General features: G+C 38.9%; 5 protein-coding genes across 5 annotated transcripts; all 5 read right to left on the bottom strand.

Annotated features, from left to right (window-relative positions):
• Nucleotides 1–59,911: 59,911 nt before the first annotated feature.
• LOC128542586 (ephrin-A2-like) lies at nucleotides 59,912–177,262 on the bottom strand. The gene is made up of 4 exons (XM_053512504.1): nucleotides 176,177–177,262; nucleotides 67,806–68,098; nucleotides 63,377–63,442; nucleotides 59,912–60,343 (listed from the first exon to the last, which is right to left on the bottom strand). Exons 1-4 carry the CDS (start codon nucleotides 176,311–176,313, stop codon nucleotides 60,222–60,224), a joined length of 618 nt encoding a protein of 205 aa, XP_053368479.1. The 5' UTR covers nucleotides 176,314–177,262; the 3' UTR covers nucleotides 59,912–60,221.
• Nucleotides 177,263–238,827: 61,565 nt separating this feature from the next.
• Nucleotides 238,828–246,226, bottom strand: fam174c (family with sequence similarity 174 member C). Its single transcript, XM_053513832.1, has 4 exons — nucleotides 245,839–246,226; nucleotides 244,245–244,373; nucleotides 243,784–243,814; nucleotides 238,828–241,317 (listed from the first exon to the last, which is right to left on the bottom strand). Exons 1-3 carry the CDS (start codon nucleotides 246,093–246,095, stop codon nucleotides 243,811–243,813), a joined length of 390 nt encoding a protein of 129 aa, XP_053369807.1. The 5' UTR covers nucleotides 246,096–246,226; the 3' UTR covers nucleotides 238,828–241,317; nucleotides 243,784–243,810.
• Nucleotides 246,227–252,174: 5,948 nt separating this feature from the next.
• Nucleotides 252,175–264,956, bottom strand: ptbp1b (polypyrimidine tract binding protein 1b). The gene is made up of 16 exons (XM_053513171.1): nucleotides 264,877–264,956; nucleotides 264,270–264,320; nucleotides 263,203–263,233; nucleotides 260,141–260,201; nucleotides 259,888–260,060; nucleotides 259,465–259,611; nucleotides 258,460–258,615; nucleotides 258,222–258,332; nucleotides 257,862–258,042; nucleotides 257,681–257,761; nucleotides 257,442–257,590; nucleotides 256,211–256,244; nucleotides 255,239–255,331; nucleotides 254,890–255,106; nucleotides 254,142–254,219; nucleotides 252,175–254,011 (listed from the first exon to the last, which is right to left on the bottom strand). The coding sequence occupies exons 1-16, from the start codon at nucleotides 264,882–264,884 to the stop codon at nucleotides 253,879–253,881; spliced, it is 1,704 nt and encodes a 567-aa protein (XP_053369146.1). The 5' UTR covers nucleotides 264,885–264,956; the 3' UTR covers nucleotides 252,175–253,878.
• An 8,782-nt stretch (nucleotides 264,957–273,738) lies between these two features.
• On the bottom strand, nucleotides 273,739–278,600 carry si:ch211-262i1.4 (thymic stromal cotransporter homolog). Its single transcript, XM_053513806.1, has 4 exons — nucleotides 277,527–278,600; nucleotides 277,212–277,295; nucleotides 274,161–274,317; nucleotides 273,739–273,982 (listed from the first exon to the last, which is right to left on the bottom strand). The coding sequence occupies exons 1-4, from the start codon at nucleotides 278,473–278,475 to the stop codon at nucleotides 273,937–273,939; spliced, it is 1,236 nt and encodes a 411-aa protein (XP_053369781.1). The 5' UTR covers nucleotides 278,476–278,600; the 3' UTR covers nucleotides 273,739–273,936.
• Nucleotides 278,601–279,597: 997 nt separating this feature from the next.
• On the bottom strand, nucleotides 279,598–286,320 carry misp (mitotic spindle positioning; the record flags this gene model as incomplete). Its single annotated transcript, XM_053513580.1, has 5 exons — nucleotides 279,598–281,015; nucleotides 281,112–281,150; nucleotides 281,314–281,513; nucleotides 283,108–285,370; nucleotides 286,219–286,320. Coding segments are annotated over 5 exons (2,694 nt in total), but the record flags the coding sequence as incomplete, so codon positions are not given.
• Between the last annotated feature and the right edge of the window lie 2,038 nt (nucleotides 286,321–288,358).

Genomic DNA, 288,358 nt, shown 5'->3' with positions numbered 1-288,358 from the left:
CAGTTAACTAATTCTTTTTAAGAATGCTCCAATATGTTGTACTAGCCACTCTCAGTGTTTTTGCTATCTGTCTCATGGGTTTACGTTGTTATTTTAAGCCTAATGATGGCCAACATCACTTGCATAGATACCTTTTTAGATCTCATCCTGAGAGTTTGTGTAAACAGCTACCAAATGCACGTGTAATACTCCGAACAACCGTGTACAAGCCATGTAACTGCACAGCAAACCTTTGGACATCTGATGACCGTTGAAATGACGTCCCTCTGACACGTTCCGTCATGGTTGAAAAATAGTTCCAAAATGAAAGTTGAACGGACGTGTTTGACATTATCTGATTCACAACAGCTGTCATAAGCGGTCATCAACACTTAGTTAAAAGTCAGACTCCAGCTATACATGCAACCACAGACAACTGTAGACAACTTTTGTTCACAGGTGCATTATGGGATTTTGTTTTTGCCTATAGTAGCCTATAGAATATTCTCACTCACTCAATTACTCATCTCCTACTGTATACCGCTTTATCCTGTATTGAGGGTCATGGGGGGCCTGGAGCCTATCCCAGGACACGAGGCAGGGTACACCCTGGACAGTGTGCCAATCCATCGCATGGCACACATACATACACTCACACATCATTCACACATTACTGGCAATTCGGGAATGCCAATCAGCCTTATCTGCATGTCTTTGGACTGTGTTAGAAAACCGGAGCGCCTGGACGAAGCCTACCAAGCACAGGGAGAACATGCAAACTCCATGCACACAGAGACAGGAATTGAACCTGGCCATGAATCAAACCCGGACCCTGGAGGTGCAAGGCGACAGTGCTAACCACATACTGTATAATTTACAATGTGAATTCCATTTGGCCATAGCCTGCCTATCTATCTATCTATCTATCTATCTATCTATCTATCTATCTATCTATCTATCTATCTATCTATCCTGCATTCATACTGAATGATGATTTGCTGATAATATATGTGATAATACTCCTGATATAACCAAGTTTCCAAGTTTATTGCACTCTTAAATGTTGCAAAAAAAAAAAAAGGTTTAGTCCTTATAATGGCTCTTTAGCCTAAAATCAGAAAACATGGCTGCAATGTTCTACTTTAGCCAGCAGGGAGCAGCAAACACTAAGGTATTTATATGGTTTCCAAACTTGCTTCTGCACTGAATCTTGAACTCGTATACAATTTGAGCAGAAAGAAATATAGAATGTTTAGTTTAGATGATAAAGCCACCTTAAACCAACACTACATATTACATTTACAAGTAACTATAACCCTTATTTAAGATCAATTTCTCAGGGCTATTTTTTATTTATGTTATTTGTAGTAGAGTTGGAGGTTTATCAGGTGCAGCTGTTTCGGAGATCAGATTTTGGAGAAAGGAGAGATGGAAACATGTTCTCAATTATGTGTACAACACAGTCTTCTGCTCTCACCCACCAAAAATGTTAGAAGTTAACAGGATTTCACAGCTTCCTGAAGCCACCCTGGAAAAAAAGAAAAAAAAAAGAAAAAACCTGATACCTCTAAATGACTTCAATGTATTATTAACGAGCATTACTGATTTGATTTCCACAGGCTATCAAATCCAGTCATACATTTGGTTTGGTAGGCCACAATGACTATATTTCCAGAGCTTTGGAACTGGCTCAAATTGCACAGGCTAATTTGAGAGAGCAGTTTGGTTCTTTGAGATTGTACAAGCCTGGGAAATGAAGATGAGGTCCATTAGCAGCACGCAGGGATGCTGCGACTGTGCTTTGAGCTTTTAAAAAATGGTGCACATCTCAATAAATCCTGTGTAGCGGTACTTCTATAAATATACAGTTGCTCATGTTGACGAGAAACAAAGTGACAGAAAACATGACATATAGTATTTAATGGAGAAGTTCCATGATTATGGTGTGTCGTGTGAAAGAAAAATGGTTCATCACAATTCATCCACTGATACCCGTACATTTAAATGGCTGCATGATCGCTCACAAATCTTTGATCCTTTAAGCACTGACAATTGGTGGATATTGACTCTGAAAATTGCAACCCCAAATAAAAACGCCCTTGGGCACTTGGCACTTTAAAAATACAGGGGCTCACCATGCATGCAGCAGACAGATTATTTCTTCCAGGGGAGTCCTGCCTTAACGCTGAGCATGGCAATTTAACAGGAACAGGATGAAATCATCAACCCATTCTGTCTGAACATTGCCTATATTTCATGCTAACCCATGATGACACAAACACCAAGCAGAACCCTTTAAACAGGTAACGATGTGCTCTCTGGATATACAGCTACAATATATGTAAAGTATCAGTATACATATACAAACAAGCCTGAATATAGACTGCACAGATTTTGTCATATAATCTCTCCAGGAACATGAACACAACAACAGCTGTGATGTATCCATTCCCATTGTCATCTGTTACATCTCCAGATTTATTCATTAAATAATTTATCTGCAGTGCCAGCAAACACACACATATGTACTCACTCGTTTAGACCTAGAAGGAATTTTGTGAAATGGAATGTGGACAGAAGGAAACCAGCAAACCTACAGACAGCACCACTGCGCAACCCGCTATCGCACATCCACATTCAATAAACAGGAATGTAATCTAACGTTCAAAAGTTTTGGCTCAACTCCATGGTCGTTCCTGTTTTTTATTTATTTTTACATTGTAAAGCAATGCTGAAGGCATCCAAAATATGCAATAATCTCCCTTGAACAGTTCGAGATGTGTCTCCTACTCATGATCTCTAAATCCTTCACAACAGCTCTAATCTGAGGTGCTGCTTGTGATTTGTGCTTTGTTGATTTTTGAGGTTGGGAACTTCTCCTCTGCAGCAGAGATACGTTTTGGTCTTGCTTTCCCGGGATGGTCTTCATCAGAGGCAGTTTCATCGTGGTGCGGGATGGGTTTTGCAAATGCACTTGACACAACACTGTTCTTGCAGAAACTGTTCCAGAATGGCTGATCTCTTTCTGGTATGGTAATTACATAATAATTCCATATGTTATTTCATAACATAATATGTCATATAAAATGTTATTGCAAAGTTTTGAAATCCTCATTTTAGTTGTAGAATGTAAAAAAAATAAATCACTAAACAAAAACAAAGAAATTTGCAAATGATCCTAAACTTTTGAGCATATTGCACATGTATTGAATTTAACGTTAGTCGTACTTTTTCCAGTATTCAGCACTTTTTATATGAATGACCAGCCAAAGTATTCATATATAGCATGGACATATTTTGAATGTCAATAATAATAATAATAATAATAATAATAATAATAATAATGCATTGAGATTACAACATGACATTTTAGGCTTCAATCCCAAACACAACAGCTCTGAATCCCCTATCTGATCCGTTTACAAAATGTAAATGTTTCAATTGTGTATTGATATCTATCTATCAGTTCTAGCATGTTTTACCCAGCTCCCTCCATTCCCCTTCATGCTTCGTGCTCTTTTGCCACTTTGCATGAGGAAATGAGAAAAGCAAAAGCTAATTAAAACTCACAAGTGTTTCATGTCTTATTTCTGCATTATTTAGGCTCGTTGCCTGCTGAATAATGAACAACGCAAAGCAGGGAAATCAATTTTCCAGCTACAGGAGCAGAATAAACAGAGCTAGTGTGTTAAACGAAATTAACAGCAATCACACCTGAGACTTGTGGATAATGGGCGTCAGGGCCCATTAAAAACACACCGCACTGAGCCACCACCAAAGGAGACACTACAGCAGTTTCGGGCAGATGCAGAAAAAGAAGACCGTTTTCATCCGTCTAAAAACAGATGCCACATTTCATTCATCGTTTCAGCCTGAGCTACAGTACGTACCGCGTGAAAAACAATGGACAGTGAAAGGAAGTCCTCATTGTTGCAATGTCTTGGGGCAAAAATGAGAAAAACGGTGATTCTTCTCTGTCAAAGAGCACAATAGTGTACAATCTCATGCCCTCTTGTTTCACTGGTACAGATGATGTGGCTTGTGAATGTGCATTGCACAAATAGAAAAACAGGCTTCAACACCAATGAAATCTGCTGATAATGTAAGATCACATTTTCTGTAGTAATTTCCCTTTACAATTCATCTCCCAGCAACCTCGCCCAACACGTGGAGGGAAAAAATGGGGCTCATTTCTGCATCTGTCTCTGCGATCCAGGGCCAGTCAGAATCCACCTGACAGAATCATTTGAGTAATTCTCTAGTGGCCTGAGTACAGCACAAATGAAATGATTAGAAAAGAAAAGGGAAAGAAATAAGAGGGAATCAATTTGGTCAGTGAAATTGTTTATGTATCGTCATACGACAGGCAGTCTCACTAAAAGAGTTTGTGTAGCGCCGTTTGGGGGCCTGCGAGAAACCCGGCAAGCCCGAGCTAAATTTGCATTTATATAGTTTCGGTATCAAAATCACATAACACATTTATATCTTCATTGCAGGCTTAATAAGGGCAGGTTATGCATATCTGGAATATTAATCGCATCTTCCACATCTACAGATTGGAGCAGGGAATACCTCTTCCACCTTCTGTATGAAAAAAAAAAAAATCATGTTCTGATGGACTTTTCTAGTGTTAAAGCTTAAAACTGAAGTGAAGATATGAAAACGTTAGGATGATCCAGTCAAAGCCCAGAGCGCAGTCTAATGAGAATCTGTTTCAAGACTTCAAGAACATCGCTATTCACTGATGATCTCCATCTAATCTGACAGAACTTGAGCATGAAGCCAAGACGAGGAGGTAAAAATATCAACAAACAGATGTGCAAAGCCGAGACATGTTCCAGAAGGTTTGCAGAAGTTATTGCGGCCAAAGTTGGTTCTACCAAAATGCGAACATTTCAGTTCCAGGTTGTATCAATTCAAAAAGTTGGAACAGTTCAATCGAAACGAATAAATACTTATGGAACGCAGAGGTGATTAAAATAAGAATTAAATCACACCGGTGAGGTCCAAAGGTCTGAGAGCACTACAGCATTTTTTATTACAAATTATATTATTGAGAACAATGTTAGTGAACAATAGAAGCTTTTAAATATTTACATGAATTTAAGAGCTTCTTCGTATTTGTGACACTCAAGCTGGCGTGACCTCCACAAGTTTAAGCAAAACCTTATGATCCATCTTAGTTTAAATTCATAGGCGTGCCATTTGAGCAACACACTTGAGATGCTTAAGAGAATAAATTCTCTTAAAATGGCACAGGAGCTTAAATAAAACTTTTTTAAAGTATTTGTATTATTTATAGTTTTCTAATTTTTAAAACTTTCTGTTTATTTCCCCCGGATTGTCAATGTAGTCTCAGACTTTTGGTTAGCAGGGTACATTGTAACTCATATTAAGATTGAATTTTGTTTAAGTTCTAAACTTCCACACTCAGGGCCAGGTATGATCCTAATGGGAAACAACACCACTGGTATTCTGGGGAAACAGGATGAGAAGACCAAGGCCAAGTATGAAATCTGATGGGTGAATCCCAAAGGCAAGGATTGGTGCACAATGTGTGCCCATTGACGCAAGCTTTGAGACTCTCAGGCTTTTTGGCATTATAAGACTGTACACCAGGAACACCATCGTGAACATCAAAGAAGCAGCAGTGAGGGTCTTGAGATGGCTGTGGATCAAGGGACGTGACCTGGAGAATACTTAGATACATCTCATCCTTTCAGAAATAGCTAGGAGAGCAAGGAAATCTGAAACGAAATCAATAATGGGGCAAATCCTTGAATACCAAGTACAAGGGAAACAGCATGCTTGTTGCTAAGATGGTAGATGCATAGAGGCAAACTAGAAAAACATACACATGTCTAGGTCAGGGGAGACATTTGTTTAATTTGGAGCAGTATTGAAGTTTATGCAATGCATACCCGATGCGTTATATTCACGAGTGTATAAAGTGCATCACTTTTTAACACCGCTCTCACATTCCACAGGATTCCTTATACATTTTGCATTGCATGTCTCACATCGCGTGGCTGGTATGAAAATAAATTTGCCACTGTCCTCAAGGCAATGAAACCAACAGGCACTGATAAATGAAACAATAAAGATGAAAACCTAATCCTACTATATTGAAATGTCGGCCATCACCATTTGGTAGGGCTAATTTTCCCATTGCTCCCTCTCGAATGCTAATACAGTGAGGATAGATATAAATGCATAAGCATTTATTCCTTCTAGGGGGCATTTGTTTGACAGATCCGCTGTCTTGTTTCCTCATCCCCTAGAGTTTTACCAAAGGCAAAAACATCATTAAAAGCCAAGTGAGGCGCAGGCTTTGGCTTTAATAACGACACGAGAAGCCCCTAGACAGATCACCTCTTATTCAAAATTGCATCAATACGCACCTGAGGGAGGCAAATCCAATAGGGTCATAACCCAGGATGTTTTACCCCAAACCAAAAGTCTAATAGACTGAGACCTTATCAAGCACAAAAAGGAACCATATTCCCTCCGGTCCTTTTATAATATGATAAGGACTAAGGAAATGATCAAGTTTCCATGTTGCTCCTGACGGTACTCATTTATTGAATGCAGGAATTATGTAGCATTTTGTATATTATGAGGTACTAAACCATTTTAAAGATTTTTTCATTAGGCAAGAATATTAAGGTGCTTTTTACTGCACCGGCTGACAGTATATTTTCATCCACATCATAAACGATCTCAAAATCAATCCAAAATGCCTCGCATGAACGCCACAATGAAAAATAATCACATGATTGAGATGTAAATGAACACCTTAAGGTTATGATTCTTTTTTTATGTATTGTCCACTTTATTTCAAATTCCACATTCTTCCAATTTTCTCTGTCTTTACCATCTGCTGCTTATGTTACATCACAGAGGAAAGCACTATCTACCCTTAACCACATACAGTAAGTGCACATGGGGTGAAGTTACAGATGCAAAGTGAGTAAAGCCATCCATCCCATCCACATGGGGAATTGTGCTCTCTGGGGACATACTCAGACTATGAGATCCATAGCGTGCTCAGTTTAGTGTATCATGCCCAGGCACGGTTGGGTTGGTGGGCTTGGCTGAGGCTGGTTCAGTTTCAGTTGGACTCCAGAGTGATGGTTAACGGTGCCTGAGCATGGAACTTAAATGTTTCTGTGTCAATTATGCGACTGTCTCATTTTAAATACATGTTGTAGACTATTACTTTTCAATGATTTAAATGATTTATTGAAATTTGCATAATAAATGAATCCACAAGGCATTTATGAAGGTTGTCTGTCACTGTGCCCAAAACAATTTAAAATAACCCACAAGGTAAACAAAATAATGAACTCCATTGCCCTACGCGAGAGCACATCGTGATTGAATAAGTGTCCTTGGGCATAAAATTTTAAGTGCACTGTGAGTGCAGGCCAGCTGGTTAGTAGGCAGCAGGGGTCAAATCGTGGAGAGGGGAGACAATTAACTTTCTAGTAGGAAAGACATGTTTGAATGGCTCTCCAACTTGTACCTGTAAATCTCCTAGTCTTTTTATTTTTGAAGAACTCCAGCTTTATCATCTTCCGTGTTCGTTCTTCTAATGAAAAATATTACCAAGAAATAAGAGTGTGACTTAAGATGTTTAAGCAGACAATTTTCTGTTTAGACTTGAAATAAATACATGAGTACTGGGTGGTACTTTAAATTAAATGTTAATTCACTTGCTTTATTTACTTATTTTTAATCAAACTGCTCTTTTATATTATTTTTAATGCTGTGAACAATGAACAAAGGCACTGGTGGCTCCGTGTGTCACAAGTGCTGTGTGTGGGCTTTCGAGAAGGCAAATATGCGGAGGTGATTACTTGGGAATATCTTTTAATAAAGGAAAACAGGACAAACACTTACATAAGGGAACTAAGGAACAGTAATTCAGAGCCTAGGAGAAACCAAAAGCTAAGTAAAACAGAATCTAAACTAAACAAGAGCATAACTATACAATAACTAAACTAAACTGAAGCTAGGCCAATCATGAGCTAGGCTAATCATGAGCTAGACTAATCATGAGCTAGACTAATCATGAGCTAGGCTAATCATGAGCTAGGCTAAGCATGAGCTAACTAGACCAGGAGATAAACACGCCAAAGGACTAAACAAAGTAAAGTGCTCAATAGGAAAAGGAGCAACCAGACTAGGAGCTTAAGCAAGACTAGAAATACAAACAGGTGGACACACAAACTGCAATAGAACTGAAAACAGCACTTTTACACCACAGTACATTAACAGATGCCAGACAAAGAAACTGAACCGAGACAGACTATTTATAACAAACTTAATTAGCTACCTCGGTTCAGGTGAGTGCTCCCATCACCGGACCGAGGTGCATTCTGGGACTTGGAGTCCAAAACTAAAAGAAAACCCCAATGAAAACAAAATGGAGTCCGGGGACATGGCGCCCTCTGGTGTTTACCCGTGACACAGCGGTAGGTGGTTCACCTGCTATGAGGGAGGCCCGGGTTCGGCCCAGGTTCCAAACCTGTACCAAGCTTGTATGTACGGACCAGATGGTGCACTGTGGCGAACCCTTGCCGTGAGTAGCCGAAAATCCAGCAAAAGCATGAAATAAAAAACTCATGAATTGCATTTTTTTTTTCAAAATATGAACATTTTATTTTTCTTATTTCAACAATATTTCTTTGCACAGTTTATTTGCTGTGTTGTCAGATATTAATTCGACCACATAGATGTGAATATCCCAGGTATGTTTACTCATACTCATTTACTCACTTTTATTATTACTTTTTCCTTTGCGCATTCAGGACTTAGCGCACTGGAATGTATTGCACTTTCCCATGACTTCCATTGTGATCGCACATTACTCATAAACTCACAGGTGAAAAAAGGTCACGCAAAATTTTTGTGATTTTTCTGTAAGAGAACCAAAAATCGAACTGACCTTATAATAATTATTTATTAATAACTCAAGCCTATATCTGGGATGTTACTTAGCAATACTAATCAGGCAGTATTCATTGTTTTCTTACAATCTAACCTTGTTTGGATGCGTGTAGAGTGAGACTAATGCACGTTTCTCATTCATATACTCTTTTTCTCATTGTGTCATGTTTACATGCCACAAGTCTGCAGGTCGGAATATTTATGAAGCCATAAAACCTTTCAGATTCACAGGTTACTTAATTCATTATTTACCTACTGTAAGTGCTGTCTCGTCTAGCACTTAGCTGCCTGCCAGACAGCATGGATGGGAAAGGGTGTGCTTTCAGCTTAGGTGGAACAAATGCTTATAAAGAGTCGCAGATGTCCAGATATGGTAAAGTGATTTCAGACATAAATTAAACCAATCAGAGCAAGTAAAAAAAAATAGAGCTGTTCGCTGATTGTTCACAAACAGCATAACGGTTTTGTGCACTAGGCCATTATATTTATTACGTTAGATTGCGTTCCTCATAGCAGCAGCGGATATTCAATAAGCGTCTTGAAAAAACAAGTGTTTCAATTAATTGAGGAAATAAATGAATGGATGAGAGACAGACTGACTATATTGTTCACCGCACAAAGCTGGTTGTCTGGAAAATTCCACTTTCTGAGCCGAAAGGAGAAACGTTTTCATACATACTTAGTAGGGTGAGAACTTTTGCCAGTAGATGCTTTGTAATGCAACTGATGAACATCATATAATCACCCCTACTTTGCATGAGTGCTTGAGGGAAACTGGTATATCAAATGAAGAGCTCTGGCCCCATATAACAGTTAGGTCACGTCCCTTTTCTCTCCCCAGTCCTCTGGCTCTTTCCCCCTCTAGGTTTGTACAGCTTTATATTGATTGCCACATTTAGCCGAGTTCTTAGGTTGCCTTTTAACATTGTTCTAACTCTTTACCCCAAGAGATACTTTATGCCACTGAATACTATCACCGTATTCATGCCACATCCTTCTGCATTTACAGTGGTATTGATTTTTTGGGGAAGGCACTCATAATGGAATGAGCGTGTTTCGAAAGAGGAACTCATTTCCAATTTAACTGATTACTTCCAATAGAAGCAGACAGCTTTGCATTGGCATGTTTACTAAGTGAAAGAGGGCCACACTTGTTCATTTTGCCAAGCTGTAAAATGCCGTTTGATGAAATTGTGGTGAGGTTTGCGAATGAGTGCACTCAACGGATAATAAAATTTTTGCCTGTGTGCCGTGCTGCTGAAGTATTTAAATTGAACGAATTTACTGAAAACCCACACCAAAAAACAAAAACAAATACAAACAGCTTTACTGCGAAAAAATGAAAAGTTCAAGGACAACCCGAGTCATTGATACGATTTCCAAAACGACTGAAAATGCCATTCGCTGCCTTTTTGCAGATGATTCAAAACATCTGTTTGGAGTGTATGTATTTTAGCTGAAGTAGCGCAGTGTCCCTGTGCAGTCTCTAGTAATTACACTACATCTGCTGTAGGCAGGAGATTATCATCACCCTTACACTAGACAAACTGAGTTAAATGGGAAAAAAAAAAAGTATTTTGGCTGCAGTCTCAGCCATTGTGGGAAAACTCTTCTTGGAAAGCTTCCAAATGGAGTGGTTTGGCAGCAGAATTATTGTGCAGACTTACTTCCTTCTGATGCCTTTGAAGGGGCCTTAGGCATTCATTAGACAGGCTGAAATCCAAGGGTGATCAGAGTCAAACACATAAAAAACACCAGGAGACAAATATCCTTTATGTTAAGTATAGAGGAGACATAAAGTGAGAGCGTACAGATAATGTGGACATCTGCTTTAAGTCAGTGGGGCTGTCATAGCCTCTGAAGGAATCTGCAGGCAGAGCTGGAACCTAGTGGGGAGTAAAGGCTCATACTCTACGGATGAGTGGAAAAAGATATTGTGGAAACATTGCGTGTTTTCTCCGAAGCGGATGTTGAGACATCAAGCATGCCTCAGATTCATCACGTTTATGATTCTCTAGCTGACACGGAGCTCAATAAAGTTAATCAACTGAACATGAGCTTAATAATAATAATAATAATAATAATAATAATAATAATAAAATAATAATAATAATAACAATAATAATAATAATAATAATAATAATAATAATTACATACATTTGTAATTTTCTTTTTGTAATAAATGTAAATAAATATTACATTTAGAATTCCAAGAATCCAATCTCAAGGGAAAAAAATGAATATAAAATATATGAAAATAAATTCTTTTTCTAATTTAATATGCTTAAAGCTACATGAAAGAAAAAATATGTAGAGGGAAAATAAAATTCTCCTTTAAATTCTATCTAGGAAAAAGAAATGTTATCTCAAGATTTACAGTAGCAAAACCTTTAATGACTCATATACTTTCTGGTCTTTCAAACCGGACTTACTGTAAAACAATACACAATTTGTAGATTAAAGACCAAAATTTTGTAACCAATCATAATGCAAAAAGGTGAGATTTTTTAATCTGACGCAGAGGTTTGCTAACAGTTTTGTGGTTTTTTTTGTTACATTGAGCTGGATATCCTCATCCATTACTGCAAAAAGGTTTATTTTGTTTTCTTTAGTGTATTTTTTACTTTCCCCCTATTATGTCTTTTTTCCTGTTATGTTAATTTCAGTGCTCAGTACATGAATATTTGTTTGAAGATTGATGAACCAACAATAATCATAAGGGTGGAAGTTAATTCATAATTAATATTGTTTTAAGAATAACATATATATATATATATATATATATATATATATATATATATATATATATATATATATATAGTATTTATACAATATTTGTATATATACTTAGCAAAAAAAGAAACGTCCCTTTTTCAGGACTGTGTATTTCAACAATAATGTTGTAAAAATCCAAATAACTTTACAGATCTTCATTGTAAAGGGTTTAAACAATGTTTTCCATGCATGTTCAATTAACCATATTCAATTAATCAACATGCACCTGTGGAATGGTCGTTAAGACCTTATCAGCTTACAGAAAGTACACTGAAAAAAGTGATTTTGGAGGGTGGTAAATATAATCTGTGGGAACCATATAAAATTTACATGATAATTGCAGCCAGCCAACGAATCCTTAAGTAATGGGTAAATTCTATCTATGTAAGAACCATCACATAGAAAAATGCAGTAAAATATACCCCCAAACCGTGGGTTTTTTTGCTCACATTTATTGGGTAAATTCTATAGACAGGGTAGGCATTTAAGGTCACAGTTCTAAAAACGCAGGACACTAAAGAGACTTGTCTACCGACTGTGAAAAACACCCAAAGAAAGATGCCCAGGGTCCCTGCTCATCTGCGTGAACGTGCATTAGGCATGCTGCAGGGAGGCATGAGGACTGCTGATGTGGCTAGGGCAATAAATCGCCATGTCCGCACTGTGAGACGCCTAAGACAGCGCTACAGGGAGACAGGAAGGACAGCTGATCATCCTCGCAGTGGAAGACCACGTGTAACAACACCTGCACAGGATCGGTACATCCGAATATCACACCTGCGTGACAGGTACAGGATGGCCACAACAACTGCCCGAGTCACACCAGGAACACACAATCCCTCCATCAGTGCTCAGACTGTCCGCAATAGGCAGTCCATGAGGAGAAGATGCACTGCAGTACTTCAAGCAGCTGATGGCCACACCAGATACTGACTGGTACTTTTGATTTTGAGCCTCCCTTCATTCAGGGACACATTGTGAAACATTTTTAGTTTATGTCTTATGGTGTTGACTCTTTTAGTGTTCATACAAATATTTACACAACAGTTGAAAGTCAGAGGACGTTTCTTTTTTTGCTGAGTATTTATATATATATATATATATATATATATATATATATATATATATATATATATATATATATATATATATATATACCTAAATATATTATATATAGATAGATCTTTTTGTCAGTGTTTATAATTATAATCATTTCATAAGTGTCGAAGTCTTTTGTTGCCAGTTACATTAAGGATATGCAAAAACTCCATATACGCAGTGTTGAGCACTTTTTTCAAGACCTATGCAATTCGCCCTGGCATGCTGTCAATCAGTTTCCGAGCCACATCCTGACTGATAGCAGCCCTTCTTGCATAATCAGTGCTTGGAGTTTGTCAGAATCTTTTTTTGTGTGTGTGTGTACCTGCCTCTTGAGGATTGACAACAAGTTCTGAATATGATTAAGATCTGGGAAGTTTCCTGGCCATGGACTCAATTTTATTTATTTATTTTTTTACTGTGCGCCACTTAGTTATCAATTGTGTCTTATGGCGAGGAGCTCCATCATGCTGGAAAAGACATTGTTCATCACCAAACTGTTCTTGGATGGTTGGAAGAAGTTGCTCTTGGGGAGAATGTTTTTGTACCATTCTTCAATCATGGCTTAGTGTTCTAAACCCCCTCTCTTGGCTGACAAGCAATCCCATGGTATCAGGATGCTTTACTGTTGGCATGTTACAGGACTGATGGTAGCGCTCACCTTCATACATTTCAAGAAGGGCAGAAAAAAAGGCCACTTCTCTCCAGGAAAAACATCAGGGATAGACTGATATTCTGCAAAAGGTACAGGGATTGGACTGGATTGCTGAAGACTGGGGTAAAGCCATTTTCTCTGATGAATCCCTCCCTCTGGTTGTTTGGGGCACCTGGAAAATAACTTGTCCAAGGAAGAAAAGGTGAGCGCTAACATCAGTCCTGTGTCAAGCCAACATTAAAGCACCCTGATACCATTCATGTGTGGAGCTGCTTCTTAATCAAGAGAGTGGGCTCACTCACAATTTTTACTCAGCATTAATTAGCTCTACTGAATATGTAACAATAATAATATTTAAGGAGTTGATTACATTCCGGACTGATCTACTTCTGCCAAACAATTTATCTGCCAAAGGGGACAACCAAAGGATGAAAGGTCTCAGGGTGTGTGCCACAGTTCCCTTCAGTCTGTGTACCCCAAATGATTAGCCATCTCAGAATATTTATTTTTTATGTAATTCCTCCAGTCCGTTGCACGCAACTGCTTTTACCCACAATGCCCTTGCATGGGTTTCACATACAAAACAGGACAGCTTCTCCCCACACCCACGCCTGTGATTTGTGTTCTTAGGCAACTGACACGGTTATAAGGTTCTGCTTTTGTTTTTCTAACTTTCTCAACTCCCTGGTATCTCTCAAAAAGGTCTTATGATATCCTCCCACTGTAAAAACACACGGAGTACATCAAGAGGGGCAGATCCTTTGACTTTTCTCAGATGATCTGTGTTTTTTTATGTCTCCAGATTAAATTCTCGGGTCCAGAAGGCATATTTGATGACACTCAGAGGCTTTGTTGCACAAGTAGCTAAAATTTCTAGCATGCATGCTGTTCTGGTCCATTCCAGTGAAGTGATGCGAGTGTGGAATCCAGGAGGCCAGATGTCACATGGTCAGGTGCCTGGGTAGAGGTGGGAGAAAGGTTCCTGTCAGAGTTTTGTCTGCATGAAAGCACTTTAGCAGCTCCACAGAACCCATCTTCTCTTTCCACTTCACCAAACTGTCCCGGGGATTTGCACATGTAGGGGTCCAGAAGTGAAAATTGTATTCCGCTGCAATGCGTTCTGCCAACCGAAACGGGACATTCGCATGACACTAAAATCTATTGACCAAGACGGCTTGTTTTTCCCCATAGACATTGTCTTTTTTTATTACATTTTGTCCCAAATTTTGTTTTTATGTCACTATGCACCATTGTTGACTCACAACTTGCAAGGCTTCTTGGAAGATATGTAAATGTTTTTTTTTTCTCTTTAATTTAATAATTTTCTCAAGCCCAGGTATGAAAATTTTTACTTTTCATTTTATATTAAAATTACATAAAATATGATGATATGTGTGCAATATAAATTATTATTGCGACATGTGAAAAAGTATTGTGTAATAAAAGTAAAAGATGTATTAAAATATATAAATATATTATATCTAAAATATATAATTTATTTTTTTAAACATTTGAGATAAAAACCAGTTGAGCATCAATAAATTGGCTGAAAGTATGTAAAAAAAAAAAAAAAATCGTAATCTTGGATGCATGGGTGGAAAGTTCAAAAATAAAAAGCTCTAATGGCTCCAGAGGACAAAAGCTTGATGTGCCTGTGGTGAGTAGATGTGTTATTTCCTTAAAGTAAGTTTTTTTATTTATTTTACATTTAAGGAGTTAACACGCTGAAGAACATTTGCGAGCCCTCGCAGTAAATAAAATGTATTCATTTAAGGCCTAGACAGTTCTCAGGTAGACATATTAAGGTCGGCATGTGTGTAGTCAGTGATTTATATAAATAACATTCTGAAATGCAATCTGTGGTCTTTGTATTCAGCTGTATCTTTTAACTTTTTCATAACATGACATTAACTAAAGTGTAATACAAAAGTCTGAGAACAGGATTGAAAATGCTTAAATGAGTTTCAGAATTAGATTTTGTTTCATCCAATTCATTAAACTAGAATAGACTCTATAAGCTAAAGATAGATCCTTAATCCTGATGGTCAATGTTTAATCAAATTCAATGTAGCATCTTTTAAATATCCAACCATCCATCCATCCATCCATCCGTCTATGCATGGTCTATACTGCTTATTCTGTGTAGGGTCATGGAGCCTGTAGCATGTCCCAGGAAACCAAGGGCACAAGGGTACTGTGGATCTTGGATGGATAACACTTAACCTTAATGTCTCACTTAAAAAAAGATACAAAAGTAGAGCAAATTTAAGCTTTTTTAGACATTTAAATAAACCCTTATTTAAATAAATAAAAAAAACTATGTTAAATGTTTAATTAAGGGACAGCAGTCCAAAAGGGGGAAGATTTTTTTTTATATAAAAAGAGAAATCTAATTTAAAAAACAACTATCATATATTTCTAATTGGTTTGCTTGTTTTATATTATGCACATGATTTAGTAAAATGAGTGTGTGCATTAGAAAAAATAAAAAAAAGATGTGACCCTTCTGATGCTTTGTATTAAGGAGATTAGGAGATCAAGTAATACATACAGTAGCATCATTAACGCTGTCTGGGACCTGCAATAACACAAGAAAAAAGGGCTGTGATTTTATACTAAACTGAGATTATTTTGGAACATGGGTGTATATGGAAAAAGATGATAAAAAAAATTATCTTATCATTTTGATTTAAACACATTCACATTTTATACAAACGTCCATACTTCTTTTGATTGTGTAAAGCTGCTCTGAGACAATGGCAATTGTTAAAAGCACTATACAAATAAAACTGAATTAAATTGAAAAACCATGTCCACGTGTGGCCTTTTTAAGCTGAATTTACTTTTTAAGTCTGTGCCCTCCAATTTTTCTTTTGCAAAAAAAAATTCCATCATTGTCAAAATCTTTAATTTAAGTTATTTGTTCATTGGGCATATATCTAATAACTTTTTTTTAAATTAATAAATAAATGAATGAATAAATAAATAAATAAAAAAGAGAGAGAGAGACTACAAAATAAAAGGGAACAAGCCAAAGTCAAAGTGATTTATATGAATGAAGCATTTCTGGTGTAAGATATATTACAAAGATACTGTATATCTTCCCAGAAGTGGATTTTCCAGCACATTCACCCTATGGTCAGACCAAGCAATGCTCAGAGAAATACAAAGAGCTAGACTATCCAGAAATCACCAAACATATTAAATGTTAAAGTATATGTCAGCACAATTAGACGAAGACTGAATAAGTATGGTTTGTTTATAAAGGTTGCCAAAAAGCCACTTCAGTCTAAAAACATGGAAGCATGACTAAGGTTCAGAAAACTGCATCTGGATAAACCATAAGACCTCTGGAATAATGTCCTATTGACAAATGAGTCCAACGTGGGTTTGTTTGGCCTTAATGCCCAGTGCCATGTTTAAAGTTGGGTCATGCAACAGGTCAACGATTCGAAGCATGTTAGTAAGTAAATATACATCAGAATGGCTGAAAAATAAAAGAATCAAGGTTTTTGTAATGGCCAGATCTCAACCCAACTGAAATGCTGTAATGGGAACTGTGCATAAGTGAATGCCCAAAAACCTCAATGAACTGGAGCAATCTTGTGAAAAAATAATAAGCCAAAATTCCTCCATAATTATGTGAGAGAATGATAAATTCATACAGGAAACGTTTACTTCAACTTATTGCTGCTAAAATTGGATCTGCAAGCTATTGAATCATGGGGGGGAGGGGGGGGGGGGTACGTAATATTGCCCACATGTTTTTTTTTTGTTCATTTTTGTTAAATAAATAATGGCACGGTAAAAAAAAAGTTACATGTTGCTGTTATTCTGAGGTTTTATTTGCCCAATACTAAGACCCACTACAATCAGATAATTTTTGTTGTCTTTAAAAAAAAAAAAACACCTAAATTAAAAGAGGGGGTACTAACTTTTGAGCATGACTGTATGTTCCAGGTAATGAAAATAGACATACTGCAGATGCTGGAATCAGAAATGCATGCACAACATGCTGAACTTGTTTCCCACGCAAAGGCTGAAAATATAAAGAAAAACACATTTTCCATTTCCAGTCCCCCAACATTTTTTGGGCTAGGTTCTTGTCTTATGTGAAGTTCTTGAGATGTAGTTGAACTAGAAATGCTGCTGAGAGATTTTGCTGGCAACCCTGGAAGCAAGGGAGGGTCTGAAAAAAAAAAAGAAGAAATAAAAAAATCTGTGGCAGGTTCTCTGCAAGATTCCTGAAACAGCCCACCTATGAAATAGTTACAATAAAACTGCATGACAGTGAAGCTTCAGAGAACGAACGCTACACAACTGGTGGCCACAGCAAAATTGATTTGTTTACTTTTTATTTTATAAAAAGTTTAATTTCTTTAGTTTCATCACTTGTTGAATTGAATTTCTCCAAAGAAAGCTGATTATTTTTGCTCAGTACTGTAACAACTTAACTAAAATCAAATATAACCTAAAAAAGAAACTGAAAAAAAAAAGAAAAAAAAAATGTGGGCATTGCTTATTGTTCCACATTTGGCAAAAATGTAATTGAAAAGTCCATAAGAAGTGGAACATATGCTTCTCCAATCACTCAAACTGACCATTTCTAGGTCTTGCAGCTAACATTAGAGGTGTTATGGATTTATAATGGATCTTGGATTTATAATAGGAACGAATCCTCAGCAGTACTCTTTGCCCCGCAGCAGCTCTTGCCTGTAGAACACACTTAACTGGTGGAAGCTGCTGGCTGTCTTGCCCAAGATGCACTGCAGGCCTGTGTGGTGTTTGCCCCAGTCTCCCCAGCCCATGTATTTTGCATTATGCATAGTCTACATTGCATCAATAATTTAAAACATACATCCAGATTTGCTGAAGCCATTGGGAGTGCAGCCCCTGTTCCTTACTGAACATCCAGGGTGCAGCCTTGATCACACCTTCTCTCTCTCTCTCTCTCTCTCTCTCTCCCAGTGCATTATTAGTACATATTTGAATGGCACTACAGAAAAACATCATAAGCAAGTACAATGCATTTTATTTAAATTAATTTTATTTTATGGCTTTGTATATGGTAAATAAAGTCAAGAGGATATTCTATAACTCTATGACCTGCTAAAAAAAGAGTATGCTAAAAACATGAATTCAGGTATCGTTCTGTCAAGAGACCTGACTAGATCAGGTTCTGCATTTGTGATTTATCCTGTCAGCATTATAATTCAGCTCCGAGGCTTCTGGTGCTGGGATATTTTGCCAATTAGCCAAACAAAGAAAAGAGCATAAAAAAAAAAAAAGGATTAAAAAACAAAATACTAATGAGGTCCATTATAATAGTGCATCTGACGGGTATCTGACAGACAGAAATCAGGCCATACGCAAGAGTGCACTCTGTTCAAAATGCAGTGGCACTTTTGCAAATAGATAAACCAATTAAATATCACACAAGAGACAGGATCAGAGAGAAAACAGATAAGTGTATGTGTGTGTGTGTGTGTGTTTGAGGTGGAACTTAAATGGAATGTGTGGATGTGTGTTTGTATACCGCTCGGACTCCAGTTTTTTGACATGCATTACCAGGAGGCCATAAGCGCCTGACACCTGCACCGGGCCATGTAGGACGGATTAGCGATGCAGGGAAAGATGCTCCATGTACTGTTTGACCGCTGCTCTGGGGATAAGACCTGATTATCAATGAGCACCGATATGACCCATCCCCCTTTACACACACACACATTGCTCGCAGGCCTATGCCTGAGCCCAATGCTGTGTGTCAGAGCTTGTTAGAGCGTTCTGAGCCGGGCAAGAAAAGGACAGATCGGGGGAGAATGTTGAAGCAGGCCTCCATCCCAGTCAAGGTTTCCCCTGGTGAAATAGTGCCCAGAAGAAGACTCCTCCCTTTCAACACAGCATGCACATGCTCAGAGGTGAGGCCTAATTGACAGGTTAATGGGAGTGGAAACAGTTTGCGGGGGTCAACTGCATCATTAGGACGACTCGCTGGTAATTGTGCTCTGCAGCAAGACCTGGCGGTTGACACCTGGGTTAGAGTGCAGTTAGTCTTAAAAACCACATCGCTACAGGCTCTGTTCTGACAGGGTTTATGCTGAATCAGAGCTGAGCTCGCAGAAACACACGAATTACGCTGGACACACATACACGTGCTGTCGTAATTCCCAAACTTTCCCGAAGGCTTTGTTAAGTTTTTTCTTTTCTTTTTTTCCTCCCATTTTCTCTATATACACAGTTTTATGCTTAATTACCCGACACGCTAACACTAAGATATTTATTAAACATATTTTTATAGATAATAATAATAATAGTAATAATAATAATAGTAATAAATTATATTATAATAATAGAAGTTTAATAATTTGAACTTAAATTTCTTTGCTCCATTATAATCATTATAATCACTAATCTAATGAATTACTAATCATTATAATTTGTACAATATTTTTTTAAGGAAAAGGAGTATCTGAAACAAACAGGGCTTTCACAGTTGGAACTATTTTTTTTTTTTACCTTTTTTAACCACTGCAATTTAAAAAATATCATAATAAATAAAAAAAAGGCTGAAGTCTCAGATGCATATTCTATATCTATTATAATCTTTTATTATGTAATCTTTTTTTTTTCCAGAACAGAGTTATAGACACTTAGCTAGATTGTGTAATTGCCCCATTAGAACAGAAAACATTTTAAATATTAATATATATAAATGATTATTATCATTATTATCATTATTTTTCAAAGCCAGCTACAGCTTAATCAAATATCCCCTAGGAATCAGATCTGACAGGGGTGTGTGGCATAGATTTCTGTGCCCAGTCATGCATGTTCGTACGCACCTCCTCCCACCTCAGACATGCCAAGAGGTGCGACGGCTAAGATAATTCGTCCTAGGTGTTAATGTGGGTGCACGTGTGTGCACAATGTCATGTGGCCATGTGTTGGGCTGGTGTCAAGGTCTATTCACATCTCAAGCAAGCCCAGTGTTCCCAGGAAGCGTGTTTTAGATGCAATGTCCCAGATTCGATCCGGAGCTCAGGTTACTGGATACATAAGGTTTTATATGTTTTCCCCATGTGTCTGTGTGAGTTTCCTCAATATCTCTTCGTTGGGTTCTTTCCACCTCCCGAAAAAATCCCAGTAGGTGGATTGGCTATACAAAATTGCCCCAAGGTGTGAATTAATGTGTGAATGTGTGTGCATGGTGCCAGGATATATTCCCCACTGTTAGGCTCTGGATTTACTGACCAGGATAAAGTGCTTACTGAAAATTAATGAAACAATAAGAAGTGGAGTAAAGTGGTGGTTTATTTACATAAACAAACATGAAAAACACTTGGGATCTAGTTTGTGATTTATTATGTGATCACTTAAACAGTAGACTCCTTGATCCGGGCTGCCAGGTCTGTTTTTAGTTAGTATACTGTACATACTATAATTTGTATACAGTACTAATGTATACAGTGTATAGTATACATACGATAATTAGTATATAGTGCATTAATATTTTTTTCTCGAATTGGGATAATCAGAATGATGCATTTACTAAATATGAGCTACTTTGATTTATTCATTTTTTGATGTAGGTAACAAAGCAAATTTTGTAAGAATTTGGTTGAACATAAAGTGTGTTACAGCCTATTTCATCAAGGCAGACCTTGTTCTCATTATAGATTTGTACTAGCCAGTTTCCAATATAGCAGATGCATTGATACATCACACACGCAAGCACCAGTAATATATTAATTAACAAGTTAATGGGGTATCTACTGTTTTGCAGAATCAAGAGGGAAAAAAAAATATGAGCAGGAAATGAGGTCATAAATCAGTATCAATATATATAAAAGAGTTAAGCCTTAAAATGTCAAAAAGGTTTTATTTCAGTTAGCATTTATTTTACTTTGGGATATTTTGTGGATCCTGTGATCTAATCAAACGACCCCATCCTATGACTAATTCTTTTACTCTGGCCCAGGTTCAAGGTAAATCTGATTTACATGCTAAAATGGCTATCATTTTATCTCACAGCCTGACAAGACCTGCATGCATCCCTTTTATTCAAATCAACTGAAAGGAAACACTATTAGTGAAATATTGCCAATAATGACAGCAGCTATAAAAACTGCATTTACCTTTGCTTAAATTTCACTCATCATTAAAGGTTTATGGCTTATGTGCTTATGATAGCATTATCCGAATTGAAATGAAAAGTAATGGAGCACAGTGAGCAGGGTAAAACATCAGTCACTCGGGTTTGCAGTTTTCGAATGCTGAATGCCACAACCTTACCCTTACCGCACAATCACTCGACGTAAGACGGTGGAAGTGGTCTTTATTAGCGATTAGTTGTCAGGCCAATCAAAACAACAAAAGTAAAGAGGAAGCGAAACTTTAAAACGCTTTCTTTAAATAGTTCTTGAGTTCTTGTGCACTTTTGAAGAGGGTGTTGCTAATCGGACAAGTGAGTCGATGGTGTGCTCACTGGCTGAAGGCATGGAAAAGGGCCGAGGCATAAAGCGTTCCGATAATGACACAGGCCGCTGCCTCCACTCCTCACGATCGATGAGCCCTAAGGGATCCTCTGCTTCCCTGTGATCTCTCTGTGAACAAAATCTTGGGCTGAAAAGGTCTCAGGTGCTGGACTGTCCTGTTTGGGCCATTTTTTTCTTTTTTAAACTGAGGGCTAATTAATAATACTAATTGGAATTGTCATGTTGTGGGGCATTGTGTCATAACAGTATTAGCTATGCTATGTAAGTAATATCACACTTGAGGGTGGGTGATGGTGTGATACGTCCCCACCAAACTGTTCCATCAGAAGAAGATTTTGCTTCTAATAACAGCATGGTTTTATTCTAGTTATACCACATCCGTTTTTCACCAGTATAAATGTTTGATTTACATTCATGCTGAAAAGTTAGTACCTCCTCCTTTTTGTGCATTTGTAAAAACATTTGATAGTAACAATGACATATAACTTTTTTCACCGTGTCAATATTTATTTTACAGAGATGAAGCCAAAAACATATTAAATACAATATTAAATACAATCATTGGATCAATTAGTAACTGATCATCAGCAGGTTTGCTGACCTCTATAAAAGCAAACGTTTTGGCAGTTTGCTGATCTGGAGCATTCAGCGCTTTGGAGTGTGTGTGTGTGTGTGTGTGTGTGTTAACACAGTGTTAGGAGTGAAAGACATGAGCAGTTGTCTTAGAGAAGCAAATTTTCCCGCATATCTATCTGGAAAGGATTATAAAACCATTTCCAAACAATTTGCAGTTCAACGTTCTATAGTGAGATAGATTATTCATAAGTGAAAAGCATTCAAGACAGTAGCTAATCTTTCCAGGCATGGACGTCCCAGCACGTTTACCTTAAGGTCAGACAGTGCATTGCTCAGAGTAATAAAAATAATAATACTAATCTACATATCAGACACGCCAGTGAGTATTCCATGACTCCATGACAGCACAATTAGAAGAAGACTGAACAAGTATAGTTTTTTTGGAAGGCTTGCCAAAAGAAAGCCTCTTTTGGCTCAAAAGAACTTAGAAGCAGGACTGAGGTTCAGAAACCTCATCTGAACAATGATGTCATATGGACAGATGACACCAAAGTGAAGGTGTTTGGCCTTAATGACTAGAGCCAGATGTGGCAAAAACCAAACAGCATTTTAGCAGAAACAGCCCATAACCACTGTCAAGGACGCCAGTGGAGGCGTGATGATTTGATGTCACCACAGGACCTGGACACTTTGCACATTGAATTACTCCATATATCAGAGTATTTTCAGAGGCAAATGTGAAGCCATCTGTCTGACAGCTCAAGCTTGGTTGAAATTGGTTCATGCAACAGAACAATGATTTCAAGCAAACCATTAAATCGACATCAGAATAGCTGAAGAAATGAATAAATTAAGGTTTTGGAATGGCCTAGCCAAAGTCCAGACCTCAACCCAATTGAAATGCTGTGGTGAGACCTTAAGAGAGCAGTGCATAAGCCAATACCCAAAAAAACTTAATGAACCTAAGCAATGTTGTAAAAAAGAATGGGCCAATAAAATACCTGAAAAACTGATACAGATAAACTGATAAAGTCACATAGCAAATGACTACTTCAAGTTATTGCTGCTAAAGGTGGATTAGCAAGCTATTAAATGTTTAGAATTTTTGTTTCATACAGAAAAAAAAGATTATATGTTGTTTATCGGAGGTTGTTTTTGACTACCACTGAGACCCCTACAAGCAAATGATTTTTATTATGTTTATACACAAAAAGGGGGGGGGGGCACTTACTTTTGATCATGACTGTATTATTAAATGAGAGGTTGTTATTTGTAACTAACATATAATCAGTTTCTTGAAACTATTCCATGGATTATAGTAGCTAGTAGCAATAGTAGCTTTAGGAACAGTAATTCATTCAACACAAACGCTTTTAAAAGGTAATTACCCAGTTTGTTATTATAGTAGAAACCTTTTCTGGTGTTCAGGGCTCTTTTATGAGAAGTGTCTGCCATGTGTCCCTCTGACTGAGTTGTTTCTTTAGAAAAGAACATATAACTGAGTTATTGATCAGAAGTTCGTCAGTTCAAGCCCCAGCTCCCCAGGTTGCCATTGCCGGACCATTGAGCGAGGCCCTTAACCCTATCTGCTCCAGGGGTGCTGTATCACAGCTGACCCTGCGCTCTGACCCCAGCTACTCTGCAATAATGCGAAGGATGAATTTTACTGAGCTGTAATGTATATGTGAAAAATAAAGGCTTAACATTTTAGAAAGGGGTCTGATCATTTAAAGATCAGAATTACAGCCTACACGACTGAACTGAAGGAGCTGCCATTACAGAAATGTGATCAGCATCCTCTGAGAAATCAAATGCAAGAATTCAAGAGTGCTTTGGCGTAACATTTTTAATGAGTGTGTCCAAGTCATTGATATGTCAGTATTTTGAATAACGGAGGGTTTAAAAATAATACAACAATCTTAAAATATTCCGAGCTGAACAGGGTCGTGTTGCTGCCACACAGCTCTAAGGTTCACTGAGTTTTTTATGTTCTCCTTGCGGATGAGTGAACTTCCTTCAGGTTCTACGGTTTGCTCTAACCTCCCCAAACATACAATTGGGTAGTGGGTTTACTAAACGTAATGTTCTCTAAGCTTAGATAAATAATACACATAGACCATATTCAGAGAAACTGACTTAAAGTGAAAAAAAAAAAAAAAAAGATATTAATATTTGCACTGAGAATTTTTTTTTTTATATTCAGTCTTAGTCTTATTCAGTAGTGGGACTATTTCGATGTTTGAAAAGACTCCTCCTTATGTGCACTTAATTCTCAATGCAACCCATTCTGCACAAATCCTGTCCTGGAAGAGCCTTCCATTGGATAATTACGACAGTGATTAATATGTTTCAGCTGGCAAGAAGTTATTTAACCCTAACTGGTGCAGTGAGTAACTACTCATTTCTTAAACAACCATGTCAGAAGACATATCCTGTGGTTGTTTCAAAGATGTTTCTCTGTTTTAGAAGGGTCAAACTATTGGCCTGCATCAAGCAAGGAAAATAGTTAGCGGAATAAAATGTGGTCAGAAAAAAAAATGTTTTCAATGATCATGATAAGTGATCTCATTTGGTAAAATAATAATGATAATAAAAAACAGTAGAACTCATGCCAATGTTTAATAGTGAAAGTAAGAGCATTTCCACATGCACAATGCAAAAAGGACTGAAGGGTTAGGGAGTAAACAGCTGTGTAGCCTTAAGAAAATCACTTATCAGTGAGGCTAATCAGAAATAAGGCTTGAATTTGCTAGAGAGCATAAAGAATGGATTGTGGAGCGTTGTGGAAAAAGGACATGTTTTCTGTTGAGTCCAGATTTACGCATGGGCACATCAGGGTAAGAAGAGAGGCAAAATTGATTGAATTGATGCACCCATCATGTCTAGTGCATACTGTATGAGTGTTATGATCTGGAGTTGGTCAGGTCTAGGTTCACTTAAGTTCAATCAGCAACACTATTAAAAAATGAGGTCAGCTGACGATCTAAATATACCGCGTTCTTCCATTCATTCATTTTTTTTCTTTTCTGATGGCACAGGCAAATTCCAAGACGATTTGGAATGCCAGGGCTTATCGGGCTCAAATCGTGGAAGAGTGTTTCAGGGAGCATAAGGGCCTGGCCACCACAGAGTCCAGACCTAAACCCCATTGAGTATCTTTGGGATGTGCCGGAGAAGGCTTTACTGTACGTAGCCGTCTGTCTCTCCCATCATCAATACAAGATCTTGGAAAGAACTCATTACCATTTTGGACTGTGAAATTGTATAAGCTGATCAAAACGATTCCATTGCAAAGCAAAAGGTGGTTCAACGAAATATTGACTGTTTTTTGGCTGGACGGTGTACAGCATGATGAAGTGCGAATATCAATGTCAGGTCAGCACTATCATACTCGAGCTACTTTCTGATAATACTGTGGTTGGGAAACAGTAATCACCGGGACTCCTCTGTCTTCCTGTATGCTGTGTATAGAAAAAGATTTCCTGTTATGTTCGTTTATCTTAACTGGAATGTTGTAGAACCCGACTCTTTTTCCACCATCAAGAGCTGTTCTTTGCTCAAACACACAACCAGTAAAAGTTCAACAGGGTTTTTATTCAGAGGCTAATTCTGTCCATGTTAAACCGGGGTCACGAGTATGCATTACAGGAAAGTACATGTAATAGGGTTACAATGTGTTTTTCTTATTACAATATATGAGAGATAACGATCTGGAATGAAAACAATATTTGAGTTTAAATTTTGTTAAATAAATTAGGACTCGTGTTTGTTTTTATGAGGCTGCGCTTTTGTTGCCATTCCTAAGAGCTACTGTTTCACTGTTTTGAAAGGGATAGTTTGTTTTTGGCCTTCTGGTGTATTTTCATATACTCACGCTGTTGAATTATTCCTAAACAAAATTATTCCTTAAAGTTTTTTTTTTTTTTTAATTCTTTTTCTCTCATGAGATCGAAATCCGGCTTTGAGCAGGACACATCAATACGGCCTCATCCACCGGGAGGGAAAATGCTAAAAATGCTAACGCCTCGCCAACAGGCCGTCTTCGTTTTAGCATTAGCACTACACAGGAATGCTGGGAGACAGGAAGCAACCTGCAGGGCGATGCGGAGGCCTGATTGACAGCTTGAAGCATCCTAAACCGTGGGGGCCTCATACCTGTCAGTCAAGTTTGAGCAAAATGAGTGAGAGAGAGAGAAAGAGAAAGAGAGTGAAAGTGAAGATCTGGCACATTCCATGGTGTGTTTTAATAGGATTGCTTCCCCATGCCTGAGGATCTAATATTCACCTATTGCGCGCCAATCCACTATTCACTTGCACAGACATCAATGGTAATATTTGGAGGTCACCCATGGAGACATTATAATTCCCTTTCTGCAAGCAGATTTGTATTTAAAAAAAAAGTTATATTCCACACAACACATTCGAGGAAAGTAGATCATTTAAAGCTGACTTACTGTTTGCGTAACATCCTGTGTAACATAAGTGACATTTCTATTGCACGGCTCAGGCCAACCTGTAAACGAATCTGTGATGAGAGCGTATTATATTTCATTGTAATAACAACACCTGGCACTAATCGGGGATTATAGTGCAGGTTTGGGGTGCATACAGTGTACAGTCAGAAAGCTGGGGAAAACCTTGTAAGGACTTGTGCCTGGATATCCTGTACTGTATATGAGAACATATCCCTATTGTATATGCACGCCAGCAGAAAGAATGATATGCTTCACATTTAATTAAAGTATTCTTACATAAAAATTCTAAATAGGACATAGTTGGATGATCGTGTTTGATTTTTACGACCGCAAAAGTTTATGCCAGCACCACATGAGAATAAAAGAAACTTCTTTCCCTTCAAATCGCAGCCATTTAAACAAATACTTTGATACTAAGCCCAGCACTGAAGAATGTCTTCTTCATTAAGACTACCCAGAGGACAGCTTAACACCTCTCTATTTCTTCGCTCGATCGCTTATTTCTATCTCGACATACAGACATGTGATTTTCACTCCACATTTTATTTCCTTCCAACTTTAAATCCTCCTCTTGTTCCTTTGTAGGCCTGATGCCGTGTTATTACAGTTCCCACAAGAAAGTCTCCATATGCTTTAATATAAACACTTTTGCAGCTGCAAAAAAGTGCATAAGGTGAGACTGGGATCAAAAGATAACATCAGTAAAGACACCCCCCCTACCCCCAACCCCCATCCCAACCCCTGCTGAAAACAGGCTGTAACTGAAGTCAAGGTGGAACAGTTAAAGTCAGGCCTGGCAGCGTCCCTGCAGAGAACGGGGCAGTGAAAAAGTGAAACTCCTTTCCTGTGGAGGAGGATTGACGGGTCTAATCTAGCGAGAAAGCTGGTAGGATCCTCCACGGTGGTCCCAGCAAGAGTCGCCTCCGATGGGAACACAAACCGGGCGTCTGAGACATTGCCGCTGCCTTCCCCTAGCTCGATTTTCACTCCTGCCTCAGACTGCTCAATAATTCAGAACAAAAAGCCCTCTCTGGAGATATTATAAAAGCAAAAGCGCTAGTTCCTAAATTACAAATGGGCTTAAAGATGATTGGATATGACATGTTCCAGAGAGTTATAAGAAATCTTTTCTTTTTCTGCAACTAATTCTCAAGGCGTGTGAAGCTCCTGAGCACTTACCATGTTCCTTATTTGTACAAGTGGCATAAGCGCTGTGGTGTAACATAATCTAACAAGGTAACCACCAAATACTGTAACTAAACTTAACCAAATACGAGGAGCGGGTTTGGAGGTAATTGTGTCAATGAAGGGACCCCTGACTTTAAAACGTCAACTTCTGGCATCACAGATGACAATGAACTCATGATGTCTTAAGAGCCGTCAAATTGGATCAAGATGGAAGCTTACAGCTCTCTCTGAAAAGACATACTTTGGAATAAGATACACCCCACGGCTCACAGAGAGGGATTCTGAAGATAAATCATTCTAGAGTTCCCGAAGTTTATTGTATCATGTTATATGCTCTGTATCGTAGAAGGTTTATTATGTCGGAAACATGCCAAACGAAGGTCTAAAGCAAGTTGTCATGTCTTGCACTTGCCTATCATGGCGTCACTTTCAAGTACTTGAAACACTATGAATTATAGCTTTTTACAAGCCCATCTAAAGCACATTCTTATGTCTCTTATCTCTAATGGCAGCTCCATATGGGCTGAAACGACCTCGGTCCAACATGCAGGCTTACATACTGTAAGACTGACTTAGCTTTGTGTGCACTCTCTACATCAGTGTAGTGTTTCCCATCAGTCTTTGACAAGGTTCTGAGCAAGGATGTGGAGCCTTAACAAAAAGGCAACTGTGCCGGCGGGGAAATTAGGCTCAACGGAAATGGCTTCACTCAGCACCTGGGCACTGCGGGACTGCTCGTCCACACCGTCTGGTGCGATCAAAGCGAGCTTCATGAGCTAGACACAATAAAAATAAACAAACGCTCACACCAAGCCTACGGAGAGGGAGGAAGCCGGCTGGTCACTGAGCAAAAACTGGGGTGGGTAGATGGGGTAAAAGTCCTGTTTTCCTGAAGGTTGCAGAATTGTCACCTACAGAGTGGTGAGACTGGAAGGACAAGGTGGCATTCTGACTAGAGCGGTGAGATCGAAGGAGAATGAGGTCAAAGTGCATTGGTGCTCAAACACTGAAACCGCACAGCACTGGAGGTACAGAGTTGACTTGGGAATCTTTAGGCCTCTCAATAGTCAATGATTCTTTGTGTACATGATCGACTAAAACTAACCATTCTGTCACCAACAACCATTCCACACATAAATGTACTGATGTGATATTTAAAATCGTTCCCCATTTTAATCTTTGATGTGAACATAAAGCTCTTGACCATTATCTGCGTGATTTTATCTGCATGATACTGCTGCCACATGATTGGAGAAGTCAACGAACACCACACAATGTTCTGAATAAAGTAGCAGGTAAAGGTACACTACTGCACAGTATGTTGCCAAAAGTACAGTACAGTATTTGCCCGCCTGCCTTCACATGCATAGGAACTTGGATAACATCTGATTCTTAATCCATAGGCTTTAATATGATGTTGGTCCACCCTTTGCAGCTACCGGTTTAACATCTTTAACTCTTCTGGAACCTTGCTTTGTGCACTGGTGTGCAGTCATGTTGGAACAGGAAGGAGCCGTCCCCAAAATGTCTTAGCATGCTGAACCATTAAGAGTTCCTTTCACTAGAACTAAGGGGCCGCACCCAACTCCTGAAAAACAACCCCATACCAGTTCCTACAAGACTGAGCACAAGTGCACCAAGCAAGATGCCATGAAGACATGGTTGGTGGGGAAGAAATTGACTGGCCTGACCTCAACCTGATAGAACAATTTTGGGATGAATTAGAGCGGAGACTGTGAGACAGGCCTTCTCGTCCAACATCAGAGTCTGACTTTACAAATGCGCTTGTGGAAGAATGGTCAAAATTTCCCATAAACACACTCCTAAACCTTGTGGAAAGCCTTCCCAGAAGAGTTGAAGCTGTTCTAGCAGCAATGGATGGGCCAACATCATACTAAACCCTCTGGATTAAGAATCAGATGTTATCCAAGTTCATATCCATGTGAAGGCAGACGAGTGAATACTTTTGGCAATATAATGCATGTAACTATCTCTATGTTGAAATGCTTCCTGATAACAACCAATAGATACTGTATATTATTGATGTTTCCTGTAGCATTGTTTCTTCGTAAAAATTTGCTAAATTTGAACTTAAAAAAAAAAAGTTTAAAATAGACGTTTATTATCTGCAGAAGAAGAGCATATGCGAGTATCTGTTGCTAAATTTGCATATGGATGTGGTACTGTACATGGCCTTTAAGCACATGCAAACTAATATGCTATATTTTTCAAATTATACAATAATAATAAGCAATATTATAAAGATAACACAAACAGAGTATAGCCAGAAGATCAATATTTTCTTCAAGACAAGACTTCTCTGTGGTAGAAAGTTTCTAACATCATCATATATTCCTTGGCTTCTGGCCAGGAATCCAGATTTGCAACTAAATTATTGTGTGAATATTCCTGATGATTATATTAAAGAAACTTATGAAGCCCTGAACAGAAAGAGGCTTATTTCCTCCACAAATTTAACATAATGCCAGAAAGAATGAAAAAAAAGAAAGAAAAGAAATCCAGTTGCGTCGGCATAAATATTAATTTTGCGCTGAAATTTGCATTCATCTTTGATCATATTTATTTCACTCTCATTTTTTGGGTTCCTAAGCCACTTGGCTCACACTACTGAAACCAGTGAAAGATTAATGGTGAGCCTGAGAGCCTCTATCACCAGTGCAGGAGAGCTTAGTGTTGCTATCTGCTCTCCTCCACTGCATGATAAGGACAACATGCAGAACTACAGGGTTATTATTCATTGACATATGCTTGAGACTGCTGATCCACATCTCTCTTCCATAAGCCGTGCATGTGAGATGAAGTCTGACATGCCGGTCTTTGCGGTGCACGTGAAGCACGTATGTGCCGTGTTTGCTTAGGCTATCGGGATTGACGTGTTTGCAGTTCAGCATTGTGAACAAGAGCACACATAACTCCAAATGCCAGCCTCTTACAGTCCTTTCTGCAAGAAATAACAAGCAGGAGATGATAAACTCTCCAAAAAGGTGACACCAAGAAAGAGAGAAATTATCACGTCTCTTGTTTTACTCCTGTCCCCTGCCAAACAATTCTCCACATGGCAGATGAAGGAATATTTGTGGGTTTTTTTTTTTTTGTTTTTTTTTTACAGCAGAACACTCGCTTCTTTCTTCTTCTACTTCCGACACTCTTGCCCTAATCCTGTATGTCATATATCTGATACACACTGCACAAAGGAGATCTTATTCTTTCCTACAGTATTACCCTGGATGGAAAGATGCACTATTACAAGCCAAATGCAATTAGCATAACTAAGTTACCTGTTCCATTCCTCCATCCACTCTTTATTGTGTTAGTGTGCTGTGGGGCTTTTCTGATACTTCTCGTTTATTAACATTACATTTCACAACACTATTAAATTATGCTGTTGTCCTTGCGTTAGGATAGCAAGAAACTCTCATTCAAGATCAACAACTGATCAACTGACAGATCAGAGACATCATCCTGGGTAGATAGATAGACTTAGATGAATCATCTCTATCTGTCTATCTATCTATCTATCTAGATTTTTTTGTTTGTTTACTTACTTGTGTGTTCAATTTAAATGAAACTACAGAGATAAACAGACAGACTGACAAATACTTAGATAGATAGAATTTATTTTTATGTCATCTCTACTATACTATAATGCTCAATAAAATGTACAATCGAGAATTCTTGCCATTTATCTATCTATCTAGCAGTACGGTGGTGTATGGTTAGCACTGTCGCCTTGGACCTTCAGGAGTTTGCATGTTCTCCCCATGCTTGGTGGGAGTTTTCATGTTCTCCCCATGCTTGGTGGGAGTTTGCATGTTCTCCTCATGCTTGGTGGGAGTTTGCAGTTCTCCCCATGCTTGGTGGGAGTTTTGCATGTTCTCCCCATGCTTGGTGGGAGTTTTGCATGTTCTCCCCATGCTTGGTGGGAGTTTGCATGCTCTCCCCATGCTTGGTGGGAGTTTTGCATGTTCTCCCCATGCTTGGTAGGAGTTTTGCATGTTCTCCCCATGCTTGGTGGGAGTTTTGCATGTTCTCCCCATGCTTGGTAGGAGTTTTGCATGTTCTCCCCATGCTTGGTAGGAGTTTTGCATGTTCTCCCCATGCTTGGTGGGAGTTTTGCATGTTCTCCCCATGCTTGGTGGGAGTTTGCATGTTCTCCCCATGCTTGGTGGGAGTTTGCATGTTCTCCTTATGCTTGGTGGGAGTTTGCATGTTCTCCCCATGCTTGGTGGGAGTTTTGCATGTTCTCCTCATGCTTGGTGGGAGTTTGCATGTTCTCCCCATGCTTGGTGGGTTTCCTCCCACAGTCCAAAGACATGCAGATGAGGCTGAGTGGTCTTCCCAAATTGCCGGTAGTGTTTAAGTGAATGTGTGGATGTTGCGCATGGTTGTATAAATAAATACAATGGTCACCATTGGCCTCCACGGTCCCTAATTGGTTTACAGATGTTCCTTTCCGAAAGATGGATGGAGATCTATCTATCTAACTATAGTGCAAATGGAAATTGTTCATACCCTTTCAAGTTTTCTACATTTTATGTTTCACACTCATCTTTAAATTGATTTAAATTATTTCTTCCTCATCATTCCACACATAATACTCCACAATGACAAAGTAAAAACAGGTGTTTGGAGTGTTTTGTTAATTTATTAAAAAAAATAAGAAAACACTGCAATATCCCATTTAAATAAGTAATTAGACCCTTTGCTATGACACTTGCATTTCAGCTGTGGTACATTCTACTCCCATCATAACTTCATTAGAGTTAACCCATGCCTAACTGAATTTATCGCACATACAGTAATTAGGAAATGCACAGACCTGTCTAAATGAGGTCTCACAGTAGATATATATATATAGTATATAGTATATAGATAGTATATATCAGAGTGAAAAAAAATAAAAACATGAGGTCATGATAATTATCTGTAGACCTGTAAGATAGGATTGTGCCAAGACAGAGATGTGGGGAAGGATACAAGAAAATGTCTGCAGCATGGAAAGTGCGCAAGAGCACCGAAGCTTCCTTCATTTTCAAATGAAAGAGATTTGAAACAACCAGTAGTCTTCCTAGATCCGGTCACCCAGCCCAACTGAGTCATCAGGAACAAAGCGCCTTGGTCAGAGAGTTACCCAAGAACCCAAGTCTCACTATAAATGAGATGGAGATACTGTATGACAGCACCACAGCACTCCACCCATCAGGCCTCTATGATAGGGTGACCAAAGAAATGGCCTGATCACACAAAAATTTACCTATTTGTTATCAGAAAATCAGACACTACACATAACCATAGTAAAATCATTCCTACAGTAAAACACGGTGGTGGCAGCATCATGCTGTGGGATGTTTTTCTGGAACTGGGACTGAGAGACTAGTCAGAATAGAGGGGAAATGGATAGAGAAAATAAATAGCTATACTGAGTAAAACCCCAAGAATCTCAGGCTAGGGCAACAGTTTACATTTAAACAAGAAAAAAGACAATTACCCCAAGCATACTGCCAGAAAACACTGGAGTGGCTTTAGAGTGTCCTAGCCAGAGTCTGAACCAGAACTCAATAAAGCCTCTCTGGAGAGATCATGGCTGTGCACTGATGCTGTCCATCCACCCTGGTTGTGCTTGAATGATACTGCCAGGATGAATAGAAGATCCTTCCAAAGGAATAGTGTGCCAAGCATGTGGCATCATTCACAAGCAGACTGGAGGCTGCCATTTCTGTCGAAGGTGCTTTAACCAAGTACTAAGTTCTCTACAGTTTAATGAGACAGTATCAGTCCCCTTCCTACATTTAAATTTTTTTGCAAATTTGTCACACGTAAGTGATTCAGATCATCAAATAAATTTTAATATTACACAAAGAAAACCCAAGTAAATACAAAATGCACTTTTCAAATGATAATTCCATTTTTAAAGGGAAAAAGGTGTCCAAAGCTGAGTAAAATTTGGGACTCCGGAGAAGCAAAATGAGAGCCATTATCCACAAATCAAGACAACTTAATCCAAGTTACTCCAAGAGCACAATGATGACTCATCCAGGAGCTCATGAAAGAACTCAGAACAACATCGGTTGATCTCAGTGTTCCTGATTCAGCAAAAATGTCATCCATGGCAGAGTTTTCAAGGTAAAAGCCACCGCTGACCAAAAAGAATGCAAAGGCTCACCTTGGAAGATGGGCGTCCTGTTACATCTGCCATAAAACTAATATAGCCTTTCATAAAAAGAACATCATACTAATAGTCAAAACATGGTGGTGGTAGTGTGATGGTCTGGGGCTTTGCAGCTTTGACCATGAATTCTGTACTCTACCAGAAAATCCTGATAGAGAATGCCATCAGTTTGTGACCTCAAGCTCAATCTCAATCAAGCATGGCACAACCAATTACTGGGTATGGGGGGCAATTACTTTTTTCACATAGGGCCAGGTGGGTTTGAACAGCTATTTTCCTTAATAAAAAAAAATTATCCATTAAAACCTACATTTATTTAATTATTATTTATATATAATTTTTGTGCAATAATAAAATTTGGTTGATGATCTCAATCATTTATGTGTGTTAAATGATATATACACACATTTTTTTTATCACCAGTAATTTAGTTTAGGAAGGGGCAAAAACTTTTTTATGTCTATCTATCTATCTATCTATCTATGATTTATTTATTTATTATGTTAGTTATTGTATTTAATAAAAGTAAATAGATAGATAGATACAGTAGATAGATAGATAGATAGATAGATCTAGACGTGATAGATAGATAGATAGATAGACTGTACGCACAGATTCACTGTAGTTCATTGTGAAAAAAAATGCCTTCCAGTAGGATTACCAGCAATTACTATTTTTTTCCCCATACAAACAGGGATTCGATCACCACAGGCGAAACCTAACAAGACGAGTCCACCAGTTAACATAAAGTGCAATTAGACCTCCAAATGATAACCTGTATCTTTCTCACTCTCTCTGTTGACTTCAATCACTTCTAAGAGTGTTGAAAGACGTGAGCTCCTGCTTTAAAGGTGTTTGAATTACAGAGCATTTGCCACCCCTGAACCCTGAGTAAAGTAGCACCTACATTCATCTCTCAGCTAGGGAGGATTACGACACCCCGCTGCTGCGCTCCCTACTGAACATAAATTGGATATTTAACGTTCGGCATCAAGGTCAAACAAGGCCGTCTTCTGAAGCTCGCCGTCTCACAAGTGTGCTGCCTTGAAAGCTTCAAATCCAGTGATAGATCGGAGACATTTTCTCTTATTTCTAAGAAAATTTAATCTATGCTGTGTGTGGTTATTGCAACAGCTTCTAAACGTAATACATTTTTCAAGAGGATTTCTCTCAAATATGATATATGGCATAATAACAGACCACTGATGGGGAGATGAGGCAAAAAAAGAAGAGAGTGTGTTTGAAGCGCTAAAAAGCATATCAGTGAAGTGCCTATAAGTCATAAATGTTATCATCAAGCAATTTCAATTGAATTAGAGTGTCTTTGTAACATGTATTATTACAAAGGCACATACAGCCATCCTGCCATTTAGCATAGTTACCCACAAAGGCAATAAATGTATAAATGGATCCTGAACGAGGAGAGACGGTGGCATGAGCCACTGAGGTTACTGATGGGGCTCCTACAGTCACACGATCGAATCAATAAAGCAGTGTGAAAGCCAGATCGCTTAAATGGCCAACAGTCAAAAGAAAACAAATCAAGACCTAAGACTCTGCCAAAGTACATAGGTGAGGTTTTAAAAAATGCATTTTACAAGGTGTGTATGGGTTTTAACGGGGACATATAGCTTTAAAAATGGTAATTTTTCAAACTCCTTAGGGTTCTGTATTGATTTATGTCTTTTTCTATATGTCTACTCATTCATTCATCTTTGCTAACCACATTATTCAGGAAACACTAGGCAAGCAGCATTCACCCCAGTTGAAATGCAAGGCTATTTTAGGGCACCTTGCATCCACACACACACACACACACACACACACACATAAATCAAAGGGCAAGAATGTAAGGAAAGCAGTCAACCTGGAGGGAAGTCACGCTGATACGGGAAACATTTGCGTAACTCATACGAGTGTAAGCTCACAGACAGTAAGGGGAACTTGAGCAGGTGAGAATGCATCGCTACCCATATATGCCGCCATTACTTAGGTGTAGGTTTTGGCCGCAATGAGATATAACTTCATGCAGTAGTTATTGCTGTAGGGGACGTTACCTTGGTGAGGGTCCAACCTTTGGCATACAGACACTCAATCATACATTATATGAAGGATGCAGGTTCAAATCCCAGCGCTGCCAAGTTGCCACTATTAGCAAGGCCCTTAACTTTATCTGCTACAGGGACACTATATCATGACTCTTGATCCGAACCTCCTAATACAATGCATGTCTGTACCGGAGTACTGTGCTGCCCTTCTTGCTAAACATTAACATTTAATTCTGTTGGCCCCTGAGTGGCACAGTGGTAATGAGCTTGCCCTATAACCTGGAGATAGAGAGTGAGAATCCTGGCTTGGCTAGGGTGGCCTAATGATGGGTAGGAATCAGATACGAGTAAATTATGGTAAAAATCCTATTTAACAGCCCAAAACCTCTTCAGTCCAATGCATGGACTCATTTTATTTCTGACTCGAAAGGTTGTGGGTTCAAGCCCCAGCACAACCAAATTGTAATTTAGCACAAAAACATTGTAATAAGCTGGAAAATGCAAATAAAGAATTTCAATGTACTGTATATGTGACCATCCAAATGGCACAAGGGAACAATAAACCTAGGTGGTTTAAATGTTAATGGGTTTTAATGTTATGGCTGATCGATGTATAAACATGATTTAGATTGGACAGTTGAAAATAATGCTGTCAATCATTAAAACTATGTTTCTATCCATCTTAGAGAGACGTAAACGGATATACAATTATAACATGTTTCCTAAAGTGATGTATACACATTTACAGAGATCACAGTGTACCTTTTTTGTAATTGTTAAATAAACCAATAATGCCTTCATGACAGTTCACTGTAGTCTGTGCTACCTGTAGGTGTCAGATTTTGATTTATGATACTTTATTTGCTGTAATACTTCATGCAGAATTGGGTGAGTTAATATTAAAGCATAACAGTATCAGTGTATTACTATGGAAAAAAATCTCTCTCTCTCTCTCTCTCTCTCTGTTTCTGCAATAAATACAATTTATTTATTGTATACCAATAGTTTCCCACCAGAATGACTTGAACAAACTTGTGGAATATCTGGGATGAGCTGTCTCACTATTCTGACATTACAATCACATAGCAGTTTCTGAACCAATTTCTTGCGTCCTTGCACAATGCAAATGGAAAAAGAGATCAAAGATGAAGTTAAAAAAAAAAACACGATGATCCTTACTCTAATCAACTTTTTCCTCAACTGATAATTACACTTAGACAGAAAACTTTGGTTTATAGTTTTTCTTTTTTTAGCTAACGCTCCTAAGCTAAACTTCCCATTTGTGCCATTATGTAACTAATTAGGATCCACCATAGTGCTGCCTGTTGCAGATGTACTGAATGTAGTGATGAATGTTAGGGAAGCTGATTATATTATCAGTAGAGATAAAAATGAATCTTCTCAACTGATGAGCAAACACAATAACATTGTGAAAGTCAGTCCCTTATTTGGTCCTCAAAATTGCAGAGTTTATACAGAGTGCCATCACATGAATCACAAGGATATGACTAACCGTGCCGAAATGGCAGATTCCAATTCCACTGTTACCCATTTATTAATGTAAATAAATCTATTAGTATATGAGTTTTCAGATGAATGGGTTTTTAAAAAAATCCTGAATACTGTGGCATGATTTGGCAACTACACTACATGGACAATAGTACGGTGCGTTCAAAAAGTCCTTTCGCAGTGGCCACATAGAAGAGGTTATGGGAAAATATTCATCACATGAAACTCATTATCATTCTCAATCATGTATTTATTTATTTATTAAATCTCAAACAGTATCGCGATGTGGTTTTCTTGTCTCCAGGAAAGCTGCTTAAAATGTTCCACGGACTAAATCTGTGTATTTATCGACAGCTGTAAAATCGTGTTCCACTTGAAAAACACGTTCTCCGATGGTTAACACTTTCACACAAAATATACACGGACGATATTAAGCTAGGAACTCTTATATGTACAAAAGACTGGTGGCACCAAACAAGAGCGTGTCTACTACTCTACGATTCCGAAGTGGAGAGACTTTCTAAATGCACTATATGTGGCCAAACCTGGTATTCAGATGCTCTAATCAGGCACCTTATCCCAGTGCAGCACAATGTTAATGCCCTTATCTATTTCCAACATGACTATGCCCCAGTGCACAAAGCAAGGACTATAAAGACATGGTTCGATGAGTTCGGTGTGGAAGAACTTGACTGGCCCAAACACAGAGCCCTGACCTCAACCCCATCGAGCACCTTTGGAATGAACTGGTACGGGGATTACAAGCCAGGCCTTCTCGTCCAACATCAGTGCCTGACCTCATAAATGCTCCACAGAATGAATGGGTCACAGAAACACTCCAAAGTCTTGTGGGCTGCCTTCCAAGAAGAGTGGAAGCTGTTATAGCTGGAAAAAGTGGACCAACTCCATATTGAAGTATATGAATTTGGATGTAATATCATTGACGGTTTAGCCAAATACCTTTGTCCACATAGTGTATAAGTGTTTAACATTTCTGACAAACATTCTGACAATGTAAACTGTGTAGCTAGATATTATATATATACACTTCCAGTATCCAATGTTAACCAAATAAAGATGTTTAAGACGGGTAAATGACAATTTTAATTCCGCTTTGATTAGGTCTTTATGTAAGAGCGAAGTTTCATGCCATTAAAAAATAAATAAATGCAGCATTGTTGCTAAGAAAACGATGTTATGTGTTTAAGCTAGTTTTCCTGCAGTTGTTCCAGCTGTGCAGGGTGTCAAAGTTAATAAAAAGACAAAGCAAAAGCTAACAGCAAGACATGACAAGTAATGTTCTCAAAGACTCTCCGTTGAATAAATACATGATGTATGCATAAAAAGCAGCTGCCTCAATTAGTCAAAATGATGAGGCAGAGTGGCACGACCGCGATATTAGACCAGCCAACCAGCCAGCCCAACTCCCAAGGTGCCGGAAGAGAAAAATAGAATTGTGTCAATTAATGCCCTCTGTTTTAGGTGAATTAGCTAAACTGTGCAGAAAGCATGTCATTAGCCTGCCTCTGTAATTCACATTACACAGTGTTTGTGTTGCACTTTAGAAAGAAAATGAATGGCTTTCGGATTCCAAGCACAAGAACAAAAAAGAGGCAACCCCCACCGCACCGAAGTCTCCTGACAGCATTCAATCCAACTTCAAAGTATAATTGACCTTTTCATCTGTCCCTGTAGAAACAGAATTGTAAGGAGGAGAGACGGATCGGACGATTAATTGGGTTCCCTTTAAAGTCTGGCCTTGTCCTTGCTGAGGGCTCGTCTGTACATCTGTGGACCATTATTGCCAAGCTGCGTTTCGGGGGTTGACACTGAGGCGCCACGGTGCTGCCTGACAGGCCCGGGATAATTCTACACGTCCCCCATTATATGATAGATCCCACAGGCACCAGACTGGAGGCCATAGTGAATCGTGTATGCATATGAAAGAAGACAGGAGGCTTGCTGTACGTTCGGGTAAATTTAAACATCTCGGAGATTATAAGACATAAGTCAGGTCCCTTTGATTTACTCGCTAATATACATTTTAAAAGTAGATTGAATTGCCGGAAAGCTTTTACAGGCCGAACTGGGGGCTGGTTGTTCCTTTAAGAACTCAGCTCACTTTGCCATCATATTGAACACATTTACCATGTCAGACCTTCAGAATTTCTCACAAGTGCAACAAAACACAACTATCTGTTTATACTGCTCCAAGTATTTATATCTGTATTATATCTATCGGTATATCTGTGTGGCGTAACTTGGAATTTTATTGGAATTTGGAATTACCGTTACACTTCTGGAAACACTGGGAAACATTAATGGGAAAAAAATCCCCAGAGGTGGAAATGTCAGCACTGTCAGCAGGATGCGCGGATTCTGGTTCTGACAGGTCCTCAACCACAGCGACATTACCCAAGGTGTGTGTGGAAGTTTTTTTTTTTAATCCCACTCATGCATTTATTATTTTCTTTGCACCTGCCTGGGATAGATTCCAACAATTCAGTTACTTAAAATATAAATACCCTACTTTAGCTTTTTAGTGTAGTTTTTTATTTAAAACTTTTAGTTTTAAATATATTTAATAGTATTTAATAGTTATATATATATATATATATATATATATATATATATATATATATATATATATATATACAGAATATATAGTATGTACAATATACTGTATATATATATAGTACTGTATATATATATATATATTAATTTCTTTTTTTATTTTTGGGTTCTTTCTTTTAATATGATTCTTTTTTGTTTGAGCTTAAAAAATGTTGCCACTCTTTTTCTTTATTTTTCTCAATTGTATGAAATACTAAAAAGTTTATTTCAGTCAAGTTTTGAGCAATGAGAGCAATGAGTTATATATATATCAGCTTACTTTGCCATCATATCTATATATATATATATGATGGCAAAGTGAGCTGATATGTATATAACTCATTGCTCTCATTGCTCAAAACTTGACTGATTTACCGTTGGCTCAGTTGAGATCATGTGACACTCGGCGTCAAAACAAGAAGTGCATACATGATACATGATACTTAGTAATCAAAATGTATTAAAAATCTTTACTCCTCTTGCGGAACACTCGCAAACCACGTTACTTGCAAGCCAAGGTTTCATAAATATATATATATATATATATATATATGTGTGTGTGTGTGTGTGTGTGTGTGTAAATTTTGCTTATTGCTGCAGAGTGCCACTAGGATTACTCACACTCATACACTCCTTAAGCAGAATTCTACAGTAATCCCAGGTCAATTCTAGACCCAGCCTTCTTTTCATTCCATAATCCTCTCATCTTACCTCTCCTGCCTAAAAGGTATCACACTCGTTTCTTCCTCAACACAACCTCCAGTGCCCATGCCCTGTGCAAACACAGCATCTGGCCCAGTTTCCTGTCCACACCGGTGGGTTTGTCTTTCACCAAGGTTAGCAATCGGCCTAAAACGTGATCTGTTCACAGTCTGTTAATTCTCTTCATCAGCCTGAAGTGGTCTTGTGAGGGAGGTAAGGGGGGTTATCTCTGGAGCTTTCATCAGCCCGAGAAACATGATGAACGAAAATGACTTTGACTGATCCACCTCTGCACACACACACACACACACACACACACACACACACACACACACACACACACGCAGCACACTTTTTGTTTGGGAAGAGGGAGGTGTTGATTGGGGTGTTGATTTCAGTTCTGGTTGTGCGCAGATGTGTACAGGTGCTGTGCGCTGCACACTCGTCCCTCTGCTCTTGTTCAGAATGCTAATAGAAGGCGTGTCCATTGGGCGCCACCGAAGCAGGAGGAGAATTTTTTTTTTTGGATGAGGAGAGGGATGGGGGAAAAAAGGGAATTGGGGAAAAAAATCATCTTCATGAAAAGCACATGCAATTTTCACAGACTGCCTGAGGGCATGCACTCTGGGTTTTGGTCACATTTTGACAGGGTTACCACTTCAAACACTCGCTCAGTCAGGATTGCAGGAGAGAATATATGATGGTGGCGGTGGGTGGGGGGAGGGGGGTTGGGGGGGGGGTATTGTCTCATGAGCCTGCAACAAATTAGACCTATTAAATGAATTTCCTACCGCTCATGGAATTGGTTTCAAAGGGCAAAGGATGAGAGATGAGGTCAAATTATCATTGTGTATCATGTTGCAAACTCGGGCATTAAGCTTCACCGAGCAAAACCTTCCCGACTTCAGACTTCATGTCCTACAATCAGTACTGAGGTTTCATCTGCCAAGCACACACTATTTACAGAAAAAAATCACTTCACATTCTCTACTGAGCAATTACATGAAAAAAAAAATGAAACAACAACAAGAAGGAAAAACCTGACTCACTGCAATTACACTCTCAAATTGGATTTTAAAGCAGGGAAAATATCAGGCTTTGCTAATGGGCCATTTCTAGCAGCATCTTGGAAATGTGCGTCTCTCCAAGCTGTCCAGATTGTGCTGAATGAGTAAAGAAACACAGCACGGAAGTAGTGCGAACGGTCATGAATATTTAACTGCTTCACATTAGCAATTAGCGACAGATTACACAGGGGTGAGTCAGACTGCGATTCTATTAACAGGCTGTGTTTGCAACGGACACGGCTCATGGCGTGGACATAAACAACTTGTTAAACACACATTAGTAACAAAGTGAATACGTTTTCCTCAGGATCCGTTAAGTGAGTTAACATACTTTAGAACTTCTGGACTAATGCGTATGTCACAAAAATTAAATTATTTAAAAAATTTAAAAAAAAAATATATATATATATATATATAATTTATTATTATTATTATTATTATTAATAATAATAATAATAATTATATATATATATATATTTATTTTATTTTTGTTACATTGCATCTATTTATAATTAAACTTGCTGTTGTGAAACGTACCTGAAACAAGTTTGTTTCTTTTATGGCAAAAAAAATTAATACGTCAAGATATTTTAAATTCCCACTCAAGTGAAATATGTACCGAACTTTGAACAAAAATAAATAATGGTAAAAGAAATTGTATATTTATATGCATTATGAATAAAGTAGAAACATAATTTATTTTAGTGAACTAGACATATTAGTATATAAAATAAGAATCATTTGTGAAATGTAGCAGATAAACAGCAGTCCTCACTCCAGCTTTCTTTCTAATAAAAATAACAACATACTGTAGCTGGTCAATGTGTGTGTTTTCAGTTTGCATGTTCTCCCCTCTGATTGGTGGGTTTCCTCCAGTTTCCTCCTACAGTCCTAAGACATGCGTTGTAGCCTGAATATAGTTTCCAAATTGCCTGTACTGTGTTTGTGTGTGTGTGTGCCCTGCAATAGGTTGATCTCATCCAGGGTGTACCCTGCATGGTGTCCAAAGGTCCCACCGGTTAGGTTACCCTACTCAGGATATGCGCTATCGACTGTGGATTGAGGGATAGAATAGCATTTTATGGGCATTCAATTTTAAATTAAGCTAATTGGCATTTTCACATTATTCGTAGTGTGTGAGGGAGTGAATAAGCATGTGTGTTCTGAGATGGAATGGCTTTTTGTTCATAGTGTCCCCACCTCGTGCCCCGAGTTCCCTGGGATCGGCTCCAGGCATCTTGTAACCCTGCACAGGATTTTTGCTTGTCACGTTCACTACAGTGCGAAGCGGAAAAGTGCACAATCCCAATAGGGAGGATGATGTCAGAGCTCCTAGTAAAAAGCATTAATCAACGTCTTCTGACTGATCAGAATCTAGAATTCAGCAGCGCAATAAATCTCATAGTGTTCTCTCGGAATAGTGGAATTGTCTTTCCAGTTCGATTATGAGACTTTGAAAAAAATGAAAATCTGCTATGTAATAAGTGTTTTTGGTGTCTCATTTTTAAGTTACTAGACATTTAAAGTAATAAATATGGAACACTGGAAGACTGAGTAGGTTGAGAGAAAGATTTTTCCATCTGTAAAAGTACAGAAGGTTCTCTGGAGGCATATCTGCCCTCTCAAAAGAGCAAACAGTTTGCTCTGCCACACACATAGATTCACTATTTGAAGCCAAAAAAACATGCTGAAAATTACACACGTCCATCCATTTCCCACAAAATCCATACTGGGGTACCCTTATGTAAGAAGTATGGGGAAACAATTACATTAAATGAATTTACATTAACAGGAAAAGTTCTGCTGCCATGATTGTATTAACCAAGTACACAGAAACAGAAAAAGGAGAAGAGTACTACGGATCCAAAACCCAGTGAGCCGAACCGAGTGCTTTATAACATTCTCATTACATAAGGTTCTTTAATGTGAGTACAGAACATTATCTCTTCATTTAATATTTAATGTGTATGTTAATAACTAATACAAAAGCAAAAAAAAAAAAAAAACGTTTTCTTTGTCAACTTTATCATTGTAGCGATTTTTATATGAAACACCATGTTGATTAATATCTGAAATTATTTATTTATTTATTTATTTACTTACTTACTTATGGCAGGCTGATCAAAAAAATAAAAAAATCATTATGATGCTCGTTCATCTCTACACTATATATATATATATATGCTGTTTATATATATGCTGTTTTGTGTCCAGTGGTTTCCTCGATATGATGTATTTAAATGTTTTGATCATTGTCAACTTACCCTTTTCAAAATGAATACTTTCAAAATGCCATAATTGAATTACTAAAAGCAAATGTGGCAAATACTGAGGATATGAAGGTCAGTGTATGTTTTTAGGCCTGGTCTGTGCATGCCATGATTCTTAATTCTGCAGCGTCAAAGGTTCCCTTGAGAATTTGGAGATGTCTGAACAGTGACTGCAGATCAAGTGCTTTGAGTGTTAATGTTGACCTTTCCATTCATGCATATCATGTTTTTATAGATACATACATTTAAAAAACAACAACAACAAAAAAAAAACCCAGAAAGATATATAGAAAGTTTCTTCATTTGGGACATTGCTCCAGAGCATTCAGATACCTTCCATAATACAACCATTTATTAAATCTGAGTTCTAGTGTGTTACCTCTGCTACCTCTAGTACACGGATACTTACAGTAAATACACTAATACACTAATATACAAGCAGTTTGACAGAAAAATGTGATTGACCTTTTTGGCCAATTTATTATTTCTTGACACATCAGGATGTTTTGACACAAAACATTTCATTTGAACACCACTACAAAACCAAAATTGAAAAATTTTAACCTTCAATCTTTTGAGCAAAGCATGACACAAAGCATTTTGGGTAAAAAAAAAAAAAAAAATCACACAAAATTCACCTATATGCCAAAAACATTTAAATAAAACTTTTGCCATTTGTGCTTTTTAACACTCGTCTGACTTAATGAAAACATGCACAAAATATTCTCAACAGTATGCACAACTTATTGCTTCATAAAAATAAAAATAAATCTTAAAACTGTAATTAACTGGAATGTAACTGTAAAATTAAGTTATCTCGTTTTGCTCTCAAGCTGTTTAAGTCTACTTAAACTAACACACCAGCACCAACTCAGTACCAAGTTATAATATAATAAATGACTTTTTTATGTCTTAGCAATAATACACACTTTCTGAGCACAATCAGGTATAGTCACCTATGAAAGGTCAACATACTGATTAGGATTATTTTCTGCTCAGAATTCCTTTCTTTAATCAAGCAATTGAAGAAAATGTTTAAAGCGCCTTCTACAGTAATAACTTGGTTTTACTGCAGAACGTTGCACGTACAGATGCTCGTTCTCTTGATATGTGCTTTGTAAAAGAATGTGGCATGATTCACCAAACTAACCCATGAACAAAAAACAGTTACAGAACAAAGGCCTGCTTTTGAAGTTTGTTTCCTGATATTTTTTGGGGGGGAGAGAAAACAGGGGAGGGTGGAGGTATCTCAAAGAAGCCCCCCCCCCCCTCTCTCTCTCTCTCTCTCTCTCTCTCGTCCCAGACTGGTAACCATTAGGGGTTAGGGTTAGCTTTTTAAATGGCAAGTTGTATTATCTTCAAATTATTATGTAGTTTGCTTTTAACTATAAACATTAATACATATATGACTCATGACAAAAAAACATGTAATACTGTAGATCTGCTTAAGACTTTTCACTAAAGCACATATGAGTCTTGTACACCTACAGTACATGGATATTACACGGAGTGAATAAATAATGTAAAGCATAATATTTTAACATTAATTATATTATATTATTTATAAAGTGTATGCATACATCATGTCCTGAAAATCTACATACTGTAATTTATCCTTAAGCTGACAAAAAAGACAAATTCGTTCATCTGAGACTAAATGATCCTTATTAGGAAACGTATTAAGAAATACAGGTAATTAGTGTTGTTGTTCTAGTCTGTCAAACATGTCACGTTTCAGTTTTAAATCTAGATGAATAAAAATGAATAATAATCATAAATCTGGGCATACAATATGAGCTTGTGAATAATTTAGGCATACTATGTTACTGTAAATCTTAAGTCCCACAGTGCGTCAGCATGCATGCTTCTGATTGGTCACAAGGTGTTGACTTCAAAGGGCTTGTGTGTGATGTTTTCATTTTATATCCTTTTTATCTTATCAACATCAAGAGGTAGAAAAGAATAGATTGCCAGTGACCAGATGCTATAACATGAGTTGGTGAGGGAATGATTGTTCATAAATGGTATAATGTAAATGATAACAGGAATGTGATCATAACTGTAACCATAAATTGCTCAAATGTACAATGAATTCTTTTTTAATAAGTGAATGAATAAACCATTTCTAGCATTGGCAATGTCAACCGCTGGCGTACTGTATAAGAAAAATAAAACCATTCTTAACATCTTGTTCAAATCATCACACTAACCTGTCAATTTTTTTTTTTCTTTAACGGCACACGCTGTTGTGTTTTATTCCTCAATAAATGCAATTATATTACCTTTTATTCAGGACATAAAGCAGTGCTGCATAGTTCTGCAAGTAGGATTTAGATAAACTGAGATGTTCAGCTGAGTAAATGTATTAGCCCAGATTGTTACACAAGATTAATGCTGTGAATTAGTGAACGGATACGGCAGCAACGATAGTAAGTTTCCTTGGTTTGGCTCCAAAACCCGTATTGAACACAGAATTCACTCTCCTCTCCCCTATTAAGCCCATGCATTGGTTTCATTAACAATGATTAATTCCCTTTTCTCCTGTAAATTGATTATATAATGGCATAATGAGTACATTTATGTTAGGACTGATAGCTCTTTCCCAAAGGAGAGTGAAAGACCAGAAAAATGAATCAGTCTAATGTGAATGGATCTAAAGCTGCCCACTAAGAGCAGTCTGGGAGGCTTTGACACATTGATTGACACATTTAGAAGAATCAAGTATGAAATCTAGGGACTGACTTGCATTCACCACTTATCATAAAGTCATGCTGTTCGTAAGGCTTAGATAGATTGAATTAATACCGGAACAGATCAAAGACCTGGTCATAAGCATTCATTTAAAGTTCTCATGAAACAGCTTCTTAGCTGTGAGTTGATTCCACATGTTAAAGTTTAGTTTCTGAAACAGGAAGGCAGAAACAAACCTTTGATGAAAATTGCTTTTTTTTTCTAAACTGATTCTTACATTCTTACTGATGGACAGAGTCACACATTTCATCCGCTCTTTTAGAAAGCAAGGTTTTTGTTTTTGGGCAAAGAGGATAGTGTGTATGAAGGTGAACAAATTGATGCAACTGGTAAATCTACTTCTGTACATTTACTGCAAAACATAAAAAAAAAAAAATCCAAGCAAGTCTTTAATATTATCAAATGTATCTAATATTATTATAATAAAAAATATATATGATCATCATTTATACAATTATAAAATGTAGTCTGTTTTAGATGCCAACTGGGTGCGTAGTGGTTAGCACCGTGACCTTGCACCTCCAGAGTCGAGGGTTCGATTCCCACCTTGGGTCTGTGTGCATGGAGTTTGCCTGTAGTGTGTGAATGAGTGTGTGAGTGTTTGTATGTGTGTGTGCCCTGTGATGGATTGTCCAGCGTGTACACTAAGTCTCCTGGGATAGGCTTCAGGCTCCCAGTGACCCTGTATGCAGGATAGAGCGGAACAGACAATGAGTGAGTGAGTAGTGAGTGATTATTTTAAAAGCAGTGATGGGGAAATCACTTAAAAAAAGAAATCTACTACAAATTACTAATCACTACTTTAAAATTGTAATTTGATTACACTACTGATTATTACATGTAAAAAGTAATCAGACTACTAATTACATAAAAATCGCATGATCATTAACTGATGCTGCCATTTTTAAATTAGTGATAGGAAATTTAAATCATTTTAGTGACTCGGATCTTTGAACCTCGTTCATCAAAATGAACAAATATTTTTTGTTCATTTAGTTTCCTTTTGTTCTTTTGAAATGAACTATAGCCAAAATTTGTGTATGTAGGCGTATTGGGGGTCTTTTTATTGAAAATGCAACATTTTATTTTATTTCTGTTCAAAAGAACGAAATGAACTAAATGACTAAAAAATTGTTAATTGTTAATTTTAATGAACGAGATTCAATGAAGAGTCACTAAAATGATTCAAACTTCTCATCAGTACTATGGGAGTCACGTGACAAAAGAACGAACGACTCGGAGTAGAAGAGTCGTTGGAAAAGAATCGCAATTCTAATTGCGATGATTTGCGCATGCGCTACCGGTAGAAAATGAACGAATCACTCTCCGAGACAATTCGCTCAAAATTCATTCGAAAAGAACGAAACGTTCATGAACGACCCATCACTATTTTAAAAGCATTAAATTGATTTTTACACACTACATTTGTGATGCTAGTAACGTAATGTTATTGACATTGGCAACTATAATTAAATTGCATGCATTTAATAGCATGTAACGTGTTACATTACTGCGTTATCAGGAAAAGTAATTAGATTACAGTAAAGACTAAATTGTGGAATTAAATGAAAATGTTTAGAAATAGATCTTGATTTTTTTTTATGAAGTCTTAGCACATAATAGCTACATGTACAATGTACAAGATATTTTTACTTGTTTAGATGGCTTTTTTTTTTTTTGCAGTACAAACTCCTAGAGCAAGACACACCTCCAGGGGCGTGGCATATACAAAATACAAAGCGATGAAACATTATTTATTTCTATCCCCAGATGTTTAATAACTAAGAGATGGCTCTGATACACTGATTTTGTTTTCATGGGCACATGTGCACCATTATGTCATCTCTATGCCCTTATCCAAAAGTATTATTATAAGATGTACTTGCTTATTGTTACAATTACACTGGTATACTGATTGCTTTACAGAAGTGCAGAAATGTTAAGTAGACCCGTTCATTAAGGGTGATTAGCACAAGAAAAAACTAAAACAACAACAAGTGCTTAATTGAAGAGGTACTGTAGATCAGATGTACAGACAGTCATAATTGATCTCCTATTTTCATCTCATGCCCTGTCGAGTGCCTCTCCTTATCACTCCTTTCTCATTCCTCGCCCTCTCTTTCTCCTGAACTCTGTTTCCCTCAACACCACAGATGGTCCTCATTAATAAAGAAGGCAGGCCTTTTCACCCTTATGCTTCAGAGAGAGAGAGCGAGAGAGAGAGACTGATATCACAAATAAACATGAATCAGCTGCTGTAATGTTCTTAGACCAAATGGCATAAGAAAATAAAAGTTAAAGTTTAAGGAAAAATAGAGATGTTTTTCAAGTCCTCACAACCATGCGCAGGATGTGCTTACAGGAACGTGAAATAGTCCATGTTCAGGAATTCACGGTATGTGAGCTGCACAGAAGGAGATCTTAAGTAATATTCCTGTAACATTTCACTTGAAGATGCACCACATCCACGTCTTTTCTATTCGAGAAAAGACAGCCGCTTCTCTATCACAGTGTTAACATCCCTTTTTGAACTAAGAGAGAGAAGCGAGGCCGAACCTGAGGCCGGCGAGCCCCTGTACAGCTTTTGTTCCAACTTGTTATCATTTCATGAGTCAAAAGTCAGCGCTCCCTTTTTACATTGCACATTGATGAGTGTGAAGCATCCAGTGCTGCGAATTCAAGTTAATATCAGCCTTTTCTCCGAATAAATCCTGAAATGGATCGTCAGCATATTGTACGCCGGATTTAAAATTGCTTACATACAAACCTAATAAAGATTTTAATGTAGCATGCTCAGAAATATAACCGCCGTCATAACCGTATTACTACCACACATTAAAAAAGTGTATGGAAAGTTTAGTGGATGGTTGGTGTACTTCTTCGCAACCGTTTGTTTAACCTAAAAGTGAAGTAAATATTAATGATTGTGTTTTTAAATAATAAGAGTTGACATAAAAAATGTAATATTGGTTGGGTTGGTACTGTAGTTATCATACAGTACGCTTTCTGGGAGTGAACATCTCTCCGTCTTTTACAGCAGTTCATCTGGATCTGGTTACACCAGCCGATAGCGGGGCCTCGGTGGAGTAGCGTGGATGCTTAATCTCATTGTACACTGGATAATGACAATAAAGCTTTCTCCTTCTTCTTCTTCGTGGTCTTCTACAGTAAGTATTAAACAGTGCGTGATGCTGTGGGACTAGTCACATTACCAATCATTCGTGAGGCGAAAACCTTTCACAGAGGTAATCACCTTTATTATCGATAGTCTGTCATCTCCACTCAGGAAACGATCGACACAGGGGTGATGTGCTGCAACCTGGCGCGAAAAATTCTACATTTGGAAATGTTTTATTTCTCTTACGCCACAGCTGTTTATCTGCAAGAAAATTTATAAACGAATGCATTTTTTATATCCATTGATCCACTTGATCAGTTCTTTCCAGTTATGACTTTCATTATAACAGTTATGTACGTCAATAAGACGTCAACCTGTAGCTCATCCTGTGATAGAGGAAACTCCTTCAGAAAACCTTGTCACAAAGCACTGACACTAAATGTAAATTAATTCTGTCAAATTAATGTATATGAACAATAACATGTTTGGAAAATTAGCACTTGGTCAGCACTGTAGCCTTCGGGGTTGAGGGTTCGAGTCCCGCCTCTGGTGCTGGCGCGAGAGAATTGCGCGTTCTTCCCGTGCTTGGCGGGTTTCTTCCGGGTACTCTGGTTTCCTCCCACGGTTCAAAAACATGCATAGTAGCTTAATTGTTTCTAAATTAACCGCAATGTGTGTAAGTGAGTGCCTCGAGTCCCCTGGGATAGGCTCCAGACATTACGTGACCCTGTACAGGATAACTCGTATATACAGTAGAGAAGGAAAGAAATGAAATGAGTGCACCAGTATAAACTAAACGTGGACTCACTCACACATCCTCTATACCGCTTTCCCCTGTATATAGGATCGCTGGGGGCCTGGAACCCATCAGAGGAGACTTAGGGCATGAGGCGGGGTACACACACTCACTCACACGCTCATCCACACACAATGGGCAATTTAGGAAATCCAGTTAGCCAACATGTCTTTGAACTGTGTATGCACACAAACCCCAGACTGGACTTGAACCCAGATACTGCAGGTGCAAGGTGACAGTGCTAGCCACTACGCTACCGTGCGCCTCAATCATTAATCAACTGCGGATTATCATAGATAATAAACTGATTGTTGGGGAAAAAATGTAGACAACAGCAATTTTATACTGATATGTGCTGTAAGTAGGCCAGCAAGGGGATTTGAAGTTATTATGAAGTTAACATAATCTTCCTCCTCTGTGCTATGATAATTTGCAAATGAACACTAAACCTACTAGAGATGCTGAGCAAAGTTGATCAAATATAAATTGTCAGCTACAAAATTAAATTCTTCTGCTGGAATTTTATATCAAATTATTGTTGATCCAGTCACGGACTAACCAGAAACAAGACTCCTCAGCAGTGTGGCGTTTATTATGAGTAAGCGGTGCATTATTGAAGCCAAAAAATAAAATAAAATGAAAGAAAAAAAAAAAAGAAAGGAGGAAAAAAAGAAGAAAAAAAACCCTGGCATTATAATCGCCTCAATGGAGTACGGCAGGCATTGTCTGTAAATAATTGAGAGAGGACAAAGAGAGGAAAATGTTACACTGAGTTACATTTAGTCACTCACTCTTCACTATAGAGATGCGTCTGTACAGGGTAGTGGAGCCACTGCATTGAATTCAGACAACACTTTAAAAAACACATGCCTTCCTTATTGGTTATTATTACACCAGGGCTGTTGAGTTCTCAATTCTGATTGGTCAGAAGTTGGTCACTATTTGTCTTTAGGAAACAGCAGCTCTGACGGTAGTGCCAGCAACTGGCAAGGTTTTAATAACTAGGGTTAGGGGTTAGGGTTAGGGTTAGGGTAAGGGCTGGAATTACCATCACTCACTCATTCTCTAAACGTCTTATCCTGTACAGGATCATGAAAAGGCTGGAGCCTATCCCAGGGGACAGACCGGGTACCCTAGACGGGGTGCCAATCCATTACAGGCTCATACATGTGGGACAATATGGAAATGCAAAGTATCCTAATCTTCATGTCTTTGGACTGTGGGAGGAGACCGGAGTACCAGACGGAAACCCACCAGTCACAAGTAGAGGAAGCCAACATCATGCCCATAGACCCAATGGTGGGACTCGAACCCCTGTGGCAACCACTATGCCATTGTGCTGCCTCAAATTTAATCATAAAACAGCTATAATAAGTCATTGTGTGGCATGAGTTAGTATAAGAAAAATAGAAGACCTCAGGATGGAGCCAGTTACTCCGCTTCACTTGGGTGTGCATCCCCCTTCATCGTTCTGCTTTAATTATACTGTCTACTACTATACATATACTACTGTATATATTATAATATTATTCCATGCTGCAGGGTTTAACCTAATAAATAAACAAAACATATATGCATTGTGGTTGTTTATTGTGTGCATTTGTTGTATAATGGATTTACAGTGCATTATGGGTAACCATATGATATAATGAACTATCCAGTGGATCTAGTCTGTCCACTGAGAATTGGGACAACACTACAAAATGGCTGTTCCATGAATAGTGCACTTTATGATGAATAATCTTATAACGAATTTAGATTTTATTCATTAGGACAAACCTCAAGCTCCAATCAAATGACCAACAGAGTCAGATAAAAGGCCATTATGTGACTGTAAGGCCTTCAGCCATTTTCTCCCTCACTATATTCCTTCCGCAATTTTGTTAGTCAATCATCTATCGAATTCTGTCAGATTTACACCCATGGGGACTAAATGAGACTGAACACAAAGGCCCTGATGGATGTTGAGGAGGTTATTACAGCTGCTGATGTCGTGTAGGCACTGGCGCTCAGACGATTTCAGATTGCTGGTCATAATTTGTTAAAAGTGAGCCATGATAGCAGGCTTTCTTTATCCTGTTAGATGGTGCCTTGGGTGCAATCTCTGGCACGAGTGAACATGCGTCCCACACTGGGACATTGATAGAGCCTCGGCTGTGGGGCCTTTTGATTGCGGAAAGGTCAAGCTGAGCTTTGTTATCTCACGAGGGGCCGGTGGAGTGGCACTACAGCGGCGCTGGATCTATTCAAGTCAAGTTGCCTGAGATGAAAAAGCAATGAAGGGATAAGCCTGGAATACCAATCAATTCATCTTTGATCTGCTGAACGTTTGCTCCTATAAGTTTACATAGAGTGGCACTTCACCACAATCAGAGGAGAGGTGGGTTTTTGTTGTTGTTGTTGGTGGTGATGGTGGTTTATTTGCATGTTCTTACGGCAGCCACTTGGGTCACTCTTGTAATAGCATCAGCCACATCTGTTCAATGGATCTTTTGGCTCAGTGTCAGTATCGCTATCAGTGTCATTTAACTACGAAGGCATTTAAAGGACAATAGAAATTAGTCCCCATGGGTGTAAGTACATCATCTGGAAAAAAAAGGATTAAAAGATCAATTAGGAAGGCATTCTTGTAGCCTGTAGTGTCGCCCTGCTTAAATGTGTTAATTCAAAGTACTTGTAGAAGGCCACGCAGATTATCAGCCCCAAATCTAACAACGCTTCCGTCTTATCTGCAGGAACAAAGAAGGAAAACCATGTTGCGGTCACACATGTCCATGTCCTCTTTGAAATTATTTTATTGCTGTAATATTCGGCTCCTCGGCCGGGGCAGTTACCATCTCTGCATGAAACTCGCATGGCATTCAGTGCTATCAGTCGCCATTTTCTGCCATCATCCCAAATAAGAGCTGCTCGCAGGCGTTCACCTTCTTTCCCTCCCACCGTTTGACAAAACACCAAAGACACCAAAAGTGTATAAATGTCAATCCATGTATTTAGACTAGTGTTACAGCCTGGGAAATAAAAAAAAAAAGCAGCCATCTTTGAATCTTAAAAGTTGAATCTTAAAAGATATCATGTGCAGGACATGATTTTTATAAGCCATCCTTTTAATAAGACATGCCTGGAAAAGGGCAGCTATGTTTTAAGTCTATAATCAAGGAAAAGGCTCTTTCATGGAAGCCTTTTATTCATGATATGGTTTTTGGCTTGAAATTAAACTCTCAGAAATGCCTGCATGTTCACTGCGCCATGGACCGAAGGCAGTCCTTTGAGTAAACTGTTTTATCTTTATTAAAGCTAGATCTTGCTGGATAAACCTGCTCTATTGGATATATTAGAATATTAATGCTGTCTAAGTGAAATGTCATAGCACTGATTGGTCATTAGACATTAGTTTTATGAGCAGTGGACAGACTGAATGCATTGAGTGACCAGGTAATCACATTGATGGAGTATTTCTTCCCTGACGGCACAGGTATATTACAGGAAAAGTTGGGAAAGAGTTGTTCTGGGAGCATAAGGAAGTATTTTCATATATGAACCTTTGGGTTAGGGTTAGGGTGGCTGTAATCAAAGCTAAAAAACTTTTGACCCTGATTTGCTCATCTGATCTTAGTGATGAAAACTAGTTTAGGAGAATTTCACATAGGAGTGTTTTTTTTATCATGGATGAGTAATAAATTGTATTCGTTATAAATTATATTAGTTTTCTGCAACAGATTGGAGTTCCAGTGAGAATACTGTATGTTCCTGCTCAGCGTTCCTGGGATTAAATCCAGATCTACTGAGCAGGATAAAGAGGTTAAGATGAATGAACAAGTATATTTGTTGTAAATGTAATTGATAAAGGTTATTACTGTAAAACACAAACACATTTGTGGATATCAGTCCCATAACACCAAAGGCCTTCTTAGGTCTCCTTCGAAGCTACGCTTACACATGATATATGAAATGAATTAAAACAATGCACACGGACAACAACAAATAAGGTTATTTTATTATTCTTCAACTTGAAAATGGACGATTTTCCTGCCATAAAAAGGGGAGATGAACCAATCAACATGAATCGGGCATAATTTGCCCATCCCTTTCACCTACCGTACCTTGTTGGAAGATTACTAATCTGCAGTAAGTTAAAGATACATTTTGACACGGCAGGCCAGGGTTTTCTTGATCACATTGTCATCCTATTTTTAGGAAAATGTGGCATCTACAGTATCATGCTCTCAGGGCGGAAAAAATGCCTGGTTTGATTACCGAAGATCTTCTGTTTTTGCACAACAAAGCGCAACCATATACTGCTTAACACACCATTTGCACATTAGAGCAACTTGGCTGGGAGTTATTGCCACATCCCTGGTACGGCCCTGACCGAGTTCCAAGCAATTTTCACATGTTTCATGTTTGGCCCATTGAAGGAGGAAGGCCAGTGTTTCAGTTGGGAAGCAGGGAGGCCGATCATGGCTACGATGTGCTGAGAAAACACACTACCCAAGTACTACTGAACACTGGAATAAGTGCCACAGTGTAGCAGGATATTATTTACAGAAATAAAGGGAGTTTTTACTCTCATAACATTGGTGCAATCAAAAGTCCTGGTTTGACTTGAACACCCCTCATATAATCTTAAAGTTTAAGTCTAACAATTTCAAGTGGACAAGCATACAGTATGGTTAACATATAGTATACAGTATGCAGAATACAGTCGATATTATAAGGGAGAGTTTTCAGTTTTACCATGGAAGGCACCACAGGACTTTACAGAGTACCCGGGGAGGTACCTTGATTCTTACTGGGTACCAGAGTGGCTACCAAAGCTCAGCATTTATCTAATATGGTATGTTTGTACAAACTGTACAATATTAGATACAGTACTGTGAACAAGTCTTAGGCACATGCACATATAACTAACAGCTGTAGAGAAAACAGTAATTAATAAAATAAAAATCAATAATTGGTGTAATGACCCTTTGCTTAAAATATAGTCTCAGGTACATTTTGTGCAGTTGTATAAGGAAAGTAGCCGCTTTTTTTGCTTTTTATGTATGTATGTCTGAAAAGTGGTCTTTTTACATACTGTAATACGCTACTTTCTTTTCTGGCTTACAAATATTTTCCTGTAAGATTTTTACAGAATTAATAATAAAGTCTATATAAATAAAATGTGTATAAGTAAATAATATACACATTTTTTTTTTTTTTTAGTTTTAAAATTAAGCACAGGTTGTACCTAAAACACAGTGTGTCTTTTTTTGCACAGTACTGTATATCAGTACATATTACTGGTATGATATAGTACAGGTAGTGCCATATTATTGCAAGCAATATTAGGGGTTTCAACACACACTATGGTATTTTATTAATGTTATATAAATACAATGTACCATACTATATAACTATTACCTTTATGGCACAAAAACCTATTTTCTGATATAGAACTGTATGTCTACTGTACCACAATATAATATATGGTAAGTACTGTGTATTCAATTCAATTTTATTTGTATAGCACTTTTAACAATTGTCATTGTCGCAAAGCAGCTTTCCACAATCAAAAGAATTATTTAAGTTGGATATACGGTATATGTACCATTTTAACAAAACTATGTACCATGGTAGAATTTTAATGTGGTACATGTTATATATTAGTAAATAGGTACCACAGTATAGTACTGTCCAAAATACCTTCTTATGGGTAATAATAATGGGTATCTAATCTAATGGGTAAAGAAATAATTTCTTATGGGAACAGAGTTCATTTCCATTGCTAACAAGCAGAGTCCAACTGTTACCATTTATCATGCCCTCATGTAATGAAAATGTAAAACTTGAAATGACAAAAAAGCTTGTTTTCCTGTCCTCCTTACAGGCTATCGATTCGGAAAGATTAAATCATTAATCACAATTCTGTTTATTTGCGAGGAGGTATAAATGAAAATTGTACAACCATAGTCTGTATTAATGCACTTACATAGGAAGCTGACTAGGTCGCAATACAGTACTTCATCACATTATATAGCTAAGACTTTTCAGTCGAGTTACCAACTGGAGCAGTTAGTTGCATGTGTGGTAGGGAATGAATTCATGATGATTTGTCCACGCTGCTTACACTTAACATAACCTGTCTATGCACATTTGATTAATTCCAGTATTATAATGCATATAATGATTTTACATGTTTTGCAGTAGAAACAAATACGTTTTTTTTTCTTTTTCCAATGCAGGGGTAATAAGTAATGCCTTTGGACTATAATGAAGCATTGTTTAAGCTCATGAGTATTATACAGTAAATTGTTGCAGAGTGATATCAGCTTGCTGAAGTTTAACAGTGATACACACCACTTCGCCCAAAACATGTCATTCAGAATCAGAAATAAATTCTACTATAGACAAAAAGCTTTATTTTTAATTGTTTCCATTTTTTTTCCTGTAGCTTTCTTCTTCCAAAACATTGGAACACTTTATAAGAATGCAAATGTTTCATCCACATGATTTTCAAATAAAAACGATCTGATGTTAACACCATGAAAGGTTTGTATCTGAAACATCAAAAAAAAAAAAAAAAAAAAAAGAAAAGAAAAGAAAAAAAAGAAATTACAGGACTACATGTACCAGAATGTGATATAAGCAGGAAACATCGACAACAACAGCAAACATCTCTAGACTCGTTTGACTGCAGAACTGGTACCATCATTGCGCTAGTAATTCAAGGGTTCTACATTGTAACTTCATATCACATATGAATAATGTCCATTGTTTTATTTATTATTATTTTTTTGGAAACAAAAATGTAGAAAATAACATGAAATAAAGTAAAATATAAAATTCCAGCTAGCATTAAAAAAAAAAACAATCCTTTTTTTTATTTTTTATTCTTGCCTATGTTCAAAGTCAGCTCTTCCCCAAAAGCTTTTTTCCCCCCTTATTAACATTTTTGTACAGTCACAAAATAATTCACCACACATATAATCCCAGACTCTTTTTTTTTTCTGAATAATCTCCTCCTCTTTCAGAATGAAAGCGTCCACTGAAGCAGAAGTGCTACTTGAATTCATAACTCCATCCTACATTTTGAACTTTGAGGCATTCGTTCGCTCTCTCGTGCAACTTTAGTCCTTAGTCCTTTAGTAACTTTAGGCCCAGACTCTGCGCTTTCACAGTGATCAGCTTGTTCTGGGCCGATGCACGAGCGAGTGTGTGTACAGGGCGTGGGTTAGTGCAGTTACAGGAGATTTATGTGAAGCGGCTCAGCACGGAGAAAAAGCATCACATTCAGAAATTGGGAGAGAGAGAGAGAGAGAGAGAGAGAGCGTCCGAGTGTGTGTGTGTATGTGTGTGTATGTGTGTTTTTGTGTGAGATAGAGAGAGAAAGACAGCGGTTGAGACGATCAAAGACCTGAAACACACTAACACTTAACCAACACGGCATGCCCACCCCAGCCCACCCCACCCCCCCGAGAACCCCCTGCCATCACTTGAGACTGTAGCTTTGTGACAGATTTGCTTTCAAACTGAGCACCGGTAATAAAAACGCATTTTGTAACTGGTTAATATTATCTTCTAATCTACACAACATTCTGTTTTTTTTTTTTTTCACGGCAAAAAAGACTGTATTAAAAAACTGTATTTTGATGTAACGCCCCTCCTATGATTGTGTGGCTGCTTGTGATGTTAAAACAAAGCCAACACACATCTAACCCCCTCTTCCCTGTTAAAAAAAAAAAGGAAAGAAAAGAAAAGAAAAAAAAAAAAGGTTCAACTAATGTCTTTGGCAAATTCACAGAAAAGACCTCTTTTTATATATACACTCAACAGCCACTTTAATAAGAACACCTAGTGTACACACCTGCTCATTGCATAGTGCACAGGATCATACGGATACAGGTCAAGAACATGAAGAATTGCGGTTTCAAAGACGATGAACATCACTTGGTTGTTGCTGCCACACGGGCTCGTTTATGATCTTAGACATGATCTGTAGACTGAAACGTCTTGCTGATGAGAGAGGATGGAGGACAGGACTGGTTTGATCGCGCGGGATGGCTATTTCAGACACCTTGACCTCTATCTACATGATTCGGCTGATGTATTCTCTGACCGAGCAAATGTGCGAATGAACAAACGTGTACAGGTGTTCCTAATAAACTACCACCTAGTGTATAGGAGATGTAGGAAAAAGATTTCCTTAGAGAAACAGGACCGATTTTTAGATCTTCATGACTGACACCAAAACATCCTGTTTCTCTGGAATCCGTGTGCTACAGTAAGCCTTATTTTTCACTACATCCGCTTTCTCTACTGAAGCACATTGAAGTTACTTCCTGGATTCTTCTTCTTTCCAGTAAAGGCGCTAGGGATTTCTCAGAGAAAGGTACACATGCCCTGCAAAATGCCCTTTTTCTCTAAATGCCGCGCAGAAATGCTGTACAGTAACTACATCCACAGGATCGATGGTGGTTAGACGGGTGGTTTCTACTTGGGGCACATCGGTAGAGAGACGAACACGCAGACGTTTCAGATGCTCGTGAGCAAAATCATAGAGCACACTTGGCCATCTTCATTAGTGCATGACAGAAGAAGCGACCCCCCTCCCCCTCCCAACTAGTCAATTCTTCATATTTCATATATATATATATATATATATTTTTTTTTTTGTTGTTGTTGTTATTGTTGTTGTTTCCCCCAAATGAGTCTTTTCTCAATGGCAGTCTTTTATCGTCAGAAGATTGAAGATTATTGGATGAAGATACAATGCTCAGAACCAAATGGACAATGCGATTATATTTTAAGTGGGCAGGGTTTGCGTTTTTTTTTTCTTTTCTTTTTCTTTTCTTTTCTTCCTGTTCAGGGAGAAGCAGCAATGCTAAGATTTGGATGTGTGTATGTATATGCCTGTAAGTGTGTGTGTACTGTATGTGTGTATGTATATGTGTGCATGTGCACTGCTGTGAAGACTCAAGAGTGCTAGGAGGAGCTGAAGAGCACGAGGAGCTCAAGCAACAACAGAAAGAGACATGGGGACAGGAAGTGACCGCTGTTGGTGTCATCTGTCAGAAACGGCTCCGGCGACTCGTACAGTGAGTCATCTGTAGGAGAGAGAGAGAGAGAGAGAGAGAGAGGGAGAGAGAGGAAGGGAGAAAGAAGAAAAATAAAGCAGTGAGAAAAGGAGACAAGGATGTGTGTGAGTCAAAGGTTTCTAGCACAGCTGCGGAAGTAACATTTTTCTCTATCTCTCTCTCTTTCTCTCCCCAAAATACAACACTTGAGGATTGAAAGCCAGCCTCAATGGAAGTGACACTTTATTGACAAAATGCTCTTGTCTTGGCTGACCTAGATTAAGTGGGAAAGACGAGTGCAGCGATTTCGCTGTCACGTCTCCCTATGCAGATAGCATCAAAGAGCATCAGACATATCGTACATGCATGTGAAGGCTGTCAGATCCAGGGTTCTGTGTTCTGGTGACACACGTGCCAGAAGAAAAGCTCACCAACTGAATACGAGACTAAAAACACATGCAGCGCTATGGATATAACAGGGCGTAATTAAAACATTGGCTTGCTACTAACCGAAGTGCGCTGTAACTCCTGTCTTGTTGACTTAATTCATTGTTTATTAATGCCTCGGGGTCCGTTAATTTGCACGAAAGAAAATTATTGTTTACATTCCACTTAGTACAAATTACACAGCTACTACAATTACAAAGCGGCAATTTAAGGCAATTATTTTCCCCACGAAACAACACGCGTGCGCACACCTGATCGCTTTTTGTTAATGCAATCTGAACTACAAGATATACAGTACATGATGTAGTTAGTGATTAATAAAGATCCCTAATGCGAGGATTACTGTCCCAATATACTTATAATATACTGGACTAATCAACGTAAGCTTCTCATGCACAAAGGATTCCATTATTCCTGATGTATCTTTAACAGGTTCACGTGTTTTTACAGGTTCACATGTTTACCGGTTCAACGTGTCAAATACTAACAAATTCGCCATTCTTCTCATTTCCCTAGGTTCCCTTCACCGTCCCCCCAAACTGGACCTGTAATTTCAGCCCCATTCCTGGAGAATTAAAGTGAGGTCTGGGGCTGAGATTAACCCCTGCCTATGCAGCAAGATTAGGACTCGGGCCCTGGCAGAGAGCATGAAAATAAACAGAGGCGTACCAGGCTTAGTGTGTGGAATTATGGTAATGGTGGGAGCTGAGCTGGCGAAAAGGCCAGGTGGGTCGTATAATAAAAACGCTTTAGCGCCAGGCATCCCTTCTTCTAACGTTTCTTCTCAATCGCCGATATGCACATATGAATGCGGCGCTTTCACGAGGATGATAGGCCACCGTGTGGAAATTGAATTCAAGACAGTGCGAAATCCGCACACACCTCTTTGAATAAGGTATGAAATTCAACTCTCCGCTTGGGCTTATCAATTCAAAAGGACCTTGACGATTCACAAAGGGAAAGCACTTGTCTGGTTGTGCATGCGTTTTAAAAGACAGGCCAAGCGCTTGTGAAGCGAAATTGTTTTGAAGGGCAGTGTACATTAACTCGGTGGGCTAGAGAGACTGCGAGCGTTATCGTAAATAGATAAATGGGAGTGTGAGAAAAGGATCATTTCAATTTGCATGTAATTGTCTCTACTCTTCGCTGGAACTGATGATCTCAGAGTGAGTCCGTTTGTTAACAATTACATTAGACTAATGGGCTGCTCCCCGAAAGGCTTCTCGTCTAAATTTATAACGTGCCCTAAAAGCACAACTCTAGGAAATGACTCCTTTTTAAAATAATGCTAGTGCAAATATTGACCAACTCCTCTCCATGCTCAGTGGAGTATAATGCATTCCTCTCGTCCTTGTATAAATACCTGTGGTGCTGGTGCTAACTCCACTGTCACTCTGGCTCCTTTCAAAGCTGCCCTGCTTAAGCCCTTGTGTGACTCGGGAACCATTTCTTAGCGCTGATATTGTGCAGGACTGAGGAATCTCGACGCAGCACTGTTTATTAAAACCTGGCTTAACGGCTGCGTTTTACGGCACTATGCTGATGTTGAGAGGTCATGACCTCTGTGTGAGGTTCAGTCTGGGAGTTTGTTTGAAAAGGAGATGAAAAAAAAAAAACGGCATTGCTACTTTATTCTCACGAGGTGTGTGGTGTGTATGATGATGCACGGACACGACGGAAATAAAGTAAACCGTCTTGGGTTTACAAGTAGGAATTGCAAGATGTTATACCTACGCTATATGAGAGTAATACAGATATTTAAAAATATACGGTATTTCTGTTTAAAGCTGTAAATAGTATTTTTTTGCATTAGCTATCCACATGCAATGTGCTTTGTAAACTGATCTAACATTAAAGGTTGAAGATGCTAACTGAAAAGCTCTAAGCAAATGTTGGGAAAAAAACTAAACTTTCCAAAAAGCATTTATCATAATAGACTTAAAATATGCTACACTATGGAGGTATCCCTTTGAATTATTAATCAATAGGACTGCTTAATGAGAAACAGGCAGAAAGAAATGTATGAAACGAAACAGTAATCAAGCTTACAGAATAATAAAATCATTTTTGTCGCTTTTCAAATGATAACTTTCTCAGAATTTCAATAATTCAGCTTTCAATATAAATACTCACCCTCAAAACTGAGCCATAACACCTAGGTCGCACGCGGTGTGTGTCACTAGGTACTATGTTCAGCCAGGGTTAAACTAACTGAGCACCTTCTGGAAAACTGTATATAATAAAGAGGTTAGAAACCCCCTGGTTGGAATGATTAGTGGACGGGTCAGGGCTTTCTGATCGTTATCTGGCCCTTGTCAGATAAATAGCTTGCTACGGAATCTGCCCCGAGGAGCATTATTATATTTGTGGAGTTACAACTCTGTTCCCTTGAGCTCAGACCGTAAAGCATGGACGGAGATACTTCATATGAACAGGCAGGGATTGAGCTTATAAATCAACTCTAAGTCGGACTGGACTCGGATGACACGGACCGAGGTGCTGGAATCCGGGAACTTGTCCTGGAGTGTCTCACGTTATAAATAACACTGATGGACAGGAGGGAAAGAAATTACAGGGCATTAAGGTCTTGTAGATTCTTAGATATACAGTACTTACTTGTAGGCTTGACGTAGACTCTGAGCTTCAAGCAAGGCTTTCCAGCAAGGTTTGGATGTGGGGACGCTGCAGAGAAACAGAGTGACAGATACAGATTGAAGCTGAAAATGACTTTATAAACAAAAAAGGCTGCAGAAAATGAAAAATACAGAATGCTTAACTGAAAGTATACAGAAAGGCAGAGTCATTAATACTTAGTCGACGACAATGTTTACACAAGTCTAACCACCGAGGCTAAAATCTCTACCAAACGTGCACGGTGGTCAAAATCACGTCTCAGAAGTTTCTGGCAATCGAGCTATTCATCTTTTCCTCGGGTGTAAAGAACAGATCGTCGCCGCTTGTCTGGCGACCCATGTGGCCGTGCGCACACACACACTTTATGTCTCGCACACGCGCACCATATGGCTTTGTGACACACATTTGTGCTTTATGCACCTCGGATAACAACATCAGCTGCAGACACACACTGAGATCCAACCTGCATACGACCCTTATCTTCCCATATATTTTTTTTAATTAATTTTTATTAATAGAACATGCCCTGGAACTGCTTTTATTCCATATAAATTCCTTTCCTCCTGCTTTCACAACATTGGAATTATTTCTCTGCAACAGGTGCTCTCGAGTGAATCGATGGAAGGAATCTAAAATAATCAAGGCAGAGCCCGGCACTATTACGAGTTCTGGACCTTTTTTTTCTTTCAAATAGGAAATTATTTTAAACATACTTAAACCACGGAAAAGCGAACAATCCTAACAATCTAGAATGAGAGTAGAAGCGAGTGATGGCTGATCACAGCTGCTTGACGGGACTCGGTGCTGGATCTTATAACCTTATAACCTCAAGCTGCTTTCTCCAACAGAGCACCAAGCTTTCTGTCCTTGCAAAGACAGGAATCTGACAGCTTTGACCCGGTGGCTGGTCCCCATGAGGAAACTATTTACGGGGGGAAAAAAAAAACGTTCAGATAAAACTAGTTTTTATTATTTAAAAAAATCATCCAGAAAGTTTAAGCATTATTTTGGTTACTGGAGTTAGGGCCCGGTTCAGGTGTATGTCAATTTTAAAGTTCTTATAAGGATATTGAGACTGTGTGTGTGTGTGTGTGTGTGTTTGAGAAATGGTCTGATGATGTAGAAAATGTACAAAAAGCCAAAAATAACTGCTAACTTTGCCAAGAGCAGTAATATATTCCCTGAGAACATAAAGGGTCTGTTTACTTTAATATATATATAACAGCTCAATACCTCTTAAAAAAAAAAAAAACCCTGAAAATCTTATATTTCTTTCACTTTGCTAAGGGTAAGGATAGGGTTAGATTTAGGATTAGGTGTTAAAAAGTACTGTACACATTCTTTCACTTAGGTGGTTAGGAACATACATTATTTAACACATAATAAGAGGATCTGAAATGGCACAAGTGTGTGTGTGTGTGTGTGTGTGTGTGTATGTACAGTACAAACATGATAAGAGAGTATCAGAATATTTAGACGCTATAGTGTTTTTTTTTTTGTTGTGTGTGTGTGTGTGTGTGTGTGTGTGTGTGTGCATGCAAATTCTTAAACCTGAATAGATTCTACGCAAATGATCTCACACACACACAATGACTATGGCACAGGCACCACAAATTAATTTTATTACTAAGAAATAATTCTAGTCTTTTCAGGCTTGTGTTTTTTTTTTTGTTGTTTATAATCTTGTCACACCCTTTCAGAGTATTTGCATACCAGACGCTGATGGGAACACCCAGTGATTAGCATTTCTTTCTCCATTTTTTTTTCTAAATATGGAAATATGGGTGATGCATAATTACAAGAGGGGTGTTATGCATCTGTGTGCGTGTGTGTGTGTGTGTGTGTGTGTGTGTGTGTAGCACTGTGTCAGACTGCCACAGTAACCGTTCGCCCACTCAGACACTTAGGCTGGGTGCAAGTCCTGGGGTGATGGACAAGCTCTTTTGTTGAAGGATAACCAAGTTAAGCCTTCTTTCACCTACTCCCTATTCCACTCAGGCAGCCCTTTTCACCCCGTAACCCCAGGGGCCGTGACAGCTACAATATTGGTAGTAGCCAAACACTTCTTCGAGGGGGAAAGCGGGAGGAGAGCGCGCTGAATAGCCAGCATAAGTGCTTCCCTGCCCTGGCTGCTGTCTGGGACAAAGGGCACACAAAGCCACGTCGCGGCCCAGAGCGGCAGGCGGAGGGCATTAAAACAGGCTCAGGACACGCAGAAGAATTCCCTGCGCCTGAATCCCCAAAAAAACTTTGAACCTTCTGTCTTTCTTCCTTTGTTGTTCACCCTCTCCATCTCCCGCCTCCCTGCTTTCCAGGACTGACAACATCCCGTGGAGGGGAATAAGTTCTGTGACGCCCTGCTGGTTGAGGGGGTGGACAATTTGTGCAAAACCCACTGCTTTTCCCCCAGTCAAAATAGCTTTCTATCACTGGGAGGATAATAAGCGGGGATATATGGAGGAGTGAGAGAGTTTTGTCAGCTTGAGGTAGAACTAGGCCTGGGCCACTGTCCTACTGTACTATTTGCCGTTCTGTGTTATATACTGTAAGTAGTGGATTTAATGAAATGTATCGAATGTTTTGTAGAGTAATTTCTCGAGTGGCCGGTTTCCGCACAGCCACAACGGACATGTCCATAGCTTTTCCCATCTGCACACAGCGGACCATTAAAAGATGTGCATTTCCAGCTTGTAAGCTTTCTGGTTATTAAGGACAACAGATGGCAGTGAGCTTTCACCAATGACCGCATAGCTAGTGATGATAATAAATGTGCTTTTAGTCCTCAAATGAGCCATTTGTACAGTGGCGCTTTTAGGATCAAGTGTCGTGACGCATAATGCGCTATTTTCGCTGCCGAGCCGTAAGTTGTGTATCACCTCTGTCGCCGGCCCATCGGTGGCTCTCTAGATACACAGGACAGGCAGCGGGAAAAAAAAAGAGAAGGGACAGAGAAAAGAGTATCAATCCGGTTAATGAGCTGTATTTATTTAAGATGAAATGCCATATTCGGTTTAACTCTCTTTACACACTTCACTTTTCTCTCAAGTCCTCTGGAACAATAAAAAGTGAATGGGCAAAAGGGAGAGAAAACAAAACAAAACTAAAGAAAAAAAGGAGTCAAAATTGCCTCATTAATGCATCGGGCATGCTGCCCTAAGCTTTTCGCTTTTGCCTAGGCCCAGCGGGAGCCCTTTTTATCAGGCCAAAGGACACCTTTCGCCTGGGCCATTAGCAAAACTGGGACAGATTCACCCTGGCAAATTCTCCCCCTCTCACAAGCCCTAAGAGATTGCAGGGTGAGGATGGAGCAGGCAGAGGGGCGTACCCGCTGTGACCTTGGCACGCTGAGCACAGAGCATCTGGAGGACGAAGAATCAACAGTGAGCGGTGTCCGGTGCCCCATACCCCTCAGGTTAATGGCTTTTAGCTGTTCCTGTCCAAAAAATGGTAATGACAGTAGACTCGAGGCTGCCGGAGACACAATTACTCCCATCAGGAACCTCCCCGACGGCTAAATATGATTTGGCCAATCAGCATAATTTGGAGAGCGTTCCGCTTGATGGGGTCCGTAACTGGTTTGCACCCATCTAGCCCTGTGCGGGCTAAGTGCTGAGCTAATGGCGTATGTAGTGTTTGACAAATTGACATTTTCATCAAGAGGAGAGCTTTGAAGCAGAGCAAAATGGAAAAGGAGGGTCAGGCGAAATCTGACCAAGGGAGGTCCGGAGGGTGGAGATGAACTCTCTGCCCCCGAGCTCACCTTGATTTATGTCACGTTTTGAATAAACGCAATCCGCCGTAGTAGGCACAGCGTAAATGTCTCACGTGTCAATGTGAGTGAAGGTGAAGACTGCTGAGGATGGAGATAGCAATGCAAACAACTGTTCAGGGATATTAAATGGTTCGGCAGGAGAGGACGGTGGCATGCAACCCAAATAAAACTATAGAGCGAAGCCTATTAAATAAAACTCCCACTTTCTGTGTGGCTCATAATTTAAACTGTCCTTCACGAAGACAGCATCAGACAAACATAACAAAAATATACACTGAAAGCAGCTTCGTAATTTCTGGAATGGCCCACACCCCAACAAGTCTGTTTAATGCTTACGGGTCGTCAGTAAAAGATCGTACTGTATTATTTCTCTTTAACATTTATTATTCCAGACAGCTGCCCACAAGATCTGTCATAATAACAGATACATATATGGATTACTGTGGCACATGTTACTGATTACACTTCACTCTGAAACCCATATTACATTATGAAACCTGTGCACACAGCAGACCTTCTCTTCTGCCCCCGGGACCCTGGTTCCTGTAATCTGAGAGCGGATGATTAGCCCCTGGGGCAATAGCAACACCTGGTCTGGGGCTTTCAGTGAACAGTGTAAAGATGCCATGAGCTACTCACATATGTAGTAGTACTCGTGTCCCGGGCGGAACTCGAAGCCCAGCGAGAAGGGTGTAAAGAGCTGGAACTTCTCTGAGAATTTGAGGGGCCCGCTGGGGCTCAGGGGCCGATTGCACTCCCAGCGCTTGAAGCCTCTGATGAGGTGGTTGCAGGTGATATAACTGTCGTAGCTAACCATGTAGAGGATGTAGCGCTCCATGCGCTCGGCCTGGATTGGCGTCTCGTAGTGCGGACAGTAGATGTCCAGGTAGTCATTGATGGCGACCTCTACTGTGTACTCACCATGTACGAATCTGGAAAACAAAATGAAACAAAAAACACAATTCAAGTCTCTGTGGAGAATACGAAATAGCTACACAAACAAAAGGACATGGAGGACAGGTTCCAGCGGACACAAACCCATTTCCCCGGTTTAACACCTAGCCTCTGAAGCAGCCTTTGAGGAACGACAAAACGATCTCATCATGCAAGCGAAAATAGCTGATGGCATGTGTCACTTCTGTGGGAGATATTCTCAGTGCACCCTGCGATTGGATAATGGGGGCCAGTCCTGCTGAAGAGAAGACTGACTGGCATGACTAAGCAGCATGGGACAAGGCAAAGATTGACAGGGGTTCACAGAGTGAGAGCGGCTTCATTAAGTGCTTTCGCAAGGTCCGGCTCATGGCTGCCTGTGCTGAAATGAGTTTGCTGGCCGGGCCGATTTAGAGACAAATTGAGCACCTGCATGGTGCCATGAGCCGGCTAAAAGAACTGCTCAGGGTTCGCTAAAACTGCAGCTTAAATGACACCATGTATAGATTTAGATCTAGCCTATATCGTGACACTATTCTTAGTCTTTGGTTTGTATTACATTTTAACACCATTTTGCAGTTGGGAAAAGTGATAAGTCAAGTTCTCTTTGGAGGAAGCATTCTTATCTCGTCTGCCTCGAGAGCTTTATGTGAATGAGACGTGACAGCCCCAATGGAGGGATCTCAAATAGCTTGTTAACAACACAGCTGACAGACTTGCTCCATACTTGATGCCTTTAGCCTAGGAGGATCGGAAAAAGCCTGTCAGGAAGGACTGCAGTCATGCTCCACTAACAAAAATCAAATATCAAATTGGACTTAATAAGCTAGGCAAAAACGCTGCGTATTTCCACTGACAAGAAATACCGAAAATTTAGAAAATACACAAGTGACACACACTGACAGACAAAAACCCCTTGAATCACTCTGACGGGTTATTTTGTCGGGTTGAAAGCGTAAATCCGAATCCTATAAAAACAATGGTGCCACAGTAGAGACCAGCCCACTCCTAATGCTATAGGATTAACTCTTTGTTTATAAGAACAGCACACTGGAAAAGGCAGAGGGCACGAGGGGGGAGTAAAGGTGGGGGCCCGCGGGAGGGGGGGACGGGGGGGGTGTTGTAAAGAAGCAGAGTGTGATGACTGCCTGGACAACAGATGACTTCAGGCCAAATATGGAACAGGTTTGGGAATATGAGGGTCATTTACGGCAATGGGAAGTATACCGTGTACCGAAAGCGCCCCTTATTTAACCAGTCACATTTAAGAGCTTCATGGAGTTTAGAGCCAGAAATGGCTCTAATGCAAACAACCATATATATAAGTGACCCAAGCGTATGTTCTCTAAGGTCCTGTGAGATCCGTATTACCCCGGAGATATGATCTCATCAAAGTTGAGCTGCGTCTGTGTTCTGACAAGGAGATTCGAATTAATCGGCATCATTCTGCTGGCACATGAGGACCAGATGAAAGTGGTAAGTGTGGGCCATCACTCAATTACTATCTGGGTGGGGGATTGGAGAAAGGCTTGGTATCGAATGACCAGTAATCTGGGTGTGGAATTACTGTCGGAGGGCTGTAGAGGGCCAAACTCCAGCTGCCTTCTTTAAACATTTCTCTCCCTTATCGCTGCTACCCAGAGATCAATCCTTCTCTCCTTTTCAGAGTGTGCATTTCTTTTTTTTTATTTCTCCACCCCCCCTCCTATTGCCTTCAACATGTCACTTTTTTTCCCTCCTCCATTTCTGGCACTCTGAAACCCACACGATCACTGACGGCTTGTTTGCCAGACATCCAGTGCACTGGCATCGGGGTGGAGGGAAATAGGGGGAAAAAAAGAAAAAGTAAGTCTAAATAAAATATAAGAACCTGTCTCTAATGTCCGGCACTTTTAGAAAAGAACACTTTAAATCACTTCTGCAGAGAGCTCATGCTATTACTTTAGCCAGCGTGTTCAAAAGAATATTTCTGTAAGCACTAGTGCAAGGGTGATACTCTGGTCTCTCGTTTATCCTCTCAGTCTTTCCTTTTTATGCGAAAGTGCTTGGTTTAGAGCGTGATCACTTCTTCTGGGGTAGACTTGAGACAAAGATATGAAACAAAACAAAACTAAACTAAAAAAGAAAACTTCTGCAAGATCTGCTTGATGTAACGCCGTGGTAAAAATGTAATCGTCTTGCCACGATAACCATATGTTGCTAGTGCACTAATAGCTAACACATATCATCATGGCAAGTTCTGAGTGTTTAACATTTGTCTCTTGGATTCCTAATACGCATTATGTCTGAATAAATCAATAGCAGAGCCTTCTCCTGGCAATAAAGGAACTGAAGGCTGCCAAACGCGTTGACATTCACAAAGTCTGAGCGATTCCTTCTGATCGAGATGTGTGGCTGAGTAAAAAGGGAAAAAAAGAGGAAATAACGACCTTGCGAATGATGCCTGGTTGACGGAGGAGGAGCTGAGAGGGAAGGAGAGCGATATGACAGATGAAAATATCAATAAAAAGAGCTCGGCGCATTAAGAAAGAGCTGTCGCACGCGGATTCACCAGCTGTATTCGGTAAACTCGTCACCCTCGATGGTCCTCTTATTCGGAATTCAGGTTCGGTTTCTCCAATCAATTTCCTCAATTCTCAGCCATTAGGACACAAACACCCACTTATATGATGTTTACTTCCCATCTTCAGGGTATCAGCTTCCCCAAACAGCAATCGATAGCTACACTACCAGCAACCCCAATGCTCCGTCTTTCAGGGAGACTGAGATGAGAAAAAAAAAAAAAACAACAACAACAACAACAACAACGAGATAGCATGAGATAAAACCTGTCATATTGTGTGATGATTTAAAGAAGATGACATGCTGGGTGTGGAAAGTAATCATCCCGAGCTGTGTGCCACGGAAGGAAGGGAAATTGGCTGTGACCTCTGGATGTGAGGGATGGGCTTACTCTCTCATAGTGACACCAGTCAATCACTGCGTTTGTGAGGTCATAAATGCGCAAGAAGTAGATTTCCAAAAGAGTTTCAGGTAAGCAGGTTTTAACCTTCATCTTCACTGCTTGGAAGATGTCTCGAGACCTCGGGAGGGCAGACTCTGCTCCAACACATATTTATCGTACCTGTCCTCTACTTCATTATTCTTATCAGAGCAAACTTTTATTCCACTAAATACAGCAAAAGTCTCTACTCCTACTTAAGTACAGCCAAGCGTGACTTTGCATTACATACCTGCAGTGGTGTGTGGTATCTAAAGCAAGAATTTCACCACTTGCTATTAAGACTATTAAGTGTAATCGCATTGAGTTCCCTTTCCTTCCTTGAGTTATTAATGCTAATAACAGGTGTTTGAAATCTGAAGCAGAGCCGGTTGCATACAGTGATGAAAACGGCACATTCTCAATCGAAAAGGGAAGAAAGAGAGAGAGAGAGAGAGAGAGAGAGAGCGTGTTTTATGATGAAAAAGGCTACCGTGAGATACTACACGCCATGTATTTTTGATACATAAGTCAATTTGAATGTGAGTAATTTGCAGTTATGTTGAAAATGAATGGTGGTCTTTTGCTTTTACTCAAGTAATATTTGCCCTGGGGAATCTCTAATTTCACCAAAGTACAGGATTCATGTACTTTGCCAACCTCGGGGGGACTGGCAAATGACCAAATTGTGAGAAAATGTGATTATTAAAAAAAAAAAAAAAAAGTCACAGACATTTTTCTGAATCCCTAAAATCCAACTCCTGCAAACTCTCAACTGCCTACTCTTCTGGCAACTAGGAACACATGGCGGTGATTGATCAATTAGACTTTCGAACTAAACTCACAGTGCCGACTTTGAAGTTTCCTCAAGAGGTTGGTGCACCATTCGGTCCCCGAATACCCATCGGACTTGAATTCATCATGTAAAACTGTTTGCATTCAGCGTGTTTAAAAGAAGAATGGAGATCCTCGCTGTGAACTTTTCAACCAGGGCCATTCTCCCTGGGGTCTGACGTGGCCTGATTTACCGATGCATCAAACGCGCCAGAGCCTGCAATGTGCTAGGTCTCTTCTCGGCTTTATGACTTCCTTTGGTAAACGTTTGCCTGTAACGGGGCCCCGCTTTCAAAGTCTCGAGCAGGAAGCATCTGCACTGCAAGAGGTCAAGAACCAAACAAGTGGATCTGATAAGAGAGAACCAACAATTTATTACGCCATTTGATGTTTTCAATCAAGGAGCCAAAAAGTCATTAAAGCCATTAGGGGTCATAAAATCAAGTCCGAGAAGTCTGTGTTCTGGTTAAGTCATATAAAAGCATTTGTAGCTGCTGGCCTACGATAAGGCGGCACACTTCAGGAACAAATGCAATGTGCTGGAACGGTCTGACAAACATCTCCATACTGCAGAGGAACACGTGAAGCAGCTGGAGCGATTCCCAGATAGGAATGTGAAGTGAGGAAGAGTTCATTTGTGTGACCACCTAGCCTGTCCTCGGTAAAATTCGCTCCAGCTGTTTGTTAGTCCATGCCACAGGCTTTGCAACAAATTACAGAGCAAAGAGAGCAAGTGAGAGAAAATGAGAGAGAGAGGTACTGGAGTGCAACAAGGCAAATATTCACATCCTCTCTGGTGTGCGCTGCACTCTGGGATCTTCCATTCATCATCCTTGCAGTCTGGATTCCCTCCCGGCGCAAACACTATAGAACAGAAATTTGACAAGCACCGCCGGTTGACGCGGGAGTGCAAATCTGTTTATATCATGCGGCGTTCGCTGTACGTTACGGCAGCTGAGACGTTCCCCGTTTTCTTTTTTTTTTGTTGACTCACAAACCAAAGCAAACAGAACCTCGGAATTTATTCAACAATTAACCGATGACCCAGACAAGTTTGTTAAGCGCAAACACAGCAGGCTAATAACACAATCTTTTCACACATCAGGACTAATTTTGCTTCTAGCTACGCGCTGTTATGTTTAAAATCTCATTTAAGGCAAACAACGCAGATCCCGGGGGCCGCAATGCTTTGGTGTGTCAGTGTTTGGATTATTTTGTGACAGCGTTTGATGGGGAGAGGGGGTCTGCGCTCGGGTCAGTTTAGTCACAGAGGTCTGCGGCAACACATGACAGAGCTGTGCTGGTGTTTATAATAGACTGACTTGAACAATCACGCAGACGACATGTGTGTGTGTGTGTGTGCGCGCATGTGTGCGCGCGCACATGTTTCAGAATGGCCCTTTGTGCTTGCAGGATCTGGTCTGGAAACCATTTCCAAGCGCAACAGCTTGGACTTCGACTGCCGTCCGCCTCTTCCCATGTGGATCGTGTTTATTGTTCTTCATGTCATGCAGACGCCGACCCCCTCTTCGGCACCTCTGCGCAATCTAAGCCTGTTATTCCAACTCGGTTTGAGCAATTTTCCTATCGTTGCATTTACACAAACTAAACCCTTAGTGAATGCTCAGTGCTCGCTTGTGAGAAAAGAGAAAAAAGAAAAGTAGAAAACAAACAAATAATAATAAAAAACCTCAAGGGACAAAAAAAAAGGCATTTTTTTTTTTTTTAGATTAAAGACTTGCATTTCATTTTTTTTTCCCTGTGCATCATCATGATTCTGGGTTTTATTCCAAGCGCATGGTTTCGGAAGGTCTGCGATAATTAGCTTGGTAGCTCATGCACTGGCACACTCAGCAGTAGTGTGTGTCCCAGTCACACTGGGCTAATAGATTACCCTCCTTATTGTGCAGATGCACTCCCGTGCTTAATTACATTTTATTTTTTAGTCTGCTCACTTCCAGTTGAATCTGAATGAGTGCGAATTTTAGGGTACTCAAACTCCATAATCTGCTTTCTGTGAAGGATAAGAAGTCGCCGCTGTATCATTAGAGCTGGGGGGGTGTAAAAAGGGCGCGGCCGCCGTAATCCTGTATGCACTGCGCGTGCATAGTTTCGGTCGGTTTTTACTTCGCAGCTGGCTGGCGTTAGAAATGCACATGATAAGTTAATCAAAGTTTTATGGTGGCGTTGTATTGGATCATGCAAAAACCTGATATGATCTCTCTCTATCTGTGTCTTACTCTTGCTCGGTCTAGTCACATTTGTATGCATTGTACCAAGACATTAAAGTTAGCATACAAGCGGGCAGTCCTTGTGCGTACCATGAAAATTGATCCTGGGTGTACACATATTCGAATTTGTACTGTTCGGTACAGGAGGTTTGGGTCGGTGTGCTTCTTTTGTCATCTAAGTGAATACAGTCTAGCGAGATTTAACTAGTTCTGGGCGTGTCTCTTGATTAATTGGGTTTAAACGAATTGCTGTTTTGAAACAATATACAAAAAGTGTATATATGCATATATATACTGCAAACTTATTATATGAAAAAAACTGCAAGATAAACATGCAGCACTTGGCTGAGCACTAATATCGCTAGCAAAATATACAGTTTGTACAGATTTCTAAAGTCACACGTTTGTACATTAACAAGTTTATATTAAAATATAACTCTACCAAATGGTAATTCTCCAGGCTGAAATTACGTCTTGATGGGCCGTGAAGTGGGAATTACTTAATGGTGTTAGCAACATGCTAGACAGCTAAACTGGATAAGTGATGTGTATTTGTTATTTTTTTAAACAGAAAAATGTGCGGTCAGTGTTTTAGTATATCTCTGTATGTTGATTAATCTAAAGCTAGTAATGTACAGTATTTACAGTTTAACTCATTTAAAGGTAAAAAGATGAAGTTTATTTCTTATGATGTGTGAAAAAAGGCTGATCTGACAGTGAACAGGGAAAGAATTTTTGTTTTTCATGTCTTTAAAGACAGAGGCCGTGTTTACTGAAATGTAAACAGCGGTACAGTAATTGTGCTGTTTTGTGCAAATACTGATTTTAAAATACAATTTAAACGTTACTTATGTTAAAAAATGACATAGATTTGCTATGTTCTCTTGATTTCCCATATTGCTGTTATTTTTGCACAACTTGATGCCTAGATGGCTAGATGGAGGTATGGTGGGAAAGAAAAGAGAGAAAGAAAGAGAAAGAAAGAAAGCGATGTACCTTTATACAGTATGCACGTGTTACTGTATGCATACGGAAAAAAATATGGCCGGTTTGGCACTGTTCACAAATTTGTTAATATTTTTACAACGTAAATTGATATAATTGAAAAAACTTTACGATACCGAACCTGAGGTACGTACCGACCCGTGACTTTTGTACTGTATACCGCTGTGTCCCTATAGCATGGTTTTATTCAACACAAGTTAACAGTACCACCAACTTAAAACTGAATCGCAGGCATTCTATATTTATTTATTTTACACCCATTATCTTTAAGTGTGCACTTATCCTGTACGTCCACGTAGGGTCTCTACGGCACATGAAATTGAGCGTTTCTGAAAATGTACTTTTTTTCGACTCCCGGAGCATGTTGAGAAGGCAGGCTGCATTTCCGTCTCATGTTCCACAGCCCTGCAAACAAGGGAGGAATAATTACACTCCTTCTGACTAGGGAAACTATTTATCTTCCCTAAATCCCACACAACAACCGCAGCGGCAGCCCAACACAGCACAAAGCAGGCGGAAAAAGCCAAGCACATCTGCGACGGTTTGAAAAACGCCTGAAAAACCCAGCGACGGTCTGCGGGTGGCTGGGGAAGGGGTGGTTTCGGTCTAATTGGAAACGCACAAACCTACCTTTAAGCACGCACACACTTGGACACGCAAACACCTCGGTCCAACCGGGAAGCCCTCGGGCCAAACACAAGTGATTCGGCACTAAGTATCATTTAAATGGCAACTTTAATCCGGTTCTCTCTCGAGCATCAATGCTCTTCTTTACTTCCCGGCGTTATCGACAGCTTTTAGGGTTGAGACTAACCAAGAGAGAAAAGGAGAGGCGATTTGAATCAAGGATGGAGCTAACCCAAGCAAATGCTGATGCTTGTTGCAAGAGCCCGTGATAAATTATGGGTAAATTTAGGGTAGAGCAGCTGCTGGCTGACTTTCCCTGGCCTCCTGTGAACCCTAATGAGTGGATGCTTATTAACAACAGCAGCCGCTATTAAACAGCGTTTAGCAGACGCGAATCCGACTGTGCAAAGCATGTGCTTGCCAGCAGATTCTAAGGGTCTGGAGCAAAGCGTTTCCTCTAACTGTATGGGTTCAGTTATGTTATTAGTCAGTGATGTGCTATTAGCCAGCGTTGTAGTTCTCAAAGAGTCGAGCATGTGACAACCACACTGGTGAAGACCGCGAACATGAGAGAAATAATTTTTAAAGACCAGGAAGCTGACAATTAAAACTAAAAGATGCAGACAGAATACCACACTACATTTATCTTTAGCTTTATGTTTCTACGCTGGTCACGGCTGTAGTGGAGTCGGGGCTGGAATTACCTAATAAATCCTAATATATCAGGATTATAAAATGACACAGGGCTGTTGTGTAAAAAATTATGAAAAATTATTAATTACTTAATTACAGTTTTTAATTGACTGATTAAGCGATATCGCACAAGAGGGAGTGCTGTACTGCTGGATATGACATGATGCGCTTTCCTTTCTATAACTGGTTTTGTATGTTTTTTATCAGATAGCTGCTCTCTACTTAGTATGGTGGACTGACCGGACAGACCTACTTTTACTCATGCTGGTGAGCGATAGTTAGTGTAATTGACGGTCATTAGAATAGCCAGGACATAGTTAAACATCCCAGTGCTGTTACCGTCCATTAACAACATGCACGGAATGCGTCTCAACCAATCAGAGTGCTTGGGTGGAACTATAATAAATCATAACTATAATAAACTATAATAAATAAGCTTGTCATGTTAAGAAGAAACTAGAGCGTCTCCACGATTTTCTTCCTAATTTAGTCGCGGGCAATTCCTCCCCATCACTAGGGGGCCCCCACATTAAGGCTACTACTACCACTCAGTCGGCAGGGTCGAACACTATCACTCGTTTCCTCTGAACCGCGTGACGCCAGCCGACCGCAGCTTTTCGAACTGCTCGCTCACGAGCTGGAGGCGGCGTAACACACTCGGAGGACAGCGCTATCCGCTCCCTCCACTTGCATGAGCTCACAGACGCCCCTGATTGGCTGTAGAACCGTGATTAATGTGGGAGCACTAAGTACCTCTTATCCCTCCCCTCTGAGAAAGCTCGGCCAATCAGCTCTCTCTGGACCTCCGGCTACGAGAGGCTACAGCATCACCCGGGAATTGAACTTGCGATCTCCAGATGATTGGGCGAGCACTTTACCACCGCGCCACTCTGTGGCCCCAATGTTTAGTGTCTTCAGAAGCTATTCATCCTACAGGTTGTAGTATTTAAATATTAACACCTACTAAAAAAAATGTTATATTCATTGACATGCTGACATTGACATTAATTCTGTGAATGCAGTAAAAACTTCAACTTGTCAAGACCATAGTAAGGACTTAGCATTGTCTCCATTGATGTGGAGCTACCATGCTTTTTTTTTTTTTACATGTTTAAAAAAAAAATGGTGAGGACATGGTTGAAGCAAGATGCAGAAAAAAACTTAATAAGGATGTATTAATGATGGCACTGACCAGATAACAGCGTAACTAACATCTCATATCGGATCCAATTCTGGCAGATCTTCTCCAGCCCAGTAGGTGGCGATGATGAAACCAAAAAAGTCTTACAGAAGGCTTCATAGAATCACTAAAGTGTTAAATGCCACTTTTTGGGTAAGCCTTAATTATTAAGATTATATAACCTGTTAAAAAAAAACACGAATATAACTTTAGTGAAGCTACGTTCATGTTTATAAGAAAACTAATCACTGTTTCATTTGGCTCGCCAATCTGAATGGAGAATGCACCAGCTCACATGAGGGGAAAAAAGTTGAAAGAATCTGAATCATTTTTTCCTTGCCGTATGATTAACAGCATTTGTTTAGTTTCTCTCATGCGCTGACTGACAGTGAGACTTTTGATTAATCACACACTCGCTAAGTCTGCTTTCATAAAAACATACTCAGCATTCTCAAATCATTAGCATGCATGAAGGAGAGAATCAGGAGTAGCGTCGCTCAGGAAATTTCACCTTCCTTACCTAGTCACGAACTTTACAAAGCGAGGGATTTCATGGCAAATTACCAAATTAAGTTGATTAAAGTAAACAGGAAGAAGAAGAAGAAGCAGCCTCTTTATATACAGTATGCTGGCCTCTAGGGGGCTTGTGAGATGTGTAATATGTCAGCCATGTGCTCGTCTCAGTGATGAGATTATACGCTGTTTGTTTCATCATGAGCTCGGTAAACACCTGTCTCAGACAAAACACTCTCAAGCCAAACAAGAGTGCAGCAAGGAATGCTTTGTGCATGCTTATAGAGCTGCATAGGCTCATGAATTCACATGTGCACACAGAACTCTCCCACTCACTCACGCACGCACACACACACACAAACACATTTCAACCTGATGCAGATGTCAACATAAACATACAAAGCAGCTCAAGGACTGGACTCAAACCCTCCCTGTTCTCAGCTCAGGTTTCCTGCTTTGTGTGCGGAAACGTACACGAGGGTGTGTTACTGCGTATGTGTGTGTGTGTGTGTGTGTGTGTGTGTGTGTGGAGGGACACAGGCTCTGAGCTGAAAATGATAATGATGCCGTGCACTCTCGAGCTAAGTGTATCACCCGTCCTGCTCTCTGCTGCCTGCCTTCTTTGTCTTTTTTAACACCATTAGCAAAGTGCAGGCTAATAGAGTTAGAGCTCGGGCTCGGTCCGCGGGAGAGGGATTGGGTGACTCGCTCTGCTTGAGAGCCCATCTACTCGACTCCTCTCATCTTGCTCTGCGAGGCCTTTTAAAGGGCCTTGATGTATTCTTTTATTTCCCTCTCCGAGCACCGGGCCCATTTCACGGCCATTGTTCTGCTTGGTCAAACAGCCCGCGTCAGACCCTGCTGCATCAGATGGCTTACGCAAGTCTCATTTCAAAAGCTGTTTGAGAAACATATGAAATGGAGATGCTCAATGCGAACTGAAAACTACATGAAAACAGAAGTAATCACAGCAGCAGTTAGTGACTGTAGATTCTGGTCGCCTCGTACAAGATAAAGATGATACTTGATTTATGCTTCATACAGCCTAAGGTCTAGTTTTAAGCATTTCTTCTCTATCACCTGGGAGGCGCCTATAAAAACGACTATATTGTTAACCTGGGTTGCAAGGTCGCAACTTGAAAAAAATAAATAAATAAAAAATAAAAACCACCCACAAATATAAATGCATTGGAAAAACAAAAGACATTTTCCTCTAAGACATTATTTGGGAAAAAGGTCACCGTGGTAACAAGCATTGCTTATACTGTACATATACAGATATTATTAACTTTCCCTCTAGCTATCTTTCTAGATATCTTTGAAATTTTTGTATATTTCATATTGATTATTTGATATAAAAAAAATCAAATCAAATTACTGGCTAGTTTAAGCAAAGAAGACAACTAAGGAAATTTGAAATTAGTTTATGAACTTTTCAACACATTATTAAAATCTGAAAGGATACTGCTGAACCGTAAACTATATAAAAAAAAAATAAATAAATAAAAAGTTGCATTGTACACGTGCTCAACTCAATATCAGAAATCACAGCTATGTTTAACAGTCAATTTATGAGCATTTCCACATGCACAAAGTGACAAGAACTCACAGGATTGCAACTAAACAAAAAAAAAAAACACTTGGTAAGTGAGACTAATTAGAAAAATGGCTTCAGCAATAGAAAAAGGTCATGTCGTCTGATGAGCCCAGATTGACCCTATTCTGGTGCAACGGGTGCGTCAGAGTAAGAAGGGAAGGGCTTGATGTGGTGCACCCATCATTTATAGTGCTCTCTATGCAAGTATCTGGAGGCAGTGTTATGATCTGGGGTTGCTTCAGCTGCTCAGGTCTAGGCTCGGCAATGTTAAATGGTAATAAAGTCAGCTAATGATCTGAAACTACTAAATGACCAGGTTATCACATCAATGCTTTTTCTTCCCAGATGGCATGGGTATATTCCCGGACTCTAATTGTGAAAGAGTGGTTTGAAGAATCATTTTCACACATGAACTGGCCACCACATTGTGCACCATAATCAAAGCCTAATGCAGTTGAATAAAAAAAGAATTGCAACCTTTTTTTTTTTTTTTAAGCCAGACACTGTATATTTTAAACTAGTCCAATCTGACATAAAAACAGGAACCTTTGCAATTCTGTTATGAATTCTTTTTTCTCCTACAGTACTTCTCCCCCAAACAGGTACGGGTGTCTATTAGCGCCTGCTGTAGTTAACATTTTGTCCACTCTGTGCAGCAGGAGCTATATAGAGCTAATGGGAATAAAAGAAGCACATTTTCACACAACTGAAAATCCATACTAATAAATAAAACATTTGCTTATATCTGTGAAATAGTAATATAAAAAAAAAAAAAAAAAAAAACGAAAATTACTTGAAAGACGTAATTAGTAGGGGTAGAAATCACCAGCCACCTTCCAATACAATAATATTATAACCCGTATTAACAAATTAAATGTAGCTCGTTCCTAATTACATTTCCTTATAACATATCTCACTTACAAATCAAGCACAGCATTTAAACAATACAGACTAACTTTAAAGTTCAACATTGAACTGAGCAGCACATATCTGTGTCCTTATAATTTCTTAAGAAACTTAGCAAATAATTTATTCCCACCACACCGGCGTGAAAATGTGTAAATAGTTCAGAGTGCGCTACCTGTAGGATTATACAGTGATGTTTTACCGACTCAAATGCCTCCAAAGTCTCAAATCTCAACTTTACAGTCAGCGTGTGGGCCGAGTGGGATGCGAGCACACATGGCTAATCGACTAATTAGCGCTCGTGGTGTTTTGAAACTGGTGTAAATGTGTATCACAATTTATACCCAAATTAACTTTTCCGCATCTCTAGTAGTCAAATTGTATGGAGTTGTGAATAAGGACTCTGATGATAAGCATTTGTTTAACAGTTACTGTATGTGCCAGGGATCTGCTCCATTTGACCCGTGGACTGGCCACCACAGGGTAATTACAACAGCAACACATCATCCTAACAGGAAGAGTAAGTACAGGGCAGTATCTTGTATCTTACACACCACATGACACTTGTGGATTATACGCACATGCATTGCACAGACTCACTGTATAATATGGCTCACAGGAGTGCGCCGATCAGCTAGCGTTGTGTTACAAGCTGTAGACTAAAGTGGCTGATATTCTGTGTGCTGATTTATGCAGTGATATACCTCATTCTCCTCCACCTCCTCCTCCTCAAGCAGCAGGTATTGATTAAATATATATTTGACATTAGTGGGGGAGCTTCTGCATCGTTAGTCATCATTTTCCCAGCACGTGTTCGCACTACAAATGCCACCCCACCAAAAACATCCCCTTCTGACAAATTGCCATCTTTATCTATGGGGCGCCATTAGTATGAGAGAGAAGGAAGGAGAAAGCTCCTTGTATGTCTGTCTGCTAGAGGATTTTTCCTGTAATATATATCTTAACCTGTACACACATACTAAAGTTTAAAATGCAAAGATTCTCACAGATATGGTTTGATGCAAAGGAAATCCAAGAGCCACTCTCTTTATCTCTTAGGTAACTGTAGCTTTTATATCATTCCTTAGATCAGTGTACAAGGTGGTCTAATGGAAGTAACTGGACTGGGTGCATTCCACGTGGGCAAACAGGCACATCGAGAGATAAAACTCGGACAAAGTAGCTGGAGGTAAGAAAATGGTTGCATGCGAGATGGGAAAAATCCTCTAGAAGGAAGTCTTGTTCGGAGGGTTTACTCTTATCCGACGTCTGTGCTAATGAACTGCACCGTGCCAAGGTAAGTGTGTGGTGGGACGGTCTGCAGGCTCAGGTGAAGAACGGGCTACGACGACTGCAACCTGAGCCTTGTAATGACAAGAGTCGGGACAATGAGAGCAGTGTAGTTACTGTTCAGCTCCCAGGCAGGGCTCCCAGATGTGAGATAAAAGATACAAGCCCAGAGACAAAGTTATCTAGGCTCAGCATCGGCCAGCAGGGGAGGGGGAAACCCAAGCCTATTGTGGAGACTAGGGTTGCTGTGTGTGAAACGCCCACAGGGGCAGCAGACAGTGGCAGAAGAGTGCAGCCCCTTGGGCAGACAAGTCCACAACACAGGTAACCTAAGCCTCCAGTGCCGCCCATTTCCCATGATCCACCCTAAAACTCCATCTCCGCCAATGCAGGACTCGTCAAGCATCTCTGTACAAATGCTCTCCTGAACTGATGAGATGACAGATTTCGCTGAGGGACACGTCTGTTGTCACATGTCTCGTCTTCCTCTGTCGTCTCACTTTCAAACCCTGGTCAGATTTCTGTTGTATTAGCAGGATTGTTCTTGCTCTAAGTTGGGACATTGATCTGGACTGATTTTTCCATCCTTTTTTCTGGTTACATTGGCGAATGGAGCACTTTTTTACAGATCTAAATATCTAAGTAATATAAATATGAATGAAAATAACATGATGTAAGAACATACTGTACTTCTTGACCTTGTACATGTAGTTCTCAGGTTCAAGAGAAAAACAATGAAATCAATTAGCAGGCAATGGCCCTGAAATTCTTGCAACCACTCGTATGAAACAATCTTGACAGAACAAGTCAGGGAGAGGACGTGTGCTGAAGGGCTTTCAGTGACACACTGCTGTCAGAGTTCATCCTATTCTGTTCTGGATAGGTCTTGTGAATCAAAGTTGCTCCAGGAACAAAGAAGGGGCTCACCATCCATCCCACACAGTACTGCAAAGCGGCTCTGCCAGAAACAGTGCTGTCAGCAAAGCTTATTTATTCTGCTTTGACCTGAATGACAGGAGAATATCGCGCTGCCTGTTCAAATGTTAAGAAGGCCCATGTTCACCTGCCTGGGTGTGGAAGCCCTGCTTTTTATTCTGTTGAATCTAGCGTTTCTAAGGCTTTTTTTTTGTCGATCACTGGCCCACAAACACACACTTGCAATAATGGTGTAGTGTTGCACATTTCTCTGATTTGTGACACCTAGGAGGGTTGATAACCTGGTCTGAATAAATAAATAAATCTATCATTTCCATGGCATCACAACCATTTATAACAAATCAGAGTTAGAAATTAAATACTGTTTTGGTACTATTGATTTCGGTTAAGTAAATCTTTTATATATTAGCAATAACCATTTTCCATTACCGAAGTCAAGAAGACTTTAGAAGATCATGCCAGATCACCCTCACCTTATTTATATTAGACAAAATGACATTATTTTATGACATGCTACGACACTTTTTCCAACAACGAGCTTTCACATTCCCTTATTAAAAATGTTTTAGTCTGAATGCACCGCTGTCTTCATTTCTTCATCAGAAGTGAATCTTCATGCTCGTAGGGGTGACCAAACCGGTGAAAGTCAGATGGAGCGAGATCAGGACTATAGGGAGGATGCTTTAATGAAGTTTTGCAGTGTCGACAGTGTGGGCAGAAGACAAGACAAGATCTTCAAAAAGCATCTCACTGTAACGAGCACTGTTGACTGTTGAACCTTTTTCCTGATAATGTTCCTCGCCTTTGAGAATCCCAGCATCAGCATCAGGTTGACCTTTGAAGTCTTTCTTGGTCGGCGATTGAGGATGTTTCCATTCCGTACTCTGCCTGTTACTCTCAGATTCGTAGTGATGAATCCGTGTCTCGTCACCAGTAATGAAACTTTCACTTTTCTTAGAGTATCAGTCCAAATTTTGTTTGCAGATATCCAAACACTTTTGTTTATGCCCTTCAGTGAGTTGTATCAGCACCAGGTACTGTACACCCTGGTATGAACTGATGTAACATGACCACACCTGCGCGGCAGTGACTACAGAGACTGCAGCCTTAAATGGAAAGTGCTGATGAGACAATGCGCCAACAGAAGAGAATGCGAATAATTTTTGACTCACCTTCATACAAAGATTGGCATCTGACAACAGTCGATTCCTGATTCTCTGCAAAACCCTAGATGCCGTTCATAAAGCAAATACTTGACCCTTTGGATTCAGGCTCCTTATAAAGAGTACCTTAATTTGTGACCAATTTAGCAAAAATCAATCACTTGTGCACTGGCATTCTCAAGGAGGCTGACGGTGTGGCTAATGAAGGACTGCTTCATCCACTGTTGATAGACATTGTAGTGGCCTGGAGATATCACTGGGGAGAGTTTTTTAATGATTAACCCTCCCTTTTCGGTTTCCCTATAAACGATACTAGAAAAACGGAATCCATCACCAGGCCAGACGGAAACCTAGTTCTCAAATCGATGGAGGTTGTGACCTCTGGCCCATGCAGTATGTGGAGTGGAGTTGCTGAGTGGCAGCTGTGGCTAGACCATCGATCTGGGCAACCTGATTGGGGAGCGGAAGGAAGCCAATAAAAAAAAAAATAAATAGGAAAGAGGAAGAAGGAGGGGTTGCTCTCACTCCGTTAGTCAAGGAGAAGCAAGGGCACGGGCAGGCCGGCCTCCGGGGCCACGTTGCTTTGTTCCCCAGCTGGTTGTTTATTAGGCCGTGCTGAAAACTCCCTGAGCTCACTCCTCTCCTTCCTCTCTGAAGGCTGCAACAAGTTAATCACAAGGGTTAAAATCCTAATGCTGTGCTATAAGAGATCTCACGAGTGCATTTATCCACAGCTTAGGGACCTGTCCTGACCTCAATTTTACAAACGAGCCTAGCTAAGCAGCTCTTATAACGAGAAGTCATCAGGTCACGACCTGGTTCATGATCATCTGTATCACTGCATGCAGTCACGCATCAGAATGAAAAGGTTGCCGTTGTTGTGCTATCATCCTTAGACACTGTGATTCAGGCCCGCCCTCGCTTGGCTGGCACCTCGTAAACATAAAAGTTTGGGACTAGCTGGCCACCGTAACTAGCAGCAGCAGGGCTGAAATATGCGCTAATTGAGCCAATGGTGTCCAAGCCCTCCATCTGTCCACCTTCTCATCTCGAAGGAAACGTCATTCTGAGCTCAGTGCAAGCTGTTCTTGGCTAAAGGAATGAAGATCGCTGCTGATGGTGAGGTTTCAAAGAAGAAAGAGGGCAAGCACAGAAGCAGGGCCGATTTCGTCTTCTAATGCAGAACTATATTTGTTCTAATCAAGATATTAATGGATTTCTGTAGTGGGTAAGTCGAACCCAGCATGAAACTGATCTGACTGCTTGGAAACAATCCAGAGGTTTCTGGTAACTTATATTTACACCCGTCTTTGCACAAATCATTGCACAGACACATACTAATAAACACCACAGCTGTGATGAATGAACCAAATGAAGTGTTTCCTCCTCTGATCCAAGCCACTGATCATTACACCGCTTGCTGTTGCTGTGACACGGTAATTCACTTGTGAACAACTCAATCTGTCACAGCATGGGTTGCATTTTGAAAGAATAACAAAGCGAAGACGTTAATGTGTTATTATATAGTAACATCGCTTTGATTTTCAAGGTATGAAGCAGGTGGTGAGATGGTGACCATCATGTACTATTGTAATTACTTTTTATTTTTTTACTGTTATTTTTAATCTTTTTTTTATTTAATTTTTTCAGCTTTATTAGATTTAATATAGATTGCCGTTACAGTTTAAAATTATAACCATAATGTACTTCATAACAGAAAACTGAGAACCAATTAACGCACAATTTGTGTTTTTGTTTTTTATTATTATTATTTTGTGATGCAATTAAATAAGCATTTGCCTACTAAAAGGCAATTTGTCCAAAAAAGTCAAAATACTTAGACAGTGGGGACAGTGTACAAAACCGTAATTAATTACATGGGTTATTTCCTTGATCACTAGATTTAAGTGAATAATTACAGCAGTGTGTTTAGCACTCATTCAATATAAAAGCATATAGCAAGGCTGAAGAAAAAGTTGAACTCTTGGTGTCTGAAAAGTTACAATCATACTGTAAGTAACTGAAATCCCAAAACAGAGAAATGGCAGAGTGAAGCCAATTCGTGCTCACACGTCGTCCCAGAAAGCCCTGCCTAACCGTTGTCCTTGACTCCCAGTGGCCGGTAAGCCAACTGGCGGCCTAATTAAGCATGCCGTGGTGCGCCATCAGCACGTGGTGAGAGCCGGATGGCCGCCATCGCTCCTTCCAAGAAAATGTCTCAATCTGCCCTGCAGGAAGGCACTTTCCGAAATGCGTGAAAAATGCCAGTGCACCAGGAAGACATTTCGCTGGATTACGCACGTTGAATAACTTTCCGTGCAAAATGTGCGTAATGAAGGCTTGATTATCACACACTCCCACATGTGCATAACTTAGCACTAGTGGCAGCAGCCTCCAACTTTAATCTCCTCCAAGAGACTGTTTACAAGCTGGATAAGCAAAGAAATACAGTAACCCTAGATATCATACAATTAACAACTCTGATTGCCATAATTACAGTCGTATTTTTTGCAAAACAGGTGGACTTGTACTGTAGCAGGCGCTTGAATCGTTTGGTTAAAAACAGTGTCGGAAGACTTAAGCGAACCGTTAGAACAAACGTCTCTTTAGGACTGCTGAACAGCGAGAGGACGCCCCAGTGATGTTTAAGATGAGCACCAATGACATGGTTGTTCCTAACTGCCGGCACACTTCTCTCCAGCAGCTCAGCAAAGTAAGGACGGGGAGAAAAAAAAAGCATTCGCACAGGAAGGCACACTCATTTTTGAAACAAGGCTGCTTTTTTCCTCTCCATGTGAACCTCAACCCCTAAGAAGATCTGGAAATAGGCTCCTGCTCAGGGGAAATAGCGACCAGCTTTAGTGCTAGCCCAATTTTAGCCGGATTAATATGTCCAACTGGAAAGAATATGAAGCAAAAAGGATAAAAAATAAAAAAAAAACATGGAATTGAAATGATAAATGTAACCAGGGTATAGCATCGGTATCAGGCTGATATTGAAGGTAATTTAAATTCAGTGCAAGTGAAAGTGATTTAATTGTTTTTTTTTTTTTTTGCTTTAAATTACTGTGATGGACTGGATACTGATCGTCAGTGGATTCCTGGCTTAAACCCAGTGCTCCTGGGACAGATGCCAGTGCTTACTGATGAAAAGTGAGTGAATTATTATTTGAATAAATACGCAGTCAAGTTAATCACAATCTATTGTTTCCTGTGCAACAGTCAAGCCAATGGCTTCAATTAAAAATCGATATTTGAAATATTTTATCAGTATATAAAAAAAAAAATCCCCCCTGAAATGATTCCTTCACATCAACGGTATGATATTACATAGTTGTGTCCTGACTCTCGCAGCGTGTCCCTGTGCTGTGCTGTGCCTCGAGTTCCATCAGACCGCCATTCAAGGACACACACCTGCCACCGCCAAGGACTTTAAACTCAAGCGCCGCTTTATTGGAGGCTGCTGAGAGATGTCATGAGAGGATGATCTGATATGGAATCAGGTACAGCTGAGACACTGGCGACCCACCGAAAGCTTTCGCTGGTTAGCGTTTCACCTGCGGGTCTGATCTACAGTACGACTGTGGGAAGTTACAAAAAAATATAAGATAAAAAAAAAACTGTTCTGAACAAGAAATCTTTTTTATGCACAGTTTTTCTGGCATAAGAATTGATGATGATGATGTCATGAGATGATGATTTATTATGCTGGTATTTATTATACAAGGCATTAAGCAGGAATATTTACAAAGCTTCTTAGCCTTAGCAACGAGTAAGGACTGATAATGTACAGTACTAAATTTGAAGTTGCACAGCATTACCCCCAAAACATTCACCAGTTCCTTATCACTTCCTGACACGAAAACTGGCCCTTCTAATATTAAGCACATAAGCATGAAGAGTTTCAAAATTCATTCATTCATCATCTATACCGCTTATCCTGCACAGGGTTGCGGGGGGCCTGGAGCCCATCCCAGAAGACTTTGGGCACTAAACGGGGTGCCAATCCATCTCAGGGTACAATATGATAATATATTACTGCTGAATATAATTATTTATGGAACAAAACTTACAAATCTAAATCACTATATATACATTAACATCATTGTACTGTACATTAAATAAGGTACAAATGCATAAACCTTGAATTATATCATAATTTAACTCCTACTGTATATTTACTGTATGTTAAATATATTATCAGTAATCATATTTTGTTGGAAATAACAAAAAAAACCATATATATATATATATATATATATATATATATATATATATATATATATATATATACTGTATAATGTCTTTGATCAGTAATTTTTAATTCTGGCATACAGTCTTAAGAATAATGTTCAGTGCCCTGTGGAGGTGTAATGATCTGTATTTGTGATTCTGCTCTGCTTTTCTGTTAGGACAAAAAAAAATCAACAAAAAAAAAGTTGGAACGATGAGATAGGAATGTTTCAAACTATAATTTATTTCAAGGCAAAACGTATGAAAGCTTTTATAGTTATTGACGTAATGTAATGCTGATGCCTATATAAAGGAATCAAAATCAAATATTTTTTGAAGCGATTCCATTCTAAAGCTTGCATTTTGCAAATAAAGTTAATGAAAATTAGTGCTGCAGGGATGCAGAAGAGAAACAAATGCGTTTGTGTGTGTGTGTGTGTGTGTGTAGTATCTGTACTACAATGTGCTTTTTTGGCAGGAATAGTGGTTTCAAGCATGCGTCTAATGAGGCCCAACTAAAAGAAAAGCACAGAAGGGAGATTAGACATGAGAATTGTATCGATTTTTAATCGACTCGTGTCAAGCCAAGGGAAAGCACGCCGGCCGGAGTATAAAATTAGCTTGAGCTGTCAATCACGGCCAGGGAGGCAGCTGAGGGATGCTGAATCGCAGAGGGCTGCGACAAACTCGCGAAAAAATGTGGAACATCTTGTAAATCCTGTTTTGTGGAACAAAGGTCTCCAGGCAGCAGCAGCCACCTGCGTTCTTCTCCTCACCGTTGTTGGCCTGCCGCAGCCGCGCAGCTGAATGAAGGAGGAGTGCGAGATGTGCGGCGGAAGGAGGAGCCTGTGTTTCTCTGCTGGTGTCTTTCAGGAGCAGGCCAAACAGCCGGGAGGGGATGAGAGAACGCCAGGCACCCTAATGAGCTAGGAGAGAAAAGGAACGAGGGAATGGAGCGATGAGAGGGGCCGCATCTGCGCCGAAGGCCGCTCTCTTATTCATGGTGCTCTCGTGGCACCGGGAGCAATGCCACACACTTCAGCTTCACATGGTACTGCATTACATGATGACTTACATCCTCTGCTTTAATCTCCATTCCGTTCTCTTCCTCTACTCACTCTGCTACTCCAGCCTCTCTTTGCACTGCTGTACAATCTCCCCTAAAACCCCAGCTCACATGCCCCCTTCCTGATATCTCCTCCATACCAATTCTCCTCTCTCTCTCTCTCTCTCTCTCTCTCTCTCCAGTATACTGAAGGGAAAAGCAGAAGCCTTTGATCTGTTCTTGCTTCTTTTTTTCCTTTTTTTTTTCGCAGAGGTTGAGGAATCCTGAAATGGCAAGTGCACTTCAATTAGCTTGGGTTAAATATTTCAGAGGCTATGCCATTTCTTTTCACTTCTCACAATATACAGCAACTTCTATCAGCTCCCTGGATGACACTACAAGGATCACACACACAAAACAAAAACAACAACAACAACAACAACTAAATTTAGCCTTACACTTGACTACAATGCACTAAACGGCACATGGTTTTATACTTTGGACTCCACAAAGTGCGAGTGTTACTAAAAATATGTGTGATGGGAATGAGAAAAGCTGTGGAGAACCACTTGTACATAAGAGCACAACCCATTTTTTTATACTACTTGTTACTGTATCATGGTTCGACTCAAAAAAATGACCAGTGTATAGACTCGACTGCTGTTAGAGCACTGCTGGCACATTTCAGGAAAAGTCCCAGTACACCCACATTACAAAAAAAAAAAAAAAAAAATGAAAAATTCAGCCATTGTGAAAAAAGCTGGCACATTTTCTACTTTTTCTCAGCCTCGGGTCCTTGCATCCGTCGGAAAGAATTCACAATTTTTTTGTGCAAGCATTTGTGATTGGCAGTATCTCCGATAAGTTTTTTATCATCTCCTGGCACACACTTTAACCCTTCCATAATCCTCTTTTCCTACCCCCAATGCATCTCTTACAATATACTGTAAAACAGAAATGTTTCTCTACATCACTGATACATCATCTGTACTTGCATTTGTTTCATGCTGATGTTTATTAAAAGACTACATTACATTTATTCATCAGACTATTTGCCTTAAATCAAGAGCTTGGTGGTTTGGTGGAGACTGATGCCACTTATGGATTTGCTTTTTGCATTCACAATTTTGTTAAAATGTCAAAATTCATAACGAGCAAAAGGAAGAGGATATGTACTGTACTGTAGAATGGTCCCGACTGAAAAAAAATCTACAAACAAAGTCAGAGAAACCTAATAAACCACAGTGACCACTATCTTGAACGATCCTGTCTTACATAAAAATAAAAAAATAAACTGGATAAAAGAAAGTGAATCGCACAAAGGTTTTGTGTTTCTGTGTCATACAGGTAAAAAAAAAAAAAGTAAAAAAAAAAAAAAAAGGGCATTACATAAGACAGGAAAGAGGATTCGCTTCACTTGCTTCGCAGCTTGCTCATATTTCATATCGTGACATGCTGTATGTAAAAATAAATAAACAAACAAACAAGCTGCACATGTTCAAAATAATTTATGCACACAAAGGTGAACTTGTTAGCCTTAGTTATATTAAATGCACCAAATGATTTGCACATGCTTATATTCTTTGCTTGGTAATAAATTTGCCAGTGTGTGTCCTGATGCACACTATTACATGGGCTCCGTGTATTGACCAGGAAGGTGTGTGTTTGATGCACTCTAATAGGCCTGTATTAGAAAAAAATCCTTGGATGTAAGAAACATGCTTGCAAAGAGAAAAATAAAACATGGTTATTAGCTCAGATTATGGATTGCGCATGTCATGTTACACCTTCAATTTTTTTTTTTCTTTTGCTGCAAAAAAGGAGGAAGGGCTTGAGAAAAGAGCATAAAAGAGCCATTCTGGCATCCAGACTTCAGCCACAAGAACTGACCCCTGTCGTCACCTATAACCCCAACCCCGGTGAGTAAAGAACTCCAGCCGGCAGGATTATGAAATACTCAAAGGCTCAATACGCAGAACTGCCATTTAAAACCAAACCCATCCTTAGGCTTTAAAGTTGAGACAAAAATTGCTTGGCTTTTCTCTGCACGAGTCTCTCTCTCTCTCTCTCCCTCTCTCTCTCTCTCTCCCTCTCTCTCTCTGTCGTTGGGCAACGGGCCCAGAGGTGACGTATGTTAATGCCACACACTTTACACGTTTATGTGGCTCAGCCTTCAAGGGTCAGGTTATATGTGGATATAACAAGAAAAAAAAAAGGATATAAAACACACATACACACACGTGTACTGCACATGCACACCCTGGACACACACTCACTCTCTATAATAATAATAATAATAATAATAATAATTAAAAAAAAAGAGCAAACCCCCAATTTTTTTTTTTTTTTGGGTGGATCAGCCTTCACTTGTCAGGTTGTCTGACAAGACACACACACACACACACACTTATATAGGGTCTGAATACACTTCTGAACACAGTCTGAAAATTACAAATAAGCACTGAGAAATTATTTCATTTCCCCCCAACTGTTACTTTGTTGCTTTCTTATTAATTTATCATTTCTTTTGAAGTGTCTTAATGAGGTTTGCTCTTTTTTTTTTTTTAACAAGAAAAAAAAAACAGAAAGCTAATACAGCACAGTATTACTCAATTAAATTAAGAGTATGAGGAATGGGATGTAAGAGTGCAGTCCTGGCAACTAAAGAGGATATAAAAAAAAAAAGGACTGCCTTTTTTTTGCGGAGAAAAAACTGAGCTTAAACAAGTGTCAATCATCATTCAGTAGAAAAGAGCAGTAAAAATAGACATTTTTGAGACAGGTTCTAAAACAAATACGTGTAAGAGGGAGAGCGTGTGAGTGAGAGAGAGAGAGAGAGAGAGAGAGAGAGAGAGAGAGAGAGAGAGATGCCAAATGAATGAGCTTGATTCGTTGCAAGGGCTGCACTTGGTTAATGGCTATATTGATTGGCCTCGGTGGATAATCTAACGAGCTGGTAAGACTGATAGGGGAAAGGGAGCGGGTGGAAGGTTAAATTGAGAGGCTCTTACACTCATCTAACTGGGAGCAAAGTTTAAAGAGCTGCTAGACCTGACCTCACTCGCGACCATCCAGCAGCAATTACTGCCTTCTATAGGCTGTTAATGGTTTCTTTTTTAAACACATATAGCGGCTGACACCCCTCACCCACACTCATCTAAACACAACAAAACTATATATCATTATATAAGGTCAAGTTTGCACCGTGACATATGGAGACCCATACTAGGACGGATATTTGCGGTCTGATTTCAAGTCCTCTGTATTAAATGCGGTGATGCCGTCCCTGTTGGCTTTACTCCACCAATCTGGAATTTGTTTCCCCCTTTAAAAGATAAAAAAAAAAAAGAAAGAAAGAAAGAAATCTCTTTCCCACAGAAGACCAGCCAGGCCATTTTACTAAAAACTAAAAAAGAAAGAAAACAGCTGTTGATAATCAAGACTTGTTTGCTCGTTGTGTTCTGATGATGTCATGTCAGTGCTGCGAGTTTAGTGAGGTCATTCAGAAGTAACATCCACCAGGCATTTCTGGATCATTCTAAAAGCTACATATTGAACGCTACGTACGCACCGCAGCCATAACTGGACGGCATAACGGTAATGACTAGACATGCGGAACATGAATGAAAATGCATTAGCGAGGCAGAGACACAGCACAAACTTATTATTAATGACTTGGAGTCGTTTTTCTTGTTAGTTTTTATAAAAAAAAATTAAATTCACAAATAAGTGCAAAAACAAAATGTACAAACCTAACAGCCAAACCAAAAAACACAACTAATCTGCAAACACAACAACAACAACAACAACAAAACTTACACATTTACAAACTAGCAGCAAAACAAATGAAAACCACAAACAAAAAAGACAACAAATTCTCGAACATAACAGAAAACAAGAAAACACAACAAAACTAAAAAGACAAACAAATCTTCAAGCACAGCAGCAAAGTGAAACTTCCTAAACAAACTAATCTACAAACACAACAATAAAACCAAAACCACAACAAAGTGACCAGCTACAACAAATTCTCAATCGCACCAGCAAAACCAAAATCACAACATCATAAGAGCAAAACCAAAAACACCACAGCAAACACATTTTACACAACTGCAAAATATATATATATATATATAATTCTAATATATTTTATTTGTTCGGATTTTACGGATAATTATATTCCATTATTTTAGACATTGAGTCAGATTCGTAAGGCATTACGTCATGTATGTTTATCCGGTAAACACATCAGGACACGAAGAAAGAATAACCTCTCTCTTTAGTAGAGTAACTTTAATCCATTAAATCATTACACCTACACTAACTAGATAACAGAATGAACTTTTTTACCTTGTGATTGACAGACACCAGGTCTGACCAGAAAGGTTCAATAAGAAACTTGTGGTTTAAATTCATGTTAATACCTTTTGCCTTTTTCCTGTTTGTTTCTGAGTTTTCTGAAAGGCTTTTGGCGTTGATTTCTGATTTGCTGTGTATATCACACAGCTGAAAGCCATGCCACCTGACTGATGCTCTGTATCCAGTGTAAACTGAATGTTTCTTATATATTTCTTTCTTTTGCAAACTAAAATACAACGGAACTGTTAGGAAAGCCAGTGATGCTGAATTCTGGCAATCATCCCAAAAAGTTTATAGTTTGCCCGCATTCATTAATTATGTCTGGCTGAGACACGGTCTCCTCCTGCACAGAGTGCCCTGTCCACTGTCTCCTTTAGCCTGGAGTCACAGGCATTATGAATTGTATAAAGCAAAGCTACACAAAAAAAATGCAACACACTGCAATGGATGGTGTCCAAAAACACAAAAGGAGCAGAACTTAATCTCATCCAGGACCCAAAACAGAAAGCAGGGCTGAAAACCTCAAAATGGCAAACAGAAACTTTCGGGGCAAAATCAAACAGAGGAGATCAACTTGGACTCGCAGACAAATAAACAGCTTACTAAAGTCTGGCTCTGCAACTGATCCTGATTTGAATTCTTCTGGATCCCGTAATGCTTTCCAGCTCGTCTTTGTTTATGGGTGGCATAAATGAAAATGACTTAACGATGGGGCTGATCAGAGATCCTGGGATTTTTCTTTGCTTTTCTCCATGACTTCTGCAGGGATGGAGGATTTGAGGACAGGAAGGTTTTAACTCAGAAGTGAGTTCATCACAGTCTGACACCGGATATATTAAACACACGAACAGGCCAAACAAACACACCAAACAAAACAGCAAATCAGAAAACACAACAGCAAAACCAAAAAATAAAAACCCAAATTCACAAAAACAAAATGTACAAAATATGTATAAACCTTACGGCAAAACCAAAAACCAAACTAATCTGCAAACACAACAAAAACAAAAAAACACAACTAATCTGCAAACACACACACACAAAAATTTTTTCACAAACTAGCAGCAAAAAAAAACACAAACAAAAAAGACAACAAATTTTGGAATATAACGGCAAAACAGTAAACACAACAAAACAAAAAGACAAAGAAAACTTCAAGCACAGCAGCAAAGTGAACTTCCTAAACAAACTAATCTACAAACACAACAATAAAACCAAAACATAGTTACCAGCTACAACAAATTCTCAATCGCACCAGCAAAACCAAAATCACAACAAATTTTTAAATACAACAGCAAAAAACAAAGACACAACTTTAGAAGCATTGAGCACCAGGTCTGACCAGAAACTTGTGGTTTAAATTCATGTTAATACGTTTTGCCTTTTTCCTGTTTTTGTCTCCGAGTTTTCTGAAAGGCTTTCGGTGTTGATTTCAGATTTGCTGCCGTGCATTCGATTTGTTAAACTGTTTTGGACTTTTCCTGAAAATGTACTCTCTAATCCAGTTCGGCACCTGCGCTACAGTACGTAGGCAATTATCCGTTAGGAGTAATTTTGCCTTTCGACACTGCTACTGCAGCTCAACAACACCAAAGCTGCACAGTGATGAAATGAAATGAATGCAGAGCGATGGCAAGGGCCAAGCACTCAGGGGTCAATCCTCCCTAAGAAAACATTCGGGCTTAATTTCTCCTTGGCTGAAGTGGCTCAAAGGTCTCAGCTGGAGCCAGGCCTGACGTTCTCTTATGAGGTGAAGAGTGATGGAGAATGAAGCAAAACGGTCCATTATGTCCGTTTCATCTTCCACATCAGGTCCAGCAAGCTAGAGTTCACATGATGCACAGCGTCTGCCTAATATATCGCGGGGAATTAGCCCGGATTGATGCGCCCCGTGTGTCGGGTTTCTCTCGGAAGATGGCAGATGGCGGCCAGTTTATCACTTCAATTAACTCCCAGGCACAGAGCTGGTGCCCCCCGCAGGCCAGACACTTGCCAAAATTACCGCAGCTCCAACAAACAGAACCAGTCCAAGCGTGGAAACACTTTAACGTCACCTAATGGCTGAATTAAACCATTATGCCTGCATAGATGGCTCCAATAGAAGCAATGCTCATAGGAAAATCAACAGGCAGAAGACATCACAAACCAAAAAATAATAATAATAATAATAATAATAAAAACAAATGGAGCTGAATATTTATCAGTAATACATTAGTCCCGGGAAATGGGCTGTGCTCAAATTATTGATCCACTTCCTACATATAGAGCTTATTTCAGTAAGAGCTTTAATTTAAAATAGCTCATATTGATATAGTTTTCAATCACCTGCTGCACTATGATCTTACTTCAAGGTGTCCCTTCTCCTCATTGGCTGAGCGAGGATTTTTTTTTTTATTTTTTTAACCTCAGACAGATGATTGGCTTTGCTTTCACTTCTCATTTGCCTAATGTGGCAGCCAAGCCTGTCAGGCTTTCGGGGTTCTTGCCTGCCTCCTCTCATTCTTCTGGAGCACTGCCAACCATTCCTTCGACATTTGCAATTCAAGACTGTCATGAAATTAAATTCGTCCTATCCCCCCCCCCAAAAAAAACCCGACTCATAGAAAGACGTGGGAGTATTCAGTGCCATCATCACTTTGCGAGGCCTTTCTGGATTTCATTTCTCTTGTCTGTCATTGAGATGCTTTGTGAATGTATTAAGGTCTTTCCTTTTGCCAAGGTGAGGAGAGAAACCGTAAGCGCTGCCGAGCCCTCCTTGCTCACAATTAGCACGCACCTTTATATCATAATCACCTTCTCTTTGCTTTAGTTCAGAGGTCTGAGGACTAGATGAAATAGATCCGTGACCTTAATTTGCTCGGCGCTTCGTGTATATAATCGGAATGCAGAGAGCGAGCTCAATCTGTGCTGTCCAAGCTGCCAAGAGAATGTGCTCTTTCCACTCTACTTTCACTAACAACTTCTCTTTACCTCTCTTTCGCTTTGCATTGATAATGTGTTTGCGGCCTGTTTCTCCTCCTGTGTCTTAGAGCCTGTGGCTAGGCACGGATCAGACGCCGAGATCTATCGGGGGCTCTAAAAGGCAGCAGTGGCGTGCTGGATCCCTCGCAGGCCACCCTAAACACCCAGTATTCACTGTCAAGGAATATTAAAAAAAATATATGAAATCTATTTCCACATCAATGCAGGCCCCAACACCTGCCCTCACTGGCAGTGTAAAGCAGGTTGAACTTGCCTTGTGGCAAGGTAAAGAAGGTCTTTCTCTCCTGTTGACTTCCAATCAAAACAAACCCTCTTGTCTTGTTTGTTTGAAAAATTAATGAGGACTCTGACTTTAGCTACATAATGGGATTTTGCCAAAAGGCAAGCTTGTGTGCAACTTTAAGGAAGTTCTTTGACATTTCCAACTTTTCTAATTCCACATTTACTCCTCAAAATAACATCCTCTGGGCAGACGATCTCGCTAATCAATGACTCATTGAAATCCTTCGGACAGGGTCGGGAATGCCGTGAGTCTCCACCTCAAACAACATCAGCGTTCGACATGTAGGTTTCTAGGTCATATCGGCAAGTCGCCTTAGATCTTAAATTACGTTCGCAAATTCCAGGTTGGATGAGTGTCAAACTGCCTGACGTTGAACACGAAACATGTGACACGTAATCTCAGGCCTCCGTGATCCAATAATCCCTGGAGGTTTAGGCTGCAGAGGCCAAATATCTATCAGTGCCAAGCGCAAAGGAAATGCCGTGACCTCCCCCTGTCCCCCAGGAATCCCCCACACCTCGGTGAAGGAAATCAATAGCAAGGGAGGTGAGCTGGTGCAACTGTTAAAATATACACATCTGTCAGTCAAAACATGCTGTGAACCAAACATTTAGCTGGAATAAACATACATAACTCTGAAAAGTTAGTGTGGCTCATATAAACCATCAAAAAGACGAGGCAGTTTGGACATTATTTGTCAGTTTAGTGCGTGCGTGTGTGTATATATATATATAGATGGTGTGTGAATAAAAGTGTCTGCAAAAGTGTTTAAGTAAAAGAGTAAGCATGTGTTTCCAGTCAAATGTTCAATAAATTTCACATAATTGCCAATAGATGGCATGTTTTAAAGGTGCATTGTGTGGGGCACGAGCTGCAGCTCATAAATAGATTGCTAATTCAATTCAGTTATAAAGTTTGCTCTCTGATTTTTTTTATATATTAAAAACTACAAAAAAATACTGTATCGAAGAAACTTCAAAATATTTTTTACCGATTTTTTTAAAAGCCATGTCTCATCTTTTATTCCTGCCAATCTTCTGCGCCATACTCCAGTCCAGCAGGTGGCAGTATCGCACCAAAAGCCCATAAAGTCCAAAAAAGACTAAACTATACTCTTGCAAAAAAAACCTGAAAGATGGAACTGATTTTTATTTTATGCAAAAACTGAGGTAGATTTTTAAGAAACTTTTTTTTTTTAAACTTAACAATTAAATTGTTTAAAAATCGTGAATTCGAATTCGATTCGAATATAAAACTGACCCTTTGATTCAATTAATTAAATTGCTCAACATAAGACATAAGATAATTTTCAGAACTAATCAGAGCACACATGTGATGAACATGTAGTTTCTCGTTTTCATCTAACATCATAAAAACAAACAAACAAACAAACAAACAAACAAACAAACAAACAAGAAGAAGTTTTCATTCAGAAGGTTCACTATATGGCTAAAAGTTTGACACGTGACACATGTTGTCCTTCATGAAGTTGAAACCCCACAACTGTCTCGAATGTCTTTGTAAGCTGTAGCATTAAAAATTCCCACTCACTAGAACTAATGGGCCAAAACATGTTCCAGTATAACAATGCCCCATGTACACAAAGTGAGCTCCCTGAATACATGATGTGCCAAGGTTGGACAGGATGAACTCGCACGTCCTGAGTCTTGGTCTCAACCCCATTGAACACCACTGAAACGAACTGTAATTTCTAAAACCGCACTTAACGTCGGTGCCTGTTCTCATTAATTCTCTTGTTCCTGAAGGAGCACAAGCTCCAAGCTTCTCAGCCTTCCCAGAAGAGTGACGGCCATTATAACTGTAAAGGAATGAGATGTTCAAGCATCACATGTGGACGTGATGGTCATTCCACAGTCTAATGCACACACTTCTCACCTCCTGCCACACCACACACAAAAGCTTTTTGTAGTCAGGTTAATTAGCTTAGACTGCTGACTTACGACTACTTCACATTCAGTTACACACGAAAGAAAGTAGATGCATGATACCTAGGATCAGAGTGGAGCGGATATGAGCAAAAGAAAGAAATGGTACATTAGATTTAGAAAAAAAAAGTATTTCATCCTATAAATAATATATAATACTAATAAATATTATTATTATATATTTAATATTATATATTTTATATAATTAATAATATATATTATATTTTTAGGAAACGCTTGTGACTACTGCTAGAGTCTATAGTCCTCCACTCGAGAGTCTAGAGATATATTTTCTAACCAGCTAATCTTCCTTTAGTATGGAACATTTGGCTAATAATATTTTTTTATCCTAGTCAGGCACAATCGTACAGAAATGCCATCGTATGGCACTAGGCAGACACGTTAAAGCTTTTAAACGTATAGCTAGCAGATATGATTTGTTCAGCTTTGAATATAGTACGTATGCTTTCTTTTTTTCTTTTTACAGTGGAACAGTGCAAATCTGTTCAAAGATCTTAAGCACTGTATTATGTTTTAGATCTAAGGCGACTATTTTCACCATTTCCATACATAACTTTCATAAATTATTACTTTTATTAATAAAATAATAAATAAAATTACAGAAGAATATTTGCACGCCTGTAAAAAAGCAACATATTACATGACAGACCTAATGCAATATCCAGGGTTTTGCATAAAAATAGGAACTTTGGCATATTCTCCAGCATGCTCAGTAAAACCTCCAGCCCAGCTGTTTTACCTACAACACTATGAAAGGGTCTTGGGAAAAAAAAAAAGACTGAATGTGCTGGAGAATATGAGTTTTCCTGGTAACTCTGTCACACTTGATCCTCTTTATTTTCATGCAAAACCCAGGAGTCTACATTCGTTTTTTTCCCATCTGAAAACCTGGTCTGTCATGTAATATGGTATCGAAATATTATTCTGCTATTATTTGTTTTTTATTATTATTATTAATATTTATACATTTTGAAGTTATGTTTGGAAACAGCGAATGGTTTTGTACATAATGCATACATGATAAACGTATATATCCACATTTGTACTCAAGATAATATGGTGTCTAAGACGTTTGCACATTACTGTATATTATCAAATTTCGGTTTGAACTGGTAATAGAATATTCATACAAAACAAGTACAGTGCATATTTATTTAAACATAGAATCATTCCACTTGGCAGTTATGCACAGTTAACACTTTCCAAGCTTTTTGGCTATTGTAAAGTTTGAGAATTGCAGTGCTGGGGAAATATTTTCTCTCAGGAACTCAAGACTACTTGCTGAATGTTTCATGACATCACTTTAAATGGGGGCTTTTTCACTCTGCTGAAAGTTTGCGTATACTGTACACTTCCTGAGTTAGTTATATTGGTAATATTCTGTGGCTCACACATACTGTACTGGATTGGATATCCACAGTAATCTCACCCTACCTGAGACCACTGGGTGACTCGGAGACATCGTGCGTGTTGAGCAATATATTTAATACTTAAGATTTACTGTTAAACACTCGGTCCTACAATCAACATTCCAATGTTATTTAAGATATTTTAATCTCTTTGTATGAAGCTAAATCAGACAAACCAATGTAATAGTTCATTTGCATGGTAGAATTTTGAGAACTCATTGAGAACTCAAAGTTGGAGATCTGTGGATCTTCAACTTTGCAAAACATCTGGTTGTTTCTAGCCCATAATGAGAGCAGATTGTATACATTACAACATAAACTGTTTCATCTCAGTAACTCGTGGGATGTTACTACAGAAACTCTTGGCCTATATGTAAACCTTTAAACAACTTTAAAGTTTTTAACTTAAAATGTAATGCATTCAATGAATTTATTTAACTGGTTTAAATAACATAAGTAGTCAAATCAACATTTATTTTTATTATAGATGTTAACAATAATTTTCTTTAAATCATAAAATAAAAAATAAAAATGTGTTTAAATTTTTATCTGCTGTCGACATTTTTAAGAAAATGATAATAGCAGTATAGAGTATTGTAGTAGATTTAAAGCATTATGTACAGAAGAGCAAAAAGAAAAGAATACTTTTCTAAGAAACGTCCAGCAGAACAAGCAATGTTGCTTAAAAATGGCGCTGACAATATTACACACTAAAAAGGTGCAACTATAAAACGTAAATCTTTTACAAATTTTCAGTCATTTTCAGTTTTAAATGAAACATCTTTAAAATTCTATTGAAATATTTCCAGAACCAATTTCTTTTAATTAAAATACCACGATATCTGTATATTATGTATCTCTATAATACCTTTATTATACTGTATCAGCCCGAGCGTTTAGTATGTCAGAAGTCAGTCACATGAAGAACGTGGCTAGTCATGTTGAACCCTTGAGTGATGTGCCTATGACATGTGGCGGACTGACAGCGGGGATCCGGGGAGGAGTCGGTAAGCTGCCTGGTTTGGTGTGGGCGATGGAGCGTTTGGTGGGCAACGAAGAGAGGCGTACCTATCAAGTAAGCGCGGGAGCGGGGTGGGGGGTCGGAGGGGACGGAGCAGGGGATCGTTAACACTGGTGACAGGCCTGAGGCGTTTCTGCCTATCATACCAAGCAGGTGTAGCTGTCTGTGGAGGTGACTTAGCTCAGCTAACTCTATGTGTGGATGTGTGTGTGTGTGTGTTTGTGTGAGTGTGTGTGTGTGTTAGACAGGACAAACTGCCACAACCCCCTCTCTTACCAGCTGTCATGTCAAATCTGCCTCTGTCATACCTGTTTACACCTCCAACACCATATTACCACCCCGGCCCACGTGGCTTTGATTCCCAAATCCGCTTTCATCTCCGCCATCCTTGAATTATTGACTGATAGATCTCATCTTCTTCGAGTTACCCAACCTATGCCACTTCCTCCTTCCATTCTGACACAATATATATATTATTAACCAGGCCTGCAGACTGCTTAAAAGCAGCTCATTTTGTTCTCCTCCCCATAATGTAAGGAAGAATCTATTTTCAGAAGCATCACGGAGAGGAACTGCAACGCACTTAATCTTCATTCAACAGAACTAATCTGTCCTAAATACTGTAAAATCATGATGTATGCCGGAGAGCTTTTATCCGAAACAAACAAAATAACGAAATCTGCGGGACTTCCTTAACCATTTGACTCGAATCCAAGTCGGTTTGACTGGCTGTGCCACGTCATGCACACGTCTGGAAGCGTGTAACATCAGCACTCCATTATATAACTTTATACAACATTCATAAAGACCACTTTCATAAATGAAACATAAATACAGCCGAGGGCTTATGTAAACAATCATGGGGCTGGACTCTGACATTGCACAGCAAACGTTTTCTTTTACAGAATAATGACAATATCCGTCATGTGGTGAAAAGCCAGGTTAATACTCGTGTTTCGCTCGTACAAGCATGACACATGCTGAAAGAATGCACTTCAACAAAAGCCTTTCATCCAACGTGCAACCCAACCCTGCACCAATCTGCAGGATACCCATGGACACGGAGCTACAGTACAGTTCAGTTCAGGTGGAAAAGACCAGCACAGTAATACTGTAGTAATAGGAAAAAAAAACATCAAAACACTGTTATTTAAACAAAATAAAAGTTCCGTGCATAATGTTTTCATCATGTCTGATTTTTTGGATATAGATCGTGCACTTGCCCTACAGGATAACAGAAAGATGGAAGTAAAGTTATGGTGGATATTGTGATAACCTTTTATAAAATCACTAGAAGCAGATGATTAGACGTTTCCTTATCAATTTTAAATAAATTCTAACATTTATTTTTAGTTAAAAAAATAAAATAAAAATTTATAATCCAGGCCCAGTTCTGGCTCACCCTTGCCACATTAATCGGACCCACAAACCAATGGAAGCGGGAGTGGTCCAGCCTCGGGTGAATGAGTCTTCTTTTAAAATATTATTATGATTATTATGATTATTATTATTATTATACTTTTTAATCATTCCAATTCCAAACTGGCTTGATACAAATTAATTTAAAATGATGCACTTAATCTTAAAAATTGAACAACATTTTAGATATTTTATTTTTCATTGGCATTTCAGCGTTATTTTTAATCAATACAAAAAAAAATGTAAAAGACAAAATCAATTTGTAGACATCCTATAAATCACTGAAAGTTATTATTTTTTTATGCAGCACTGTTCCTGTCAGCTTGTGAGCAATCCTAATCCTTCCTGTACATCCTATTAAACATTGTGTATCGCAGAAATGCTGTAAGAATCTCCTGATATGATATTTTTGTCTAATATTAACAAAGCTGACTTGTCTCGGGATGCTTAGAATCGAGTTCTCGTGCGTTTCCCCGTTTAGTTGTGTGCTCTATGTGCACTTCGGGAAGAGGTTTGTTTAAATTCTTCTGTCTCCATATTGCTGACCGACGAACGAGAACGACTGGCGTGTACGTTTTCAGCCCTACAGCCAACATTCTTTTGCTTTTTTTGGTTCATTTAATTATGCGCCGTGTGAAAACAAACCAAACCAAACATCAAATGGACCAAAAGTATTGATTTCGCTCCGATTCAGACTCGACTTGTGAAAGCGACCCTTCGTTCGCAGAAACGTGCTTCTAATTTGCGAACCATTTTCTGAAAGAAACGTATCTCATGACTGCCAGGCAGCTCTGACGGGGCTGAGGCAGGTCACCCTGTGTCCAGATCAATCAGAGCTGCAGGGAATGATGGGAGAGCAGGGACTCGGGATGAGAGGGAAGACATGGGACTCGCTTTACTTGCGCACGGCCTGCTGTTTCACGGCTCCACATGCTGCAGTCAACAGCTATTAATCCCAGTCAACTCACATTAGTGTGCCATAAGTTCAGTGTTCCTGCCTGGCCATTTGTCACCTGAAACCGCTCTCGACGTGGAATATCAAACGCGGACAGCGAGTTCGCGTGGCTTCTAACCCCTTAACCGCGAGTGCAGCTTTCATCATCTTTTAAACCAGATATTTTTTTTTTTAAACATAAGGTCTGGAGATTTTACTGTACACACACGGTGTTAGAGCTGAGAACTGTTGAGAAAGTGCTTTGCAGGTATTTATCCTGGTCAGGAATGCTTCAGGAAGAGCACTGAATGCTATCCATGCAGGCTTGTTCCATATAAAGCTATTATACCACTACGGTACATAATGATATTTTCTTGCCATGTAATCCGGTGTCATGGTTTCCAGTTCTGTTACACTTTATTTCCGGACTCACCCACCTTCATGTCAAAGCTCAACAGATTAAGTAAGTAAGAATTAGGACTCAAAAACAATCCAAAAAAGCAGTACTTTTCTCCTGAATCTGAAAGAAAATCTGAACCGTACTGTATATGTAAATACGTAAATGTCTGCAATATTGGTCGACACTTCCTGGAAGCCCCGCCCCCTTTACCCGCACAATCTCACTTGCTCTTGCCTCACACCATCGCTTTGTGTAAATAGAGGATGTTTTGAGTTTATCAACATTAAATAACACTTCCCACCATATGTTCGATTAGGAGCTCACAGCGTGTATTACACATCTGTTAACTAAGCAGAGATAAACTAAAATAGTTGGTTAACTACGGTCAAAAACAGGCTATACAAATAATATTAAGATATTTAATGTTGTTGGTTTTTTTTGTTTTTTTTGGACCAGGACTCTTCTAAAACCTGTCCATGTGGATATTAGACTAGATTCATAACGAGACCATATTCAAAATGCCCTGTTCCAGCAGTTCCATAATGCACAGCTGATAATATTATATTATATTATTACACCTCCTTTATTCCCTTTACACCTGAAATGGTGCAATTGTCTTTTTTTTTTATTTATTTATTTTTAAGGTCAACAGTTCTGGAAGGAACCGTTATTTGGCATTATATTTAAAAAAAAATTAATTAAAAACTATATCTCACAAGCCTAATAAAATGTTAAAACAAATATAATAATTATTTGCAGAAAATTTTGTGAGAAATAAACTATAAAATAAATGCATGCACATCATTAGTAGTTTCTGTATACAGTACATGAGGTCATCCAACAGTACAGCTGATTGTGTTTTTGCTACGCAATGAAGGCATTTGGGTTTGAATTTAATGAAAATAATTTTCGGTTTATATATACAGTACATATGTAATATTTTATATATATATATACACACTGTATATATATCCCATGCTTTAAGTTTTGAATTCTTCTAACAGGAAACACCTGGGGAACACTAAACAGATGTCAAGTGTCAAAATTTTGAAGTCTGAAAAATGTTTGGGTTCAAACAGGAGGTGCCTCGTGCCAAAGTCTTTTAGATGTAGATTTTCTTTTTTTTTTTTTTTTTTTTTTTACAGATTTTTTTTGAATTTCACATTTATTCTAATAATGGTGGTGGTCTAAATATTATGACGTGGTGCTAAATATCATAAAAAAAAAGCTGGAAACTATTTTTTCGGCTCTACAGACTTCATGACATCAACAAATTATTAATTACAAAGAATTGAACAGTCTTAAAGTAAATGAAATTAAGCAACACTTACTTTTGGTTATATACAGTACAGTGTATGCTGTATAAATAAGCCATGCGTTAAAAAGTTATTCTAACACCTGGGAAACACTAAACACATGACCGAAATTTTGAAATCTAAAAAGTGTTTGCATTTAAACAAGAGGTGCCTCGTTCCAAATCTCAAACCCATGAGAAATTCAATCTGTTTATAATGGTGGTGATAAATATTATGACGTGGTTCTAAATACAGTATATATTTTTTGGCTCTACACTGTAAAAACGTGCACAGACTTCATGTCAAATCAACCAGATTATTAATTACGATCACGAAACTAGTCTGTCAGTGATTGAATTGGATATTGATTCTCCTCATCCATTGCTAGTCAGTGTCCCAACATCAAATGCTCTCTTTTAACAAATTCATGCATCCGATTCCCTACAGTACGCCAAACGCCTGCTCCGTTTCCCCCAAGAAAGGCATCAAAAGCTGAAAAGTATTTAATATTCCTGGAGCTAGTGCCATTCTTAAGCATATCCAAGAAGCCACACTTTGAAAGCGAACACCAATGAAGCAGCGGGGAGTGCCATGTTAACCAATAAAAGGAGCCAATAATGAGGAACTGAAATTAAAGCAACGCTACCAGGAGGCATGCTATAGGGGTGAAAAACAGTGGGAAAAGGTGGCCAGGTGATAAGACAATGAAACCGTTTGCACCGAATATTAAGAATAATGTTATGAAAATGAACCACAATCTTTGTCGAACATGCCAAATCCGTTCTGGGGAAAAGAATGTGGCTCTGTGCATCTGCGAGCCCTGAAGCCATTGAGTGCTGTTCCACAGGTGCTGATGGTGGTCAAGCATGTAAAAAAGGCCACCTGATGTGTTTTTTTTTTTGTCTCTCTTTTTTTTCAAAAAGTTCCAGGCCCACAGTGGGTACGCTCAACTTTAATGACTACCCCTGTCTGATTCGGTGAAAGCCAGGCCGGGCTGACGCACCGAATCCACCCGTGGCCAATTAGAGCGACTGCTCTGGGTCCCAGAGCTAAAGCCACGGGAGAGGACCTGCAACATGCAGGTGGGGCCACCGTGCTCGCTTCCTCCTCCGCGCTTGCTGCATGACAAAACAGCTCGAGCACAGCTTGCACTGTCATCCAGCATGCACTGAGGAGGAAGCGAGCACGGTGGCCCCACCTGCATGCCCTCTCGGCGCACTGCGTCTGGGTGCCACCTTGGGGCCTTTGAGAGACGTGGAGCATCCCCGAAGACCCGCCCTCCTGTGCCATGCACCCCGTAATGTTTTGAAAATACGACAACAGGCAACATCGCGCTGCAACAATAACAAAAATGGATCTGTAACTGTAACTGCAGCCGTCTCATCTCCTCCAGATAAAACCGTCTCTGGAGAGGATCGTGTGTATGTGTGTGTTTCGGGGGCGCCTGTGCGAACATAAATAATCCAAATCAATTCAAGCCACGTAGCTTATGAGATGCATGTGAAGGCAACATGCATTCAAATTAACGCTCGTAATTTCTCAGAGAAGCCGCATTGCAATAGCGTAAACAGCGCAAACGGCTAAAATTACCTCAAAACCCCTTCCCCAAAATACAATACGGCCCACCCAGACGCACACGCCAGCCTGATGCAGAGGACTCTCGCTGCTGGCGTAGCGGAGATGAGGAAAGTAAATATTGAAAGCATTTTTCCTGCCGACCATAATATGTTTACAGACTACGACACTGAGACGCGGAGACGGAAGTTTTTTTTTTTCTTCTGTCATTTCCATATTTTAGGAAACGGTTCACCACAAAACATAGTGTAATGAAGAATAGAGGAAGTGAAGACAGATGATGTTCGGAAATCTATTTTTTGTTTCTGGTATGCAGTTTTCAACAGGTTGTAACCAAGCGGAGAGGGCTGCTGTGTGATCAACATTTCTCACAGTACACATACTGTATACCATGTGATCACGTACTGTATCTCTCTCTCTCTCTCTCTCTCTCTATATATATATATATATATATATATATATATATACATACACAGACAGACACGCACACACAAAATAATATTTATTATTACAAATTATGTTATATATAATTTATTATTACTAGAAATATATATTATTTGTGTATTTTGTATTTGTATTCACTTTTTTATTACATATTTATTTGCTTTATAATGTAAAAAATTAATAATGATTAAAAAATTCCATAATGCATTTAGTTTTTTCATTCTTAAAATTATTTAAAAAACATTTTAGTTCATTCTTTTTATGCATGTCTTTGTTTTTTTATGCACTTATGTATATTTTATTATACATTATAAATTTCTGTTTAAAGTATATAAATAATTTCATAAAAATAAAAGACGCAGTTTAACATAGAAAATAATCAAATAGTTTGTGTTTCTGCGTTTTACATTTTGCCTGCATTTTGATTCTAAACCTTGTGATACATAACATCAAAAGCCTAAATCAGTGTTTATCGTGTTAAATATTTTAAACCTTGTAGGACAGCAAGTCCACAGAGTGAGCAACTTCTCATCGAAACGCAGCATGGGAACTGGCGTTAGCTGGAAAACCCTTCACATTCCTCATCTTTAAAACTAGATGAGTTCCATACGAATGAAACGGATATCGATGAGAGTTTAGACTGTTTTTGCTAAATTATTACTGTGTACTTTATCTTCCTTTCATGTCACTGAATGCAAATAAATGAGGAAACAGGATCTACATGTCTTTTTTTTTTTGTCCCGCACAAACAGCCTTTCACAGACGCGTATTCACACACAGAATTAATACATTTTTCAAACCGCATTTCTGCAAGTTGTGCACATAATCCATGCGTGCGGTGCCAAAGCTAACCTAACCTCTGCCAGTGAGACATGAGCCCAGATTCTGCTGGAAGCTCGAGCCGGTATGGCGTTACCAGGCTGCTCGCTTGCAGTGGCACATTCGCGCAACAGAACGGCCAGTGGCGCACAAATCTGCTTCCTGTTTCTTAGCCACCCGCACAAGCATCTGAGCAGCATCGCTTTAATGCACCATCTGAACTCAACATCGCAGTCGAAACGTTCCAAACTCGTTTTTCTGCAACATGCTGATTCACGCAGTGTTTAAAAAAAATAAATAAAAAAATATATCTCTTGGCTGCCAAACTTAAAACACCACCACATCTGCTGAAATACAGTACACTGCCTGTCTAAATCAAGTCCACAGCTCATCAAATATCGCTGAATGTTTGTCCAGGTTTATATTAGTTCCACTGCTTAATAGATTAAATTTGGATAATTTTAAAAATAGCGGTTAAACGAATTACATCTAAAAAAAAAACAGAGAAGCAAGAAAGTTTAAAATGCATTTTGAGGCGTTAATTCTCATATCCAATTAGATCACAAAGTACAATATTTAAGTAGTTGCTTGGATTAATTATTTGTACTGAATGTTGTATAAACTCTTCTTTTACAATGTTATGTTTACATTAAATTTTTTACATTTTGTCAACCGCGTAATGCAAATCGGATAAAGTCCTTTCTGAACCGGTTTATCCCTATTCGGATTCAGATTTTTATTTTTTATTTTTTGCTTTTTAAATCAGTTAGTGTCAGTTTTTTGTTTTCTAAGTGAATCTCTTACCTTTTTAATCTGAATTCTAAATCAGTTTGTCTTTAATCTGAATTCTGAATCAGTTTGTCTTTAATCTGAATTCTGAATCAGTTTGTCTTTAATCTGAATTCTGAATCAGTTTGTCTCCAGTCTGAATCAGTTTGAGTCCTTCCTGAATTGGTTTATATCCTTTCTGAAGATTTTTTTTTTTTTTTTGGCTTTTTAAATCGGTTTGTCTCCTTTTAATAATTTGTTGCTTTCTCAGTAAGTTTGTCTCCTTTTAGATTCGGTAAGTCTCCTTTGTCTAAATTGTGAACTGGTTTCTGTTCTGTTCCATACCTAATGAGTTTTTTCATTGATGAATTAGTTTTTCTTTTTGTCATAATCAGTCAGAACAAGTGTTTTAATAGTAAAATCACACTAGTACTGACGCTTACTTAAATGTTCTTTTACTGCAACCAACCGAATAATTTTTAACAGTTTAATTTTTCTTTCCTTCTTTTTTTTTTTTTTTTTACAGTTTTAACCGGTTAAAAAAAAAAGATTAAAAAATAAATAAATCCCAGACTTAGCTCCTACGTTTTGTTGTTGTTAGGTTTTCCTAATGCTTGCACTACATTTGTTTATACACAATTATAGACACGACATCTTTTCTAAATTCTATTCAAAAGACTCTCAACACATTCCTGTTGTCTTTCATCTGCAGCAGCCTGCTCTAAAGCGGGTTCCCTTCAGCTACGAGTGATTCGGCCGGCACGATTTAGCTTCCTTAATCAGATCCCCCTCCAGTGAGCGAAGACAGAAGAGGATCTACAAAAATAAGTTAAGGAAGTGCTGTTTTAATACAGTTTTAATAAAGAGAATGATGATCATAAAAACACACACGCAGAGAAAGTACACAAAGACAAAGTACACACACAGATGTATGCACAACGCTTCCCATGGAGCGACAGGCCCCTTCGCCAAATTCTGTTTGTGCACAAGCAGCTCTCGCTGGGTTTCTCCACCCGCTGAAGATGAAAGTGTAGGGGGCTGAAACGTGAGCTCCAGATTCCCCATGCAGCAGCCTCCCATGGGCCCGGCAAAAACGTCAATACACTGCACCCAAGCACATCTAACACAGGAGGAGCTGCTCATACACACACACACACACACAGAAACCAGCAACAATATAACCAGTATCCCGCAAATAAAAGACCCTTCTCTTGTATCTTTAGTGAATAAATAAAAATAAATATATAATGAAGATAAACCCAACAGGGACACGATCTTTCGTGCAATTAATAATTTTGGTGAGAAACCAAAATACTATGAGTGCTGGAGAACGCCATCTGGTAATGCTGGAACGATAAAACACTGAGAATGTCCTACACTCTAATTTTTATTTTGTCAATAAATATAAGCCCTTGTCCATTCCTGTGCTTTGCGCTTCACTGCATGATGAGGAGTGGAGGGGGCGGAAAAAAAAAGAAGAAAGAATAAAAAAAAAAAAAAAAAGAAGAGGATCGTGGCCGCTACTGAGGTAACGAGGCCGTCTAATGAGACGAGGGAGGATCCGCCTCGCCGTATGTCATAACCGGCACCCCGCCCTTCATCTCCTCGTATCGTCTCATCATCTCCTCATCTCTCACTCGCTCCATTTCTTCCGCTTCCTTCCAGCCTTGGCGAGTTGGCCGATGTCCGCTCCTCGAAAAACACTGGCTCCTGGAGCCCTGGCTGGAGTTTCCCCTCATGAAAGCCCCATCTGCCTGCTTCAAACTCCCACCGCTCTTGTAACTGGCGCATCCTCAAGTGCCTGCTGCCTCCTGCCATCTGCCCCTGCCTGCCACAGACTCGCTGTTCAGCAGCTTCACCCACTCTCCCTGCATGTGCTTGTGTGTGTGAGTAGAAGAATTACAAGTCCTAACTTGACAGCTGTTTCGGCGGCTAACGGGAAGCGCTCGGTATTCCTAGACAGCATGGAAAGATATCAGCGACTTCTGCGTACCGTGAGCGCACGTGCAATAACTTGCAATAGCTTTTAAAGCTTTATGAGATAAAAAAAAATAATAATAACTTTCTTGGCATAAATCATATCTTCCAAAGAAAAGAAAAAACAACAAAAACAAACACATTACATGGGCTGTTGTGCCTCTTTAAACAGCCACATGATTTACAAGCTATCACGAGAGTAAATGTCCACTGGGGGACTGAAAGGACCAGGGCTTGCCTTTTGTGCGCCTGACAATTAATTATCCTGCTGCTAATGATGAAGCCTCGCCTGCTGAGACGGGACTTTCGGCCTGGGCGGTCAGGGCCATCGGGGTCACAAGTTGTTGGTGCAACAGGTCCAGCCTGCAGAATTCTTACACACAACAGCAACATACCTATGGACATTGCCAAGCATACAAATGTGCATCCAGAGCAGCTCTAACCATTCCACTCTAACTTATTCCTGTGGAATGCGATTTACAATTAAGCCATATGTGCTGTAAATTAAACCCCCAGACCTGATGACAGACAGCTTGATTCCAGGCATGAGAAAACTTTTTAATTGCAACGGATCCAAAAAGCGAGCAGTGCTAACACTCCAGCACGGGGCCAGAGGTTGAATTTATACCCGGCGCTGTCCCTCTGCTGCTACTCTGAAGCAGATATGGTTTCGGCTCGGCCTCAGGTTTCCTAAGTTCCCCATTCCCCATGAAAGCGGATGCTAAATTGCTGGAAATTACATGCGTGTTGGTTGTGGATGATTTGGAGGCCAGGACGGACGGGAGGGAACTGAGGCCAGGTTCTCCAAATTACAACTGCGTCAAAGAAGCTGTTGTGCGCCAACCTGAGTGTGAGCGGACCGAATGATTTACACTTTTCCCTGTCACTTCGTATCATCTCACGATTAGGTCTTGCCCCAGAATATGGTTAAAGCCTATACCGCAAGATTCCCCCCCCTTCTTTTCCTTTTCTCGTCAGCCGTGTTCTCTTTGTCCAAGCCCCTGCTCGTGAGAGCAGCTGCAAAAGCTCAAGTGTGCCTCATTTCTTTCTTTTCACTTTTTTTTATGATTGGACTGACAGGATGAATCGAGTCCAACACGGATGCTAATAACATGCTGAAATGAGGCTCTGTTCTCTGCTGAAAAAAGAAAATAAATAAAAAATAAAGAAGTGGAAAAAAAAAAGCAGAGGCCATGATGGATAATTAGGCGGTATGGCCACTGGAGTTGGGTTTCTAACCTGAGCAAGAAAAGTGCCAGACATCTAAGAATACCTCAAGGCAAAGTCAGGATACCGTGATAATGGGTCACCATCAATTTCTCGCCTGCTAAATTATTTAGTCCGGTAAACATGATCTTAAAAACCGTGCAAAAGACAGCAAAAACCAAACTTCGAACGAATAAAATTCAGACAGTTCCAGAATTCAGTCGGCTCAATTATTTCACGTTCCACACAATAACGGCATCATCAGCCTTTTTTCCTACGGTCTTCTGCCTAACAAAGCTTGACAATATTTGCACAACAGCTCTACTGATCTTGTGTCTCATTAAACCGAGTATTTCCACGATGTGAAATTAGCGGCCCCTCGACACAATTATAAGCCACTGCCTAATGATGTAATGTGTTTGGCGATGTACGACTCACATGCTCCTCGTTAGGAAAATGAGGAAGTCAATTAGCCCTGTCAGGGAGAGAGTCACTAAAACCATGACCCAGGAGAAGCTGTACCCTCACCCCCTCATCCCACCGCCATTTTTTTTTTCTTTTTCCTAAATCTGGGTCATACAGATCATCCGGCGCAGTGTTTCGTGTATGGCGCTCGGATGGCTGGCATCATTCACAGATCCACAGACATCTGCCAGAAGGGAGGCGGGAGCATTTCACTGCTGTTTAACCCACTGCGTGGCCATGTCCAATCAATTGAATGTTTTTCTCTGTCTCAGAGAGGCGGGGTCGTGCAGGGCGGAGTTTATCGTGGGGACAAACGCCTTTGATTGCCGCAGCAAGCCTACAGCCTCAGACAAGAGTCGACCCCCACCGCCCTTCGCCTGGCTTCACTTCGGAGTCCTTTTCATTTCTTCACAGTGCCCCCTTCTTCTCCTCCTCCTTAGTCCTCCTCTTCCACCCTCCATTTGTTTGCATAAATAAAGGAACGGCAAACGAGTGCAACCTTCCAGCTAGCATTCTGTTCTATTTTTCAGCTCCGTCTGTGAATGGTGGGCCAGGTTTAAATGGGGAGGAGAAAGCCTTCAAGAATGATAACAACACACACACACACATACACACACACTCATGAGAAAAAGAACCCCAAAAGAATGATGTTGGCCAAGTTAAACGGTTTTAACTACGCACTGACACTGGAGAGAGATATATTCCTATTGGTTTCTCAGCCCACGTACAGACGGCATCTGTCAATTCTGAAGCGGGGAGAATCGATCCACCAAAAAGAAAGGAACACATTAACGAAATGTCACTCGGCCCTGATTAAGGTGCATTCCGCACCCAAACTTCAACACATGTTCAACAAAGGAAAACACTTTTGTATGAAACTTTTTTTTTTCCCACTTTTTGTGGGAGTCTGAAGTATTTGGCTGCGAGAAAAGTACTGGGCAAACCTTCTCCCATTATTAGTCATGACATTTAATTTCTTAGAAAGGTTCCACATGGTTCTCGCCTTCAAGCCCACTGGCAGTGACGTGCGCGGTCTCGGCTTGAACGTTTCACCAGCCGTCAAAACCGGTGCTCGCTGAGACAAACGCGGCCTTCAGATGTTCCCTTTCTTTGGCAAGTACAGTAGACGGCATGTTCGCTGCAGTGATGGAGGCAAGGCTTCGGACAGCACAAGGTCATAAATATTTTACATGTTCCATGTGTGAGACCATTTCAGCTTCGGAGAAAGAGGAATCAATATTTCACTTCTCAGGCGCTCGAAACGAGCTATGCAAACAATGGAAACTCTTTTAATCAGACATTAATGCATTTCAAGTTGGCTACATGGTAAAAGCACAGAGTGTGTAGATATCTGTCTGGTCTCAGGTGCTTGATCAAAAGAGACACTCAGTAAAGACTTGTCCATCATTGAACCTCAGTGGGTTGTAAAAGTCAGGGGTCAATGGCATTGATTTGTAGCACCTTAGAGGCTAAAATTCAATTCTTGTAACACCTTGCCAGCTCATGACATACAAGAGGGTATTTAACAGAAACCCAAACAGTGGGACCTTCAGGGTTTTTTTTTTTTTCCAGAAACAAAAGCTTACTTCTTGCTTCCTTGATGATTATAAGGAAATATCTCTAAACCAGCATTTTATATACAAATTCTATATAAATTATAGCAAATGAACAGATTGACAACCTCTGACTTCTCTACACTTGCGTATACATTGAATAACAAGAGCATGGAACATTTGCACAAGTTATCAAAACACTGGTTTTGTTTTCTGGACTTCAGATGATCGCAAAGCAAAAAAGTCGAGTAGTGTTACAGTAGATCTGGTTCTATCCGATCCTCTGAAGTCCATTGATCCACGAAGAGGGATGGATCGTTTTTACTGATGGACGTGAGGATTTTCCACTGTCTTCCACTCCATTTGTAGCCCTGCTTTTTGTTTCCTCATACAGTCACACAACGGGAATGCAGGAACATCACATCATGAAATACGTGTCCCAGGATGTGCACGATCCATATCCTTATTCAAACAGGTACATTCACTGATCTGTATGCAAGTCATTCACTGGAGCTATTCGAAAATCAATGAAGTATGATGTAGCATTTTGCTGTCTGGCTGCACAGGCGGAATGAAACGGCCATTTTCCAAAATAAAACAACATGTCTTTTTCAGATCTCTCAAGGAAAGAAAACTCAGGGTTTGGACCAAGTCAAGTAAAGTTGCCTGATATGTGCACTAAAGGCGTTATATATACCTATATGGGTCATGGGGACAAGCAGGCAAAGATCTTAAGACCACCGACTCAGCCTTCAAATTTTCCACATCACAATCCAATCAAGCACCCATAGAAAGCATCGGACAAACAAGTCTGATCCGTGGAAGCCCCGCCATTCAACCCAATGCACCCAAAGGATCTTCTGCCAACGTCCAAAGCACACACCCAGAGTCTTGTGGACTCATGTCAGAGCTGCCCTGCAGCAAAAGCCAAACCCACACATTATTCGAACAGTATACAGAATACGGACCTGTGTATTAACTTATTTACACCTTCATAAATCAATACTATACTCACATGGTTCTTGTACTGTACCTCGAGTGCAGTTGTGTGTGTGTGTTTACATATAGATTAGTTGCAGTGTAAGTAGACTGGACCTAGTATAGTGACAGTCAAGAGTTTCTGAAATCAACAACATTGACAACTTGAAAAATGAAAGCAAAAAGAAAAAAAATCCTCAAGCCCAACTCATTATCCTGACGCAGGGTGTAAGGTGTTTCTGCTAAAATGCTGTTTGTTTGTTTTTTCCAGAACATGCTGCTGGACATTAGGGCCAAACAACTCCACTTTGGTTTCAGTTTTGCAAAACCTCAGTCATGCTTCTGTTCTTTTCAGACAGAAGGGGTTTCCCCAGGCAACTCTTCGAAATAACCCATACTTGTTCAGTCTTCTTCTAATTGTGCTGTCATGGACTTTAACATTTTACATGCTCAGTGAGGCCTGTAGAGTCTGGGATGCAACTCTTGCATTTCCCTGAGCATTATACGGCCTGGCTTGGAGTGAATGTGCTTATGAATGATCTTTCTCACTGTAGAATGTTGTTCCAAATTATTTGGAAATGGTTTTTATAACCCTTTCCAGATTGGCAACAATAGCTTCTCTAGGACGCTTGTTTATGTCTTATGCATTTACATGGGACTAAGCTGAGCTGCTTTAAATCGCCAGTTACTAAAGTTGGTAATTCTCATAAACTTATCCTCTGCAGCAATGGTGGCTCTTGGTTTATAGTCTTTATGTCTATTATGTAAAATAATTATAAAGTATAAAGAAGTTGTGTCCAAACATTTGACTAGTAGTGTATATACATGTTACATACACACATATATGTGTGTGTGTGTGTGTGTGTGTGTGTGTGTGTGTGTGTGTGTGTTTAGTTTTTTTTTTTTTTTTTTGTTTTTTTTTTAACTGCCATGAGCTCCTACAGGAGTACAAAGTTTTTCTCATGATGCTGCTGAAACCTGTTCCCAGGCCTCTACATGCAATGTTTATGGGGGACCTTCACAGAGGGGAGTCATTAAACTAGAAAAAGGGCCTAAAAGGGAAAGAGAAAACAAGTACTTGTACCAGACGTCCACAAGTAACTCAATCTCATCTGGGCTTTACAGCGAGAAAAAAAACGAGAAAAGGAAAAAAAAAAAAACTGTCTTTGGAGAACACATGCCGTGAGTATTATTAAATTTCAAGTAATAACAGAATCGCATTTTATTTCTATGCTAAAAGGTCACCCTGGTCTTCATCATCAGGTTTCAAGTAAAACAAGAAAAAAAAAATCATTCAAACTTGTGGTTTAATTGTACAACTGAACTGAAGTAAATACAGAAATAGTATATAAGACTACTTAGACTACTGCTGGTGGCTTAGACATTAATGCATTTTAACAGTGACAAGATAAAATTTTATATGCAGCATCAAAAATATAGTAAGTCCCTGACAATGTGACAACGTGTAGTGGTAAGGTTACCTCTAAAGTGTCCTGAACTACAATATTTGGGGGGTTGAAGCCCCATCCAAACAGCAGGAGTAGGGGATTTGTTCTGCTTGGGCGCACCGCTGCTTTATTCACATAACCCCTGAGGTGGCAGCCTGTCAGCACTGGATATGGAAGAAAAATCAAAGAGGCTGGACAACAATAAAACTTCCCTGTGAGAAAGCCAATCATTTTCCCCATGTTGTGTTTGCATACTGAATTACAAATTTTCCCACTTTTTCTTTAAAAAAAAAAAAAAAAAACCCTTCTGTATGCATTGAAATTGGTAAAAGTCAGAGAAAAAATGCAAACCGTTTCCTTAACTAGCCAAAGACAGGCCAAAATAACAGCAACTGTGCTGCATTTTTGACATGTGGCACAAGTCCAAAGAGAATGTTAAAAATGATGCTAAAATCCTTTTTTCCTCCGTAATCAAATAAACCTTAGGATTAAAAAAAAAAAGAGTACTCTAACACCTATTTGGTATTCACTCAACAAGCCTCAGCCTGGCATTTTAGACATTTATATTCATGTGTTTTTGATCAACATATTTATGAAGTTGCATATTGTTAAGTCCTGATACAAATGGTAAAATGAAACAAAGAATCCGTTTTTCTCCCTTTATCATTAAGTTCTGCACAGTAATACTGATTTACTAATAAAACTGTTTGCATTTTGTGAGAAAATGCTGCAGTGTTTCTGATGTTATAAAAAACTTCAGTGAAGAAACCTAATTTTTTTTTTCTTCCCACAACCAAAAATCTAAACGCCATCCCCAAAGTCCTAATGAAGTGTCCGAAATGGGCTAGTAGGCAAGCAAGCATGGTGAGTTTTCTGCTTCTGTACTCCAGTTTCCCTGTTGTGGCTCTTGGTCATGTTGTGGTCTGATCACACTGGGTGAGTGTGTGCACTTATCACTGGCTTGCCACTGCTGGGATTACACACCACAGACTTGTGGGAGCACCGCTCCGGTCTTGTTAATCCAATCACTCATTAAAATTTCATGCAAATCCCTCAGACAGATGCAGTCACAGGCGGCGATCGGGCCGATTAACACCCGGAGTGAGAGAAGCTCCGGTGTTGCTGGAGAAAGCTCTCGAGATGGGGTGAAACATGATCTATAACCAGTTGATGAAGAAAGAAAAAGTCAATCTTCATCACTCATTTAAAGAACCTTTCAGGCTTACAGTTCCTGTGTCTTACTAGTGCTGAAAGTACTAAAGCATGGCATTACGCCATCCCAGTCCTCACTACACCTCTACACTTCTTAGTCCTCAGCACACCTCGTTCTTCACTACACCTCAGGTCCTCACTACATCACAGTCCTGGTAGGGGCCCTCATTAAAATAGATTTCACAGGCATAGTAAGAATAAGTCACACAAAGCTGAGGTGTGGAAAGTCTTGAACATGCTTCCTAAATGTATTCTGTGTCTTAATGCCTTCTGAACCCCCATTTAAGGAAAGTGTAATTTGGGAAAGCTTAAAAATGCTCAAAATGGCTTAATGGATGTAGTGCCTTGCTAATCATTCGGCGAAGATAGACTTCAGACTTCTGAACTTTTAAACACATTATCCCAAATTGCCTTCAAACTAAAATAGCGTTTGAGCTATTCTCTGGCCACTGTACCTGCAATTTTGTAGCTGTCGACATGATTTCCAGGAAGGGCTTTGTGACAAAACTGACTGAATGGGACCGTGACAGCCAGCATATCTGCAGTTGTCCGTTAAACAATTAGCTCAGTCCAGCCTTGACTCTGTGGAGGCATGAAGAGTTTGGGAGGCGGGGGGCAAACCTCTCCAACAGCTGGGCACCTCTAAATGGAAAGCTATGAATGCCCTTCAAAAGCCCTGACCATTATGAATGGTTCTGTGTATGCCTTTGGCATGGGTAACATGGGAATCGATGGAAGCATCTGTTGAGTGCCGCCGGTTCCAGATGAGTGCCCATGCAGCTTAGCAACCGTCCCAGTGGCCCCCGTTATGACCAAAGGGCAGCCGGATCGGGTCCCTTCAAACCTGTTGCCAACATTTGGGTAAAAGATAGCGTCCCCTGAGGCTAGGACAATGAAGCTGGGCCGACGGAGATGGAAGACACTGTTGTTTAGACGGTCAAAGGTCAACCCAGTGAGAAGATCTAGCAGGGAATCTTCATCAGAACAGATGAATCCCCTCGGATGAGTGCCATCTTGTTTTTTTTTTTGTTTTTCTGCTACTACTACTACTGCTCTTTGCTCTAGCTTCCTCCTTCCTGGCAGATAGTTAAACGGGTGGCTTCCTGTCCTTGGACCTGTTAAAGCCTGAGCCCCTCTGAGGGTAATTATCTGTTCAGAGGCACTTAAGCAGATTTGGGGTCTGGGTAAGTAGACATCTTTTTTAGGTTCTTCCTTCTCATGCTGTCCCTCAACTGAACCCAGGGAGGATGGGAGGATCCCAGACTCATGATAAATGAAGAGAGCTGAGAGACATACGAGATACAGAGCCAAAATGTGAGTTGGCTTCAGGTGTCCATTCATCACTGATTGGCGCTGATGACCGAAACCATGCTCTCCACTCACAAAGTGTAAACGCTTCAAATTTTTCCCACATGGAGCCAGGGTGGGTTTACCTTTGTGGGGGCTTAACAGCACTGTTTAATTGTAAGGTCTGTTTGTTGATAAGCGCTGATTAATTTTCTACCACAGGTTTTTATTAATGTCCTCATTAATATGTTATCACGACTCCGCGTGAACAGATTAAGAACATTCATTAATATGGTGAAGTTTTCTGTAAAGAAATGATTTTAGGCTTTTTTTTTTTTTTTTGCGCACGCACAATTACTAAACCATAGCAAATAATACATTCAGGGGATTTATGGCCTGTACTTGTGCAAAAAAAGAAAAAAGACAGGCCAGTTTTACTTTTCCATACTTTTTCAGAACACTTGTAAAAGTGCTCCGCAGTATCAATAGTAATTCATCCTCATTTAAAACAGAAGACCATATCAAGGCCATTTATGTCGAGTGGGACATAAACCCTATTCCGGGATAGACTTAACTGGATCAGTAATAATTGAATCATGGAATATCGGTGCAGAGAGAGCCTCTTACTATAGAATTATAAGTAGGAGTGCCTGGTTGCTTAATATCGAGGGACAGCGGTTGATTAATATGAAATGCTCAATATCACCCACAGTTGATTACGCGGCAACTGGATGCTCCCGTCATGACCTGAAACAACTCATTTCCAGCGCGTGCTTTAAAATAAATTTAGTAATATCTGAGCGAGAATGGAAAGTACCTAACCCTGTCAACTGGCTGGAACTGAAGACTCTTCCTGGCTCTCAAGTGACACTGAAGTGAATTACATATGACAAAAGCAAAGTAGTCCAAATCAGGGAGCAGTGGGATAGTACAGGAGAGTCATTCATCTTCATTTCATGGAACACAAAGAAAGAAAAAAGTAAAAAATGAAGGTAGGTGCGCGGGGGAGGTGGGTGTTGTAAACAATATGTGAGAATTGTGCAGCAGGGCAAAATGGCTGTCACAAAAGTCTCCATGTACAAGAAATTCAAAGCTTTCAAGGAAAATGTCTTCCAAAATTCATACTTATATATTTTTTTACTTTGCATTTTGGACACAAAATTATGCATTAAAATCATTCTCACATCTGGATCAGAAATCTGTGGCGAGGTTTTGGTGGACTTTACCAGGAAACATGATAAGAATCTCACCCACAGCACTGTTTCCGTGAGTTCATCATGAGTGGGAGATGACTCTGTGTGTGTGTTTACAAAAAAAAGGAATTGCAATCATGTCGATGACGGTTTGTAATTAAACGTGAAAATGTACTTATAATGTTAATTTTCCCTATCTATCAAGACGCCCTTGTATTTTAGCATCACTTTCACCTGACAAGCCAAAAAAGCCTGTTCTCGAGTTTCCCCTAATTCTGTAATTTCGGTAGACTCGTTCACACACACTAACACACACACATGCACGCGATTGCTAAATGATAATAACAGATCTCCGATGATGGAAATGCAGCTGATTTGTCATCTATGCGGAAACATACACAATGCACTGAGTGTATTCATCCCATCAGCATCATCATCCTGATGTTCTGTTCATCTCGTGTGTACTAAGAACCCCGCTATTGGACTACACAGCTAAATGGGTACTTTCCTCGGGAATAAATAGACTGAAAAACCAAAAGAGTTTGGGCACTAGGCTCCATCTGAATCAACAAGACTGTTTGAGCTTTAGAGAGTTTAAAGCAGAGTTGGTTTCGCCTCCTCACTTCTGTTACAAAGATCCACTGAACCATTTCAGGTCGCACAAGAGTTCCAGCAGCTTGGGCTTTATGGCTCAGTGTGTGGACCGCGTAGTGTTTAGGCATACAGACGGAGCACTAAGGAGCTAAAAAGGAGAATCTTTATCATTGGGGATTTATTGTTGAGCAAAAACAGCAACAACAAAGAAAAACCTTTAAAGTAAGCTATCTATAGACAGTTTTACAATCTATTTCAGAATTAATTAATATACATTTTTTTGCCTTAATAAAAAAACACTAGAATAATGCAAGACAACTATTATAAAACATTAAGCCTCAATTATTAAGCTAAATCGAAACTTTTCCGTAAATAGTTTGTAAGACAAAAAAGAAGTGGTGTTTATAAAAAATCACTTCAGAACGTTCAGATCCTAAGTATATGCAAGTTAACACATAAAGAGATTATACGAGTTACATTCTCAGATCAAGTTATCAACTATAAATCTCACACAATTTGCATGGATTATTGCACGGACTGTGCTGTTGATTTAAAAAATGCTTATTTTATTACAGTGCAAGCGAACACCCTTATCCACCGCTCTTACAGAAACGCTTTGAAATCCATCAAAGCAGGTTCACTGGGTTAGGCACAAAAAAAAAAAAATACAATTGAGAATGTTTTGTGAAAACCAGTCATATTATGTTAATTGAAGAATGGAATAAATATATAAAGCGAGCCAAAACAAACCGAAAAATTATGAGAAATTAAACTTGTAAATAATCAAGACACCATTTTCTTATCACCCCACTGCACTGACACCTAATTTACATCTCCAGATTTTAATGTGCTCTGAGACTGATTCATGTTTTTTTTTTTTTGTTTGTTTGTTTTTTTACTGGATTGGAAGTGAGCAAAAAATAACGGCTATTTTTTTAGTCTTTTTGTGTTTTTATCCCTCCGTTGCACTTTACCTTTTAAGGCCCTTGATTATTTGTAACAATTTTTTGACCGTCACTTGGCTGTGACTGAAACATACATTTTTGCACATTTTATCTCTTTTTCTCAATTTGCACTCAGTTTCTTTTCTATTTAGGATATGCAAAACTGCATTCATTTATATGAGTTACAATTACACCCTTTGTTTGTGATAACCTGCGGCTGCGATTATCAACCATTATAAAGAAAATCAGCATTTAGGAATTTTTTCTAGATCCGGTAAAACATTTTTAGATAAATTTAGCTTATGCAAACATTTACAGAGAACGTTACTATAAGACGGATAAATGGCACACTATATCTTTACAATATACGATGTGAGGACAGAATACCACAGCTCACTGGCTCACACATTGCTGACACAATAATGTATCGAGTAATAACTACTAGATTCTGTTCCTTGCCATGAAACTGTTAGATCATAAAACTGTATCGTTCCCACGCTCTGTACTAATGCACAAGTTAACAACAAGTTCACTAGACGCTTTTTACCTAATCGGTTTCCAGAAAACTACAACATGGGACTGGGCAACACATCGCAGCAGTGGGCTAGATAACAGTTTTATTATTTGTCCACATCTGTAATTATAATCTCAACACATTTGTGCATTTGTGTGTACTTGTGAAATATTGTACAGGATAATATAAAATAAAACATTGTCATTTCTTCAATGAAGAGAGAAAAACTGCAAAAAGAGAAGTGTCTAAGGGAATAAAAATTATTCTTACCTTTTATAGGCCAAGGACACAGCAGAGGGTGACCAAAAAAAAAGAAGAAAAAAAATCACACGTTAGATTATATTATATTATTGCATGTTAAATACAAGCAGCAGAGTTATTATTTTAAAAAAAGTTTTTTTTTTCTTTTTACTATTGAATAAAATTTAGGAGTTGCCATATTTAAATAATACAGCAAAGATTAAAATTTTTAGCAAGTACACAGAAAATAAAGATTCATACATTTTGCATGCACTAGCAACACAGTCACAAGATGAGATTTTCCTTTTACATTATTTAGTTCTGATAGAATAATTAGACATTAGTGTTTCTCGTGTACGAGTCGTCTATCAATCAAAGCCGAGGACCGGATCCACTGCCACCAACCCACAATGGAAATAAAGCCGAAGTGAAGATTAAACGCATGCATTAATTTAGCACATACACCCCTTACTCCCGTTTATAATGTTCGCCAGGTAAACATAGGCGCTAAAAGAGCACTAAAGATCTCGTCCGTGTTTACGTACACTGCACATGCTCATTGTTTAAGTCTTTTAGTAAAAGGCTAAGAGTAAGGTAGCTGGACAAAGACATTCATTTTTATCAGCTTTTTAACCCAGCAACAATATTCTCTCTGTTTCTCTAATGAGAGTTGGATTATTATTTTTTTTAAGTGTATCTTTATTGAATGGAGAACAAAAGATGGGGTCTGGAAGGAAAGCGCAGAGGAGCAAAACCCTTACAAGGCACAGATTTCTTGCTTTCGGCTAGGCCAATAAAAACGCTAATTGGTCACAGAGCTCGTGTCCGGTGAGACAAAGGGACAGGACCCCTGCCCCGACAGAAGGCCTTCAGTTCTCAGCGCACCACCATTGTTCATCTGAAGGAGCCTGATAACTTCAAGTGCATTCGAGTAAAGAGAAGAACAATGGAAAAAGTTTGTTTTAGAGTAGACCGGTGAGAGACAGGAATGTGGACCGGAGCTCGACAATGACAAAGAGCTCATTGGAGGATTTTACTCGTTTGGTTGATATGCAGGAGAAAGACCACTCCAAGACATGCTGGATCTGTTTCCTTAATAACCATCAGCGTTTGACTTTGCTCACCCTTTTTCCCCTTTCTTTTCAATAAACATCTCTATTTCATTTTCTCCGATTTGTCCAAATCCACGATTGCAGCGGGGAATTATTTGGAAGAAAGTAAACTTTTTTTCTTTTTTTTTTCAAAATAACTTTGTGTGAGTTATGAGTATTTAGCAGACAAATGAAGCTTGGCCTTTTTTCCCCATTAAAAAAAAAAGCATTAAAAAAATCAGGGAATCAACACCCTCCTCTCTTTGCTCTTGCTTAGTAGTTACTCCATTAACCATTCCAAAGTAACTAAGTACACACCCAATAAATCAGCATAACTGCAACACATTGCATCAGCTAAAGCTGTTTTTTTTTTTTCACTCGGTCATAAAACATGTTAAACTAAAATGGCAAATAAATCATGGTATAACATACAGAGGCCTGACAGGGCATGGAAATTTCCAACAATTTCAACTACAGAGATCTCAAGTTTCAATGCAATGCACTGATGCGTGTTGGAGAAGGGGGGAAAAAAGTAGCGCAGTGATCAGATATTATTACAGGAGATTTGCAAGCAGTTTCAAATAACACACCAGGCTCTTTAAAGTGACTATGAAAAATCACTTGGAAATTGAATCTTTAACAGGTATTCCTATAAACTACCAATCAACACTGCTGTAATCTCACAGCTGCCAGGAATCTATTATCAGTCATGCAAAATTTCACGCATATTTCGTCCTTTCTCTCGCTCCCGCTCCATGTGCTCCCGCTCCTCTTGCGACTGCTGAGAGTCAGCTTCAAGACTTTAGCAGTGAAGGAAAAGAACAAAGAGCTCGGAGTTTCCTGAAACACTTTTTACACAGAGATGAGAGACTGGAGGTTGAACATCTGGGCGGTTAATTCACTGTAGCGTCGGCTCTGGCGTAACGCTCCGGAAACATGCCTGAACACAACTAATATTAATCTGCTGTTAGGCTTGTGAGATATAGATTTTTTCCCCGGCTCATTATTTAGCCTTTGACAAAATAAATGATTTAAAGGTCCAGTACCAATAGTCTGTAAAAAAAAAAAAAAAAAAAAAATATATATATATATATATATATATATATATATATATATATATATATATATATATATATAAAAAAAATATTTCCACCATTTAAAGGTCCCATAAATCGCTTTTTTTTTTAAATACAAGCTTCAAAGCTACACAGAGTGTCTGGTAATGCTCCAGCTAAAATATCCTTAGCATTTTGTTTTATACCTCAAATTCCCTCCGTTTCACTTCCTTTCCGAACATGTTGTTTTAGTGTAAATAAGCTACCGCTACAGAGAACAGCAGAGCTGAGCAACAAACAGGGGGAGGGGCTTGTCCTATATGAGGTCACATTAGGAACAAAAACTAATTGTAATAAATGGCCAATATATATATAAATAGAAAAAGCACAAAAATCAGTAATGACCATGGAATTAGAAGGTGTGTCCATTCTTTTGACTGGTTATGTGTATATGCAATAAAGATGAATTTCAAAAAAATGACAAAAAAAAGTGATGAGCACATTTACATTGCTTACATTATAATCTGGTAACAAAGCTTAAAATGTCTATTGTCCACATGGCTTATGTTTTTTTCTTTCTGTTAACCTGCTGCCTAAAGTGTCTGAACATTTCTAAGAATCTGTAAAGAATTTCTAATTAGCCCTAATTATTTAATCAGTTAATCTAATTTTTACTATTAATGCAATTTATAAAGTGGTACCGTATATCAGACTTTTCTTGTAATAAATACGTTTTAAGTTTGGATTTTTATTTTTTTTAAATCTTTTTGGACCATTTCTGAATTTTTTATTTTAATATTGATTAAATATCTTTCATCTATTTATCCCATGTTCCCGAACTCAAAATGTTCTTCTTATACTTTACCAGAAATCAAGGCCCCTCTGCAAGACCTGAGAGCCATAAGGGTTGGGCAGAGCTTTCAGGAGGTGTTAGATAATATTATAGATTTCAAAACTCCTACTTAAAACCTAACACATAATCGTGTTAATTGGTGCATCTTTTGTTTCACTGGAGACTGCTCTTTGGGATTTTTTTTTTTTTTTTTTGCATTATAACTTGTATACACTTTCTCAGGTGTTCACTCATGAACCTCCTAAGCCAAAGGTTAGCAGGTCTAATAATATGACAGAATCAGAGTTCAATCAATTCATCGCACTACATGGCTTGTCTCGCTCACTCATCGTGAAGAGCTGGTTGTCATGAAAGCAGAGAGAAAAAGGAACACATTCACTGTCCAGTCTCATCTCTCACTAGTTCTGTTCCCTACCGGGCCCTCTTTGTTTGAGCGAGTGTTTTTAAAGAGGCCTGAGATGTGGGTCATCTTAAGTAAACCCGAACACAAACGCTGCTGCTACAACCCCTCCTGACCAAGAGCCTAATTTGCCGCAATATATTGAGGTCTCTCCCCAGTTGAGCACAAAAGCCGGAGGATGAGGAGCTGAGCTGCCCCTACCCGACACTCCAAAACCGCACTGCTCATGTAACTCGAGGGCTAATCAGATTGAGGGAAAAATGAAAAGGCTTTCCTCACGTAAACCCCGTCCCCACCCCATCTCACTCCTTCTTTTGCTTTTAATAGATGGAAAAAAACAACAACACAGTAGTGGGTTTTGGGCTGCTCTCCTTTCCACCCCCGATGACCTCATCATTGCTGGCTTTGTTGAGTTACCCTGGGCAACGCTGGCCTGACTGGATGAGTGGCAGCTGGCTGTGTGTTCAGATGACCCCGCTTTTAACAGGAACATCAGCCCCCTGCATGAAACCCTGAAGATACCACCCAGTGCTGCAGGAGGTGACGCCCCAAATGTCCATCCTGAGACATTAACACTATTTTAGTCAAATTACTTTACTGTGCCAATTTTTTTACACAATGTATTAATCAACACCTTACTGTAAGATTCTAATTATGGTTAAGGTTATGAAAAGAGTTACAGACATATCAAAAGTTTGGACACTAGTTTGGATTTATTTTCTAGATTATAGAACAATACTGCAGATTTCCAAATTATGAAACAACACAAATGGCATTAGGTCATTAAGGAACAAAACAACAACAGTCAGTTGTTATTTTAAGACGTGAAGGTCAGTTGTTCAGAAACAGTGTTGTGTCAAGTGCATTTGCAAAACCCATCAAACACCATGATGAAACTGGTTCTCATGAAGACCTTCCAAGGACAGCAAGACCAAAACTTACCTCTGTTGCAGAGGAGAAGTTCATTGAGCGTTACCAGCCTCAGAAATCTTAGTATGTTAGATAAAAGTCGTTATGAGGTCTTTACAGAGCATAAGTAGCAGGCGCATCTCAATATTAACTGTTGAAAGGAGATCATTGCATATTCTCGAAGCCTACAGAATTGTTTTATAATGTAGAAAGAAGAAATAAATAAGCAGGAAAGACCTTAGAATAAGAAGATGTGTCCAAACCTTGGAGTGCATGTGAAATGGTCCGCACCAAAATATTGCTTAAAAATAGATTTTTTTTTTTTTAATCTAGTAAATTAGTATCTGCTTTGATCTTCTTGAGGGTCAAAAGCTTCAGGTTCAGTATCTAAAGATCAGACAATTAGCATACTGAGCATTACAGATCCATGATCTTCAGGTTTTCAGGTGCATATAAGAAATAAATTGTTTTAATGAACCACATAGTTTCATGTTGAATTGTTTTTCTTCAAATTCAAAATGTGTTATTTTCACCCACATAACAGTTTTTATTTTTTAACTGTTCATTAATCATTATGACAATTTCAGCCTTTGCAGCACTGATATCACAAAAGCCTGCAGGACAAAAATGAGCAATTACAATTCCTGTTGTGTCTTATGGGCATTTTTGACCGTCTCGGTTTACTGTGGGTGTTTTGATCAATTTCCAAAAGAAGGAAGAACGGTGTCTTTAGGCTAGTTTTTAAGTGTGACAGATTATGGATACATCTGTCTCATTTAATTTCCCAAAGGCATATTACAACTGCAATGTGTTGCAATACAGCTGCAATATACTATTATCACTAATGGAGCAATGCGTAGCCTACTTTTTTTTACGTCTACATCTGCATAACATCTAAATTTCATCTCCACTCACTTGTCATGGCTTTATCATGGTGTCGTTATGGTGTAATTGAAAGAAGAGGGCGATCTACTAACTCGACCTACTGGCATCACAGGCGTAAGGTATACGCCAAAAGCCAGACGAAAAGTGACTGGTACAGACAAAATGTTTTGTTTTAGATATAACAACCATTAGAAGTGAGCTAATAAGTTGAATAAGTCTTAGTTAAAATGCCACATTTAACTGAACATGACAATAAAATGAAACGACCCTTTTTTCCCCTCAGCCCTTTTCGGTTCCAGGACTATGCCATGAATTACTAGCTTTCCAGATTTTAAAATTACACTGTATTTGACCAGGACATTTCTGCTTACTAAAATTATCTGTTCTCAAGATGAATGTCGAGCGCACTACTGGTGTTCTGCATATCTCTCATGTTTATATTTTCAGTTTACAGTAATATAACATAGCTTTAAACAATTAGGGAAAAATTGTAAATGTACTGTATAACATTAGTGTTAAACTTTTATTTAATTTATTAATCATAATTACATAATAGTATCGATAATAACAGTAATATTACTTAGAACAGTGATTGTAGTATTAGTAACAGCAAAAGTATTAGTAACTGTAATAATAATAAAAACAGTAACAGTATTAATAGCAATATTATTATTATTATTATTATTATTATTATTATTAACAGTAGTTGGATTAATTATAGTAATATAGTATAGTATAGTATTATTAATAAAACACTTTTAAAAGAAAGTAGACTATTTATTTATAGTAACTTAGAGTAATTTGAATAAAAAAAAGCTTACTAGTAAGATTATTAAGTGTAGTGGTAATAGTAAAGGTAATTATAAATGTAAAGGCAAGCAGTGATAATAGTAATATTCCTCACTAGTGGTAGCTATAGTAGTAGTAAAAGTATTAGTAATGACAATAGTAATAATAGAAGCTATAGCAGTATTAGAAGTAATATTTGTCTTAATGGTAGTACTAATAGTAGCACTTATGTTGATAGAATGTTTATAGAAATTTAAATAGTAATTAATAACTATTTTAATAGTTAAAATAAATATTAAAAGTCTACAGTGATAGTATTAGTAGTAGTAGTAGTAGTAGTAACAATAACGGTAAAAGTATAGACAATTGAAATAAATATTATTTGCAGTAGTAATAGTAGTAATAAAAAGTATTAGAAACAGTTGTCATAAGTAATAATTAAAGCAGTAGCACTACTAGTAGTAGTAGTAGTAGTAGTACAGTAGTAACCTTAATAGGACAATTTTAGAAGGAATTATAATAGTAATTAAGAGTAATTAAAAAGTCACCTTAACAGCAAAATTTATAAAAATGTAGAGTGCTAAGATTAGTTGTAGTAGTAAAAGTACTGGTAATAGTACAAGTAAAGGCAGTGGTCATAATAGTAGCAGTAGTAGTGCTATTAATATCTGTAGTATTAACAGTAACAGTAGTAATGGTAATAGTAGTACTTCTAGCTTTAGCGGTAGTAGCTGTAGTATAGTAGTGTTATAGTAATAATAATAGAAATAGTATATAGAAATAGTATAATAGAATAGTATTATTATTACTATAGGACTGGTGGCAGTAATAGTAACATTAGTAGTATTATTGATAGTAATAGTAGCAGCTTTAACAGAAGCAGTAGTAGTACAGTAGTAGTAAAAGTATAAAAGTATTAAACATTTGATGTAGAAACAGAGAGCTTAAAATGTTTTTCCCCTTATACAGCTTTTATAAGTATAAAAACTACACAAGCCTGGTATCGGAACCACATCTGACTTTATCTTCTTGACTTTGACCAAAGACAGACTCAAACAATTTCTGGTGGAAACAAATTTCATTAAACTGAAATGCTTTAGGGCTAAACGCAGTCTTCCAAAACTACCCATGTTAAAATTAATCCCATGTTCAAAAAACGCAATGATGATGCAATTTTTTTTGTTTGTTTCTTTAAGATTTTGTGTTTGCGTGTGTGTGTGTGTGTGTGTGTGTGTGTGTATTAAGGTATGTAGGTGTGAGCAATACTTTTCGGAAACAAACAAAACAAGAAAAGTATTGGACCACTTCAGAAGCCTCGTCTCTATTCATTACCTCAGAATCATAAGCATGCTAAGGAATGCGAGTTCTGTTCGTGTAGGGTTCAGAAACATCTGACCTGTGCCTGTTTACGTTGTTAACCACGCACATTAGCAATTACCATGATATTTATCTGTGTTATCGGCGTGACTGAGAACAGTGTGATTGTGCTTGGTCGTAAATGATGATGAGGGTTTATTTAATAAAAAGAAGAGAAAAAAAGAGTAATCAGGGAGATGTTCCTAGACGTCCGTGTCGTTTCTATTAGACAAGCATGAGGCCAGCGATCAAGAAAAACGGAAACATTTGTTTAAAGCTTCTGTTTCTCACGTTTTCTTTCCTCTTGAGCCAAAGCTGCCAGTAATCTCACTAAATCACACACAGGGCTTAGATCATCCAATATAATGATCCTTGTTCTTGTTCACAACTTCTCAAAGGCCCGAGCTGTCAATACAAACTTCAACATTTCTCATGCATGACTAAAAACCTTTCACAGTCTTGATTCTGTGAATGACTTTTATATTATATTTACTACACGGAGACGCTTTTCACAATGAGAACGATTTCATTTCGAATGAGCCGTAAGCACATTTTGCTAACACTTAACCTGAACACCAGGTGCATTTATTATAACATTTAGGGTTTTTTACAAGATCAATCTGCAGTACTTTTGCAGCACATTCAACTTTTATTCATAAATATGCATCCATCTATCCATCCATCCACTGAGTGTCCTGCTCATCCTGGGTACGGTTGCACTGGACCTGGAGCGTATCCTCAGGGCACAAGCACTCACGCTCATACACCTAATCATACACTACTGGCAATGTGAAAGCACCTACAAACTACAAAACATGTCTTTGGACTGTGGGGAGAAAACCAGAATGCGCAGTGGAAACCCACCAAGCATGGGGGGAAACATGCAAATTCTGCGTGCAAAGACGGCGGCCGATTCGAACCCTCAACCCTGGAGGTGCAAGGCTCATCAATATACATTTTTATAATGATTTAATCAATCGACACTAATACTATCACAATATGTTTGATTAATTTGTTTCGTTTGGAAAGAAAACGATGATTAATTTAAGATGTTTTCGTAAGGAACTTCCAATGTTTGGGCACTAAAGTTAGAAACTAAGGTAAAGCATAAACTTGACAATCTGTGATTTTTGCTATGTGAACTTTAAGAGAGATAGAAAATAGTATGTAACTGCAAACAGATAAATAAAATATGAAAGACTGTTAGAAACACTTTTTGCCGACGTGCTCTGATAAGAAAATGATCAACTTGAATTGCTGATTAGTTTCCTCCAGCAGAACACCCTGTCATGTTTCATTCTTTATCTTTCACCTAGTGGACTGTTCCATTATCAGTCATGGGTTAACAGACAGGACTTCCCGAAAGAGCTTGTGCCGAGACCCGTGTTAGCCCGCTGGTTAGGAATCTGTGTCTGTGACGAGAAGATTATGAGCTCAAGTCTCAGGACTGGAGGTGTCTGACAGGTGTGAGGCTTCAGCCAGATGTTTTAACAGAACCACTGCACTGTCTTATTACTGCTGGAACGCCTAATGTTCTACTGAATTTACCTTACGAATTTACCTTTTCATCTTTAAATCTCAGGAGATCTCAGCATTGCTGTGTCTCCCAAATGTTGAGAGAAGAAGTGGTGAGCGATATCACAAAACATATATCATCGTACGATTCATAAATATATAAATGTACAGGATTAGACGGTTTTCTGAAAAGAAAAAAAAAGTAAAAATAAACTTTAAGAAAAGCAGTTGTATTCCTGAGAAAAATAGAAAAAAAAGAAATTTAAAGATAATCCGTTGCATTTCTCTAAAAAAAAAAAATAATAAATTTTAAAAAACTTAAATTTCTCAAAAAAAGTTGCATTGTTCTGAACAGAAAAAGAAGAAAGAAAGTAGGATGTATTTACGAAATAGCTGTAATTTTTCTAAAAATAAATGAAAAAAACTTTGAGAAAACTGTTCTATTTCTAAATAATAAAATAAGAAACAAAGGTGAAAGATAAAAGAGAAAAGGAGAACAACAGTTTTATTTTTCAGGGAGAAAGAGGGGAAAAAAAAACAAAAACAAAGTTTTTTCTTTTTTTAAAGAGAGAAGAAACTTCAAGAAAAACAGTAATGTTTCTAAAAAAAAACATCCCTAAAAACAATTGTATTTTTTCTTAAAGAAATAAAAAAGAAACAAAGAAAAATAGTTGTATTTTTATTTTTTTTAAATGTGGTTGATTGTACCGTATTTATATCCATAAAATCCTTTTTTTTTTAAATAACATTTTCTATGATTTAAATACATATATTTAAACTGAAGTACATAAATTTCACAGTTGTAAAAATTAAGTACAACACTTTTACATAAAAAAGCTGCTTCCAGTTAATTGGTCATTTAATAATAATAATAATAATAATAATAATAATGATAATAATTACAATATCCACTCTATCTCAGAAAAGTCCAATCTAAAACTATTAATGCAACTGTAGCTTAACTGGAGCGAGAGCTTTTCCTCCTCTGCCTTGCATGTAATCTAAAGAGCCTAATGTAAGCATTATATATAACCAAGATGACTGTTATTTAATTTCCCGTAATGAGCATTTTACATAGGGATTCGGTTTGCTATGTAGTCTTGGAAAGCTAATAAAATTACCCGAGCTCAAAGAAAAGCAAAATGTGATTTTCTGCCCAGCTGGGAAAGACTTCCTACCCTGTCTTCATCATTTCGCTTGTCAATACTTGCAAATAAATTCTTTTGTAGCTTATTGACTGACGACTTGCCTGGCGGGAAGCGCGTTCGCACAACTGGCACCTCCACCGAGGCCCATGAAGCAGGTGCGTAAGAGACAGGAGGAGGAAAATTCTACTGCAGTAGATGCCATCCCACTTCATCAGAGCGTTTTACCGTTAAAGGCTTATCGATTTCGAGAACCTCATTAGGGCCTCTTTTTCTGACAGGTCCGTATGAATCAGCAACCGTGACGTAGCTTAATAATTCGTTCCAAGCTGCCCTTGCTCCACTCTGCCTGTTTCAGCAATTCGATCCATCAAGCAAGGTATTATGGGAGAGGCAGGAAAGATCCATCTCCATCATTACAATGAAGAGTCGAGTTACTGGTGTCATTGAGACATTGAGAGCTATAAAGTCCAATTTGGAAAGAATCTGATATGAAGAGCACATACTTATAGGTTGCCTTCTTCCTGTCGGTGACGTGCGTCAACTATTTCCTACCGTTGTTTCTTTTTTGCTTTTACTCGTCAGATAAGCGACTGACTGAGCATTTACAGATCGCTCCCGGAAGTGAAACAGGACGACGCTAAAAAAAACAAAATTTCAACAAGTTTTACGCAGACATGCCATCTGTACCTATGCACATTTATAGATTCATGATCTAAACATCACCTTGTTGTTTCGGTCAGGTAGCCGCATGTGTCGGATTGAAACCTGATGTGGTGTTCTCCTGGTGAAGCTCAGGGTCCTACACTTTGCATGATCTGATTTGCTTTTTTATGCAACGTACCTGTAAAGCGTAGTTATATGAGTTACTGTACCACACCATTCTTTAGACACTGTTGTGCGTGAAAATCTCTAAGGATCAGCAGCTTCTAGCAGCAGCAACCATGCTATGCTGAAATCACACTCTTTCCCTCATTATGATGTTTGGGATGAACAAAGCTATATGATTTTTTATGCACTGTGCTACTGCAATATGATTGCCTGATTGTCTAATTGCATAAACCGAGTGTATGTTTTTGTGTGTGTGTGTGTGTGTGTGGGTGTCACTGCGATATTACAGGTAGTGAGACGCACAGAGCTAGAACTGCGCAGTCGCTGCTTTAACAATGCCACTGGCATCTAGTCTTCCATATCTGCAAGCGACCATAAACCCGGGCTCCTGCTACACTCGAGACCAGAGGCCCCTTTTTATTAGAGCACTTTAGCAGACCTAGAAAATTCGAAAAGGTTAGATAAGGCATTTTGTCCCTTGCCATTTGTTTCCTGAAACCACAAAAAGGGGAAAAAAAAAATCAGCAGCCTCAGTTAATCCGAAGAGACATGCAGGCCACGGGAAAAAAAGTACAGGATCCAGGAAGAAAATGTTCAAGTTTGGCTACAGAAATTTGCAGCAGCGGTGATTGATATGAAGCAGAAAGAGACAAGCTCTTAAAGCAACAGATCCACGACTCTGTGGGAATACAGGATTTTTCACAACTTTCGACTGGCCGCTTTCACAACTGCTTAATAATCGGTGCCATTCTCACAGCAGAAGATTGGGCAAGCCGCGCTTAAGATGTCCTCACTCCAACGGTGAAGAATCTGGTTCTGATTAATAACACTTGGCTGATGCACTATCTCAGCAGAAGCCAGAGAATCAGCACCGCTTCAATATTGTTAATCCTTATTTGTACAATCCATATTGTATGAAATGTTAGACAGTTAAGGTCAGGACAAGGAACTTTTCCCCTGAGATTTTTCTCCTAGCAAATGAACTCAGACAAAACCACTTTGCTGTCTGCGAATCCTTGCAAATTGTGTGCGAGACTAAAGAACGAGATCTGCCACTAAATCTAACTCGCCCTCATACTTTCTGAAAAACTTGTGATTTATTATCCTGCATCCAAATTATGTCCTCCGAGAGTGGCTTCCAAGGTAACCAAGAAACAAACGGCATATTATTTCAGCAATTATCATTCTGGGATAATAGTTTAAAATAAAAAAAAATAATAAAAAAGGGCGAAACTCCAGGGTCTCAAGTGAACCCTTAAACAACCTTATAATTAAAATTGCCGTTTTAAAGCTTTTTATTTCAGTGCCTTAGTGTTACAGACACCAGTACTGATTCTTATGTACTTATATTCAATCAAACAAATTATATATAATTCATCATAATTCTGTCAGAACTGATTGTCCGATTCAATTCTCTCTAGAACTTGTGCAGGAAAAAGACGCATTTTGACAAGTTTGAAGCGAAAGAACTTGAATGTCCTGCACCTCAACTCGACTGAACATGTTTGGGATGAACTGGACCGCTGGCAGCACCCCGACCTCATGGCTGTATAAACACAAATCACAAAATCCAGGGGAAAGCCTTCGCAGAAAAGTGAAAGCAACAGCAAAATTTGGACATGGCGATCCTGTACTGTCATAATCAGGTTAGCTGAGGTGTGGGGAACATCTCTAACATTACTGGCTGTTGTGCAAGTCAGTCTCGCACTTCGACACACTCCATTTCAGGAAGATTTTAAGGCTATACCCTCGACTAAACACTTGTACCTCATGCATTTTCATGCAAACCACTAAACATGAAAATGCAAACGGAATGAGGCTTTTTTCGAAAACCGTGGTACTGCTCATCTCGTCCAGATTAGATCCTCAGCATCTCGCCGCGATGGCCACAGGGTTGCCTTGAGAATTAATCCTCGGAGGGTTGTCGCCTCCTCTCTGCGGCCTATGAGCTGCCCTGATGTCTAAATGAAGATGTTTTGAAGTCGGCGACAGACATAAATTCATTAATCACCCACAGATACTCCCACTGTCATGTCTGACAAGGCTGAGGAAGTGTGTTTGCAGGAGAGGCTAACATATAAATCATTCAACTTAACGCAGCGGGTCAGGAGAAAGAACGCAATAGGGGGAAAGCAGGGACTGGACTGGGGGTCCCGTTCGATGTCAGGGACATGTGCATATGAATTAATAAGGAACAGGGCTCATGCTCAGGTATTAATGAAGAGCACAAAGGACGCGAAGCGATCAAGGACTCTGGTTGATGTAGACTATATGACTCAGTAATTGAGCTTGTGCAATCAATACATGCTCCTTTTCCCCCCGTGTCTTCTCCAAGAACCGAACAATCCGTATTCAAATTCTCTCCTGCTGCCCTGCAATTCTGTTCGACACGATTCTGAGCAACGCCTTTCCCACTGTGATCGTTGGGGGAGCCTTATTGACGTTGCTGAATTTTCTTTAGGGGATTATGGTGGAATTAATGTCCAGTAATCCCTGCCGAATCTTTTGGTTTATCCTGATTTACAAAGCACGAAGTGAAATACAAAGTCTGTTTCCTATTTACAGATCAAAGTTTGATTTCTAAAAGCTGCTCGGAACATTTTCCGCCACAGGACAGAGAGCACCAGATGACAAGATGCCATCTTTTTGGCATTACAGTGTCGCATGTTTTTTGATTCTCACTTCTTTTTTTTTTCTTCTTTTTTTTTTAAATACAATTTACAAGTGCGTGGAGTATTTTAATACCAGTCAAATCTCCAATCCTACATATACACATGCAGATACAGTACAAGCAAGAACCTTCATTCACTGTCCATATAAATTATAAGAACAGGGGGAAAAAAGATCTTGTTGGGTGTGGTATGGTTAATGACGCCGGACAAGCTATCTTTAAAATATCAGAAAAGTTTTCATCCAAAACAGCTTTAAAAGTGCCGAAGTGAGCGAAAGTTCTACGGGCCTAATTGATGAGCGAAGTTAAAGAAAAACAGCCTGACTGGTTCAAGCTGACAGAAAGGATACAGTTACTCTATTTAACCGTGGTGAGCAGAAAAGCATCTCAAGCCAGCAGAACACCACAGTGGGTTCCACTTCTCTAAATTAAGAACAGGAACCTGAGCACAGGCTTACCGTAATCAACAAACAAACCATGACGTGTATCTAAATGTAATTTCTGAGGAAGCATGGGTCATCTCCCATGTGTGTGATATATACTGTATATATCAAAGCGATACTGCTCAAATCTACTCGTTCTTCTGCACCAATACGGCGTTTCAAGCCCCTATGTGCAGCTCCTCTTCCTGCTCATGTCAATGTTGATAACTTTAATGAAAGACTGAAACTGACTGCTGCTTGCGCATTATATGTGCATGCGCATGAAAAGAAAACGTAGCATTATGTAAGCTGTCTGTTATAAATAAATAAGATGTATACATATTATAATACATATCTTTCAAACATTGACAGAAATGGCCAATGGATGGCCTTCTTTCAGACATAATTTTTTTAAAATATAGAATAAAAATCTTTGAATTTGCGACTTCAATAACCTTCCGACAATGTTTTTTACGAGCAGTCGCATTGGTACAGAAGGACCACCACAAGCACACGAAGGGAAAGCAGGTCATTTCCTGTCAAATAAAGAAGTATTTACTGTTCATTTTAAATTACTGTAATAGCATAAGCTTTTCTAATAACATTCACAGTTGAATAGTAAAATGTCAATTACCATTTAATAAATAAATAAATAAATGAATAAATAAATAAAGCAAATTGGGAAAAAGAAATTATAATAAAGTGCTTCCAAAGCTGGTTCAGCAGCCTGGTGCAGGAAATTTCAGTCTTCAGCTTCATGGTAGAAATTTGGACTTGCACTGTCAGCCCAATATCTCTCGTGAGTTTAGCAGCGCAGTGGATTAATAAGGATTTTACTCGACACGGAGTCACTCTACATGCAAAGCACTTTCAGGGTTCACGCACTAGCAAAGCAAGAGCAGGTGTATTCAATGATATGCTTCGGACATGGGACATTCCCAAAAGTTCTGTTCGCACTGTGCTCCAGTTACCGGTATCGGTACTCGGCCTCGGTACTCGTACCCGAGCGTTCTGACAAAAAGTGATCTCGGCGTATCCCTAGTGGTTAGATATTTCAATTGCCATCTATCATATTTTATTAGTTTGAGTCTTCCAGCCATATCTAGTCTAAGGCGCAGTAGCTTAACCGTAAATCTAAGACCTTTTTGCGTAGTTATGATGCATTAAATTATTAAAAGTGCCAACTGTGTTGTGGCTGCAATGAAAACTGAAGCAGTGCTGATTCATGCTCATGCGTAGCACGGATATAACAAAGCAGCCGAAGATTGTAGAAAAAGATTGCGCGCTAGTGAGACAGCAAGATGCGGTTTCGTTTGCATTACTTTGATGTACAGTGTTCATTAAACTGTCACAGTGTCTCAACAGAAAAACAACACCATAACTGCATCAGACACAGTCCACTGAATGCTTCAGGTCAAATTCGTGCAAATAAAAAAAAACATAATAATGTTAGTAGTTCCACTTATATAACTATGCAGGCCTTTTTAAAGCCAAATGAAAGCTACTACAGTACAACACTCGCTCTATACATTTGTTCTGCTGTGCTAGAAAGCATCGCGAAGTTAATTACCACGGCGTAAGAGAAATCAAACGAATGATGACGAATGAACCAATCATGAATTACTTTCCTATAAAAGCACCGTGCTCTTGTTTCAGTGCTAGCTCATGTGCATCCGAGTGCCCTGTCCTCTCTCTCTCTCACACACACGATGCGTTACTGCATAGTTTGCATTCTCTACACGGAGTGAAACTGAGTGAATATATAAGCATGTGCGTGCGTTCTTTTTCCTCTACGAACCAAAGTTGCACGTCCTAGCAACCATGAGGAGTTTCATTTAAGCACAACTCCAAACAACAAGCCAAGAAAATGTTGAAGTATATTGTTCCCCTTAGAGGCACAGACAGGCACAGATGCTGGGAAATGGCAAGCGAGTAACGTTAAGTAAATATTTTATGGAGGGTAAAAAAACAAAGCCCGTACAGAAAGTGAGTACAGCACAATTACTGTTCATTCTGCTAAAAAAAAAAAAAAGAGCAATAATCGCTGTTTGGGAAATCTCTTATTTCCTTATCAAAGGTACAGTCCATTAAAAATTGCACCATTCTGAGGTCATGGATGATGAGACGTGCTAAGAGCTCGCTTGTTTCTCACATGTTTAACTTCTTTCTTCTACAAAGTGCTAAAAAAAAAAAAGTAAGAAAGAAAAAAAGAAGTGGCTGTACAGAAGTTCCTAATCCATCCCCATCCAATCTGGCCTGCTTCAATGTGCTGATTCGGGTTCTTTAGTTGGCTCCTAGCTGTCAATAATGCTTTCTGAAGTGATCAGTGCAATGATGCTAGCGGATTGATTGTGTGTGTGTTTTTTCTTTTCTTTTTTTTTTCTGAGGCTACAAACCTTGTAAAAAAAAACAACAGCAACAGAAAGTCTGTGAGGAGAGCGGGCCATACCTGCTCCTTCACCAGGCCTTCAGCAGATCTCAGAGTCTTACAGTAGGTTTTGGAAAAGATGGAAGAGGCATGGCTCAATACTTCAGAGGTTTGAGTTTAATGTAAACATATCCTAATATGGATGTATATTTACTCGAATTTATCCAGAGTGTGTGGAAGCGATGGTAGTCAAAATGTCTGATGTGGAAATATGTTTTTTCTAGTGTATGTCATGTACAGTACACTGTATGTATCAGTTTCCAGCAGGATTGCATCACACTGCGATTATGTTGACACCTATTGAGATTGCGCTTTAAACTGCAATATACTGTGTAACTATTATAACTACTTTACCATTTTGTATTCTAATGTATTTATTACTTAGTCCGTCTGGAATTTAATTGCACTGTATTAAAAATGTACAGCGACATCTTTTAAATTTTGAGGTGAACTAAGGATTTTTCCAAGGTTGATTTTTTTATACTATATAAAGCCCGTTTTCCATTTAAAACTCAAAGTAGCATATCTTCTCTTTCTGTGGGCCGATTGCGACGAAACCCAGCCTATATGTTACCTCAAGATCGGCCAAATATAACTGTAAAAACCCTATTACAATTTGTTTAGTAATTCTTATGTGATGCGTGAACAAACAAACAGAAAAACAGATCGAAAAATATTCCAAAAACTATCTTGATGTGTTCTATTACTCATCTTACATCCCAGCGCCCCCCCCCCCGCCCCCCGCTCCAAATAATTTTTTCATAAATATCTTAAATGTACAGACATGCCAACTTCACAGTTTTATTATATGTATAGATATGTATCGCCAGTCACCACTCTGTAAATAAAGATACTGTAAATATTGTGATGCAAATTTTGATTATATTAATGAATTCATTTGATAGTATTTTGATAACTCCATGTCCAAGGTCCAAGGCTGACCAGTCATGGCTAATCAAGCTGAAAAGCTGATTCTGGTCACTGGCTGAATAATAAATTATTTAAAAATCTATTTTTAATTTTTACATCGGCACGCCAAAGAATCACAATAACACTGAATCAATTTTCCCCTATATCGAGTATTTAACCTGGCTAACACGAAATATTTGGATAAATGTGCTCATAATGAGGATGCCAAAATTCATTTATTAACTCAAAATTATATGAAAAATAATAAAAAAATAACAATAATATATTATTGGCACTCGTAAAATCCCAACTATGCATAAAAACTCCTGACTATTCGTATATAACCTGCAATAAACTGCGGACTTCTGCAATTAAATAATAGCACAGGTCCATTATGCGGTTTAGATTTTTATGCGATTAACCACGCAGCACTAGTTTCCAGGCTGACTGCGTGATTGTGGTGCCATAAAAGAAAGCTAAAAAATCTGTAAAAGTGTAACTTGTATAAATCGTTATTCAACACTAAAGCTAAGAAGACATTCAGTCTATTTTAAAAGTCTTACAGTAACTCAAATCAGGCAACAATCAACTGTATATTTCCTGACAATGCTCCTCATTAGTCACTCTTTTACTAAAAAACATTCTTTTTACTAAAATGTTTGTGCGAGCCAAATATTTAGGATATATAAATTAACAAAAATTGCATTTAGTGATGTACACAAAACTCCATAAAAGTGTGAATGTACAGACATCTAAGAAATGAATGATTAAAGTAAAAGGTAACAGAAATTGAAGTTATTGTGACTCACTGCTACACAAATAAAAATGAAGTGAGGAATTTGTTTACGGTTTATTTATTTCCAGCTTACAACCATGCACAGACAGCCTTGCCCATGCCCCGTTTATAGGGCACTGGTTCTGTTTTCATAACTGAATGATTAGATTTATTTGTCTTGTTTGTGTTGGCTTTCGTTCCTCCGTATTCATATTCTTTAATAAATTCTAACAGCATACTCCTGGGTTTCACAGAGTCCCTGACCTAATGAACTGGTACGGTGATGTGTTTTTGATACCGACTACAAAGCGCTGCTGTGAGTCACTCTGGTCAAAGGTGTCTGCCAAACATCACACTACGAAACCTAATACAAAAATAAGTTATTTGAACCTGACAATATGGTTCAGATACAAAAGTGCTGTAATCCATGCAGACGAGATGATCTGAAGTTGATCAAGATGAGGTTTGCGTTACTTTATCGACTTTATCACTTTTTAATTAAAAAACTTAAATAAAAAATTAGCTTGACGTCTACATTGTGGTTAAGAGTCACACTCAGTTGATATACAAATGATCAATAAAAATAAAAGTAGATTCCTTAATTGAATTATTTTTCCTCTCATCTTCAGGAAATCTGAGTGATGATTTGAACTTTCTGTTAAACATTTATTCTATGCAGAATATTTCAAATATTTCACACAGGGTTGTGTGAATGTTCTGGGGCAAAAAACAACATGGACATATTTTTTATACCCTGTAATAGTTGAATAATAGGAACATTATGTTTCGAGAATGAGCTGTTAAACAAGTAATGCAAAGAATATGACGTTTAATTATAACACTTTGAGATAATGCGTAAATATGTAATAGAGTGAGCTGGTTCGGACAGGAATACTGCTTTCTATGTGCTGTAACTGCAAAACTTTATCTATGTTTTCTTTACAAACATGTTTGTGAGCACAATATGAGCGGCTAACGCCATATGCTAAGGTTAAGCTCCGAATCGTGCAAATGAATGAATAAATAAATAAATAAATAAATAAATAAATAAAGGCTCTGACACCTAATAAAGACCACATTCACAAATTAACAGGGACAAACCGTTTCCAAATCCGCAGTAATTACGTCTCAGACTTCTTCGTCTTACGTCTCCATCGCCTGCTCCCAGCCTGCATGACGGGACCTACTCATTAGCGTCATTTGAGGTGAGAGTGAGCAGACTCAACTGCTCGGTCCCTGCAATTACAGCTGGCGTGGAGAGCGGCGTAAAAAAGAATTACAACTTTCTCCGCACTGTGCCAAGCGGGGCCCGAGGAGGCGAGCGCCTACTAATGTATGTACCTCAGCCTAAGTGGACTGAGTACACAAATAACAAAAATGATGGGAACTGTGTGTAGTGGTAATCGAGTGGTCATCAAACCTACCACTTACACTCTGATTAATGGAGGGATGTAGGACAACAAGGGAGGAGGGGTTGATTAATATGGAGCTAATTACTGGAACAAAATGTGGGCTCGCACAGCCAATGTTCCCTTGAGGGCGAAAGTGAGGTCGGGTAATGAATTGAATTTGTCCAATTTGGCCGGTGTTCTCGTGGACGGAGCTGCAGCTGGTGAGGAACGAGGGGGACGCATGACTGGGTGCTGATGTCCACAATTACAAAAGCAGAGGTGCACAGGACTGTTTTTTAAAATCCCAGTCCTGCCTTATAGCAGCGGTTCTCACCTAGTCGCACATAAACCATAAACCAGGCTTGTTCTTTGTAGCTTCTTACAATATTGACAAAAACAATTATAAAATAAAAGGTATATACTGTATATTGTATATAAGTCATTTTACTCATATTTGTTTTACATTCGTCAGACCTAATGACCTAATTTTAATCTATTTTGGCAAATGGTGACATCCTTCGCTCTCCCAAATATCCCATGATCCTGTGTCTGGGAAACAAACCGCAAATAAAATCTCTGATTATTATTATTATTTTTGATTTTTTTTGTAAAATTTAATATATTATCTAAACAATATTTTGAATCAGTGAAACAACCTGGTTTTAGTTTTTTGCTAGTATATCTCAAGATCTTGGCAATGCTTTCAAACTGTTTCTTTACACAATGCTATTGAAGCGCTGCGATATAAACCCTGAGTTATGACTTGTGACACCGTGAAGCAGCGAGGCACAAAGAAGACATACCTGTGTACCCTACGAAACAAAGCACAGAAGGAAGCTTTTGTTATTTTGGGATTTATAAAACCATTAAAAATGATCCCAGTGCAGGTTTCTGGGATGACACAATCCAGCCAATATGACCTGATATTTCTTTTCCAACTTTAACATACTGACCGCAAAAAAAAGGAAAAACATCCGGGAAATTATATTAGCATTTTTGCTACAGTCGAATCCACCAATGACAAAAAAAACTTTGATGTGCCATTTTAAGAACCAAAGCAAACATGATATTTTGTATCTTCTTTGACTTAACATGAATCTGTCTGAAAACGCTAAATAAAACTAAGCTACTAAATGTTGTTTACAATGACATTGTTCCGTTGTCACATTGTTGTATGATGCTACTTAAAGATAACTATTACGCAAGACTCATTTTAAGTCATTTTGAGACATTCAGGTGAGTCTGCAGTGTTTGTGAACACAAAAACATAAGTAAATAAAAAAGTTCATGGTGGTATTGAGGGGGCTAAAAGACATGACATGTCTGACTCAACTCCACCAAGTTCTACCAAACTCCACCAAGGCCTGTCCAGCTCTGTCATGTTCTACTCAACTCAACTAGTTCTACCAGTTCTACACAACCACACCTACTTCTACTCAACCCCACCCAGCCCTGCTCAACCGCACCCAGGTCTACTCAACCCCCACCGAATCTTGCTGAATTCCACCCAGGCTTTCTCACCTCCACCCAGCCCAATCTGCCCAACTCTTAGGGGATCACTTTTAACAACTACAGTAAATAAGTCTAGGGCTTGTGGCTAATCACTAAGGGCTAACCTATGAAAATGCACTTCCTCAAAAGGGTATTCGAGGGCAGGACATTCAAACCTACAGATAATGAAATAGTGCTTTTGAAAAGGCAGGGAGAGAGAAGACTAAAAATCGAGCATGCTAGAATCCATGATCTGAGTTATATTCCAGCCGGAATAGTAAAAAAAAAAAAAAAAAAAAGCTTTAAGACTTATTTTAACTTGTTAAGAAAAAAACAGTATATGTGACCTTTAATCAAGCCGATGCAATCTGAACCCTTAAAGTTACCGGACTTTTACTGAATGTTAATGGATCCCTCTCTCTCTCTCTTTGTCCCTTAAGCTTCATATCTGGTAACTCTCTCTCTCTCTCTCTTTTTCTCACCCTCCTGCATAAGAGTTAAAGAAAGCCCCATAACTTTTTTGTTAGGTCCCCAGGGATCTCAGTCCTGATGCATGTTTAATGCAAACAGGCATAATTTCTATCCGCTGCTGAACTTTGGTGCATTGCATTAAATCCCTAGTGAAGTGTAAAATGATATCTAGAAAAGTTCCTGAGAGAGAGAGAGAGAGAGAAAGAGAGAGAGAGAAAGAGCATCTGCAATGCTAAGCAGTATACTAGCTCAGGCCTCACCACTGGCTAGATTTGCCTTTGCAGTTTGCTTACTATCCTCCCTAAACACACACACACACACACACACACACACACACAGCTGCTGATTCTAGCTCCGTATGCAGAGTGAGTGTTGGTGAAGGAAGAATGAATTATTAATGGAGGCCTGTCTTCTAGCATTAACGCGAGCAAGCTGAAAGCTCCACATTGTACCAACTTAAAGAGAAAGGGGTACGGCCCAGGAGAGCAGGCACAACCGGTAGGGGAGGGGCTAAGCAGAGGGAGCTGGTGGCTGGCTGGGTGGAGGCAGACGGAGTGGGAGGGGTTTCGGAATTCGGGACTCTGGAGAAGACCTGAGAATCATCCGGAATGGGAGGACGGTGTGGGGAAAAAAGCCAAGCCGCCCGATGTGCCTCAAAACTGGGATCCCTTCCACATTAAGTATTTGGTTCCCAAAAAAAAAAAAAACATTAATCTATCACGCCATATAATACTTAAAACTGACAGGGTTTGACATTTTGGTACTTGTTCCTACCATGTTTTGTTTGTGTAATGCAAACACAGCCAGGCTATTTCCCTCTGATGAAAAAGCGAAACACTTAAACGCGAGACAATTTGATTAGAATGTTTATGCAACAGCAGATAAAAATCAATGAAAAAAAAAAAAGCTCTTCAAGCCAACGAATACAAGAGCAAGCATAAAGCAACAAAGACATAAAAAAAAATCTATGTGGGCCTCCGTTAAAGGCGTAAATGAAGAAACACGTCAAAACCTTATCCAAGGCCATTATAGCAGTGTTTAAGAGGCCGCGAGAACACGGGTCGTCTGACAGGGGCCACCAGCGGACCGGACTTCACAGCCATGTGCACGTCTCTCTCTCTCTCTCTCTCTCTCATTTCTATTCAACGACAAAGCAAAAGTGGTGTATCTTCAGGCTGATACATGCGCATCTTACGTAAATACAGTGAGTGTATAATGTGTATTTGTCTTTCCACGGCACAGTGTGAAGAGGAGGCAGAAAGGTGAATGAACAGACAGGGAGCCTGCTCACGTATGCATTAAATAAAAGCCATTTCCTCAGACAGCAGGTCCACCGACTCTGCCAGAGAACACAAGCAAGCGCAGAGGAGGGAGAGAGACTAAATGATGGGGAACGCCACATCAGCATTGCAAGCCTTTTCCCTCAGTTCTGAAAGAAAAATAAAAGATCTGAGAAGAAATGGAAGAAAACTTGCTGGAAGGAGTTATGAATGTGAATTAATCCTGCATGTTTGTGTGTACTGTTTTATTTTCGGACCGTTACAGTTGTGTTCCGGTCACTTGCTCATTTGTCTTTTGGAAAAAAGCATAGAAAATTGCAATTCCTGAATGGTTTATGTTATCAGTTAAAAACATTATTAACTAATGAATTAAATAAATAAAGACATAAAGAAATGTCAATAAACAAAAAAAAACCTATAAAGAAATAAAGCTTTAGTTTCCAGGTTTAGCGTTTAAAATTAATTACTATTAATTAATTATAATTAAAACGAAAGCACTAAAGAAATTTAACATTGCAAACAAAATCGAACTAAATAATTAATTCCCTAACGTGCTGACTCGTGCTCTACCACATTTCTCATAATTTCTCATGTTTTTCTTTTTTTTTTCCCCTGACATACAAATCGTCCAACACAATGTGACGTCACTCCTGGGCATCGGCACAAGAAACTTTTTCACAGAAAATAAGAACTGACGATTTACATAATAAACAATTTCATGATGTTTTAAAAAAAAAAATCCAAACTCATGCACATGGTAAAAAAAAAAACACATTGTTTTTCACAACTTAAATGAGTAAGTCATATAAAAAGAATAAAGAAAAAAATTATATATATATATATATATATATATATATATATATATACTGTATATACTGTATTTGCATATGCATTTTATTATTAGTAAAACATTGCTTACTCGACTTGTTCTTCACAAAGAACTCCTTCTGGTTAATTTGAATGTCAGGTTATTAACTGTACAAAATCAGCATGTATCCACTTTTCAGATGTGATGAAAATTTAAATTAGGCTGTAAACAAATTAAATATAATATTTCATAAGAAAAGTAAGAAAGGTTTTAATTACGGTAATTAGCCTAGTGCAAAGGTTCTCAAACGTCTTTAACGATAAAATGCATTTCACACATAAATATGATCCAAGTATTTATATATCACACTGCGAAAGTATTAAAATGTGTACAGTAATATTTTCGATTTTATATTTATTGGAGCCAAAAACGACTGAAATTTACACAGATGGAACAGGAGAGGGTATACTGTTTTAAGGTATTGAGATTTAGATGAGTCTCATTTGGTTTCACCGGCCAATCAGAGACACCGATAGCTATAAAAATAAAGACAAATAGCTATAGGGTGCCGTCTGTAGGACTGAGATGATGAGTGAAAATGCTTCTATTCTACTTACTTAATATAAAACTTACTATAACCCCTTTATATAATATAAATGATCAGCGTATCAACTTGAGTGAAAATGTGATTTTTTCTATATTTTTAGTTTTAAGATAAAAATAGGATAAGATGAGATAAGATAAAACTTCATTAATCACGGAGTTTATTAATTCTTGTGCTGGTGTGTGTGTGTGTCTGCTTCAAAAGTAAAGAGTAATAAGATAAAAGAAGCAATAATAAAGTAAAAATCTAAATAAAATATCCACAAAGTAGACATAAGATAAACTAAGGTAGAATGCAACATCCAGTACCAATAGGAACAGAAGAACCAGTTCCTGATGTAGAACTGTACATAACAACAGTGACGAGAAATATTGCTCGTGATATTGTTAATCGATATTGCACAAGATATTGAGGAACCCTGGCTTACAAACTGCAGAGGTAAAATGTCCATTCATTTAGGTCATTAAGGTCTAAATATTCCTGTATGTTTACCGACAGCATGACTCCAAGCCGTTCGCGTGAAGCTTGATGGTCCTGACAAATCAGTGTTATATGAGCATGTGCTTTAAACAAAGAGCTACAACTCAAGGGAAATCAGACACAAACAGTGACCTAGAAATAATGCTGATGTTTTTTCCTTCCCTATTTTATTACTCCTGAATCTTTAGTGAGGTCTCAGATGTTTAGACGATTAATAAATAATAATTAATAATGTTTATAATGTCTGGCGTTTCCAATTTCATTAGAAAATTGTAGAGATTTTAGGGTTTTCTAAACATATCTGGATTATTTTTATTATTAGTAACAGTAGTAGTATGGGTCTACATCAAATTACAATATGTTGAAATAATCCATTCTGTGTTTTAATGTCTTATAAGATCCTAGTCGTGTTTAAACATCTTAGAGTTGGAGAAAAAGTCCGAGAAAACAACGCAGAAGAGTAGTAACAACTTCCCGGTGAAAAACTTGAAACTATTCTGACTGCATGATGACAGTTGACGAAAGTTGTTGCACAGAAAAATCCAGAAGTGGGAGGAAAGAGACGAAAAGGGGTTTCCAAATGAACAGTAGGAATTTGAGCGTTCGCCTTCCGAGTGCGTACGATTTGCACGAGTAAGAAGTGTGTGTGTGTTTGTGTGTGTGTCGTGCAATTTGGTGTGCGAGCAAAGCAAATACGTGCAAGCGAAAGAGAGCTGCGTGGGAGCACAAGGAATCCTGGTTGTGAATTAAAGCATTTCTGTGTTCGATGTTGTGCACTAAAATAGCACCATATGTTTCTTCTGTGAAATCTGCGGAATGCTGGTGTGCCAAAGCCGTGCCTCGATCTGACTGTCTCTAACGCTGTACATGCCAATGATTTTCGCATTCAAGAAGCGAGAAAACACGAGACATCACTTGAAAATCCAAATTTGGGGACGTCACTGGTTCTCAGAGAGCAAGCGGCATCCTCATTCCCGATTCACGATTATGCAGGTTGTGGCATACAAACTACAACATAAAAATATCATCGTTAACACAACAATTATGAAACGGAACGCTGTTTAGAAACCGTCGTCAGTACAGAAAGCTTCTTTTTGTCTTGAGTGCGAGGGTTTTAAGCCTTAACTCTTTACCCCCTTCCTTAATATTTACTCTATGGAAGCAATATGCGTTGAGTATTTATAAAAAATGATCACATTTCAATAAATGTATATAAATTATAAATGTATTTATATTTCGTATTTCAATATGCGCTCTAAAATCTGTTCTGTAAAAAAATCCGGCATATAAAATGTCAAAGTTTAAAAGCAGTGATAAGAAAATAAAAAAAAATTATAATAATTCAGTGAGCATCACCGCATGGAACGTCAAATTGTCAAATAACCACTCGTTACAGGACGCAAAAAAAAAAAAAAAAAAAAAAACATCTCGGGGCTCACATTATGTCCAGCTCCAAGGCGGATGTGCTAGATCAGCAGTAGGGTTCCGCTCCTGTCCGTCAAAAACAGGAAGCAAGCTATCGCGAGCACAGACTTACTGAAACGGGATAGCTGAAGAACGGTTCTCAGACTCCGCGCGATTCTACGAGTGCAGCGTTCTAGCGTGTGATTGGCTCGCTGAGTGAATGGCCAGGTGTTCCTAATAAACTGACTGCTGAGCTAATCTCTCCACACCTTTCATCTGAACCCAGACTTCAAATATTGTAAGGATCGGCATGCATCCTGGAAACCATTTTCTTGCCTTTGTCCATGGAACACTACCAACTTTACCCACACACACACACACACACACACACACATAGACATTCAGAATGTTACATGGCAGAGCTTGGACAAACACAAGGACATGCTCTGATTTAGTTAAACTGAAATACCCCCCCACACACACACACACCCCTCCTCGCTCTTCAGCAGCAGAGCAAATCCATCTGGTCCAGGAGCCAATCTTGTGTCACACGCCTCCACTCAGCTCGCCGAGGGCAGAGGTGGCTCCCAGCACTCGCGCGCTCCCCGAATGGAGCTCGGAGCATGTGAATTACTTTGTGATTTGGGCAGAACGAGGTTAGAGCGCACGGAGTAAAGGTAGCGTTTAAGCAGAAGGTCTGCCAAGATCGAAATTGGCTCGCACATGTTGATCTTAATGCCTATCCTCTAAACAGTGAACACATCCTCGGGGAGAGAAGTCGCCGGCAGTGGGTTGCTCTTCAACGTCAAGCGGGTTTCAACATCTCAATAGAAAAATGCAGCTCCCAGGATCCTTCGCTTTTCAAGATCTCTGTGTGGTTTTCTACCTCCTGTCAGCAGGGCCTACTTTGCGAATACAGGACAGTCGGCACAGTCGAGGGAGCGGAGTGAAAAAAGGACCTACTTTTTTTTTTTTTTTTGCAGTGCTGCTGTTAGCCAATTAGCCGGCGCTGTAGCTGTGACATTCAGGAGGTTCAGCGGTGATAAATTGGACAGAGTGGCCGTAAGGGCACCCGAGACCGAGACCACACGGTAACTAAAGAGCGCTGCGGGGTTTAGATTTTGCTTCTAAACATGTCCGGCGCTGCTTACTGAAATCTTGCAGTCGTGCAAATCACCTTAAACAGAACAACACTGTGGTACTAAAGCTCTGTTCATAAACACCCGAGTCAAACTTGAAATAAAATTAATGTATGTGCCATGCACACGTTATCTGTTTCTAAAAGAACAAAACAAATGCAAACAAAAAAAACAAAAACAAATGCAGATTATAGTCAGGCCTTATGATGTTAAGCTACAAATCAAAATGGGGATGAAAAGGAGGGGGGGAGACAAGCCTTTCCATTCTGCCCCGATAGCGTCGCCACGGCAGCTGCGGGGAAATCTCCATGGCAACTCCCACCTGGGAGCACTTGTTAACATGAAAGAGGCTTTGGCCTGTATAGAGCTCAACAGGTTGGGGAGGAAGAAACGGGGGAAAAGAGAGAAAGATGCTGGCTATCAATCCGTGCGCAATTTGTCATCAGCTTTTCTGCTTTTCTCATACACCGCTCGCTCTCAAGGCCTTTACTCTCTCGCTCTTTTTTTTCTTCTATGAGGGCAAAAGAGGTTCTTTAGTGCAGACAAAGTAAAAATACAGGAAACCAAAAAAAGGTAAAGGAGGGAAGACTTAAAAAAACGCATCAGCAAGCATTAAAAAAAGAAAAAAAACAAGGGCTGCCAAAAGCTGAAACCGGCGCTGAAAGCACAGTCGTCTCTGCTAAACTCATCCAGAGCGCATAATTCCATGAAAAGTCTGATGGTTCGATACAAAATAGAATGGTTTAAGTAATGACTAAGATGGGAGAGATTTTCAATTTCGAACTGAAATGTGGAGGTCATTATTTTCCTTTTGAAGACGCCATAATAGAGCTGGCTGAAATTTATTCGCGCATTTTGAAGTAGAACTACATTAATGCTAAGATACCCTTCCATCTCCTAAATCTATCTCATTTGGCCTGGAAAAAAAAAAATGGGGGGCTGAGAGCAGGCCCCCGAGTCCCTGATGGCAATTCATCCACTTCATTGCTTTCAATATCAATTATAGAAAATGAGAGTTAAGTCACAGGAGTCGGCGAGGACTTTCTAATATGGGGCCTCGGCTGTTATTTCCATCTTTCCGGCTACGCACGAGTTGGAGAGTGAGAAATCCTCTGGAGCTCCTGGGCACATGGAGGATTTGCTGAGGCAGAGAAGACATTGAGCATTTTATTTATTAAAACGCCCTGCTTTGACTGGGAAGACTGACAGGTGGACGGTTAGCACCGGCAGATTTTTTCTATTCTGTAGATTTCCTCTCCTCTTCCTTATTTCTCCTCCAATGCTATCTATCTTTAGTGTTACAGGTAAAGGTGACATATAAAGCTACCAAGCTTCCCCTCTCAGGTTCTGTCCAAACTCTGGCCTTGGGGTGAAAAGAGGGGACATTATTCAAGGGTTCGATTTACCATTCTTGGGTTGAAGTAATTCAACAGGTTCTCAGGATTATGTGAAGTGGGTTAAAAAGTCAAATGTGAGGACTTTTTAAGTGCTTCAGTCCGATATACTGTATTCAGTAGGATACATTAGAAGAAAGTTGGAAATAGAGTAGACCTGAAAGACACATTTATAGTCTAATTAGGAAAGGTAATGAACGAGTAATAATGAGTAATATATAAAGGTAAGAGCGCTAAAGGACAATTTTAACAGAAATTGCACCAAACTGATACACAGAATCATTATTAAGATGAAAAAAATCAAAGCGGGAAAAAATCTAATCCAAAACTATGGGGAAAAAACTATTCAGTTATGTATCGCGATTCTTTTATATGGCAATTTACAAAAAAATATTCCAAAAAAAAAAAAAAGATAAAAAAAGAATACCCTGGTGATTCTCATCCCTAATACTCAATACTGCATCACAAATGAATTCGATTTAGATTTTTCTTTTTTGACTGCAAATTCTTACCTATTAAATTTATTGTTAGAATTCATTTTTTATAACATGAATACTTTATTCATTATATTTGCAATATAAGTGATTTTTTATTTTTTTTTTAGATTTGTGTGTGGTTTTGTAAAAGTCATATCTTTCCTGTATTTTTCCCCTCCTGCGAATCGTTTTAAAGCTTGGTGGTTTTTCTAGGAAAAAAATTATTATGGATGGTTAGAGATTTTTGGATGATAATCAAGGTTATTGGTGTCAGTAACCAAAACTTGCAAAGTGGTATCGTGACTTAAAATGAAATATATCTATTTTCCCTCCTTTTTCAATATAACACTACTGGATATTGTAAGCACGACAATATATCGAGCTTAACAGACTATTTTTTGCTATATAATATACAACATACCTCTATATATATATATATATATATATATATATATATATATATATATAATTATTATTATTATGATCATCATTATTATTATTATTGAATCACTGCATTAAAGCTAATTTTTTTGTGGCTTGTTTTTACTCAAGCTTGTAAGTCTTATTTTGTTAATAAAACATTTTCCCTAGAATGAAGCAAGCAGTTTCCAAAACACTGACTAATCATGACTGCGTATTAACTTTATTACTGGTCCTGTTAAACCTTCAATGTTAAACCTTGTGAGAAATGAGCCCTGACAAGCCATGCTGTTGTTTTTATTTGGATTACTTTCCTGTATGAGTCCATGAGTATATTAGTAAGTGTTTTTAATCCAAAGTTAGTTATAGTGATGTAGAATGTGATAACAAGATTACGGCAGTGCTGTGGTGATATCACAAGTGCACGATGCTATAAAAGTACTAGTGATGACCGAGATTTCTAGTCTCTCTCTCTCTCTCTCTCTCTCTGCCATGTAAACAAAGACACAAACTGCTGGAATTGGCTTGTAAAAATCATACAACATTTTACATTTTTTAATAAATCCTTTCCTTAAGATGCATGCGCTTGTCTCCTGTGCCGATTGCCTCTGTAACTTGCAGCTACAATATTATATTATTTAAAGTTATGGCAGCAATAAAACAGATGCCGCACCTAAAATCATTTTCAATAACCTGTCTTATAACCTCAGCTAAGAAAACAACCTTATATGATATCCATATAACATCACCTTAGAATTCGTCAAAACCGAGTTCACTGTAAATGAGAAAAAAAAAAAAAAAGAGGAAGAAAAAAAACAGACCCCTTATAAAAAGCAATGTGACACCACATGCCCGCACCAACAGGGTAAAAAAAAGGAAAAGCCAAAAACGTTGTGAAAGAAACCAAGGCCGAAAAGTCATCGATCGGCTATTTAAGAGCTCCTGGGTTTCAGTGTGCCAAAGTCTTTTTAATGGCCTTTTTTAATCTGTGGCTAAAAGACCAGGCCATGCGATGTCTGCAAATAGCTTTAATTAAAGGAGAGGAACGGCTTTTCGAATGAGCAGCCGGTTGAACTGCTTACGCTCACTCTGTCCAATAAGTAATCGACCGGAGTAATCAGGTAAGCTTGTCACTGATGTTTTACTCCTACTTTGGACTTGTTTAGACCACCGTGGACTACTTACAGTCATAAAATCTAAATCTAAAATATAAATATGGTGGTTAGCTTCGTTTAGGACTCTTACTCAGAGGAGCAGGAACTGCATAATGCTTCGAATTTTACTCTTATTACATTAAATTAAATGATGCATTTGAAAGTAATAAATCTAGATGAAGATGCATTTCCTGTTATAGTTCTGGAGCCTGTTACCGGTGCCATAATTTAGTCTACAATCAAAAAAGGGGTATGGGAGAAAAAAAAAAAAACGTGCATATAAATAATGGAATGCCTCCAGCAACCACTTTGAGTAAATACAACTAATTATTGACACACTGTGCCAATTCAGATTTTACACGAAAGAAACAAGAACATTAACCAAACCTGATCGCTTTATAGATGTAAACTTTTCACTAAGCACATTTTTTTCTCATTATTATTATTTTTTTATGATATGTGTGATAAGTGGCCTTAAATCTGTCCCTCCCAAAAAAACAGATAAATACAAATCATTTTTAAGAAAAGACCGGACTCTTTTCATCCCTCCATGCTGTGAAGCTCCACCTGTTCTCCCCTGCGCGCCCCCAATCCGGATGAATGGGTCCTTAGGATTTTATTTATTTATTTGTGTCCGTCCTGCAGACTTCCCGAAATCTTCCTGCTGCCTTTTCATTTTCACTCCAAGCGCCTTAGTCGGTGAACCATTTCCATAATCTCCATTAACCACTTCAAATGGGCTCTTTAAGAGCACTCCAATTTGCATAATCCCATTAACTGTGTGGTTACTGCGCTGCCTTTTACAACAATCCTTTGCAACATTTGTACATAAAGTAAGTAAAAAGAGAGAGGGGAAAAAAAACACATTCCTTCCTTTGGGAGAAATTATTACCCAGGACTGTAGTAGCAGTTGCTAGCCGTGCTCCTCTTTCCTGTTTGCTGTGGAAGAAGTTGAACAGACACTTTCGAGACTGCTTTTATGACTACCACCTTCAATGAGTAGCATTAGCACTGTTTAGTTCTTGCGTTAGCACTCAGGGGTGTTAACCGTGCACGTAGTTTTAGTTTTCGGTTCGTGTAAAAAAAAACAAAAAAAAAACATAATACAACAGGACATACGACAACAGCTAGGACTGCACAAAGTTCTCCCTGCTATAATACACCTTTATTTACCTCATCAGCTAATTATCCGGTCCTTCATGACTTTTATTAGGTGTGTTCAAGAAGTCGTGAAAAAGCGTGGCCCTTTGGGCCGCCCCAGTTGTGGCGCATTATCATTTAGGCCCAATTACGCTGTAGTTAATGAACTATAAATTGGATTGCTGTGCCTGCTGGTGCTCAAACTGGAATTTGTGTTAGAAAGTACATTCAATAACGGTGATGAAAAGTAATAAAAGTAAGGAAATGTGCTCAAAGCTGATTTTACTATATGATGTATGAAAACCTTAGAGCAAAACCAATTTAATTACAAAAGCTTTAGCAGAGATGACGATTAGTAAATAAAAAATATTTTAACAAAATTCTAATTACAATATTGAGGGAACGCCTGGCGCTATAGCCTCCAAGCTGATAGATAATAGTATTTTCAAAGTGACTGTAATCATTTAGTTTTAAAAATATATGTTGTCAGCCTGCCAAGCAGCCCGACAGAATGTTCATCTTCTTTACGGGAGGCTGCAACTGGACAAGTAGCCCTTTGTGCAGAACCAATAGAGAAGGGGTGGAGTCGGACATGATCTGGATCCTTATACCAGGGTGAAATCAAACCAAAAGTCCAAGGGAGTAAAGACGATGCTGTATGTTTCGGGTTTGGTCTCTCATGGGTTGAGATTAGGGTTATAGGAGACACTGGACCAGGTCTGACTCCACCCACTGGATTGGTGGTTCTGCAGCAAGGGCTACTAAACCAGTTTCTTTGAAGTTTCTTTGTTGGCACTCTTCTGTTGTGCAAAATTATTTTAATATCAATACAGTTTGATATTATCATAGATAGATAGATAGATAGATAGATAGATAGATAGATAGATAGATGGACAGATAGAAGGATTCACTCGACTGCCTTCACATGCATATGAGCTTGAGCATCATCCGATGTCTTCAATGGACCTTGCTTTGTGCACTGATGCGCAGTCACGTTGGAACAGAAAGCGGCCGTCCCCAAACTGTTCCCACAAGTTGGTAAAATAAAACTGTCCAAAATGTCTTCGTATACTAAAGCATTAAGACTTCCTTTCCCCAACTCCTGAAAAACAAGCCCACCCCAGTTCCAACATAACTGCGCACATTTTGGAACTGGAACTGCGTGATCTGATGTAACCTGCCTTCAAACGCTTCCTTCTTAGGATGCAGCCCCGGAATTTGAGACACACCCTTACGACTTGCTGAAAAGTGTTAATACGCTAGCAGGCTAGCACTAATAGTGTTTTGTTCATGGCAAATCAAAAAGTCACAATAAAAATACAAAGTGTAAAATATTCTTCGGCACTATGAAATTCGATTTGTGAGTTTTTCAGTTTTTGTTTCTCAGTTTTTCAGTTTCGCGGCTGAGTTTCAGTTTCGCTCCTCAGAGTTTCGGTTTCGTGCCTAAGGCTTACGGTTGCCCTTCTGGCACAAGTCTACCTTGTGTGCGTACCTGTGATCCAGCACTGTGTCCTCATTGGCCAGCTGCTCTAAAAATTCTTTTATTTTTATTAGATCTTTTTTTTTTTTTTTTACACAGATCCAATTCCATACAGCATGTCATTATTAGCGCTGTAAACCCTAGGTCAAATACAGTGTTGTACTTTTTTCAACAAAGCCTTCACAGCACAAAAAGTCTTTTTCTGCCAAAGAATAAAGCGAGTTCAGTATGCCCTGAATATGTATTTCATTTTCTCTACGACCACTCAGAGAGTTCTGCAGACCATCTGAGTAGAAAAACTTCTTCAGATCAAGTAGGCCTGTTGGTATTTTTGTTGCTTAATCAATCTGTCATTGTGGTTGAAAAAAAATTGAGTACTGAGGAACATTCTCAGAGATAGGCCTGTTTTTTTTTAATACAGGCTGTTTATTTGACTTTTTTGTTTTTCATTTTTAAGTTTCTAGGGAATGAAACCATGTCCTTGCATTTTTTGATTACAGTCTGTTTCAATAAAAGTGCTTATAAACTGTGACATGTGGCTTTGACTTGCAACTAAACACCTAATCATTTTAACCCCTTATTGCTTTTGTGTATTGATACCCAATATATATAGTTTTGGACCTGTATCACGAACCAAACCATTCATCCTCAATTTATCCATTTATTCATCCATTCATCTTCTACACTGCTTATCCTGTACAAGGCCGGTACAAGACAGGGTACACCAAAGACAGGGTGCCAATCCATCGCAGGGCACACACACCACACACTCACACAATCATTCACACACTACAGGGCCATTTGGGAATGCTTTATTTCTTTAGACTGTGAAGTGAAACTGGTATACACGGAGAAAACCCACTAAGCACATGCAATCTTCATGCAGAGGTTGGGAATTGAACCCTCGACCCTGAAGGTGTGAGGCCACAGTGTTAACCACTAAGCCACTAAATAACTCAACATGTTTTATAAAATTCACAAACATACACACACAAACTACAAACTGTGTTACATGAGAATACCAGTGCTCTATCAAAATGAATACTGCAGTAGTGCATAAGACAAAATCTTGCACAGGCAACTGGTGAAAGTGATTTTTCTCCTCCTTCATTTTCTTCTTCTTCTTCTTTTTTTTTTATGGTTCGACTCCACAGCCAATCAATAAGCAATCTGTTAAGGTTTTACCCAGAGAAAATGCTCTTAATAAAGACTCCCCTTGGGCGCCACTGTGAGCAACAGAGAAACTCGAGCAACAACAGATGCCCGCAGCCGGGCTGACAGGTACCTGTGTATCACCCCGGCCAGATCTGTCCTGCCTGCGCGTTACTAGGACGGTAATTCACACCACCGTGCTTCTGACTGGTTCCTGGCCGACACCAGCGCTGGAATGTTCTTGGCTTTTGGATCAGATTGCAGATTCCCAACACACAGTGACACACAGTCCCTCCCTCCGGAGAAAAAGGCAGGGAGGATGATGAAACCAACATACATGTGACAAATTTGAAACACATACACTGTACAGCGTGCACATGTTTGCTTGCAAATCAGTGCTTGTTCGTCACCTATGTTCTGGATTTGTGCCTTTTCCTGTCTTTAAGAAGTATATTAATCTTTTATTCAGTTTCTTTAAACTAGGATAGGTGCATAGCAATTGAACCTACTACTATGATATTTTTACTGTCACAGAATGAAAAGTCAATACGATGAAAATGTTTGGTGAATAAAGCCATAAAGCTAACACAAGTGAGCTGTGGAGTTTGCATGTTCTCTCCGTGCTTGGTGGGTTCTCTCGGGATAGACCTTAGGCTTACCATGACCTTTTACTGGATTAGCGGTATAGAGAATGAGAAATGAAGCAATGTTGTTGGTGGTGTAAAGTTACTTGCTGTATTTTTACATCCTTAATATTGTACGTTATACCATTTCAAATGAACGTCCAAGTCCAAGCTTCAGGCGGAAGAATGGATTCAAGCACTTTTAACTAAAACGACACAACACGCTGGATACATGTGCATGGCGAACGAGAATGACACGACAACAAATTCAACACGGACCCTGGGCCTTTAGAGTGAGTGGTGTTCCGACACAGAGTGGGCAACCAATTAACGACAAGGCGAGGGCCTGAGGCAGTTCTAATACTCCCCATCTCTCCTGTCTAAGCAGGTTGAGTGGTACTTAGCAGAGTGCTGGGAGAGCACTTCTTCCAAACAGGCAGAAGAGAGCAGGCACAGTACCCTCCTGAGAGAGGCAGAGATTAAGGGCGGCCTTAACAAGCCCAGTGCTCGGTGCCAGCGTGACCCACCCTAATGATGGAGAAGCGGGTGAAATTAAAAGAAAATCAGAAACTGAACGTGAACATGGACAAAGAAAGACTACAGCATGTGCAATAACACAATTTTTACAATCTTGATTTTCATTGCCAAATCAATATACATGCTCCAGAGCGGATATTACTGGAACACTGATATGGCTTTTGCAAAGCAGCTCATTGCTACCTGCATATACATTTCAAGTAAACTCGTGTTCCCATGACACATAATCCATACATGATGGACTAACAGTGCAGTCTTCTTTAACCACCACATTAGACACGAGTAAGTCTGATAGACTGGGTTTTTCAAGCGATCCTAGTGCTCGCTGCACTTTTAGGGGTTAGCCAGCTTGAAGCCACACACACATTTACACGCGCGCACACGCATCATCCACATCCTCCAGGGCTGTTCAAGCTGATCAGCCATGCAAACTGGCTCAGCTAACAAGTCACAGTTTCTTTGAAAGAAAGCTTGAACAAAGCCCCTTTAGCTCCCCTCGGCGTCCCCATACCTGAGACTTGTCTCTGCTTTAATTACACCTCTGAAGAGTGTAGGACTGAACCCGAGATACCCACACGCTGTGGACCGACCCAACCAGTCCAGTTTCTAGGGGGAAGTCCATTTAATTGCAACTCCGACAGGGATGACAGAGCAAGAAAGGAGTGGTGGGGGTGTGGGGAGGGATGGGACTGCTGTTCCTGGACCACTGAAATCCTTTTAGCTAAACCTAATGTGGCAGAAAAGACTCTTCCAGTGGATTCTCTCTCAGCCGCATTAATCCCTGTATGCGGCGCAACAAAGAGTTCAGTCGCCTGGTGCTTCCGAGGATTCCCTAATTGCCCGTTCCAAAGGCAGATTACTGCTGATTTTCACCTGTAGGCTTCCCCGGACTGGTTCCGATTCACAGAAATTTTATCTAAGCAGATATTAGCGATTACCTCTCGAAAGACAACCATTCGTTTCCTACTCACATTTAAGACACGAGAGCTCTACAGTGCAACAAGTCACATCTGAACTGATCTTTCCTCAGTTATTTACAAATAACATATAGATGTGGTAAAAAAAGAAATATTACAAAAGCAACTGACGCGTACGATTCCTCTGACCCATCGTACAGCATGGCGCACGTTGTCTTCCTCCTTCATAAAAGTTTCTCATGCTGCCAGATACAACGTTTCATTCATTCATCTTATAAACCGCCTATCTTGTGTAGATGATCTCGGGAAGCCTGAAGCCTATCCCAGGAGGGCACAAGGCGAGGTACACCCTGTACCAATCCATTGCAGGGCACACACTTGCACGCAACCGGCGCACGCAATTTGGGAACACCAATTAACCTAATCTGCATTTCTTTGAACTGCGGAAGGATACCGAAGTACCCAGAGGAAACCCACCAAGCACTGGAGAACATGCAAACTACACACACACAAACCCGAGGCAGGACTTGAACCCCTTAACCCTGGAAGTGTGAGACCACTGTCCTATCCACTACGCCACCATGCAGCCTGTACAACCTTTTAATACATTTGAATAGAAAAATTATAAAGAAAATTACAGCTTTGTAAAATATCAGTGCACTTCGCTTCATAAAGATAAGCCATATTGATAACGCCCTTTCATGATAATCTTAAAACTAGTCCACAAGGCTAATCTTACTATTTCAGCCAGTCCTGTGATCTTGATCTCACCACAACTTTTCCATACTAACAATCTTCCACTTCCGCACAGCTGTCCTCCAGCTACCCTAAACCATCTCCTTTACCCGCTGATGGGTGTTGGCTCCGGAAAGCTCTTTCCATGGATAGTTCATCATAGGAAACCCATAAAAAAGCACATCTTGAAAAGTCCTTTGCTTTAGGTGTGGTTATGAATGCTGATAATGAGCCGTGAAATTCTTCTCTGTCCCGAGTAGACGCTGAGATAGCAGACAGTGGCTTTTCAAAAAACACTAAGTGCTTGGACACCTGGTGAGCAAAGCAGTTACCCAGACAGCTGCCAAAAGCTTTTGGGGAAAAAAAAAAGAATACCAACATGCGTGACTATTAAACAACATGCCAGGCAGAGAGGCTATTTTCTGTGCATGCTGGTAATAGTGTGCACCGAGGTATACTTTATGGACGAGTCAGGCTGGGCTGTGGGACTCACAAACGCCATGCTTTCCTACACCGTTCCTATGTCTAATAGTCTATGAACAGAGATGAAAAAGAATATGTACACAGAAGACACATAGAAACAGAATAGATAGCCAGAGCAGCATGGAAAGCAGATGCTCGGGATTTCACTGCTATACACTTACACACTGCAAGTGCTATAAGGATATAAAGTGAGACCAAGCATCTAAAATATCTGGTTTGTTGTAAGGGGTTAATGCTAAACCAGTTATGGGACAATTGATTGATTGGTCCATTGGCGAACTGCTCAGAGATAAAATGCATTACCCTTTCCAATGCAGACCAACCATATAACTCCCCCGAGGACTAACAAAGCTCACCAAGGAACCTTAAAGTCTTCTGGTGGAGCCGGCTCTTTCAAGAGAAAATCCTGGAATTAAAGGTATACTTCTATAGGGTTTTTCTCTTTAGCCCTTAAAAGACTGTAATCCTTTAGTCATTGACCTCTTTCAACCTGAATGTAAACTGCCATATTAGTGCTCTAGGAAAGACTAACCAACACTGATTCTGAGACTTTCTTTTTCTTTTCTTTTCTTGCTTTTATACATGATGTATATATGTGTGCGTCCACTCAATCTTCTATACCACTTATCCTGTGTACAGGGTCAGGGGGGGCCTGGAGCTTATCCTCAGGCACACACACTACAGGGAACGCCAATTTACCTAATGTGCATGTTTTGGGACTGAGGGAGGAAACCGTAGTACCCGGGAGGAAACCCACCAAGCACGGGGAGAACATGCAAACTCTATACACTCAGACCCGAGGCAGGAATCGAAGGTGTAAGGCGACAGCGCTAACCACTACACCAACATAAAATCCAACTAAAAAATGTGTCAACAGCTAAGTTCGGGTAAGGGCGAAGGTCATCACATGCGTCCTCCAGGACACGTGACACCCTCCTCTCCAAAAGCATGAATAATCTGCTTCCTGGACTTCCTGGAACAGGTGTCTTCAGTGGAATGTGAAAGCACTTTTCTGTACCCAGAAGTTCATGCTTGAGCAACACAATAACTGACAGATCAAACTTTGCATGTTTACTATTTTCCAACTTCTGTAATACATTAGACTTTTTACTCTAGACTGTTTCTCAGTAACACAATGTAGCTTGGTAACGTTTCGATGATTTACATTAAGGCATTGATTAAAAGCGCAGCGAGTCCAGGACTAAGCACTGTCAGTTTTCAATTATATCTTTTACTTCCTACCTGAGTTGTTCTCCCTGTGCCCTGTTTGACTTGTCCTGTTTGACTAGGTTTCTAGTCCTGTCATACTGTATACAACCTTACAACTAAAGAATTTATAATAAAGAAGAAATAAGGCTGAAAGAAAATGTAAAAGATATAGCTTTGCTATAATATTCTAAGTAAAACATCAGAACCATTAATATTAAATATAACAGCAATAGATGCTACTCAAGTGTTGGCACTCCCCCAAAGTCCTCGCACATAGCCGAAGCTCTTCTTTGTTTTTTTATAGCCCATAATTTGTCTTAACAGTAGGATGAACAAGAAAAGGCATTCTCTAATCCTATTAGTGCAGCACCTGAGCTGGAATGGCTAATCCTGTTTAAACTCACTACCCAGGCTCTATAATCCCCCCATGTCCAGATGTTCAGCTGACTCCACCATCACCCAGAGGTGATGAGAGGGCAGTTTATCACCTGTAGCAGCGGTCCGATCCACTCCTCCGCTTGGATTAACCCGAGCCCAGGCTAAGTGTCCTGCTGCAGTGTTATGGATAGGGCTCTAGTTTGAAAAAAATAAATAAATCACAGCCGAAAGAGGAGCTTGCTTTGCAGTTTGTGTTTTTTTTTTGGGAGGGGTGATTCCATATTCTGCTGAAGAACCTGGAAAGTATCATATTTGTTGGAATATTTGACATTTCGTGTCAGTTGCTGGACAGAGTTTGGCACTGGTGCTAAATTTAGATTTTGCGGTGTTGGCTACAGGTGAAAATGGATTTTGTTTTCTCCTCTGTATCTAGTAACACTCTGAAATAATGCTTAGTGTTATAGGCCCGTGTAACAGCATGGATCAATCCGCAATCTCAGATGTCAAACATTTGTCAAATTTAACACCCAGTAAACTCTCAGTTAAAAGCCTTGTAGTCACTGTAATGATGTCCTACCGCTTTTGTTAAAGTCCGCGTCCTGACTGTTCTCTGCACTAAATTACTGAGAAGCAGAACAGCGGATGCTTCCCTTTATAATGTAGCTTCGTCATCTACATCTGAACCAAAAACCTAACTCAATGGACCTTTACAAAAAATCTTAGCACACAGATGCAAATTAAATGATTTCTTGTTAAACTTTCAGCTGATTTTTCGCACATTGTCTGCCCTCATTTCGAAGCCAGGCACACTATATGGCCAGAAGTATGCGGACATCTGACCATCTGAACTGTTGCCACAAAGGTTAAACCCAAAATATATTAAAAATATATACGCAAAATGTATTGGATGTCTGTCCATTGTACCATTACAGTTTCCCTTTACTGGAAGTGTTTCAGCATGACAATGCGCCTGTGCACAAAGCAAACTCCATATAGACATTCTTTAACCAAGTTTAAAGTGGAAAAGCATGGTAAACGCCCTGATCTCAACCTCTTTGAACACTTTTAACATGAACTGAAATCAAAACTACACCCCAGACCTTCTCAGAAGACATCAGTGCCCAACTTTACTAATGCTCTTATGCCTGAAAGAACACCACAAGCCCGCTCCAAAATTTTAGTTGAAAGCTTTCCCAGGAGAGTGGAGGTTATTAAAAATAAGAAAAATTGGGGGCGATTTTTATTCTGATCTTATAGTCATTTACTCTGTTTGTTTCTTGTACTTCATTTGTAACCAGGAAATACAATATTTCAGTTGTAACAATGTTGCGATGACGTCCACTATCAGGACAACTCTGAGACAACATTGTCCTTATAAACTGAAGTTGAGACAAATAACCCAAACATGTTGCGATCTTAAAACAATTAACTTTTAACCTTTATTTGGAGCTTTATTGCCAATTAACATCCATTCGCACAACATCTGACCATATCCGTGCTCCCTTAAATTTCTAACAGGGTTCAGAATTCTGATTAGACATTGGGACGGACACAATAGCTTACCGCACACCATCTTCTGTTACACACCTCTTACTGTTGTAATGATGTCTCTTTGCTGAATTTTCTCTCGGAAATTTTACCGTCAGGTGCATCCTAGCTCCCAAATTACTCTAGTGTAATATGGTGTTTGCACAGCGTCCACCCTGCATCACGTCCGCTTTCACAGAACAGATCTCAGACGTTAGGCAGGTTTTTTTTTTTTTTTACCCTTTTGGCTGCTTTCCAATTTAGCATTTAGTTAAATTGCTGTTTTCTGGTAGATTTTTTGGGCACTTGTTGTGTACACACATTTACCAGCGTCAACAGCCTGTTAAGTAGTGTTTCACTGGTAAACAAGCAACGCTCTCACTTTAGTGACTAGAGTTTGAAACCCACTCAGGTCATTGGTTTGGTGTTAATACTCTGGTGTTTCTGCAGCATTGCATTAAGGGCATTTGTTAACCCATCGACATACAGTCAACGTTGTCCTGACATCCTTCTAACTCTCCCAGCATCTGTAACGTTGCCAAATTTATGTCACCACAACCTTTTGACAACCAAAAATTCATAAGAATAGTACAAGGGTGAGTCAAAAATATCTACACCTCTGTCTGTAGAATTTATTTTAATCAGCTTTTAGTGTTGACAAATACATACATAATTTTTCAACATAACCTCCTCACATTTCCATACATTTCGTCCATCTGTCAAAAAGCTTTTATATTTTCTCATTAAAAATGTTTTAGGTTGAGCTGGGAGCCACGAATGCACCTTTGTCTTCATGTCTTCGTCAAAATTCGATCTTCGCCCTATCAGAGCTGCTTTCAACAAACCAAGCAGGTAAAAATCAAATGAAGTGAGATCGTGACTATAGGGAGGGTGCCATAACACCTGTGGACGTGTATTGTCATGCAGGATCACAACGTACTTGGATAGCAGTCCTCTGCGTTAAACCAAAGTTTAGGCTTTAGCTCTTCAATAAGCATCTCACTATAGAGAACACTGTTGATTGTCGAACCTTTTTTCTGATACTGTTGTTATCCAAACCCTTCTGTTTATGCTCTTCCGTGAGTTGTATCGGCACCAGGTACCGTATACCCTCGGACCACAGAAAACTAAATTTTTAATAATTTTTGCATGCAATGCAGTTATAAATGAACTTATGTAACCTGTTCACACCTACAGTAGTAGTGACTGGGGAGACAGTAGCCTTGAATTAGAAGCACTGACAAGCCAGTGCAGCCAACAGAGGTTTTAATATAACCAGTGTGCAAATCATTTTTGACTGACTCTTATACTTTACTAGAAAACAACAGCTTTGCTGTCATGTTCACATTCAGGTGTTTCACCAAAAAAACCTGAGGTTTGTGATAGAATTAGTGTTTACAGATGATGCAAGAAATAATTGTGTAAAATGATTACATTACGAATACGTTACTACGGTATTTTTTTTACATTGTTAATGCTAGGTAGGTTTTGGGTTGTTGTGTCAGAGGTAGTTGACATTTGGTGGTTCTTTGTTTCCTCTCTTCTTAAAACACCACTCGATAACGGTGCTTGGCTCCATTTAGCTTTCTTTCTCTGCTTTGTTGTGTCACAGCAGAAATAAAGTTACCTTGTGAATTGGCTACTTTAAAAGCCAGGAGTGTGAAAAGAACCCACTGAGGGGATTAAAATTTTACCCTTTAAAATCGTTCTCGTCCGGCTAAACGTTTCGGTTTCTCCCTCTGAAATGTAATGTTTAAAGAACTCTGAAATGTTCCCCGCGTCAAGCTGTGGTCCTGATGGCCTTACTACTACAAATATGCGTTTGGGGTGACTTATAGCACATTTCTCCTCCTAACAAGCAATCCAAGTGCGCCGAGCATTGTGTCTCTGAGTGCAAGCTCAAAAATTGTTCTTCTATATTACTGTATTATATCATAACCTGGTGCTTGTGCTGTCACTCCTGCTCGTAGACTGCTTTCACATCCCAAAGGTTTTTAAACAAGGAACAGCATTCGGGCTGCGGTTAAAAAAAAAGACGAAGAAAAAAAAAATCTTTTGTCCTCCAGAGTCACACTTTTAGCATGTCTGGTTTAGAAGCGGAGTGCTCCAGTGTGCAGTAAAAATATGAAGAACTGATCTAACTGTAAATGTTTAACCTTAAATACTGTACCACTCACCATCATTACTGTTTAATCCTGTATTGAGGGTCATGGGGGGCTTGGCGCCTATCCCAGGCGACTTAGGGTACGAGGCGGGGTACACCCTGGAAACTGGAGTACCCGGACGAAACCCACCAAGCACAGGGAGAACATGCAAGCATCATGCACACAGAGACGGGAATCGAACCTGGACCCTGGAGGTGCAAGGCGACAGCGCTAACCATTACACCACCATGCAGCCACTTAAATATCAATCTTATAAAACTTTTATGTTTTGCTTAGTACTACAGTTATTTGCTTTTTTTTCTCTTCTCTGTTGCTCTGCTGGTAAAAAAGAACGATTCGCAATATGTGAGTCATCACATGAATTATTTTAAAGTGTAAGACATTTGGCCCACACAGGAAGTTCTTAAATCTGACTTATGATTCTCATCAATTTCACAAAGTTCCCCTAGACACCTGGCCAAACAACAGATAGCAACTGGCCAAACAAGGCCAGACCCAGACAGAACTCGCCTGTAAAATTAATTTCCATATGTCGCTCTCGAACTCAGAGCAGATGTTTTCACTTACTGTATGAAGTAAGTAGCCAAATCATAGTAAATACCACACCAAAGCAAAGACTTGTAAATAAAACAGTCAGACAGGAATCTGAATCAGCACTGGACTCAAGTTTATCAAAAACTACACCATTCCTTCCACTCAAGCCTCAATGTTATTCCCTTGAGAGATGCTTTTCTGTTCACCACGGTTGCAAACGGGATCTATTTGTGTTACCGGAGCCTTCCTGCTTCCAGCTTGATCCTGGCTCATTCTCCTTTGACCTCTCTTATCTCTTTATCGTTTCTGCCTGCAAATCTATTCCTCGCTGGATGTTTTGTATTTTTTGCACACCAACTCTACAGAAAATCTGAGGAGATCAGCGGTTTCTGCTTAACAACCACACCACGCTTGAACTCACTAAAATAACATCTTTTCCCCATTTGGATGTTCCACCTGAAGCTTTTCGTTTGTTTATACATGACATGATTGTGCCTCGATGATTGCATGAACATGCTATGGTACAAGCGCTCCGATTAACCCGAGTGGTACTGTATGTGCGTACTCCTGTGTCATGTATACGCTATGTGTGTATGTTTCCTGGTAGGAGATGGCAGGATTGGACAACAAGCAGTAGTGGGAGTGTTTTTACGTGTACATACACAATCTGATAACTGTTCAAAAATGTTCAATAATCCAATGCATCTACATGCACTTAAGTAATTTGATAAACGGGAAGACACTGGGTCTACGGGAAAAAAAAAAAAAAAGTCTGACTTACTCCGTAATTAGATTCCAAGTATCAAAGCTATTAGTTAATTACATTTTCCAGCAGCAAGGTGGTAGCAACCCCAGTTTTTTTTTTTATTCAAGCAATCAAGTAAAGGTATTGTAACAAAGTAAGAAGGACTGTCTGTAAATGCTTCATTGGAATATAATGTAAATAATCAAACCTTACAGAGCATACTACTGTTACTGAATGTGGTTAGGAGGACCCATCTCCAGGGTCGAAGGTTTAATTCCCACCCAAGATCTGTGTGCATGACGTTTGCATGTTCTCCCAGTGCTTGGTGGGTTTCCTCTGGTACTCCGGTTTCCTCCCACAGTCCAAAGACATGCAGACTAGACTAACTGGTATGTCCGAATTGCCCATAGTGTGTATGTTTGTGTGTATGTTCATGTGCCCTGAGATGGACTGGCACCCCATCCAGAGTGTACCCCATCCCGTGCATTAAATCCCAGCCCATGTAAACCCATGTACCGATTTTTTTCCTAACAAGCCATACATACCAAATGTATGATAAAAAAATTAGGTCAGCATGTTTTACCATGTAGATATCATGATATTTTTTATTATTTTTAATGACTGAAAGCAGATCATTAATTTATTCATTCATTCTGTATACCGCTTATCCTGTTCAGGGTTCGGGGAGCCCGGAGCCGATCCCGAGAGATTTTGGTATGAGGCGGGATACACCCTGGACAGCATGCCAATCCATCGCATACACACACACACCACTCATTCACACACTACGGGTAATTTAGGAATGCCAACTCATACACATCATACATATCATGTCACTTCATTTCTAAACAGCATTACAAATCCCAATATGATATTTTCTTGTTATTGCACTACCCAGAGTTTACAATGTAATTTAGAAAATTGATTGGATGTAATTATGGAAAGGTTCATTAAAGTATAATAAATCACATATTTGATGATTGATGATGAGGTTGAGGGTTGATGTTTCTTTTATGATGTAGTCTGATTCCGATTTTGCAGCCAAATTAGTTTTTTTATAGAAACGGACATTTTTACTGAGTACATGCAAAGAACGTTTTTTAAAAAGTGACCTCATTTTAAAATAATTAATTAAATAATTAACTAATTAAATTGAAAAATAACTTCTAAAATTTCTAAAATATTTTTCACTTAAAAAAAAAAATCAAAAACAGAATGGATCCCAAAAAAAGCTTAGTAAACACCGAGCACTCCATTTCAAATAAATTCTGTCTTCCTTTCTATTTCTTTTCTCGATCACATTCAGTCAGCACTGAAAAATAAGCTGAAACTCAAAACTCCTATGAGGAAGCAGTGCAAACACCTGCCACGTTGAGGAGTGTGACTGTAAGGCACACACAGTCGTGTTGTTTGGATTCGAAACCACTAGAGAAAAGCTGAATTCGTCAAACTCAGAAGTGTGTGGGTTTTACAGCGGTGTGACCATCCAGATGTACTGTACATCAAAACCATCACAGCTGGAGTCCACGGCCAATTTTACAGCGAGTGTTTAGAGGAAAAGCCCGGCCATTTCTGTTCAGAGTGTCCGTAACCCCAGTGCCTCTGTCTCGCATCAAACCTCCAGAATAACAGCGTTTCTTCCGGCTTTGAGAGAATGACAGTTTTGACATGTCTGCAATTCAGGAAAGAAAACTCCCAGGTGAATTGGACTGCTACACTTTTCACAGGCTCTCCTTTTTTCCCCACTCGTTCCAATTCCCCAACTTTTCTCAAGTTGTTTGAAGGTCAAAGATCGCTACGCTCTGTGCAAAGGCAAACCCGCGCGCTCCCTCATATGGAGCCAGAACCATGTGAACGGTGTAGCAGAGACCACTGTGAAGAAGACTGGTCAATGCATACACACACACACACACACACACACACACACATGGGTGTTTAAAAGCAGAAAAATATTTTTCTCATTTAAAGATAGAAATATACTAATACTACTTTTGAAATACTTAAAACAAAGAAAGGAAATATGTATCTTGAAATGAAATGGCAGAAAATGCATTATATTAATAACTTAAATATTTAACAGTTAAGATTCTGCACTGCTGCGACGTCCATGTTTAAGTGTTAAAACAAATGTTTTGGAGCCCGTATGTCTGAAATACTTTTATTAATACAGCATTCAAACAATTGTATGAAACAAAGTTATAAACCCAAATGATGATCATGTGAAAAGTAATAAACTTGACATGTTTTTACTTAGGCGCATTCCTTACACGCAAAATTGTTAAATAGCGTCATTTTAAATTGATCATTTTTATTTATATTTAACCACTGCAAAAATTTTACTAAATATTATGATAAACATTTACTAATATTATTATTTTTTTTACTTATTTTAAAGGTACAGAAAGTACTTTTTTATCTAAAAAAAATTAGTGTAAAAGATATATTTTTAATAATTTAGCACAGAACATAAAAGAAAGTTTATATTTTTTATAATTAGAATAAAATTTTAAAGATCATATAATCCTACGAAAATTCTTCTTTTAAATGCTTCTTTTAAAATTTGACAAAACCAGCGCTGTTTATAAATGAACTATTTCATTTCCTGATCTGAAATCTATAATTAAGTACACTTACTGTACAGGAGATGGAAATCCTGCAGGTTGAATGTCATGCAAGTTAAATTAAATACTTTGGATGATAATTTAGCTGTTTACTAGAAAACATGCTATTTGCATGTTATCGGCGTAAATAATACTGCACTTCTTTTCATTTCACTTCACAGCAGCACCTTAACTAAACCCATATCCCTTTTTAATGCAAGTTTATGCAGAAGTGTATCTGAGTCAGCATGAGTAAAGTCATTTTTCTGAACCTGAAGCTGGCTATGTAGATTTGATTTGCGTTTGTGTAAAATCTTTGTAAGTATAAAGCCTTTTTTGTACACAAAAACTTCATTTAACGTAAAATTTTAAAGCCGCATATCGCCTGTAAAGTATGATCACTTTTGATCCGTTTCCTTTCGGGACACCTGATCGAATAAAAATGAATATTGCATAGAACGTAATATGTTGTTATTGACAAGAGTAGAGTGAAAACCTTAAAAAACAAGCTCTTGAGATATTTAACTACGGTCATACACAGTGTAGGGATAAAGTGCATTGTTTAAAGCGTGTATCCCAGTTTTAATGCTAAATGTAGTATAAAATAATCAGCCACACATAATGTACACAACACTCTAAGAAAAGCGACACCTAATATTAGACAGATAGCCGACATAGCCACATATAAACCTATTACATTATGATTTTTTTAAAACTTCAAACTGTCTCTCATTACCGTGTCAAAGTAAGCAAAATAAAATTTAAATAAAAACAGAACAATGTCTGGCTACAGATTTGTCATTTAAGTGTAAGACAATTTGCTTTCTCAGTTGCTCAAGGGAATAAGGAGCAGTTTGGACTCATTGGAGACTGGCTCACACTTTATTTAAAATATATAATGCAGCTCTGGGAGGGCTCTGTTCCACTTTTTCCACCATAAATAGTGTTCGCTGAATAGGCGAGCGGTGAGAAAACAAGCCTCAACCCCGTGAGGCTGCTTGGGAAGCAGGAATATAAAACACAATGTCCAGTACTTGATAAGCTGAGAACTCTGCACCGTCCCAATATGAGTGAAATAAAAACCTGCATGCGTGTGTGTGTGTGTGAGAGAGAGAGAGAGAGACGCATCGCTGGGACTTTTTTTTTTTGTCAAATCAGTTACTGTGACAACTCAAAAATCACTTCTTTTTTTTTTGAAAGAGGGGCGTCTCTATTCTCTAAGCACTGAGATCAAATCAAGTTTGGAGTCCTCTTGGTGCACATGTGACTGCCAATGTGGAAAATGAATGTGGGTCACGCATTAAAATTTATGAGAAGTGCAGAAGGTATGATGACGTGGTGGTAGCGGCTGTTGCTGGGTATAAAACACAGAATGAAATAAACACCAGAAATACTGTATGTAGTGTGAAATTGCTATTTTGGTTGAAATTTCGTGCATGTATTTTTTGACTTTTAAATGGGAAAAATAGATTTTTTTGTAATAATAAAAAGAAATTAAAAATTGCATCCACGTACTTTTGCTAATGGCATTAAGATGCATGTTCGGGGAACTACTTTAGATCACAGTTAAAAAAACATTATTTTGGAGGAATATATGGGGAATATAAAGACAAATAATGCCTGCCACTGCATTTACGGCTGTACATTTTATTTTTTTTAAAAACCATACACTCAATATGTTAAGATTTAAAAACTGCCCAAGTGGAACTTTATGGAATTCGGCTGTATTTTAGCAAAAACATCATCCAGTCGTTTTTGAATCTCTCCTCATAAATTTCCTCAACTCCTTTCGCAGTTGATCTGGAAGCCGAGCACGTTCTACTCGAACGATCCTGCATACCCCATCGCTCTGTCTCAAGAGTGGGACGCACGATCCGAAGCCCGATATTGGGCCAAGGAGATAATATTACAGCAGTTATGCAAAAAAACAACAACCCCCCCCAAGAAAAAAAAAAAAACCCTGACATTCACAATCATCGTTGAGGGTTCAGCCTTTGGATGGAGAAAGAGGAGAGGAGACTGGGAGCCATTTCTTCCTTGCTACATTACCATAACCTTGATTAACATTGGAAATGAAATGCTGTGTCCTGCTATATGAAACCAGCTCTGGGGCTTGTGCTTACTCCGGGTCATTTTATTTAATAAAGCTTTGAACCCCCTCGATTACTGATTAGCAAACTCCTCTTCCGTGCTGATTGCTTTTTTTCGCAGAAATCGGGCGCAGACTTTAATCCTTAATGAGATGTTAGCCAGCCTTTTAACAGAACACTGTGTCAGGTTGTGAACAGAAAATTCACTTTTGAAGAGCAGCTTTTTTTCCCCTGCTCTGATTTCATTTCATTAGAAAGAAAGAAATGAATCGCTGATCCAATTTCAATGCTTGTTGCGCAAAGTTTGTCTAATAGAGGTATGAAATAATGTTGAATCGTCTCTGAACTAATGTTTCAGCTTGCAGTTTCTATTCATGTGATCGCTGCATATTTAATAGCTTAAAAAAAAAACTGCTAAATATGAAGTACAGCTATGTTTTTTTTCGCTGTTTTATACAGATTATAAAAGTAATTAAGTTAATTTATTATCATGCTAAAAATGAAGAAACGTCCTGACTTTAAATAGTCAAGGACAAAAAGCTACTGCTGATTCATATTACACAAAACAGGGTTAAAGCCAAGTGTAGATTTGACCTCCAGAGCTCTGTAACTTAATTCTCTCAAACAGTAATCCAACAAATATAGTCTGGAGTCTCACAGAGGAGAAGCCACCGTGACTCCGTGTTACCGCCATCTTAAAGCACGCAGTGTGTCTTCTTAAAACTGGACTCTGCTGACCGATCTTTCCACTTAATCAAATTTCCAAACTAACAAATGTTGTGCTGTGTCCAGCGCTATGTCCATTTCCTTCCACCAGGACAATCGCTTAATACCACTGGGAAAAAGGGGGGAAAAACTTTTACTGGTTTAATGGCTTACATCATTCAATTAAACGACTAAGATCAGGTCGTTTTGTGACAGTCCTGGGTGGGATTTAATCATGCAATCTTATAAAAATGTTATTTCACTCGGCGATTCATTATAAAAAAAAGGGGGGGGGGGGAGGAAAATGTTTTTTGACCTTGAGGGTAGCAGGTCATGTTCTAAGCAGATGGAACACTCATTAGTGCTCAGTGGGTAATTTCAAGGGAGATAGTTTTCACACACAATGAAGAAGAAATTAAACAGTAAATCACCGCCCCCTTGACGCCATAAATTAATTACAAGTGTCGTACACCGATGGAGTTCATCTGGGCAACGTGGACAAAATGACTGCAAAATCGCTTCATAGACGAAAATTGGAAAAATAATAGCAGAACCCTGACCAGAGGATAAAATAAAACAAAAACAAATTAAGTGCACGTCTCTTTCGGAACTTTCACTGCATTAGGAGGAAGAAAAGAGAAGTACGCATGCCGTCCTTTTCCTTTCTGATTTTTAAGATCAAGAAAATCATCCTTGTATTAATCAGCAGAAGTTTGAAAAAGGTATTTTACAGCCATTTTTTTCGCTATTAAAATTAAACACAAAATATTTGCCGTCTTACTAATTTTTTTTTCTTCGTTTTTTTCTTCCAGCGATAACGTACTGAATAAAATGACGAAAATTATCCGCGTCTATAAAAATGTGTTTTTTCCCCTCAATTTAAATGATATACAACTTTCTCTTGATATCACTGCTACTTCATCCCTGAGCTCCATTTCTTGTGTACACCATTCCAGGAGAACTATGTCTCTCAGATGGTTGAGAAAATGGCGGACAAACTGAAGTGGAACAAAATCTAACGTAACGCCACCTAGAGGATCCTAAAACCGGAATCCACAATTTCAGGTACATCTCTAATGATATAACGCACATGATTCCTTTATGTCTGTGTGTATATACATATATACTGTATATACACAAACACACATATAAACAGTCTATATAGATAGATAGATCCGAAGAATTATCAGGACTGATGAGTCAGACATTCCTCCAATATGTCCTAATAACAGCAAAACGAAGTTTTAAATCTACTTAATAAATCAAAAGAAAACTGCTGAGACAGAGGAAATAATACAACCCACAATTCCCAACTCCTGAACAGAACCCATGTTTACAGTGTTAACCTCATTTAAAACTAAAGGAAGACACCTGAGTTCTTACTGATATACCTTTTTCCACTAAAAGCAATTTTTGTTTAATCTACGGAAAAAAAGCATATCTCATTTTTAAACATTAAAAAATATGCATTGGTCGGGAAAACTGCTTTTAAGCTGATATTTCGAAGATTAACACACAGAGCAAAAAAGTAAATAAAATCAGGCTTAATGTCCACATGGAAAATTTGTATATTGTCAGGATCAAGGATCAAGAAAAAAAAAATCTAATGATATACAAGACCATAATAAAATTGTATAACTTTTTCCCAGAAACTTTTATATACAAAAGAACAGAATAACTTTGCCTTAATTTCACACTCGCAGCCAAAACCTGCCGAAGTGAGTGTCGGCCCTGCTTTCGATGCTTTAGTCTTTCACCTCGGGTGTGCGCTCGTTTCCAACTTTATTTCCTTCAAGTGTGCATTTTACCCCAAATCAGCTTTGCTGAGACTATAAATCATTTGTAATGGGCACTGTTCAGTAAAGCAGGCATAATTTTTTTTTTTTTTTAAGTTTCTCTCAGGACTTGTCAAATTGTGGAAAGCACAGATCTGCCTGCTGATAAGTGAAATTAACACTGGTGGAACTGTGAAACTGCTAACTTGGACTAGACAAAACAGTACTAGATGATATTTCGTCAGAACGCTCAGTAGACGGGAGAAAGCGCACAGCTGAGATTTAAGTACAGACCGGTTGCTCATATTACATTTTGGAGATAAGACTGATAACGAATCAAAGATGCCAGGGACGTGATGCTTATTAGAGAATCTTAAAACATTCTTAAAAAGTTAGACTGACAATGATGTTCTGTCACAACTGTGGGCAAAAAACACCTGGTAAAAATGATAAAGGTCTATTTACACTCCTTGTACAGGAAAGCAAGTTGTGCTGGGCTTTAAAACAAACACTGAATGAAATTTCATTAATGATCCTGTACTCTAAATCGCTGTGTCCGTAAATAAATCGGACAAACTCCTAAACTTGAAGCAGAGGAGTGCACGCACAAGGGTGGCGGTTTTGCAAGTTTTGTCATTGGTTAAATTCTCTAAGACGCTTCATTTGAGTACAAAATAATAAATGAACAAGCTTTTTTCACTAATAGAAAAAAGACACACAGAAGGGTGAAGTTAAAAGTCATGCCTTAACGAAACGATCATGCAAAATATTAATAAATAAACCAAAAAAAGAAAGATTATTTTAAATGTTTAATGTGTGATGTCTTGTGTCTTACATCTTTTTCAAAACACACTGCACTGAGTCTAACTCGAAATATGTTGGATTCTATGAAGCCTTGCAGGCTGCAGACAAAGCTCAGCCTTCTGCCACACTGGAACTTGGCCCAAGACTCTGAGTATGGTGTGTGTGTGTGCGTGCGTGTGGGAGATGGGGGTAGTTTCAAGATTTCATCTCACAACGCAAACCACATGTTGATATGAAAGTAAATGTCTACAACACAGCTTCAAGCGGAATTTATTTCAGAACACCCGCTTCAAAAAAGCATTTTTTTCTAAATATATATATATAGTTGTAGAGGATTATTTATACATATATAAATAAAACTGAAACGAACACGAGACAACACAAAAAAGAGGTTAAGTTAAGGAATGAGTTACTGAGCATTAAACAAACTAGGGCTTAAAAGTCACGCCACATGACATACATAGCTTTCTATTAGGGAGAGGCCGTACTGCACGTACTGTGTAAGACTCATTACGTTTCATCTCACTTCTGGGAGAACTGAACCAAAATGCAAGGAGGAACTTCACAAGAAGTAGGTCGAGATTTTCCCTCACCTGTAGATGCGCATCAGGATTAGGTTTTACACCAAAAAAGCGAGAGGAGTAATTGATAATGGCACGATGTATGTGTTTACAATGAAGTTCATCTAGGTAGTGTTTCAAATCTTTTCAGTAATTCAGTTATTTATTTTATAATCTACAAACAAAAAAGTCACTTGAAGTATTGTAGAATTGCATTGTCATTATTTCTAACTGATCTTCTTGAACTTTTTGCAAACAAAAACAAATTATAATAAAAATATATAAAAATATTTTTAAAAATGTTGGCTATTCATCAGAAATGTAGAAAGACTAAATTATTTTTTTTTTATTCCCCCCCAAAAAAGCAAAGGGGGAAAGTTATTTTTTCGTTCCAACGGCCTGCTTGTTTTTGAGAGATGTTGAGGTTAGGATTCATTTGAGTGAGCTGGTAACTATGTTAATAATCTTTTTTTTATATAATAAAGAAAAAATCTTTTAAAAAAAATACTGGGTTGTATTTTCTATCATTGTTTCTAAATGCAATATTTTAATTTTAAAAATTGCATGTTTTGAGAAGCATCGCTTTCTAAAAAACATTCAGTTTTCATATTGTGCAGATGAACAAAAACTCTAGTCAAGTCCACGAGTCTACTGTACACTTCAGCACTTGCTTCAAGATTTGTTATGAATACAGATGTTAGTTTGTCTTGTGCACAAGTCGATAATATCAATGAATAAGTAAATTAAAGTGAATGTGAAAAGTAGAAGTTAATGAAAGACTTGATTTTATTCTGTTTTTTGTTTTTAACTTTTTTTTTTTTGCACTCCTTGCAGAAAAGTGTGTCCTGCTTACCTGGGATTGGTGCTGTTCCAGTACACAGCATATCTGTCTGAAATGATCTTGCTGTCATCTGCCCAAACTGTGACCCAAAACAGCATCATCAAAAGAGTCAACTCCATCTGATAAACAATACAGTGTCTGTCCATCATGCTTAATCACAATCCAAACCTATTAGAAAAAACTATAATAATAAGAGTCTCAGTGCTTTCTCTCTCTCCCTCTCTCTGTTCAGGAGAGGATCAGATGCTGCTTAGCTTATGTGCAGGAATAAAGCTTTCAGTGAGAGCAGTCATTACATTCTTCAATCTTCAATCAAATCTTGGAATAAGGAAAAAGAGTGAGAGAAAGAGAGGATAAAAGTAAAGCGCTGGATACAATGTTTCAGTTTCTCATCAGTTTCCATTCAAAGTCACAGCGCGCGAGCTCACACCTACAGCGTGCTGCATGGCCAGAATAATCCGCTCACGTGAGGAAAAAAAGTATATATATATAATGCAATAATAACAATAACAGTGATGATGATGATGGAGCGATATTAAAGATATCGCGTGTGGAGTCGTGTTTCACGCGGAGCGTAGAGTCCACTGCGTTTCAGATCCATCCCAACTTGCAGGAATTCAACTTTCATTACAGTCGATAGACAGCACGCGCTGGAAAACACGTCCAACTTTCAAAAAAAAATTTAAAAAATAAAAATAAATTAAAAAATAGATGACGATCTAGTAGTGATTTATCCTCCTCCTCCTTCTGCACCTCTTCCACATGTTCGGAAAGAAAGAAAGCAGGAAAACGCGTATCCGTTCAGCTGGAGAGTGAAAGAAACAGCGGCGCGTGCACAGGACCTTCCCGGCGCTGCTTAACGCGTCACATGAGAAAGTTACCTTCTCTCTCTCTCTCTCTCTCTCTCTCACACACACACACACACACTCTCTCTCTCTCTCTCTCTCTATCCGGGTGCGCGCTCAAGCTCGAGCTCAAACCGACCGCATCACTCGACAAGTTGCCCCTCCGGTTACCCCCGGTCACAGAGATGGCCGGCAGCCCCACGGTGGAACCGACAACATTTTAACAGCGGCTATACAAACCCCGTCCCCCTCTCTCTCTCTCTCTCTCTCTCTTTCTATCTCTCTCTCTCTCGCGCACTCGGTCTCGCGCTGAGTGACTGAGCGGCTCTCCATTCATGCGCGCGCCGTGTGCTGCACGCCGGAGGGGCGGGGCTACAAGCTCCAAGTTTTCATAGTCACACAAACAGATAGACAGACAGATAGATTAGTGACTGAATTTCAGAACACCCGAACTTGTCAAAATATGTGTTTTTAAAAAATATTGTCATTGTTTTGACAGCCAGCTCAAAAAATACTACCAATATTACCAATTTCAAACACTATAATCATATTTTTCCACAAAACATTTAGAAAAGACATGTAAATGAAGTAAAATATGAAATAAATAGACACCAAACCTCACTTAACCTTAATTAATGATTCCTCTTGGAACCGGCTGCTTTAAAAACGAAACTAAAAGTGGCTCCGTTTTCCTTTTGCTACCAGTCCTGATAACATTCCTGGGGCCTTAAGTGATGGGTCGCTCATGAACGATTCGTTCATTTTAAACGAGTCTCGGAGAGTGATTCGATCATTTTCTACTGAGCGCGCATGTGCAAATCCTCGCAAACGCTCCATACAGGAAACAGAATTGAGCGATTCTTTCTCAATGACTCTTCTACTACGACTCGTTCGTTCTTTTGTCACGTGACTCTCATAGACGCTATGCGGTGCGATAGATTCAAAAGAACGAATGACTCAGACTGGAAGATATGAGAGGTGAGCTACTCATTCTGTTTATTATAATATGTCCTTAGCTGCATTGTAATATGCACACACACACATTTTGGACCTATAGCCAAAAAGTGTGTATGTAGGCGTATTTTATTTAATTTCTGATCAAAAGAACAAAATGAACTAAATGCCAAAAAAAAAAAATTGTTCATTTTGATAAACGAGATTTAAAGAACCGAGTCAATAAAATGATTTAAACCTTACAGCACTAGATCCATGGTCTAGTAAAAAATGGTCCACTAAAAATGGTCCACTAAATCCATGGTCCATGGTCCACAAAAAAAAAAGGAAACTCACTTTGCTTGGCATTCAGGCATGCGCAAACATGCAAACAAATTTTGGACAGCTCTCAGACGTATGGGCAACTTATGCGCATGCACAACATGGGCACAAAGCACCAGCGCTCTGTTCTGCTCGGTTCAGAGGCAAATTTCTAGAAATAAGGACAGAATTAAACTAAAGGCAAAGTTAAAAGGCAATGTTTAAAACAGCACTGGTATAAGTGAATTTTGACGTGTTCTAGTCATTTTAGGACAAAACCTGACCTTTATTTAATCCACTTTTTCGATTTCTCTTCTTTGATTTGCTTTCCACTTACCAAACAAGGAGAATTGGGGAATTCCAGTGTATTTGGCTGATGACAAAAGAAGAACAATTTAGTGTTAATAATAAGTTTTGCAAACTTGCTCAATTTTATTTCATTAAATTAATAGTGTAGGCAGCGAGTTCTGCTCTAAGTAAAACAGGCAGACATGTACGTGGGCTTTAACCTGAAATAATATAATCACTGATTAAATTAAAGCTGATTAGCCTATTTTTTTTTTTTTTTTTAATGACAGGTGCTTATGCTAATACATTATATGGAAAAAGTATTTGGCCAAACCTGTTAATCATTGCATTCAGCTATTTTAATCAGGCCCCTTATACCAAGTGAAGAGAAATCTTAATGCTTCAGCATACCAAGACATCTTGGACAATGCTATGCTTCCAACTTTGTGGCAACAGTTTGGGGAAAGCCCTTTTCTATTCCAACATGATAGTGCCCCAGTGCATAAAGCAACGACTATAAACACATGGTTTGATGGCTTTGGTGTGGAAGAACTTGACTGGCCCGAACACAGAGCCTTGACCTCAACCCCATTGGGTACCTTTGAACTGGAATAGACATTGTAAGCAAGGCCTTCTTGTCCAACATCAGTGTCTGACCCAATAAACGGTCTATAGAAGGAGTGGGCACGAATTCTTACAGAAACACTCCAAAATCTCGTAAAAGCCTTCCAAGAAAAGTACCCGAAGAAAACTCAACAAGCATGGGGAAAATATGCAAACTCCACACACATACAGACCCAAAGACGGGAATCGAACTTGGACCCTGGAGGTGCCGGGCGACAGTGTTTATCTGTGCCGCCATGGAGAAAGCTCAGTTTTACAGTGTTAACGTAAATGCACTAAATGTAAAGCCTGTGGTTTTCATGCAAGAGCCTTGCGTGGCTTTTGCATGACAAATAACTTATAATAAAAAATTGTAATTTGTGCACACAAGATAAAGTACTTGTTCCTACAAAATAATAAATAAGTCACACCTTTGGGGAATTCCAGAGCTCTGTACTATAGAGTCTTGCACATTATTATTCCATACATATTTTTTCCAGAGTCTGAAATGGCTTCATTACTCAACAACTGCATGAAAATTATTGGATGTCCCCAAACTCTCCATCCATAGGGAATGGTTGGAATAACAATGTCTTGTATTGGTCCCTGTGGCCATGTCCTCCAAAATCCCCAGATATCCAAAACACCAGCCCATCCAGTTGTTACCTGTGAAAGCCAGAAAATGCACCAGAAGAAAATACAGCACAATTTGATTGTTTACAAAGGAACGAATTCAAAGTGCAATTACATGCATAACAACAGGTTGTGTTAAACACGAGTTCATCGTGAGTGGGAGAGATGACTGTGTGTGTTTACGAAGAAATAACAAGCATGTGGAGAGGATGTTTTAGAAATAAAGTTACATTTTGCTGAAGGACTAAAGTAGTTGTACAGTTTAAGTCATCTTATTAAATCACATAAATAAATAGAGGTTATGTCATTGTATAACATTAGAGCATTTCTGGAGTATATCATTTACATGTCCAATGTGTATAAAAAAAAACTTCATTATAGGCTCACTAAAACTCATTTTCATCTTTAATTCATCTTTAACATATGTTTCGACTAGCTTTTCTATAGAAATGCTTATATTTACAGTCATGTGTTGAAAGCATGTTCCTTGTTCCTGAGGTGGTATGCCTCAGGGGTACATCTTTGTACCTTTAATGTTTATCTTTAATATTGGATAGGCTCAGGGCTCCCAGTGATCCTGGACAGGATAAGCAGCATAGAAGATGAATAAATAAGGATGAACCCATGTACTTTTAATTATCTTTCAGTATAGACAACTTGCAGTTTTCCAGGGGAAAAATTCATTCGGAAAAATGCAAAAGTTTGTACATAACCCAAGTAAAAAGGAAATGTAAAGTTATAAACAGAAGTGTGTTAATTATGGTAAATGATTAGTAGAGCATTTACTGTATAGTAATTATGGTGATCTGGGGTAGTATACACTACTGAGTAGGTTAGTGTGTAGTCACAACACATCGACTCAGTCTTGCCTGTGTCAGAGAGCAGAGAAGGAAACGAAGCATTGCACAATGTGAGATTCAGCACTGATTAATATTTCAAAAGTAAGGGTAGGCGGACAGGGAGAGGGTGGGGGGAGGAAGAAAAATACGAATGAAACTTTAATTCCCTGCTTTTAAAAATGGCACGGAGATTAATGGTGGACACTTATAAAACTTTCATTGGTTGTTATGCATATATGCATGGAGCAGAGGGCTGTGTCGACAACTTGTGGCAGAGGCTGCAGGAGTGACTGTGCTGCCGGCTAGAGCATGTACACGAGAATAATCTTCAGTCTGTTTATTCTCCCACAACAAAGCCTTCAGGGCTGTGGAAAGGAAAATGGAACAAGAAACAAAACTACATTTGAATGTTCTATTACCCTTGAACGAATTTGGAGTAAGAAAGTAATGAATAATAATCATAATAATAATAATAATAATAATAATAATAATAAACAATGAATTAATTTCTTTCACCCATATTATCATACAAATAATATGAATAATATAAACAAAAAACAGAAATACACTACTATGCAAAAGTCTTGACCCCCCCTCATTTTTTCCGATTTCGCTCCCACATAGCCAGAATTTTAATGTGGTCTTGAGCAATTTTTGGCTTTCAATATGGTAAGTTTTTCAGTTCAGTCCCTTTACCTGACCAGTTTCAGAGGAATGTTTTTCCTTTGTTAAGCCACACAGTGACCTATGAATTATTCTATCATAAAAAAACATCTAACTTAAGGAACCAGTGAGAAACAGGTGCAGATGATGACAGATGATCAGGCCGGTGATTAGTGTACTGGTGATGCTGAATGCAGAGGGGTTGGAACAGACGAGAGGGGAAATGAGGTTGCTGCTGAGGTTGTTACATAAACAAACAAACAAAAAAAATTGTACTTTTAGGCACTTCACAACAATTAATGAATCTACATTTTTACATTTAATTTATTATGAGGAAATATGGTGCTATATATGGAGCAACTCTGTACACAGTGTACACTGTACTGTATGTATACACTATGTGGTTTTAATTCATCAGCTGCCTATTCATTACTATTCTTTCCTGAAATGAGTAGAACCTGATTCGCTCCTCTGCTATTGTAGCCTCAAGGTTAGCCTGGTCATTCTGCTGTGATCTGTCTCATTGTCAAAATGCTTCCATCTGCAGAACTGCTGCAGTTGATGTTTTTTTTGGCACCATCCTGTGTAAACTCGAGTAAACTGTGTGTGTGTGTGTGTGTGTGTGTATATATATATGTATATATATATATACACACAAATGGTCTTATAAAATGCATAAGTGGCCTATTTACAATAATTAACAGTGTGGTAAATAAGGGGTATGGGTCCATATGTAGAGGGGTGGCGTGAGAGTAATTGCCATACAGAAGGTGCAATAAGTAATAATGATATGGTATATAGTAATATTACAGCAACAGGAGAAAAAAAATAATACTAAACACACACACACACACACACACACACACACACACACACACAAATAAACAAAGTACTTAAGAGCGACTACATGTGACTGTGACTGTTTTCCAGTGTCCTCCCACCCAACATGCCAGTAGGAGGATTGGCTACATTACCTCTTGGTGTGAAAGTGTGTGTGAATGTGTGTGCGAATGGCATCCTGTGATGCACTGGGGTGTATTTCCATCTCTCCACAGGCTTTTCAGAGACTTTATGACATTCATTACACACTTGCATTTTATAATGCACACAACATTTATATGGCCCGACCAAGAAAAAAAAAAAAAGAAAACTAGATATATAGATTGATTAACTTAGTAATACATTATTATTAGTATATATAATATTAAATTGTTTAAAAAATCATATATATATACAGTATATATGAATATGATAAATAATTAGATAAATATAAATTAGGAATAAAAATATATATGGTGTATATATACTTATGTCAAAATAAATGTCTGTAGGTGCGTGTTTTGCACAAAGCGTGCAACAAGTTGCATTAAATGTCACATATTGTGTATATGCATGTGACGTCCACAGGGGCAGATTTAAAAAATAGACTGTCAGTAGAGGTCTAGGGTCTTGTTCGTGTGTGAATGTGTGTGTGTGTGTGTGTGTGTGTGTCTGCTTGGCTAACCATATAACTCATCCGTGTGACTGAAGAAGGCAGCACATAGATAAATAACTACATAAAACTTGCCTTGACTCTGACAGTCATGTGCAATCAATGAGACTGCTGTGCACAGCTCTCGGAGATTCATCTCTCCATTACAGCAGTGTCAAAGGGCAGACGTCTGATTCACAGGTCGTATTTCTCCCTCCACCCCCCACTCTTCCTGAAGGCTTTATGAAGCCAATTATACCATTTCTGGGGTTACACGAACAAGCAGAGGGCAATGGCTTTGTAAACGTCTGTCCAGACCCCGGTGCCCTGTGGCGACGGTCAAGACCTCATCTAGGACAACAAGCACCTGCGCTACAGAATCACCTGTTGAATAGGATGAGCCGGATCAGACCTCGTGCCGAGGTCATGTGCGGCTGTATTTCGGTTCAGCATGGCTTCGGGGCTCGTATAATAGATCGGCAGGGGGCAGTGTGTAACTAATGCATTAACCCGACGTTAACGTTTTCTTGTTTATGTCCGCAGGAGCAATAGATCAGTCACCGTTTAAATGCATCCACTGAAAGTAATTATTAAAAGCCCTGAAGTGCCATGCTAGTGTTCCTGTAAATGGCCTGCGCGTGGGCTAATTTCACTAACACCCCCCCATCCCCCGACCCCCTTTATCCGTCTAGAGCGATCATTTGACAAGCCGGGCAACGTTGGAAAAATATATCTGTCATCGGAACAGGTCACTTTGTGGAAGGCAGTCGGTTGGAAATGTATATAGGCCTAAGGAGAGATGTCAGGAATAGGGAGAGAAGGGGTCACATCTGTTTTTTCTTTACAGACCAATCTGTAGCACACGCCAGCAACCATGCAGTGTGTCAAACAATCCTGGAGGGAGCGAGCATACCTTTTTAATAAGCTTCAAACAGACTTGTGGTTGAGTCGGGCCAAAGCAGAGCCTCCGCTCGTGCATTGTATTTGTCAATAAATGACACGTACACAGGAAACGGATCCGGGTTAATGTGGCATAAGAAACGAGGTTTAATCAAGGTGAGTAATTGCGCTGACCGGTACAGTCACACATGCTTGATTTTCAAGCTTTGAAGAAACTTTGGCGCAGTGCTGGATTCAACACACCTGCATTTTATAACTCCGAACCCTTTAATAACCGCTTTTATGCGATTCTTCTCTATAAACTCACTTTACTACATTTTGGGATTATTTCTAATTAGTTTCCCATTAATTTGTGTTCCCTCTGCTATAAAGGCGGCTGTAAGGGAACCCCGTACCAGCCTCCCGCTCCCTGTAATACCCCGTGTCACAGACACAAACCATAGCTCTGTCTTAAAATGGCTACATTAGTCTCAGCAGTGCCTCTTTACTAAGTGTGTGAATGTTATGAAGTCTCTTATGAAGCAGGGATATAAATTTTAAATGCCTCTTGGCAAGTGGAAAGTCTGTAGTTAGTGGCTTTATGACATGGTCCTTTAACTTGTAATAACAGCTATCATCTAACTGGGGCCTGTAAAGGTGTAAAAAGCACAATAAGCCTTTTGAATGGCAAGGCGGAGTAGAAAATTGAGTTAAAAAAAATTATAATGAAATAAAGACACGGAAAAGAAACATACCGTAAGCTTCGATTATTAGCTTTATAAGGCAGTAAAATATAAATTGTGTGTGCATGCTCAAATTAATTAAATGGTTTTTCAGTACGCATTAGGATAAATCATTTTTTCCTTTTAATTTATGGGCTTTATTGTCAAAACCTATATAAAACCTCCTGATTTATAGATCATCTTTTAATAACATGTTGAAGGCATTTAAATCACCTTACAAATAACTATGAGACAATAAAAACAGTTTTAATGCTGTTTCATAGATGTGTGTACTCTATGCTTGTCTGAGAGTCTTCTTATTCCTACTGACTCATGCTTTGATGATCTTGTTATGTGCGCCCCCTGTTGAGCACAGGTGGTACTGCAAGCCAACCTCATCCCTTAAGTGAGGAAGTGAGTGAGTGAGAGCTTTCAGTGTGTGTTTGTGTGTGTGTTGAAACAATGGTACCAATACTTATTGGTGTGGCACAACTTCACTTTGCAGTCACACATCCGTATCCTCTGTGTCCTATTCGAAAGTGCATTCATATTTATAGGCGAGGACGGTAATTGAATATCTCATGTATAATTCATGGATCCACTAAAGAGAAACAAGGACGACAGAGGTGCACGGGCTTCCAAGAGATCCCAAATTTACCTGTTTTCAAGTATTTCATTTACTCATCTATGTATTTTCATATACTTTCAAACAATCCACGGGTTTGTAGTCTACAAGTAACTTCTGACTTGTTCCCAGTAGTTCTCTATTATTAAGCATTGTACTCTGTTTTGGTGCTGTAATATATTAAAGACTTATTAATATTAATATCATTTACTTTGAAAAGCTGACATTTTAAATGCAGCTTGCCACGCCCTATCCAGTGTTGAAGTGTGGCATCGTGTCCTCCAGGCATGCCTGTTTAAACCCCAATGAGATCCCGGATCTGACAGTAGAATCGAGAGTATGTAGTGGCAATGTGTTTGGAGACACACTGCGCCAAAGAGTGAGCTATGCTAATTACCTTTTGTAATTTTATTATGTACTACAGATTTTAATATATTTATATTCCCTATATAATAAAGTAGATTACATTTCTAGCTGTCATATTCAAATCAACTCCAAGGTTATCGGCACCCTTCATGAAAATGCACGAAAACATTAATATAATATAGATAATACATAATAATTTTTTTAAAAATTATTTAAACTGAAAATTGAATTGTTTGGGGAAAATGTTAACTATTCAGTCAATAAAAAGTATTTCTGCAAAAGTATTGTGTTATCTTCAGACTAGTCGTCCAACAACGTATTGCCAAAAACATATATGATGCCACTGAAAAATACTATAATTAAAACTTAAAGGATTCGCTTCTTTTGGGGAAAGATGTTTCTTGATATGCCTCTTTTTTTTTGTCATCTATGGTTATTTCCTGTTTCATTTTGGGTTAAACCACAGAGTGATCTGCTAAAAAAAAAAAAGGGGGGGGGGGGAGTTCCATTGGTTCGAATTGGTTCGATTTGATTGAAATGACCAGCAAGCACTAGCATAGAACATAATTTTGGAAAGCATGGACCCCTTTAAATTTGCCAAGGCGGTGATGCGAACGAAAAGATATAAGATGACGGAAACTGCTAGAGGTAACGAGGCGAGCCCAGCAATCACAGTTTCAGAATTGAAATATTTGTTAAATCTTAAGATTTCACCATTTTATATTAGAGGCAGGATCTGGTCAGATTAGACTAAACTTGAAATTTTTGGCTGCACACACACCATCAGAAAGGGGTGTGTATACAAATAAAGACATCTCGTACCCATTGATGGCTCTTAGATGTTTTGGGGCCGTTTTGTTGCCAGTGCTATGGTTATGGCATAATGAACTCCATTTAATACCAGAACATTTTAGCTGTTTGAAACTGGGCTATGGTTGGGTTTTCCATTAAGATAATGCCCCAAGCCTCAACTCAATATCAAGGTTTTACCATGGCCAACTCAAATTCAAATTTTATTTGTCACATACACAGTCATACACAGTACGATATGCAGTGAAATGCTTATACAGTAACATTAAAATTTTTAAAACAATTAACAAGAAATAAGAAATAAATAGCTGAAACTATAAGATATATATATATATATATATATATATATATATATATATATATATATATATATATATATAAACCTATCTGTACAAAAGACAAAACAGCAAGTTTAAATGTAAATAAAAATGGAAACTCATAAAATCTATGGCTTCAACTTAAAAAGAACCCCAAGGAACTTGCAAAGAGTTAAAAGATCCTCCACTATACAGTATTTTTGATCCGCTTTATTATGAAAATTTATGTTACGGAAAGAAAAATGGATTTTGTTTAAAAAATCTTACAATGAAAGGGGTAAAAGTTTAAGCCCAAAAATATGACTCGTTGCATTGTGGTTCTTTTTAAAGATTAATTGTAGCTCAGTTTCATTAACTGTGCCAATAATTTTGGACTTAACATGAAGGTACCTTCAATAATTATTCAACTTCATAGTAGCTTCCTCATTCATAACACAGTATTCCTCATTCATAGTCAGAGTATCTCCAACTCTCTCACAGATGACCAGGGTTCGATTCCCAGACAGGGATCCCCAGCCAAAAGGGGCGCACAAATCAGTGCACTCTCAGCGCTGGTCCCAAGCCCAGATAAAATGGGGAGGGATGTATCAGGAAGGGCATACAGCGGAAAAACCTGTGCCAAATCAAATATCTGGATAGGATGATCTGCTATGGAGACACCTAACAGGAGGAGAAGAAGAAGCAGAACAACCATCATGGTTACATTTCTCATGTGTCTGTAATGTGAGAGCATTAGCGTCTGCCTGTTAGAAATGTTGACCTTGGAAAATACCTTAGAAAAATGTTAAATAAATCAGAGAACATTATAATACCAAAATTTACACATTTCTTTTTGCAAGTCAGGTCAGAATTATATTACCTTTTCATTTCTTTAATAGTTTTTTAGCAAGTAACGTTTCTAGCAAATACTGCTACACTCTCATAATACAATCTACTAATTATTGCATATTTACCTAATTAATAAAACAATCATGAAAAGTTGAGTGAAATGCAACTTTTAAAAAAAATTATGCAGCCTGTTTATTTTGTAGTTGCAATAGTAAAATCTTCCACTGGTCCATTGCATTGAATAGCAGCGTTCTACTGTTACATTAAACCAAACAAGGGCAAAATAATCATGATAATGATTTGCATTTCACGTATCTTTGTAAAACTGGAAGTTGAGTCGTGTTAACTGGACTTCCTCCTTGTTACGAAGACTAATACTGACATTTCAAGCTTTGTAATTAACAGCTAATAAACTGTCAAGAAATAGAACGTTAGTGCACTATGTAGGGTGTAGGATCCCTTGGTCCACACTGCAAGTAGTGCCCTTGATCAGGGATTCGAGAGGGATTTAGGATTTAGCCTTGTGTTACTGTAGAAGCTAGCTAGCGTTGTTGACGTGAATAAAACAACACGAGCGGTTCAGAGGCAATTCTAAATACCGAACAACTTAGAAGCAATTACTGTGGAGACGAAGTGGCTTTTATTTTTTATTTTTTAAGATCAAAAAGATGTTAATAGATGTGTCTTTTTTTCTGAAAGTGCTTCCATGATTGGTTCTGTGTCATCATCCGGGAAATAACGTCCTTTTGGCGTACAAAAGTGGGTAGGTGGGACTATCGTGGACGGACATTGTGACGTCAGGTACAAAAGGTTTATAGGACAGTGATTGTTCTGTTTGACCAGCATTAGCAGTTATTTTCTGCCAAGAGCAATGCTTAAGTAGTGGGGATGGTTTGATTGAAAAAAAATGGTGTGTAAAACTAGATGTTTAGCTAGACGCACTGGAATTCTTTAACAGCCCAGAGTAAGTTCATGTACGAGTCAAGCTCCAGGTATGAGGCAGGCACCATTATGAACTGGCCAGTGCAATTACCATCTGATTACACTGATTACATTAACCATCAGGATAAAGTCAGAGGCTGGATAAAGCATTAGATTGGACAATTAGACAGCAGGAGTTACAAACATGTGCTCAGTCTACATTCCAGGTAATGAAGTTGAGTATGTTACACCAGCGTCAAGGAAAAAAAGTCCCTTCGAGCAAGTCCTGAAATGAAACAGTGACATTTAGACGACTCTAGAAAAGTAAAAAAAAGTCCTGTTGATCTTTATACTGAGCACTCGGTGGAGCATACAGAGCAAGAGGCTGTTGATAAATAGTTAATAATTCATTTGGATCCGTCTCTTCATATTCAGGTAAATTTCATTTGATTAAGTCAATAAAAGAGTCGGCAGCTTGGTTTATGGTTGCTGTATGTATTAGTCAACTTATATTGAATAGCTTGGCGCATGGCGTGAATACGTCGTTTTTTGTTCCTAATGTCAATTTAAAAAAATAATAATAAAAAATACTACATCTCTGCAAAAGGAGAAGAATTGCCGAGGTGGTTATTGGAATCCTGGCTTTGGTGCACCACCTAGAAATATAGAGGCTGCTTGGAATATGTAGAGGCTGATAGTATAGTTTTCACTCCCTCCCTCCACATCATCACATGGTTAAAAAAAATTTTTTTTTGTTTTTATAACCTAATAATGATCACGAGCAATATTATGCTGAGGTACGCAATCTCAGCTCCCACTGATCACCAAATGTCTAATTTGTTAATTATTTATTACATGAAAGTTCAGCTTCAGCAGCAAAAGTCAATGTATTACAATAATGTACAAATATATATATATTTTGGCAAATCTACAGTAATTGTTGTACATTTCTAGTTTTCCTCACTAGAAGCAAAAAAGCAAAATGGGACACAAATAGTAGGACTGGACACGATGTCTACCATACTGTACATCTGTCCAGTGAGTTCTTGCAAAACATTTGAGCACAAAAAAGAAAAAAATATGGCAAATTAAAGGTGTTCTTGGTCATGCTTGAGGAGGCCGGAAAAAAAAAGTCCCCATTTATGAATTACAGCCTAGCGGACTTGGCTCTGATGTATGAAATGGACGTGGAAGGCTTTTACCGAGGAAAATAGGGCCCATTAATGTAAATGGAAGCCTATCAGGGCCTGTAACACAAACCCGAAGCAGAACTCAGTGTTTCCACTGCCTGCTGTGAGAGCAATTATGGTGGGATACACAAATGTACCGTAATGGATAAAACTAATCGGTGCCCTCGGATTCTCAGGGAGTAATCCATTTGTAGAGGGAGGTGTCCACTCTGAGAACACCGCAAAAAGCGGACCACGCACACTGACTGACTCATGCCTATATAATCACATTATCAAAACTTTATAAGGTTAACCTTTGTGCTTGTTTCTCTGGAAGTGGCATATGTAATATTCATATACCTAGACATTAAATATTTATGTTAAAAATGAATGTTTTGATAGGTACTTGATATCCATGCAATGCAATTGCTTCTCAGCTGTATGTTGTTTAGCTCCTGTTGTGATTTCCTCAGCCCACAGGAAAGCAGCAAGTGTATATTTTACTAAATTAGATTCTTGCAGCCGGCACAGTGGCATAGTGGTTATCACTGTGGCCTCGCACAGCCACGGTCGAGGGTTCGAGTCCTGCCTTAGGGTGTGCATGTTCTCCCCATGATAGGTGGGTTTCCTCCAGGTACTCCGGTTTCCTCCCACAGTCCAAAGACATCCAGATTAGGCTAACTGGTGTTCCCAAATTGCCCGTAAGTGGCACCTTTTTCACAATGTACCCGACCTCATCATAAGCAGTGGCGTGAGGGAGCAAGATTTTGCAGCGGAAAGATTATAATTTTTTGCCTGTGCATAGATCTGGTCTGAATAGTGTGGCGGCTGACCTGAATATTTCCAGATGATATAATTAAAACCTGCCCTTGTTCAAATGTCCAAGTTCATGTGCAATGGGTTTAATTAAAATAAAGCATCTACAGTCCTTCTGCATACAATTTTATCACAGTGGAGAACACTTACAACACTTTGTAAAAAACAAAAAAAAATTATATTAGTGGTAATAAAACCCATTAATATAAGACCATTATTGTCTGGATGTTTTTTTACCGTATGATCTACACTCATATATTTCAGTATCTATACTCAGATTTCAGAGGTGACATTAAGGGGTGTGTTCTGATACATTCATACCAGTTTAAACAAACATATACACTACAACACTTAGTCACAAATTAGTAGAAAGAAATTACTTCTTGTTGATGTGTTGGTAACATAAAGAGAATTTTTATTTTTTGATGTGTGTATCTTTTACATATAAGCCACATATGGTGAGCCTTTCATTAGTTTGTAGGATTTGTGTTGATTTTTTTTTACTTTTTTATGTTATACATATATCACTTGAAATGTGTGGTGAAGAAGCTACTTGTAAAGTTTTTGCGCATGGAAGTGACTAGTCTTGTTTATTTAAAAAATATATTTTTTATTTTTATTTTTTATTTTATTTAAATATTAATTCATATAATTATTCTGTCTTGCTTCAAACAATAAAATAAAATGCAAATTATTAATTTTTCTATTAAATATATTCTATTGATAGTAAAATTGGTTAGATTTTAGAAGATATGACTGGTTAAAATTGTTGCTTAAATGAAAGCATTTTTTGTTGTTGTTGTTGTGGTTGTTGTTGGTAAAAGTGTGTCTGTAACCATGTCAAATTCATCTTGCAATATCTTAACAATTAAGTATTTAAGAAATACACACTTTTTCAGGTTTATGTCTTTTCATGTGAAATATAAATTGGCCAAGATTAATCTGAATGACACTAGGCATGAAATTCATTTACTCACTCACTCACTCATCGTCTATACCGCTTTATCCTGTATTCAGGATTACGGGGACCTGGAGCCTATCCCAGGAGGCTTAGGGCATGAGGCAGGGTACACTCCGGACAGGGTGCCAATCCATTGCAGGGCACACAGACATACACACACTCATTCACACACTACGGGCAATTTTGGGACACCAATTAGCCTAACCTGCATGTCTTTGGACTGTGGAAGGAAACCGGAGTACCCGGAGGAAACCCACCAACACAGGGAAGAACATGCAAACTCCATGCACGGGAATCAAGCCTGGCCAGGAATCAAACCCAGACCCTGGAGGTGCAATGCGACAGTGCTAACCACTACACCACCAGGCATGAAATTGTATTTAGCAAATGTGTTTATTTTTATCTGATATGTGTATGCATATTTACAAAAAAACTAAGCATGGATCAGAAGAAGAATAAAAAAAATTAAGTTATATGATCCTATTAGAAAATTCACTTTTTTACCCAAGCGAGACACTTTTTATCACCAATACCAATACCCATCCCGAATGTGCAATCTCCTTTTTGCTGTTTTTTTTTTTTTTTTTTTTTTTAAAGAAGCCTTGTCACTAGATTTTGGAACATGGCTGCTGGGAATTTAAACAGGATTTCGACTACAAGTTGTTGGGTACTCTAATCTGGTGTGCAGTGAGAGTTCCAATTTAGCCCAAAGGTGTTCAGTGGAGTTGAGATCAGGGCTCTGTGCAGGACACTCGAGTTCTTCAATGCCAACTTTAATGGAGTTCCCTTGGTGCACAGGGATATCGTCAAGATGGGACATGTTTTGCCCTGTTAGTTTCAGCGGAGGCAATTTGTAGTGCTACAGGATACAAACAGGTTCCAGAACATTTCCAACTGGCAACAGGTTGGGGAAGATCCCGAAGATGGGTGTTACAGTCAGTACTTTTGCTCATATAGTGTACCTTAAAATTAGGCCTTGAAATGCATAATTTACATACTGTATCTAGCTACAGGTACAGTTACAGAAAAAAATGTTCCATTGATGTTATTACTGTAGAAAGAAAAAAAAAAGTAAAATAGTGGTATAATGTTATTATTAATATGAACCTTATATGAAGCTCTTTAACTTTACATTTATAATTGTATGTACTGGCCCCTGCTTCCACATATGTGCATGATAGAATAATTACATGATTAATACTGGTGTACTGCTGTGGTCGATCAGTTAGAATTCATCAGATCTTAGCGCTTCATGCCAGTTTCCTCCCTTTTAACAATTATGCACACAAAAACTGCTTGCGTAATAGCTTCAACATGCTCACCGTGATTAAGCGTGGAAGTTAAACTGCAGGTTCTTTAAGTAATTAGTGCCTCATTCAGTGAGTTACAGTAAAGCTAACACTGAGCCATGTTCTCACTTCAGCATGGGGGGGGGGGTTAATTATTATATGTTGTGATAAGAAAGCCAGAGGATGAAATGTATTGTTTAATTTAAATGGAAGATACTAAATGGTAAGATTCCAAGTGTGTAAGAGAGAGAGAGAGAGAGAGAGAGAAAATAATTGTAAAAAAACCCATGTTATTAATATACACTGTGGAACGAGTTGAGTTCTGGACTCCAGGTGCACGGCTTTCACTTCTTTATAGACTCCTCACTTCACAGAATCCAGAATGGTTGCATTAGTTCTGCACAACCCCCCCGAATCCCCCCACCCCCCATCCCCTCCCCACCACGATCCATCATCTCGAGAAACTCTTTTCAGTGGCCAATAAATAGTTTTACACTTAGAAGTTGTAAACCTCATCTTGAGTGGTTTCTGGCAGCTACGTGTTGAGAGATTGACTTTCAAAGCTCGGATTACCCCTCGACTCTCGCCACATCGTTTATCGGAATTTCAAGTTACGATCTACAAGCTGACATGGTAATTCAAGATGCATATCATCTTTTAATATGACACGGTGAGAAGCCATGGGTCTCTGTCATGTTGTTTTTTTATGATTTCCTGAACTGGAGACATGACAAATTACAACTTGGTGGCAACAGAGAGATAAAATAAATTATATATATAAGAAATAATAATAATAAATAAATAAATCTTCTGCAAACACAAATAAAGTTCAGTTGGATGCCACCCAGCTTTGGTTTCTGATCTAATCTGAACATAATTAGCTATGAAGAAAAGTTTTAATCTAATGTATGATCAGAGGGTTTGGGAGTGTGCAAAGCCAGCAAGTCTGGAACAATAAGGCATGAGAAAGCCGTGTGATGCAATGATGTTACACACTTAATAAGCACTCTAGTTAATTATGCAAATAGGGTAGAAGAGCGCTGCTGGGATAATGACTGGGTAATATTTAGTAGCGCCATTTAATAGACATAGAGCCAAGTGATAGGGAGACCCAGCCAATTAGCTGAGCATCACTCTTTGCTTTTTCCTCATGTTTCCCTCTGTGAGCCTCTCGCTCAGCCTCAAATTCAAATAATCACCATTCTGGTAATTGTACATTTCCACAACGCGCTATTATCTAGGAGAAGAATGTGGCTTGTTATGTCCTTTGCTGTCAGACTGGTTGGAAATAAAAGATGACCCTGACCGGCAAGTGCAAAGTTAAAGATCTTCTCATAACTTTACATAATTCATCCCAGTAAAAGAACTGATTGAACAATTTTTTTAATCGCAGGCAAATCGGGGGGAAAAGGCATTAAAGTAATGTGTCTTTTCATTAGTAATATCACACAAAGTGATGTAAAGTGCTGTTGTACTGAATATCAGTGTGATGCGGCTGCAGGGAGGATATATGAAGGCATCAAAGCCGTGCTGATATTCAGTACAACAGCATGACCTCAGTGTGATATTGGTTCAACAGTTCCACAAAGACAGTACCATTCATTATCAACAGATTATGATTTGTTTGTTTATTTAACCAGTTATTTTGCTCCAGCACCACTTTTTACGTCTCAACGTTTTCCACTTTAGAATATCAGATAACTTCAGATTGAACAGTCAATTTTTTTGCGACTTTGCGACAAAGTGATGTTCTATGTTAAACATAACCTTATCAGATATGTGTCCTGGATAAGTGCTTCCATGGCTGGTCTTGAATGTGGGTTTTGACAGGAAAGGCTGCTCTCCCCTCTTTCCAGTACTGTGGCCCGGCTACTTTCTCCCACAGTGGCGATCTAGAGTTAGTGCAGCTAACAATTTGTTGAAACATCTGGGACACAGAGTGATATATCAGTCAGAATTAATTATTTATATATTTATTCATCTTCCATACTGCTTATCCTGTACAGGGTCGCTGGGGGCCTGGAGCCTACTGTATCACAGGAAACTTTGGTTACAAAGCAGGGTACACCCTGAACAGGTACCAATCCATAGAATGGCACACGCATACACACACTCACACACTCATTCACACACTACGTGTAATTTAGGGAAAGCTACGCAATTAGCCAAGGGAGACCAAAGTACCCCAAGGAAACCCACCAAGCATGGGGAGAACATGCAAACTCCGTGCACGCAGACCCGATTCGGGAAGTGGACTCAACCATGGAGGTGCATTCATGGAGTTCAGGTTTTTGATCCCACACCAAGTTTAATATAAATTAAAACTTCAGTTTTATTATGTAACTGGTGGAACTGTTAGTTAGGAACTCAGTAAAACTTCAAACCCAGAGCATTTTTAGTTATTTGTGTGCATTTGTCTGGATTGTGTAATAGAGAGTGGCATTTTCTTTTTTTCAGCAAAACATAGGTAATATGATTGTTTGAATTTTGTGCAATTTTACTTTTTCGATTTTAATTTTAATATACAAATATACAAACATGACAATGGGTCACATTGGCAAAGGAATAGCATGATAGACATGATCACGTTTTCTCATTTGGTTGTTTTTATAATAATAATAATAATAATATGAGCATTTTGTGCGTTCTAAATTTGTGCGATGCCATTCCCATATTCACACAGTTTGATGTCTAAATTCCTTCCCCATCAACACACACCAGCAGGTCTTCTATATAAGCAGCTCTTTTTTTATTTTAACGGATCATTAACCAATCCTGTGTTGCCGGTACGGTTCTGTGCTGCTCGCATTTTAAGGGTTAATCCTGGTTCAGAAGAGACATCATAGGCTGATTTGAAAGTTGATCTAATTGTGATGTGTTTATTTGGATCAGTTTGTTGGGCCTCATGCTGCGCCTGTTGCTCAGTTGCTCGGGCGTCCTTTACAATGTCTGGTAATGACTCAGATCAGACACGAGCTCATGCACTACATAAATAGGGCTTGTTCACTAAACAGCCGCAATAAATGCAGGCACAGGTTGAGATTTTAATGTGTCCAGGAAAAAAAAAAAGGATTAATGGATTGACTTGGCTTTACTAGAACATGAAGGTTTGATGGAGGGGAAAGCTTCAGGGGAAATGACATCAGTGATTTGGTGTGGGGTGAGTACTGGGGAGACTGTGGGTGGTTGTATCTGTGCTCTGAAACAGGGCTCGATTGCTCCCAGACATAGATTCAACCACAGAAGGCCTGATTGGAAACAGCATACCACTGTAGAGAAAAAGGAAAAAAAAACACTGCTGTTTAACTGAATCAAAAGAGGATGCCTGTTCATATTTATTTTTTTGCAACAAGAAACAAAACATAAGGCAAAATCACCCTTGAACCGTGTGTGTGTGTGTGTGTGTGTGTGTGTGTGTGTGTAACAATGGCTGTCTGGACGTATAGGACCATAGACCATGACCTCATGCTTTTTCATGCAACACATATATAATAATTAGTCTGTACAGCAAGCATGATTATATGAGGAGAGGTCACCAAAAACACATGTTACTCTCTAAGCACAACCATGCATCCACCTTGTCTTTACCATGGGGCCCGTAAACAGAATATGGTAATGCTGTGGGAAACTATTATAATTTCCAGGATTGGTTTCCTTGGGGGAAAAAAAACACAATCTCAAATTATCCGGATTGATTGATTCATTCATTCATTTATTTATTTATATCATATACTTTTGTGTTTTCTATAAGTTCCTACTCCAGAGAAGCTCATACACTATCACATCTGTTTAAAAAATGTGATAACTGATGTAATATTGTAATATAGTAAAACGTAATATCCAACTGATAATATTCATTTAAAAAGCTTTGGATTGCATTTTTACAACAGTTTCTCTTTGTGACTACATTCAAACAATCATGAGTAGTTTTATTACTTCATCAATGAACAGTTAGTAACCTCGACAAAATGAACTTTATGTTCAATTATATGATATTATATGATGTTATATGATGTTATATTATATTATATTATACATTATATACTTTATATTTCCTGCACATTTGACCCTACAGAACAAACATATACAAAGGGAATTTATTTATGGTCATGGAATCTGGTATCACCCACATGAGAATGGGTTCCCTATTCAGTCTGGTTTCTCTCAAGGTTTTGTCCTCATGTCATCTCAGAGGATTTTTCCTTGCCACCGTCACGTCTGGCTTGCTTAAAAAAGATAAAGCTGGAAAAAAATATATATTGTTTTGTTTGTGAAGCTGCTTTGTGACAATGTCAAGTGGTAAAAGTGCTATAAAAATACATTTGAACTGAATTAAATAAGAAGCACATACTAGTAAACTGACTTTAAATATGATTTTAAAAATCCACAATTTGAGCATTTAATAAATATACATCAAGAAATTATTCCAGTGTTTGTAAAGAGAGTTCAGACAGCAGGGTGTGCATTGGTGATTTATTTATTTATTTATTTATTTATTTATTTTTGGATCTGGTAACATCAGGCCTTATTTATTTATTTATTTGCTGTACTTATGTAGGTATTGAATTATTAATTTATATTTTTAATTATTCATTCACAAAATGCTACTATTATATATATATATATATATATATATATATATATATATATATATATATATATATTAGTAACTTTGATTTTTATTTCACTCAATATTATTACTATCCATATTTCATAACATATACAATCTTGATAAGTGCCAAGCAACAAATTAATGACAACACATAAAGCATCACCTCTTAAGCATGATGTGCAGCTCAACCACTGCAGCGCACATGAATGTTCAGCCCAGATAGCAAAATTATTCTGGCCCCGTTCTGACCCACCTCTACTACGTTGATCTGGCTCAGTTCCCGAATAGATTAATGGCCCATGAGCGGTCCACTTCCAGTTGCAAAACGCCAAAGGCACACATGAACAATTATTGCATATTTATAGAGTCTTCAAATATTCATAAAACATTTTTACACTTTATTACACACATTTATTAAACATATTATTACCTGGGAAATACATCTAAAAACTACTGTCCTTAAACCTGTCTAGAATTTTTGTTCTTTAAATATTGATTATGATTATGATTATGATTATTATTTACCAGTGCTGCGAATGGGCCAACAGAGCCACATCCAGCTGGAAGAAGCACACACTAATTGGTCCTTCTGTTCGGGGTGCCATTTCTTTTACCCAAACTGAACAGCTTGTCTTGTTCTTGTATCTTGAATAAGCAACTTCTTCTGGATTGCTTTCTTTCAAGTCATTAATATAAAATGACTGATTAAAAAAACAAAAAACAAAAAACAGAAAAAAACCCTCAGGACTCAGCGGCTCTCATAGGCTACAAACTTTTTCCAGACTAACTGGAATACATTTCTCATACAAATCCTCCTGTGAATGATTTATGAGTAAATCTTTTCATATCCAGCTCGCCAACTAAAGCCCGATGTGATTAAAACTCTCAAAACGAAGCAAGAGAAGTATTTATTAAAGCCTTTGTCCTGGTGATATCAATGCTACACAATCTTGGCTGTGTTTGACACTGTCCATACTGTATATTCAGTCCCTTCTCAGGCACCATTCCTGTCAAAATTCCATACAGCTTATTGGTATTTATGTTGGAAACAGTTTTAAGGCCTTGGACCCTGAGCTTGGATTACCGTCTGTGCCGAGTTTCACATGTTCTCCTTGCGCACGGGTGGCTATCCTCAAGGTTCTTCTGTTTACTCATACCTCCCAAAGCCGTGCTGTTAGGTGGATCGCTTCTCCAATTTGTTCCTAGGTGTGAATGAATGTGTGAATGTTTTGTGTGTGTGCTGCCTTGAAATGTCTCATTCGGGGTGTATTCCCACATCATGCAAGTGTTCCCAAGGTAAGCTGAAGAACAAATAGATTAATGAAACGGAATTAACAAATGAATAAATTAATCTTTACCTTTTTTTTTGTTCTTTTTCTGTTGTTCATCCTAAGAGAAAGTCTGAATACTACCGATGGCTCTGTCTGTGCTTCGTCTTTTTTTCTTTTCTTTTTTTTTTTCATTTCAGCTTGCCAAATTTCTCCCAGTGGTCGCATGCTTCTGTAGATGTGTTGAAAGATTTTTCAGCCTTTGCCCACGGGATGTCCACTGTAATTGAGGAAAACCATTTTTTCGGATCCACACAGCCATGTTCTTGAGCATGTGCAGATCAAATGTAGAGGTGATATCTGAATGGCGCACGTGCTCAGCAAGATTCTGTACATGCAAGTTTTAAAAGCCATCCATCTGTTTTCAGAGGATCTCAGGCCAAAAGCCTAGTGGTGACATGTGTTTAGGAGCCGAGATTTGGTGCTGACAGCAGTGCACCGAGCCTCACGTTATGAGTGCAGGAAGAAAGAAAGGAAAAAAAAAAAGAACACCACCCCAGAATCCTAATGCATTAAAAGGGACAGGCAAAAAGTAAATGCCGATCATTTTGACAACTGCAGATCAAAGATATTACACAAATATACAAAACTCTACAGATTAGCAGGCAGTAAGATGAATATCTCCTCTAATGAATAACTTGAACCTGTGGATTGCGGTTTAAGAGTGCTGTTTTAGGAATCAAGGTTATTCATCACAGGCTTTCTTATGGCAAAACGAGAGCAGATTTTGATGTTGACAGCGATGCTGCTCGTTTGAGAACTATCAATAGCAGGAAGTCAGGAAAAGCGAGCAACCAGAGCTGTCACCAATCCACAGCCATAACCAGCAGCTCACACCAGGTGACCATGCTCCAGGAGTCTGCATTGTGGGAAATATTTTTTTGTTCCTTCTTCTTTTACCCTTGCCACCAACAAATCCATGGTAACACAGAGTACTCGAAGCAAGGTGAAGTGCTTTTTATCCAACTTCTCATGAACATGGACCAAAGACAGAAGCAGGGCTTGGAAGCGAGGGCTTAACGAAAGACCTGATGTCAATCACTTTTAGATTTCAAGGAAAAAAAAAAAAAAAAACGCACCCTTGTTCAACAGTCACTCGAGGATTCATCAGGCATTAATTAGCTGTACTTTATTCTGTGTCGGAGTGGGAAAAGTTTCGACCCAAAAAGCCTTTCAGGATTGAAGTAGCACCGGCAATTGATAAAGCTTCCAGAAATGAGGCTTACCCTCACTCCTCAATCGCACCCTCTTTTTTTTTTTTTTTCTTTTTTTTTTAGGGAATGCAGGTTGGATGAGGAAGAAAAAAGGCACCTTTCCTTCTGCCCTACTGCAAAACTCACAAGTGAAACCAATTAGGGTAATTGAAAACAGAAGATGTGTCCAATAGTTTCAGAGGAGAATGCGGGAACAGCGGCGTGTAGTTAGAGGCCGCACAAGAATAAGAGGAAAATTGGCAATTATTTACGTCTCACATGCCAACGCAATTATCCAGCCACTCTACACAGGAGGGGGTTCTTGTAAATAAACAATAGAACAGGCAAAAAGCTGGCAGGTGGAGGGGTATTAGGTGAAGAATTTGCCCGCTGGGGAGAAAAAGCCATCTTGATGGGAGGCACTGGACCATACCTTTTGCATAATACCCCTTTTAGGGGGGAAAAAAAGGCAGCAAGTTGTCAGAAGCATCCAAATAGTGGACACGCTAGCCAATGGACCTGTCACGAAGGTCTCATGGTGAGCTTTATCCAAACATTTTACCATGCATGTCAAATCATGCCTGGGCGCTCATCGTTCTCTTGTTTCTTGTAAGTCAAACAGTTTTCAAACCTTTCTTTCCACTATTTCTTCCATGTCTCTGATGACAACACGCAGCAATTTGTATTGATCAGCCTGCCAGCTTTTGTGTGGGCTCTTATTCAACAGAGTGACTCTAAGGAAGCAATGCTTATTGATATCAAAATATGGCAGACAGATGTCTCATAAGTGCTTAGCACAGCTGGAGAAAAATGATGGGGGGGGGATTTCTGACACGTTTGCTTCTGTTTTGGGTACATAGGATGCACCAGGTGAAATTAGCATTTAAACTACTTGCTCACCAGGCATTAGCTAACCTTGTGTGCTCAGTCAATATGCCCCCCGCTACCATTTAAAAACTCCTGTCACTCTTTTATGGCTTGCTATGCAATGCTCCAAAGCATACTTTCGAAGAGCCTTTATTATTGCATGCAACACGTGACCTACAAGCCTAAGCGACGTTTCACTTAGAGAAGGTTTGTATTCTGACATTTCTTTTTATATCATATCTTTAAGAAGTGGCTAAAAAGGAAATGTAATGAAAACGTTACATGCATAATATAAATAAGCAAACTCACTGCTAACTTGGTTTCCAGTGCACTGTTACTGGTGTAGGGACTGGCAGGCCACCTCAAATGGAGCCATGAATCTGTCACCTTCCAGTAAAACTGGAAGGTGACAGATTCACCTTATCTCTCTCGGTGGTGTAACACAGCTGGACACGGGACCTGGTCAAAAGAGGAAACCCAGATGGCTTTCACCAACCCCTCCTAAGTGGCGCAAATCAGCAATCCGTTGGAAGAAGAAGGGATGGTTCACGACATCAGCAAATAAGGAAAGAAACAGTTACTCTTCTCCAACTCAGATGGCGCAGATCTGCAAAACAACTTCCTTGCACAAGAGAGAAGCATTTCACATCTTCACTCAAATGGTGTAGAGGGGACACTGGTGGCTTAGTGGTAGGTGTTTTGCCTGCCATGTGGAAGGCGCAGGTTCGATTCCCAGCCAGTGCCCAAACGCCCCAGCCACTGGACGCAGTGCCGGTCCCAAGCCCAGATAAATGGGAGCGTTGCATCAGGAAGGGCATCCGGCGTAAAACCTGTGAACATGCAAACCTTTAGTATAAGGTATGGCATAAGTAAAAGTATGGCAGATAAAAAATTATATATGTGTGTGCATATCGAATGTATAATGTCTTTGTGTTGTGTTCAATATGTTTACAATAAACTTACGGGGTGTAATCATCCTGTAAAGCCCTTGCTATAGATAAACGTATGAACAGGTACTGTATGCAAAACATGGGATGCTCGGTGTCAAATAATAGCTCTGTGTATTTAATGACTGCTGATGTGCATGAAATTTGAGTTACATGAACCAGATTCATGTTAATACACTTTACCTAAATTACCAAAATCCCACTGAGATGGCCTCCCACGTGACAGACCAAACCACAGGTTAATGTTAGACTACGCCCACAACCATCTCTGATCGGGACGAATGGCTGTGGAAAAGACCTGCACCGTGAGATTAAAAACCTAAGGTCTGAGCAGCCTTGGTACGTTTCGAACCCCACGCCATCTGAAGAAAGCAAGCGGACGCCTCTTTTTCTCCGCTCTCAACCCAACGCCTGAACCTTGACTTCTGACCTGCGCCACCCAGCAATTGAAGACTCGAACTCCAATGCCGCTCGAACGTCGCCTCCGTGCAACGAAGAGGCCTGCAGAAGAAGTCCCAGATCGTCGTCACCGGTAACCCAGTACACCAACCAATCAGCAACGCCGTGATTCCCTTCGCTGGTGGCTAACCAATGAGAACAACCCTCATGTAACACAAGTAAAATAAGCAAAGCTTCCTACCTTGCTGAAAGTGGTGCACGATTCATAACTAAACCGTAAGATTAAACCCAAGGCCGCACTTGTGACCTTCTCAGTTTTAGTAAATCATAATAGAAGAACTCTATTAACTTTCACCCTCTAAACTGTTTAAGTGTATGCGTGTGTGTATGTGTGTGTGTGCGTGTGTTTAAGTGATTAAATAGCGTTGTTTCATGTAACGTAGATTAGTACATTACGAAAATAAATTCTTGTTTCTTTATAAAGAACCCTTGTCTTGGTCATGTATATAAGCTTAAACATTTGCCCAGATCTTAAGTTACCTTGCTCATAACTACTAAATACTAGATTTGGTGTTATCATTGGTGGCCACGTGATAAGCAGAACTGGTAAGATACACTAAATTGTGCTAAAACGCTGGGCGGAGAGTCAATAAAGTTTTTCATTCAATTCAATAACATTAACCCGAATCCTGAAAAAATTCGATTCGAAAAATTTCAGAGCTGAAACCCTACACTGGCATACGGAAAAGTGTTAGTGCATTTTAAAAGGTAAGGCAGTCATGTCTGAGAAATCGCTTACTTAAATGTGACAGACAGGCGAAGAGCTGTCAGTCAGTCAGTCAGTCACTTTCCTGGCCTCAGTGTGTTACTGTGCGTGTGGACTCAGATGTCAGTGTGAAAACTCCTGCTAGTTGAGAAATGGCACATGCCATTTTCCTGCTCATATCCAAAAGCAAGGTAAGTGCACTTACCCGAGCGGAGAACAACAATCCATTACAATATAAGAAACTTAGGGGAAAAATTTACATTAACATTAATCATATTTTATATGAACAGTTTGCTATCAAAATAAGATAACTAAATTTTTGCAATTTGAAGGTTTTTCAATTAAAGCAAGTATTATTTAAGAATACAGTAAAACTTTGGATTGCGAGTAACACGGTTTGCAAGTGTTCCGCAAGACGAGCAAAGATTTTAATAAATTTTGACTTGGAAAATGAACAAGTCTTGGTTTACGAGTACCAAGCATCATGTATCACGCATGCCCTTCTTGTTTTGACGCCGAGCATCACATGATCACAACTGAGCCAATGGTTTTTCTCTCTCCTGTGCTGCGGAATTGTGGGTAATCATCTCCCCTGCTGGGTCTTAGTGCTCGTCTCTTACTGGTATAATCAACATCTGTGCACGCATGTACTTTTAACTATAACACTGTGACCACGTGAGTGTGTGTAAAACAAATTTTATTCTTCGTCTGTATGTATGTGTGTACAGCGCGTGTGCAAAAGCAAGTCTCATTAGAGAGGTTAAAGATCCATTTTCTCTCTCTGTATCAACCTGCTCTATGTGTGTGTGTGTGCGTTTCCTTTGACACACACACACAGACCCCTCCTACTTTCACCTTCACAGACACACAGACTCTTTCTCTCTGCTCTACACAGAAACAGTGCTCTCAAAGGTAAAGTGCAGGTTAATTTGTTTTATTTTTACTTTACAGTGACAGTGATTTTACAAATTGCTATACATTCACCTCCTACTATTTTATAATTTTTTTTGTAAAAAACATGTTTTGTTTCTATTTTATTTGCGATTCAGACAGCAAGTAGTGAGATCAAGGAACAAAGTGTTGAGTTTGGTTTCACACAAAACCTTTTAAATAAAAAAAATGTTGAAGATTATGAGAAACATGATAAACAATACATAAAACATCAGTTTGCAGCATCGCCAGTTTTCTCGTCTACCAGAATTAGTTTACTTTGGTACATGACAACAGCTCCATATCACAGTACAGGAATGCATCGAATATCGTCCATCCAAGCATCAGCTTACTGCATGCTTGTCAGCCTTTAACTAAAGCTCCCCTCATACATGCAGGAGTATAACACGGAATCTCGCTGAGATTAATTTTGGTGAGAAAATTGCTGTACTCTTGTAGGGCTCTACTTAAACTCCAAAGCCTCTTACCAATCTTGCCAATCTCTGCAAAAAGCTGATATCAGTTGTGTTAATTATTTTCATAGACTTTAGCTTTCTATAGCTCTCCTGGCACTCTCACGAATTTGTGGGGCGCTCCCAGTTCCCTCTCTAGGATGCAGGACAGTTATGGCAAGATTAAGGAGTGATCAAGGAAAAGTTCGAAGAGTTCAGCGAGAAGAACGAGAAAAGTGTTGGTGAGGGCCACAGGGCACATGAGATTCCTCGCTCGACACTCTCACCAAGCTCTCCTCGTAATCCTCCGCTTGTCAAGCGTTCGTCATTCCCTCATTCTCCTGTTCCGAAAACCACGAGATCAGAACTCCTTGTTCTCGATAAATTGCTCCTCTAATCCCTACACCCCTGATATATCACCTTTTCTAAGTCGCGGAATGACCGTTTTCTCGCCACAGTTGCCCTCTGTGAGATTTCTCGTCGGACTTAAAGTTCATAACATTACAGTAATAGCAGACAGCACCGGTCAATGCAAATGCATCAGCTTTCCACACACAGCACGTGCATATTTTATGTTGTGGTACATTATTTCTCTGCCTCAGCAAAGTGCTTACACTGCAGTATCCCACATAGCTTTGGTAAGTATATAAAATGGTGTTCGAACACCATCCAAATCGCATATTGTCCTATTTTGAGGAACATATAGTGAATGTTAAGTGACATATACCTGTCATTTATTTTCTTCAAAAACCCCTTTAAAAACTTTAAAACCACTTAAGGCATCTTTTGTGTTGCACACGACGTATCTTTACTTCACTGAACATGGGACAAAAATAAAGTTAGTTTATTAAAAGTTGAGCAAAACTTTTTTGTTATAGACAACCTTGTGTCAAAGAATAATAATTTCCCCAAACGAGTAGTCTATTTGGTAAGTATTTCTCCATATAATTTAGGTGTTTGTTTGTTTGTTTCTAAATTGTTTTGTTGTCTGCTTGCTTATTTATTTCTTTGCCTGTTGCTTCATTGCTTGTTTGTTTCTTTATTACTTGTTTGTCAAAATTTGTCCATATTTCTACAACAAATAAAATGAAAGTTACGATGTGATATAATATTGATCTATATTAATGTAAAAGAAACATTTGTTACTTTTAATGTCAACATTTTTTTGTTCTTTAACTAGATGATAAATATTTATGTTTTCTGTTTTTTATTTTGCTAAAGTTTTTTTGTGCAGAGATTACTGAACTGATGCTTTTCCCAAGTGAATGTCAAAACCTAATGTATACTGTACAAACAGGCATATTTTTCTAACCCTGGGAAAGTTTGTCTATAGCAGACCAAAGCACAGGTCTGTGTTTGTGTAAAGAAATGTAAAGCTGGGAGACAGAGCATGCTTGAAGCTCAGATGTATGGATCGCTCGCTCTACATCATTCAGCAAGCAGCCTCTGTATTCTAAACATGTCACAATCGGGTGATTTCCTGGTTTATTTATACTGCCCAAATCACTTCACCCTCCACAAAGTAAATACACAGAAATAAACACCAACCCCTGTTTTTTTTTTTCTATCAATGCCCATCAACATATCTTTGTACATTTATCAAATGTATACATATTCATCTAATACGTAGCATTTAGAGTTTCACAGCCTGATGCCATGACGCTCAGCTGTATGAAATAAGGCCAAGCTGCTGCTGCTGTTAACCCTGACCCCTAAACCTTCACCTCAGAAGATCCCATTTTAATACATCATTTTTAAAATAAACTTGTGACCCCATCTATCTCCCAAAAAGCCATATACTGTTCTATATACTGTTCACAAACATAAATGAGAACAAAATCCAGTTTCATTTGCTGGTTTGTTTGTAGCCACTTAGCACAAAAACTTCTCATTTAGCCTGCTAGTTTTAAAACCTGCTAACTCACTAAAAAGCATCACTGAAAAAATTAACTTTGTTTTTTTTATTTATTTATCATTAGAACCTCCTTCAAAACTGCATCAACTGTGCTTGTAGCAGCTAGCCATGCTAACTTGCTCTTGTTTGTTTCTTCACAGCCCACCACACATAAACAAGTAAATAAATGCCTGACTGACTGGCTGATTAGTACAAACATGGCCTCACTGTGTTTCACTCAAAGCTGTTTTTTCCCCCTAGCAAATATATACAGACTCCAAACATGAAAATTATTCTCGCATTGCTAGGAAGTAAAGCATATTCAATTCAATTCAATTCAATTTTATTTGTATAGCGCTTTTAGCAATTTTCATTGCCGCAAAGCAGCTTTACACAGTCAAAAGAATTATTTAAGTTTGTATGAAATGTGAATTTGTATGAATCAAAATGGTCAGTTTGTCCCTGGTGAGCAAGCCGAGGGCGACAGTGGCAAGGAAAAACTCCCTGAGATGGTAATAGGAAGAAACCTTGAGAGGAACCAGACTCAACAGGGAACCCATCCTCATTTGGGTGAAACAGAAAGCAGTAAATGATCTGCATTTATACAGTGTGTAGGGTGGGAGGCAGTTCAGCTATAATAGCTGATGTTAATTGATGTTACTATGGAGTCCAGGTAGTTATTGAAGACTCAGGTAGACATGTAAGAAGTTCCAGTCATGAACTATCGAACTGTCAAGTCCCCAGAGAAACAGTTGCCAACACCAGTCAAGGCCAGAACCATTTTCTAGGTAGAAAGAATCATTCCCAGACACCAGACGCATCCCAGAGAGACACACGGGGCATCCATGTGACGAGATCTTCAGCCAGAAGCGGGGCACCAGGATGGGTCAGACAGGTCCGGAGGGCAGAGGGAGTCTGGATCACTGGCAGCTCAGGAACGACATGTGTAGCTCGACAGAGAGAAAGAGAAAGAGTGAAAGGGGGAGACAGGAGGAGAGAGGAAAAAGAAAGAGGGGGGGAAAGAGAAGAAGAGGAGAGATGGCAGTTAGGTATGGTCACAGTCACACAATGTATAATGTGAATGTATATTAACTGTAGAGTGCAAGCAGAGACTCCGGCAGGACTAACTATGACAGCATAACTAAAAGGGAGAGCCAGAAGGAAACACAAACATGAGGGCTTCCTGACATGTAAAGCAAACAATCACCTCACCGTCAGCAAACCTGAGTGATCAATGAGAGTGAGGAAGACAGCATCCAAACATACCAGTTCACCATAATACTCTACGTCCATGAGTCCCCCAGATCTGCTCCTTTACCTATGGCAAATACCTATTTATAAAAATGCTTGGCTAAATAAATAGGTTTTTAGCCTGGACTTAAACACTGAGACTGTGTCTGAGTCCCGAACACTATTTGGAAGACTATTCCATAACTTTGGGGCTTTGTAAGAAAAAGCTCTGCCCCCAGCTGTATTTTTCATAATACGCGGTACTGACAAGCAGCCTGCATCCTTTGATCGAAGTAGGCGTGGCGGATCGTAAGACACTAGTAGTTCGCTCAGGTACTGCGGCGCGAGACCATTTAATGCTTTATATGTCAAGAGTAGTATTTTAAAATCAATGCGAAATTTCACAGGGAGCCAATGGAGTGAAGATAAGATAGGGGTAATGTGCTCATATCTTCTGGTTCTGGTGAGGACTCTCGCTGCTGCATTCTGGACTAGCTGAAGCTTATTTATGCATCTAGCTGAACAACCAGACAGTAAGGCATTACAATAGTCCAACCTAGAGGTGATAAAAGCATGAACTAGTTTTTCTGCATCGTTTAGCGACAATAAATTTCTTATTCTGGCAATATTTCTGAGGTGAAAAAAAGCTATCCTGGTAGTATTATCTACATGTGCTTCAAATGAAAGGCTGGAATCAATAATCACACCAAGGTCTTTTACTGTTGCATTTAATGGAACAGAAAGGCCATCTAAAGTTACGGTGTGATCTAAAATTTTACTCCTAGCTGTATGCGGTCCTATGACTAGAACTTCTGTCTTATCCGGATTTAGCAGAAGGAAGTTAATTAGCATCCAATTTCTTATGTCCTGCACACATTGCTCAATTTTAGTAAGCTGTTTTTTCTCGTCAGGTTTTGCTGAGACATATAACTGTGTATCGTCAGCATAACAATGAAAACTAATACCATGCTTACGAATTATGTTGCCCAGAGGAAGCATGTAAAGGGAAAAAAGCAGTGGACCTAAAACTGAACCCTGCGGAACGCCAAACTCCACTAGAGAACATGCAGAATAATCACCATTTAAGTCTACATACTGATAACGATGGGTCAGATAGGATCTGAGCCAGGAGAGGGCTGTACCCTTAATTCCCACTACATTTTCTAATCTGTGAAGAAGAATAGCGTGATCAACGGTGTCAAAAGCTGCACTGAGGTCAAGTAGTACAAGCATAGTTACACAACCCTGATCAGAGGCCAATAGAATGTCATTTACTACTTTAACGAGCGCTGTCTCTGTACTGTGATGAGGCCTAAATCCTGACTGATACAGTTCATGTATGCCATTTCTATGTATATATGAGCATAGCTGCTCCGCTACTATCTTTTCCAGAATCTTAGAGATAAAGGGGAGGTTTGATATTGGTCTGTAACTAGACAGCTGACAGGGGTCGAGGTCAGGTTTCTTAATTATTGGTTTGATAACTGCTAATTTAAAAGATTTTGGAACATATCCAATGCTGAGTGAAGAATTAATTATTCTCAACAGGGGTTCTACTATTGCTGGTACTATCTGTTTAAGAAAATGTGTCGGTACAGGATCTAATATACAGGTTGATGAATTTGAAGAAGAGATGAGTGAAATTAGTTCATTCTCTTCAAGGGGAGTAAAGTATTCTAGGTTCTGATCTGACATGGCTAGATTAACATCTGCATCAATTACATTGTTCGGTTTCAAAACCTCAATTTTATGCCTAATATTTACAATTTTATTATTCAAAAAGTTCATGAAGTCCTCACTATTGCATGATGTTGTTGTGGAGATTTCTGCAGTGGTCTTATTTCTGGTTAATTTGGCTACAGCATTAAATAAGAATCTAGGATTATTTTTGTTATTTTCTATAAGAGTGGAGAGATATGTTGATCTAGCTACACTAAGAGCTTTTCTATAGTTCAGGATGCTCTCCTTCCATGCTATTTGAAATACTAGTAATTTAGTTTGACGCCCCGTTTTAAAGTGCGCGTGTGATCGTTATACCAGGGAGCAAGTTTCTTATCTCTAATAATTTTTCTTTTGACTGGAGCTACATTATCTAAGGTATAGCGAAATGTCGACTCTAAATATTCAGTCGCCTGATCGAGTTCTGTGGGGTCAGACGGCGATCTAATCGAAGTTGGGAACTCTGGGAGATTACTGATAAAACTCTGTTTGGTAGTTGATGTGAATGTACGTTTCATACGGTAGCGCGGCGCTGTGTGTACATTATTATTGTGACACACTTGAATTGAGACAAGATAGTGATCTGAGATAACTTCAGATAGTGGTATTGTGAATAAATTTCTTATACTTAATCCAAATAATATTATTAAATCTAAAGTGTGACCTGCTTTATGAGTGGGTCCTACTACATACTGATTTACTCCTACCGAGTCCAGTATAGACATAAATGCAGTTCTTAGAGGGTCTTCTGGGTTTTCAAAATGAATATTAAAATCTCCAGCAATTAGCACTTTGTCTACAGAAACGACTAGATTTGAAAGGAAATCTGCAAATTCACTAAGAAATTCCGAGTACGGCCCTGGAGGTCTGTAAATGACAATTAGCGGGATCGACTGAGCTGACTTAATATAGTTAAATACACTTATGTTACTATAAAGAATTTCAAATGAATTAAATTTGTGTCCGTGTTTTTGTACAATAGTCAAATTATCATTGTGAATAACTGCGACGCCTCCTCCTCTACCAGTTAACCGAGGCTGGTGTATGTAGCTGTATCCAGGAGAACTAGCTTCATTTAGAGCTACATACTCGTCCTGTTTAATCCAGGTTTCTGTTAAACAGAGTATATCAAACTCCTGATCTGTGATAATTTCATTAACTATAACTGCTTTAGATGCGAGAGATCTAATATTTAACAGTCCTAGCTTCAGATCAGAGGTGCCGGCTGCGCATTCAGTCTGATCCAAGTTTGTGGTCTTTATGCTAATTAAATTACTAAAACAGACTTTCTGAGTCTTTCTAAATTTGATTTTAGCTCGGGGAACAGACACAGTCTCAATAGAGTGAACCCTGAGTGACGACTCTATGCAGCTAGCAGACGGTTGGTTTAGCCTGTCTGTCTGCTCCCTGGCCTAGGCTCTGGATTGTCACCGATTAACTAGGCCTTTTCTAAGACTATGAGCTATACTACAAGAAATGAGAGCAGCACCTTCCCGAGTGGGATGGACACCGTCCCGCCCTAACAGGCCAGCTTTGCCCTCAAAGGTCTTCCAATTATCAATGAAGCCCACGTTGTTTTCGGAGCACCACCTGGACATCCAGCGGTTCAGCGACCATAACCTGCTGTAAATTATGTCACCACGTCTCATTGGGATGGGACCAGAGCATACTACTCCATCGGACATCGCCTTCGCTAATTTAAACACCTCTATAAAGTTATTCTTACTAACCTCTGACTGACGAAGGCGTATATCGTTAGCTCCAGCATGTACTACTATCTTGGAGAACCTGTGCTGTCCTAGAGCCCTAAGATTACCTGCTATGTCTGGTGCTCTGGCTCCCGGGATACACCTAACCACTGCCGCTGGCGCCCCTAAAGGTCTAGCTAATTTCACGTGCCTCATTATAGAGTCTCCTATAACCAGAGCTCTTTCAGGTTTCTCAGCGCGTGCATCACTGAGGAGAGCAAACCTGTTGGACACGTGAAGCGCAGAAGAGGTGTGCTCCGGTGGGCTAGCCTTAGCGTTAGCTTTGGCTGAACGAGTATGCCGCCGAGTCGTCACCCACTCGCCCCGCTGTGAGGGCTCTAATGCCGGAGTCGGGGGCTGGTTATCTCCGCCTGCGGCACCCAGACTGTCCGCTACAGGAATAACACTGCTCTCGCGCTCTCTAACCCTCTCTAAAGTCTGGATGCGCTCCTCTAACGCTGATATCTTCTCCGTCAGAGTGCTCACTAACACACACCTATCACAAATAAAATTATTACTAACGACGGAGGAAGAATGTCTAAACATCCTGCACTCCACACACTGAACAAGCTGAATATTGGACATGATAACGTCCTGAGTCGGAGTTGTTTGGAGCTGAATTCCGTTTGTTGTTTTTAGACAAAGAAACTCGCGCGTTCTCCAAAAGCGCAGAAAAAGGCGAAGCCAAATAGTGTGAGATATAAAAACTAGTTGCTATTAATATTATTATTGTATAAATGAAAAAAAAGTATGTAATTTAAACGCTAACACAAACGCAAACTTTCGCGGCAACGATACGAAAACAGGAAGCTACGTCAGCCAGACAGCTGTCCCATACACATAAACATGCATATACACATAAACACTTGTGAGTAAGCTAGCTAGGTCACCTATTTTAAGGAACCAAATTTTAGTCTTAAATAACAAAACAAAGTGAGCAAGCTTGTAGCATTGGTGCTAACTGACCAAGAGGTGGTGATGACAGCAATAAAAATTCTTAGAGTATTGTTGAGCATTTCATTTGAGCTTTTCAGAAAATTGCTGGGGTTTTTTCTGCAATGAAAATAGCTCAAAATTAGCCAGGAGATGGCAGGTTAGCTAGCAACCTATGAACAAACTCTTATAGCTATTGTACATGTAGAGCTATAATTATGGACATAGATGGGAAGGCATTAAATTTAACTGAACACTGACTGTTCTTCCATTTTATTTGTCACAACAATGTGTTATACCTGCCATTTTGAGGACTGAGTAGGGACTGTGCAGATTTTATTGTATTGGTTTTATTTTCATTTAGCTAATAATACACTTTCCTGCATAGTACATCTTCAACATGCGCCAGTTTAGGGAACCGTCCCTGCTATGGGGCCTTGTTAGCCAGCTAGCTACATTAACTGGGAACTTTATCCCGGCACCAAGTTGTGCTAACTTTAGGAAAAATTGGTTAGTTAGCATTTCCTTTTTCTGAAACATCCAAGGTTTCTTAACCCACTGCATGTAAATATTCGTCAGCCTTTTGTTTTCATAAATGCGTTGAGGTTCTCTTCTGAGCATGAACAATTTTTCTGCCGCCATAAAATTTTTTTGTATGGTATATGATAAAAAAAAGAACAGAACATAATTTACCATAGTAGACCACTGTAATGTGTTGAATATCAGGGTAGGTACTGTGGCGTGTCTTTGGGTACTATGGAAGTACTATGGTATATACCACCATAATTTGTTGAATGCCGGGTAGGCACTGTGAGTACTATTGTAGAGTGTACCATAATACTCTGGTGATTACAATGGATGTACTTATTAGGTACCACATTGGCTACCAAATTTCAGCAGGTAACTAATATTGTATACTGTACAATGTTATATATGTTTGTGCATACTGCTGGTATGGTATAATACAGACAGAGCCATCGTTTTTACCCAAATATTGTACTGTATATTCAGCGAGGCAAAATTACCAGTATTGTGACATGGATATAACCACAATATACAGCTTCTTCATGTCTATATACTCTGTTGACTTCTGCCTGTTATTAACCTTATTAAGAAGTGTTATTTGTTTGGTGTGGGTTTTTTCTGCATTCACCACCATGTAGTGATGCAGTGTGTGATGGTTGAGAAATTATTCTAGCTTATCTGTAGATGAAAGTCTTCATCTTAGTTTAAAATAGAAGAAGCGGTACATTTTTGCATTTTTATCTCATTATACATCTGAGCAGTTGAGGGTTAAGGGCCTTGCTCAAGGGCCCAACAGTGGCAAGTTGGTGGTTGTGGGGTTTGAACCGAGTATCTTCTGAACCGTAGTCCAGTGCCTTAACCAATGAGCTACCCCTGGCCCAGCACTTTGATAAAGGTGATTAAGTAGGTTGTGCTTCCCATGAACCTCTGATTCAATTTGGAAATTTGCTACCCAATTAGTACTAACATTGTATTCAGCTGATATCATAAAAACTGGCCCATAAGAAATATTTACTACAGTACCCACTGAAGTGCCACAGTACCTTGCCTGGTATTAAACAATTTACAATGGTACATACCAGAGCACTACCATGATACATACCATATTTTGGTACTATGACACAAATAACAAAATATTGTCAAAATATGTTATGCATGTTTATGTACTATAATGGTAATATTGATATAGTAATAGTTTTGATATTGGGAGCGCTCACTTTTTATTCTCTGGACAAGCCTTCTTCCAGATGCCCCAAACAACCAGAAAGGATATTCGTCAGAGAAAATGACTTTACCCGGGTCCCTGTACCTTTAGCAGAATATCAGTCTGATGTTTTTCTTCAAGATAAATGGTTTCTTTGCTGCCCTTCTTTAAATGTGTAAAGGTGAGCATTACCATCAGTTCTGTGTCGTGCCAACAGTAAAGCGTCCTGGGACCGTTCATGTGAAGGGTTGCCTCTCCGTAAAGGGAGTGGGCTGACTCACAACTTTGTATAAGAAAACAGCCATGAATAAAAAATGGTATAAAAACCTTCTCAGAAGGCAATTGCTTGCAACTATCCATGAACAGTTTGACTAAGAATGCCTTTTCTAGCATAATGGAGCTCTCTCCCACAAAGCAAAAGTGATAACTAAGTGGCTTGGGGAATAAAACCTCACAATTTTGAGTCCATTAATCCAATTGAGAACTTGTGGTTAATCCTCAAGAGGCAGGTAGACAAACAAAACCTCGCAAATTCTGACAAATTCCAAAGACTGATTATGCTTGAATCTGCTGCCATCAGTCAGGATGTGCCCCAGAAGTTGATTGACAGCATGCCAGGGAGAACTGCAGAGGGCCCGAAAAACACTGAAAATACTCATTCTTTTCATAAACTTAACTAATTGTCAATAAAAGTGTTTGACACCTATGAAATGCTTGTAATTACACTTAGTATACAAAAGTAACATCTGACAAAAAGATCTAAAAACACTGAAGCAGCAGACTTTGGAGACATTTCTATTTGTGTCATTCTCAAAACCTTTGGCTACAGCTGTATATAATAAAGATAAGAAACATCGGAATGGACATGGTGCACACATCCCCGAGTGAACAGTGCGAAACAGCATGTATGTTGTAACCTGTTTTCTCTATTAAACAGGGATATTTTCTGCTGTCAAAAGTAAATAATAAGTTGAAAACCTCACTTATGAAAACATCTCAGTTTGCTAAGTGTGCGGATTTTGTGAGTCTTTCAGTGATCTGCGGTAAGATATGGGCGTAAGGCAGAACGGAACCAAATTAGAACAGGAAGTAGGTTTTCAGTCTGAATTAAACAGAAAACCAAATCGAGGCCTGGGAGAAAAAAAAAAAATTTCAATAAATTGTTGAAAGGGGAAAAAAAGTGAAAAAATATAATTATCCTTTTTTATAATAAATAAGTTTGATTAAAGCCGTGGGTTCACTGAAAGGATAAAAATGCAATACTGAAGTCCATAGTGGCAAAGACAAGCTCTGTGTGTGTGTGTGTGTGTGTGTGTGTGTGTGTGTGTGTGTAATTAATGGGCCTGTACCAATACCTAATTAGGTGACAAATGTTCTAAAGACCTGGGCTGCGATGAGATTTTGAGCGATCGCTTCACGTCTCCGCCACAGCTAATGTCATTGCAAGGATCATCATTGCTTCAGTCGTCTCATGAGGCCGCACTAAATGAACTTCACAGTGGCCAAATCGGGTCAGCTTCCACTCAGCATGATAACACTAATGTCTCTCAGCTTTTCTTCTGACATCTAACATTTTGCATGAGTGATGACAAGTCCTGTCATCTCAGTTATCCTGCACATTACAGGCAATCTGCTGGGATAAATAGGGGCCAGATACATAAATAATCATTCAAAAGCTAGGTCTCTGACTGGATGAATAGATAGATAGATAGATAGATAGATAGATAGATAGATAGATAGATAGATAGATACTGTAGATGGGTTTCTTCATCTTGATCCCCCTTTCTCTTTTGCCTCTCTTTTTTCCAACAGACAGAAAACAGTTGAAGCATGGCACTCACTTGGTTTCGACAAGCCAGTCTTCCTTAAGGATGTCAGTTCAGTACACAGCTCTCACTCTTTCCACTGACAGCTGGTTTGGGAAAGAAAGGAGGAAGATTGATAGATAGTGGTCATGGATGAAGCCCAGAGGAGTACTGGAAGACTTAGTGAGAGGCATCCGTAAATGAATACTCAGGCCAAAAATTTAATCACCAGACCCAAAGCATACTGCATTAAAGCACAGCATGGACTTTTCCACAATGATGTAAGTTTGATACAGTAGGTTGAGTTTCCTTTCACAATGGCGGCAACATTCCATATTTCCACCCCCCGCCCTCTCTTCTTTCCAATTTCCAGTTTTGGTTCTCTTTTACTCTTAAAGTTAGCTTGATCGTGTGATAGAAACCTTTAAATAAGAGGAGGTCTACTCTTCTGGCTTATTGTTGCAATCCAAATGACAGGAATAGAATTATAACCCACAGTTGCGTCTAAAGGGTTCAGGCCCATGGTCTGCATGAGTCCGTGGCACAGCAACACAATGACCACATCACTCATGCTCACCAACCACCACTTCTGAATCCAAGAATACACCCATGGCATGTTTTATTATTGCTTTGTACTGTAAATCTGCACCACATGCAAATTGTGGTTTTATTGTTTAGCACAATAAAACTTCCTGTTTGGAATGTACGAATATGGCTGCCCCTTGAGTAAATAGGATTTAATGAGAAAAAAAAAATCTAAATGATTTGTGGTATTGTACTAGTAGTAAAATCAGACTACCAGTCTTATATAACTTATTAGGTGTGTTTAAAATGGCGTGTTATGGACTAGGTTTGGAACAAAACAAAACAGAAGATGCTCTAGAACAGAATGATGTGATGCAAACTTAATGTAAATCATGTACTGTAGTTTAATGTACAGCATGTGACCATGTGCAATAACACATACACACACTCACAGTCACTTATGCATATACAGTACTTACATACATACATAGACATACAGTACACACATACATATACACATATACAAGTTGTTTGTACATGCATCCTTATATCAACCAAATTCCATTTCTATTTAGTAAAAAACTGACACTTTTATCAGTTAATGGTTAGAATTAATTTTGTGCAAACAAATAAGCTCTCAATCATATCACTACATTTATACACTACATTTTCCTTTAGAATCCTTTAGAAAACGTTCTTAAGAAAGAAACTGTCTTAGACACCTTTAGGAAACTCTCATAGAGACTGAAGGATCATTAATCAAGCATCACTAAAGAAACATCTGTACATATTTGCACAGTTTGACAGCAAAATGAGATAAACACCATTTTCAGACTTTCACTCTGACATTTTTAGGTTGTCTATAACAATATGTTTTTTGTTGTAAAGCTCTATGAATTCTTCTTTTAGAAACTTTTAATTAATACTAGCACCGATTTTGAGGCATTTGGGAGGCATGACGAACTTTAATATTTAGGAAAGTAATATTTACGACAAAAAATTAGGCAGAGAGATAATGCTAGAAAACTTGGTCCAAGCAGGATTATAGTTGCGGTTGCAGTTGCAGTTGGTTGATGCTCATTATGACCTTATATTTACATTGATATTACATTTGCATTTGTGCATTATAACACCCTTGTGTCTCAAATAAACAAATCACACACACACACAGTAGTAGGTGTTTCGCCTGCCATGCGGAAGGCCCAGGTTCGATTCCCAGCCAGTGCCCAAACCCCCCAGCCACTAGATGCAGTGCCGGTCCCAAGCCCGGATAAAATGGGAGGGTTGCGTCAGGAAGGGCTTCCGGCGTAAAAACTTGTGCCAAGTTGTAGTGCGGACTGGGTATTCCGCTGTGGCGACCCCTTGCTGGGAGCAGCCGAAAGACCAACAACAACACACACACACATTATTTTTAGTTTTCATCTTCTTAATTTTTTTTTTTTTTTGGAGATATCTCATTTTGCTGTCAAAGTGACTTATTGCTAGACCTAATATACATACAGTATATTAAGTATTAGAACTAGATCATTAATCTAAACCTCTAATTTGGACTTGCATTTGACAGTACATCAGAGCTGCTATTTTAGACAATTAATCAATACCTTCTGACTAATCAAATTAGAATACTTTCACTGTGACATGGTGTACATGATTTAATATACGTATGCACCTGAGTATGTAGTACTTGGATTGTGTAGGGTAGTAACATCTCGAAAGGAACACAGTATATACAGTATATTTCACCTTAAACAAGAAAGTAGCACACGGCATCGATCCATGTCAGTGACCCCAGAGATCAACCACAGGTTTTACAATGCAGAATGTCTGCTGTAACTGTTTACGCTTTAAGTACACCCTCTGGGTATTAACAGTTATCCATATCTCTATGGATTTCCCAGCATGAACCCAAGACTACAAAGCAAGTAGGAAAACAAGCATGTTATTTATCAGTAAAATAGTCAAATATAATGCTTAGACAAGCTTACACAATGTGCATGATCACCAACTGTTACGGATATTGAATCTGATTTTAAATGCATTATATGAACAAAATACTGTTTGATGTCATGTTAACGATTTACAGTATACTAGGATTTCCCTACCTAGCAATATGTACGGCATCAGTTACCAAGGTTTTAATTCATTTTGTATGACAGCAGCTGTTTCACAACATTAAATATGGCTACAAATCGATTTTAAAAAAATGATGGGATGTCATTTTTTTATTAATAAAATGATTTAAAAGGTTATGTCAATGTAAAGGTAAACAAAAGTGTAAAAAAAATATTTTTTTTATTGATTGAAATTTGCTGAAATTTAAACCTATCTACAATAAATATTGTTTATTTATTCCATAGTTTAAAAAAGTCCAGGCACAAAAAAAATGACATAATCGCATATTTCTAAACTCTGATCTCAATAGTTACTGTACATATTAAATCATGTATTTAGGACGTGTTTGTTAAAGAGACTCATAATAATCAATATGGATTTTTTTTCTATTACTGTTGAAATCTTGAACCGGATTGGTCAGAAGGTGTTAATTAAATTTCTCTAACAGCAGCTCTGACCGTAGTGTGTTGCTCTAATATTGAATTACATAGTCAAAAGTTTGGACACACCTTCAGTTCTAATTCCATGATCTTCTTCAATTTTTTTATCTACATTGTGAAATAATCTCTAAAGGCGTACAAAGTATGCAATATTCTCCTTTGAACAGTTGATATTGAGATGTTGTACACTGTATGTTTGGTCTTGCATTCCTGGGATGGCCTTCATATGAGAGCCAGTTTCATTGAGGTTGATGGGTTGTGCAAATGAACTTGACCATACTATTCTTGCAAGTGCTGTTCCAGAACAGCTGAACATTATTACCTAATGCCTCATGTTTTATTTCATAGTTTTGAAATTTACCATATTGTTTTTATAATTAAAAAAAAATAAAAATCATTGATCCAAAACCAGTGAATTAGTATGTGTGTCCAAACTTTTGAACGGTATTGTATATGGTGGACTTTACATATAGGCAGATTGTATGTAAATTGGAGTGTGTACTGTAATAGGAGTGTATAGTGAATCTCTGAAAGCTGGTGAGTTAACAACATGTTTTTATGGATGTTCCACCATATTAACTGTAATTATAAGCATTCCATATTGTCTATTAGAAAAGAGAATAAAACAATTAATTATGTAGGAGCCTTAGTGTAACATGTTGCCCTGGTGACTAGAGCAGAATTTTTTTTGCCAACATGTTCCTGATGTACTGTATAAGAAATCGATAGCCATGTATATTTAGATGCCAAGAGTCTGTAAAGTGATGATCTGACCCCAGTGGCAAACATGATTACAGTTTTGTATATAAATAAGTACCGTCTACAACGGATGTAGTGCATGAGCAGTTTCAAGTATTGATGCTTCTGTAAAATAACTGACCGCAGCGGTGATGGTTTGACGGCCCACCATCATCTCCGTGGGAAGACTGACAGCAAAGTTAAAGGAAGCTGCGATAGTTTTGTCAGGAGGAGTTGCATCGCCCCCACAGACTTAGTTGCTGAGGGTCGATAGTTCCTAAGTGTAGGAAGACAGTGCGCCAGGCGAAGGCAATATCGACAAACTCCTCTGTTTTAATACAGGGCCATATGGAGAAGCAGCAGGGTCCAGCTGTCTTGATAAACACCCTGTCTGTATACAAATCAATTTCTGGTCTGCGCCCAAATGCGAGGGTCACCGAAGCGTAAAGACAACCTACACAGAAACATAGCGGCATCTGTAATGCCTTCATTGAAGGAAGCATAATAAAGCGGCACCAATAGCTTACATGAATAAGTTGGCGTCTACAGGTGCAACCTCCTTCTTGGATCTCTGGAGTGTGGGAACGCTTAGCTTTTTCAGAACGTGATAGCTTTTCTTCGGTAGGAGAGCCAGGATGAGTGTGTGATCTTGGCATGCATCTACAAACTGCTGCTTGAGTGTTGGAAAGGAGGGAGGGACTGCTGTCAGCTCAGCACTGGGCCAGATAGAATTGCCTCAGTCTGGTGCCACCGTCTCACACTGTGGCACACGGAAATGTGCACTTAAATGGGTTTTTAAAGCGCTGCCCATCGCTTCCTTCTTCACGCTACCCCACTGGCGCACCTGTGGCCAATCGTGTTCACTAGGTGGGTATGGAAGAAGGGAAGAAAGCGTATTTTCAAAATAGTTCAGAATTCAGTATAAATCATGCATATCTATATTAACATTTGATATGAAACACAATTTAAGAAGTGGCATGGTGGCTTAGCGGTAGCAATATCGCCTTGCACCTTCAGGGTCCGGTTCGATTCCCACCCCGCGTCGCATGGAGTTTGCATGTTCTCCCCGTGCGATGGATTTGCACCACGTCCAGGGTGTACCCCACCTTGTGCCCCAATTCCTGGGATAGGCTCCTGTACACAGGATAAAGTGATATCGACGATGAGTTTTCTTTTTTACATAATTCATGACAAAAAAAGGCTTACAGTGCTTGTATGACTTGGGGTTTAGCACAAGCATTTGGCAAATGTTCATCATCAGGAATCACTTTATCCTGTCAAGGGTCATGGTGATTCTGGATGCTATCCCAGGAAACACAGCGTTCAGGACTAAGAGGAAATCCACACTGACACATGGAGAGCGTGTGAAACAGACAGCTTCCTAAGCCTCAGGATTCAACCAGGGACTTTAGAGCCATGAGGCAAGCAACACTACCTGCTACACTTCCATGCACCATGCATGCTTCAATTATGTGAACTAAAATTGGTTATGTCAAGAAGACGCATGGGATCTGTATGAATTTGTGTCAGAATCAGAACAGCGACTTAGTATGTCCTTTCCCGCCCGATCATTAGCTTCTTAGACTCCTCAGGTCCGATCTTATCAATCATGCATCTCTTGCAGAGCTCCTTCAGAGTTGATGTCCAATTACACTCAACATTTCGGTGTCAGTCCCACGACGCTACTGTCAGCGGACACACGCGGCACTTGATACGTGCAATTAACGAGCTACGCTTCGAACGCGATGCTTAGGTACTCACCAGTGCAGGGAAAGACAACGGCGGCATGCGCATCAACATTTGGGCCAACAGCGGTGGCACTGGAAACATGGGGGAATAATCTATTAACGGCACCGACAGGAAATCGAAAGGGATGAGGGGAGAGACGATAGCTTGAACTGTGAGCAGGAAAGCATGAAGGAAAAATGAAGGCCTTCTCTCTCTCTCTCTCTCTCTCGTTCTATCTCTCTCTCAATCTCCTCTCCTGCTCACTTGAGGATTCTGCGTGCACAGGCATTAAACGGCATCATGAGATAGGAACGAAATGTCTACATTGTGGAAAAGCCTGGGTATCAGCCAAACCCATAGAAATGCAGGAAAAGACGTACACATACATAAAGGCTGCTCAGCAGGTGAGACCAACACTCAGCACTCAAATTCACTGACACTGAGCATCACAGCGCGTGTCTCGAATGAGGATCAAAATCATATGCTGTATAAGAAAGGATACATAAGTCAGAACAGAGAGGCACAAGCAGCCTTTTAGCCTCTTTTTTCCTGCAGATTCACAAAAGGAAATAACTGGTTTACCTATGACCCCGGCAGATATATACTGAAATTGTATATATATATATATATATATAAATAATGTAAACCAGGGGTCAAAGGTAAACCAGTTATTTTTATATGTGCGTGTGTATATATATATATATATATATATATATATACACACATATTTTGAACGGTGGTGTGTATATATACACACAAACATGCACAATTTTTTTCTCAAAATTTATTCTCATCCTGGCTGTAGAATTTATTTGAATACATTTTTAGATTTTTTTTTTTACATAATCTCCTTTCTGTTAAATACCTTTTGTCCATCTTCATATTGACTTTCGTTAAAAAAGTTCAGTCTGAGCTGCAAGCCACCTACAGTGCACCGTCTCCACTTCTTTATCAGGAGTGAATCTTCATCCTTGTCCGATGAAGCGAGATCAGGACTGTAGGTCAGATGCTTTAACACCAGAAAACCCAAGTTTAAGTGGATTGTCAACAGTGTGGGCAGAAGAGTGCAGACATGCATTGTTAACGCCCTTGGATAGCGGTCCTTTGCGTTTAATCTGAAGTTTAGGCTTCAGCTCTTCAATAAGCAGCTCGCGGTAACAAGCATTGTTGTTTGCTGAACCTTTTTTGTCTGATAATGTTCCAAAACTGGCCCTTAAGAATCACAGAAAACTGTAAGCATCAGTTGATGGTTGACTTTTGAACTCAGACGTTTCTGCCCTTTACTTTCAGACTCGTAGTGATGAATCCGTGTCTCGTCACCAGTCCCGATTCCCTTTAAGAACCTTCTACTTCGCTTAGAGTATCGCTCCAACTTGTGTTTGCAGATATCCAAACACTTCTGTTTATGCTCTTTTGTGAGTTGTTTTAACACCAGGTACACCCTCAGACCACAAAAAATAAATCACTGCATGCTGCTCTTCTTTTGTGCAAATCACAAGTAGGGTTTTTGCTCACACCGCAGTTACAAATTAATTAATGTATCAGATTTTTTTTTTGCAAGAATAATATAAGAATAACAGGAATAATTGTAAATGTACACTAAATTTGTCTGGGTTAAAACAATCTGGCAAAAGAAAAGCCTGAGGATGTTCATTTTTCCCCAACAGGCCAGACAGAAAAAGAAACCATCACTCAATCCATCACTTAATCTATGTAGGGTCGCAGTGGGCCTGGAGCAGATCCCAGGGAACTCAGGGCACAAGGCTAATGACTCCATGCATGGGGTGTACACGGGCAATTTGGAAACACACATCAGCCTACGGTGCATGATTTGGAATGTGGATGTACAGAGTAACTGAAGGAAAAGCAAAGAACACATGCAAACTCCATACACACAAACTGGATGTGAGATTCAAACCTCCATGGTTGGACGCACGAGGTGACAGTGCTAACCACTAAGTCACCTTGCTGCCTCGAATGAATAAAAATAAATAAAATAAAAAAAAAACACTTGCATCCAAGTATTTAAAAACTGAAAAAATAAAGTCTTTGCAATTATATTCTATATGATTATAGTATATATTCAATATATTTACATACCTTTTAACACACTTTAAATCATTAATTACTATCCAGAAATAATCCATCTCCATATGTAAAAGTAATATATGTACATATACAGGATGCCTTTTAAATATGTGCAAACACTTGGAATATGAGCAAAGTCGGGACTTTCAGCTTAAATTCAAGGTGTTTGACAAACAAAAGTGTGGCATTAAGCATTCAGGAATTACAGCCATCTTTATACACACACACATTTTGGGGGCTCATAAATAATGGCACGAACTAACATAAATACAAACCTGAGGACGCCTTTAATACTTGCATGAAAATCCTTAGTAGTCATCGATTGCCTGAAGTCTGGAACCCATGGACATAAACAAATGCTGTTTCCTCCTTCAAGATGCTTTGCCAGGCTTTTACTGTAGCTGCCTTCAACTGCTGCTTGTTTGTCACTAAGGGAAAAGTATGCTTTATACAGTAGGAGTGAAATCAGGAGACTGACCTGGCCAGTAAAATATATATATATTTTTTTGCCTTGGATAGCTTTCACTCTGTGTTTTGGGTCATTATCCATCTGCAATATACTGTAAAGTGGTGTCTTATGTGTTTTGCAGCATTTGGCTGAATCTGAGCAGACAGTTTAGTCCTATACAGCAGTCAGGTCATCAATAAACACCAGTGACCTGGTTTGATTGGTAGCCATACACGGTCACACCATAACACAACCTCCACCATGTTTGACAGATGATGTGGTTTGCTTTGAATCATGAGCTGTTCCTTGCTTTCTCTCAGTAAAGTTTTCCTGGCGAAGTGTCACCAGTGGTTCGCACCATGTTGGGAAGAGTCTGTATTATCTTGACTGTAGAATTTGACAATAACACTCTTTCCTCCTCAAGAGTGCTTTTGACTTGGCTAGATGTTCTAAAGTGGTTCATCACCATGGACGGGATTTTCTAGTCATCCAACTTAGTTGACTTCTGTGGTCTTCCACGCCTTTTGCTGCTGTTGCTGAGCTTGCCAGTAAATTCATTCCTTACATTTAGGCATTTGGCAGACGCTCTTATCCAGAGCGACTTACATTTTTATCTCATTACCCATCTGAGCAGTTGAGGGTTAAGGGCCTTGCTCAAGGGTCCAACAGTGGCAACTTGGTGGTTGTGGGGTTTGAACCTGGGATCTTTCGAACTGTAGTCCAATGCCTTACCCACTGAGCTACTCCTGGCACTGGTTTCATCCAGCCTCCTAACACACAGTATGACTGCAGATCAATCCCTGCTATCCGGTATCACCCAAATGAGGATGGGTTCCATGTTGAGTTTGGTTCCTCTCAAGGTTTCTTGTTCTTGCCATCTCAGGGAGTTTTTCCCTGCCCCTGTCGCCGTCGCCCTCGGCTTGCTCATCAGAGACTTATCTTATCATTATAATTCATACACATTCACATTTCGTACAAACTTCCCTAATTCTTTTGATTGTGTAAAGCTGCTTTGCGACAATGACAAAAGAATGTTGTATTGGGCAACCAATGTTTCTGCAATCTCACTGATGAGTTTAGTTATTTATTCTTCAGTATAATGATGGCTTCAAGTGAACAGCTACCAAATGCAAATGTAATACACAGAAACACTTGCAGGTCTTTCATCATTTTGATTAGTCATGGAGTAATGAGCGAACAGCCCACGCTGGCAATGCAACTGCTTGTCAGCCATTTTTTCAATTGTTCATGTTCAAGTCTTTATTTAGGGGCATACATACATCACCATTTATGTAGAAATTTTTTAATATACTTTTTAAACTTACATGACTATAAACGTTACGTAACAAATGGTATATGAAAGCCTTTCTCCGGTATAAGGACGTATATTACATTTCTGCGTAACCAAGTCATAATGCGATCTTTGAGGTCTCTGAAGGTTGTGAGGAATTTACTGAATGATAAATTCCAAAATTATAAAAACAATATTTTACAATAAAATGCATGGTCTTCCTCAATGGGTGAGCTACCGAACACAAGATGAGGTGAGTTTGTTAGAAAGACCTAATGGCCAGTGTGTCATTTCCTTTGAAGTGGAAAATGTTTCACTAAGAGAAACGTTAGGCCTATACTTCCCTACATGGATGATTCTTTATTGATTGTGCCTGACCAATCAATGGTCAGTATTTGCAGTTATGTCCCCATTCAGCTCAAATAGTACCCTGGCAAAAAGGTGTGGGTACTTAGTGAAGATATGGGTCACTTACTTCCACTGATGGGGAAAAATGCTATAGAGTCTTAGTAACTAGGAATCTCACATACACCCATTTATTTTTATAGCCTTTTCAATGTTTTCTTCTCCACAGAGATGAGCTTTGGCACTATCCTCAGAAAGATCTTATCTTTTTTTTTTTTTTTCAAGCCTCAGCTTTTCCATTCCCTGTGTGGACTTCATTGTCCACTTAGAATCAACAAGACCCATCTGTGTCCTTCCTGGTAAAAGAGACCAATCTACATAAATAACCATAGTGTTATATGATCGTTATCAGAGCTTCCTTCTTTTCGATTGTCTGGATAATCAGTTTCTGTCTTGTTTCCAGAAGGTTTATTTAACTTTGTCTTTCAACACATTACGGGCTAAAATGTTTAACTGACCAAAAGAGTTCATATGGCAGGTTGTCATACTACCTATGAATCCAGAGCATTAAATGATTTTAGGATATTAGAAAAACATGAGCTGATTTCCCATAAATTAAGGGTAACTTATTCTTAGATCCTTTAAGTTCAATCACCAGCCAATTGTTGGCATTTGTGACCTCATGTATGCAGAAGAGGGCAAACTTTCTCTGAGTGTGTTATGATGCAGTAGTTGTCTTGGAGGAAAATCCCTGCTTGGTGGCGTATAAGCGTTCTTAATTGGCCAGATACAGCAGATCACCTGATCTGATGTAGCACTTGTATACAGGCTGGATGCTGGTCCTGATGCAACTCCTCTGCAATTTATCTTGCCCCCAAGATTAGCACTAGGAATGCCCCAACTCATGCAGCCCCTCCGTAGCTGAGGGTGGGACCCTGACCAGGGATTGAAGTGGGGCAGCGGTGGTGGAAGCGGCACTAGGCCACCAAGGAACCATTGGGACAAAAATGGGAGAAAAATGGGGTTCAATGTTTGTCACCTGGGCAACTTTGCTCACTTGGGGCATGACTAACCCCGGGATGTTAGCAGCGGATCCAGTGGGTTGCGGGATGGGGGCTCCTGGTGCATCCCGGATTGGGATGTGGGGGATCGAAGGCCAAGTCGGTGACCTTGGGTTCTTTGGGATTAGACAGAACAGCTTGGCCTTTGCCCCCCAGAGGCATAAATTAACCTTGGGTTCCAATGATCCTGTCACCAGTTTTCAATGTAAAAATATTAATGTTATTTGGTGTTAATGTTATAGCTAACATTATGTCATTGTCATGATCACCACATTCCTTGACACTCATTAAAATGTAAGCCCCGCCCACTTGACAGTCATGCCATTGTCATATATCCCTGAAATGCTTGGTTACACATGACAAACCTTTTAAAGAACCACCTTTATGAGGAAGAAAAAAGCATTCGAATACATTGCCTCATTTTACAAAATAATTCTTTTATATTTAGAAGCAAAAATCTCTGATCTGCTTTCAGTTTCTAATTAGCAGGTTGTTACAAAGGAAATATTAGCTACAACATGAACACTGTGAACATTGATTGTGATATCATCGTTTTGTTCAGCTTTATTTATGTATTTTTTTATTATTATCATACTCACCTCTATGGTATTTTGGCTTAAATGGATGTACCGGCCATTTTTTTTTTTTTTTTTTTTACATTATAACACCTGGATATGATTACCATTTTCACTGCAATTAGAGCTTAAAGTTAAACCCTGGGTGTTTAAGACTTGAGCCAGACTTTGTCCTTTGAAAGTTTGTACTTAAAGAAGTGCCTCAGTAATCCAAAAGTGTGGCATGTGTTTTAGACTCACTGTGTGGTCTCCTCCACAGGGGAGCACTATAAGAAACCCATACCGAAGTGAACCGCAGAAACCTTCTAAAGACTCTCCAATCCAATCACCAACCCTGGCATTTCCCAAAATAGGAAGAAGAAAAAAAGAACAAAAAGTTTTAGACCTATTTTACTCCCACCGAATAAAAGCCATCAAGGGGCTCTGCAAATAAGAGGGAATGGACAATTCTTTTTTGTTTTCACAATTTCATGTCACCGTGGAAGGATCTCTAGACGAAATATGTCACATTTCCTTCACCGTTCCCTCCAGAAGCAAATGACTTTTTCATGAGGCTAATAGGAAACTACGTGTTATTATGTCCTGCCCCTTGACACCCTGATTATGAAACGGCACAATGCGAAGAACGGCAGGGGTGTGTGTCTGCTGAGGAGGAAATGAGCAGTAGAGGAGCACGGCGATTCATTTAGAACAGAATGCCGTCTTCAATTCATTACTCACAAGAAGCAATATTCACCTCATTAAACTAAAATAAAGCAAGAAAAACGCCATTTTGCCGCCGCTCTTTGCCTCATCACGAGCGCCTTGGGGTAAGCTCAACAGCCTGTTTTCCTGCAGCACCACTCCTCTCTCATGCTTCATCAGTCTGGAGGAAATTAAATTGCAGTCATTCGATTTCTGACCTCCTTTCCAGCACAGTTATCTGCTTTATACTTTTATATGTACTTTACGGAAAAAAAGGCATCAAAGAAAAAGGTGAGTTACATGAAAGGAGATTAAGAAATGTAATGAGGTAGAAAGTTTTCTTTCTTTCTTTCTTTCTTTCTTTCTTTCTTTTTTTCCTCTTAAATTAAATCTTAGAGTGTCAGCTTGAGTAGTTCACAGAAAAAGTGAAAAAGAAAAGGAAAAGCTAGATTACGATATAAAAATGACTAATTTTGTTCTCGTTCATTTAATTTGCTTTATGATTTTTGAAATTGCTTTGTCACCGCAGCCTGCAGAGACCCTTTTTTTTCCAAAAGCTATTATTATTTATGAGGGAATAAATAGAATTCGAGTACGCGAGCTTAACAGAAAATTGAAATAGAGATAGAAATTTTGGTCTAAAGATCCCAGCATTGTGGATCTGATGGTGCTAGCCAGGAGCCAGTGCAAAAAAAAAAAAAAAAATCCCTTTATATGATCTGGCTAAAAACAAATGAATGCAAAAAGGTTAAAAGGTCGACCGAGTGAACAAACAATGAGTTCGTCTCTTTTTCACCAGGGTCAGATGTACAAACTTAGCACAGGCCAGGACTAATTCATAATCAAATGCTGAGCAGAAAGAGAAAGGTCACGAGCCCCTGCCATTCCTAGTCTACAGTCCCACCTCCACTCCAGAGGAGGTTGCATGTTCCCAAACACAGCCTAGAAGCTTTTGTCCACAAGAGATGCATGCTATATATAAAAAAAAAAGAGGGCGTCAAAGGAGTTCCAAAAAAGGAGAAATCTTTAATCACCTTCTTGAAAAGGTCTTTTGAGCAGGATTGCGTCCCCTCTCTTCTCTGAACTGTCTGTCATCCTTACAAGGGGGAAGTTTGGGAGCTGTGACAGGCGGGACGGAAGGGCCCAGATGGGAAAAGTGGAGAGGGGAGGGAAGGCTAGCGAAGGGATTAGGCAAAAAAGGGAGGGAAGGAAAAAAAAAAAGGTGGGTGCAAAAAAAAAAATCTCCAAAAATGACTTGGGTGGAATGCTTGCCGCTTGACTGCTGCGTTGTGACCGAGCTGGCATCCAGACGCTTTCCCACAATCCAGCTTTGTTCAGCCGTGTGTGCAAAGCGGCGGAGCGCTGAGGAGAGGGAGTGAAGACGAGAAGAGAATGGAGGAAGGATGAGCGACGGATATAAGAATTGGACGAGCGGCTAGCTTCTGTTCTCCAAAGTCCCAATCTCTCCATCTCATTTCCATAAGATTTACTGCCACGGAAAAAAAAAAAAAAAACGGCTCAGTTGCTTTTTATTATCCCCTTCCCCCTCCCCTTATTTAACTCCAAAGCGCAGGAGTGTGTGTACTCTTTGATCCAGTCAACCTTCCTAGTGGTAAAGCCTCTCGTATCTATCCTCGACCCCTGATGTGAAACAGTGCGTAATAATATAACACCCCAGCGCTGGACTAAATCAGGTTTCATAGACTAGGACGCATCACATATTGTGTAAGATCTCACATAGTCAATGCGTTCGGTTAAAGATTAGCATTTTCGCTTAAAACAAGCCTAGTGGGAACTGGTGGGGAATATGCATCTGACTGGCACAAAGCCACCAAGCAGCATCTAAATAGTGTCTTGAGTAGGGAAAACTTTATTCCCCATAAACATATATACACTCGCTGGCCACTTTATTAGGTACACCAGGGCTGCACTAATATCCAATCAGCCAATCACATAGCAGCAACTCAGTGGTTCCGGGTAGGCTGGTCTAAGTATGTTCGAAACCCATGATTTACTCAGATTTTCACACTCCATCATGTCCATGGTTCGAGCTGAAAGAAAGGCAACCGTAACTCCCTTTAAAACCGAGGTATGCCAACATGAAGCATGGATCCATCCTGCCTTGTATCAAAGGTTCATGGTGGTGTAATGGTGCGAGAATATTCCCTTGGCACATTTAGTACGAATTGAGCATCGTTTAATGCCGCAGCCTACCTGAGTATTGCTGACCATGTCTATTCCTTCATGACCACAGGATAGCACGTTGTCTAACAGAGCACCTTTGCGACGGTGTAAAATGGGAGATTAGCATCATGGATGTGCAACCAACAAATCTGCATCAATTGCAGTGGCAGTTCACAAGGAGAAAAGCGGGGGGTCCAGTCCAAGGTGTGTCTAACGAGTGGCTGTGTTTAGAACTGGGATGTTGTGCATGATGCAAAAAAGTTCCATGATCAAGGTGTTTCAACCTTCACATGACTATGTTTATTAACTCGAACACACTGTGTGTAGGTTGATTCATACATCCTTGTATCTGCCTGGTCAAGGTGGCTGGGATTTATTAGTTTGTTTAATAACTACTAATCCTTTTTTTCCCTGAAAAAAGAACCAATTAAGTTCATGAGAAAAAACAGTTTGTGCACATTTTTAGTTGAGACCAGTTATGAACTGGAGTGAAGTAGCTGAGATTGAGGAACTGTCACAACCAGAATCGCACACATCATGCTGATAGTGCTGATATTAAAGCTTGTTTTCTTTTTGCATATCATAAATTTGTTATAATCGCTAAGAAAAAAATTATGTAATCGAAGCAAACGTTGGTCATGATCATAGTCCTTCTCTACATATCCTTCACCATAGGCTGGTGGAGATCGTCTTTGAAGAAGCCTTTTTTGGGCTCTTGAGGAAAAGTTCCACCTCTGTAATCACCTCGTTGTCAAACGCCTGTCACAAAGTGGTTTCTTCAAGTGATGGAAGAGAAAGAAGTCACTGGGTGCGAGGGTGGAGAAGTAGAGGGGGGATGAGGCAGAATTTCGTACCCCAAGTCACTTAAAAGTTTTACCATTTCGTAATTTCCAGTTTTAATTATTATTATTTTTTCACTTTAGTTTTTTTTTAACCGTTTGTGCCATTTTGGGTTTGACCCTCTCGTGTGAAACTATACCACTGTTTTTTTAAACAAGAAAAAAATTTCATAAACACATTTTCATAAAAACTCATTTACAGAGACATCATTTGGGCAAAATTCTTTTTTTATACCATGATATGAATTTTATGACAGTTGTCGTAGTAGTGTTCTATGGTTTCTGGGGACATATTGGAAAAAAAAAAAGAAGTAGAAGAAAGTAAGAGAGAAAGAAAAGTAAAAGAAAGTAAGTCTGTGTCCAGATCATGTTTTAAATCTGTGTACAGTGGTACCTCAGCATATAAATAAAATCTGTCAAGGAGCCGAATTCTTAAAATGAAATTTTATATTGCAAAATGCATTTTCCCATAGGAAATAATGTGAATACAGATCATCGATATCAGCCACCCAAAAATATTACCAATACTTCTACCAAAACATTTAGAAAAGACATGTAAATTAAGTAAAATATGAAATAAATAGACAAGAAACTTCCCTTAACCTTAATTTATGATTCCTCCTGGTACTGTCTGCATTAAAACCGAAACCGAGGGTGGCTTTGTTTTCTTTTTGCTATCATGCTTTATAACATCTTTATTAAATCATCTTCACTAAAACTTGCACAAAATGAAAAAAAAAAACACACAAAAAAAAAATTGTGAACTCTCTTTGCTTGGCTTTTTAATGACGCGAGCAAATTTTAAACGGACAGAAGTACACACGATGTACAGATGTATACACAGCTGGATGTACGCGCAAATGGAAGTATGCACGTCTGGCTCAGTCGCTCATATGCCAAAATTGCTTCGTATACAGAGGCATATTTTCTAAACAATTTAGTCCTTTAGGGGAAAATTCCCAAAGCAGGGCATTCGTATACCGAGGTACCACTGCAACGATACAGACTATTTAGCCTTTACAAGCATAAAACAAATGCTCTGGGCTTTTCAGAATGATGTTCTGACTGCTGGTTTAAGATTCACTCCTGAATGTGAATTTATGTTGAACAATTTAGCAGCCATACAATGAACTCCTCTGTTTGTACACGTACTTATCCAGCATACAGACATACAGAAAGCTCCCATGCTAATGGGACGATCCCTGGTCGACTGCAACTGACTCGACATTGTTTGTCAGGCCATTTGTGATTATGTATGCGTGAATGAGAGAGCAAGATCGAGAGAGTTTCAGGCTTCCTCTGCCACTCAGTAGATCTATTGGTCTCGTCTCTTTTGTTCTGTTACTTCCTTTGAGGCCGCGGTCTTCTCCTAGCAGCCTTTGTGTCCTGGATGAAAAGGGCGCAGTTTATTATGTCCCCCTGTGACACTCCGTCAAGCAGTGGCAGCCCGGGCAAGCCAACATGCAGCAAGGTCAGGAGGAAAGTTCGCCTATGACTTTGAAAGACCGAAAGAGAGAGAGAGAGTAAAGTGGAGAAGTATGACCTTATGGACAAGAAGAGGAGAAGGAAACTTTTTTTTTGACTATTCAAACATTGTCTCAAATTTATCAGCTCGTTTTGTAGCTGTTCAAATGTTTATCAGTCAATCGGGGGTCATCATTTTGGACTTCTCTTCTCTTGTTTGTTCTGCATCTGGCAAAACTAACTAACCGCCACTGGTGGAGCTGGTGATACTATACTGGTGGCACTTATGTAACAAAATATGAGGAGAATAAACCATGGAGGTGGTGGACAGTCCTGTACATCACGAAGGGTTGCTCTTTATATTTCCACTTCTGGGGAACCAAGTTGAATAACGTTCAAGGGAAAACTAGTGCACTAGGGTCTACAATCACTTGTTCAAGCTACAGATGGATTTGGGATTTAGCCTTGTTTAAGAAGCTAGTTTAAGTCACCTTAAGAGTAAATAAATAAACATAGCGTTATCAGATGTGTTTTCTTGCTAAAATGTGTCTATGACTGGTTTTGAATGTGGGTTTTGGCAAATAGCTGCTCTTGCCCCAGTACTGTACTGACCTACAGTATATGCCAGTATATGTGAGAGTGATCCATTTATCCATCTAGAAACTTTTGCAATCCAACTAGGGATCGTCGAGCCCAATGGTGACCATTGTATTTCTTCCCATTTTTACAACCATGGTAGGACCTCTGGTCAACATTCACACCCTACGAGCAATTTGGAAACGCCAATTAATCCAATCTGCATGTCTTTGGACTGGAAAAGAAACAAGAACCTGAAAATTCCATGTACACACACTCCGAGGTGGTGCTAACAATTAAGCCACCGTGCTGCCATGCAGAATGATACATGCACTATATTTCCAAAAGTATTTGCTTGTCTGTCTTCACATGCATATTGGATGGATGTTACTTGATCCGTAGTGTTTAATATGTTTTTTTTTTTACTATTCTTCCAAAAGCAAATTTGTGAGGTCACACACTGATGTTGGACGAGAAGGCCTGGCTCGCAGTCTCTGCTCTAATTCATCCCAAAGGTGTTCTATCAGGTGGAGGTCAGGACTCTTTGCAGGCCAGTCCAGTTGTTCAACACAAAATTTACTTATCCATTCTTTATGGGCCTTGATTTGGTCACTGGTGCGCAGTCATGTTGGAACAGAAAGGTGGCATCCCCAAAATGTCTTGGTATACTGACGCATTAAGAGTTCCTTTCACTGGAAGTAATGGCCCGAGCCCAACTCCTGAAATCCAATCCTACATCATAGTCCCCGCTCCACCAAACTTTACACTTGGCACAATGAAGTCAGACAAGTACCGCTCTGGCAAGCACCAAACCCAGACTCATCTTTTCAGATTGCCAGACAGAGAAGCGTGATTCGTCACTCCAGAGAACACATGTCCACTGCTCTAGAGTCCAGTGTTAGGCTTAGCTGCTCAGCCATGAAAACCCAGTCCATGAAGACTCCGATTTGTTATAATACCACTAACAGTTGACTATAGAAAATTTAGTAATGAGGAAGTTTTGGATAGGTGGAATTCACTGAGCTCCTGAGAGCAACCTATTCTTTAACAAATGTTTGTAGAAGCGGTCTTTATGCCTAGGTGCTTGATTTACACCTGTAACTGGATGGGTAAGTGAATATGTTTGGCAATAGAATGTCTAATAGAATCTATAGTTAAATTTTCCAGTACTGTTACCGTCCATTATCACTACTTATGGAATGCCTTTCATCCAATCAGATTACTTAGCTGAGCCTCTGAGTGGTGCAGCGTTAACAAGCTCACCCTATCATCCGCCGATTTCAAGTTCGAATCCCAGGTGATGATGTAGCCTCACACAGCCAGGAACCGTAGAGAGAGCTAGAGAGAGAACATAGGGATGGGTGGCACACTGGCATCCTTACATCAATGATGGGCATTTGTGAGCTCATTGAAGCAAAAGGAGTGAATATCGCTGTCCTTTGAGTGTGTTACGCTGCTGTTCAAGCAGTTCGAAAAGATGCGGTTGGCTGGCTTCATGTGTCTCGTAGGAAACACGCATTAGCCTTTACCCTCCCTGGTTGGTAGTTGTGGCTTTGATGGGGGAGTGCCCTAATGATGGGTGGGAATTGGCTACGACTAAACTGGAGGAGAAAATCTGGGGGAAAAAAACTAAGGAAAGAAATGCAGTATTGCATAAAATGCAGTATTTGTTTTATAATTTACACATAATGTTTTTAAAAAATGCACAATGTACAGTATTAATCTTAATACCCTTTATCAAAAAAATATTTTGCAATCTGAATTATTATTAGGTGTATTGTTACAAAAAAATCTATGGAGATTTTTTTTTTTAAAAAAAGAAAAAAACTCCAAAGAAAAATTTAGACTGAAAAAACATTCCGATTCTTTTAACAGAGACATCAAACGCAGTGTATCATGGATGCAAGAAGTTTAATGCATTAGTTTTAAAGGATAGATAGATAGATAGATAGATAGATAGATAGATAGATAGATAGACAGACAGACAGACAGACATTTGGACATTTGGAAAGGGAATTATGCAAGGCTCCTTTTCATCGACAACAGCTCAGTCCCTTCCCAACTCATCATGAAGCTCAGTGAACTGAGAGTCGGTCATGAGTTATGCTCCTGGATCCTAAGCTTCCTGACAAACAGACCACAGGTGGTAAATATTGGACAGCGGTTCTCAGACAGGATCAAATTGAACATCAGATCACCTCAAGGATGTGTTCTGGGTCCCCTGCTCTTCTCTCTCGACACCCATGACTGCTATGCATGACACGGCTCCATCTTCATTGTGAAATTCGCAGATGACACAGTGGTGGTTGGTCGATCCAAAACAACGACGAGACAGCTTATCTGGAGGAGACAGCAGCACTATCTTCTTGGTGTTAGATCAATAACTTGGACTTAAATGTCTCAAAGATCAAGGAGATGGTGGTGGACGCTGCTCAAATATCTGGGAGTCCATATATCTGAGGACTTGTCCTGGACACCTTATATCTCTTCACTGGTGAAGAAGGCTAGGTAGCGCTTGTACTACCTCAGACATCTGAGGAAGTTTAGGATCATCCAATCTGTTGTCTCTGGCATAATATTACCGTCTGGTATGGAAACAGCAGCTCCCAAGACAAAAAGCACTTGAGGAGAGTGATCAGGTGTGCCAAGAGCATCACTAGGACCGAATTGCCTGATCTACGGGACAATTACGTCAGGCGTTGCAGGTCCAGGGGACAGCGCATTATAGAAGACATTCACCACCCAAATCACAATCTGCCATCTGGTAAGAGACTCCGGTCACTCAGGGCACGAACTGAAAGACTGAACAGCAGACTAAACACAACCTCACCAATGACCGACAAACTGCACAGACACACAGTCACTTTAACACAATTACTTTATCACATCATTATTGTTGCACATGTATCACAGATTACAACATCATTTTGTATAATTTATATTTATATTTATATTCTATTGTATATCATTTATATCATTATCTTCTTAGTCTTATTTTTGTTTATAGATGCTTATTCTTTTATTCATCTTATTATTATTTCTATTCTTATTATTTATTTATTTATTTATTTACGTTTTTTAAAAATCCGCACAGTCTGGCGTTTGTCACAATTGCATTACACTACATTTGTCATGTATGTGACAAATACAATTCTTGAATCTTGAATCCAGTCCCCTCACGAGCCTGTATACTGGAAAAAGCAGTATAGACGCTGAGCGAGTAATATAAAACAATAAAAATGCTTCCTGATGTGTCATTGATTATTTTCCTATAACACCAAGTGTTTTGTTCTTTACTTATCAGAAATAATACTTTCATGAAATTCAACCTCTCTCACTGGAGTTTATCCTCATATAACCTCAGATACACTCTGTGCACTCAGCACTTCTGCCAGTATAAGAATTATGCCATGTTGTATTATACTGAGAACCTTCTAACATATCCATTACACTTTCTGTAGAAGAACCACCATATACACATACACATATACTGTATAGCAACTAAATTCGAGTGATTACACTTATGATGATGGCACCATAATATACATTTCTCTCCCCTCTTCTTCTGACCCCTAATTTACCTGTTGCTCATAGGATGACATGAGCCATTCAGAACGCTGATGCAGGCCAGCAGAGCTCCGCGCAGGCCTCCGGATTTCATAACTCCATCTAAGAACGGCTCGATTTTTTTCTTCTGGGCCAAATAAAAACCATAAGGTTGCAAGGAGCATCTGCTTTTCACATCTTTTCAGGATAACGCTGTTGAACTGAGGCAGAGAACATAAAAATATATGAGTCATCAACAACACTCGAGCTGTTAGGGAAAGCAGGAAATGCGCAGCAGGAGCACACCTCGTAACTGAGGACGACTGAATCAGTTTTTCTCTTTTTCAGTCCCACATATCTCTTTTGCACTCTTACTCTCACTCTCTCTCAAAAAAAAAGCTCTCTTCCATAGTGTCGCAGTGTATTTTGGAGTGGAGGTCAGTGTGAAGGCTATTTATTCTCTCAGGAACAGAAGCGGATCTGTACAACAATAAATCTGATAAGAAACTGCTCCAAATCTGCTGCGTTTATAGTGATAACTGGAAAAATAACTGGAGCAGAAACAGATCAAATACGGTTATGAATCGGTCCATTTTTAGAATTATTAGAGTAAATTTCCTGCTATAGGAGCACAAACTGTATAGTATTTATATTTTGAGATTTATTTCGTCTTTAGATGTCATTTATGCTTTGTGTACTTTTAATAAGAGGAAAAAAGAAAAACTGCTGATTTACTAAAATATATGTAATACTTATATATATTTTTTCTTTTTTTTTGTTTGTTTTTTATTTTCTTTTTAATAAAACAAGGATACGAATGTAGATTAAATATTTGTATTTTTCATATTATTATTGTTTTTGTTATTATTATTATTATTATTATTATTATTATTATTATTATAACAAAATAAAACAAAAGTAAAACTTTCAAGCTTGAGGTTATATGTACTGTACACACACAACATGCAAACCAGATGCGCTGATTTGGCTGAATCGAATCGCAGCTTGGCTTAAGGATTAGACGGGCACAGAGCTCCACCTAGTGAATACACAAGGATCAGTTTATAAAAAGAGAAAAGACAAAAAAAATGTAAAAAAAAAAAAAAAAAAAGGAAAGAAAAGAAAGATGAATGATTTGCACATCAATGTTTAAAATCTTCAATACTGCTATCTTTACTTCTTCAGGCTTCTAAGTGTCGATTACAACATCTTGTTTCCCGCCTTGTATCATATCCACTGGTGTAATTGTTAGCACTCTGGACTCTAAAACCAGCAATCTGAGTTCAAATCTCAGTGGAACCTGCAACTCATTTGTTCAAGATTTTGTTTAAATATACAAGAGCTGTCTCAGCTGAAGTGTAGGTTTGCACGCACTTCTTGACAAGTCTTTCCAAGTAGTCCAAATTCTCATCACCCCTTTGGCTCTTGGTCAGGAGTAAAACTTCCTCTTTCGGCTGTTCCCATTAGGGGTCGCCACAGCGGACCATTTGTCTCCATCTACCACATCAAACTCCTGCATGTCCTCCCTCATCAATCCAGAAACCTCCTCCTCCTCCTCTGCCTTGGCTCCTCTTCTGCACATGTCCAAACCATCTTAATCTGGCCTCTCTAACTTTGTCCCCAAACCGTCCTACCTGCACTGTCCCTCTAATATACTCATTCCTAATCCTGTCTATTCATGTTCCTATCAAAGCAAATCACGGCATTTTAAGCTTTGCCACCTTCGACTCTGCGTCCTAATGAGGAGTAAAATGTCTTTGAGTTATTATCCTGGCTTGTCAAATAAAGTACGAGAAACTATATGGCAGTTTTAAGCTGGTGAAAGCAAACTTATGACATTGCTTGGTTTCTAGCTCTTGCTATACTTCATTGTTTTAGGCCAAAGTTCCAACGTACCTGAACCAAGGTTCTAATTTTTGCTTTATACTATAATTATTTTGTGTGCATTGACCAAAATAGCATAAGTGGAAAGGCATTATACTGGATATTGATTAAATATTAGTACAAGATACAAACATACGAATGACAGTAAAGATGTAAAGGTTCCTGGTTTAAGCCCAGGTTTCAACATTAAGTCTTAATCCCTGACTTGTGTCATATTCGCAGTTTAGCAGACCACACAACGGCTACTTGTTGCATGTCAGTGCATGGCTGTAATCACCTGATGAAATGTAAACTGTACTGTGACTTGGTTCCATGGTGTAATGACTGGCACTCTGGACTCTCTACCTAATGATCTGAAGTCAAATCTTGGTGAAACCTGTTACTACTTTCTTTAAGCTGAAGTGCTAATGTACACAAGCTGTCTCAGTTAGTATACCCCAAATTCTCAGCATCAGTTTTGGGCCTTGGTGAGAAGTAGAACGTCTCTGAGTTATCACTACGGCTTGTCATGTGAAGTATCGCACGCTATATGGCATTATAAAGCTGGTAAAAACCAAAGCTACAGTATAGCATGGTTGCATGGTGTAATGGTTAGAATTAAGGACTTTGAACCCAGTGATGCGAGTCAACTCTTAGTGGAATCTGTAGAGTCTTTGAGGTTCTAAGGGTTTGTAAATTCAAATCAGGGCAGTGGAGATATGGGTTAGGCCTCAGACATTTGGTGCATATTTTTGATTAATAAAGTAATGATTTTGTGTGAATTGGCCAAAGTAGCTCAGGTGGGAAAGCATGGGACTGGATATTGATTTAAAATCAGTCTTCATCCAAAGGTCCTTACTATTGTATGAAGGGGTCAATTTTCTAAGACAAAAATAGTATTTGGTGCAATCATTTCGGAATGACTCATTTTTGAAGCAATAGATGCCCTCACTGAAATAGCTTATCTGAGGTCTCCTCGTTTTTCGATACTTGAACATACATCTTGGTTCCATGGTGCAACAGGTAGCACTTTGGACTCTGAATCCAGCAAGCCGAGTTCAAATTTTGGTGAAACCTTTGACTCCTAAATTTAAGCTTTAGTACTAATGTACGCAAGCTGTCTTGGTTAAAGTGTAGGTCTGCACCTACTTCTTGTTATGTTAAATATAGTCCAATTAAGTCTTTGGGTCTCGGTGAGGAGTAGAATCAGACACTACCTATATTGCACTATTAAGCAGGTAAAATGCAAAACTAGAGGGTAGCTCGGTTACAGCAGTGGCATTGAAAGAACGTATGAACACCCACTCAGTAGCTAAAGGATCTTTATTTTTAAAAATCTCCAGAAAATGGCGTCATTGATCAACAACAAATTTTCAATAAGAGCGACAGGGGCACAGCCCTCTGAAACATCACAGCATGGGATCTGTATGAATGGATTATATTGTACAAACAACTGGAGACAGAGAGTAAAGATGAATACAAAAAAAAATAATTTTTGTTTGTTGTGTAATTATGATCAGAGTGTGCATTGTAAAACATGCACACAAAATAGAATTAATATTTGACCCATAACCCCCCAATTCGGCTTTTATCTTTAAAGCTTTAATAACAAAATATTCACAAAAGCCTGTGTCAGTCAATCAATCAACAGTACACTCGGATATAGAACTATTCAAAGGTTGTTCTAGAAATATATTAAGTATTTTAATAAAGGAATGTAAAGCTTTCAAAATACAAGAATGTTGAAAACAATTAGTCACAGATCGCTTTGACTTACAGCTCCGTCTAAATAGAAAACACTTAAAGGCACGATTTCTGAACTTTAAACACCAAATATCGATGTGGAGCTTTTTCACGTATCCACACACATGAAAACAAACACAACACACTTGAATCTGCTTTGAGCTCATCACTGAGCTTTCACTCAAGACTACAAAAAGTACAGCTACCTTCACCAAACAGTGGAATATTAAAGAGAAAAATGCATTGTTTCATGGTCAAGATTTTAAAAGAAAGAAAATACGAAGAAAGCGGAGATCAGGATTGTTTGGATGAAGCATAAAGGTAGTGGAAAGAAAAACGTCCATCATAATTAAATAATCAACCAAATTTGATTTAACAAAGTAACTTCTTTTACCTTTATTTTACCAAATCATACAGTCAGTGAAAAACAAGCATTAAATAACTTTTACTGAAATCCAGAAATCTTAATAAGGTTTATGTGGAATGAATGTAATGGGATGCTATAGACAGAAACATTTAATTTTCTTAAGATATTTCGGAACCAAAAAAAAAAAAAAGTCTTGAGTCACCTATTATTTCTTCATATTAAATTTAATTAAATTCACATGATGTAGATTGAATTAAAAAGAAATATGAACAAATGTGTGACATGCTGCCAAAGACCCAAAGTGTTTGTGTAACAACCTCAGCAGCAACCTCATTTCCCCTCTCGTCTGTCCCAATCACTCAGCATGTAACATTACCAGTACACTAAACACCGGCCTGATCATCTGCCATCAAGTGCACCCATTTCTTACTGGTTCATGCCTTAAGTTAGATGCTTTCATGCTTGAATATTTCATTGGTCACTGTGTGTCTCAACAAACAAATACATTCCTTCAAAACTGTTCAAGTACAGGGACTGAATTGAAAATGAGAGACAAAAAGAGTCCTTCAACAAGGCTGGAGAACTACTTCTCAGGCGACATTAAATAGAAGAAAGTCCGTGTCTGATATGATGAAACAAGGGGTGGCTCAAGACTTTTGCTCAGTACTGTATATTTTTTAATTTAGCAATGAATAGAAAAGATTAACAAAATTTTAAAATAGAGCAATGTGCAAGATAGCTTTTCTTGGGGTACATTCAGGTTAAATTCACACCTCAATCTGGTTTTGTTCTGATGATAGACATGTCCAGGGGAGAAAAAAATAAAATAAAATTCACCACAAGTGCAAAAGACCCTTGTTTTTTTGTTTTTTGTTTTTTTTAAGCTGGGAAAAAGAAACTGGAAAGAAAAAAAAAACCTTTCGCAGACTTCAGTTCTAGTTTCTAAACTTTTTGTATTTGGCTTTCTTGACGTATACCAAAAAAATGAAAAAGACAATAAACAGAATACAGTGTGTATTTAAGATGCTCTGTTAGTGCAGCGAACTAAAGACTTACAAGTCTCTGTTACCCTGATAACAAAAATATATAATAATAATAATAACATTCATACTTTCTCTTCAGATCTAGAAATAAGTTCATATATTATTTCCATCAAGAATCCTTTACAATCCTGTTTTATTTAGCACACACTTACTGTAATGTAACACAGAGCTGCGCAGTGTTTCGTTTGTTAATCCTTATCACGATGCTCGCTTTTGCAACACTGACATTATATTGAAAAGCAATACGATAAAGATAGCGTGTCATCATGCAGCTCGATCATCATATTAGACCACAGGCTCCGGGATGCTGTACTATCAAACAGATAAAGTAAAACAGCAAAAAATAATATGTCACACCATTAAAATTTAAAACGAAATCATTGAAAGCAAAGCTGAGGGGGGAAAAAAATCTAATCACAAAAGAAAAAAAGGAAAGAAAATGCACCAGCACACCTCAAGGAATTTATGTGTTACATTCTCAGAGCTGCACAGCTTGTGGTAAGTAGTTTAAGTATAAAACAGGACCAAAGAGAACAGGTTCACTCAAAACACACCACAGCCTGAGGGGTCCATCGTTCTGACGAAGAAACTCCGAAATGGTCTTTTTGGTCATTTTTTTTTTTGGTCCGTTCCACATTATTGCTGAAAGAAAAAAAAATCCATTATTAGTGATGCTGAGATGAGAGGACTAACATTAAATATCTATCAATAGCACAGGTTGAGTGATACGTTATATCTCTCGTAAGGTCTTATAAGAATATTGTAGGCTACTTGCTTTTAACTGTTTGTACATAAAATATATGACTGCTATCCTGTTGTTTGTGCACATCTTCAAAAATTTATATATCGGGTATTGACATGATGTAACAACATTATAAATAATGTGGGTGGTATAGCACCATGTGCTCCAGTCACCCCCTTTTGACTCGACGAGCTTAAGTTTCTCAAATCGCTTGCGTATGCTTGTATTCTGTTCAACACAGATATTAAGTGCTGCTCTTTCCCTGACATTTATTGTTTACATCAGGGATGTCAAATTGGATCCAGGACCGGCTGGTGTGGGTGCGTTCTTTCATTTCAACCATGTAGGAGTCACACCTTCCTATTGAAAACAAGAATGCCTAATTATTTTTGTTTGGTTAGAATGAAAGCCCTTTCTTGATCCAGTTTCCCTTTTCTTGGTTTACATTTAAAGGTCTCCTATGCAGCCTTCCCAGATAAGATAAGATAAGATAACCCTTTATTCGTCCCACCACTGAGTCAAAAAAAGGTCTTTAGTAGTGCTCCCTAAACTTCAAACGACCTTAGTCCCCTCAACAGAAAAAGTCTGCTCTGTCTTTTTTTTTATAGATAGCGTCTGTGTTGTCTGTCCAGTCCAGTTTGCAGTTTAGATAAAAACCCAGGTATTTATACGAGTCCACTCTCCCAATGTCCTTTTCCCGAATGTTCACTGGTGAGAAAAAAAGAGTTTGTGCCTGCGAAAGTCCACCACCAGTCCTTTTGTCTTCCCCGCATTTAGCTGGAGGCAGTTGGCACCAAACCAACTGAATTATTCAGAATTAGTCCTCTGTCATCAACCTGTCATCATCCTCTGTGATCAGAGAGACGATGGCAGAGTCGTCAGAGAACTTCTGCAGGTGACGGGTTGCTGAGCTAAACATGAAGTCTGCAGTGTAGAGTGTGAAAAGCAATGGAGCCAGGACCGTTCCCTGTGGGGCTCCAGTGTTGCAGACAATCATTTGAGACTCACAGTCACGAGTCCTCACATACTGTGGTCGGTTTGTCAGGTATTGCAGAATCCAGGAAGCCAGATGATGGTCCACTCCCATGTACTCCAGCTTATCCCTCAGAAGCTTAGGTTGGATGGTGTTGGAAGCACTAGAGACATCAAAGAACATGACTCTCACTGTGCTCCCAACCTTTCTCAGGTGTAAAAGAGCTCTATTTAGGAGCAAGATGACAGCGTCTTCCACGCCAATGCCAGGCTGCAAGGCAAACTGAAGTGGATCCATTGATGGGCTCACCAGAGGTCGGAGATGAGTAAACATCAGCCTCTCAAATGTCTTCATCAGGTGGTAATGGTCTGTAGTCCCCAAAGTCTTTTGGGCACGACGTCTTTGGTACAGGTACCATGCAAGATGTCTTCCACAGTTGTGGCACCTTGCCCAGCTCCAGGCTCAGATCAAACATGTACTACAATATGCCACACAGCTGGTCTGCACAGGTTTTAAGCAGCCTGGAGCTGATGCCGCCCAGGCCTGCAGCCTTCCTCACTTTTCCTGAGCTCCATTCTCACCTGGGCTTCTGTAAAGGGCAGTATGCTGAGCAGCTTGCTGTGGAAGAGAAGATGGGTAGTTGCAGCAGCGGGGATTGGGTGGGGGCAGGGGTGGTTAGCTGATCAAATCTGTTAAAGTATAGATTTATATCATTTACCCACTTCTGGTCGCCCTCCACCTGAGAGTTGGACTCCTTATGACCAGTGATGGTTTTGAGCCCCTTCCACACAGTTTTCAGCTCCTCCTTATTTCCTGATTTAAACACCCTCTTCTTCTCTTTAAGGAGAGTCTTTATATCAGAGTTAACCCATGGCTTGTTGGTGGGAAAACATTTTTCGAGTGTATTAAATGCCTCTAAAGCTTTCTATTCGAGACAAACAATCATGGTAAAAGTGTAAATTTTTAAAAAAAAAAAAAAAAAAAAGGAAGGGCTCATCACTGCCTTTCACTTTGCATAAAAACAGTTTACAGCAGGACTGGGATGTTTTGGCTCTGAGGTGCCATCTAGTGGACATCATTATTAATTTTCCAAATATATATAGGGCATTCAAGTAAAACTGGGACTTGTGATGAAGGTTTCTTGTAAATGAAGGCGTAAAACTGATTGCCGTTTACAGAAGACTAGTTTACTGCAGAGGGCATGATTTTGCACTATAATGCACGTCTTACCCATGCATAATTCTGCCCACGTTGTCCGTACGTTTTATCTATGAATGAGAGAGGGTTTAGCCGTGCTAGCCTATTGATACCAGCTGCACAATGATAACTGCGGATATCATTTGTCTCATCCAACACTTATACATTAAAACAACATTTAAAATGTATGCATTACCTTTATCATCCTCTTGGCACTCTGGACTCATCTGATAAACACACAAATGAACAAAGTCAACAAGAATACTACATACATGAATATAATAACCAGCTTCTAACTTTGTTAAGCTAATCATCTTCTTATTCTTTGTTTTTCCGGTGTTTCCTTTCAGGGATCTCCATCTCCATCTAACCGTACCCTCTGCAACCTCTTCTCCATGCAGATAATTCATGTTAATCACTTAAATCTAACTCCAGTAAACAAAAGGAAATATTTAGACTTTTAATTATCTAAATAATAATTTTTTTTCCCCTTGTGTTTTTTTTTTTTTTTTGGTTTGAGATGAGCTGGTTAAATGTCTCTCACGTTACATTTCTTTCCTTGTGCAGATACTTTCGTTCCAGCAAGATATTAAAAAAACAGGCACAAGGGCACTTGAGCACATAGACACACCCACGTACACACAAACACAGACACACCTCCTCAGTGATTTGGCCTCATACACAGTGTTGTCATCTTCATCACTTTCCAGCTGTGCCATTTCCACCGTGTCATCGTAGTTTGCCAGAAGTCCATACTTTTTTCTCGGTGTAGAAGATTTCTTCAAACTAAAGATGAATGAAAATGATCATAAGTCACTTTTGTCTGTAAAGCTTCACCAAATCTTTTACACACACACATACACACACACACACACATATATATCAGAACCACAAACATTTTCACATTGTTAAGGGAAACAGCTTAAGGTGGCTTAGCGTGACCTGAATAACTGCTGTGTAACATTAACAAAATGACAAAAACTGATTTACATTAAAACTCTGTTTTGTATGAACTTATAAAAAAGGTTGACAGTAAACGGGTATTCAGGGTAACCTCATAGATAGATAGTGTGAGAAAGATTTAGTCATTGTTTTTCTTCTACTTCCTCTAACGGCGGTTTTAATCCAGTTGATTGGTTACATTACCACCAGCTGTAGGTCTCCCTTTTAAAGCAGAATTTTCAGACCAGCCTTCCTTAAAACAACTAATGCATCCTCCTCTGATCTTGTCTTGAACTCTTCGTTTGCTTTATCTGATACTTACACACTTTCCTTTCAACAGGTTTCCATCTCGGTACCACTAAGCATCTAGTTGGAGTTTTGTAGGTTGCATCACCGACTCCTATAGACCTCACTCTCTTCGGCTTCCCTGTCCTTTAAAGCCGTCCCTTTGGGTGTTTGCCTAATATACACCAATCAGCCAATATTAATGTAATATTGCCTAATATTAAGTAAGACCCCTAATTTTGCCAACATAACAGTGATGCACTATGTGTTCTTACACCTTTTTATCACAACCAGCATTAACATTTTCCTCAGTTTGATCGACAGAAGCTCTTCTATTGGATCGGACTACACGATTCAGACTTTACGCCTCATGTGCCTCAGTGAGCTTTGGCCACACATGACCCTGTCGCCAGTTCACCCGGTTTTCCTTCCTTGGATCGCTTTTGGCATGTCCTGATCACTGCAGCGTGGGAACATCCCACAGTCTTGGTGTTGCTCTGACCCAGTCCTCTAGCCATCACAGTTTGGCTCTGGTTGAAGTCACTTAAATCCTCATGCTCGCCCATTACTTTCCGTCTCCAACACATTAACTTCAGGGGGAAAAAGCTTCACTTGCTGTTTAAATATTTCCCAGCCGCTAAAGGTTAATGCTGGTTGTGGTAGAAAGATGTCAGAACACACAGGTCATCACTGTTATGGTGGCAAAAGGGGGGTGGGCTGCTTAATTAATAGTCAGGTGGTCATAATGTTATGGCTGATCATGATGGTGTAATGATGTAATGATGTGTCCAGTTCTTGGTCTGCTGATTAATACTTCCTCTCTATGAGTTTCCCCTCCTCATCACATCGACTTTGTCCTGATTTAAATGCACACTATCTGTCTTTGACAATTTGATATTGTCCTCAATCTCCACTTAAATCACCTTTATCTATTAAAATATCCAGTGAGAACACGTCGAGCTATTGACGTTTGTTTTTAGACGTACTGTTAATGATAAACGTAAAAAAATCTGATTAGACTTACCGAACTGCTCGCACAAGGAAATAAAGCACCCCTAAAATGGTGATGCCGATGAGCACATACAAAGCCCTCTGGATCATAGAGCCGGTTAAGGGCAGGCTGTTTAAAGTGAAGTTCTGGGGTTTAGTGCTCGCGAGTTTGGGAGCAGTGATGCTAACTGTGCTAGCTCCATGTCCAGGCGCTTTGGTGGAATTATCGACGCCTTCGACCAACGAAATGGTCATTAAACAACAAACCAAACAGAAAGCTGTCTCTTTCATGGCGGCTCGCTTTTCACGGAAATACGGTAAGTATAAAATTGCTGTTTTAAAGGAACCGGATTAACAACAACAACAACAAGTCCGGTTAACTGCCAGCCTCCACACTGTCATGCTACTTCCTGTTTCTGAAGCATGACGACATCTCTTTAGGTGCCCCCGTCAATTCTGTCCGGACTGAAACAGTCAGTCATCGTTTAAAAAAAAAACAAAAAAATTAAATAATAATAATAAAATACAATAAGCTGTCTTGTGGGGTTATCCCCACGTTTACACGCATTAATGTGATTTATTTCAATCCATTCATCCATCTAGAAATCTCTGTAGTCCAACTAGGGACCATGCAGGTTAATAATGACTATTGTATTTGTTGTTTCCGCAAGGGGTCGCCACAGCGGAATATCCAGTCCGCACAACTTGGCACAGGTTTCACTCCGGATGCCCTTCCTGACACAACCCTCCCATTTTATCCAGGCCTGGGACCGGCACTGCATCCAGTGGCTGGGTGGTTTGTGCACTGGCTGGGACTCGAACCCGGGCCTTCCGAAACACTGACCCCTGAGCCACCAGTGCCTTTATATACTGACCATTGTATTTATTCCCATTTTACGACAGTGGTGGGACCTCTGGTCAACATTCACACACTACGGGCAATTTGGGAACGCCAGTTGGCCTACTCTGCATGTCTTTGTACTGTGAGAGAAAACCAGTGTACCCAGAGGAAACCCACCAGACATGCAAGAACATGGGAGAACATGCAAACTCCATGAACACATACAATAGTTCATAAAGGAAACTCACTCATCTTCTATACTGCCTTATTCTCTACACAGGATCCCAGGGGGCCTGGAGCCTGTCCCTGGATGGGGTACCAATCAATCGCAGGGCACACACATTCACAAGCTTATTCACACACTTACGGACAATTTTGCAATGCCGATTAGCCTAATCTGCATGTTTTTGGACTGTGGGAGGAAACCAGAGTACCCGGAGGAAACCCACCAAGCACAGGGAGAACTCCATACACACTCCATGCATGAGGCGGGAATCAAACCCGGACCCTGGAGGTGCGAGGCGACAGTGCTAACCACTAATGTCACCGATAATGTCACAAATAAATGTCACCAATTTATTTTCAATGATTTACTGTACATAAAGATATTAGTTTCTAAAGGAAGCTTATTGGATATTGGAAGTCCCCACTAATGTTAAAATTGGTAAAGAAGTAATATTACAAAACACACACACACACACATTAGATATATTCCCACCTTTTTTTCCCACCAAGGTTCAAAAATGTACCTGCAGCAGATAGAAATTTCATATTCGTCATGGCTGGTTTATTGAGTTGTTGGTTATTTGTTTTTTGTATAACTGCTACCGTTGAGGGGTAGCCACAGCAGATCATCCGATTCACACACAAATTAGCACAGGTTTTTACATGGATGCCCTTCCTGACACAAGCCTCTCATTATCCAGGCCTGAGACAGGCACTCCATCCAGTAGGATTTGGGCATTGGGTGGGTATTGAACTTTGAGACTGCTTTTTTTTTTTTTTTTTTAGTTCTATTTTTCCTAGCACATTTCTATTTTTATTTTTAGTTCTATTTTTCCTAGTTTAATTTAATTTTTTATTTAATTTCTATCGTATTTCTTTTATTCATATTTATTTCTTATTTGTAAACTTTAATTCTCTTCTAGGGTCAATGGCAGTCGTATAATGCATTTCACTACATTTCGTACTGTGTATGTTTGTGTATGTGACAAATAAAAATTTGAATTTGAATTTGTACTGCAGCTCTAGTCCAAATAGAGGGAATCACATCCAGATTTGGCGCAAAATCTGCAGGCATGTGTTAAACATCTGAAGATGAAGAATCATTTCAATATAAGATTCCAAAACACAAATTCAAGTCAACCAAAGGAGAATGGCTTCAGAGATAGGGCAGTATTTTGGAATGGTCTAGTCAGAACTCAGATCGTAATGATATGAATGGAGTAATTTAAGGAAAGCTGTCATATGAGACAAGATGTGTTATGCTGGTGGATTCTTTTTTTAAAAAGACTAAAGGCTTTATTACTATCAACATGTGGTTTGACAAGGTATTAGTTGAGGAATGCACAGGCGTATGCAACCAAGTTACTTTTTTTGTACAGTATGCATTGGGTTTTCATAGAAGGGGGTTATCGTAGACTTTCTTTTTCTTTTCTTTTTTTCATTTATTTGCCCTCTTTGGTCTAATTAGTGACATAAAAACCTGGGTTGTTTAAGGAAATTGTTCAAAGTTTCAAACTGCATGGCCAACAGTGCATGTGGTTATCTACCTGTGTGAAATTCAATAGGAATGCCTCATCCGTTCAGAGTCTATGACACTATTCAGAAATATTGCCAAGTTAAGGAATATATTGTCACTAAACGATGCAGAAAAACTAGTTCATGCTTTTATCACCTTTAGGTTGGACTATTGTAATGCCTTACTGTCTGGTTCTTCAACTAGGTGCATAAACAAGCTTTAGTTAGTTCAGAATGCAGCAGCGAGAGTCCTCACTAGAACCAGAAGATACGAGCACATCACCCCTATCCTATCTTCAATTTACTGGCTCCCATGAAATTCCCCATTGATTTAAAAATACTACTTTTGACATATAAAGCATTAAATGGTCTCGCGCCGGCGAGATCTGAGTGAACTGCTAGTGTCTTACGATCCGCCACGCCTACTTTGATCAAAGGATGCAGGCTGCTTGCCAGTACCGCGTATTATGAAAACTACAGCTGGGGGCAGAGCTTTCTCTTACAAAGCCCCAAAATTATGGAATAGCCTTCCAAATAGTGTTCAGGACTCAGACACGGTCTCAGTGTTTAGACTAAAAAGAGTCTAGACTAAAAACCTATTTATCTACCCAAGCATTTTTTAAATAGATTTGCCTTAGGTAAAGGAGCAGATCTGGGGGACTCATGGATGTAGAGTATTATTACGGACTGGTATGTTTAGATGCTGTCTTCCCCACTCTCATTGATCACTCAGGTTTGTTGACGTTGAGGTGATTGGTTGCTTTACATCTCACGGAGTGTTTCCTTCTGGCTCTCCCTTTTAGTTATGCTGTTAAAGTTAGTCCTGCCGGAGTCTCTGCTTGCACTCTACACTAAATATACATTTACATTATACATTATGTGACTGCGACCGTACCTGTTATCTCTCATCTTCTGTTCTCCCCTCTCCTGTTCTCTCTCCCCCTCTGTCTCTATCCCTCTCTCTGTCGAGCTACACATGTCGTTCCTGAGCTGCCAGTGATCCAGACTCCCTCTGCCGTCTGGACTTGTTTGACTCATTCTGGCGCCCCACTTCTGATTGGAGATCTCGTCACATGGAGGTGTCTCTTTGGGATGAGTCTGGTGTCTGGGGACGGTTTCACTCTACCATGAAGACGGTTCTGGCCTCGACTGATGTTGACAGCTGTTTCTCTGAGGACTTGACTTGGCTGCAGTCGCTCGATAGTTCCGGACTGGAATTTCCTACAAGTCTACCTGAGTTTTCAATAACTACCTGGACTCCATATTAACATCAATTAACATCAACTGTAAGGCTGAACTGCCTCCCACCTAACACACAGTATGAATGCAGATCAATTCCTGCTCTCTGTTTCACCCAGATGAGGATGGGTTTCCTGTTGAGTCTGGTTCCTCTCAAGGTTTCTTCCTATTGCCATCTCAGGGAGTTTTTCCTTGCCACTGTCGCCCTCGGCTTGCTCACCAGGGACTATCTGACCATTTTGATTCATACACATTCACATTCCATACAAACTTAAATAATTCTTTTGATTGTGTAAAGCTGCTTTGCGACAATGACAATTGTTAACTAGTCAAAAGTGATAACCGGACATAACCCTTGTGAATTGTGTTTTTTCAATAAAATTTGAAAACAGTTCTAGTTACGTGGCTGCTGTTACTAGAACTCTAGGATTACGATTTCCAAATTAAACAAAACATTTACTTTTATCTGAAAAGAGGATGAGCAACGGCCCAGTTCATTTTCTCCTTAGTCCAGGTAAGACACTTCTGACATTGTCTCTGCTTCAAGAGTGGTTTGATATCAGGAATGCAACAGTTGTATCCCATTTCCTAGAGAGATCTGTACATGATGGCTCTTGATCCACTGACTCCAGCCTCACTCAACTCCATGTGAAGCTCTCCCAAGGTTTTGAATCGACATTGCTTGACTTTTTATGACTGCCATCATCCGTGTTGCTTGTGCACTTTTTGCTCCCAAATGTTCAGTCAACTTTCCATGAATATGATTCAATTCAGCACCTTTTGTGGCTCCTATTTATACTGTAGGATTCTTCCATGTGGAGGGAGTCAATGATCGTCTTCTGGACAAATATCAAGTCAGCAGTCTTCCCCATGCATGTATTGAGCTAGACCAAATAATGTTATTTATACTGTATAAATAGTCATTTACTCCAACTTGGAATGAAATATAGGAATATTTTGGGATTTGTGATCTTTAAGCTGTAATCATCCAAATTAAAACAAAAATGGCTTGAAAGATTTCACTTTTTAAAAATAAATAAATGAAGGCTGGTATAATTTTTTTGGAACCAAGCACAACAGCAACAAAAAATAATCAGGAAGAAAAATACAAATGATTGTATGAGGGAAAAGCCCTGGGGCCGATTTCTTTTTAACCCAGACTGTTCACTCATGCAGACTACAAAGAAGATGTGAAATACAGTCACATGGGGTAATGAGCATGAATGAGGAGGATTATTTATTCTGTGATCCTTTTAAATAGACCATATGCATTCTGTTTAAATATAAACTCCCTCCCTAAACAACTCTAGAACACAGTTAACAATGAATTCTCTCTCTGTCTCTGTGTCCTTGCTGTTTGTGCCTGATCCGATCACAATTCTACTGGTCTGGCTTCTCTCACCTTCCAGACCTGCCTGATTCATCCTTATATGTCTTTATTATCTACTGTATGAGATACAGTACTTTATAATATACAGAAAAGTCATAATTTCTAATGACACTATATGGCGTCACCCAGATGCCTTCATAAGTCTTTTTTCCCTTGAGGTTTCTTCATGTCGTGCATCCCCTTGGTATATGAATACTTTAACGTGTATAGTAAAATATAAAAAAAGAAAAAGAGTTCCACTCAGGATTTCATTCAGCTGTAATTATCTTTGACAATGTGGTGGCCAGTTCATGTTTAAAAATGAGCTCTTATGCTCACAGAACCACTCTTTCACAATTTGAGTCCTGGAATAGTGTGGATTATGTCTGTGCTCTTAAGGAAGAAAAACGCTATAGATGTAATAACCTGATCATTCAGTACATTTATATTGTCAGCTGATTGCACTTTATTGCCACAGGATATTGCAACTGTGACTAACTGTAGCATCCCCAGAACATAACACTGCCTGCAGAGGCTTGTACACTGGCCACTATGCATCGCTTCATTCTCCTCTCTTTTTACCCTGACACTCTAGAACAGGGTTGATCTGGACTTAGCAGACCACATGACCTTTTTTTATTAATCCCAATGTTTATGCTCTCTTTTTTTTCTAAATAGTCTCACCAAGTTCTCACACGGTTTTCTTATAGATATACAGCTGTTTAATTCTAATCTTCAGTTATACATGTGAAAATGCTAAGTTTCACTAAAAAAAACATAACTGCGATTTCTACGATGCAACTTCCCCCAAGAGCGCAAGTGATCTCCACTGAATGATGGTTCAGCCCCATACTCTCAGATTCCATACTGGAGGCTTCTTAACCCAAAGTACAGTCATTTCAAAACCTAGTTCACTTTCTTTTATACAGTGCAATAATTTGGACCCTTCTGAAATTGCACTTTATTTTGGCCAACCAGTGTCTTCACGCCAATTCAAATTTTTCATTTCATTACGGATAGTGTGCACACAAATGATTATTTTGATTCTTACCAAAGATAATATCTGAATGCAAAAAATAGAAAGAAGCCTACAAAGAAAAACTTGCATGTGCCAGCTGGATTAACTTAAGGTTTTTACCATTAATACTACGTCACAATGATGAAATAAATCCTGGACAGAATTCCAGTAAACAACTGTTTAATGAAGATAAATAGAAAAGTACAACCCCCATTTGAAGGACTGTTACACAGAACATTAGATTTGGAAAAGATTGTATAATCCTACTTTTTCTCTCTCTCTCTTTTTTTTTTTTTTTTTTTAACAAAATCCAATTTTTTTGCATGCTCATGGTCCATTAACATAGTCAAAATATACATTTGCTTTCAGATATAAAAACCTATTGCTTTAACAGCATGGTATAAAAATAGTATTTACACCTTATCTATCCGCTTTAAGAAAAAAAGTAATCATTAAAACCGTTAAAGGCAAATGCTGTGCAGATGCATAGGACCTGCCATTTAAGAGACTGGATTATGTGGTCTTCCAAAACATGGCAACTGGTCACATGCTACAGTCACTTTAAAAGATGTAAAATAATCAGTGCTGTGGAATGCTTATAGTAAAAGTCATTTTCTGGAAATTAAAGACATTGGAGTCAAACCCAATCAAAGCTAATGCCTATGATCCAAAAGAATCCAAAGAATTGTTTCCTACACAAAAAAAAAAAGGACCACCACACAGCTGTACTGTATGCATGGCCAAGACTAAAGAAACAAATTTAAAGAGAGGCATGTGACCAAGATGGACAGATTGCAAGACAACGAAGAATGAGGGGAAAAAAATAAACCTTACTTACAGCAAGCATTCAGCATGAAGTAAGCTCAAAAAAAAAAAAAAAAAAAAAACACACATTTTACAGTTACTGATTGATAAACACAACCCCTAAAAGCTAGTGATTCCCAACCTATTTATACATATACATTTATAAAAAGAAATGAAGTGCCACATGAACACTTCTATATTTCTATCTGGTCAACTCTAATTGAAAGGAATACATTAGTCTTATGACTGAAAGCTGAATAGAGGCTTTGGTTTCAAGCTGTAGTGTACACATAAAAAGATTCACGAATACACCAAATATATCAGGCATTACAATAGAACAGTCACAAAAACAATGCCTTGTGATACATTAAGGCAATACTTAAGGTCTATGGAAAGTAAAGAAATTATTGGCAAAGAAAAAATGAAAGGGCCACTGAACAAAGGCCAACATGCAATGGCCACAGCATCAAAAAACACAAACATACTTACAATATTTGATTTGTACACAAATTATTGCATTAAATACAAAAAAAGGAATGTAAACAGTCTATATGTCTATCATTACAGTATGTGATAAGAATCTACTGGGAATGTTGAAAGCAAAAGGAACTGGCCTTAAGGCAAAGGATTCATCAAACATCCTGCAGCTGGATGAGACAAACCAAACTCCTCAGTTTAGCTACACATATTGATTGCAAACTAAAGTGTTGGTTTTGGACATCATTTGTAGGATATCAGCAAGCGCTTAGCTGCAAGATAAATGTAAGGCACAAGAAGTACTTCTGAAAAAAAAAAAAAAAAAAATCCAGAGCAGCACTTTCAAGGCAAGGGTCCAACCAATGCTAAAGGAATCTTATAAAAAGGGCTCGAAAGGTGAGATTACAGATAGACAATCATTCTTACAGGCATTAAAAAAAAACTTAAAAAAGTATCATACGAACTAAAGATCGCTTATAAATACAATAGTGGAATGATGAAAGTTTTGTGGTTGAGGCTTTTGAGCAGTCATCTCAACTTTACTGAAGGTCTTTTAACGACATTCCAGCCGCAGTCACTCTTCTGTTCAAATAGTCGACTTGGAGAAGGACACTCTAAGATGATGGTTCTCACCAAGATCATGGTTGTGGAACTCAATGAGGGACTCGATTGCCTCCTCCCCAGAACCCATTTGAATCAGAGCCATCTTGCGATCCTTCCTGAAAAGAGATGACAACGTTAGCATTGTTGAAAAATAAGAGAGCTACTAATAGTAAGCTATTTAAAGCACTAATAAATAAACAAATAAAAATTAACCAGTAAGGTCAAATGCACTGTGAAGGAACTTACTGAAAAAACTTAAAGTTCTTGACCACAGCACCAGAGCTGGCAAAAAGCATCTTGAGATCATCTTCAACGACTGACGGGCTAGAAAATGTAAAAAGGCCAAAACGTTAACATGCATATCTTTTGAGGGAGGGAAAAAAAAAAAAAAAAAGCAACTAAAGACTACATGATTAATCAGAAGAGAAGAATTCATACTGCATTCATGTGTTCCCTTTTTCCAGATGCTACATTAGTCACACTCATTGGTCTCTCTCTCGGTGTAAAACACACTAATCAGGCCAGAGGTTAGCAAATGATTCAGTGGATTATAGTCATACGACTCAATCATTCTTCTATCGCTATTCGCCTTTTATGGCGTTCTGCCGTCACTCATGCGACGTGTAACAGAGGCCGACCTAAACAGACTGGTCCGTTTACTTGGTGATGCTAGAGTAGTATGCAGTTATTTTTGTGCCAAAAATCTAAGTATAAAACTGTTTTGGGCTCAAGATTTTCTTTTTGCTTACTCAAACTGTAATTCATGTAGAGACTTTAAAGTACGGCACTTTATTATAGTTGAAAGTCCAGTATAGACAATTTTTTTTTTTTTTTTTACTTAAGTGCAACAAATATTTTGCAGAAAAAGATTAATGAATAAAAATCATGTAAAAGACCTGCAATCTCAATTCCTATGGAGAAAAATCATGATTCACATTTTAGAAAGAATGGTGCAGCCCTACAAGCAACTAAGAAAAAAAGGATCTTAGCTTACGGGATGTTGGAGAGGTGCAGTGTTGACGAGGGCGGGAAGATGTTGGAGTAGTTCTTGGAGCCAGGCTTCTTAAAGCGATGGAGAGGGGAGTTACTGTAATCCTTGGTGAGGCCCTGGTCCTCGTGTCCCTCACGTGGCAGCTGAACAGTCGTGTGTTTGGATAAAGTAATGCGCAGCGCCCGTCCGTACAACTTCTGTCCATTTAAATGGCTCATCGCTAGGGGAAGAGAAATCCATACACAATAACTAAAACACTTGCCTACAAACCTGCTATACTTGCATTTTGCTACTTCTAGTAGTGAAGAGGATGGCATAAGTGTTGACAAAATCAATAATTTGAGATGTTCACCTAGCTGAGCCTGAGTGCCATCAGACATTTGGATAAGAGCATTTTCTTTTTTGTTGAACATAATTTTTACTCTTATCACATCACCGTATACACCTGATGAAAAGAAAGGAGAAATGTAGTTAGATGAAATATATATATTATATATATATATATATATATATATATATATATATATATATATATATATATATATAAAAAAATATTTTTTTTTTTTAAAGATATTCTTAGGGTTACAATCAAGACACTCCATCAAACAGAGTGCAGTCAAAAAGGTGCCATTAAATGATAAAGTTAAATACCAGATCATTTTTAGCCAATAATTCCTACTGAAGTTGGACATGACCTACGTTAGAGGTCTACCCAAGTAAATCCAAAAATTGGTGAGGTTTTAAAAACAAATAAAAAGCCAAAAGGACAGATGGTGGGGAGAAAGTGGGCAATTTTACAGACTGCGAAAGATGGACAGACTTTGCATTGGCATCCTTAAATGTATGAATTAAGGAAAAAAAAAAAAAAAAAAAAGTGAAACTCCGCTGTAAGAAGGCTAGCTTCAGGTCAAAAGGTTTGGTGGAAAAAACAAAAAAAAAAAAAAAAGGCAAAAAAAAATTAACAGGAAAAAGCTTTAACAAATGGATAAATGACAGGAGTCTTGACTATTAACCAAAGTTTAAAAGCTTCCCTCAAAAGACATGCAAAACAATTTTAAAAGCATGCATCTTAAATAGTCTATTAAAGTTCAAAAAGATACAGCATCTCATCCCGTTTTAAAATGGAGCACCATAATGATTACAAATCTAAAAATAAAAATTTTTTTTTGTTTGTTTTTGGTGAGTGCTGCAACTTTTTGGATCATTTTTTATTTCGGCACACAACACGCACACAAACACACAAGCACTCAAACTGCCTTGTGAGGGAAGAAATTGAAAGAACAGAACAAACAAGTGATAACAAAAGATGCTAAGGATAACATACCGAAAAGAATAAAGAGGCATTGGGGCGTAACTCTCTTTAGAGGACAGCAGAGGAAGGCAGCGGAGGGAAGAAGGGAGAGGTAAAGATCGGAGGCAGAATGGAGGTTCAACATGTCCACAGCGAGGAGGCAGATCCACGGGAAATGGCGAAAAAACGGTGGTTGGATCATGAAGATGGTTAATGGATTGGGAATAGAAAGAGGAGGGGAGAAGTGGACATGAAAGTGTAAGGAGTGAATCATGTTCAGTGTGTGTGTGTGTGTGTGTGTGTGTGTGTGTGTGTGTGTGTGTGTGTGTGTGTGTGTGTGTGTACACGTGTGTACACGTGTGTACACGTGTTTGTGTGTATGATGAAAATAAAAATGAGTGGAACACATGTGGCAGCCAATTGGCAGGCGGACATGGTTGCAAAAGAAAAAAAAAAAGAAAAGAATGGGGTATGGGGAGGGAGAGAAAAGGAGGTAAAAAAATAATGAAAAACAGTCAGTATACATATGGAAATACAATAGTGGTCAAGTTAACTTTTAAAGAACATAATCCAACAGAAGAAAGTGGTTTTCTTACAAAAATTAAAGTTAATAGCTCAAGTCAACAAAAGATAATTATTTTCTAAAGCCTTTTAAAAGAATAATCAAACCATTTACAAGTATTGATATTTCACAAAACAATGTAGAAAGCTAAAAGACTACTGACACACAACGAGGGTTGAAAGCTCATCTTGTGTTACAGATAAACCACTTTTATAATTTAAGAATGTTACAAATGCGCCAAAGCTCCAAATCAAAGAATCTCTTAATACTTGATGAACTTGTGTAAATGGTTAAGAATATTCTAATAAAATGATTCAGCTTTAAAATATGAAACTTAAAGTAACTTGGGAATGTTAGGAAATTACAAAAATTACACAAAGGGATGAACACTGGGAGGAAACAAAAGCAAAGGTTCAGTTACATGAAATGTAAAAGTGCCATTCAGGATGCATATACAATTAAAACAAAATTTCATACATGCTATACTGCTTTATCGGACCAATTTTATTATTAAAATGACTTAATCTATACATGAAAAATAATCTTTATGACCTATAGGTATTACTCGAAAATAAGTTTTAAATACTAAATTTAAAGCTGATGGGGTGGGGGGTGTTTTGACAAGCACCAAAACATTATATAAATTACTCATATAAAACCAAGAAGCCTATTTGCTAAGAAACCGAGCTGCATTTCACTAACCTCAGGATTCAAATTGCTGACCAGCATGACGCAATTGCCGGTGGGAAGAGTTGGGAAACCCAGCCTGCCTGCTGCTGCAGCGGCCGCCGCTGCTGCACTGGGAATGGCCAAAGACGACAATCCTCCATGAATACCTGGCATGGCCAGGCCTGAGAGAGAGCAAGAAAGAGAAATATATGAGCAAACTGTCAGCTCCTGGGTTTACTGTAGGTAAGCAGTAAGACGTGAGATCAACAAACCTGCAGCTTGCTGAATGGCAAAAGCTGGGGAGAAGGCGTGAGCACCGGCATACGGACCAGCAGAAATTATCCCAGGAGCAGCTGTAGATTAAAAACTAAATGTTAACTCAAGGCATAAAAATAATCAAAGCATTTTTACAGATGTGAATTGAAATCAACATGATTGTGAGTTACATCATACCAAATGCAGCTGTTGCCATCGCGTGGTGGTCGATAGCGGGCTGACCGTCTCCTGATGGCAGATCAGGCCTTGTGTAATCCCGACTCTTGTCGTTGTTGTACTTAACGTTCAAACTTGTGAGCTTGGAAAAACTGATGCGCAGAGTGCAGCATGCGTTGTAGATATTCTGTCCGTCCAGAGCCTACATAATGACCACAAGGTTAAACAACACCAGGTTACAAGAAAACACACACACACATATATGTCATATTAGTCTAAATTCAGGACCTAAACTTATGAAACATTTCAAAAAAAGAAAAAATGTTTACATGAACAAAAAAGTTAGATACTAACAAATGTCCTCTAGATGGAGCCACTCACCAGCTTTGCATGTTGTGCAGTAAGACCATCAGCAAACTGCAGAAGAGCCTGGAACTGGTTGTTTTTGGTAAAAGTTATCACTTTTAAAACAGTGCCAAACTTGGAAAAGATCTGTTGGAGATAAACCACGCCATTAAGCATCAAAACCTGACCATCCTTCTCATTAAAAAAAAAAAATTTTTTTTTTTTAAGAACTCTTTAAAAAGGTACTCCTTCTAATGAAGAAACACGCATGTACCTGATGCAAAACATCCAGGGTGACCGGGTAGAAGAGGTTCTCCACCACCACCCTGAGGACTGGGCTAGGGCCGCTCGCACCACCTGCTTCTACACCACTTAATGACATGCCGCCTGTCTGGACTGCGTTTACAGCCTGCAGCGCTGCCTGTGCTCTCTGATGTTAAAAACAGGGTAGAGAAGAAAGGGGGGAAAAAAAGTGCTTAAAAATCAGACAGAAGTGTTTGGAATTTATCCGGCTTTCTCTTTCATTCTAAAAGGGGGGGGTGGCAAAAACATGAATGTCAAGTCAATTTGCATCAGGAAACAAAATATTGCATCTAGTTGACATTATGGCAACTTAAGACAGCATAAGCAAAAGTACTAATCATGCTGGTCTGCCTTAGCCTTTTTTCTAAATAAGATACAGTACATTTACACATGACTTTCCTGCAAAAAGTTAATTCCTAAATTACCTGAATAATTCTGATTATGTTTCTCATCATTGTGCAACGTTAAAAATGATTAAAGCAACAGAAAAAAGGTATGAAGTGTAGGAGTAAAGTTCCCTTGAGAGTAAACAACTATTCGTTGCTTATTTAAACAGATTACACAACCAGAGGAACCACCAACGGAATGAGTAGGTAGATAAGCCCAGGCTGTGGAATGCATTTAGAGCAAACAGCACGATGATCTTAGTGAGGATGTGTTTAGACGAGAAGTTTTGGTTTAAAAGAAGAAGAAAAAAAAAAGAAAAAGGGCAAGCTATATGCAAGCGAGTAAACAACCTTATCCGTTCATATTAACATTCCACTGCAGCTGGAGAAACAGTAATCACAGCTGTGCTACAAAACAACCCTAACAGATACAAGTTTTAGGATATTTACTTAGACACTTCAGTTTTGCTTAACTACACAGACCGTGAGCATGCACAAACTCAAAATATGGGGTGAAGCAGGCACAGAAAGTTAAAGATGAAAAGGATTGGATGGAAAAAGCCACATTTTTCTCCCCCCAAAGCACATACCACTTGGTTTGGTGAGTTGTCCGTTTTCAGCTCCTTGTGGTTGGAGTACTGCATAAAGATGGGATGGTTCCTGATCACTGCTGTGACTGAAGAGTAATAGCTGACCATAGTCTGGGCTGCCTCCTCTGTATTCATCTCAAGGAAAGCCTAGACATAAATTTTTGTTTTTTTTTCTAAACTTTTTTATTATTCATCATCTAATTTTAAATAATTTTATCACAATTTTACATGTTAATCTGTAAGACATTTCCAGGGGCTACATATTACATACAGAGGGGGCGGGGGAGGGTGTGGACATAATATTGCTGCCAAAACCACATGCAGTATTTTTTAGCTGTACGGGAACATTTCTTTTCCAGAGGGACTGAATAAACAAACATGAAATGTACATAAATTAGCATTCGAAGAGCATAAAAATAATACCTGGTTCTTTCCTTTCAGCATAAGCAGGTTGGTGACTTTGCCGAAGGGAAGGCCTAGAGAAATAACCTCAGCCTCATTGATGTCACTAGGCAGTTTGCGTACGTGTATGACTCTGGATGGAATCCCAGGACTTCTGATGTCACCCTTGAATTTTTTGCTGTCGTTGCCATTAGCTGTGATAGACAGGAGATTAGGTTAATTGTCTGAGATCTGACACATCCGTACCCATACCCGTCATTTCTCTAAAACGTACCTGCTGAACTCATGATATAGGGCCCGTTGGAAACACAGGAGAAAAGTTCGTCAGAGCCTCTCTATAAAAGAAATAAATAATAAAAAAAATTATGATTTAACAGCAACATAACCAGACAGCCTACAAATGTACAGACATTCCACAGAGACCATCAAGTCAAATAGACAAGCTTCTACACAGTGGAAACAAGATGGGACATGCTGAAATGTTCAGAAAGTGCCTGAATAGTCACAACTCAAGAGTCAGCAAGCTGACCTAATAAGGACAGCAGTGGGCTACGGTTTACCCACTTCTTATGATGGAGAAGTTTATTAAAAAAAAATTAAAAAAAAAAAAAAAAAAAAAGGGAGAAAGAAAGAAAAAGGGATAGGAAGTAGTCATTGTGAAAACAAGCAGTCATCCTGTGCGAAGGAAAGGGTCATATTCACCAGCAGCCTAAACACATTCCTTAACCCCACCAGCAAAAGAACAAGAAAGGAAACTCTGGTTTTAATAGCAGGTGGGGGGGTCTGAGGGATACAAGGCTTTCTGGGTCATCAGACAAGAGGAATGAGTGGGAGGACTCGCATTCGCAGGAGTGAAAAAGACGGCGCACACTGGTACGGTTTGATTTTTGGTGCTGGGCAGCGACGAAACACTAATAGTCTGACGTAGTTGTACATATTTGCCAAAACAAGTTACATTTCAATAAAATGAAATAACGGAGAAGGATTTTCTTATATATATATATATATATATATATATATATATATATATATATATATATATATATATATAGGGCACCTCCTTTAGCAACAGTCCATTACGGTGGACGTAGCAATCTCAGGAAACTAACACAGGCACAGTCAGCATTTCATGTCACCCAATTTCAAGCAGCCTAATGGAGCCGAGGCGGCCACATGTATGCATCCTCAACCACGCATTTAAAATTCCACTGCTCGGCGATCAATAATTAGAGCCATATGGAGAGCTGTGGAGTTAGGGCACGACTAAGGACTACTATGCCCCCCCCCCCCCCCCAAAAAAAGGAGGGTTGGCTTAGCGTTTACCGAACGTCACTGCTGAACCACTTCATGTTGGTTTTAGCCATAAAGCCACTCCCAACTCTTTACAACCTTTAAAATAAGCTATGAGAATGCTGAGCCTGCTTTAAATCAGACATGCTCTTACAAGTAAGGATAATTAAAATCGGGAGCGTGTTAAACCTAATTAAACACATTTCAACTGTTAACCAAAAGGAGGGACACAAAAACGGGTAATTTTTTAAACTGATACAGCAGGACCTGGCAAGTGACGAAACCAGGCTTAAAAAAAAAAAAAAAAAAAAAAGATTATAAAGGTGTGGAGAAAAAAAAAAAAAAGGGAGGAGGACAAGCGGCTGCAATGATTCACAGCTAGAATGTGGCTGTTACCAAGAGCGCCCTGATTGTCATTCGCTCACCATGGAGACCTTGTGTCTAAGGCTGCAGGTGACCGAAACCCAACCCCGCGCTCTCGGGCTTGAATACACAGTGCTGATTGTCTTCAGGGGTCCAGGTGTAATGTTTCGTCTACTGTTTGAAACCATTAAAGATTTACCACCCCGGGTTATCAGGCTTCCAACATTTTTTAACCTAGCACGCACACACCATGCTGCATACCTGCTTTCAAAATTGAATTAAGCAAAACAGGCATGAGTGCATCAAGTAAGCAGTGACCTGATCCATTAGCACTTCCCCCCACCCCAACAACCTTCTCTCTAATCAGCAGAGCTGAACAAACTCAAGAGCAACATGTGTGTCCATAGGGGAGAGGCAACCATATTTGCATGTAATGAATAGGCTCTATTCATGTCATCTTGTCAACACCCAAAGCCTATTTTTGAGGAATGCATTTTAAAACAGGTCTACTTGAACAGTTTAGGCAAACAATCGGTTGGCGTAATGCAAACCAGCCTTTAGGCACGCCTGAACGGACAGGTGAAAATGATTACAGAAGAGCACAGAGCCTTCGGCATCATGAAAATATCCAGCAGCTAGTTGTGTAAATGTGATCAGGTGGAGGTGAGGGGGGGGATTTTCCTCCAGCACTTCACTTCCGCATGAACACAATACAAACACACATATTTCGAGAAAACAGCTGACCTGCACAGGGCCTACACATTTTTTTTATAAACTTTCAAACCCAAAGCCAACTGGACAGTGAAATTTAGAAAACCATGAGTTTACCTGGTGAGATAACTTATGTTCCTGTAAAGCTACTTCGTGACAATAACCATTACTATACAAATACAGCTGAAATGAATACCGCGCCACAATAACAGGAACTCATTACGCAGACAAGCAAAGATAACCAGATTAAAAAAATATATTTAAAAAAAAGGGGGGGGGGGGGGTTTATGCATCTTGTGGATAAGAATTGATGATTCACTAAATTGCAGACAAACTAAAGCGGTCAAAATGTAAGCTCTTTTTGCACAAGGAAAAAATTCTTCTTGCACAAGAAACATTAATGATGTTTTAGGGCATTCGTTTGCCTTGAAACACGCAAGGCAGTCAGGTCAATGGTGCCTATGAATCGCTCCTTTGTTCCCAACATTGCAGGTCCTCCAAGCTAGCTTACATACCACACATGATTATCTTTAGTGAAAGACCAGAGAGGAATGCACACAACATATTACCGATGTTGGCAAAATTAAGACGCTGATTTTTAGCTCAACACCAACACCCATTCAAGTAAAGAATGGGCAGAAATACAACAAAAGGTAAAAACGTCTGTCTGTCTTTAATCTCAACCTGAAATACAGCACCTAAACAATAACCAACATGAAGAAAGAAAAGGAGGAAGATGTACAGGGAAAAGACTTAAACTTGGCAAAGCCACTTTAATTTTTTTAAGGTGCAGAGTGAAGAGTCATGCTGGTTAAAGGGAGTGGAGAAAACTACACCCTTCAGATGCACAAACAAGAAATCAAGGAAGGTTACTGAGAGGGAAAGACTTAAAAACTTGTACATGTACATAGTCTTTTGCAAACAGTTTGCAAAAAGCAATAAAAACATACAGACCAAAAACAAACATCTTACCTTTGTTCCAACCGCAATATCATGGACAACGCTGTAAAGGACATAAAAGTAATATTAGACAAGCAAGAAGGGAAAGCTGATTAAAAATAAATAAATAAATAAACTTTGTGCAGTTTAGACAAAAGACTGCAACGTTTTTATAAAAGTAAAGCAGTAGGCATTAGAGAGAAAAAGTTGATCTAATTCTAATCTAGTACATCAGTGCTATGAATTTGGCCTGCGCAATCATGAAGGAAGGAAGGAAGGAAGAAAAAAAAAATACCCAAACTAAGGGGGAAAATGTTGTGGAGATTATTTCACTTGAAGCAAGAGGCATTTTTGGAGAAGTTTAAAATAAATGAATAAAATGAAAAGTTCAAGCAATGCATTCCCAGAGCAGATAGTATGGGGGTGGATGGACAGTCTAAACTGCATCCTGGGAGTCTCTTCCCACAGCAAGCAAAGAAAATATGAACGGCATTTTAGGGCCAAGCTCAGTCGCCCTTATCCCCCCCCCCACCACCAAACATCCTGTACCTCCTTACAGGAAACAACATGAAAACCCAGGACTGCTTTTACAGCCTGGGTCGACAAACTTTAGGGTAAACACACTTGAAGCTTGTTATACTAAACCCACCAAAGAAAAGTGGGGGTAAAATAGCATATAAAAAAAGACACTAACATATATATAGGCTCATGTTTGCCTTTTTTTTTTTTTTTTTGCAAAATGTGGCAGATACAGGAAGCTTGGGTGGGTCACACTATTGTGAGGCTTTTGTTGAAAAAAAAAAAAGCTTCTTGAGGAAATAAGACAGAAGTCGTCTTAAAATAGAAGCAAGAAAATGCAGATCTAGATCAAGGATAATAAAAACAATACAACGTGGTGTATGTACTTCAAGAAAGTTTGAAAACAAAAGCTTGTTACAGTTAGACTTGAGCAAAACTTTAGCAACATCACGTATGCAAAAAATAGCATGCTTGACCAAAACATTATGCTTAAAATAGATTTTTGTTTGTTTTAATAGCATGAGTGAATAAAAGACAAAACAGTACTTTTTTTAGCAAAACTTGTAGTACATTAGACTTACTCTAATTCTGCGTAACTCGATCCCATAGGATACAAGTCAGTCTCTAGGCGGCTGCATAAGGGGGGAAAAAAACAGGTCAACGCTACATAAAAGGAAAATAGTGGTATCAGGGTTAAGAGAACAGAAATGGTTGCCTTCAACACCGAATGCAACGCAACAGGTAAAGCAACCGGAAAAGCCTGCGCTCGCGCTGTTGCTAACAATCCGTTGGCGATAGAGGAGCGCGTGGCTAAACCGTGAGTTAGGTTTGGCTAAGAGCGAGTACAAAAAAAATAACTTGGTCTCTTATTTCCTCAGATAAACGACTACAAAAGTACAAAACAGCAAGAAAAACCTAGTTATATTAAAAAAGACTAAATATGATAAACACTTAACGGCTACCAGCTCGAGGAGACACTGATGCGTGGAGGATTCGGCTGGTTTCCATCGCAACCCGCGAGCGCAAACGGTTTAGCTTATTTATACACTACTTACTCAAATCAACACGAACTCGGCTGGTCGATAATCATTAGTGAATATTCGGCATAAAAAGACGTTGACGGTTCGCTATGTTTCGTGTTGTGTTTTTGTTTGTTTTCTCAGAAACACGACGTAACAATAAACTTACCCGTCCATTGCACAAAGAAGAACTTGAGGTCTAACCAGGAACTTTGTGGCTTGGAGGAGTTTTCTTATACCGCGACAAAATGGCGGCGCGCTCGCAGGGCAGTCGGCAGCGCGCGGTGATTGGGGGCGCGCGAGTGCAGTGGGCGGCTGAGACACGAACTGCTTTCTGATTGGATAAGACGCGACATGAAAGCAAAGGGCGGCTACAGGTTTCGTGTGAACCGAGAAGTGCTTTCAGATACACTGATCAGCCATAACATTATGACCACCCGCCTAATATTAAGAAACACCCCCCCCCTTCTATTGTACTACCTTAACACTAATGCACTGTGTGTTCTGACCCCTTTACATCATAACCAATTTGACCAATCTATTCAGCCTTGGCCCCCATGACCCTGTCGCCTGTTTACCGGTTTCCCTTCCTTGAAAAAAATATTGGCTAGCATAAGGATATGAGTGACTTTGACAAGGGCCAAATTGTGATGCTAGCGCACTGGGTCAGAGCAACCCCACTCCTGTGGGATATTCCTGGTCTGCAGTGGTCAAGACCCCATTGTCACCTAATCGCCTATACCGCTTTATCCTGAGTCCAGGGCCTGTATTTGCCAACTCCAAATAGCGTAATCTGCATGTCCTACACTGTGGAAGAAAGGTGGAGTACCCAGCAGAAACCCATCAAACATGCAAACTCCATGCACACAGCCCTAAGACAGGAATCGAATCTAGAACCAGGAGTCTGTATAGTCTGTATAAAGCTAGACAAGTGTATTCCTATCTAGTGTCTCTGTTTACGCACATGGTTCCTCTTTCAAAGCATTCCCAAGTAAACCTTGCTTTAAAATGACCCAGATGAAAATTTCAGTTTAGTTCGGACTAGCAATTAAAATAATCTTTTAATAAGTGGTACTGGCTGGTACCTGATTGGGAATCTTCACAGATGGGTTATGACCCAGTACCGGCCATTTAAGTTCTTCTTAGTTGTTTTCTTTGCTTAATGCAGTGCAATGATTTGACCTTTCTGAAATAGCGATTTGACCTTTCGGAAACAGTTTCTGGCTTTCTACTACTAATGCATATATCCTTTTTTAAATAAGGCAGAACAAGAAAATAATTTATCAGCTGGAATAATAGTCTTCAAGCTCATCCTGTTGTAGCTGATAGCTAATCGTTCTGACGTGAATTTTCCAGCAAGGTACAACAATTTAGCTTTATAAAGAACCTACACTGACCTGCCAAAAAAATCCAGCAAAGTAAACAACTATGGAGATTTTAAATGACTGGAACTGGGTAGAGAACCCTTCCACACATCTGTGAAGATTCTCAGTCATCCAGGTGAGGTTATCTGAGAGTGGAGTCGTGTCGACTGGACTTCATTCTTGTTAAGCAGAAACAATTCATGCAGTTTTTACCTAAAAAGAAAGGAGTCCATTCGACATCACGACTCAACACTCAGATAACCCTTCAACCACTTATCAAATCCTCAAAGGGTAAGTGCTGAACTGTCACCTTTGTAGAAGAACTAAGGGCAACAGTAAAAACTAGAGCTATGTTCAATAGTGAAAGTAAGAGCATTTGCATTTGCCCGCAATGTGACGAGAACACTCAAGATAAACAGCTATGTGGCCACAAGAAAACCACTTGTTATAGAGAATCAGAAAAAAAACACCTTCAGTTGGTTAGAGAGCAAGAAGATTGGACTGTAGAGGAATGGAAAAGCGTTACGTGGTCTAATGAGTCCAGACTGATCTATTCCAGAACCGTGGGTGCATCAAAGTAAAAAGCGGCAGGCAGTGTATAAACCCTCTATATGTAGAGTTTGAAAGATATCTTCAGTTGATGTATAATAGTCATGGCCCTGCGCATCTGAGAAAGGTGTAACCTTACTTCCTTCAACACTTACAACCAAATTTTTTTTGTATTATTGTGCACTTTAAATAAAAAAAACAAGCAAAATTGTTCTGACTAAATCCAGCAGGATTTAAGTAGAGAAGATAGGTAGTTATACAACTGACATTGACAGACCCCTGATTACACTGTTATCTTGGACTGCCATTAGGTTTACCCCTGCAGGGCATCAGAGTGAATTCAAAACCATACTGATGACCCTGGAAACCTCTGCATTGAAACTGAGTCATCTGACCACCTAACGTACTTCTTATCTTTTATTGAGACAAGCCATGGATGTTTAACCACAGTTCACTTTAATCTACAAAGTTCAGTATTTTTGACTATTTGTGTATTATCTATATGTCAAGAAATCTAAAGGACAGGATGTTTGACTTTGCACTATTTTTTTTTTTAATTATCATAACTTAAAGCTTAAACTAACTGTAATTGTGATCTGATCTAGTAACATAGAATATTTGGTATATACATGGAGTATATTTTTTTCTGCCACAGATTATGAGATCTAAATTAATTAATAAATTATTAATGCTTTTTTAAAAAAAGGAATAATTTTAGATGAACAGCAGTTTTCTGTATGGACAATAATAAACTCTTCTTCATCTGCTACTGACTTCTTGAATAAGGTCTTGGGAGTCAGGTACCATTATGAATAATTCCTCAGGGTTTCTACATAGGTACAGGTTACGCACCTGGTTGAAGATAAATAATGGATTACAGGGCAGAAAGAACAACTGATACGTATTGTGTCCAAGTGAAATGAGGTTAAGTAACACAGATGGGAATGCACGTAGCATATATGAACAAAAACAGTTATAAAAGCAATTAATATTTCTTTTTTTGGGGGGATTGCTATAGCTATGTAACACTGTGTAACACTGTTGTACTTTATACTAATTGTACTTCATTTGTGGGTAATGCAGTGGTAATATGGGTAGTGTTACCGCCTCGTAGCGCCAGGGTCCCTGGTGAGCTTCAGTTACTATTAGTATGACAGTGTTTGTATGGCTTTCCTTCAGCTTCTCAGGTTTCCTCCAACTGTCCAAAAAAGTGCAGGTAGGACTGGCTAGTCTAAATTTCCCCTCATAAAGAGAGGTGTGTGAAGAGTTGCAGCTCTCCTTGCGGCCAGCATTTTCCCTTTCCCTTCCAGTCAGATGCAAAAGATAAAATAATAAATTTATTTTATTTTACTTGGCACAGAGTAATGTATTATTATTATTATTATTATTATTATTATTATCAGTAGTAATAGAAGTAGTAGTAAAAACAGTGTTTCTGGAAACGGTTTCTATTATAGTACTATTGTTTATAGGTAATTTTAAGAATATCTGAGCCCTGAAATTCTATGATTATACTGTATCTATTATAATATTGAATGGTGGCACAGAGAGTGACACAGTCACCTTATTTCACTCCAGAGCTCAGGTTATTGTCTGTGTTGAGTTTCACATGTTTTTCTCTGTCGGTGTTGGGTTCCCTCCAGGTTCCCTGGTGTCATCTCACCTCTCAATAAGAGAGCAGTTGGATTGCCAAGTTTGTAAATGTGTGAATGATGCTCTGGGATGATTGGGCGTGCCATGACCAGAAGTATATATAAATATATAAAAGATGCATAAGTACAGCTCATGCCATTTATTTTTCCTGATCAAAACCTGCCAACTCAGAAATACAAACGTCTGAGGAGGTCTTTGCAACATTGCTCACTTTTTTTCTTTTATTTTTCTTTTTTTTAGCCACATTGGCTGTAGCCAATAGAAGAGGACTATAAAAGGGAAAACGTCTTGCATAATTAACAGTCTCAGAGATAAAGGGGAAGTTGTGTACAGTAACATTTTGGCTGAGTAAGAGCATTAGGTTATGTGATTGCATCCACACTATATAGTTAAATATATCTCGACTATGGGCATTAAGACAGAGTTTACCCCCCCAGCTGTAAGACCCTTCAGTCAGAAGACTTACTGTAAGAGTTTGGAGTGTGTATGTGGGAATTTGTGCCCTTTCCGTCAAAAGACCATTTGTGTGGTGAGGTACTGATGTTGGACAAGGAGACCTGGCTCCCAGTCAACGTTCCCATTCACCCAAAAGGTGTTCAGGGAGGTTGAAGTCAGGGTTCTGTGCAGACCTCTTTCAGCTCTTGAAACCATGTCTTTATGGACCTCTTTTTGTGCACAGGGGCAGGCATGCTGGAACAGGAAATAGCCTTTCCCAAACTGTGGCCACAAATTTGGAAGCTTGCGACTGTTTCAAAGGCCTTTGTGTGCTGTATTATCAACAATACCACTTACTGTGACTAAGGGGAAATGGCCCAGGTCATGAAAAACTGCACCAGACCATTATCCCCTCTCAAACAAGCTTTACTGTTGGATGAGTTATAGATGGACTTTCCCTCCTATCAGTGCTTTCTTTAGAGTGACACCTGGTGTTTAGTTTTGGTCACTGAAAATGATCGCTTAACATCCAGCTCTTGAATTAAGTCAACACTGTACAAAAGAATGCTGACTACATTTTTCTGTGGTTGAATTTTATTATAGGCTAATGCAGTAGAAAGTGTAGTCTAAGCAGCTACCAGCCAAAACACAGGCTGAGCTGGTCAAACTGGTGGTCTTCTAATCTTTTAATTGTCTTGCTATTGTGTTATTGTCTTTGATGTATTGATGTTTTGTTAAGTTTAGTTTCTGGTCATTTGCCAGACATATCAGTAAGGCAGTGAAACTAACTTTTCTCTGAGATCAAAAGTGCAAAACATTAAAATGCATACAATTTTAGAAACAAAACACTGTACACATGGATCATTAATTACATACAATCCCACTAGTAGGCCAAGTATGCAAAATTTAAAATGTAAATTTTAAGCTGAAACATATACAACTTTGAAAATTTATGCAAGTTATATGATATATACACCAATCAGCCATAACACGAACACCACCGCCATGTGAACTGAATAACACTGATTATCATTTATACACCAATAAACTGGTGACAGGATATTGGGGACCCAAGATTCATCTATGTGGGGACCAAAGCCCAGTTTGTCCAAATCTGATCCCCCCCCCCCAAAAAAAAACACAAATTGCTGAAAAAGTCAATGCTGGCCATGAGAGAAAGATATCAGACCACTCAGTTCATCACAGCCTGCCATATATGGGGCTTAGCAGGCAAAGAGTTTAAGGATGTTGATCTGTTGATCTGGCCTCCAAATTCCCCAGATCTGACTCCGATTGAGCACCCATGGAATGCATCGAATAAACAAATCTCCTCAGACATACGACACCCAATGGATCCACCCCTAACATCTTGTAGCCAGACCCCACAGCATACCCCCAGAGGTCGTGAAGAGCCATGTCTTGAGGGGCCAGAGCTGCCCCAACGGCACAATGGGAACCAACACATCACTGGGCTTAATATTTCAAAATCTATAACTGAAATGATGCCACAAAAAGTCAGAGTGAGATGAGTTGGCTATTAAGCAGCCTGGAAGCCTGAGGAAGGAAGCTGTGTAACAATCTAATATTTCTTTCTCTAATGTTGTGAAACATCCTGTCTCAAAGCAAAGGAATGAAAAGTTTGTGAAATGGGTGTAAAGCGTCCCTGACAATGTTAATTGCCTTTTGGAGGCATTAACTGTGGTGAACTTCTCGAACGGAGAGTGGGGAGGCTCCATTGTTCTTCTTCACGCCTTTGATTACCTTCTCCGAGGCTTTGGTGTCACGAGTACCAAGTGGTGATGGAAAATGGCAGCAGACTTTTAACTGTGCCTCTTTAAAAGGTTGTGAGAATGTTCAGTAGTAGTGATGCTTGCTTAAAAAGTGTAACCTCTGCTGGCGGTGGTGTTTGCACATGTAGTCACATGTGATTATCAGTTTTTATGTCATGCTGTGGGCGTGTCACAGGCTGATATCAGCTTTTGTGTCATAGTCTCAATGGGCATGTCAGTGGAGTAACCCACCGACTTTAAGGCAGCATCATCATCATCATCATCATCAAGTTTTACATCATACTGAGTATGAGTAAGCTCAGGGCTGCTGAAACCCTGGATCAGACTGCAGAGCGTCTACAGTGACGGTGCATACGACATGCAAAAAGTAAGGACTGCTGAAACATCGGCACAGTGTGAGGAGCGGCAGCGAGTTGACTGCACACGTTATTCACAGGTAGCACACAAGCATCAGGATCAGCACGTGGGTGTAGCCACGGGTAACCTCCCGTAAGTTATAAGAAGAGAGATCTTTGAAAGATATTAAAGGTTTTACAGATACAAAACTATTTAAATGTTTTTGTGTAGTAAAGTTATGGGTATCCAAAAAATTATATATATATGACTTTGACTAAAATAACCACTCGTTACAACCGAGGTATGCAGCAAAGCATTTGTAAAGCTACAACACGCACAACCTTGAGGTGGATGGGATACAACAGCAGAAGACCCCACTGGGTACCACTCATCTCCACTACAAATAGAAAAAAGAGGCTACAATTTGCACGAGCTCACCAAAATTGGACAGTTAAAGACTGTTGCCTGGTCTGATGAGTCTCGATTTCTATTGAGACATTCAAATGGTAGAGTCAGAATTTGGCGTAAACAGAATGAGAACATCGAGATCATCGATAAAGCTCTGTGTGGTATTTGATGTGAATGTACGTTTAAGGCCGTAGCGCGGTGCTGTGCGTACATTATTACTATGAGACACTTTAATCGAGACAAGACAGTGATCTGAGATAACTTCAGACTGTGGAATTGTAATTATGTTTCTTATACTTAATCCAAAGGATAATATTAATTCCAAAGGTCCTACTACACACTGATTTACTCCTACTGAGTCCAGTATGGACATAAACGCTGTTCTCAGAGGGTCTTCTGGATTCTCAAAATGAATATTAAAATCTCCAGCAATTAACGCTTTGTCTACAGAAACGACTAGGTTTGAGAGGAAATCTGCAAATTCACAGAGAAACTCAGAGTACGGCCCTGGAGGTCTGTAAATGATGATTAGCGGAATCGTCTGAGCTGACTTTATGTTACTATAGAGAATTTCAAATGCATTAAATTTAAATCGTTGTAAATAATTGCGACGCCTCCTCCTCTACCAGTTAGCTGAGGTTGGTGTATGTAGCTGTATCCAGGAGGACTAGCTTCATTTAGAGCTACATACTCGTTCCCTTTAATCCAGGTTTCTGTTAAACAGAGTATATCAAACTCCTGATCTGTGATAATTTCATTAACTATAACTGCTTTAGATGCGAGAGATCTAATATTTAACAGTCCTAGCTTCAGATCAGAGGTGCCGGCTGCACATTCAGTCTGATCCAAGTTTGTAATACTATGTTAATTAAATTATTAAAACAGACTTTCTGAGTCTTTCTGAATTTTTGTTTAGCTCGGGGAACAGACACAGTCTCAATACAGCGAACCCTGAGTGACGATTCTATGCAGCTAGCAGACGGTTGGTTTAGCCTGTCTGTCTGCTCCCTGGCCTGGGCTCTGGATTGTCACCGATTAACTAGGCCTTTTCTGAGACTATGAGCTATACTGCAAGGAATGAGAGCAGCACCTTCCCGAGTGGGATGGACACCGTCCCGCCCTAACAGGCCAAAGTTTTGCCCTTAAAGGTCCAATTGTCTATAAAGCGCACATAATTTTTTGAGCTTATGGTTAAAGTTATGGTGTATTTGGTATAAATCAAGCTCCTTCCCTATGGTCAGCTGGAACTAGCCGTATGGCTATTTGTTGGGAAAAATCATATCATTTAAAAGTTAAATACTGTATGTACTAAACACACTGTGACTTTGATTGATACCAACGTGCTTTGGCTCAGTGCGACTGCAGAAGCTTCACTTTGGAATGCATTTTTGCACAGGAGAAGGTTGTGGAATTTGGCTCAGAGTACTTACGTAGTATCCACATTCAGGAAGTCTACAGCAACCAAGACCACCGTTAATGTACTTATACTGTATGCACCTAGTATGTCTACCATGTTCACAGTCTCAGCTGCTAACTGGTTTTACTAAATTTTAGGCAGACAACGCTGACGCTTTTTTGCTAATATGTTAATAAGGTCAGGAAACATAATCAAGCTTTATGGTAATTATCCTTGTACCTAAACAGGGTTTTTTCCTAATTAGAAAACGAATATGCTTTTTGACCCTGATGTGTGTCAGTAGCCTGAATGTTATATCTTTGTCCAAACAAAGGTGCATAAATAATCAGTATATGGTCCATATCACTTGTCTGGTCAAACCAAGTATCCAAGGTTTAAAAAGATAAAAAAAAAGGGTTTAATTAAAAAAGCTTTAGGTGTGGGATTACTAATTTCAAGGGGAAGTCTACCATTTATATACAGTACCATGCATCTCCCTGGAGAGAGGTTAAGCAATCTTCTAAGCTACAGTATGTTTCGCTTCCCTTTTCAAAGGAAAAAAGTAAAATGCCAACGCAGACATTGAAACTGTGGTGTGTGAAATTTCTAGGAGATCAGCACATTATAAAACGTTTAAACCAGTCCATCTGGTACCAACATCTATGCCATGGTTAAAGTCACAGAGATCACGGTTTTTCATCAGTCTGATGTTTGTTGTGTAGATTTTGACCTGAACCTGCATGATTTTGTGCATGGTGCTGCTGTCACATGACTAATGGGTTAGATAACTGCATGAATGTGCAGATTTACAGGTGTTCCTAATAAAGTGGATGGTGAATGCTCTCATCCAGAGCGTCTGCCAAATGCATAAATGGAAATGTGAATGTATTTTGGCACAAAACCCTGCAGGCCTCTGTTAGACAAAGTTATCTTGATTTCATTATGCCACATAAAAAGTAATCTTAAACAGGTGTGCAATATTTTTTAGATGCAATATTTATAAACAGTATTTAATATTGTGTGCTTATGATATAATGTAAACAATATATATATATATATAATATGCATTATTATTAAATTTCTGACATGTCTGTTTGTTTCAACTTTTCTAATACCCTCAAAATCCTGCGGATTTATGTCTGGATGCCTGGCAGCTTACTAAAACATTATGACATTCTACTCCTATAAAATTCCCCAAGCTGGCACCTTGGAAAACGTCAACAGCTAAATAAGTGTCTTATAGTGCTTGTAGTTTTTTTACACTCATATATACTGTAATAGATGAATTATATTATGAGTTATAAAGTTGAGTATCCAGTTTTCCTCTGCCTGTACTTCAGGTATCTGAAAACAGAAGCATATTGCATTCGTTATGAAATGATTTTGTATTTGTCTTGTACAGTGTATCAGAGCTTACCGTATTGAAAAGAATACACCACAATCTGTTGTAATCACATAATCTCTTGTTTAGAGCTCCTATATTGATCTATGAAAACCTTTGTCTGTGTAATGGGAAACTTACAGGATCGGAATGACGCTGAGGTAGCTGATGGCACTAGAAAGAAGGAAACAGAGGCCGCTGTACCAGTTCAGGGTGAGAGGGTAAATAGAGGTGAAGAGCACCGTAGACAGAAGTTCAGTCACAGCCAACGCCAACTGTAGCCGCCCAAAAACAAATCCTAAAAAATAAATAGAGCAGAGTATTTTTATGTTTTTTTTTTTTTTTTGTTTCTCACATGTAGACAGAACATACAGTACTTACAGACATGTGATAAAAAAAACGTGATTCTTTTAAAAATGTTTTTATGCCACAGGTTTCAAAGTTTCAAAGTTTGGTTCTGAAGCCAGCCCTCATGTCCTGCGGATCGAGTTGGCTTGTCCTGGAAGAGGACTTGACCATCATGATAAAAATGCTTGATCACAGGATTAACATGATCAGTCAGAGAAACCTTCCTTCAGCGATTTGCAGTGACCCTTTCCTTTGTGACAGGGCCCATTAATGTCCGGACTCCAGTCTTATACTGGCTTGGCTGTTCTGCCAATTCATGCTGCCTATCTTTTTGATTTGTAGTGGGACCATTATTTGATGGGAATATTTGTCTATCAGGATATTCTACCATCAAATCCTCCAATAAATATTTTATAGTTAATCTTCTCCACCTACTTCTATAGTACATTTACCCCTTTAGCATTTAGTATTTACCCATAGGCTGATGCAAATCGATAGCTGCGGCAGTTGCACTTTTTAACAAGGCAGCTTGTCTTCTGTCAGTGTATATTACATCATCAGTTCGGTGAGTATTTGGCTCTGACTTGAACTTAAATGTACTGTACGTTGCTTGGAAGTTCTAAGCAAGTTTAATAAAAGTAATTTCCTTATCACCAATCATCCAGACCTTAAATAAAATTAGATTTAGAGCTTTGACCATTAAGTCCAATAACTCCTCTATGAAGACAAGAAGACCTAAGCCAAAATCAAAAATTCTCCCACTGCATAAGTTAGACACTGTTTTTCTTAGTCTTCTGTATTACACCCATCAGCCATAACATTATGATCACCTGCCTACTATTAAGTAGGTCTACTGTTTTGGTGGCAAAGGAGGGGACCTACTTAATCCCTGTGTGGCATCTGTCACCTTTCTATCTGAAGCACCATTAACCTTTTCAGCAATTAGACCTACAACAGCTCTTATATATTGCATCAGACTACACGGGCCAAGATAAGAGCTTCAGTTATGGAGTTGCTCTGACCCAGCCGTCTAGCCAACTTGGCCCTTGTCAAAGGCTTTTTCTGTTTCCAACAGACCAATGTCCACTTGCTGCCTAGTATATTCCACCCACTTCCAGGGGTCATTGTAATGAGATATTGTTACTGTAGCTACTGTGAGAAGGGCTAAATTTTGATGGTTAGACAACTGGGTCAGAGCAACGTCAAAACTGCAGCTCTTGTGGGATGTTCCCAGGTTGCAGTGGTCAGGACACACCAAAAGTGGTCCAAGGAAGGAAAACCAGTGAGCCAATGACAGGGTCATGGGCAGCCAAGGCTCACTATTGCACGTGGGATGCTACAGTAGCTATAATTGCTAAAATTGTTAATACTGGTTGGCATAGGTGTTTGTCTGGTGTCTGAGAAATACAAAACAAATTAACAAAACCGAAAACAAAATAACAAAACAAAAAAAACAACAACCCGAAAACAAATTAACAAAATAACCAAACAAAATAACAAATTAGTTTTGGGTTTTGTTATTTTGTTTTGGGTTTTGCTATTTTGTTTTGGGTTTTATTATTTTGTTTCGGGTTTTGTTATTTTGTTTTGAAATTGTTATTTTGTTTTTGTTATTTTGTTTTATTGTTTTTGTTATTTTGTTTTGGAATTTGTTATTTTGTTTTAAAATTTGTTATTTTGTCTTGGGTTTTGTTATTTTGTTTTTGAAATTGTTATTTTGTTTTTTGTTCTTGTTATTTTGTTTTGGTTTTTGCTATTTTGTTTTGGGTTTTGTTATTTTGTTTTGGGTTTTGTTATTTTGTTTTTGAAATTGTTATTTTGTTTTTGTTATTTTGTTTTCTAATTTGTAATTTTGTTTTGGAATTTGTAATTTTGTTTTGGGTTTTGCTATTTTGTTTTGGGTTTTGTTATTTAGTTTTTTTAATTGTTATTTTGTTTTTGTTATTTTGTCTTTGTTATTTTGTCTTAGGTTTTGTTATTTTGTTTTTGAAATTGTTATTTTGTTTTTGTTTTTGTTATTTAGTTTTTTGGACTTGTTACTTTGTTTTGGGTTTTGTTATTTAGTTTTTGGATTTATTATTTTGTTTTCAGATTTGTTAATTTGTTTTGCATTTCTTGGCCACCATATACTGTATTTGCCATAGAACACAATGCATCACTGTTTTGGTGACCTGCTCAATATAAGGGCAGGGGTACCTCAGTGGATAAAGCCTTGCACAACTGCTTGAGAGGTCCCTGAAAGGTCCTTCAACTGCTCAGATGTGTAATGGGATAAAATGTAACGGCGTCTGCTAAATGCTATAAGTGTATTAGCCGAGTGAGTGGTCATATGTTATGTTATGGCTGATCAGTGTATAAGACAATATTTAAAAACTATATGACATATTTTACATTTATATAAAATAATTCACAGTATGTATTAATAATTCTAAATACATTTCATGTTTTTGTTTCAGACTTTAACTTATAAGGTACTTGAATTGAACTTCATAAGGTACCTAAATTGAATTTATATTAATTGAATTGAGTTAAATTTTTTTCATTTAATTGAGTTGCTTATTTTATAGTATATTATACAGCATGTTTTGAATAATATTTACTTATTTTATTTTATTTACTTATTTAAATATTAAACATTTAAAATGTACTCTAGCCTTTTTTTTATACTTTTATTTTCAAATTCAGATGTGTTGCAATCTATTAATCATCTGAAATACAGTAGTAATGTAGTAACTCGTTTTTAGAATGTCAACACCCTGGAGTTATTTTTTTTAAATATAGTTTGTATGTAGGAGTTTTTCCATTATCACAACTAATCTGCTTCGTGTTTCATGCCTCAGTTACCATACTGCTGTGCATCCAGAACTTTGGAAAGCATCGCTCGCAGCGTTGGCATGGGAACACAGGCAAACATCATTATCCCTCGTGCTGTAAGTCAGGAAACAGGTGCATAGAAAATATTAGATAAGCATCAGCGCTTCGACTGGGACAAATGGCTGTGGATACAACATTATCTGAGCAAACACTCATACGAATACTGTATGTATGATAGTGAAATACATAAATGATAGAGTGATTGTGTGGTATTATTGTTATTTGACAAAGACGCAGTGTTTCATTCAGTGATTCTGTGAAGGGATAAGCTTTCACCTTACTTACCCATGAAGTAGACCCAACTCTCCACTGTGAATGCCATAATAGCCATTCCTGTACAGTTGGACACAATGCCGAGCAGAGACAAGGCCACATCTCCTAGCGCACCAGATAGCACCAGCACCCCAAGGAAGCTGCTCAAATACATGCCGTTTGTGGCTGCGTTACCATACCCAGCCCATACTGAATCCCAGCTCAGTGGAGGCTTGAGGACATAGAATGTGAGGACATTCTCTGCTCCAATCATGCCCAGATCAAACAACACCAAGGCTGACATCAACAGTCCTACTGCTACTTTGTCCGTCCTCTCACCTTGCAACAGTAGCTGATCGTTTTCATCAACCTTCTGTCTTGAATTGGAGAGAAGAAAAACGGCATGAAAAAGCGCCGCTGCAGTGAAGAGCATGGCAGTCATTATCAGGACCAATCCTTGATGTCCTAACTGGTACACATACCCAGATAGCAGACCACCCAGCACCCCTGCAATGCCAACACAGAGATCCACAACGTTGAGTTTTAAAGTGCGGTGCTTCTGCTTCGAGCTAAGAGACGCCAACGCCAGCACACCAGCCCAATAAGCAGGAGGACCTCCACTGAGGCCATACACCAAGGATCCGAAGAAGAGGACCTCCACAGGTAGATCATGGAACAGGAAGACAAGCAGGGTGCACATTCCCATGAGGGAACCCAGCTGGGGGATGACCAGAAACACTTTAGGTCCCAGACGGTCTGCGATTCGGCCTAGTGGGTAGCTGGAGAACATGGCCGCTACTGCCGAGATGATTGAGTGGATAAGGAAGAAGTTTGAAGAAGCTGCTTGAGCTTGGTCAGGATGTCCATCTGCCATTTTCAGTGAGCGGTTGTATACTGTCAGGGTGAGAGCCATGTCAAAAAAGGAGCAGCCCAGCTGATGCATAACTACCATTGGCTCCACTAAAGTCAAACAGATTGCCATCGCATGTGTCTGGTAGACCTTGCGGTGTCTGGAAGGTCTTGTAGAGTCTGGAAGATCTTGTAGAGTCTAGAGGATCTTGGGGTGACTTGTGATGTCATATGAATGTTTAACCTTTGAGATATTTATGTTGGCCACATTAACATACTGGTGGGTCTGCCTAAAATAATAATAATAAAAATAAAACATTTTACCAGGTTTTAAGTAGTGACTTAAGGCTTTACATATGCAATAACACTACAGTGTGTAGACCCTACAAACACATCCAAAGATGCTGTACTCAATAGTTCAGAAATGTGAAAATAATATTGATTTATTTCAGAAAACTGGTACTTACCTTCAGCCCTCTCGTTGCCTTTCCTGATCTTATACAAATGGAATGAAGTAATATAAGTACAGGAAGCAGTTTATAAGCTGAATGTCTTAAGCTGTAATAGGAAAGACTGACGATGATTTTCCAAATACCAGTAGAAATGGAGGAAGTTGTGTTAGTGAAGTGAAATTGTAAGAAAGGCAGAATAGGGGATGCCCACCGCAGCATGTATCTGCAGTACATGCGAAATCTGACCTGTTTTGGGGAGCCGCCAGCATTAGGACTCGTTATTGCATGGAAATCTGATCCCGGATATTAATTTACACTATTCACTACACAAAGGACCAAGACTACTGGACCACATTTCCCAAAAGCATCAAAGTTTATCATATTATATAGTTCATAATTCAACATGTCAATTGATTGATGATGCTTTTTTTTATAATTTTTTTTTTTTTTAGATTTTTGTTGGGTGCTTGTGCAAGACCCTTAACCCTATGCCTCATCCAACCCAACCACTGCATTCAGTGCATTCAATTCAAAATGGTAGAATTGCAACAGGAAGGGGATCTGGTTTAAAACCTGTTCCAAATCTTCTGACTCCTGAGATAAAAGGGACAAACCCCAATGAAAAAAAGTTAAATTTCCATTCACCATGACTTTATATGTTTCCATTCTAGCAGATTTTAAGATTTTTAAAGATAATTGACCTGTATATCACAAAGAAAGACGCATAGACAAACCAAGAAAAATGCTTTTCATGGATAATTATTGCATGACATAAATATAATTAAGAACTAAACATTCTCGTCTTGATTTTAGATCATTTTATTACTGCATTTTAAAAGAAGGCAAAAATACAATTCTATTGGAAATAACTGAAAATTGTTGTAGTGTCTTGCTGTAAGATCATTCTACTGTACTGTATTATATAATACCTGCTTCATATAAAAAGCCATAAGACCAAAGTATTTCTGTTCACATTTTCATGGTGTTTTATTCCAAATTAATAATAAAAAAAAATCTTCATTTATATCACATTAGTGTAAAAATAGTATATTTATACAGATTCTGAATTAGTTCATCCTTTTTGGTTGGAAAGAGACTTTAGTGATGAATTATGATGTAAATAAATCCTGCATCAACTTGTTCAAGATTGTCAAACATTCTTAAAATTAAAAAAAGATTTCTCCATTTTTGCTCACACCATTACTCCGTGCCATGATCCTAAATGGGTGAAAAGACTATAGGATTCGAACCCCACTAAATTCAATACTGTCTCTCCCTCTACTGTTCAGTTGTACAACTGCATGTCATTTACATCCTATGTTGTTAGATTATAAATTAATCTACTGGTACGGAACACAGGATAAAGGGCTAAAGGGCTTGTTCCAACTTTGAAAACATGATCTGAGGTCACTCATTAAACAGCTCACACAAGAGGTAAATTATTCCAGCTGTTGAAAAGCTCCTTTTGTGAAGAATCAGTTTTAAATTATATACACTTCCTATTTTATTTATTTTAAGAATTGCTGTTATTAATATTATATTAATCAGACATGGTGTGTAAAAAAATATAACAACAGAATTTCCGCTTGCAAGTAAGAAACAAATACCTTTGATCAGAAAGTACATTTACACAAAAAAGAAGCGTGATTTTTAAAAAATTTACAAATAAGTACAATTTCCTTACAATTAAAAAATAATAAAATGACAGAGAACTGTTAGAGATTTGATGTTTTTAGTTATAAGTTGATTTTTTTGTTTGTTGTTGTTGTTGCCATGTTTATTCAAATTGGGGTGATTTATCCCACTTCGACCAACCTCAGACAATGATTGTCAGATATTCAGTCCTGATGTTGAAAGAAAAACCAGGCTTCTACTCAAAAACCCCTTAACTTGCGAAATAATGGCCATCACTCTCACTCACGATTGGTACCATGATGTAGGTTTTCTGTGTCTCCTGATGGCCTTCACAATTCATGTCACCTCTACAGTTAAGAGCCACCAAAGGGTGGTGCCTCTATAAGTACAAGGTGTCAGTTACATCCAGCCTGTCCAGTTAATCAAGTCTGAGGATCGTTGCTACTAGCATTAGTATTAAGATTGCAAATTTTCCACTTGAACAGCATGTCCAGACTCAGTTGTCCTCTTCATTGGCATACACCCCAGCTTCCCACCGCAGTGCCCTTGTGTTTTTGTGCCGTGTCACACGAGTCACCTCTACAACCTGCAGGAAGGAAATAATCACCAATAAGGGACTGCAGGTCTAAAGACTCAGTACATTGTGTGTTAATTACAGTATGGACTACTGTAGAACTCTTACCTCGTTGTTTATTTCATCAACAGGCTGAATCCCAGCATACTAGAAAAAAAAAAGGCAAAGTCAATCACAGGGATTAAACTTTGATCATGCAATGATGCTATTAATATGTTAATTGTCCGTGAGTCTGAGCAAGTTGTTTAAGCAGGCATTGAGATTTCTAGCTATCACTATTTGTGAACCTGCATGGAAACCGAACACGTACAGCGCTCTCCTCAAGCTTGAGTCTGAGTTGTCTTTCCTCAAAGTCGTCCAGCAGTGTCTTAGTCAGACCCTTTTGAAAGGAGGTTTCAGTTAATGGGCTGGAAGGAATAGTAGGAACTGCCTTATGGACTGCAGGGGTTGTGTGCTTGGGACCACTCCATGGTTGTGCTGTCATGATGGAAGACAGTCTTGCGCGGGGACCTGAGGAAGAGAAACAGACCCTGTTTTTATAATAGTTATATATCAGAATTATAGTATTAGCTTGTAAACGTTTAGAATTATCATTAAGGTGCATATTATATCCATGTCCATGAGATCAATAATTAACATTTTGGTTTCGAATTGTTCCTTGTTCACCTTGCATTTGAGCAAAGTTCAGAAGCTAATTAAGTAAGCTATTTTGTCTCATCCTGCACTGATGATGTCCATAAACAGGCTGCACAAAAGTTAATCAGTTACCTGCAGTAAACCTGTGCACACCAGAAAGCTTATTCGCGTATACAGTTCCCTCCAAAAGTATTAAAACGACAAGGCCAGGTTGTTTTTTTGTTTTTTGTTTTTTGTGTTTAGGATCAAAAGATGAACATGAAAATGTAGATCAGAATGCTAGCTTTCATTTCCTAATTTTACATTTAGATATCTTAAACAACTTAGAAACTTAGAACACACCATAGATGACAGACCGTAGGTGAGCATAAATACTGGAACACATAATTCAGGATTGTACAATTGTTTTTTTTTTTTTTTTGTGGTGATTGTTTTGGGGTGTTCCTTCCTTTAGGAGATGAAAGGCTTTTAAATTGGGTTAAGGTCTGCTGATTGACGTTTGGGGCAGTTTAAGATCTCCTACACTGTTCCCTTGTGTTGTGTTGGCAGTGTGTTTTGGGTCATTTGCTACGTGATGAAGCCAATGAGATTGGATGCATTTCTCTATAAATTGACAAACAACATGTTTCCTTAGGCATCTGAATTAATTCTGCTGCTACCACGGTGAAGTAGATCATTAATAAAGGTTGGTGAGTCTGTTCCTATAGGAAGTCATGCAAGCCCAAGTGATGACACTACCTCCATTGTACTTGACCAAAAAGCTTGTATGTTTCAGATCATGAGCACTCTTCTCGCTTCGGTGGAGGATAATCTTGGTTCCAAAACGTTTGTGTCTCATGTCTATATTGTACTGCTGTTTTTTGACTGGTTTCCATCTTTAATCTAATCTATAGGCTTATCCATTTTATTAACAAATAAAGTCTTCACAGGTATGATCCTAAACTCAAACCAAAAGTAGATATTGAGAGCTAATTCTACGAATTTTTTAAACAATAAATTCAACCGGGCACACTGTGGCAACAAAAAATACCTGTCAGTCACATGTTCCAATATTTTTGATCACTTAAAAAATGGTTGATTTAAACAAACGGTGCCATATATAAAGAAAATATGATGCCTATTTGAACATATTTAAGCCTAGCCCAATAAATGTTTAAACATAATAATAATAAAAAAAATTCCAAAAATGTACATAGTTGTTATCATAAGTTAGCCTGATCCTATGCTGACAAGCTACAGTATCTGACTTGTTTTTGCTTTCGGTTAATTCCACGTTGGGTAATATCTAAGGCTATATTGCTGATATCACTGGGTCATATCAGGATACTTGTTTTTTTTGAGCTGCTAATGACCTCTCGTAATCTAATAAAATATGAACTTCCTGCTTCATGTACAGATAATCTTATTGTATAACCAAAATGGTAATGTTGCATGTTGAAGTTAGTTATACCTGGATCAATTGTTATACCTGGCACTGACGTACTGATCACAGGGCTAGGATCCACATTCCAGGGATAGAAGGAACTGTAACTGGTCCTCTGTGTAGTTTTTTGTGGTTGGACAGCCTCTACCTCCACTACATTTTCATAAGAGTTGTTTATTAAAGTTTTCTTATTATTGCTTTGCCCAAACACCTCATCTGATGTGACGAGATGTGATAACGTCGGTTCTGAGGCACTTGACAGATTATTTGATTCTCGCAGTTCTTGAAGCTCCTGTTCACGTCTGAGGTCCTCCTCAATCTCTCTGCGGATTACATCCGGAGCATTTAACATGCCAGGCCACTCACTTGAGCTCTCGGAAAGAGACGTCGAAGCTCCTGTAGATCTGCTGTTTCTTACAGGTTCGGGTGGAAGGGGAAGAGAATACAACGTGGCGAAGGTCCTCCGCGACTCTTTCGGCTTATAATCTGCCATCCAGAATGGCTTGTTTGAGGGTTTCTCTTCATTTTTTTCAGCCAACTCCTTGGCGTATGAACTTGCTCCAAATGTTCTTCCTGGAATTTTTGCAGTACTTTCTCTGCCAATCATTGTCTCATCTAAGTGTCGATGAGGGCAGCAGGGTGAGAGAGGCTCCTTAGAATCTAATACATCCCTTTGTCCTACATGCACAAGGTTCTCTATAGTTGATGTGTTGTCTGTACTCATAGATCTGCCAGTGCCATTTATGCTGGTGCTTGTGCTTGAAGTAATACTGTCTAGCTGGTCTGAAAGAGAACCAAATGTTTTCTTCTTCTCAATTCCTTGATTATGTAGATTTCCTCTGTCATAAAGGCCTGGGCTCTGATTGGGTCTTTCAATTCCACGGTTTATGAATAAACTCATTCTGTTGGGCTCTTTGGCTTTAATATGCTTTATTTCTGGTGCTGGTAGGGACAGAATAGGCTTGGTCTTGATTTCAACCATTTCTGGTGTGTCTGGGAGAAATATACCTCGTGAACGCCTGAGGTCCTTCTCTCGTTCCTGAGAGATTCGGATCTCTCGCTCAATGGGTGTTTCGTTAGGCACAGATGTGCTTTCAAACATGGAAGCCTCATTAAATAAACTTCCAACACTTGTGGAGCTCATGCCCTGATCGTCGAGTCGCATGTCTATATTATCTATAAAGTCGGTTTGACTCTTCTCTTCTAGCTCCTTTTTGGTTGACATTGCCTCATCCTCCGCTCTCTTCCAAGAGTCCTCCTTTTGGGTCTCAGTTTTGTTAAGGTCTTTTTTGAAAAGCTGAGCTCCTTCTGACAGCGTTCGTTCACGTAGTCTTGAAGAAAATTCGGCTTGTTCGGAATTCTTAAAGAACGGGTTTTGCATTTTGCGCTCCATCATTTGAAACTGTTTACGTGCTGCATTGAAGTCAATCTGCTGGTTGTCAATGGTCCCAGGATCTGCTTCAGATTGCTGAGGTTTTGCGCTCACAGGTTTATAGCTCAGACTAAAACCTTCAATCAGACGCCCGGGTGGTTTAGTAAGATCCAGGTTCTCCAAGGCACTCCACTGCTCTTTGAGGACAGGGCTCTTTTTGGGTGCCTGACTTCGAATGATCTCCATTCGATCTGCCGTCTCTTCACCATTGCCCTCTCCTGGTGTGCTACCAATATGGTACTGAAAATCACCATTAGTTTCCTCGAACAGCTTTTCAGGTTTTTTCTCTTCCATATACGTCTGCAGCTTAAACCTACTCTTCTCTTTTAGAGTTGATAGTTTGGCTTGTCTCGTAGGTGAGACCATGTAAAATTCATTCTTCTCAGCTTCTGGGCTTGTGGGGTCATCCACAAAGGAGTAGAAACCCACACGGGAGTCTGTACTGCTTAGAGAACCAGGGCTGTTAGGTGTACTAGGCCGCCAGTCCTCACTGGTACTGCTGTCTTCAAATAAAGCAACTTGCTTGGCTTGGACAACATCGCCCAAACCCTCTCCATTCGTCACTCTCACAGAGGATTGAGCCACTGAGTGGTCAAAGTTGTATGACTGGAAATCACCATTCTGGCTTAGACGCCAACTCTTCTCAAAAGAATATGTCTCATCCCCAGGGCTCAAGAAGGTCCGGAGGTCAGACTTCTCTAATTTAGGTGTCAAAGGTTTCATCACCCACCGTTTAGGAATGCTGGTCATGATGATTCTGGATAATTGGTGGTCTTCAGCAGGAACAGCGTCTTGTGATATGGAAGTTTGAAATGAGTGGCTCAGAATCCTCCCTTTCCCTTGGCTTTGGACATCTTGAGGACTTTTAGACTGTCTCTGTATAAAAAACATCAGGACACCGTATTAATTATAACCGCCTTCATTCATTATCTTAGTGATTTTTATTTCAATACCAACCACTAACTTTCTTTATTTTAGTATTTGCTTTAAAAAGTGGTTTAAATAGATAGTACAATAGATTATGTAATGCTAACAATAAACTGTGAAAAGCATGCCATGAAATACTTTGACTTTACAACAGGTAGTTCAGTTTTAAAGATGAGGCACATGATGCCAAATAAAGGTGGTGTGAGAAATGCAGGAAATCATCACTCCCTCATTTAATCATTTACAATTTAGACATTTTTTTTATTCTTAAAGAATGTAAGCATTAGTTTTTAAACAATAAGGAATTTCAAACAAAAGTGATCACATTGAAATCAGAACATAATACCGGATGCTTTAAAGATAGAGTCATCCAGGGTGTGTTTTATAGGTACAAATATATATAAAAACGGATACAGGACAAAGCGGTATAGAAGATGAATGAGTGAGTGATGAGCGAGTAAGAAAATCTACAATAGTTTATAAAATTGTGAAATATTTAAAACAAAGGAGGTAAAAATTGTATAACTTGTTTGCTTGTAAGCAGACTTGTGCTGCTGTCCATTTGAACTGCTTTGTACAAAAGCTTAAACTCTTCTCCTAGTTTATGATCAATGAAGGATCTATCTATCTATCCATCTATCTATCTATCTATTTGGAAATAATATCATATAATGTACTCTATATAATAAATACCTATAATAATTTATGCAAAAAATAACATTTCTCAGATTATTCAGATGGAACCTAAGATCAATATTTTCCTAAATAATAAAGGTTAGAGTTACGATGTCTCTTACCTCGAGATTACGCGCTGTGAATTCAACGACGACCTGTTTTTGAGCTAAAAACACGTCCACTGCCAAAGACAAGACACTCAACCCAGCTGAATGTAGCAAAACGTTTTAGATAACAGTCTGCTCATGTGAGCTGCATTACGTAGTTTTTCAGGGGTTTAGCTGGCTGTCAGAGGGTGACCATGCGTGAAACTGTGGACTGTACACCCCTGATAAACCTTCTGCACTGCTGTTTCTTGGAACTTTGCCTCTACATGCAGCTGATTGGACAGGACCGTTTCAAAGGGTTGTCCTTATTTTCTAAAAACTACTACAGAGCTTTGCAACAGTGATGCACCATGTAGAGAAATAAAGCATCTTGCCATTATATTACATTTAGGATAGTGCAGTTATGTTGCCTTGGTGTGTCATGGTTAAACACTAACTTGCCTTTTTTTTAATTATTATTTACATTATTTAGATTTTATATAATTTATAAATAATCAGAACACTCATGACTAATGAATTAAAAAATAAAGACTTAGCCAAGCTAGCTCAATGTAACTTTCATTGATAAATACTTCATGCTGAATGTTTACATTGCCATAATTATGATAAACGTTCCTATAATTAATGTATTTTTAAATCATGGCAAATATAATGTTTAAGGATAATCCTTATCCTTAAACATCCTGAACTTTCGAACCAATTTAGCGGAATTCGAAACATTATCACATTATCCCGGCATGTCACAAAAAATGATTAAGATGAACTAATATAACATAACCGTTAAAGCAAGACTAAACAGAAGCATGTGAATCCCAGAGAGAAATATATGCAGACGTTATACATTAGATCAGATATCACTGGTTACTGCTTCAGTCATAAATTTTTTGACCTTATAATTACCAATAAATACCTTTTTTTGTGAGAATATAATTCTCACAAAATATTTCCAATGAAGAACTAAAACAAAGTTCTAAAGTGACAGCTCTGAAAGTTTAAAGTTCATGAAACTCACCTTCTCAAGTCAGTATGTCAAGTTATACGCTCATACACTGTCTAGTTTCCTTCAGGCTTTGTCATACCAAATTTACAGACAAAGTCCAACCAGGAGGAATGGCCACACCTACCGCACGTACTTACAGTAAGTGTATGAGAGTAAGAGATTATGGGGTTAAGGTTAAGATAATGGGCAGACTTCTACACGCTACACGCTATACACCCACAAACATAGGCCTATATACTGCATGTGAAAAAGAACTAAACAACTATTTAATCCTGTATTCATATTTGGAAAGAAATTGTGGAAAGAAGTGTGATTGACTTTATTTTCAGCTGAAAGTGAAAGTAAAAATTTAAACATAAATTTTTTTTTTTTTTTAAATTGATGTAAATTCATAAATGATCAACAGGTTTCTCTTTAGGCTCCAGAACCCCCCTCCCTATAACCCCACCCCCCCGTGCAATTTTCCACCCTTGCTTTTGTGCTTTTGCATAACAAATAATATTAATTTATACAGAAAAAATGTTAGCTTTATAGTCCACATTGTTTTTTGTCTTTGTCAAGTTTAGATTTACTGAACCTGTGATTTTTTTTTCTCTCTTTTTTAAAAATATGGTGTTAAATGTTCACAATCGGGCTACATGCAATGATTTACAGATGCCACTGTATAAACCGAACTCATGATTACATGTACAGTTGTAACCTTTTAAATGCTTTACTCAGACAGTGACTTCTTTAGATGCTTTAAAGTAGCTAATCAGTGTAAATATAGACAAGGAGTACACCTGGTTAACAAGTTACAGGATCAATAGACAAGATGCATATTTACATTATGCTCAGTATGTATTATATTAAATTTTAAATATGGTTGGAGAAATGGGATTCCCGTGTTACAGTGTCAACTGTTAATGACATGGCAAACAGATCTAATATAAAAGATAGTCAATAGTGTATAGTGTATGGTGTAAAGTATTTGACTAATTAAATTATTTGTTGTTTTCTTTTTTAGGATACAAAATTTTAAATATAATATGGCATAATATTATAGTATAATTATAAAGATTTTCAGAATTGTATGTTTTTTTTAAAACTACAATTTAATTTATGCATGCATTTTCCATACTGTGTGTGTGTTTTATACCCTGGTTGGGGTGCAAA

The sequence above is a fragment of the Clarias gariepinus genome, chromosome 15 (genome assembly GCF_024256425.1).
Source record: "Clarias gariepinus isolate MV-2021 ecotype Netherlands chromosome 15, CGAR_prim_01v2, whole genome shotgun sequence".
Classification (NCBI taxonomy): Eukaryota; Metazoa; Chordata; class Actinopteri; order Siluriformes; family Clariidae; genus Clarias; species Clarias gariepinus.
Note: the sequence above shows the minus strand (reverse complement) of the source record. Positions and strands in the feature narration are given on the sequence as shown.

What these genes read in the sequence shown, in the direction of transcription:
- LOC128542586 (XM_053512504.1), bottom strand. Translation starts at nt 176,313, where the DNA reads ATGATGGACAGACACTGTATTGTTTATCAGATGGAGTTGACTCTTTTG. An exon ending in ACACGAGTACTACTACATAT is followed by an intron (nt 63,443 to 67,805) that starts GTGAGTAGCTCA and finishes GTTTCTCTGCAG; the next exon opens with CGTCCCCACATCCAAACCTT. An exon ending in AGTCTACGTCAAGCCTACAA is followed by an intron (nt 60,344 to 63,376) that starts GTAAGTACTGTA and finishes TCTCTCCTACAG; the next exon opens with ATGACTCACTGTACGAGTCG.
- fam174c (XM_053513832.1), bottom strand. Translation starts at nt 246,095, where the DNA reads ATGAAAGAGACAGCTTTCTGTTTGGTTTGTTGTTTAATGACCATTTCG. An exon ending in TTCCTTGTGCGAGCAGTTCG is followed by an intron (nt 244,374 to 245,838) that starts GTAAGTCTAATC and finishes ATTCATCTTTAG; the next exon opens with TTTGAAGAAATCTTCTACAC.
- ptbp1b (XM_053513171.1), bottom strand. An exon ending in TCGAGTTACGCAGAATTAGA is followed by an intron (nt 263,234 to 264,269) that starts GTAAGTCTAATG and finishes TGTCCTTTACAG; the next exon opens with CGTTGTCCATGATATTGCGG. An exon ending in ATATTGCGGTTGGAACAAAG is followed by an intron (nt 260,202 to 263,202) that starts GTAAGATGTTTG and finishes TTTCTTTTATAG; the next exon opens with AGAGGCTCTGACGAACTTTT.
- si:ch211-262i1.4 (XM_053513806.1), bottom strand. Translation starts at nt 278,475, where the DNA reads ATGGCAATCTGTTTGACTTTAGTGGAGCCAATGGTAGTTATGCATCAG. An exon ending in GAGTTGGGTCTACTTCATGG is followed by an intron (nt 277,296 to 277,526) that starts GTAAGTAAGGTG and finishes CCTGACTTACAG; the next exon opens with CACGAGGGATAATGATGTTT. An exon ending in TCTGGATGCACAGCAGTATG is followed by an intron (nt 274,318 to 277,211) that starts GTAACTGAGGCA and finishes TTTATTTTTTAG; the next exon opens with GATTTGTTTTTGGGCGGCTA.